Source organism: Peromyscus leucopus, chromosome 6, assembly GCF_004664715.2.
Source record: "Peromyscus leucopus breed LL Stock chromosome 6, UCI_PerLeu_2.1, whole genome shotgun sequence".
In the NCBI taxonomy this organism is placed as follows: domain Eukaryota; kingdom Metazoa; phylum Chordata; class Mammalia; order Rodentia; family Cricetidae; genus Peromyscus; species Peromyscus leucopus.
In genome coordinates, this window is record NC_051068.1 from 2,116,792 (window position 1) to 2,376,820 (window position 260,029).

At 41.6% G+C, this 260,029-nt stretch overlaps 1 protein-coding gene across 4 annotated transcripts; it reads left to right on the top strand.

The window, feature by feature from the left end:
- Positions 1–97,174: 97,174 nt before the first annotated feature.
- Tbl1xr1 (TBL1X receptor 1) lies at positions 97,175–243,431 on the top strand. Of its 4 annotated transcripts, none has more exons than XM_028856460.2 (16): positions 97,175–97,262; positions 168,871–168,937; positions 210,756–210,858; positions 218,810–218,955; positions 220,448–220,670; positions 221,223–221,355; positions 221,916–222,057; positions 222,449–222,512; positions 222,596–222,693; positions 223,727–223,787; positions 227,951–228,072; positions 228,205–228,279; positions 230,862–230,989; positions 231,599–231,764; positions 237,710–237,811; positions 238,594–243,431. In XM_028856460.2, exons 3-16 carry the CDS (start codon positions 210,801–210,803, stop codon positions 238,618–238,620), a joined length of 1,545 nt encoding a protein of 514 aa, XP_028712293.1. In that variant the 5' UTR covers positions 97,175–97,262; positions 168,871–168,937; positions 210,756–210,800; the 3' UTR covers positions 238,621–243,431. The 4 variants fall into 4 exon arrangements, with proteins under 4 accessions (XP_028712293.1, XP_028712294.1, XP_028712295.1 ...); XM_028856461.2 differs by lacking the exon at positions 97,175–97,262 and adding an exon at positions 97,654–97,743; XM_028856462.2 differs by lacking the exon at positions 97,175–97,262 and adding an exon at positions 142,577–142,650.
- The last annotated feature ends 16,598 nt before the right edge of the window (positions 243,432–260,029 follow it).

The window sequence follows — 260,029 nt, forward strand, 5'->3', positions numbered from 1 at the left end:
TGTTGTTTTGTTTTGTTTTGTTTTTTGTTTTTTCAAGACAGGGTTTCTCTGTGCAGCTTTGCGCCTTTCCTGGAACACCAAGCGAAAGTGATTGAAGCAGATGGGGATGTAGTTCAGGTCGTAGAATACTTGCCTAACTACACAAGGCCCTGCGTTCAATGCCAGCACTGCAAAACAAGTAACTAAGACAATTCTCAAGCCTGGGTGCCTTGCAGCTAAACCATCATCATCAGTGTCTGTCTGGTTCTGGGTGTTTCAGACCCAGGTGGTACCGGACGGAATACCTTGGCTCTTCAGGGTCCGCACCTCACTCCGTGCAGATGTTGGAAACTCCCAACTCTAGAGTCACACAAGCCAACTAATTTAGCTTTTTAAAAGCAAAACAGGGCCAACAGGGTGGCTCAGAGGGTAAAAACATTGATGCCGAGTCTGACAACCCGAGATCAATTGTAGTGCAAGGTGAGAAACTCGAGACTTGAGTACTGTGTAGCATGCATGTGCCTATGCATGTTTAAAACCTTAAAAAACCTTTCATTTATTTATGTTGCATCTATTTGGAGATCAGAAGACAACTTGTAGGAGTCAGCTCTTGCCACCATACACACATATTATTCCTTATGACAAATCACACACACACACACAAGAATATCACATGCACGCGTGCACACACACACTATTGGCTTCATTTCTCTGGAGAATCCTAATTCACACATCTAAAACTCTTTTAAAAAAAAAAAAAAAAGTAAAGAGAAACAATCAAACTGACCTCATAGGTCTCCATAGCAACTAACATACAATGGTTGAAGAAGCATCCACAAAATTTTAATGAAAAGAAACTGTGACTTGGGAGCATTTAGGTAGGACATCATTCTAGTGTGATGAGAAGCACAGATCTTTTCAAAATAAAGGAACCAGAGAATAGTAGCAATGTGATCTTCTGGGAAAAGCAGGACAGTGAAACCTAAGCAAATGAGAAAATGGAGTCAGAATGAAAGAAGCTGTGCACAAAGGCCATCAGGAAGCATGTGAACTCGAGGAGATGGCATTAACATGGTAAAATTACAATTACAGGAGGTAAGCACTATACATATGGGTAATTTGAACAGAATAGTTCTGTAGCTCAGCTGATGGAATGCTTGCTTAGTTCGTGGAATGCAAGAAGTCCTAAGTTAGATCTATCTCCAGCATTTCTTGAACCAAAAATGGTAGTTTTCACCTGAGATCCCAGCCTTCAGAGGCGAAGGCAGGAAAACACGTTGAAGGTCATCCTCAACTACATAGAGAGTTTAAAACAAGCCTGGGATGCCTGAAACCTGAGTCAAATGAAAAGAAAGAATTGGGGGAGTGAGTGCTAGAGTTTGTATCTTAAATGGTCCCCAGAATTCTATTTGCTAATACTGGGTCCTCTTCTTGGTTCTACTGGGAAGAAATAGAACCTTAAAAGGTGGGGCCTCAAGGGAGGTCTTCTGGTCATGTAGGCATCCCTGGCAAAGGACTGTGGGACTCCAGCCCCTTCCTCCCTCAAAAGCCTAAGGCAGTGGGGCAGCCTGATTACAGGATGCACACTCCAAAGTATGACCCAAAATAAACCCGATCCCAGACCTTAGTCACAGCAAGTTGAAGCTAACACAAGAGCATAACTCAGAGTAAATGGGGGGGGGGGACATTCTAGTGTCCTCATTCTACACCATCTAAAATTAAGGGAAATACCTCTAAAATGTTTGTCACAGCCTCTTATACAACATTGGAGGACTACTGTTGAAAGTACTTCTGATGGGGAGATTATTTTAGAACTCTTTATGTGTCTTTGTATATATTTAAGGGGGTAGTGAGATATTTTGACATATACAGAGAGTTGCTAAAGATCAAGTCAGTGTAATTAGCATATCCCTGAGTCAAGAGACAAAAAGAGCTTTTGAAGTTCATTTCCTTTAGTTTTATTTAATTTTATTTTTCTTCTTTAATTCAGTGGTTTTATTATTGTTGTTGTTATGTTATTATTTTTCCCCTTTTGAGGTAGGGTCTCATGAAGCCTATGTAGCTAAAGATGACCTTGAACTTTTGATCTTCCTGCCTCCACCTTCAGAGTGTTATGCTGGGAGATAATGCTTTTGTACACTGGTTTAATAAAATGCTGATTGGCCAGTAGCCAGGCAGGAAGTATAGGCAGACAAGGAGAATTCTGGGAAGAGGAAGGGCTGAGTCAGGAGATGCCAGCCCACAGTCCAGGGAGCAGCATGTAATGGCACACAGGTAAAGCCACGGAACATGTGGCAACATATAGATTAACAGAAATGGGCTGAGTTTAAATATAAGAGCTAGTCAGTGGTAGGCTTGAGCTAATGGCTGAGCAGTTTTAATTAATATAAGCTTCTGAGTGATTATTTCATAAGCAACTGTGGGGTCCGTGGGGCTGGGCAGGATGGAGAAAACTTCAGCTACAGTGTTAGAATTACAGGCATGTACCACCATGTGCAGTATATGTATGTGGTGTTGAAGATCAGACCTAGGGCTTTGTGCATGCTAGACAAGTAATCTATCAATGTGTCATGACATTCGTATCATGTTACCATTTTTTATACACTTGATCTACTTAAATGTCTACCTAGAAAGATGCAAGTCTGTTCTGTATTAACTTCCGCAGTTTCTGGTGATGCCATTCTAAATAAATAATAAACCAAACTTATTTTCTCATTTGTACTTGTCTAAAGAGTTTGAGTTACTTTTAAAATCATCAGAGCAGGGCTGCAAGGTGGTCCACTGGGTACCAGTGCTCCCTGATGCCTAGACCCATCTATACAACCAGGTATAAATGGTGGGAGGGGACAACTATGTCTCAAAGATGTCCTCTGACCTCTAATCAGGTGCTGCAGCCAGCAGGAGCCCATATACATGCACTAAAAAAAAAGTGAAGTAAAATAAACAACTACACAGTTTTGTTTTGTTTTGTTTTTAATGGAAGTAACAGTTTTCTTTTTTTTTTTTATTAACTTTTTTAGTTATCCTACAAAATAATGAGTTTCATCAAGCAGTTTCCATCTTAGAGCACATTAGAAGTTCAAAGATCCCAGCAGCAGGGGAAATGTGACACATGTTCTTTTCTTGTTTGGTTAAAATACATTTCCATTTCTAAAAATAGCAAGCTCTTCCCCAGCTATCTTCATGTCATTTAAAATGTGACACAGTACTTACCAAAGATGACTCAAAATTTGGTCATTCTCATCCCTCGAATTCTCAACTTCCACACAGAGCTACAGAATCTTCACCAGGAAGAAAGGCTGACCCTCCACCCACTCCCACTTTCCTTACATGGAACTGCAGTGACTGCATTTCACATCCACAGTAAACCAGGGGAAAGGACCCAGACACTGCCTTCCAGGAGACAGAATTCCCAAAAGTAGACAGTGGCAGCAGGTACTCCTGAGTTTAAATAATGACTCTCGGGGCTGGGGAGGTAGCTCAATGGGTAAGAGCTCTTGTTATGCAAACATGAAAACCTGAGTTCAAATCCCCAGAATCCAAGTAAAAAGCTAGGCATGGCTGCTCCTGTCTATAACCTAAGCTTTTGGGGTAAGGGGGGACAGAGGCAGGCAGATTCTGAGAGTTCATTGGCAGGCCTATATCATCTAAATGGTAAACTTCTGGTTCAGTGATAAATACTTTCTCAAAGCAATTGAAACCAATAGCAGAAGACACTGTACACCTGCTCTGGCCTCTACAAGTGTACCAATGCATACACCCACACACTCACATGAATGTAACACACACACACACACACACACACACACACACACACACACACACACGAGAGAGAGAGAGAGAGAGAGAGAGAGAGAGAGAGAGAGAGAGAGAGAAAGAGCTCAGTGTTTTTTGCCGAATAAGATCACTGAATGTGAGACATGTTAAGATTTAAACAGGCAGTATACATAAATAACTTGTCACAGATAAAGTCTTCAGGAATTCATAGCTAATAGTATTTTCAAAACAATTACAGATGCTACTCAATAACAATGTGGTCCTATCCTGATAAGTCTACCACAAGATGAAAATGTCACTTAATACCCATCACCTACTGAACAAACCAGCTAAGCAATCATGCTGGAGAATGTTGGTTGATGGCCTTCGTGATCAGCTGACCATTGTGAGTCACTACCCCAGGAAGAAGATCAAATCTCAGCTATCTTAAAGTTAAAAAAAATCACTAAACCTTAAGCTGCCATATAAAATAGTTTCATCAGTTTGAAAGGAATGAAATCAAATTGGAGAACATTCTAGAAATCTCCCCAAAGTCTGCTTTTCCCACTTTTATGGCATTTAATTGGTTGTTATTGTTATTGTTGTTCAGTTTGGTTTTTAGTTTATTAAGATAAGGTCTCACCTAGCCCAAGTTGACCTCCAAGTACGTCGCTGAGGAGAACCATGAACACTTGATGTGCCTGCCTCTACCTAGGATCACAAGAATATACCAGCATGCCTTGTTTAGATGGCAGAGACTGGTCCTGGAGCCTCATGAATGCTAAGCAAGCACTCTACCAACTGAGCTATAACACCGAATATCTAAGTTGGTGAGTCTGAGACAGACATATCCAGGCCTCTCCAGCAATTCCAAGCATGTACAGAAATCTCTGCCTCCTTTTGTCCTACCCACATCTACCTTCTAAGCTCAAACAGAAAGGAGATCTCTGCTCATCACTCCAAGGTTTCATCTTTGATACCTAAGTCTGGATTAACTTTTATGAGCCCTTGTATTGATCCCACCAGGCAAGAATAAGACTACTACCACAATTTTTTAGACAAATTTGAAGCAAGCCTTATCAAATACTCAGCAGGAAGATGAACACTGGCCAGGTTCATACTCAGGATTCCCAGAGAATGGCAGCAAATCATGTTAGTCCAGTGTTTATAAGGGCAAAACCCACAAGGCTATATACTTGCTGCCTCCATCTAATTCAGGGCAAGCATACATCCTGATGTACTTCCTGCCTATGTACCTCCCACTTACATATGATCAAGCACATCCTGTGCAGTTGAGGCAACCAGGCTTATTTATCAAAATGAAAACATGTGCTTGCTGCCTTACATGAACAAGAGCCCCCAGCATTTCAGGGAGTTACCTGCCTTGGGCAAGTGGGACTTACATGTCAGAGGCATTTTTGTTTTGTTTTTTTTTTTTTTCCGATCTCTTAAGCACAATAATTAAAACTTAAAGTGTAACTGTATTATTTACCAAGCTGTAAAGTGCAGTGAGGCTGTTTGATTTCCCAGAACCAAGTTAGTGAGATAGTGTCCAATTTCCCCTGGCAAGTGAATGAGCAGAATGAAAGCCCTCTCTGTAGCTAGAGTTTTCCTGCCTTGCCCACAGCCAGGACAAATTTCTGTCACCTGCCAGTCCCACAGCCGCTCAGACCCAACCAAGTAAACACAGAGACTTATATTGCTTACAAACTGTATGGCCATGGCAGGCTTCTTGATAACTGTTCTTATATCTTAAATTAATCCATTTCCATAAATCTACACCTTGACATGTGGCTCGTGGCTTACCAGCATTTTCACATGCTGCTTGTCATGGTGGCGGCTGGCAGTGACTCCCTTTCCTTTCCTGTTCCCTTAATTCTCCTCTCTTAGTCCCGCCTATGCTGTGGATATTGTTCTATATAAATAAAACACTGATGGCCAATGACCAGGCAGGAGGTAGGTGGGACAAGGAGAGAGGAGAATTCTGGAAGCGGAAGGCTGAGGAAGAGAGACTGCAGCCACCGCCAGAGAAGCAGCATGTAGAGACTCTGGTAAGCCACCAGCCACGTGGCAAGGTATAGATTTATAGAAATGGGTTAATTTAAGATAAAAGAGCAGTTAGCAAGAAGCCTGCCACAGCCATACAGTTTATAAGTGATATAAGCGTCTGAGTGATTATTTTATAAGTGGATTGTGGGACTGCGGGGCTTGGGGAACCTGGAGAGAAGCCCTTCAGCTACAAATGGCGCCCAACGGCTTGAGTTTCCACCTTAAACCTGAGAATATTTAATAACCAATTCTAAACAGAGCCAAAACAGGTTCCTGCTTCTTGTCTCATATGAACAGCTAGACGCCGCAAAACGCAGGTTTGAACACTGGCGGGTTCCTGGCGAGTGTGTTTGACCGCAGTATGGCGGGAATGAGGGTCTGCCAGAGACACATTATGCTGTGTAGTAGATTTAGTCTTTACTAGTATTTTTTTTAAAAAAAGGTTTCTGGGCTACATGCTGCTTTGATAAAAGCTTAGACCCACTATTTCTGAGACTTGATGACTCCCAGAGCTGGCGGAAAACGTACCACTGCCATGTTGGGAAGCTGAAGTGGCGGAGCAGCAGCCACAGCGCTGTTTCAGGCTTAGAAGGATGCAGTTTAAAGCAATAGGCTCACAAAAAGACTGATTCAGATAACATCGTTTACAATGTGTGTAAAATATACGTAGGCTTGAAAGAGACAAAAAATTAATGTAAAAAGACACGTAAAGATGAATATTACACAGACAATCTGGATTGTGTTGTCTTTGGTATTTTTAACTGCAAAAAGACATTTGATCAAAAAAGATGTTGAATTAAACCAATATGTATATTTTAAAGGTAACTTGACTTCAAAATTTGGATTTAAGGATATGTTGCTTTGGAAAAGAGGTTCTGCTTTTGTTTCCACAGAAAGCCAGAGGCTATGGATTTGTTCCAGATTAAGATACATCAGGTTTCACCAGCCAAGACCCCTAAAAGGTCTCCGATGACACCATGGCCCGATGATCCAACATCCAGAGCAGTTTCAAGCAACTGGTTCAAACAATACAGCCTCACGGACTACCCATAGGTCTAAAATTTTCTTTGCATCCCCATAAGATACAGCGCCCCCTCCAGCAGGAAGTAGTAAGACATGCTACGCCCAAATTCCCAAATATACCAAGCTGGCTTTAGAGGTGGAATTGGCTCACTCCCCCTCTAAACCCAGACATATTGCTTTAAAAAAAAAAATGGTTAAGAGATTCTTGTGTCCCAAATCAGAAGAGCCCTCTGGTGTGGGACAGAGAGAAACCAATATTTTTATTTAAAACAGGTTGATTATAAATGTGATCTCTTTCTAAAAAAGAAAAGGGGATATAATATAGATATATAGGAGGATATGGAGATGATAAGATAAAGGGTAGATTAATGAACCTACTTTTAAAGAACAACTTGTTTAAAATGTTTTACATTGGTATAGATTTTAGTTTATGTTTAAAATGTTTTACATTGGTAAAAATTTTAGTTTATTAATACAAACTTAAAGTTAATTTTGTTATACTGTATATATATATTTCTATTCTTGTTTGAGGTATTATGTTTAACTCATTTAAAATTGTAATGGATGATTAAAAATAGATTAATAATCAGTCATCTATGATAATCATATTTGTAGCCATGTTAGTTAAGTCTTCTAGGTATACATAGATATATTTCAGATAGATAGGTAATCTTCAAACACTTCATAGACCTAGAGAATATGGCATTTAAATAACTTAAAATTCTGTTGATGTGAGACACAATTGCTCCTGGCTGCACCAATTGATCCCGAGAGAATGTTGGGCTTCTAAGACATTTCCATTTGGAAGTTTGTCTTTTTGGCACAAAATGGCCTACTGGGCAAAGAACTGCCCTTGCCTTGACGGCTGACAGTACAAATGCAATGCTGTCCTTTCTGGACAAGCGGGACACAAGGAAAGCGACCACTGTACTCTGCCAAGACAGGGTAAGATGGTCTCTCAGAATTCCTGCTTCTGAAAATGGTCTGTCAGATACTCTAGGCCTGTAGCCAATTTGAATGCACCAACAATGCTGAGAAACATCAGGTGACTGTCCAGGCTGCCAGCTGTCTTGGTCTACTCTTGCAAGATTCCCGAAGTTGCTTGCATCCGTCTACCATTTCTCAGGTACCATTATGTTCCTTCTCAGGTCTTTGATGTGGTTGAAGGCTAGATAGTCGTAATTTCCTCAGTTATGATAAAAGATAAGTTAGCTATAAAACCTTAAACTCACAAATATAAGATAGATAGGACATCTTCTTTAATATTGTAACTATAATTCTTGCTCGGTAATTGTTTTGTTATATGTAATTTTACCATGTTAAAGTTAAAACCTTCCTTTTAAAAAAAAAAGAAAAAAGGGAAGTGCTGTGGATATTGTTCTATATAAATAAAACACTGATGGCCAATGACCAGGCAGGAGTAGGTGGGACAAGGAGAGAGGAGAATTCTGGGAAGCGGAAGGCTGAGGAAGAGAGACTGCAGCCACCGCCAGGAGAAGCAGCATGTAGAGACTCTGGTAAGCCACCAGCCACGTGGCAAGGTATAGATTTATAGAAATGGGTTAATTTAAGATAAAAGAGCAGTTAGCAAGAAGCCTGCCACGGCCATACAGTTTATAAGTGATATAAGCGTCTGAGTGATTATTTTATAAGTGGATTGTGGGACTGCGGGGCTTGGGGAACCTGGAGAGAAGCCCTTCAGCTACACGCCTATATTTCCTGCCTGGCCACTGGCCAATCAGTGTTTTATTTATTAACCAATCAGAGCAATTTGACATACAGACCATCCCACAGCACCACTCCATCTCTGCTGAACTTGGGTCCTGGAAGGTGGAGTTGATTGGCCTCACCAGACTGCACAATATTGTCTTTCCAGATCTCAGAGCTGGGCACATTCCTCATCCTACTCCCAGAGAGGGGTTTATAAAACACACAGAGTTATTCAAAAAGGAATATTTCTTTAAACAGGATGCCTTAGGCTTATCTGATGTAGGAGAAGAGTGAACACCAGCTTTGTGAAGATCAGCAACTGAGAAAACACTGGATTCTACAATAAGGCCAAGTTCAGTCTATTATGCTGGCAGAGCCTATCCTCAGAGTCATCAGAGGCACAAGGTGTTCTCTAGGAATTGTGCCTTGTCCTAAGTTAGCACAGAGGCAAATAGTTTCTGCCTAGGAGCTGATATTCCAGGCAAAAAGTAGATCTGTGGGTGCCAGGATGACTGTCTCCACCTCAGCTGGTTTTTGCCTTCTGGCATTTTGAGAAGATGCTGGTGCAGGGTACTGACACACTCTGTACCTAGCTATAAGGTGCCCTGCCAAAAGTTCTGTGTCAAAGCTGATGGGGAGGGCAGAGAGAAGTATCTCTGTTGGTAAAGTGCTTGTGTGATGTGCACAAAGACCCTAGATAAATCCCCATCACTGCACAAAGGTGGCATGATGGCACACATCTGCCATTCCAGCACTTGGGAGGTAGAAGCAAGAAGATAGGTAGTTCAAGGTCATCCTAAGCTACATCGAAACTTCAAAGGCAGCATAGATGACTTGAGACTCTGTTTTAAAAGGGGTGGGGGATGAATAATAAATAGTCACTGATATTTGGGCATTTGATATTTATTGTTGTTGTATTTTTGTGCATACAACTCTGCAAGTGATTTCAGAACTCTTGATGGAGCAATCTCTACATTATGGTTGAGTGTAGAAAGAGCTTCCATATCAGCCGATAGAGCCTCCTATGGAAGGGAGCTGATGAAGTGTATGCTAAGGAACTGTGGCATGCAATAACAGAGGCTTGGCAAGTCTAAACCTGTTGGGTCAGCATCCGTCTTCAGTAATACCTTCAACTGACTAGATAGGACCCATCAAGCTGTGGAAAGTAACTTTGTTGTCTTCCGAATCCACTAGTTTCTATGTTAATCTTAGTCAAAGATGTTGTTACAAAAACCTAAAATAATGTTTGATTGAATATCTAGCACCATAGTCCAGAAAGCTGAGATACAGAATGACTCATGATGATTTCTAAACACCTGCCACAGTCTTCTACAGTCTCTAACACCATTAACCACAAAGGGGGAGGGGTGATTTTCTCTTTCCCTTACCCATCTTGTTGTTAGTCTAGACTCATTACCAAAACCAGACACAAATGCTGGGCTCTTACTGTGAAAGCAGAGGGTTTGAGGAGATGGGTGCGGAGAAAGTTCCCTTAACACAGTTGAAATATGCCCTTGAATAATGGTAAGTAACAAGAAATGAGAAAATTCAAACAGCACAAGTCACCATGCCCCTAATGAACATAGTATGATATCCTGGAAGTCTGCTCTGCCCTACATACTTGCCTGGAAGACAATGACTCATTTTAATTCCTAGAACTGTGGCTTTTCTTCCCCACATTTTCTCCACTCCCCTTTCCTCCAGGGAGAGTGGTTGTGACATCTGCAGACAGAGATACCTAGGGAGGTAACAGCTTAGGCAGTTAGAGTTGAAAGTCTAACCCAAACTCTAAGCCTTTATCTCATTATCCATTATTATACAAGGAAAGTCTTGGCTGATACCTTTTTCTGGTCATGAGTTATCTCCTCATTTAACATGGGAGGAGAAGAGAATATATCTGTTATGTGTCTGTACTTCAGGTCTGAAACATATTAGGGCTTGCATTTTGTTAGGTTGAAGGCAAAATTTTTTAGGCAAGATTTGGACACCTTGAAGACAAAGACTCACAGGGTTTCCACTAATAGTAACCCTTGTCTTGATATGAATGGGTACACAGTTATCCGTGTGGGCTTGGGGGCTCTTCTGACAGACAGATACAATAGGCACAGACCATATAGATTCTGAGGCAGTATGTGAAGTCCACATTAACAGAACTATCTGCCAATTTATTTAAATAAAGCACATTTCCAATTTATTCCCTCTCTCCCTACTCCCCCAGCCCCCACCTTTACTACTGGAGCAGGCTGCCCATCCACATGTGAGGGCCCTGCCCCATAGCTCCTGTGGAGAAAGCCACAGACTATCTCTGGATTGAAGTAAACTAGACCACACCTCTTCTTGACAGTATACAGCCTTGTCAGGAAGACTGAGCTGAAATATGCTTACAAATGGCTCTACACTTCTAAGTACACTCAAGTATTTCTGCTAAGCATGTCTTCCACTACTTAGCCCAAGCCATGAGGGACTCAGCCAGCACAGGAGGAGGAGGAGGAGGAAGAGGAGGAGGAGGAGGAGGAGGAGGAGGAGGAGGAGGAAGAGAATGCTGGCGACTCTCCCTCCCAATCTCTGCTATCAGCATTCAAGACCCGGTGACATCTCTGTTCTTCTTGGATCTCACTAGTCAGTGCTTCCTAGAAGTCTATAAAATAAAACAAAGTACTTGTGTTTGGAGTGTCTGACAATAAATGCCATTTGTAGATAAGTTGGTTAATAATAGATTTCTAACACCTGAGAAAAGAAGGGAGGAGGAGGGAGAGAAATCCTGGAAATTATATAATGTGACACTCTTCAATGCTCAGATTGTGTGCAGAGAATTAAATGATATCATTAGCATAGAATTTCTTTGTCATTTGTAAAGTGGAATTTATAGATATGATTCTCCTGACATCTTAAATGGGAATAAAAATGTCCCCTTAAAGACTAACAGATTTGTCATGCTTTATCATTTTCTTATTTAAAAAAAAAATATTCCAAGGCTGAGTCTCATGTAGCACAGTCTGGCCTCAAACTTTGCAGCCAAGGATAACCTTGACCTTATGATCTTCCTGCCTCTGTCTTACAAGTACTGGAATTGCAGGCATACAACAACACTTTCTACAAGGCTGGGACTGAAGCCAGGGTCCCATCATACTAGACAAGCGCTCCACCAACTAAGCTACATTTCCAGCCTGATTGTTTCCAAACTTTTCACAATACATTATCTCTATCTGTGATCCCAAGGGTTTTATATAGTATAAAATTAATAGTTAGATTCATGGGCCCTTGGGTACAAAACAATGTGTGTGGTATATACATTTATTAAAATGTCACAATCAAACTCACTACTATATGCCAATAAAGAAAAACAGCACATGCTACAGAAACAGAAAAATATCTTTTAATGAACTGTTTATATGTCCCATCTATAAATAATGCCCGTACTCACAGGAGTTTAGAGTCAGAAAGACATCCTAAACTTCTAGAGGCAATTGGACATACCTCTATGTGTCCATTAATACAAATTAATTGTAACATCATATTTTTTTCTTTGAGACTTGAATCAGATCAGCTCAGTCTAGCAACTGACTAAGTCACATTACTGAGAAGTTCTGATTGGCTGCTGGTATTGCTGCAGGCATTTCTCTAAGGAAATTCACTTGGTGGATGGATATGCATATGGAAACAACCAAAATTAAAGAATCTTTAGCAGTAAATATCTCCTATACTTTGATATGTTTATGTAACTGTGCTTGGTTTCACTGTACAGAAACTGTGGGTTTATTTACTTGGGGGGGTGCGGAATTGAGAGTGTGGAATAAACTCCAAATGGGGCTCTCTGGGTGATGACAGACTGGTAACTTCAGGTCAATAACATAATCTGGTAAAAGGATGCCATGGTATATCCCACCCCACCACCCAAACACTAACTCTGAGGCAGAAGTGCTAAAGAAAAGTTGCATGTAAAAAGAGCCCACTGAAGAAGAGAGAGAGAATTCAGTGTGTAAAGATGTTTATCACAAAAATCTGACAGCCTGAGTTCAGTTCTGGAGCCCATGTAAAAGTGGGGGAAGAAATGATTCCAAAAAGTTACCTTTTGACTTCCATGTATACACAAAATGAAAAAACACAAGCAATTTTTTTGTAAGGGCCAGGTTTACTTGGTTAACACTGAGACAGATGTCCATGTTTCATGGGAGGGAATTCTCAGAGCCTTGAACATCTTCATACTTTGTGATACTTCACATGTTGTTAGCATGTAACTCAGTTTTTTTCTGACACAGAACTGTCCTGTTAAAGGAATTTGATGAGCTCAGTAGCTCATGAAATATATTTTGAGAAATGTTGGCCCTGATTAAGTCCCTACTGGGAGCTTTCTATTTATTTTGGTTTGTTGGTTTGTTTGGGTTTTGGTTTTTTGAAACAGAGTCTTGCTATGTATCACTAGCTTAGATATCACAACAATCCTTCGGCTTCAGTCTTCTGATGCTGGAATTACAGGGAGGTATGAGCCATCATCCTCAATTTAAGAGAGTTTCTTAATTTGATTAACTGGCCCACACGTAGATTTCAAACTGGAGTTGGTCATGTCTGCTGGTAGGATATGTGAAATTAAAGTCACTTCATATGCACACTCAGAAGACATTGGTATGTGTCTTTGTTAGGGTTTTATTGCTGTAAAGAGACCATGACCATAGCAACTCTTACAAAGGAAAATGTTTAATTGGGGCTGGTCTACAGTTCAGAGGTTTACTCCATTATCATCGTGAATGGAAGCATTGCAGTGTGCAGGCAGACACGGTGCTGGAGAAGGAGCTGACAAAGGCACACCTCCTGACAGTGTGTTATTTAAATCTCCTTTACTTCTATCATCAAAGTGTCATCTCTAGGGTTGGGTATGTAAACCAAGTATTAGAGTACTCACATAGCAATCATGAAACCTTGGGTTCCATCCCTAGCCCCTTACAAAACAGATAAGGCAGCATAGCCCTGTAACCTAAGTACTCAGGCAGTAGAGGCAGGAGGATCAGAAACAGAAACTACCCTCAGACTGCATAACAAGTTTGAAATCAACCTGGACTACATGGTCCCTTGTTTTGTTTTGTTTTGTTTTGTTTTGTTTTGTTTTGTTTTGTTTTGTTTTGTTTTGTTTTGTTTTGCAAAAACATAAGCTCTAGGCCAGCCAAGGCTACATACATATTGAGACCCTGTCTCAGAATGCACACATGAAACAAAAAGACTGTTTTAGGGATAGAGAGGTAGCTTGATAGGTAAAGCTTACTGCACGAGTGTGGGAACCTGAGTTTGAATCCCAGCACCTGCAGTACTCAGTGGTGCAGCTGCAACTCCAGTGCTGGTGCTGTGGGTTAGGGACAGGAGGGTCCCTCGGGCTTGCTGGCCAGCTAGTATAGGCTCAGTGGTGAATCCAGATTTGTGAAAGACACTGTCTCAAAAATAAGATGAAAAATGAGAAAGATGCCCACCATCAATTTTTGGCTTACAAACACACGCACATATACTAGAGAGAGAAAGAGAGGGGGTAACGCCTTGGTAGAAAATGAATCACACCCCACCCAAGTCACACTTGAACTACAGGTGAGCCTGGTGCCGTGCTGGGCAGTAAGTCACAGAGCTGGGGACTTGGTCCTCCTGTCTTTAAGAGTTGCTGATGCAGAAGCCATCCCTCTGAAGTCTTCCCCACTGATCACGAAGGCTGCTCTGTGCCCACAGTAACCTTTCTCCCACTTCCTCTTTCATTTTCTGTTCCTTAACCTCTCTTTTGGCACATCCTCCACCGACTTTCTTTATTTCCTCTTCTCTGCTCATAGTCTAAATAAGAGCTTTATCAGATGGGGGTGGCTGGGTCAAAGTTTGCCATAGCTTTGTGAAAGAGGGAAGAGTTTTGTTTCTTCAAATTTCATGACTTAAGATCTAAGTGACTACAGGCACAGCAGTGAGGAGGGGAAAGAATATTCATTGTCTTGTTCTGTTGTTTTCCTATTCCAATGACTGGCACTGGTCCTGGTAGCTGGAGAGACACTGACAGCACAGTGCTAATTTTGTGCTCTGTGCTTTTGCAGTTAAGGAACACTTCTTCAGATCAACTCATTTGGGACACAGAAAAGTTATGTATAGACATAGCACCTATGAAACACACCCTAAAACCTCTTCCTTCATTCCATGCCTGCTCTTTGAGACTGACGTTCCCCCTTTGGATTTAGAGACATCCTTGTCTGGTCCCTGCTAGCTGTGTCCCTCCAGGCAGGTCTGCCACGGTGTTAATCTGATAAATCTTGGGTTAAGAAAACTCAGAACTCCTTCCAAAGTGTGTGACAGGAGGGCTTCCTTAGTGACCCCAAAGAGAAAGGCCTTTGGTCTGATAGCATCTTGCTAGATAGTCCTGGCTGATCTGGTACCCACCATGTATCCCAGGATAGCCTCCTGCTTTGGTTTCTGGAATGCTGGGATTACAATCTACATCTAGTTTCTAGAGTAGCCACTGCCTCTCATGTTCATCTGTGTGTGTAGATGCACTGAGGACAGAGGCAAAGGCCACAGGTAGACATCAAAATATCTTCCTCCATTGATTATCCACCTTGATGGACTTTTTGTTTGTTTGTTTTTGTTTTTTGTTTTGTTTTGTTTTGGGGTCTTTGTTTTTGTTTTGTTTTGTTTTGTTTTAGGGTCTTTTTTGGTTTTTGTTGTTTTTGTTTGTTTGTTTGTTTGTGTTTGGTTGGTTGGTTTGGTTTGATTTGGGTTTTTTGTTTGTTTATTTGTTTTGTTTTTTGACAATCACTAAACCTGGAGCCTGACATTTTGGCTAGATTGACTGGCAAGTGAACACCAAGGATCCACTCATCTCTGCCCCCACCCAACCATTTATCTTGGGATTATAGGCATGGACAACTTGGGTCCTTGTGGGTACCTCACCTGCTGGGCCTTCTCTCCCGGCTAATCTAGCTCTTTATTTCCCACTTCAGCCTCTGTGCCCTGCTCAAATAGTAAAGATACTTCCAGAAAGAAGGAGACAAGCCACAGGAAATTTCTTACTGACAGGTGTCAACGGCACTGTTTTGACTAATTCATTTATGTGAGATCTGTCATGGGTTCCTGCGAGACCCCTCACTTCGGTGGACTTCCATCTGCCATTCTGGAGAAGTTTGTAAATTAATATGTTCAAACAGGCAATGAAGACCTTCAGGAATGTTAACCTCCAGCCTTTTTCTCCAGAAGCCTTTCTATTGTCCTAGCTGGTCAGAGGCAGAATCCGACAGAACTAGCTCTTTCTCCTCCTAGGATATACTGGGCTGGAATCATGCCGCTCTGCCCCCTAGATAACCCAGGCAGCCATTTCCTAGAGCACAGCCATGCGCTGCACAAGGGCAGCTCATGTCTGAGTGCTCAGGGTTGAGTTCTGTACTTCTCCATTAGCTGTTCTCCAACTGCAGGAACCTATGTCAGGTCCAAGAGCCTGTCCTGAAGTGCTTCTCCCTTTCCTCTCCACCATAAGGAGCCTTACCAGCACAGTGACAACTCTCTGAGATCTTGGACTCCACTTTCCATCTAGCCTTAGCCTCTCCAGCTTTAATCCTTTTCTGTCCCAAACGATGAAGGGTAAAAGGTTGCGGAACTAGCTTTCAACATCTTCTCGTTGACTCTGCTCAGTGGCTTTTTTCCTTAAAAATACTTTTTAGTTCATTTTTGCAACATCTGAACTAAGGTGCTATTTATAGACCAACTTTGAATTTCACAAACAACAGTTCAGAGTGGTTGTGAAAGGGAAAGTCAGTAGCCATCTTGAGAGACACTCCCCACCCCTCCTCTAAAGGAATTTGCTTTAGAACTGACCAGAAGTCAAACTCATGGGAAGATAAGGCTGGAACAATAAATCCATTTATCCCGGACTTGGTGAAACAGGATATGGGGAGTAATGGAACCAACTGACCAGAAGTTGTTGAACTTATGGAAAAAAAGGACTGGAACAATAAATCTGAATGTATATATCCTGGGTTCAGCAAAAGCAGGACATAGGGAGTACAAAATTTATGTCTCTGTAGATTCCCTGAATCCTGCTAGCCATCAGTAATTTCACACTTATAGTTCAGCCAGTAACTTCAAAGAACTACCTCACCCCTACCCACCTCGTCCAATCCTAAGATATGTAACTCTCTGGATGTAAACCTTTCCTATATAAACCCTTCAAGTGAGTACTGGGGCGTCTTCCTCCACCCGCTGTGTCGAGTGTTTGGAATACCAACCAAGCCCCGGCTTGCTTTGTTATTAAAAAAACTTCTGTGTGCTTTTGTCATGGGATACTGGCTCTGTGGGGTCTTGCTTGGGGTTCTTGCCAGGCGGACACAGCTTGGGCTGGGCACCCAGACCTGATTGAGGTGCTGCTCACTTACAACTCCAACACCCTGGGAGGTGGAAGCAAAAGGATCAGAAGTTCAAGGTCATTCTTGGTGAAGTAGCTAGCTCCAGGTCAATCTGGACTACAAGAGATCCGGTCTCAAAAAAAAGAACAAAAGAGGGAAAAGAACTATCCATGAGAAAAAGAGTTAACAGCTATGTAAACGAATGAGTGTAGATTGCAAAACAGCCAGCAACAAGGACTCAGGCCTCAGGCCTTGGCCAAACCATGTCAGGACGGAAACACAGTTGCCTCCTGCAAAACCGTGGAGAGGGACAGAACTGTCACCAGAGAGTATCAGACTGTGAGGTACACACCTGAATGCCACTTCAGTCTGAAAGTTCTAACATAACAAAGAAAATACACACTAGGTAGCTTGTCCAGCAAGAGTTCTTGAAACAAATCAGTGTCACAGACACAGAGAAACCCAGAGCAGGTCAAGCAGCGACTTACTGCAGCTTAGAGGGAAGGCCTCTGGCACAAGCTTCTACAAGCAGGAACCCTGAACTTTATCCTTGCTCCATCTCTCTGGATTGCCAAATCCATGCAATCCTCTCTCCTCTGATGTAAGAGCCTCCCAGAAGAGGAAAAGACTGGGGTAGGGACACTCAATAAGAGGAAATTTTGAAAAAAAAAAAAAAAAAAAGTGCTACGCGGGGTGGGGAGGTGCACACCTTTGATCCCAGCACTGGGGAGGCAGAGGCAGGCGGATCTCTGTGAGTTCGAGGACAGTCTGATCTACAGAGTGAGTTCCAGGGCTGCCCTTACTACACAGAAAAACCCTGTCTGTTCATTGTTACTGTTTTCTAAGACAGCTTAGAGAGATCGAAGGACAAGACTTGACGACTTAGGTTTAAAAAACTCTGATCTCTACCCAGTCAGTATGAGCAAGTTTACACTAGATTTTACTTTGTGTTTATTACAGGCAAATTTGGAATAAACCGAGAACATTTATCTAAATGGGAGGCCACTGCCCATCACACATGATATGAAATGAGTGACTCAGAAGGTGTGGTGGCCCAGGTAAGACTGCCACAGGCAAACAGTCCCATGCACTCACCTGCCTAAAAAGCATTTTATGTATCATCTCAACAGAATCACATATAGCACACTAAGTCATTTTTCATTTCTACTATGATTTTAAAATAAAATGTTCAAGGATGACACAACAATTCTAGTTTATTTTATTTTGTCATCTAGGGAGGGGGCTGAGTTAGTAGAATGCCTTCCTAGCTTACATGATGTTCTGGGTTCAAACCCCAGAAGTATGCAAACTGGACATGGTAGCACATACTGTAATCTAGGGAGATGGAGGCAGAAGGATCAGAAGCTGAATGCTAGCCACATGAGGCTCTGTCAAGAAAGATGCAAAGGAAGGAAGGAAGGAAAGGGAATGGAGGGAAGGAGGGAGGGAGGAGGGAGGGAGGAGGGAGGGAGGGAGGGAGGGAGGGAGGGAGGAAAGAAGGAAAAAAGGAAGGTCCTTCTCCCTTTAGTGCTATGCTGGGCAGACTCTCGTGACCACCCCTGTACTAGCCTGTGGGTCTACAATCTACAGAAGTCTACTCATCCAATTATGAACAACTAAATGAACTCAGTCCAAGGTGCTACGGAATTTATTCAGAGCACTTAGGATCCTGGATCCTTAGTAAAAGATGCTTTAGCGCTGTCAAACCGGAAAGGAACCCACGAACAATCTAGGGGGTGAACCTGGGAGAACAAATGTGCATCTAATCAGCTTCCATTCCCAGCTGAAGAAGGGGTTGGCTTCCTATTCTGCATTTGCCCACAAAGAAACCAAGTCCTAGGATCAGAGTACTTACTCAGCTCAAATATGATCCACAAGCCATGGAATGTGTGTAGGTCTGAGGATTTGTGGAATTCTGTTCTCTCCTACCATGAGGGTCCCAGGAATCAAACTCAGGACACCAGGCTTGGCAGCAAGCACTTTTACATCCTGCCAGTCCCCTTGTTCTATTTTAATTTAGCCAGTTTCTCTTCATATACCTCTTCCATCCCTCAGGGACTACAGGCAGGAAGTATGCAGTCAGTGAGGGAATAAATGGATGTGCTAATAAACATGTATTGTCTGATTATATACAAATGCATTTGTATAGCTTGGGAATGCAATAATACATTCTTTCTAATGCTGTTTGCTTGAACACGATGTCATTATTCATTATGACAAATGCACGTTTACATTATGAGGACTTTGTGCTAGATACAGAATGCTTTCACCACAGTTATCTGATCTAATCCTCCCACAGTGCTACAAATGAGATATCAATATCCCCACATAAGATAAGATAGCTGCTGTGTCCAAAGTGCACACAGCACAGAGCTGGACTGGAACCCAAAGTTTGCCACATATACAACCTGAGCAACGAAGAAGAAGGAAAAGGTTTCTGTTTATTTGTTTCTGAAAATGTTGCTATGTGCAACGTCATCAAGTGACATCACTCAACTCCTGGCACACTCTCTCCAGATCGTTACCCCGATTTTGTATAGACAGCTAGTCTATGTCAGGTCACTGGGCAGGGCTTACACTTGCCTATGGCCCCCTGATATCAAACAGCTGATGACTAATCTTCAGGGTTGCTTTTTACTTCTTTTCATCTTTGCTGTATTCACAGAGATTCCACAATCATTTCTTCTCTGCCTGAATGTCAGCCCATGACAAGGAAACTGGAGGGCTGTCCCAGCAGTGGTCAGTTTGTGTTAAGAACTCAAGGATCTGAATGTGGCCTGTGTGTTCCATTCTGGACTAAGGCTACTGTGGGCACACCTAGAATCCTAGAGCTGTAGACTTCGAGATCATTTGGTGCCATGCTTTTCAAATTATGAGAAAAGGAGATGAATAGTTTATCTCACATGGAAGAAGCCCAATAGGCGAAGCCAGTTCAAGCAGATGCACTGTGCTCAAAGAAGAGAGGCCAGGATGAGAGTGAGAAGACCCTGCCAAGCACAACAATCTCAGAGGTAACCCAACAGAGACAAACTTTTATGAGTCGTCCAGAAGTAAAATGACTAGGAAAAGAATTGACTTGCTTTTGCTATCCTTTGGGTTTCCGTGTTCTTCTCAAGAATTTATTTATTTAAGTACTTAAGTATTTGCTTACTTATTTTTGAGACAGAATTTCATCAATCCAGACTGGCCTCAAACTGACTATGTAGCCAAGGATGAATTTCTATCTTCCTGCTTCCACCTCCTGGAGTGCCAGGATTATAGACATGTGCCACTTTGCTCATTTTATACTGTCCCGGGATCAAGCCCAGGGCTTCGTGCATGCTAGACAAGTACTCTATCCACTTTACCAAGCCACATCACAACTCCCCTTATGACTTTTAAATAATATACACATGCAAACATATACACAATGCTAAGAAAGATGCTTTTTCCTCAAGCAATCAGTTGAGAACATTCCCAATCCTAAGAGACGAGCATACGTGTCCACAGGGATGTGAAATAGTGATAATCCCTTTAGCCTGCCCTATTTGCTATGTGGCCTCTCACCCACAGCAACCAACTGTGGTTTGCCGCTTAGCATGTTGGCAACACCATAAAACCAAGATCACAAAGGGCCTGGTGCTTTTTCTACTGAGTTATGAGTTTTTGTTCTTCTCCAACTACCATAAGGGGAGCAGGTAAGGCATCTTGCAAGTTACCTTTCAACATTCCTTCTTTTGCATAGGAATAGAATTCCAACTGGCCATATAGCTATCAAGCTGAAGATCCCTACTGTGGCCACTGTGACAGCAGGAAGAGACTGCATAGTCAGCTAAGTCCTAGAGCATGGAATGTGAGAAAGAGACATTTTTCTCAGCTTTTGTTCAAAAACATGGAGCATGTGTACCGCACACTTCCTTTCTGCTGGCCGTGAAATGTATGGAACAAAAGCTGGCACACCTGCAAAGAAAGAAAGGGGTATCGATTTTGTTAAGACAATGTGCTTTGGCTACTGTTTGTCACAGAAGCTTTTGTGAATCACTGTCAAATACAGTAATGTTGCCATCCTTATCGACACCCAGCTCCAGGCAGGAAACACAATCACTGAGAAGCAGAGTTGAGGCTCAAATGTCTTTGTTCCTGTGTTATTCTTCAACAAAGTGATCCCACTTGGAGATCTTGCATTTCATTCCAATCCTGAGGTAGACTCCCTGTTCTGAACAGCTAGTCATTATTCCTCTATTAAGGAGAGGGTAGTTCCCAGACCTGCCAAATTCATGGCCGCATCAGCTTGGTCCAGGAACACTTTGGGAAGTAAAGGTAACTTTCTTGTTAATAACTTTGTCAGGTCATTTTCAGTCTTGAAATTTAAAGCAGAAAACCATGGACCAAGAAGGGCAAAGAGACTTTAGAAGTAAGAAGAGGAAACAGAGGGTCCCACACCAAGCGCTAACTGCTAACGCTTAAATGGAGCTTTTCCCTTCATCCTGCTCAGGCCCACAGGAGAGAGCAGGGGAAATAATGTGTTCATTGCCAACTGAGCAAAGACAGAACTCTGTTTCAAACCCTGGTTTTCTCATCCTCGCCAGGTGGGGAAGTCACCATTGGACAACCTCATACTGGTTCCATCCAAAGAACCTTATTTTTTCAACTGCTTAGATACCAGCAGGAAGCTACATTTCTACATATGGATTTTTCATTTGTTAACTCTTGCTATAATTACAACTCCATGAGGTAGATATAATTATTTTTTCCAGCTTACAGATAAGAAAAAATACAGCACAAACACATTCTACATGTTTGTTAGTAAATAAGTTTATTTTCATAGGATGAAAAATGACACCTGGTTTTTTGTTAGTATAATGAGCGACAGCTGTTGAGAAAGTTCAAGAACTCACATTTTCACCTGAAACTATTTTAACTCACTTCTGCAGTAGGAACGTTATCTGTCTAAGCCGAGTTTGTACTGAAGTTAGACTGTGCCCAGCTACCTGAAGCCGGTTTACTAGCCAGAAAAAGAGTTGATGGTCTTCCTCATGTTGTTCACCTGTTCATTTTCACTTCCCAGGACCCCTCACCATTGGCAGGGCTGGGGGGGAGGGGGGGGACCTGGGATGGTATACTATTAAGGCTGGACCTTTAATATTATACAAAAGGTTGTTTATTATTGCATAATTGTTGATGAGAACTATAGTTCTATACTGCTCTTCATTTTAGGAAAAACCAGAATTTAAATTCTTACCTTTCAAACTCCATGCTTTTGTGAACCAATAGTTAATGATTCCACAAAAGGTTCACCATACTTTGAAGCACTGGGAGGAGAGAGAGAGCTCTCCTAGTGGAATTTAGATATAGAATCCCTTTTTTATTTTTATTTATGAAATCCCTATTTTATTTTTATTTATATAACTCCAAAGATTTATCTAACTATTCAGTGTTGAAGCATTCTATTGCATTCTGTTGTCACAGTGCTTCATAGTACTGGTGTTCTGAGACCCTCCTCCTCTGCAGCGCACACCTGAAGAGTTCACATAGCTCTTCTTTAAATAATAGTTTTTTTCCTATGCTATGTGAGGTAAAGATTTATAATTTCTTCTATTCTCATTTTCTTTCATTTGTTAAATTGGTTAACAGGGTCAGTGAGATGGCTCCACAGGTGAGGGCACTTGCCACACAAGCCTAACAAGGGTTCTGTCATGGAAGCCCACCTAGAAGTGGGAGCAGAGAGTCAACTCCACAGGGCTGTCCTCTGACGTCCACATGTACACTGGGTCATGTGCCCCCATCCGCACACATGAATAATAAATAAAATCAATAACAAAAAGCAAAGACATTGCTGGATTTCTGAGGAAGCTCCCTGGCAGATATTGTCATATATTCTGACCTATCAGATGTAGATGATGTCACTGAGTGAGCCTTCTGGGAAACCAGCGTAAAGAGAGGAACAACTCAGGTAACAGGTATTTTTCACTTTCTCTCCTCCTTCCCTTCATAAAAGTGACATTAGAAGTGTCCAGTTAGGGCTCCTCAACAATGAGCAGTCAACCAGGCTCCACTGAGTGAACCGAGAATGGGGCTAGCGAGCCAGCTCCATGTAAAGAGAGTAACAGGGATTTTTTTCTCCTTTAAATGTCTCTTTTTCTGATTTCTCTTACAGCAAAATAAAATTTCTAATTTCTACATGATTAGATAAACAGCAGCAGAGGATAGAAAGGTTTTCAACATATTGAAGCTTCAAAATTGGGATAGGTCTACAAGGCATGGTTAAACATTCTGTCATCTAGCCACTAGGTGTTTTCAAACAGCATCTACATCAAATGATCTGTTGGTGAATCAGATCAATCATTCAAAAATGATTCAGTTATCTTAAAAAAGCAAAACAACCATTCTCCGCTTACTTCAGTAAAATTAATTTGCACATAAAAAAGAATATGCATCTATGATTTTTCCCTTTACATATTGTCAAGTCCATAAAGTATTCTGTTTTGTTTTTACATAAAAACTATGTGCTTGGGCCAGGCATGGTAGCACATACCTTTAATCCCAGCACTTGGGAGGCAGAGGCAGGCACATTTCTGTGAGTTCAAGGCCAGCCTGGTCTAGGGACAGGACAGGCTCCAAAACTACCCAGAGAAACTCTATCTTAAAAAAAAAAAAAAAAAAAAAAAAAAAAAAAAAAATTATGTGGTCAGGATCATGTGCACTCACAAATATGAGTTATAGTTTTACAATGGAAACAGAAACTAGAGGAGCCTCTGAATAAAAGATTTTGAAAAAGTATAAAGCCAGCTGTCATAGTATTTTTGTGCAATCCTAGCACACTGAGTGGCTGAGGCAGGGGGATCACCTACCTGCTCACTTGAGAGATCAAGCTCTAGTGGCATGCCTGTTGGGGGATCTAGCTACTTTCTAATTAGAACAGAGGCCACTGCCCAGAAGAGAATTCATGTCTGGTACTGTAAAGCTGGCCAAAGTGATGGCTGGGCAGGGGGGTGGGAGGCTAGGGGTGGGGGTTGCTGTCCCTTGTAGAGAAAATAGACAAAAATGTGTGCATCAAGCTACCTTCTAAATAATTGCATTTATGCCTGTATATTACTGTTGCTGTCAGCCTTGGTCTGAGAAGCTTCTTTTTGCAATGGGCTGTAGTTAATGAAGAGATTCATAATTCGTTAAAGTGCAGAAGAAAGGTCAGAAAGAATGCAAGAGCCCGAGGAAGGAATGAAGTGTCCTCTGGCAATAACTTGGTCATGGCCCCAAGTGTGCTAGGATTGCACAGCTCACAGCGGCTGGGATTACCTTGCAAGATCTTCATAAGATTTTGTTTTTATTTTTTATCTTCTTGAGGAAAGATCTTTCTGTGTAGCCCAGACTGGCTTCAGGCAGGTCTTCATGCCTGTCATGGAGGTGGGAGGCACTCATGAAAGTCTGTTCCTTCCTGAGGATCTTAAGGCAGTTAAGGGCTGCTAGGGAGAGAGAAAGACATTTTCTTTAATGGTGAGGCCACCACTGGTATGATGCCCGTGCCCCTGTAAGCAACCCTAATTGAACGTATCGAAAAACACACAAAGGAAAGAGGATATGAGCGTAGACGGGGTCTAGCTGAGAAGTGTAAGGACTTTGGTTCATCATGAGTGGGAAGGAGCAGCAGGAGGTGATGGGGTGGATACAATAAAATAGCACATTGAAATACACAATTGTACATAATTAACATAAGCTTTTAAAAGCACCAAAAAGAAGAGCCAAAGCAAGACAAAAGAAGTATGGTGGTCACCACCATCTTCAAACTATGTATTCTACATGTCAACATGTTAGTTACTTTCATTTTTGCTGAAGCAGAATGCCTGAGATAAACAGCTTACGGGGGAAGATTTCTTTGGGGTCACAGTTTTGGAACGTTCAGTCAGTCTATCCTGGCAGGGAGGAGGGAGTGCTGTGCAGGACAGCTCCTGTGCGGCAGGCTGGGAAGCAGAGGTGTCAGCTCAGCTCACTTCCTCCTCTTTCATTACATCTGGGTCTCCAGCCCATGAGATGGTGCTGCCCATATTTAGGTTGATCTTCCTCTCTGGAAATTCCCTCACAGACATACCCAGAGGTGTTCCTAAACAATCTCTAGGACCTACATGATTCTGAGTCCAACTGAGTGACTGAAAATGAAGGCATGACTGTCCTAGGTCAGGCTGGAGGAGTCCAGACTGAACTGGGCCGTGAAGAGTAAACAGAATGGGGGTTGAGCGATGGGGGGTGGAGGAAGAAAAGAGAGAGGGGCAAGAGAGAGGACCAAGAGCCAAGAGCAGCACAAAGGTTTACATTGAAATGTGCTAGGATTTGGACCATTTCATTTTAATATCTGTAAGGAGAAGCTTATAAGCACAAGGCCAAGGCTCTGGACACTTAGCAGGATTGGGAGAGCTGTCAATACCAAATTTATCTATGTCTGCTCCAAGGCCAAAATAGCAGGTTTTATATAGGAAAGAGAAACTGTGGGGAGGAAATGGAAGCCCAGCCCCTGGGCTGGAGAGCTTTGGTAGTGGGCAGAGTGGGAAGTGCTGGGAGGAGCCACAGGTACTGGGTGAGCCTTGTCCTGGTTTCCTTTGGGACCTGATATTGATTTGAGAGTCAAGATTACCCATCACATTTTCCTCAAGTTAGAGTGAAAAAAGATGAACAATTCTGCCCATCCTTTCCCAGAAATAATAACCTCTTAGACCTCCACACATAGGTCTGGGGTTTAGGTGCTTCCTCCTTAGCTCTGAACATGGTCTACAGCTGGCAGCCATGGGTCAGCTTCCTCATGAGGCTCACTCTTCAGTGTGACTCAATGGCAACAGTACTTCTCCCAGTTCCTTTTATTGTCCCATGAGCCACAGGATAGCCATTATTAAGCTCATTTCAACTAAAACTAGCCCAGATTAACTCTGTTATTTGCAGATAAGAACCGTGACCAGGATGATAATTATAGCAGACTTGAGGCTAAGCAACATTGTGTAGTGTAGTGGTAAGTTTCTCCTTTCCCGTCTGGCCCTGAGGTCCTGCAACTGCTTATAAAATGATCCCTCAGATGCTTAATATTATTTACAAATTGTATGGCCTATGGCAGGCTTCTTGCTAGCTAGCTCTTTCATCTTAAATTAACCCATTTTTATTCATCTGTGTTTTACCATGTGTAGATGTAACCAACCGTTTTATTAAATAAGAAACAGGACCAATGCAAAGAAGAAAGCCAAGAGATCAGAGCTAAGAGCCTTACTTGTCTGCTGCAGCTAACCTCTTCAGCAAAAGAGAGACCTACTTCCTGTGTGTTTGTCTTTATATAGACTTTCTGTTCTGCTTCCTCATTGGTTGTAAACCCAACCACATGAATGCCTCATCACTGCCTGTCTGTACAGACCTCCAAGTCTTCTATGGCTGGTATTGAGATTAAAGGCTTGTGTCTCCAATGTTGGCTGTATCCTTGAACACACAGAGATCTACCTAGCTCTGCCTACCAAGTGCTGAGATTAAAGGCATGCACCACCACCACCACACCACCATCACCACCACCACCACCACCACCACCACCCAGCTTTCCTATGGCTTACTAATAGCTCTGACCCCAGGACAACTTTATTTATTAACATACAAATAAAATCACATTTCAGTACAAATAAAATTTCACCATAACCATGTGGCTGTGGCATTACCGGTCTACTGGCATCTTGCTGTTCCTTGGGCAGTGGCTGGCATCTCTCCCTACTCTCCTTTCTTCTCTCCATATGTCTGCTTGTATTTCCTGCCTGCCTCTAAGCTGCCTTGCCATAGGCCAAAACAGACTTATTTATTAGCTAATGGGAGCAACACATATTCACAGCATATAAAAAGACATCTCACAGCAACATTGCCCTCAAGCAAAGCTTATCTGATGGGGTCAGATTAAAAGCTACAGTGGGAGTCAGAACTCTGCAACAGTAGGAAGAGTTGCTTTAGAGAACTGTGGTCACGTGGAAGGAAGAGCTTGGCAAGCCTGGAAGACCAAGTTCCTAATTACTAAGAGGAGATCATGTGGAGGAAAAATTCAGGTTAGCCTGGATGCTGCTATTATAGAAGCAAAGACAGTGTGATAGCTACTTTCATATGTAAACTTACATAGACCAATCATACCCACATATTGGTCCAATGGAGGTCAGGGTGTAGCTAAGAAGTTATTTATTTTTCACTTGTTTACTTATTTATTTGCATATTTGTATGTATGTATGCATGTAGTGTATGGGGGTGGAGCACATATATATGCATGGAAACCAGAAGACAGCTTTAGGCATCCTTTCTTGGGCTCTGTAAACCTTTTCTTATTTTTTTCCTTTTTTTGTTTATTTGTTCATTTTACGGGTTGCTGAGAGAGAATCTCTCACTGCCCTAATATTTGTCTATCAGGATAGGGGAGCTTCCGTGAGCCCTAGGGATCTACTATCTCCACCTTTCCACTACTAAGATTATAAATGTGTACCAGCACAATCAGATTTTTTTCAATTTTGCTTTATTTATTTATTTAATGTGTATGAGTGTTTTGCCTATATATGTATATAAATATGTACATTACATGCTTGTCTAGAGGTTATGTATGGTTGTGAGCAACCTTATGGGTGTAGGAGTTGAACTCAAATGCTCTTAACCACTGAACCATTTCTCCAGTCCCCACAACCAGATTTTGTTGCCTGGATTCTGGGGATCAAATTTAGGTCCTCAAACTTTCAGGGCAAGCTATTTACCAACTGAGGTATCTCTGTGGCCCAGGGTATATTGTTTGTTCTTTGAGACAGTCTTGTGTATCCCAGGCTGGCTTCAAACTCCCTATGTAGAATTAAATGACTTTTGAACTCCTGATCACCTTGCTTCTACCTCCAGAGTGCTGTGATTTAAAGGTGTGCATCACTAGGCTGCATTTATAGATTTATCGAAGGAATCCAGGGCTTTATGCACACTAGGCAAGCACTCTACCAATTAAACTTTGCCCTTGGCCCTCCTGAAGGCATTGTTTTAAGTGATATTGCACTGATCGGCTTGGAGTCCCTAATGAAGGTGGACTGCACACAATCAGTTGAAAATGCAAGAAAAGAGGGAGGTCTGTCTTCAGAGCTTAAACAGGACTCTCTCTTGAGTCTCCACCATATTGTCTTCCCTACAGATAGATTCAGATTGGCAGCCCCCAAGAAGGAAAGAGCCAATTCCTTTAAAATCTTTTCCCATATCCTCAGGAAAACAGAAGTCTGACTAATTCAGACAGAGTTGGCTTAGAGAACCACATGACCTCTAAAAAGAATGCCTTGTGTTCTGTGGCTCTAGGACTACAGAGACTGAAATTATGATACCTTCTTATCTTATGGATTGTTGAGTGACAACATCTCTGAGTTTCAGCATCTCCTAATTTCTCCAGTCAGTGATTCGATGGGACACTAAGAAGTCTGGTGACTCATATGCTCAAACTCCCAAATCCCTCTGGCTTTCCCAGACCCAAGTGGTCTTTCTTGATCTCTCTGATGAGGCCATTCAGTCTGTCTTGAATTCCAGGTAACAGCCCAGACTGGCAATTCGCAGCGTCCATTAGGTATAAAATAAAATCTTGGGGGCAGAAGTACTGATTTGTGAGTTACAATGTCATTTGTTAAGGTCAGAGATGGGACAAAGAGAAACTTGCTAGACCAAGTAGACAAAAACAATGTTAAAATGTGTAGTTTCAGAGGGAACAGACTCCAGCTCTCCCTAGGTGCAAGAGCCTGGTGTCATTAACCTGCTACCAGAAGACTGGTTAGTCCTTTAGGAATATGATGCCACATGACAGGGCTAATGCTTGTCTCTGGCTGCCCTCAGATAGAGGTCTCAGTGTAGGGAGGGGAGGGTCTGGCTGATAGGCTCATGCATAAACCCTTTCAGAAATGGTGATCAAACCTTTCTCTTGAGGACATTTAGCAGTTCCTTGGGTGACTGTGATAAAAAGGTTAACAACTTCAGCTCCAATGTAGGTCGCAGGAATCAAGCTCAGGTCTTCAGGCCTGGTGGCAAGTTCCTTTACCCACTGAGCCATTTTGTAGCCTCACCCTTTCTAAGACGGGGTTTCTCACTGGGACCTGAAGCTCGCTGTTCCAATTAGGCGCCTGCTGTCTCTCTTCTCCAGCACTAAGAGGCCAAGTTCATGCTAACTCTTCTGCTTTTTTATATTGGTTCTTGGGAAGGGACTGATCTAGCCATCTTTCTAGCATGTGTTCCTATTTCCTATTAAGTTTAGGAAATGCATGCATGTCCAGGCTAACAATGTCTATTGTGATTTTTCAAAATATTTTAAAGACTCTTCTTGCTTTTGATTGTTTCTTACTTTGTCTTGTTTTCTTAAGATAGAATCTTAAAATAGTAACTTTATAACTCTTAAAAATATTGCAAGCAGGGCTGAGGATGTATTGAGCTCAATTGGTAGTGTTTGCCTAGCATGCCCAAAGCCTTAGGTTCAATTTCCAGCACCACATGAACTAAGCATGGTAGTTAGTGCACACCTATAATCCTCGTATTTGAGGTAGAGACAAGAGGATCAGGAGTTCAAGGTCATCTTTGGCTATATACCAAGATAGAGGCCAGCTGGTACTACATGAGACCCTGGAGAGGGCGGAGTGGGGCATGTGAGCAGTTAGCTACCTGAGTTTTGCTCTAGGGAACAATGGAATAGATACAGAGAATTTAATTTTGTATTGTATGAATGATTTGGAGACTTCTTCCTCAATCCAGCACTGAGAAACTATTGTTCTAGAGTGAGCAGCATTCTCTGCCAGCTTCTTTCCCTGGTCTGACCTGTGAGGGTGGTTCTGGAGCCAGTTATAGTGACAGGTGACAGCTTTATCATTAGTCTAGTTCAGGGGTTTGCCTCAAATTATTATGCCTGGTAGCCTAATATGTTTCTCCAATTCTAATCCTGTGTAAGGTCAGCTATGTTTATCATTTGAACTAACATACCTGTAGTTGGATTCTTCTCTGGGTCTCTAACCAGCTCCCAAATAAAGACATAGAGACTTATTATTAACTATGACTTCTTGGCCTTAGCTTAGGCATGTCCCACTAGCTCTTTTAACTTAACCTGTTTCTATTCATCTACATTTTGCCTCAGGGCTTGTTAACTTTCATTCTGTATGCCCTACTTTCCTGCTTCTTCTATGTCTGCCTGGTTGGCCCCTGGCATCTCTTTTCTTTCTTCCTCCAGCCTAAATTCCTTCTCCTACTTACTCTACTTGTCTGGAAGACCTATACATCCTCCCTGGTTATTGGCCATTGAGCTTTTTATTGGACCAATCAGGTGCCTTAGGCAGGCAAGATAAAATAGCAACACATCTTTATATAATTAAACAAATGTAACACATCTTTGCATAGTTAAACAAATATTCCACAACAAATATCTTTGCAAGTGGAAAGGTTGTTGTTGAAAACTTCAAGGGTAAACTAGGGCTCTACTCAGCTGGAGGCATGATGATCCAGTGCTGCGAGTACTTAACACCTTTGCTGCTTAAGTCAGAGTGGACTTTGTTGTTTTTAGTTAAGAACTCTAGCCCAATACTATGGGATTTTAGGACTATAAAATTATGTAACAATCTAAGCCTGGTTTGTACTCACAACACTTGGAAGGTGGAGGCATGGGAATCAGGAGCTCAAAGTCAGCCTCAGACATATAAGACCTTGTCTCAAAAAAGTTATATATAATCTTTCTGGTGGAGGAGTCTGGAAATGATGTTCAGAAACAGCCCCTTGAAAAAGGAAGGAAAAGAAGTCCTTGGACCTCAAGTGACTGAAGGAGAGAATGTATTTGGTATCTGCCACATCTTTGCTTCTTTCAATGGTACCTTTGTCCATGTTACCAATCTTTCTGGCAAGGAAACCATCTGCCAAGTAACTGGTGGAATGAAGGAAAAGGCTGAATGAGTCCTCTCCATATGCAGCCATGTTGGCTGCCCAGGTTGTGGCCCAGAGGTGCAAGGAGCTGGGCCTCACTGCCCTGCATATCTACTCTGGGCAACAGGAGGAAACAGGACCAAGACCTGGAGCCCAGTCACTGTCAGAGCTCTTGCTTTCTCAGGGATAAAGTTGGACAGGTTTGGCATACCTTCTCACAGTGCTTGAAGGAAGGGGAATTGCTGTGGTTGCCATCTGTGAACAGGACTTCTCAAATTATTTTCTGTTAATAAATTGCCTTGTGTAAATGTCTTAAAAAAAGCTATATAAAGAGATGTGTACATATGCATGTATGTATGTATGTGTGTGTCTGTTTATGCATAACTACGTAAATAGATCCTGTACACTATAATTGTATCTATAACATAGGGTAACATTCTATTCTGCATATGTATAAGAAAATATACATTAACTTAGATTCATAGAATCTGTTATATCAATATTGGTCCTCTTAATGTAGCCATATGTTTGTTGCCAAAAGAATATTACTCACCCTGATGTTCTAAGTTGTTAATGAGGCTGAGAAATGGAAACACAGTATCTCATTATAACATTTTTTGTAAACAGTGATTTATTGAAATACAGGTAAGTTGAAGTGTGTTAAATAAAATATTACCAGGAAAAAATAGACATGTAGAGAAACTAATAATTTGATATCTATTAAAAGTAATGTCACTCACTTGTATAAATATTCTAAGAGAGAGATATATACCTGTGTGTGTACAAACACCCATATTCTAGGCCATAAATGTAAGCATTTGTTGTGTAGTACAAGAAGAATTCAATTCAAATCTCTTTTTGTCATTCTAATATCTATATGTTCGAGCAACATTAACTTTCATCAGGTACTCTGCTTAGCTAAGAAACAATGAGCAGAACACACTTGATCTTGGGGTGCAGAGATGAACTTAGTACTCTCAGAAATGAAATAAATTAATTGATTATAATAACAGGAAATACAGCCACAAATGGTGTCAAGGACCATGAAGAAAGTGCTATGTGCTCTGTGGCCTGGGGAGTCTGAAGAGATGGTTTTGCAGAAGTGATACTGCAGCTGAGACCTGAACATGGCTCCATAGTAGCTCAGTGTGGAGGGTCTTCTCCAGGGGTAGGCAAGCATGCAGAAGACCAGGAAGCACCGCCGTGAATGAAGATGGTGCCACCAGAGAGGAGAACACGGTGCTCTTATCCATCTCTTATCTCTCCACGGAGCGCTGGAATTCTAGATGCAGGTTACCATTCCCAGAGTCTTGCTTTTGCTGTTTAACTTGGGCTCTGGGAACTGAATTCCACTGTCGGACTTCTAATGCTTTTGCTTGCTAGTCCATTTTCTCACCTATATTTAAAGGAAATTATGATGAATTGTGATATATATTTATATTTATTTAAATACATATTTAAAAAAAATAAAACAAAACCTCCACACTATCACCTAAGAAACAGAGTGATAGAAAACTGCAGGGCCAATGTTAGCATTCAGACCCGCCCCTTGGGGACCTGGCAGGGCGCACCATCCCTGCATGCACAGGGTCCTGACAGCGTCATGTGCTCCCTGCTATGGAGTCTCTCTGGGGATGTGCTGCATCCCCTCATAACAGGTGGGACCCCACCCTCTTTCTCTTCCTCTTCTCTTCCCACAAGATCAAGGTTGCATCAGCACCTCCCCTTCCCCCTTTCCTGTCTCTCTCTTCTCCCTCTCTTTCTCTGTCCACAAGGCCATTCTGCACCCCTCTTCCTCTCCCTCTCCCTCTCCCTCTCCCTCTCCCTCCTCTCCTCTCCCTCTCCTCTCCCAGTAAACAGTCTAATAAAGGGTATCTTCTTATCCAAGTTCTAGTCAGGCTAACACAGACCAATTTAAGAATATATGCCTAACCTTCTCGCTTTTCCAAATATTGGTAAGCTGTAACTAATTAGGAAAACTGTACGCATCTCAAAGTTAAGCCTCAATAACATTTGATTTTGTTCCCCTGACCTTATTGTGATGCAGACTGCCATGTGGCTGGCAGCCATCTTTTACTAAAGTTTACTAAGGTTAAAGACCTCTCTCCCCATTGTATCTCCTTCTAGATTTGATTCAACTCTAGCTTATAATATATTCTATATGATAATAAAAATTTGAAGTTATAATGATCTATTCAGATTGACAAAAGCTGACTTTTGTTAATAACTAACACCTATGTCATTACCAAGAGTTCAACACTAAGCTTCTAGAGAATTTAAATAAATGGTGGTATATATTTGATAAATAAGGTATTTTATAAACAAAATATATATTCTATAATGGAATTTCTGGTTCCCTAAGAGGGTCCTTTTCTCAGACTTGGACCACACCCCAGCTCACAAGGCCCCCCTTTATCCTGTTCCCATTTGGCCCTGGGATAGTTCACCTGTTACTTTTCCTTGCCTTCTCAGGAGACAGCTTTACCAGTTTGGTACAAACTTGTTCTGTTTTTACCCACAGAATGTCTACTTTGGTTTCTTTATTCAAAATCATATTTTTAAGGCTAAACCTAACAGAAACAGAATGTAAGTCCTAGCCTTATGAAAACTGCTAGCATATTGAAGACTGTTAGGAAACACAAGTTGATAGTTGATAGATAGTACCTAATAGACAGACAGTCCTCAAATGCTCAGAGATCTCCAGAATATGGCATTTAAAATGTTTAACTGAAAAGCTTTTTATGTTTGAGAGACATGCCAGCTCCTGGCAGCACCCGTATTTCCTCCAAAGAAGATGGATGGGCACAGAAGAACCTCCTCCTGGAACTTGCTCCAAAAGTGGCAACACCAGCCACTGAGGAAAAACTGTCTTTCACCTCGACTACTGCCAAGACCTTCTTCAGACCATGGAAAACAGAACTATGGGGAACAACTTCCCCATCCCCACTTCATCCCAAGTCAGCATGAAGCAAGCTGGAGAATTCAGCACCTTCACTTCCCACCCCACTTGCTATCCATAATTCACCTTTTTATAATAATCAAAAGGAAAGAATGTTAGCATTCTTGGGGATCTGATAGGGTGTGTCATCCCTGTACGCATACCCTTGCCAGTGTACAGGTGGTACCTTGGCCTGCTCAGGTCCTGACAGTCATGCACTCATTGCTGCAAGGTCTCTCTGTGCATGTGTTACATACCTCATAAAAGGCGGGGCCCTGCCTGCTTTCACTCTCTTCCTCTTTTCTTCCCACAATGTCAAGGTCATATCTGCACTTCCCCTCTTCCCCCCTTTCCTGTCTCTTCTTCTCTCCTCAGCCCTGTCCTCTCTCTCTCTCTCTCTCTCTCCCTATTTTTCTCTCTCTCCCCTGAGGCCACTATGCACACCCTATTCCTCTTCCTCTCCCCACACCACCACTAATAAAACTCTCCTTATGAGTGAGGTCTGCAGAGTGTATCTCTCTCTGAGGCTGCCACCCACCATGACCACCATTTTAAAAATACAACATTCAACACAAAAACAAAACCCACTTAGCCTAGAACACAGATGAACATTTCAGTTTGGACATATTATATAAGCAGAATCAGTTTAAAGTAGGAAATTCCCACTGGAGGGGAAGTTATTGTCACTACATGCTTTTTGTATCTAAAGTGTAGAGTTGTGCACTAATGCTCTGGGTTGAGCTCCAGGAAGCATAGGGCTGGTTCAGGGCCAGCTCACCTGGAAAAACAGCCCTGGGCAATTGCTCTCCCATTCACCTCTTACACAGTAAGCATCCAGGAATGCAAGCATTCAGAAATGCTCCGGGGGAGGGCGAGAGGTCATGTGTGAGCATACATCTGGAGAAAGTTAAAAACATCATCAAAGTCTCTGGAACAGTTGGAAGTAATTAAGGAGTCTAAGGGCGCACCGAGCTCTTGAAAGACCCTCAGCAGAAGACACCTCTGTGTGTGTATAGGCTGCCAAGTTTCCTGCCTTTTGGTCCCATCAGCTCCCTCTGTACAGCAGCTATTCTGCTTCTCAAGGTGTTTTTGTTATCCCCTTGAAACTTTGTCTCCCAACCAATATAACCATCTTTATGAAGCCTCAAGCCACCTGTTCAAAATAATAATACTAGATGAAGAAATAAGAACTATTCTTGAAATGTTGTCAGGGAAAGGCCGCATTGCATTTGACAGGAATGTCTTTTAGGTATTCAATACAGTTGATTTCCCTCAGTGTTGGAACTGAATGGTGACAATGGTTAAACACCTGCTGCACTGCCTGCCTTACATCTGGAAGCCAAGGGGTTTGGATGAATCTGTCTCCCTTCATTACAGTGGCATTCAATGTGGCAAATGCTTTTACTAGCAGAGACACCTGGGAGCTGAACCGGACATGGACAGCTTCCACCTCTGGTCATGGGGGAAATTTAACACCAAAAACAACCACATAGGGGCCAGATAATGAAAGACCTGCTTCAGAAACCTGCAGGAAGATTGCAATCTGCCAGAAAAGACAAGCAAGTAAGGCTATGCCCATGTCACCTGACCTTCTGCCTGCAGGAACTTTCAGAGACCCTTTTGGGAAGGTGAACCTCAGAAGAGCATGGTCAATGGCAGACAGTGAACTACGGGAAGGCCTAGATGACTGAGAGGAAGGGAGCAAACACCACAGAGAAAGGGTCTCAGAAGTCTGCCTTAGCCCCCTGGGAACAGCAGCTTTTAGGAAGTACTGCAGAGTAGGAATTCCTTTGGAGCAAAAGCAGACTGCAAGGGATGGGAACCACAAAGCCAGCAAGGAACAATGGAAGCAAGAACAGAGAAGAAAGGACAGTGACTGCTGAGACATTTAGGGGTGCAGAATGACCTTTTACTGTCACAAATGGTTACAAAGGGCTGCATCGAGTGGACAAGGGTTAGCTGTGCTAGCCTCACAGTGGAGACTGGGGAGACAGATCAGCTGAGTTCAAATCACCACAACCCACATAAAAGTCAGCACCTGCATGTAATCCTGGCATTTGATAGTACAGACAGGAAATCCCTAGACAAGCTGGCTAGAAAGGCCAGCTGAACAGGTAAGCGCTGATCCAACAGGAGACCCTGCCTTAATAAGTAAAGTGATAAGCCATCAAGGAAGACACCCAATGGCAGCCTCTGACCTCTGCACACGCCTGCACATAAGCACATAAGCACACACATACATGAATACACATAGACCAAATGCAAAAAACTTCTTTCCATGGGGCTAGAGAGATGGCTTAGCTGTTAGCAAGTGCTTGCCGCTCTGGCAGAGGACCTATGTTCAATTCCCAGCACCCACATCACGTGTCACACCCATCTGTAACTCCAGCTCTAGGGAATCCAATGCCTCTGTTCTCCATGGGCACTTGCACTCGCATGCTCTCTCTCTCTCTCTCTCTCTCTCTCTCACACACACACACACACACACACACACATACACATGTTACTAAAAAATAAATTTAAAGAATTAGATTCCAACTCCTAGTCCTGAAGATAAGAAACTTGATAAAAATTAAAATATAGTAAATTAACAAAATAAAAATGTCATTAAAATAAGCCTATTTATTTTTACTTTGTTTGAGACAAAGCTTTATTTTGTAGCCCAGGCTGTTCTAGAATTCAACTTGTTATACAGACTAGGTTAGCCTTTTACTGAAAGCAGTCTAAACATGCAAGAAGCAAGAAATGGTATTTTATAAAAAGAGAGGTCGTTATAAAACATAAATGAGAAAGTGCCTGCTACCTGACAGACAGCCATTGTAAGTACTGCCAAGGATCGGAAGGAAATGTGAGTGTAACAAAGACAGAAGCAGGAACTATAAAGAACCACACACTCCCAGAGCCAAAGTGGGAAATATTCAAGGAAAAAATTCACTAGAAAATTTCACATGATTAGGAACTGCACAGCAAGAACTGTGAAACACTTCTGCAAGTCAAGAGACCCTGAACAGATGAAGATGCAGTGAAACACAACGTGTGTGTTTATCTCCTTTTACCAGTACCCAATACTGTGATCATTAAACCCCTCCACATTGATCTATGGATTCAATGAAAGTCTCATTAAATACCAGCAGGCTTTTGGGCCCCAAAATTGACAAATGATTCTGAAATGTATATAATTAATTATAAAAAATTAAGAAGAGGGCTGACAAAATATCTCAGTAGGAAAAACGTACTTGCAGTCAAGCCCAGTGATGTCAGTTCCATACACAGGACCCACCTGGTGGAAGGAGAGAACTCACCTGATAATTGACTTTTATTTATTTTGAATTTTATGTGTATGAGTGTTTTGCCTGTGAGTATACTACATGTGGGTGCTCCCCGGGGAAGTTGTCCTCTTTATATTATGAAGATATTCAGCAACTATGCAGAGTGAACCCTGTGGGGAAGAGTTCAGCCTCTCCCAGTGACAGATTCCATCCTACCAGCTCTGTGAGTGAGGCACCTTCATAGCCTTTCCTTTAGTGACCACAGATAACATCTAGATAGCAACCTCACAGTAAGCCCAAGGCAAATGCTCAGTGAAACCACTGGTTATGTTCTGGCCCATAGAAGACAAGAGGGATTATTTTTTTCCTTATCCATTCTTCTATCTTTCTTTTTGTTGTTATTGGTGGTGGCAGTAGTGATGGTGCCATGCAGACACCATGGTCTACAGGCTAGCCTCAATGTTGCTATGTAGGGCAGGCTGACCTTGAATGCCTTGTCTTCTGACCTCTACCTCCTAAGAGCCAGGATCACTCCTTGTTTTAGTATCTGTAATTGTCTGTGGGCACTATATTTTGGCATAATTTGTTATCCAGCAAATTAAATAACTGACAGATTTCTAACTCTAGGATTTATTATAGGGAATTAATTTGTTAATATGGGCAGCTAGCTAATAAGCCTGGTAAGGCTTTTGTTTTGAGGTCTTGCAGTGAAATATATGATTTATCTAGAGGCAACTGGAGAAAACTATACCAGAAGGGACCACGTTGTAATAGCAACTGGGCAGTTTAATCTGGATGAACTAGACATTGCTTCATCTCCTCATGCCTCCAAAATCAAAGAAGTATACCCCATGAGGAAAGCTGGCACCCTTATTAGAGAGTTAAACACACAGGGAAGCAGGAGTCAGAGCAGCTGCAGCCAGATGGGGAGTGGGAGTGGGTCTGGGCATGTTTGACTCTGCCCAGATCAGAAAGGCGTCCAAAGGATGAGGACAGCACACATGAGCTACCACTTCTCCTGCTGTCTGCATACAACTCTGTGAAGTAAAATGAAAGAAATGTGTCTGCTGCTTAACTTCATCGCTTTTGGGATATGGGGCAAATAGGGTTTCAAGCAGCCTTGTTGTCCTGGAACTTGGCATGTATACAAGGACGACCTTGAACTCTGGATCTTCCTGCCTCTGCCTCCTGAGCTCCAGGAAAACAGACTTGTGCCACTACCAATGGTTAACTTCTGCCTTCAAAATCTTACTCCAAGCATTTCTTATGGTGTAGAGACCCACAGAGGTTTCCTAGTGTGAACTAACTCAGAGTCCAAGAATCTGAGTTGGCTGTACCTAGCAGGGCTGCATAAGGGGATGATTTGACCATGGGCATGGTTACCAGGTGTTGGAAGAATGTACACTTGGCTGTGCGGTGTGATTTGATCTAGCAGGGGGGAGGTCTGTTGCCCTTCCTTTTGGCATTGCTATAAAAAGCCCTTTTGAATAAATGGAAAAGGCCATTGGGTATTGACCCAAGTCCTCTGGAAGCTATCCTATGTTTCTGTCTTTCTCCTCTTCACTATCTTTCTATCTAATATTTTCTTATCTCTCTTTCCTACTCATAGGAACCCTTGAAAAGGTGGGAGCCTGGCATTATGGTCCCACATTATGGTCCACCACAGTCAGAAACAAAGAAAAGAAGATTCTGTAAACAATTCAGCCATGTTCACAAATTGTGAAATCATTACAGCTCAAGGAAGATGGTAATGTTGTTTAGAGCTAGACATTAAAGATGTGTGTGGGAACTCTAAAGTAAATCTTATAAAAATAAAACAAAGAAAGACAAAAGCCAAAACTGGGTAAGTAGAAAACTCAAAACAATCTCCTCAATTAATAAGAAGACAGGAAAAAAAGGAACTAAAAGTTAATGATACAGAGGTTGAGAATGTCAGTTGGTAGAGTTCTTGCCTAGCATGCACTGAGCCCCAGGCTTGATCCTTAGCATTGAATAATGCAGGCATGCTAACCCGTGGCTATAATCCCCATACTCAGGATGTGGGAGTATGAGAACTATGGTCACCCTCCTTTAGCTTCATACTAAGTTCTAGGCCAGCCTGAGGCACAAGAGAATCTGTCTGGAAAGAATGATATATTGTTGCGGTCACGCCCACACTACATACTGCCACCCTTTCACCATGTCCAAGCCAGGGGCTGTGGATTAAAAAAATAGAGACAAGAAACAGCGAGTCATTCGCCACAGCAGAATGCCGAATGCCCTTTATTGAAAGAGGGAGGAAACCTTAAATACAGGCTTACAGCACAATGGAGGATCCCCCGAGGGCAGAAGTTTGCTACCCAATGTTCTACATTCTTGCATCTAAACTGTTTACACCAGATGCAGGATACAGGAACAAAGACCCTCCAGTGAGTGTTCAGGAAGAAGGAAACCTGCAGGGAATCAGCACAGGGAGGACATCTGGTCAAGGTCAGCAAGCAAGGCAGCAGCCACTCACAGTGGGGGACCAGGGCCCTCTAATATATAATAAAATACAAATTAATGGTATTAAATAAAAAACAAGAAGTTTACATTCTTTCCATAAAAACTATTTTATCAATAATCACATTATGAAAAGATTTCAATACATCAAGCAGATGGATTAAAAGTAGGTTGGGGGACCAGGTTTGGTGATATATACTTGACGTATTAGCCCTTGGGAGATAAAGGCAGAAGGATCCAAACGCAACTATATCTTGAATGAAAAGCTAGCCTGTGCTAGATGAGACCATGTCTCAAAAAAGAAGAGAACAAAGCAAAATACTCAAAGCAGGATACCTGTCCCGGCCAGCAGGGTCTTCAGTGGGGACCTGAAGGGAGGGTGGGTGAATGAGAGGGACAAGAGACACAAAGAATGAGAGCAAGACAGGACGTCTGATCAAGCTCCAAAATTTTATTTTCCTCTTAAGGCATATATAGGTGGGGGCAAAGGAGGGTGCAAGCAGGGAGGGGACTTTAATCATGGGTTGTTCCTCCAGCAGGGAATGTTGCTATGGGGATTATCTATTCTTGCCTAACTGCCTAACTGCAGCATAGTCACCTGATTTCTGAGAAGAGGTTCTGGTATTTATGAGAAGAGGTTCTGGTGCTATGGAGACTTAAGCAAGGCCTAGATCTAAGAAAAGAAGAGAGAAGCCCAAATATGGCGGCATGTGTGTCAAGGGTCGCTTAGGCTTATGGCTCCTGTCAGATACCTTCCTTTAAAAATGAGGTTTATGTATTTAACTCACAGTTTTGATACTTAAAGTCCAAATAGCACTGTGCAAGCTCTAGGGATGTGCCTTGTAGATTGCTTGCTTAGCATACCCAAAGTACTGGTCAGATTTCCAGCACCACATAAACCAGTCAAGGCAGCACTTTGAAGTGGAGGCAGGAGCAGCAGGAGTTCAAGGTCAGCCTTGACTAGATAGTGAGGTTTAGGCCACCTACACCACACACATAAGTTAGCAAAACAAAAGCAAAAGAGAATCTCATGCAGAAGGAGAAGCCAGGGATTGTGCAGGGTCAGTCTTACTCTTAAAGTAACTGACACTTGAAATAACATTATGGACTGGAAGAATTGGTTACGAGGTTAAGAACACTTGCTACTCTTTCAGAGGACCTATGTTTGTTTCCTAGCACTCATGCTGGGCAGTTCACAAACACCTGTAACTCCAACACAGGGTTTCTCTGTGTAGCTTTGTGCCTTTCCTAGAACTCACTCTGTAGTCCAGGCTGACCTTGAACTCACAGAGCTCCGCCTGCCTCTGCCTTCCGAGTGCTTGCTGGGATTAAAGGTGTGCGCCATCACTGCCCGGCTTCAAGCTTGATTCTTTTAATCAATTAATTTAAAAAAAAAATAAACTCACAAATGAATATTTGTGCTTCTGAGATTCATCAGGTGGAATAAGGACCAAAATCAAAATCCAAATTCATGAGCTAAAGGATTACAAGTAACATTTCTTAGCTTAAAAAAAAAAGACAGAAGGGGCTGTAGAGACAGCTCAGTCAGCAGTGCCTTCTTTGAAAGCAGGAGAAACAGAGTTCAGACCTCAGAACATGTGTGGCAAGGCCAGAGCTGGTGGCATGAGCTTGCAATCTCAACACGAGGAAAGCAAAGGCAGGTAGATCCCTGTGGCTTGCTGACCAGCCAGCCTAGCCTGTTTACCTGCTTAGTGAACTCCAGGTCAGTGAGAAACACCTTATGCCCAGAAAAGACAGACTGTGCTTGAAAATGGATAGCCAGGCTTGCTTCTGGCCTCTGCATGAATATGCACTCACATGTTTGAGCACACACATGCATCCACATGAACACATAGCTCATATACACACATAAAAAGACAAACCAGTGTCAAACATTATAAAATAGATATTTCAGACAATTAAAAATTCCAACAGAGGAGCTAAGGAGTCCAGTGGGTAAAGTTCTTGTCACAAAACTATGATGACTAGTATTTGAATCCCTAGCACGCACATAAATGCCAGGTAAACGAGGTGGTTCATCTATAATCCCAGTGGGAGGGAGACAGGGAATGCTTGAGGCAAGATGGACCAGCTAGACAATCTCAATATTTATGGTGGAGAGTGATCATGGAAGACCGCAGGTACTGATGTTACCTTCTGGCTTACACACTTGAATACAAATGCACTCACCCACACATACACCAATACACATGCAAACATGTATACATGCATATATACCATACCTCTACACACACACACACACACACACACACACACACACACAGAAACAAAACAAAACAAAACAAAACAAAAAACATTCCCAACAATCATTCATATGAATTCTAAAAAGAAGAAATAAAAAGAATGGGATGCAAGGGTCACAGCTCTGAGGTGAAAGGCTTCCCCAGTGGAAGTGTTACAGTTCTGAGGGGGGAATTTCTCTAATGGAGGTGGAACAGCTCTGAAAGGAAAGGTATCCCAGAAGTTGGGAGCCAAGGAATACCACAAAGTCACATGTACAACAAACCTCACACAAGAGATTGATTGGGAGAGAAACAGGAGGGTGGCTGCCTCAGCTGGAGGAGCAACAGAGAACTGAGCAAGAGGCGGGCTTGTGTAGGGTTTCTTGAGGGTAGAGCTTTCCATGTTTCCAGGGTGAGGATTGATGGGATTTCCAGCCAAGCCCAGGGATTGGTGGTTTTGGGGGCTCAGGGATTGGTGGATTTGGGTATGTTCTCAAACCCAGAAATGGGCTTGGTCTTTTACCCTACAGGGGGAACTTTTTGTTGTTGTTGTTGTTGTTGTTGTTGTTGTTGTTGTTTGAGACAGGGTTTCCTGTGTAGCTTTGCACCTTTCCTGGAACTCACTTTGGAGACCAGGTTGGCCTCGAACTCAGAGAGATTCGCCTGTCTCTGCCTCCTGAGTGCTGGGATTAAAGGCGTGCACCACCGCCGCCTGGCCATGGGGAATTATTTTTAAGAACAAAAATACAAAGTTAAAGGTCTGAAGAAAGTCAGAAAGCTTCATAGTACAAGTGTGGCTGGATATAGGCAAAGCAGGACAGATGAAAATGAAATTTTTAAACAAAAAAGCTGGTGAGGTTCAATAGTCTCAGGAAAAGAAGAAAGAAAATGTCAAAAATTTGCAGGCATGAAACAGTCTTCAAAAGAATAACTGACTAGATTATGGGTCCACACTGATGGCATTGATTTTTAGAAAATAACTAACAAACTTTGTTGGTATCGCTCAGTGAGTAAGTCACCTGTCGTCATGCCAGACAATCTGGATTCAACTCTTGGGCCCACATGGTAGAAGGAGAAAGTTATTTCCACAAGTTGTCCTCTAACCTCTACATGGATGTTGTGGCACAGGTGTAAACATTCATTCACACATGCATGCATGCATGTATGTATGTGCGCGCGCGCGCACGCACACACATAAAGTAAATAAGTGTGACTAAAATAATAGACATTGTTTTTTTAAGTGAAACAGTTTTTATTGCATATTACAATATAAAGCATGGTCTAGGTATGTCACACAATCCTTCATGATAAGCAGTTATAAAAAGATTTAATCACACTTTAAGAGATATGCTCAATAAACAGAAAGAGGTAATAATGACCCCCCCCCAGAGATAGGTTACACAGTGCTTTATTAACTTTAAAATTTTAAATGCTAATGAGAAAGGAACACCAGCTGCAGAAAAACATTGGATAGCAGAAAAAACTGCTGAATTAAATAAACCTGTATACTTAAAAGATGTGTTGACCTTGGAATTGAAACCAGGATATGTGTTAATTTAGGAAAGAGGTTTTGCTTTTGTTTCCACAGAAGAAGAAAAGCTATGGAGACCCTCAAGGTGCATAAAGATTAGATTCTAACAGTAGAGACCTCTTGATTAGAAGAGGTGATAGTTGTTGTTCATACAATCCAAACTAACTTATAAGACTAACAAATACCTTTATTTTGATCAAGTATGAAAATAATATTTTTATCAAAATATAATACCTTTTCTGTTGCCAAAGAACATTTTGTGTTAATGAAGATATAATCTGCCAAAAAAGGAACTCCTGAAACTTAGAGTTAGGGCAAAGTTTTGTTTTTGTCTTTCCAGGAGAATAAAAGAATAAGGAATCTAGAGAGCATTGGACAAATGAGACAATCAAAGAAGAAGGATGAATCATTCAGAAAAAATGTCCCAAGAAAAGAGAAAATTGGGCTAATGGTATAGCCCACTTCCAACTGGGTAGAATTTCATAAATCTTCCCAAATGCTTGTTTTTGTTGCTCTGTACTAACATAAAGAGCAATCTTTTTTTTTTTGTCTCAATTCAATCAAAAATTAAAGCTGGGTTTGGAGTTAGAGTGTGGCTCTCTCCTTCTCTAAAGCCAAGCATGCTTGTTAAAGAAAAATCCAAAATTTCTGTCTCATGGCAGAAGAGCCACCTGATATGGGACAGAAGAAAACCAAAATTAAGGGACTTTCTGTTGCCACAAATTTCATAATTCTTTGGCTTCCATTTGATCCTTTAAAACCTTTCTTAAGGTGTAAATATTATCTCAAAAATATAAGGTAATTATACGTCTATATATAAACTTTCTGTCATGACATTAATGGTCATATAGAGTACTCACTAATTCCAGAAAAAAAACTTCATTGAACTTTCTGTATGTGATTTCAGGGTTGAGTCTGAAGCAGGTAACTAACTACTACCAAGTTTGTGTACCCTGGATGTATTTGACAGATTGTGGTCCTTTAGCCTTCTAGTGATCTGCTGCATATGACATTTAAAATGTTTCAGTTTTCTGCAGTGAACTGTGATGTTTGCTGATAGTGACATTTGAAGTCACCCAGAAGATGATGGGGCCCTGCAATGAGAAATCCACCTGGACAAACACAACCCAAAATTCAGTTTCAGAATTCAAGCTGCTCAGAACAAGTTCAAAGCTGTTAACTAAGGTCGTCAGTGTCATAAGCTACTCCAACCAGGATTTCAGATAAACCCTGAATTTTCCCATCACACAGAGACTGGATAACAAATGATACAACTAGTTGTCCCAGGACTTGACCATTATCCCAAATTTCTCAGGGTCCCATAAGATGCTGTAGCCCCCAGATATGGGAAGTAATGTTAAGAAAATGACACCCACATTCTTGAGAAGTGGAGTGGGTTGTTTTTGGTCATTTGATGGGTTATGGATGTTTGTCACTGTTTAGGAGTGTTAGTTGCAAATTGTTATTAGTCATGTTCAGAGAGGAAACTAAACAAAAAAGGTTAGATTAAGGAATTTCTTTCTTTTTCTTTTCTCTATCCTTTGTTCTCTTTTATCTTGAAAGGTTGAATAGAAAGGTAGATTATTGAATCTACTTATTTTATAATTTTTTTATTCATTTTATGTACCAACCACAGATCCCCCTCTCATCCCTCCTTCTGCTCCCCCAAACCTGCTTCCCCCCAAACCTCTCCACTCCTTCCCTCCTCCAAGAGGGTAAGTTCTCCCATGGGGGCAGCTAAGCCTGGTACATTCAGTCGAGGCAGGACCAAGCCCCTCCCCACTGCATCAGGGATGAGCAAAGTGTCCCACCATAGATAATGGAATCCAGAAAGCCAGCTCATGCACCAGGGGTAAATCTTGATCTCACTGCCAGGAGCCCCTCAAGCAAAACAAGCTACACAACTGTCTTTTGTATGCAGGGGGTCTAGTCCGGTCCCATGCAGTTTCCACAGCTGATGGTCTGAAGTTCATGAGTTCCTTTGAGCTTAGCTGTCTCTGTACATTTCTCCATCATGATCTTGATCCCTCTTGCTCATACAATCCCTCTTCCCTCTATTAGACGGAACTCCCCGAGCTCAGCCTGGTGCTTGGTTGTGGACCTCAGCATCTGCTTCCATCAGTTACAGCATCAAGGCTCTATGATGACAGTTAGGGTATTCACCAATCTGATTACTGGGGTAGGCCAGTTCAGGCCCTCTCCACTAATAGTCTTATCTAGGGTCAACCTTGTGGGTTCCTGGTAATTTCCCTAGCACCAGATTTCTCCCTTACCTCATAATATCTCGCACTATCAAGATATCTCTTTCATTGCTCTCCCACTCCATCCCTCCCCCAGCTCGATCATCTTGTTCCTTCACCTTCTCATCCCCATCTCCTCCCCTCTATCGTTGCTCTCACCCCCTCCCCTCTATTGCTCCCTCTCATCCCCAGTTTACTCATGGAGACTCCTCTGTTTCCCCTTCCCAAGGTGATCCATGTGTCCCTCTTAAGGTCCTTCTTGTTTCTTAGCTTCTCTGGAATTGTGGGTTGTAGTCTGATTATCCTTTGATTTACATCTAGTATCCACATATGATTGAGTACATACTATGTTTGCCTTTCTGAGTCTGGGTTATCTCACTCAGGATATTTTCTAGTTCCATCCATTTGCCTGCAAACCTCATGATGTCATTGTTTTTTACAGCTGAGTAGTACTCCATTGTGTGTATGTACCACATTTTCTTTATTCATTCTTTGGTTGAGAGCCAGCTAGGTTGCTTCCAGTTGCTGGCTATTATGAATAATGCTGTTGTGAACATAGTTGAGCATGTGTCCTTGTGGTATGATTCCTTGGTTATATGCCCAAGAGTTGTATCATTGGGTCTTGAGGTAGATTGATTCCCAATTTTCTGAGAAACCACCATACTGATTTCCAAAGTGGCTGTACAAGTATGAACTCCCACCAACAGTGGAGGAGTGTTCCCTTTGATCCACGTCCTCTCCAACATAAGCTGTCATCAGTGTTTTTGATCTTAGACATTCTGACAGGTGTAAGATGGTATCTTAGAGTCATTTTGATTTGCATTTCCCTGATGACTAAGGATGTTGAGCAATTCCTTAAATGTCTTTCAGCCATTTGAGATTCTTCTGTTGAGAATTATCTATTCAGCTCTGTAGCCCATTTTTTAATTGGATTGTTTGGTATTTTGTTGTCTAGTTTCTTGAGTGCTTTATATATTTTGGAGACCAGCCCTCTGTCAGATGTGGGGTTGGGGAAGATCTTTTCCCATTCTGTAGGCCGTCACTTTGTCTTGTTGACTGTGTCCTTTGCTCTACAAAAGCTTCTCAGTTTCAGGAGGTCCCATTTATTAATTGTTGCTCTCAGTGTCTGTGTTACTGGTGTTATATTTAGGAAGTGATCTCCTGTGCCAGTGCTTTCTAGGTTACTTCCTCCTTTCTCTTCTATCAGGTTCAGAGTAGCTGGATTTATGTTGAGGTCTTTGATCCACTTAGACTTAAGTTTTGTGCATGGTCTCCCATTATTTTGTGTGGGGTTTGATGTGTGATTTAAGTTTTAGTAATGTTTCTTTTACATATATTGGGTACCCTTGTATTGGGAGCATAAATGTTCAGAATTGAGACTTATATCTTGATGGATTTTTCTTGTGATGAATATGTAATGTCCTTCCTGATCACTTTTGATTAATTTGAGTTTGAAGTCTATTTTGTTAGATATTAGTTTGAAGTCTATTTTGTTAGATATTAGGATAGCTACACCAGCTTGCTTCTTAAGTCCATTTGACTGGAAAGACTTTTCCCAGCCCTTTACTTTAAGAAAGTGTCTGTCTTTGAAGTTGAGGTGCATTTCTTGTATCCAGCAGAAGGATGTAACCTGTTTTCATAGCCATTCTGTCAGCCTGTGTCTTTTTATAGGCGAACTGAGTCCATTGACATTAAGGGATATTAATGACTAGTGATTGCTAATTCCTGTTATTTTTTTGGTGGTAGTTTTGTGTGTTTCACTTCTTTGGGATATGTTGATGTGGAATTATCTATTGCCTGTGTTTTCATGTGTGCATCTAGCTTCCTTGGGTTGGATTTTTCCTTCTAGTGCTTTCTGCAGGGCTGGATTTGTGGATAGGTATTGTTTAAATCTGTTTTTTTCATGGAATATTTTGTTTACTCTATCTATGACAATTGAGAGTTTTGCTGGGTATAATAGTCTGGGCTGACATCCATGGTCTCTTAGTGTCTGCATAACATCTGTCCAGGACCTTCTGGCTTTCAGAGTCTCCACTGAGAAGTCAGTTGTTATTCTGATGGGTCTGTCTTTATATGTTACTTGGCCTTTTTCCTTTGCAGCTCTTAATATTTTTTCTTTATTCTGTATGTTTAGTGGTTTGCTTATTATTTGGCAAGGGAAATTCTCTTTTGGGTCCAGTCTATATGGTGTTCTGTAACCTTCTTTTATCTTCATTTCCTTCTTTATGTTGGGAAAGTTTTCTTCTATGATATTGTTGAATATCTGTGCCTTTGAGTTGGTATTCTCCTCCTTCTTCTATCCCTATTATTCTTAAGTTTGGTCTTTTCATAGTATCCCAGATTTCCTGGATGTTTTGTGTTATGACTTTTTGGATTTAGTGTTTGCTTTGACTGATGGATCTATTTCCTCTATTATATCCTCCATGCTAACGATTCTGTCTTCCATCTCTTGTATTCTGTTGGTTACGCTTGCATCTGTAGTTCCCACTCATTTACTCATATTTTCTATTTCCAGCATTCCCTCATTCTTGTTTTTGTCATCTTCACTGTTTCTATTTCAATTTTCAGGTCTTGAACTGTTTCCTTCACCTGTTTACTTGCTTTTTCTTGGTTTCTTAGCTTTCTTTAAGGGATTATTGATTTCTTCCAATTTTTCGTGTGTCTTTTCCTTAAGGGAATTTTTCATTTCCTCTTTAAAGGCCTTATCATCTTCTTAAAGTCATTTTTAAGGTTGTTTTCTTCTGCTTCTTTTGCGTTGGGATGTTCAGGTCTTACTGATATAGAACCACTAGGTTCTGGTGGTGCCATATTGCTCTTTATGTTGTTGAATGTATTCTTGCACTGGCACCTACCCATCTCTTCCTCCAATCAGTGAAAATGGTGTCTGTGTTTCAGGGAGCCTGCCCCTCTTGGTCCAATCAGAGCTCTTGTTTCAATCAGAGCTGTCAGAGTCTAGGTCTCAGGGCGCAGCTGTGGTCTTAGAGGATGGGTGGGTTTAGGGGTGGAGTGGAGCTTGTAGGTTACAAGGTCCAGTGGGGGGGGGTGTCAGGCCTGCCTGCAGGAGTCCTGCCTGCTGGCCTGAACCTGGGGCTGCAATGGGTGGGGGTGTGGGGTACTGTTTGAGCCCCTGGGTCTAAAGCCCAGAGGCTGGGGTGATCGGCTAGGAGAACAAAGACTCACCTCTTGGTCCAATCAGAGCTGGCTGGCTGTGTCTCAGGGAGGAGCTTCATTTTCAGAGGATCTAGACGTTATTTTTAAAAAAGAATTAACAAATGTCTTTAGTATACTTGGGGGAGAAGTCATCTGCAATATATAATTTTTTAACCAAATTAAAATTTGTTTTTGAGGGTAGGAAAAAAAACACTTTCAGATAACGAGGACACTAAGAAAATACATCCTTCTAATCCACTCAGACCTTCCCATCCATGGTTCACTGCTTTTTGTCTACTCCTGGTCTCTTCCCAGAACATACCTCTTTTGCGTGATCTGGCTGAACACTTGGAGAACTCCTGCACACTCTCCCCAATTGCTCTCTTTTCTCCGAATGCACTTGAACACCCACAGTGGACCATTCTTCTCCCACTTCTCTTTGGTTCTCTGGACCATTGTCTCTGATTATCTAGAATGTCCCATGTCCTTCTTTGGCTAAAAATGTTCTCTCCCTGCTACTGTTTATCTTTTCTTATCTTTGTCCTGATGCTCTCTCCTCAGAAAACTGGTGTACTGGATCCCCAACACCTGCTTTGACTCCTTTGTCATTGACCCTAACAGCATTCCCTCCTCCACTTATGTTTATACTCACTGTGTTACAAACTTTAACTAAACATGTTGTGTAATAACTTGTTTAATATCTTTTCCTCAATAGATAGTAAGCTATATATAAGTGGTCTCATTTTACCCACAGTTCAGTGGTTGTCTTTGTTAGGGTTTTTATTGCTGTGAAAAGACACCATGGTGACAGCAACTCTTATAAGGGAAACATTCAATCGAGGGGATTCTCTTACAGTTTCAGAGGTTCACCCACCCTGCAGTGACACTCTTCCTCCAGTAAGGCCAGACCTTCTGATAGTGCCACTCCCTTTGGGGCATTTACTTTAAACTCCACAGTGGTTGAGAATGCTATCTGTCTCTGGTTTGTTTCCATGCCTCTGGTACATTACAACTGAATACATATGTTAAGCAGAACCATTTTCAACTTGGCTTTGCTCTAAAGGGGAACATGTTTGTCTTTCACTTCCACGTTTCCCCTTCTACTAGCTGGTAACCTCCATAACCCTGGCTAAGGCCAGCACTTCAGATATGTACAGCAACAGTTCAGGGGCTCTAAGGACACTCCACAACTGTCTGACACTGCATCATCCTTAGGCTGGCTATTTATTTTGTGGTGCTGGGATTTGAACCTTGGGTCTTGCATATGCTAGACAAGTGCTCTAATGTTGAGCTACATTTCCAATTCTTGAACTATTACTTAAATATCAGAAATACAGAGACAGAGAAACAGGTTGAGAGAGTCTGTTGCTGCCAGGTGGTGATGTATGCCTTTAATCCCAGCACTTGGGAGGCACAGACAGGCAGATCTCTGAGTTCAAAACCCAGCATGGTCTACAGAATTCTAGGCCAGCCAAGAGAAAACAAAGCAAAATAAAGAAAAGAAAAAGAGAGATTTGATTGCTAAAGTCCACACTCCTTCCTGAAAATTACTTCCCCTCCCCAACAGGAAGTGCTTCAGAGAAGTCTCTGTTTTTACTCACGGTTCTTCATATTCTTTTCTTTTCTCTCATGGGTCCCATAAATATTTATTATATTTAATGATCTTTTTATACAACCTTTCAATTTTTCAATTTTATCTGGATACCCTCTATAAGACCCACTCCCTCATGTCCTTGATCTCACATTATAACAGGCAAAGGAGATTTAAGTGCAAATGCTTCTTAGGGGTTATATTTGGAATCTAAACAAGTTCCTGCCTGTAGGATAGATGGGATATCCATGCTGAAATGGCAAACTTCAAGTCAGTGTCGAAAGGTCAAAGTACATCTTGAGTTCCCAGGGATATTAACAAAACAAACTTCTCTCACATATGGTACAGCTTGTCATGTGAATGGCCATGTATGATGATGCACACCTGTAATCCCTTCATGTGCACATTCAGGAGGTAGAGGCAGAAGATCAGGAGTTCAAGGTCATCCTTGGATACATAGTAAGTTCAAGCAAGGCCAATCTGAAATACAAGGGACCCTGTCCCAAAAAAATAACTGAGCAAATAAATGCACAAGCCTTTGCAACAGTGTCTTGACTTTTGTGATTCCACTCTATATCCCCTGAATTGATCTGTCTCAAGGATCTTACTGAAACAAATATGTGGCTGTATCTGATCCTCTGCTTTGAATTCTTTATTGCATTTCATTGCTCTTGTGATAAACACAAAAATTCTCTCTGTGGCTTGTGAGCCCTTTGGGGAGCCTCTGCCTGCCCTACTGGGCTGTTCACATCTCCCTGGCTCTCTGCATGCCAGCTCCATCTGTCTTCCTTCTATCTCCTTCCAAACCGCCATTTTTTCCCCAGGAAAAAGCTGAACAAATATGTTTTTTCCTTTGCTTGGTGTCATCTTCCCTCTCCATGCCTCCCTTAACCTGCTTAATGGCTCCTGAAATACCAGATTTCTAGGGAAACATGCTTTGCCTGAATCATTAGATTTTCCCCCATTCTCCAGTTCCAGGTGCGATGGTCACTACTGAGTGTCAACTTGACATGACCTAGAGTCACCTAGAAGTCACACCTCTAGGTGTGTCTGTAAGAGCATTTCTAGATCAGGTTGAGATGGGAAGGCTGGGTGTCAGGATCGCAGGTAAACAACTAACAGTAGCTTCAGGAAGTCCCTGAAACTGACCAGATTCAGTACCCCTCCCTGTCAGAGTCAGCAGAGCTAAGTTGCAAAGAAGATTCTCAGAAGAGCAGAGCTGTGAAGAAGACTCAAATCAGCTGAGCTGCAAAGGCTGAGACTAGACCAGCTGCCTGCCTGAAGAAGCAGAAATCAGCCTAGCTACCTGGAAGAGGTTTAGACTACCTGAAGCACCTGGAAAGGACACTCTCCAACCCAAGCATGTGGCACCCTATCTGGCTCTTACACGTCTTGATAAATTGATAAGGAAACCTTCTTTCTGCTGAAGACAGCAATTCTCAACCTATGGGTCATGACTCCTTAGGGAATTGAAGAACCCTTTCACAGGGGTAACTTGAGACCATGAGAAAACATAGATATTTACATTCTGATTCATAATAGTAGCAAAATTACAGTTATTAAGTGGCAACAAAATAATTTTATGGCTGGTGTCACCACAACATGAAGAACTGTATTAAAGGGTTGCAACATTAGGAAGGTTGAGAACCACTGGAATAAGATAATGATTTTAGGTTTCGACGTTTAACGTTCTCTTTTGTACTTTAAGCATCCATGTATCCAAGGTCCCTTACTTTTTACTTTTAAAATAAAACAGACTCTAAATCTTGACTCTGAATCACTATGCATTTCAAGAGAAAGAAAATGTAAGTATTGAGAACCAAAGCGAGTTAGAAATATTTTCTCCTCTTAAAAAAAAAATGAAAACACTACATCTGCTTCCTGAGCCTCCTCTAGTGCCCCATTGGTCAGATACTCTGGAAACAGAAGGTATGTGCTAGCTCTGTGTGCTAAATTATTTTTCTTTGGCTGGCTATATACCTGTGGATCAGTCTCTTCTGTTTTATTCTCACAGGAAGAGCCTCATTTACATAAATATTTTATATTATCGTATTTCCCATAGAGATAGGGAATTGGACCTGTCAACGGTGTGTGTATTTTTCTAGCACCTAGGAGAATATCTGACAAAAAAAAAAAAAAAAAAAACATAGACTTCAGAAAATGCAAGAGACTGGATGCTGATTGTAATCTGGACTGCCTGCTTGCCATTCCTCACATGGTACTTGATTGAACAACAGGAAAATTCTCAACCAGACTTGAGAAAGAATAAAATGTAATTTTAAAAAACCCAATGTATTTGCTGAGCATGGCGGTACATGCCTGTAATCCTAGCATTAGGAGCTGAGGCATGAAGCTCTCAGGTTCCTTACACAGAGTGGGTTCCAGTTCAGCTAGGGTTTCACAGTAAGACCTTCTCTTAAAATTAAAACACAAAAAGAAAATCAAATCAACAGTTTAATAAACTGAGCAATAGGCAATTTAAATAAGAAGTAAAAATTATAATTTTGAATTTTTGAATGTTTTACATGTGTATTTTGTACAAAAAGCACATCTGCGTCCCCTTCCATATCTTTAATCGCCTCACCATGCCCCTCACACTCCCACGATTCCTTTATATATGCCTCTCTCTCTGTCTCTCTCTGTCTGTCTGTCTATCTATCTATCTATCTGTCTCTATCTATCTATCTATCTATCTATCTATCTATCTATCTATCTATCTATCTCTCCCAGTTTCTCTGGACAGTGTTTCTCTTTGTAACAGACCTGATTGTCCTGGAACTCACAGAGATCTGCCTACCTCTGACTCCCAAGTATTGTGATGAAAGGCATATGCCACCATGTCTGACTGTTTTATAGATCTTTTAAGCACATTAGTTTAAACTTAAAACATTTTTTAGCCATCACATTTCCTCCTTGAGTTGTATCCTGAATCAAATCCTTGACTTTGTGGTGGATACCTGTTTATATTGGTTGGGATCTAATAATCATCAGCTTAATGGCACCAGATGGGAGTTAATGTATATAGTTAAAGCATTAATGATGCAGGGGCCAATAGTAAACAGCAGAAACAGAAAGGCCAAAGGCCCTTTGGTGGCTTATATCAGAGTTACTATGAGAATGGAAACTAATCATTTAATTTCATCTAGCATCCCTTTTGTTCTGCAATGTTTTTTTAATAGAGCCAAACTATCTCTAATGACTCTTGAGTGGTTTTTATATGGAAACAATTTTCTCTTAAAGCCATACAATAACCTCCTTGTTCTACACAGAGCAGATCAAGGGTCTTATCATATTGTAGAACTACTTCAGCTAATGAATCTACTTGTTGATAGATCTTTGTCTATTTGGTTTTAATAGGTACCTTCCCTTGTGTACCAATAGGCAATATAGGTAGCCATTTTGTCCCCTATGCCAGGCTTAACATTCCAGCCTTTTATAGAGGGTGTAGTCTCTTCTATAACTACCTCCTGCTGAAATTAAGACTTTGTAGTCAGGGCGCAAGAAGGCTGGAAGGCTAATCAAAGACCTGGAGGGGATCCAGGCAATGCGACACTCATCAGAAGCATCTGGTTAGCTGACCTAGCTGAAAAGACAGGGAACAATCACATCAGCTAGAATGGATCACATCAGCTCTCAGCAAGTCCAAGGCTCATGGCCATTTGGAGCAGTTTGTAGTCCTCAACTAATTCCCAGATGGTATCTGTCACCTGAGTGAAAATCTGATGAAATAGATATAACTAGGTGCAGAAGTTAAAGTTTAGGAACTTGAAGAAAAATCTTACATTTGGGATTTTCAGGCCCATAGTCCTGTTAGTGGAGGGAGGTGAGGTATCCCAAGACCAGGAAAGAGATCACACCTTCAGGAATAGGCAGGTAGGGAAACTTAGGCTGTACTTATTTGGAGTTCATTTGACCTGGATTGATGTGAATCCAAGTCTTATGACTCCCTCAACTCCTTGAAGATTATATGAAGTTTTTAGTTTACAAAAAAATAAATAAATAAAAGTTTTAGCTATATCAACATTACCACTGTTAGTAATTTGTACTGAAATCCACATAGTAGAAGAAGCAGCTGGGTAGACTCACACCTTTGAGTCATAGCTTTGCTATGTCTCTGGGTTAAAAAGCATGAACATTCTTTTCTTTGTCCAGATGGCTGGATATATAAAGATTGGACAGGGATGTTTTCAACCTGATGAGAAGCACCTTTAAGTATATGCTTAGAAGACAACCAAAGGAAATTTGAAATCTTGAGCTTGTGACTGATAATAATAGTCAGTGCTTTACCAGCTTATCAGAACTCCATTGATCAATGCTAAAACTTTGAATGTTTGAAATCTTAATATTATAGCATAGAGAGGAAAGAAATCTAAAACATTTTCATTACCTTAAATCACTTCCTTTATGTCTTTACAACTTTCATTTATATAACTTAAAACACTTTCTTAGACCCTTAGAAATTACTTAAACTAAGAGACACAAAAGCTTAAAATGTTTATCTGAGAAAATGTTTTGAGGTCTAAAAAGATAGTTTTAGGATATTAATTCAAGTTAGAAGAGAAGGTAAATTAGGTACAAAACGTTTGACTCACCAAGATAGGATAATGAAATATTATCTCTGTATTTGCCAAATACAGGTAGACTGGACATTGTAAATATAATTCTTACCTAATAGTTGTTCTTATTATATATAGTTTTACTACATTAGAGATAAAAAAAAAAACCTTTCCTTTTTATTTAGACAAAAAGGGAGAAATATTGTGGTATATTTGTATACTGTGTGAAGATACATTAATTACTGTGATTGGTTAAATAAAGAGGTGAACAGCCAATAGCTAGGCAGGAGGTCTGGGGGGACTTCCAGATGAAGAGAAAGGAAGTAGGAGATGAATCTAGGCACGAGTCAGATGACAACAAGAAGTGGAGGAAGTCAGGCACACAGAATGAAAGAAAGGTAAAAAGCCATGAGGCAAAATATAGAGTAATATCAATGGGTTAATTTAAGTTATAAGAGCCAGTGGGACAAGCCTAAGTCTGAGCTTTCATGGTTAATAAGAAATCTCCCTGTCATTATTTGTGAGCTGGTGGCTGACAACAACAAAAAAAATCACCTACTGGATCAAACAATAGTAACCAATCAAAAATAGACATAAATCAATAAAGGCAAAGGAATTTAGGCTTGAAGTGTTAGCATGGTACATCCTGAGCCCCCTGCTTAGTTGGTGCTCAGACCATACATCGTCTGCAATGGATATGTATACCTGTAAATGATAAACAAAGAGGGGTAAGAGAGAGGGAAAGGGGGAAGGATAATAAGAGACTGTGACTAATCTAACTTCAAACTCTGTTTTCTAGATGACAAATGAAAGGAACAGAGAAACAAGGAATTAAAAACGGATGCTGAATGTGAAAAAAAAAGAAATTACTTAAACTTTCACATCTCAGACCTTTACACAGCTTAGAACACTTTCAGACCCTCAAAAGTTATATAAATGTAAAATCTTTTGTATTCAATCATTTATCATGAGACACAAGTGGTTGATTCCTGAAAGCATTCATTGCAAAACAAGTTTGTAAAAACTTACATCTGAAACCTGTTTATCTTTTAATATGAAATCTGTTAGCAAGGCAAACCAGCATGCCTTTCTCAGCAGAAAAACCTAGTAGCTCTAGGAAAAGTTCAGTTCTGGTTTTTCATATGAAATGAACTGACAAATTACCTGCAGCCTTGGGGAAGAAGCTGGTTGCCTGGTGCTGCCAAAGCTACAGTTAGCCAAGCTGGCAATGCCATCAGAGATCTGAGGATGAATTATAGCAGGAAGTATAATACAAGTGGCCTACATATCACTTAAAGTGACAGAGACTTATCCACTACCTAGGTGGTTGCCCTAGACTCCCTTGGACTCTATGGCTTTGTTGGGGGCAGAGGTCCCAGGACAGCATCAGCCTATGGCTGTCAGGTCCAGAAAATTGGAGATACTTTTCTGTTGTGGAGGAACTTGGGGGACTGGCCTACCTTGTCTAACAAAAGTGGGGCAATTATCTCTCTAATTTCCTTCTTGTCCACCGTTTGAGCTGGGTCCTGGTGACAGGCAAAGCATGGGGCATTTTTCCCAGTGGCTAGCCTTACTACAAACCAGGTCTGTGCCCTATCTGTCTTACTTGGAAACCTAAGAATCACCTCTAGGAGCTGGCATTTCTGTCTCCCATAGGAAGCTTTTTCCATCAGACATTTTAAAAAGCCATATTCAGCAGATCTCTGAACAGTTTGAGGACCATAATCTATTAAGTATACTTGATTTTAAACAAACTTCATTTTTTTATTACTAGCTTAAGTTACTAGTTTGAAAACAACTACAGGAGGCTAAATAAAGTTTGTCACTGTAAATGAATTGCATGTGAACTTAGCATGACTATAATCATAGTTCTAAGAACGTTAAAGAATTTGATCCTTTATGAGTTGACTGGCCATTAACTTACATGTCTTAATTACCTTGAACAGTTTAACAATAAGTTAGTTTTTTCTGGTGATGGTGGCGCACGCCTTTAATCTCAGCACTCGGGAGGCAGAGGCAGGCAGATATCTGTGAGTTTGAGGCCAGCCTGGTCTGCAAAGTGAGTTCCAGGAAAGGTGCAAAACTACACAGAGAAACCCTGTCTCGAAAAACAAAAAAATAAATAAATAAACCATGAAGTTAGTAGTTTTTTGTAAGATTAGGATTTGCAGCTTTATCTCTATTAAGTTTGAGCATTTAAAAAAAAAAACAATAATTTCTGAACTGAAGCACTTTTAGTATCAAAATAAAACTTAAATCATAAATATAGTCCATGAGGAGACTGGCAAATTTACTTTCCTGGTCCTTTTATATAGCACACCATCACAGAATATCACAGTTTCTTGTATGACTTAGTTTATCAAAATAGCTAAAGCTTAACAAAGTTAGCAAAGACAAAGTGTTTGGTGCTCATAAAATAAAACAATTTATAAACTTAACATAATATAAAACATCAACATTTTATAAACTTAACATGTCTTCCAGGCTCCAGCTTGCTTCATTTCATTGAAGCTTTTTTTTTTTTTTTTTCCTGATGGTCATTGCATAGTACCAGAATCTCCAAAACTGCTGGTGTCCCTCTGCTGTGCTCTATTTAGGAGCCCCAGCGCCGCCACACAGTACCAGGTCTCAGCTGCATGCCTTTAAAACCAATTCTACTCTTACATTACAATGTTTTGTTGCCAATATGAGGTATGTTCTTATATATGAACATGTTGAGGTGCACCTTCAATACCATATTAAACAAACATTGTTTTTAAATCCCATCTTTCATAGACTTTGTTTTCATGACTTTGTTGTCAGGATAAGAATTATCAGCAAAAATCCATCTTGATCTTAACTATCTTATAGATCTGTTGTTGCCTCCTTGGTTGTTTATACTACATGGTACCTTTAATCAAGATGGCAGTGATGGATTGGAGAGATGGCTCAGCTGTTCTTCCAGAGGTCCTGAGTTTAATCACCAGTACCACATGGTGGCTCACAACCATCTGTAATGAGATCTGGTGCCCTCTTCTAGCAAGCAGGTGTACATGCAGGCAGAACACTGTGTCCATAATAAATAAATAAATGGGGTCACCTGATATACTCCCATTCCAACCCTAGCAAAGAGGCTGCCAGCCATGTGACTGCCTCCATCCTGATGAGGGACAGAAGCTAAGATGATGGCAAGCCACATATTGCTTATGTCCCAAGATGGTGTCATATCACATGGTTCCTTTAAGATTATCTATGTATTGATTATTAACCATCAACCCCTGTGTTATGAGTTTTAAGTTAACTTTTGTTACAGATTTTACAGGTTTTTTAAATTTTTTTACTTATTTTTTTTGTGTCTTTCACATCATGCATCTCCATCCCATTCATTTCTCTATTCTTTTATATCCACTCTGTGCCCTTATGACCTCTCCCCAAAAATAAAATAAAATTTAAGAGAAAAAATAAAGAAAAAAGAGAAGGAAAAATCATTCTTGTCATAGAAGCTATAGTGTGACACACAGTAAATCCTTTTATCCATATATCTTTGCTTGCATGTGTTCATTGCAAAGAGCCATTGATCTGGTTCGAGGCCTCTGATTTCTGCTATGCTATCAATGCTGGGCCCTCAATGGAACTCCCCTTGGTTCTCTTGCTGTTGCTCTGTGTTGTGGAGATCCTACAGCTTTGGGTCTTCAGGACAGTTCCCTTCACGTGCTCCAGCAGACCACAGCTAGGGTAGATATTGCGGTGGGCCAACACATAACCCTGGTTCTGGGCCTGGGTAGTTGCAGGGTTGGCTAGCCCACCAGCTCTCCCCTGTCCTCACCACCAGGGTGAGCTTTCCTGCATTGTCCTGGTGAGTTTACCCCTTGCAGCAATGAGCAAGGAGCAGGGCCAGTTCTCCTGTTTTCATGTCCTCAGAGTTGGATCCTCAACACCTACACCTTCAGGGTCAGCTCTACTGCATTGCTCAGACATGACATAGAGTCCACTCTCCTGAGTGCTGCTGCTGCGGAGGAGCAGGGCCAGCTCTCCCACCTGACTTGGGTGTTGATGGATGGGGGAGGGAGGGAGGGAGGGAGGGAATCTCTCCCCTGCCCATGCTGCCATGTGACAGATGAGTAGTGGGGAGCTCTCTCATGCTAACAACTTTGGGGCTGGCTCACCCACACCTCTGCCAACAGGATTGGCTCTATTGTGCTGCCCAGGCCAGGTACAAGGCCTACTTTTACAGACTTTACAAACAAAACAAACAACCAGAACTGGTGGGTGGGCAGTATCTCACTTTTAGCCCTGGAGAGGAGAGTATTTGGATCCTACTGAGCCCCTCCATGTCCCCAGATCAGGATCCCACAGAACAGAACCAGATGTGACATGGCAGGGGAGGTCTCTGCAGGTGGTTGCTGCTTTTCTCGGCTTGGTAGTTCATTCTGATAGTCCATGAAACTGAAAGCACACCCTGGAGCCTAGGAACATCTCAAAGTGGACAACTCCTGAGGTAGGCCTTCAGCCCCAGAATCCCTGAGTGAAAGTCCAGCTTTAGAATTTGAGTGGGTGGTCTGGTCTTGCTGGAACCTCCAGAAAATGTTATTCCTACCAAGTAAGAATAAGACCACTACCACAACTTTTGAGCCAAATTTGAAGCAAGCTTTATTAAACACTGTCAAGGACAATGGACCCTGGCCAGGTCCATACCCAGGATTTCAAGAGAATGGCCTGAAATTATGTTAGTCTGATGCTTAGAAAGGCAAAACCCAAAAGGCTATCCATCTGGATCTCTGTGAGTTCAAGGTCACACTGAGAACAGAGCCAGGCATGGTGGCACATGCCTTAAATTCCAATGTTAGTTAACCATAAAGGTCTGGAGGTCTGTACAGACAGACAGGAAGTGACAGAGCTCAGCAGAAAGAGGAAGTGATGTAGCTGGGTGGAGAGAGGAAGTGACATTGCAGAGCAGAAAGGCATATAGGCGTGGGTATACAGGAAGTAGGTCTCTCTGGAGGCGGAGGCTTCAGTAAGGTGAGGTAGGCTGTGAATTGTATAGTCCTCTGATCTCTCAGTTTTAACCCCAAATCTGGTTCCAGGTTTTTATTAATAAGACCATTTAGCAACTCATGTTACATTGTCTGTCCTTGAATGAGAGAGTGGGCTTACAGATTAGAGGCATTTCTGTTTTATAGATCTCTTAAGGACAGTAATTTAAACTTAAAACATAACTTTACCACTAGTATTTGGCTCTTTATTTTTTTCTCTTTGTTTTGTCCTATTTTGTTTTTTATTTTGATTTTATTTTATCTTATTTTTTAGGTGCTTGTTTGTTTTCTAATGAGAGAGAGAAAAGAAGAGTATGGGATTTAGGTGGATGGGGAGGTATGGAAGATCTGGGAGGAGTTAGGAGAGGGTAAACCATAATCAGAATATACTGTATTGAAAAGAAAAAAAAACTATTTTCAGTGAAAAAAAAAAAAAAGTGGTTGGTCTGTGAAATGGCTTGGCAAGCAGAAGTGCATGTGACTCAGTTCACATGACCTGAGTTCAATCCCTAGATCTTACTGGGAGATGAGAGATTCATCTCTCAAAGATTCTGATTTTTACACATGAGCCACAGCGAGTGTGCACCAGAATTATACACTCACAGTATGTTTCTCTTGAAGATGAGATTATAGGATGTTGTGGAATATTATTTTAACATGTGTTACATTCATTTATGCTGTGGAACATTTGTTTAATGATGTAAAAATGTGTTGTATTCTTTTATGTTTCATTTGTTTAACTCTGTGAAGCTGTGTTACTTTGCCTGTCTAAAACTCCTGATTGGCCTAATAAAGGCAGGAAAAGGTAGGAGAAAGGATAGGCAGGGCTTGCAAGCAGAGAGAATCAATAGAAGAAGAAAAAGAGAGAAAAGAAGAAGGAGGGCATCAGAGCCAGCCATGGAGCAAGCAGTAATAAAAAGTGTTCAGAAATAGAGAAAGGGAAAAGCCCAAAGGCAAAAGATAGATAGGACAATTTAAGTCGAGAAAAACTGTCTAGAAATAAGCTAAGCTAAGGCCAGGCGTTCATAAGTAATAATAAGCCTCTATGTGTGACTTTATTTGGGAGCTTGGTGGCAGGCCCCCCACAAAGGGTAAACAGTAAAAAAAGCAACCAACAACAACAGGATATTTTCAAGTTTGCATTATGATTTCCAGAGTTGGACACTTACTTTGTTTGTAACTAACACAGTAATACAACACATTGACAGATCCAGACATTCACAACTCTGAGGAGCAACCTTTTCCAGTTGACCTAAAGTTTAGTCCAAACAAAGTTAAAGATGGTGAGAAAATTGTTAACTATGTTGTCTTAGTTAGGGTTTCTATTGCTGTGAAGAAACACAATGACCACGGAAACTCTTATAAGGAAAATATTTAATTGAGAGGGCTCACTTACAGTTTCAGAGGTTCAGTCCGTTATCATCATGGCAAGGAGCATGGCAGCTTGCAGGCAGATATGGTGCTGGAGAGTCCTACATCTTACAGTCAACAGGAAGTTGAGTGAGACACTGGGTGGTATCCTGAGCATATGAAACTTCAAAACCCATCCCCATAGTAGCACACTTCCTCCAACAAGGCCATACACATTTCAACAAAGCCATACCTCCTAATAGTGCTACTCCCTACGAGATTATGTGGGCTAATTACACTGAAACTACCACACATGTTCTCCGTGCACTTTTTGGTGGACTCTTTTATGTATGTGATCTGTAAATCCAAAATTATGGATTATAGATGGAAATTTCTCCATTCCTGCCTTCCCCAGCAGTCTGGATAAATCTTTCCTACCCACAGTCCCATCGCTACTTGTAAAATAATTACTCACAGGCTTAATATTAATTACAAACTGTTTGGCCTATGGCACCAGCTTATATTAGCTAGCTCTTTCAACTTCATTCAACCCATTCCTATTAATCTATGTATTGTCAGGTGTTCTGTGGCTTTGCCTGTGTTGCATTACATCTGGCTTTCCTGGCCAGCTCTCAGTATCTTCCCTGACTCCACCCTTCTTCTCTCTGTATCACTGCTTGGATATCCCACCTGCCAAAGCAGCTTTATTTATTAGCCAATTGGAGCAACATATATTCATTCACAGCATACAGAAAGACATCCCACAGCAATGGATAGTGTGTATATTTTTATTAATTGTGTATTTATTGGCGGTCTATGCTTATGTGAAGACCCTTCCTAAAAATAACTGAGAGTTTCGTAAAAAATATCAGTTTCTCTTTCCTTTAGGGCACCAGTTCTCAGTCTGTGAGTTCTGACCCCTTTGGCAAACCTCTATTATTTACAATATTATTTACATTACAATTCATAACAATAGAAAAATTACAGTTATGAAATAGCAATAAAGATAATGTGGGGAGTGTCACTGCAACATGAGTAACTATATTAAAGAGTCACAGCACTAGGAAGGTTGAGAATCACAGATTTCGAGCTTTAACTGGTCATTTAGGGGAGTGTGGTGAAAGAAGTTATAATAATAAAAGTGTGCAGCAGTGTTTTTCTAGGAGAAAGGAGTGAGTCTTTCTAGCTGACTCAATATTAGATCTATAGTTCCATCAAAGACCTCTTTTCCATGCTGTGTTTATCAATAATTTAGTTATTGTGGTACACAGAGGAAGTAGTTTATATTTACAGAAAAAATACTGAAACCTCTGCAGAAGATAAGGTCTCTGGTATAGTAGGAAAGCTGTTGTGTATACATCATAGATTACTACCTTTCCCATGATGCCTAGAGTTCTAATAAGTCAAAGGTGCTTATTTTGCCAGGTGTTGGTGGCGCATGCCTTTAATCCCAGCACTCGGGAGGGAGAGGCAAGTGGATCTCTGTGAGTTCGAGGCCAGCCTGGGCTACCAAGTGAGCTCCAGGAAAGGCGCAAAGCTACACAGAGAAACCCTGTCTGGAAAAACAAAACAAACAAACAAAAAAAAAAAGGGTGCTTATATCTTCTGTGAGCAAGGGCTGGGATGGAATGAACACGTTATGAGTTCTGTTACTGACTTGTTCTGAGATCTTGCATAAGAGGTAAATATGAAGTTCAGGGTTTACAACAACTCTAGCACATTCTTTAAACACTGCTCCACTTAAACGTGTGCATATTCACATGATTTGAGGTCTAAGTATATGGACACATGAACTATTTGTGCAGAAGGTCAATATACAATGTTCAAGTATTTTATGACTAAGAATGCCATTCCATGCACTAGACATTGTTTTTGGAGGCCATATAAAAATGTTTTAAGTCATATACTTTGTATCATTAAAAATTAAATTTTAAAATGGTTATGCTTGTAATCTGAGCACATAAAAGATGGAGGCTAGTTCAAAGTCATCTTTAGCTATCTAGGGGTTTTGAGGTCAGCCTGGGATACAGAAGACCTCTCAAAAGTGTGTGTGTGTGTGTGTGTGTGTGTGTGTGTGTGTGTGTGTGTGTAATTATAATATTTTAAAATGTAGCTCTATTTTGAACAACGTGGAGAGACTAGAATAGAGAGAATTTATTGGTTAAAAAATATTTTCTGTATAGTGACATTGATAATATAGAGAAGCAGATATGTCTTGCTATTTGTCTCTGCAGCCAGACTATTCTCAAGTGAAGTCAAGCACATGTGGTGTTTTACTCTTCCTCTTTCAGAACCAACTGCCATGAACTTGCAGAGACCCTCTGCCTCTGCCTCCTAAACGTGAGGATGACAATCATGCTCTATCAAGTCAGACTGTTACTCTTTGCTATTTTTAAATACCTTGGTTTCCTCTAAATTCTTAATGATATGTTCTTTCCAATTTCCATTAAGTAGTGTATGGAGAGGCCTGGGGATGTAGCTCAGTGATAGCACGCTTACTTGGCATGCATGAGGTCCTTGGTCCCATTCCCTGCATGGTGGTGGTGGTGGTGGTGGTGGTGGTGGTGATGATGACAAAGAAAGTTAAGGCAGATATATATATATATATATATATATATATATATATATCTAACAGATCATTTCTTATGCGATCTGTTTGTCCTGTCTCTTCAGGTTGAATGAGAAGGTACCTGGCACATTCCTTCAAAAAGCCTCACAGATTCCAGAAGCCAACTGGAGATCCAGTCTACTTCAAGGGCTTCCCATAACCACTGACAGGAAAAGGCCCAGATGGTGACTTACTTACTTTTGTTACTTAGTTACTTAGTAACTTCTTAGTTACTTTTCTAGTGCTTAAAGAGACACTATTACCAAGGCAACTTATAGAAGAAACAGTTTATTGGGGCTTATAATTCCCAAGGGTGATTTCATGACCATTGTGGTAGGGAGTATGGCAGCCGGGGTATGCATGGTGCTGGTGCAGTAGCTCAGAGCTCACAACTGATCCACAAGCAGGAGGCAGGGAAAAAAGAGCTTCTGAGATTGGCAGTGCCAGCTCCTGAAACCTCAAAGCCCACCCCCAGTGACACACCTCTAACAAGGCCATGCCTCCTAATCCTTCCAGCACAGTTCCACCAACTGAGGACCAAGCGTTCAAATGTATTGGCCTATGGGGTCATTCTCATTCAGACCACTACACCTTCCATATGTCACCAATCCATTTTCTTGGAAGAGCTGAGGTGAATCTAAAACCATGCTGGCAAAAGAGGGTGAGAAAACATGCTCTAAGGTTTCTGGCTGTGAGACAGGGGAAACAGGGTGAAGAAGAATACAGAGACCTACAGACAATATTTCTCTCCTTTGTGTACTACCCAATAGATGCAAGTAGCCCTGTTGGACTAGAATAGAAACATTAAATATGCATAGAGAAGGCAGATTACTGGCTGGAGACAGTTGAAGATTGGGGAAAGCAGAGGGAGAGAAAGCAGAGCCTAAAGACAGACTAGATTAAATAGGTATTTACTAGAAGTCCATTATGGCTCTTAAACAGGAAGGCTACATCATTTAAAGCAGTCCTTTAGGACATGGAAAGAATGGACTTCCTGGCCATGTGGTGTTGCTGTGAAGACAGAAGAGCAAAGCAGAAATTGCAAGTCAGGAAGCCTGTTAGAAGACAACTCTAAGAATACCCCTGTGACATTATGAACCCATACTATGATCATAGCACCAGCAAGGAGAAAGCCCGACTAAAGACCTTTGTGGGAGATGTGGCCGCTGGACCAGAAGAAGTATTCTGCTTTTACTGACATTATAGTATCTCAGGAGGGCTTAATCCCAGCCCTCAGGAGACAGAAGCAGGAGGATCTCTGAGTTTGAAGCCAGTCTGGTATACAAAGCAAGTTCCAGGACAGCCGGGGATACACAGAGAAACCTCGTCTTAAAAAACAACAACAAGCTGGGCGGTGGTGGTGCACGCCTTTAATCCCAGCACTCGGGAGGGCAGAGCCAGGCGGATCTCTGTGAGTTCGAGGCCAGCCTGGGCTACAAAGTGAGTTCCAGGAAAGGCACAAAGCTACATAGAGAAATCCTGTCTCGAAACCAAAAAAAAAAAAAAAAAAAAAAAAAAACAGCAAACAAACAAACAAAAAAAATCAGCTGGGTTGTGGTGGTGCATGCTTTTTTTGTTGTTGTTGTTTTGTTTTTTTTGTTGTTTTTTTGTTTTTGTTTTTGTTTTTGTTTTTTCAAGACAGGGTTTCTCTGTGTAGCTTTGTGCCTTTCCTGGAACTCACTTGGTAGCCCAGGCTGGCCTCAAACTCTCAGAGATCCACCTTGCTCTGCGCTCCCCCCCAGGGCTGGGATTAAAGATGTGCGCCACCACCGCCCAGCAGTGCATGCCTTTAATCCAAGCACTTGGGAAGCAGAGGCTGGTGGATCTCTGTGAATTCAAGGCCAGCCTGGTCTACATAGTGAGAGTTTCAGGACAGCCAAGGCTACACAAAGAAACCCTGTCTTGAAAAAACAAACAAACAAACAAAATTCTAGTATCTTGTAGAGACACAGCTCAATTGGTACAGTGTTCTCTGCATGTAAAAAGCCCTGTTTTTTATTTTCTAATAAAAAGCCCTGTTTTAATTTCCAGAACTGTATAAATCAGGTGTAGTGGTGCACACCTGTGATGCCAACAAAACAAAGCAAAACCAATAAAAACCACTTTCATAATGAAGTCTTTCTTCTGCTCCACCACCAAGGGAGCCCTGCTTCTGTCCCGTCCGTCTTTCAGTCTCCTGCATTCTGCATGCATATGTCATCCACTGGCTCTTCAGGACATACATACTCATCACGTGGCTCTCTGTAGGGCCTTTCTGGAGACTTACAAGTCAATATCAGCAGTAAGAACGCTCAGTGGTCAGAGACAAACAAGAATGAAATGACAGTATAGATTAGAGGATCAGAGGGGAGGGGGTGGTACAGGGCCCTGCCTTCCTCTCTTTCTTTCTTGCTTCTTTCCTTCCTTCGTGTTTTTTATTTCCTTTTTAAACAAGGACTCATACAGACCTGGTGATCTCTGATCCTCTTGCTTCCTTTCCGCTCCAGGGACTGAGGGTTATCGGTGCTGCTACCCAGTTTATGCAGTGGTGAGTCTGGAACCCATGGCCTTGTTTTTGCTAGGCAGGCACTCTACCCTCTGAGCCACATCCCAGTGCCCTTCATAACTTTCCTCATCTCATCCTGCTTTCTAACTTTCACGGCAAATTTTCTTTATACTACTTGGTCTCACCTCACAAGTATCTACTTCAGTGTCTGACTGCCTCGTGTTTTCATGTTTTATCTATAAATATAACATTAACACTCCCACTTCTAAAAAGTATGTCAAAGATGTGGCCACACAAAAATACAGAAGCTTCAGAATCTGTCTGTCAAATGTTCAGTGAGATCACATGCCTTCGTAGCAGAACAGTTAGCATTTATAGAAGCCCCGTTGACGAAGTCATAAAGTAAGACTTAAAAAAAGACTGACTTTGGAAATTGGAGGTTAGAAGGGAGAAAAGAAGTCAAGGCTGAGGTCAAGGCTGGGATAAAGGTTGAGTTCCGGACTGAGGTCAAGGTTGGAATTGACAGAATTTTAAGAAATAAGGCTTTTTAATGAAACTAGGGGGCCTAGAGACACAAGTGGACAGAGGGATTGATGTAGACTAAAACCCTTTAAGTGGAATTTTGTGAGAGGAGTAGGTAGCAGGAGGAATTCAGAAACATAGAAGTTCAATCTCCTGGCCTCTTCTCTTGGCTCTGAGGCCTCAGCCTGATCCCAGGAGCTTACCACTGTTACACTTGTTGCTCTGTGCTCCTCCCTTGTGTATTTAATAGCACTCCAAATTCATCTGTATGTGCACCTGAAACAGACCCACAATACCAGCTGACTACAAAGAAACAGAATTAGCTCATCTCTGGGTTTGGGATGATCTCCTGATAGGAGAGTCAATGAAAAGTCTTGCTGTTATCCTTTCTCCTATATTTAAAATCCCTTTAACCTGACAGAAACCTTCATAAAAAAAGATGTTGAGTGACTGGATATGTGAAAAAGATATACTTTATCTTTCTAAGAGAGATTATATATTTAAAGAAAGGGTGAATAGATAAGAGAAATATATGTATGTGTATATGTATCTATTATATAATATCATCTATTGTATAATGTATATTATATGTGTATATACTATATAATATTATATATTGTATGTGTAGTATATGTATATATTACACAATGGAACTGCCTTCAGCCACAAAGAACAAAGTTATGTTTTGAAAAAAGAATGGTTGAAACTGGATATGAACAAATAAAACAAATTAAGCCCATCACAGATAGATAAACATCATGTTTCCTATCATTTGTAGTTCTCAGATTTTTGTATAGATTCATAAAATCCTGTGTGTGTATATGACATCAAAGCAGAAGTAAAGCTGTGTAGGGAACAGAGGGATCTAAGAGAGTGGAGAGAGATGAGATAAAGGAGTATGCTCAATATGTAATATATATGTGTACGAGAGCTTTAAAAGGAACAATTTTAAACTCACATCAATTCTCATGTATTGAAAAAACCGAGTGTGCAATGTTTTGAAAGTTTAGAGTGCTAAACAGATTAAATAATAGCTTAAGAGTTTTATTTTGGGGCTGGAAAAATGACTCAAACATTGTAAGCATTTGCTGCTTTTGCAGAGGACTTGAGTTAAACTCCCAGCCCCTACACTGGGCAGTTCACAACTGCCTGTAACTATAGCTTCAGGAATTCCAGGGGCACTGCATCCATAGGCACACAGCTATATATAGACACTTGCTTACACAATTAAAAATAAATAAATAAAATTTTTAAAAAGAGCTTAAATTGAAAAATTTAAGAAATTACATAATAGATTTAAATGACTGGCTAAGATGGAAGATTTGATCAGTTGCATTACTGATCCCTTGGACATGTGTATGTATGCATACACAGAATCCTGTAGAGACATTCAGATGTGGGTCAGGAGATGGCTCAGCAAGCTTGACTACCTGAATCATTTAGTTTGTATCTGTCAAGTTTAATTTATTGAAACCTTATTTGTCCAGTGAAAAGCCAGCCTCAGATAGACTCCCCAGAACCCACAGTAAAAGGGGAGAACCAACTCTCCAAAATTGTCCTCTGATTTCTACATGTTCACATGTACATGCATGCACATACATCATATACGGCACACACAAAATAATAAGGAAAATAAAAATTAAAAGGGTCTAAGTGTATGTATATACAATTTGAGTAAAGAAGTTAAATGTCTATCTTCTTCTTTATAGTAGTTAATTTCTGATTAAATTATTGGAAAATTAAATTTGTATTCTACATTTGTCTGCCTATACAAATCAAAGTGACATAATTCAGTTAAAAGTTAAAAGTAATCAAGCTAGCTGGGTGTGGTAGCATATGTCTTTAATATCAACAACTCAGGAGGCAGAGACAAATAGATCTCTGAGTTTGAGGCCAGCCTGGTCTACAGAGTCAGTTCCAGGACATCAGGGCTATACAGAGAAATATTGTCTCAAATGCCCCACTCAAAAAAAAAAAAAAAATCAAGCCAATGAACTTACTAGATGGGGATAGCCTAGGAATTACCCTCCAGAAGTTCACTGACTTTGGAGTTAATGGAAGCAAACAACCAACTATAGTAATTAGTATCAGACAAAAAGCATACACACACACACACACACACACACACACACACACACACACACATACACTCACACACACGCCTCACCTAACTAACCATAACCTGTTTCCTGGAAAGGGAAAAATCCAATAAATTTAACCCAAAGAATTCATTATAATGACTGTGGCGGTTTGAATGAGAATGGCCCCCATAGGCTAACATAATTAAAAGTTTAGTCATCAGTGGAACTGTTTGGGAAGGATTAGTGGCTATGACCTTGTTGAAGTAGATATGGTCTTGTTGGAGGAGGTGTGTTACTGGAGGTGGGCCTTAAGGTTTTAAAAACCCATACCACATCCAGGGTCTCTCTCTTTCTCTCTCTCTGCCTGCTGCCTGAGGATCAGAATGTACAGCTCTCAGCTACTGCTCCAGAGACATGCCTTCCTGCTTTCCACCATGATTATCATGGACTCACCCTCCAAAACTGTAAGCAAGCCCCTAAATTAAATGCTTTGGTTTGCCTTAGTCATGTTGTCCTTTCACAGCAATAGAAAAGTAATTTAAAAAATGATGTTTGATTTGCATATCATTAACTCTTCTAAAGTTGAGTCAAACATTGTCATTGGTCATGCTTTCCTTTCTTTTAAAAATATTTTTACTTTATTGTTTATGTCTGTTATGCACTTGTGTGAATGCATGTGTGCATGTGTATATGTGTGCATACATACACATCTGTGAAGGTCAGAGGACAGTTTTCCAGAATCAGCTCTTGAATTTCAGCCTAGAGATCAAACTGAAGTCACTAGGCTTGGTGGCAGGTGCCCCCACTCACCAAGCCATTCTGCCAGCAGCTGCCATCACTTTTTTTTCTTCTTTTTTAGAACACGGTCTCAGGTCACCCAGGCTGGCCTTGAACTGCTATGTAGCTTAAAATGACCCTGAACTCCTCCTGCCTCTGCTCTCCAAGTGCTGAGATAATTGGACTTTTTGGGTTTTGTTTTGTTCTGGTTTCGAAATGTGGTCTTTCTATGTCATTTGTTCTGACTGGCCTCAAACTCCCAGCATGTCTTCTTCCTCAGTCTTATGAATGTGTATCATCATGCTGCTCACTCTGGACAGTGTAGATGAGTGACAAAACATTAGCCATGAAGGGTGTATGGGATAGAATATGCCCAGCATCTAGCTATGCCTGCGAACATAGACATTTCTCAGCCAGCAGGCCTGCAGGGAGTAAACAGATCTTTATTTGTCCAGTGAAAAGACCACCTTGGACAGAATCCTGGTAGATATTATGTTATACCTGATGGAGAAAATGTCGAATCATTTACTATCTTCCCACTTCCTTACAGTTTTTTGCCTCCTGGCCCTAATTACACCCTAACCAAGTATTTCCAGGTATCATAAAGTGAAGAATCATTTGGGACCGAACCCAGTAGCTTTTTGTTGTCTGTGTGGTAGAACTGAGGCCACTGTATACTTCCTGTCCCACTTAATTCTTCTGCTGTCCATGCACCTTATAAATCATTCACAAACTCCTGTGAAATAGGAGCTAAAAAATGTGATCATTGACAGGGGAGGCAGTTCAGTTGGTAGAAAGCTTGCCTGGCTTGGTCTGAAGCCCTGGAACCTACGCTCAGCACTGCATAAAATAGTTTTAGTGCCACAAACCTGTAATCTCCCAACACTTGGGAGATAGAATTAGGAGGCTTCAAAGTTCAAAGTCATCCTTTTCTACATAGCAAAGTCAAGGCCATTCTGCGATATAGGAGACTTTTTCTCAAAGCAAGGGGCAGAAATATTGCATCGCATAGCTTCCAAGCAAAAAAGTTTATAATAGAACATTATTCATGTGTCTTGCAAGAGTAGGGGATCATTTTTTTATCATCCTTTGAATGTAATGTAATTATATCATTTCACTCTCCTTTTTCTTTCTTCAACCTCTCCCATATACCCTTCCTCATATTCCAGGGAGGGGTGTGGGAGGGGGTGGGGGTGGCGCTATGTTTTTTTTTTTTAAAAAGATTTCTTTATATCTATGGGATCCAGCACAGAATTATGAATTCCCAGGAGGTTCATAAATTTTAGTCATGGTGATGAGCCAGTTTGTCCCCTTGGCTATCAGGAGTATCCCACATAATCACCGGACAAGTGAGAGTCCGTCCTGCTTTTACAGACCTCTAGGGAATGTGAATCCAAACCTCCTTCCATAACTCATTTCATTGTCTAATCGGCCCTAGCACTTGCTAGAATCTTCTTCCTAAGAAGGTAGTATTTATAAACAACAAAATCTATGGGTTAGACCCAGCCACCTGAATAAAGTCCAACCTCATGAGAAGGGGTTAACTGGGACTCTAGAGTGGATCCTGATGGGAGGGGTGGGAAAGAGATAGCAGTAGGTTTTTTCCTACTGGGAGGAAGTGGTTTTGTGTTATGTTGATAGAATTGGCCAACGCTAGTGTGGCTGGGGACAAGCAAGGGTCAGGAAGCTGCAGATGTGCAGTGCTCAACAATGGTACACAGAAAGTCTGCAATTGGTTATCCTGCATTTTAGACCCCTGGGAGTTCTAAAAAGCAGGGAGGGTCCTAAAAACTGCAGTGACCATTTTCATTATTACTCAATGACTTTAGCATTACTTCCCATCAAAAGGAATATGTACACGTAAGACAGACATTACATGATGTGCACTGCTTCCTCTAATGTGGTATGTTTGAGTATGTAAGAATGCTTGGTATGGGGGTGGGGAGCTAGAGTGATCAGAGGTGAATGAAGAAAAGGTTAGGCCCTTGGATCTTTCCATTGTTGTTTTTGAGACATCATTTCACTGTGTAGCTCTGGCTGTTCCAGAACTCAACTATGTAGACCAGGCTAGCCTAGAACTCACAGAGATCCATCTGTTTCTCTCTACCAAGCACTGGGAGTAAAGGTGTATGCTTAGCTCCATAGATCTTAATAAACATAGGTAAAAGACCTGGATTAAAGCTGAGAATCAGAACTGGCAAGTGAACAGAGGAACTGAAAATTCAGTGAAAGCCGAGGACGGGAAGGGAGAAGGTGAAGCTGAAAGGAGAACAGGGCTGATTGAGGAAGAGCTATGAGAATGTAGGGCAGCTGAGATGCTGACAGCATTAGGACAGAAACAAACCTTGGCCTCCAGAAAACAGGTTTGCAGAAGAAGCCCATTCTGAAGGCAATTTCAGTTCTCTGGTTAGGACTTCCAAGCACCCTGGGAGCATGGCCTGGCTGCAAGGAAGGCAACCAGATGCTGTAATGAGAAGACACCGCTGCCTGGCCTCTCGGCAGGAGCCTAGGGCCAAGCGCTGCTAGATAGGCTGAGTGCTGGGAGAGAGGTGAGGATGTGTTCAGGGAACACACAAGAAGTGCTTCAAATTATGTTGAGCTCCAGTTGTTTGCAGGAGAAAACACAGCCTACATTAGCTGTAAGCTTGCTTTCAGAATGTCCAGAGCAGGAGAGAGTGGGTTGTGCAAGACTAGCAGAGAGGATCCACACTGCAGTGGTAACACGCAATGAGTCACTTAGAATCCAGGTCAGCTTAGGGCGAAAACTTTCTGGCCTACCGTGCCTAGTCCTTCTTGCCCAGGGTCCTCTCGACCAAAGAAGGCATTTGACTGAAGAGCAGAGGGAAGCCATGGCTTGAACAACCCTTGCTGACACAAGAAGCCCTCATAGAACTAAAAGCTTTCAGATGGAGAGTGGGTAGAAACGCATGAATCATGACTAGTGATTGGCAAGCCTTCTAAACACTGGTCCGCCTTTCAGACTAGAGCAAGGCTCTGCCTACTTCTTCCATCTCCATTTCCCATCAGGAAGCTAGAGTTATTTTCCTCAACTTGTCTGTAAATGGTTTATTTTATAAATACTGAATCAAGCAAAGAAGATCTCCACATAAGAGACAAACCCCAGGGGCTGTAGAGATGGTTCAGTGTTTACGAACACTTGCTGAACATGAGCCACAGCCAAACATTAGGTGGAGCTCAGGGAATCCTGCAGAAGAGGGGGAGAAAGGATTGTAGGAGCCAGAGGAGTCAAGGGCACCACAAGAAAAGCCACAGAACCAACTAACCTGGCCTCATAGGGACTTACAGAGACTGAACAGACAACCAGGCAACCTGCAGGCCTGACCTAGGCACTCTGCATATATGTTACAGTTGTGTAGCTTGGTCCTTTTGTGGGACTCCTAACAGTGAGAACAGGAGCTGTCTCTGACTCTTACTGGCTTTTTGGGACCCTACTCCTTATACTGGATTGATTTGTCCAGCCTTAATACAAGTGGAGGTTCTTAGACTTACTGCAACTTGATATGTGCTGTGAAATAATCCTTTTCTTCACTATGAATATGTATTACTCTCATTTGTTAGTAAAAATCTGATTGGCCAATAGCTGGGCAGGATGAGATTGAGGATTTCAGTCAGAAGTTTTGTGGAGTTGGTGAGGTAATAGGTGGCTGGGGCTTGCTCTGCTTCTCTGATCTTTCAGCTTTCACCCCAATATCTGTCTGTGGGCTTTCTATTAATAAGACCATCTAAGCTTTGAACAAACACATAGTCTGAGGCATTAGAGTCCATGACATTGCCATGACCATGTCAGACAATACGCATTAACTGTGACTTCATCCACTCTCCACATCCACATGACTGGATGTGCTCTAAACATCATTCCTGTTTTTCCCCTGATTATCTTCAAATTTTCTGGCATATCTCTGTGGGCGGGGGATGGGTACTATGTATTAATATTCTTGGTTATGGTGGTTGTGATAAGCTTTGCTTATGTATTATTATGTTCCTGTTTTAGACTGAATCAAGTTGAGATAGCTCATTTAAGATACTGACCAATGGCAAGATTTTACCACAAAGCATTGGCTGAAGTCCCGTGAGTTAGAACCACAAGCAGGAATATTAATAGTTGGGTATAGTCACACAGTCCTTACCCTAAGTCTTCACATTCTCTGGAATGTGGAATACTTAAGTAAATCAAACAGAATAAACATCCATTTAAGACCATGAGCTCTGAACTCTGCCTAGATTTAAATAGAAGCTTCTCCATTTACAAGCTCTGTAACTTGCTGAGATGTTTAACTGCCTTCTGTTCTTTAACTAGTTCAACTTTCAATGGAGACACAATAGGGAGCATTTGGAAACGTGACATGTAAAACTTGTTATAGCCAGTATATTACTTATTTGTTTTGTACCACATAACAGTGCAGTCACTATTAGTATTACTGACTTTTTTAACCAACGTCTGTGAAATAGAGATTATTAGGCCCATTTTAGATACAGCAAAACCAACATTCAGAGTCTTAAAAAGATATTTGATTTAAAAAACAGTTCTTGATTCTCTCAGATGAAAAGTTGCAAGTAGCCGTTATCTTGCAGCTGACTGGTCAAAACCAGTCAGATGGTCTCACTATGATTGCAGTACAAAGGAATCCGATAAATACAAGTGAGTACTAGACTAGAACATGAGTACTTTTCTGTCCTCAGGATATAAAGAATTGAATAAAATAAGATACATATATTTTTGTGTTAGTGAAGTTGATATCAAATCATGTTAATTTGTCCAATAAAATTTATAATCTCAGACACTATCAATAAAATGATTCTAAAGAAAAAAAGGTATTTACCAATGTTGCCCTAATCTACCTGTAGTTCTATCTATCTGTCTGTCTGTCTGTCCCCGTGTGTGTGCATAATTCTCCACATAAAACAATATTTGAACCTGTGCTGACAGATATGAGATGGATATTTTCTATTACTAATATTCTAACGTCTTATTTTTTAAAAGATTAGAGAAAAGGTGCCTCGTCAGAAAACATCCCAGCAGGGGCATAACGGTTGCAAAGCTTCATCGGGAAAGGATGGAGTGTTATAGAGTGCTGCCTCCAGGCATGGCATGGGCCATCGCACTCAGGAGCTCACACATCTAGGATTACCTTCATGAGACCTGTATAAGACAGTGCAGGTCCGGGATCCATCACCTAGGGGACAGGATCTCAGGAAGATCCACTCTTCCTGAGGGTGTAAGGGCAGTCAGTGGTTGTATCAGCAGGGCAGGGAAAGAGCAATGTCCCTTAGTGCTGTGGTTGGTAGTAAGGCTCCCATTCCCAGGTAAATGACCCCTCACCTAATTCTTGTAAGCAACTCTAATTTATTTTCTTTTTCTTTTTCTTTTATTCTTTTTATTTTATTGTACTTTTTAAATTTAAATTTAAATTCAAAATTTTTTCGTACAATATATATTGAACATGTTCCCTCCCAACTCCTTCCAGTTCCTTTGTACCTCCCTACTCACCCAACTCTATGTTCTTTTTCTCAGTTTCAAAAAGAATAAGAAGAGAAACAACTCACAAAAACACAACAATGAAAATCAAATAAACAGAAAACGAATAAAGCAAAAAATGTCACATGCACATACCCCCATGTGCACATAAATGAGTTATTTTGGATCTATTTTGTGTTGGCCAACTACTCCAGGGTACAGGGCCTGCCCTGCAGTGTGGTTGATATACTTAGTAAGACTCCATTGGAGAAAGCTGATCTTCTCTTTGCTAGCAGGTATCAACTGCAAATACCACCTTCGTTAGGGGTGGAACTTTGTGTTCATTTCCCCACACCATGCTGAGACTTTGGATTGAACGTGTGCAGGTCTTGTGCAAGCTGTCGTAGACTCTTTGAATTCACTTGTGCTTCAGTCCTGTTCAGGAGTAAGACACTGTTACCTTGGAGTTGGGGAAGGAGAAAATATGATCAAAATATATTGTATGAAAAGAATTTAGGGACTGGAGAGATGGCTCAGTGGTTAAGAGCACTGACTGCTCTTTCAGAGGTCCCAGATTCAGCTCTAGCACCCATATGGCAGCTCACAACTGCCTGTAACTCCAAGAACTGACAGCCTCACACATACATACATGCAAGCAAAGCAACAATGCTGTAAAATAAAAATAAATAAATGTTTTTTAAAAAAGAAAAAAATTTAAATAAAAAAGTTAATGAATTGAAAACAAAACAAAATCTCTTCTTTCCTTAGCCATGTGCCAGCCACCTGATAAGACCTCTGCCATGTTCTATCAGGTTAAATACATTGGAAACCTCTTATAATTATTTGGAAAGTATGGCTTCCTGAAAATTCTGGTGTGGTTTTTTGTTGTTGTTGTTGTTTAAAGTAAACTCTCTTTTGAGATTCAAGGGCAACAAATCAGTATTTCCTGGTATTTTCAGTTTTCAAAATTATGATATTTAAACACATTTTTAAGTCTCCATTCTCTACAATTTGAATATCAAGGATTCTTTTTTAAAGAATAAAGCACATTAAGTTCAGCAATACTTACAATGCACTATAATCTACAGGGATATTCAATGAAAGAGAATGTAAAATTCAGGTCTCAGTACAGCAACATGTTGCCCCTCATGGAATCACATTGTGGACACTGCCTTACTTCACATTGAGAATATATTATACCTTGAGAGCACAAAGACTATACACAAGGTACTCCATACATGTGAACTCCTCAGTGTGCATATTATTTCTTTTATTGCTCATTCTTGTTCTTTCTAAATGCTACACTGTACCCATATATATTTGTTTACTGATATACATGTACACATTATAGGCAAGGATCTGCATGTGAGGGAAAACATGCAATTATTTCTCTCTGAGATTGGATGACCTTCTATTTTAAGGTTTCTTTTGCTGTTATAAAATGCCATGGCCAAAAGCAACTTGAGGAAGAAAGGGTTTATTTCAGTTTACTCATTAGTCAGGGAAGTCAGGGCAGGAACCTGGAGGCAAGACTGGTGCAGAGGCCATGGAGCAGTGATGCTCTCTGGCTTGTTCCCCTTCGCTTACGCAGTTTGCTTTCTTATATAACTCAGGCCCACCTACCCAGGAATGACATCACCCTGTTAATCTCAAAGATTTGAGGAGAAAGATGACTGACCCAAATCAAGGCCAAATTAGCTAAAGCAAGCAATTAATTAAAGAACGCTCTTTTTTTTTTTTTTTTTTTAGTGCACACAGTCTGCCTCCACCTAAGGCGGGGGTTCAAGAGGTCAGAATTGGATGTGAAGAAGACAAGGTTTTTATAGTTCAGGGGTAGGGGATTTCCAAATGGGGGATTTGGTGGGCAAAATAGTTGGAGTAATAGGAATAGAATGTAAGCATAACAAGTTAGTCTTAATAACCTCCTGAAACAAAGACATGATTGCAAGGTGGTCATAACAAGGTAGTAATAACGACCTTTGGAAACAAAGGTAGGGTTGGTTGCAAGATAGTTTTGAAACAAAGACATGGTTGCCATTTCCTGGAACAGGCAGTACAGAATTTGTTATTAAGGTTACAGGTATAGCACAGCCCAATTCTTGAGAAACAGAGATTTAGTCATAAACAGGAATTAACCTAGTTTGTCTTTACTGTAAGATGAGTTTTAAGCCTAAGATGGAGGCTGGTTCATCAACCCACTGTAGGCTGGGCTCTCCCACACCAATCACTATTCAAGAAAATGCCCCATAGACTTCCCTACATTATATTCTCTATAGACCAATCTAATGGAGGCATTTTCTTAACTGAAATTCCGTCTTCCCAGACCCTGACTTGTGTCAAGTTGACAAACACTAACCAGAATACCTTTATTAATATTATACATTCTAAACCCATCCATTTTTCTGTAAATTTATGATTTCATATTGTAGAGCCGAATGATACTCCATTTTTATCTGTCTTAGTTACTGTACTATTGCTGTGAAAAGACACCACAACAAAGGCTACTTATAAAACAAAACACTTAAAGGGGGTATGCTTACAGTTTCAGATAATCATTATGACAGGGAGTTTGTCAGCAGGCAGGCAGACAGGCAGGGTGCTTGAGCAGTAGAACTTACATCCTGATCGTCAGGTAGAGAGAACAAGACTTTTAAAATCCCAAACCCCACACCAGTGACATACTTCCTCCAACAAGGCCACACCTCCTAATCCTTCCTAACAGTCCACCAACCAGGACCAAGCAATGTATGAGCCTATGGGGGCCATTCTCATCAAACCACCACAATATCCATCATCTGTGCTAGACAAGTAGGTTGGGTCCATTTCCTTGCTATAGTGAATAGAGCACAATAAAATGGAGAAACAGTATCTCTGTGGTAGGGTATGGAGTTCTCTGGGGTTTTGCCAGGAATTTGAAAACACTGAGAAATGTGTTTGTTTTTTCCCATTGTATGTTATAATTCTAAATTGTATCATTGTTGATAAGTAAATATACTTTGGGGATTTTTTTAATTAAAAATAAAAATAAATGATCTCCCCTCTCCCTGCTACCCAGAACTCAAAATTATGCCTTTGTGTTGTTTGATAATACATTTCACTGGGGTTATGGGTGTAGCTCAGAGGACTTGCTTAACAGGATCAAGGTCTTGGGTTCAATCACCAGCATTTCACAAAACTGGGTATGGTGATACATGCTTGTAACCCAACACACACTGTCTCAAAAAAATAGAAACAGAAATATATATAATAATCAAGAATAGATTTTGTTGCTAGCAGTTCATATTCAAGGCTTTGGGAGAGAGAGAACCTTGGATAGACAATTGGACAAACAGTTGTCCAAAACCACAGTTTGGTCTTTATTATTATTTATTATTGTGGCTCCTTTCTGTAAAGCTGAACTCTTCAAATGAGATGCAACAGAGTTAAGGTGACTACTTCCTTCTTGCTAGGGCAAATTTCTCAAAGATGTGGACATATTCCATTTGAGGGTCTTGAGAATGGAAGAGTTCAAATCCACTTCTCCTAGAACTCAACCTTGCTGAGGTTCATGGCTCTGCAGGATTGTTGTGGGCACCAGTTCCCAAACAAAATGTGGCATGAAACAGAATTCTTGCCCAGTTGCTCATGTGTGCAGCTGTGCATGGCATAAAAATGCCAAACTGCTTCCCAAACAGGAAAATGAATGGGATTTCATGATGTGAAAGACATAAAGAATAAATAAAAAAGAAAGTTAAAAAAAAGTTAGCTCTGCACGTCAGTAGAACGAAGCTCAGTAGATCAGAGCACAGGCTGCAAGAGGCATCATCAGTCAGATTTCCATTCCCTTTCCTTATCTGAGTCTCTTTCTCTGTCATAGGAAGGTTCTCTATCAGGAGAAGCAGTTAAGACTGCTGAGGAGGCCAAGATCAGACTGTAAAGTGTGTGTGTGTGTGTGTGTGTGTGTGTGTGTGTGTGTGTGTGTGCGCGCTTACAGTAGAAAACAGCAAAATGTAACATAGAGACTAAGTCTTTCTGCTATTAGCAGTTTCTATTCTGTTAAATGGTTAAGAGGAAGGAAAAGGACAATAAAGAAAAGCACAGCCTAAAAATTTACTATCTGGCAGGAAACATTTGCTGAGCCCAGCTCAGAGCTCCTGTTCCCTTTTGCCTGCACTCAGTTTTCCTGACCCCTGTTAATCCCCTCTAGAAAGGAACTGACCTAGTCCTCAGCTACTGGTCATTTACTCAGCAAATACAGCTTGGCTTTCTGCTCAAAGGCAAAGCTACCAAAAGCTGCATTTCCCAATCAACAGGATGCTTCCTGTCCTCCACTACTGCCCTTCTCTGGGTTTCCTCCATGGAACCAGGAATAGGGACGCCCCACCTCCAAGCATCGAGAATCCTGGTTTTCATTGCCCAGGGTAGTGGAAAGGCATACTCTAGACACAATCTCCTTTGGGTCTAAGAACAGATTCACGAGGCCCCTGGACTCAGTATAGTAACTCAAAGTGCTTTTGGGTTCCGAGCACTTCACTAGTTGTCTCCATTGCCAGGCTTAGATCTGCCCACTGTATGTGGTGGTAGTTAAGTCTTGAACTCAGACTTGGGATGTAGCTCTGTTGGTGGAGTGCTTGTCTAGCATGCACAAAAGCCCTGGGTTCAACTTCAGTACATCATAACCCCAGTATGATGATGCACACTGCTAATCTCTGCACTCAGGAGATGGAGGCAGGGGCATTCTCACCTACACAGTGCGTTGGAGGCCAGGCTGAACTGCTTGAGATGCTGGCTCAAGACACCAAAGTCTTGAACTTAGTCCCCTGGATAAAAATCTAGTTCTGGAGACCTTGGTCTCTAATGGGCCAGTGGCTTTGTTTTTTATCGTGGAGGAGAATAACAGTATTTCCTATTTCATTGAACTATGTAAGGATTAAATTATTTCATCTGCATGACATTGTTTTGAGCTTTTGGTACCAGCTATCTTTGTTGCTTAGTATTTGAGGCTTAAGCAGAGTCATGACTAGTTTTAGACATAGTCTGTACTTTTCACAACAGTATAGCTTAAAGAAAAGTCCACTTCAAACTTAAGTCAGGCCAGCTCCACAGGCCTGGTGAGACTAAGAAACAGGTGAAATATGTTGACAAGGCTTCCAGCTTTTTTTTTTTTTTTTTTTTTTCTGGTTGAGGGGGTTAGAGTGCAGTCACAGGGCTTGAGATAGGATATCATGTAGCCCAACCTGGCCTTGAACTATGTAGCTAAGGTGACCTTGAACTTCTGAACTTCTTGCCTCTAACTCCCATGTGCTGGGATTGCAGGTATGGGTCACCATCCCCAGCTCTCCTGTTGTTCTTTGTGCCTGTGTTTACATGCGCAAGCATGCTTGTGGATGCCAGAGATCAGCTTCTGGTGTTGTTCCCACCCTGTTCTCATTGGCCTGGAACACACAAAGTATACAAGGTTCCAGGAGAGACCTTGTCAAAAACAAAAACAAAAGCACTCACACACCATAGAAAGATCTCCACCATGCCCCCAATCAATGCCTGGGGCAGGGGGGGAGTTGGCCCTGTGGTCATAAGGCAATAGAGCTATCCCTGACCCTCCCCAGCTGCAACACTCCGGAGAATAGGCCCCGAACCTTGTCAGGGCAGCACAATAGAGCCAACCTTGCTAGCAGAGGTGTGTGTGAGCCACCTCCAAAACTGTGAGAATGGGACAGCTATCCCACTTCCCATCTGGCAGACCAACCCTACAGCTGCTCAGGCCCAGACCCAAAGTTATGACTGGCCTGTCCCAACATCCACCCCATCTATGACCTGCTGGAGCACATGAAGGGACTTGACCCAAAGCTGCAGGATCTCTACAACACAGGGTGCCAGTGGGATGTCCAGGAAGAGTCCTGGTGGGGGCCTAGCATTGAACATGTAATAGAGACCAGGGGCCTCGAACTAGACCAATGACTCTTTGCAATGAACACTTGCAAGTAGAGATGTATGGACAAAGGGGTATATACAGTGTGATTTGTTCGATGATGAGATTTTTAATTCCTTCTCTTTTTAATTTTTTTTCTCAATTTATTTTCTTCATTGTTTTCTCTTGAATTTTGTTTTATTGGGGGGGGGTACACGGGCAGAGGGCAGATTCGAAGGGTTGGGGAATGTGTGGGATCGATATATATGATGTGAAAAACACATAGAATAAATACATTTTATTCATTAAAAAACCTACACACAAATATAGAGAAAGAGGCTCAAAAGTATGTATTTTTTATTTATTATTATTTTTTTTGTGTGTGGATATGTGGGTGTGTGGGTGCACATTTGTGAAGATCAGGACCCTCTTTCCACATTTATGTCAGCGTAGGGCATCTAACTCAGGCTGTATGCAAGTGCCTTTATCACTTCACTGACTCATTTTATAAATTTTTATCTCTTGAGTTTATATAAGGCTTTCTCAGTTTTTATCATGCTAATGGACACCATACATTTCTAGAAGGCAAGTTTAATGTGGTATTTCCTAACTTTTTTATTTTTTAGAGATGGGTATCATGTAGCCCAGGTTAGCTTCAAATTCATTATGTAGTAAGCATGAGAACTTCTGACTCTCCTCTCTTCACCCAAGTTGGTAGAGAGCTGGGATCACACAGGCACCACCACAGCTGGTTTTTACACACAGATGGTGCTTTGTGCTTCCTGGGCAAGCACTCTGCCAGCTGATCTCCAACCTCTTATTTGTTTGTTTGTTTTAAATAATCTAATCCTTTACTTTCAGAAGCGTGAACTAAGTACCATCTTGAGTGCAGCACAGTTTGAGAAATGCTGACATAAGGAATGACTATGCTTATAATAACTGTTAAATCACCAAAACACTGAACATTCTTCTCAGAAAGTACAGCGGGCTTGTATTCTAGTGCCTGTAAGCATGGTGTGTCTGGGACTGTGTGACAGTGGCAGGGCTAGCCACTGTCATGAACCCATGGCATGTCCAGGGTTGTATCAAGAGCCTCATAGGTAGGGTCTGAAGCCAAACCATTGGGAAGAAGCAGTGCAAATGGAACTGTCAACAGGAATTGCTTCCAGAGCATCCTCTGAAAGGGCAAGAGTTCCCACTGGCTGGGGTCAAGGAAGGTCCAGCATCTTTTGACCATATTGAGAAATTTGCCCTGTGTCTGTCTCCAGCCAGCATCTGTCAGCACAGTCAGCCACTTCATAAACTGGAAAGGAATCTCCTGTTATTTGAATATTTGTGCCCCACATCCCAAATTCATATATTGGCATCCAATGTCAAAGGTCACATAAGATGTGGAGCTTCTCTGCCAGCTCTCACTGGGGTTCAGCAGCCTTCCTAACGAGTCACGAGCTAGTTTGTCCTCTGTGCCTGTGAAGAAGACAGCAAGAAAGTGTTAACTGAGCTCAGACGTGGGCTTTCCCCCGACACCAACTCATCAACTCTGCCGGAACCAGCATCTTGAGATTTCAAGCTTCCAGAATTGAGAAGAAATTTCTGTTGGCTAGAAGCTACCCAACTTATGTAATTTGAAGTAACAATCTAAACCAAGATAGCATCTCAGCTTACTTGAGACAGAAGAACTCTTTATTATTTTTATTTGTAAAAATATCCGTGTGTTATTTACCTGTGTGAGCATGCAGCATATGTGTGAGGTACCTAGGGAGGCCACAGAGGGCATCCAATCCCCTGTAGCCCAAGTCATAGACTGTTGTGAACTGCTTGATAGAGGTGCTGGGAACTAAACCACAGTCCTTTGGAAGACAGGCAAGTGCTCTCAACCACTGAGCTATCTCTTGTACTAGAAGAATTGTTTATTTAAGGATAACTTTCTTTTAGACACAAGACAACAAAGCTGAAGAAAGCCATACACAAATTAAAGTCATAGTACTTGTCTTAGTTTGGGTTTCTATTAGCTGGGAAGAGACACCATGACCATGGCAACTCTTATAAGGGAAAACATTTAACTGGGGCTGGCTTACAGTTCAGAGGTTTAGTCTGTTATGGTCATGATGGAAAATATGGCGGCATGCAGGCAGACATGCTGCTGAAGATGTAGCTGAGAGTTCTAATTCTCAATCTGCAGGCAGCAGAAAGAGACCTGTGCCACACTGCGCATAGTTTGAGCATAGGAGACCTCAAAGCCCACCCCCACAGTGACACACTTCTTTTAACGAGGCCACGCCTTGTAATAGTGCTACTCCCTAAGGGGTAAGCATTCAAACACAAGTCTACGGGGGTCATTCCTATCCAGACCACCATAGTAATATTATTTTTTTATTTATTTGAAAGTATTTGTTCATATTTGTATTTGGTATTTTAACTTTGTGGAATTTTTTTTCTTTGTTTCTTTTTCTGATTGTTTTCATTTTGGAACAGTGTCTCGAGTAGTGTAGGCTGGCCTGCAGTTCACTAGATAGCCAAGGATGTCTTGAACTCCTGATCCTCCTATGGGTTAGGATTATAAGACTATGTTTGGCTAACCCTTTTAAATTTCAAGATAATTTAACATTTTAATATAACTAACAGGGACATTGAGATGGCTTCTAAGTTAAGGGTGCTTGCTGCCAACCCTGATGACTTGAGCTGGATCCCTGGGACCCACATGATAAAAGCTATTACCAAATGTGCACTATGGCATACGATAAATGAATGCAATATTTTTTTCTTAAATAAAAGAACAGCAAATTATCTTGTAAAGTCAATGTAAAACAAGTAAACTAGAGCTATATTTGATTTAGATTTGTGATTTTAGGTGAAGAAGATATGAGTTTTATTAAGTCTATAAATATTTTTGTAATGTTCGAGAGAACTTAAGAGACACATTTTAAAACCAATCAGTCGTATTTGTGAGCAGTAGATAACTGCTTTTGATTCTACTTGCTCAGCAACGTAAGCTTTTTGTTTGTTTCAAGACAAGATTTCTTTATGTAGCCCTGTCTGTCCTGGCCTCACTCTGTAGACCAGGCTGGCCTCAAACTTGGAGATTCACCTGTCTTTGCTTCCCAAGTGCTGGGGTTAAAGGTGTGTGCTATCACCACCTGGCTGCAATTTCAATATTTTTAAAAAGGAAATTGGGCTCATTAAACACATACATGCAGTTTAATATATGGGAATTTAATTCACCAAACTATAAACATGCTTTTAAAAGGAACAGCTAGTTTTTTTAAACTTACACTTTTACCATTCATGCCATTTTGACACAAGTTCTTACTATTAGCTTAAGTAGGCCTTCAATTTATGGCAATCCTCCTGCCTCAGGGTCCAGAGTAATGGGATTACAGGTGAGTGTCACTGTGCTAAGCTCTATAACTCGAATTTCAAAGGTTAAAAGTATAATCAGGTTTTCAAAGGCATAACTAATAAGATTACTACAGAATGACAGGTAACCAAGTAACCGCGTCCTCCTGTGGCGGCGGGAGAGGCAGGGGAGGCAGGGAGATGGTGGGCCGCTGACTTCCCTTCCATAACCAGGACCCACTCTAACAGAGGACGCACACCGACTGACTTATGCCCCGTCTGTATCCAGTGAGTACTCTTTAGAGGCTCATGTAGGACCCGTGACACAAATTCTGTTACGATGGGTCCTTCCATTAAGCAGCTCTGCCCACTTTGCCTTTCTTTCCTCTCTTCACCAAACTATTAAAAAAAATTTTTTTGAGGCCCACATTTGCCTCAAACTTCACTTGTATATAGCCAGGGACAACCTTGAACTTTTGATTCTCTTTACCTGCTTTACCTCCACCTCTTTATTCTGGGATTTTAGATGTGTGCCTCTGCACTGTGGAACCCAGGGCTTACTGAATGCTAGGTCACCACCTATCAAGTGAGCCACGCCCACAGCCTAAACATCAAAGTAAGTTTTTTAGCAGTCCTTGCCCTTTCTAGTCTGTTTTTTTTTTTTTTTGAGACAGGGTTTCTCTGTGTAGCATTGCGCCTTTCCTGGAACTCACTTTGGAGACCAGGCTGGCCTCGAACTCACAGAGATCCACCTGGCTCTGCCTCCCAAGTGCTGGGACTAAAGGCGTGCGTCACCACTGCCCTGCCTGCCCTTTCTAGTCTGAACCTGCCTAGTCTCCCTCCATGGAAATGAAGACTGCCTTCAGAAACCTTAAGTTCATGTTCTTAGGAACAGGAAGAACCTGGCCATACTGATAGCTTGATCTAAGGCCTCCTAGCTCCCCAAACTGTGAGGAACATGTTTGACTTTTATGCCTTCCTGTCTAAGGAAGACACTGCCTTTTCTGAGTGCTGAGAAAATTAGAAACAGTACACAAAATGTCTTGAGAAATGCTTGTACTATGCTTTATGAATGAGAGCAACTGACGCTAAGAGCCAGTCTATTCACATGTACAAAGTCACTGCATGCTGACCTGTGATTACATATGATCAGTAGGACATTCCTTTTTTTTTTTTTTTTTTTTTTGGTTTTTCGAGACAGGGTTTCTCTGTGCAGTTTTGTACCTTTCCTGGAACTCACTTGGTAGCCCAGGCTGGCCTCGAACTCACAGAGATCCGCCTGCCTCCGCCTCCCGAGTGCTGGGACTAAAGGTGTGCACCACCACCGCCGCTGGCCATTCCTTTTTTTTAAATAACATAATTTTTTTTTTTTTTAATCTTTGGGTATTTCACATCATGTGCACCAATCCCACTAATTCCTAGTCTTTCCGTATTGTTCTTATCCCACAAAAAGTTAATAAAAAATAAAAATTAGAAAAGAAAGAAAAACAACAAAAATCTCTCTGGGCAATGACCCGCTCCTCTATCAGCCGCAGTGTTTCTGTGCATGTACCATTCCACTCCGTCTTACTTCCATCTCCATCACATACTCATTCATCCCGGTGGCATTGGAAGTTGAGGTGTGTCATGTCTAATCAGCCCAGCCCAAACAGCTTTACTTGTGAATGTTCACTGGCTTCTGCTACACTGTCAACACTGGATCCTCAGAGAGACTCTCAGGTGTCCTGCTGCCGCCCTGAGTCACGGGGGATCCTGCAGCTATGGATGTATAGGGCTGGCCCCTTCATGTGCTCCAGCAGTTCCTAGATGGGAAGATGTTGGGGTGGGCCAACCCTAGCAGGATATTCCTAATAAAAGGAAACTTTTATCTGGGCATAATGGCATACACTTTTAATCCCAGCACTTGTGGAACAGAGGCAGGTTTATCTGTCTCTGGGAGTTCAAGGCTTGTCTGACTCTGTCTCAAAAATATAAATAATTAAATAAATAAAACATTTAAGCCAGGCCTGATGGTATATGCCCATAATCCCAGGAGGAGTCAGGAAGGTCAAGGTCATCCTCAGCTATATATTGAGTTTGAGGTCAACCTGGGCTACATGAAATACAGTCTGAAAAATACACAGAACAAAACAAAACTCAAAAGCACCGGAAGTAGAAGACAACTGGAGCTTTTGGATAACTCAGCGCTTCTTGGTTTACACTGGCTGTTTAGTTCACTATGTTTACATCATTTTTTTAAAAATTACATTTAGTGCGTGTGTGTGTGTGTGTGTGTGTGTGTGTGTGTGTGTGCGCGCGCGCGCACTGGAGGAGAGGTCAGAGGACAGCTTCTGCAAGTCAGTTCTCTTGCTCCACTCTGTGGTTCCTGAGACTGAACCCAGATTCGTAGTGAGTCACGAAGCCCTGTCTCCACTTCCTGCCTCCTTTGAACACTAGATGTGCAAGTCTGTCTGCCTGTCAACATTTTCCTGAGGACATCTCAGACTCATCAAACTATTAAAAACAAGCACTTTTTAAAAAATTGCCTGCCTGCCACCTCTGCAAATGGCAACTTCATTCTTCTGCATTCTTGGTCCAAACTCAGTAATCATCTTTGGACTCTCCTTTTCAACAACATATCAAAAACTATTCCTTTTCTTTCTCTCTCTCTCTTTTTTATCTTGACAAGTGTGCAGTTTGCTGGGGGCGGCAGGAATATATCATAAGAACTCAGCTGGATTCCTCCAGAGGAAGCCAAATTCCAAGGAGTTTTTGGTGTTACTTGGCTTGTTATGTATCAGTTGTATTCTGTTATGAAAATCATGTGTGCCTTCATAGTTTTCCCAATTGACTTTTCCCTAAGAGGGGCTAACAGCGTGGACTGATCACTCTCTGAACACACATTCCAGGTATTTGGAGAACAGCCTCAGGAAAGGCTTTCTCTGGAATCAGATATCTCCCTTGGCAACTTTCAAGGACTAACAGTAATAACAGTTCACATGCAAGTCTCCTGATTTAAGGTAAATTCCACAAGGAGACACCACCTAGGTCAGGTGGACGTTAAGTAATAGCTTTACACAATTTAGCTCGGACACTCCTTTCTTACAGCCTTACTAACTTTATAGACCTCTAACTCCTTACCTAACCACTTCTAGGAATATTTAGATAATCTTCTGCACTGACAGCTATATTCAGCCAGAACCCCAGTTCAAGCCTCCCTGTAATTATCATTAGCAGCAGCCGGCCAGGTCCATCCCCAGATGGAGGAAAGTACCTTATCAGAGATACCTCCGTACTTTCTAAGAACAGACATAAGCATCAAGGCTACCCATTTGAGAAGGCCAATTAAGCTTTACTTCCTGCTTTCCCAAACCTTACCTCTAGTTCCAGATCTCCCTTTAACTATCACCAAAGGCATCTGGCTGTACACAGGTTGCCTAGTGACTGAGCACACCTTCCCCCTCCCTGCAGAAAAACAGCAGATAGCTTGGACAGATAGGAGCAACAGGAAAAAAGAAGACAGTTTTATTTTCTCCCATTGACCTAGCGACTTATGGATTCTTAACATTTTCTACTAATCACGTTTAAGAGTTTAATAGTTAAGCACATAAGATCCCTCTTCTTAGATATTACCCGAATTTAGTCTTTAGTTAATTCATTTCCCCATTGGTCACTTCCCTTTAGGGTTGCAAATGATAATTAATGGTTATTGCCTCTCAATGTGACTCTTATCACCCCTCCATTTGACCCTGGAAGCCTGGCTTTATATACCAGGACTTCCAGGGCACAGGGATGGAGAAGAGAAAAAAGTATGAAAGAACTTGACGGGTAAGAACTTGAGAGGAACAACCTGAGATGGGGAAGAACTAGATTGAAGGGCTAGAAGAGAGTACTAGAGGAACGAGATGGAAGATGAGGAAGAGACAGATGGGGAAGTACTAGCTGGGTGAGAACAAGCCAAAAAGGGACTAGATGAGGCAGAATAAGACGAGAGACTTAAGATAGAACTTAGAGGGAGCAATAGATAAGTATAGAGAGAAATCAGGCAAGAAAGGAGCTAGACATGAGAACAGAAGTGAAGCTGTGTATAAAGGATGTTATGCCAGAGGAATTAAAGCAAGTGGACGATAGAGCTCGGTGTGCTGAGATTCTATTTCCTGAAAATGTCCTCGCCATTAGTAGTCCTCTCTCCTGAGCCCGTGGGGTGTATAATATTAAGGCTGGTCCCACTAATATTATACAAGAGCAGCTGAGCCAGGCATAGGGATTTACGCCTGTATCCCTAGTACTTGGGGGCTGAGACAGGAAGAGCAAAGAAGTTCAAGGCCAGCCTGCAAGCACTGTGAACTGTGGGCCCTCCTGGCAACAGAGTAAGATCCTGTCTGTACACTGTCTAATTTCTCTAGCCAGTTCCTGACACCATCTTCTCTGTGAGAGTCCTCAGCCAGCCTCAGCCCTCAGGCTCTCCCACTTGGTCCTCTGTGTAGGAACCAGACCCCACCCCATTTCTAAAGGAGGTGGGCCAAGTCCCTTCCACCCTTCTTTGCTTCATACCAACCAGATGACATTTGCTCTCATTCCCAGCATACAACAGCTGTGCTTTTACCTGCTTCTATGTGCTTAACGTTCCCTCTACCTGTAATGTCCCTTTCCTGATGCTGAACACTCTTCTCTGTGTCATTGGTGTTCTGCTCATGTGTCAATATAACTCAGCAACCTTCTCTATCTAAGACAATGCACCATGTTAACTCCCCACTTTTGCTTAAGCTTTGTTAGGACTTCACTTTTTCTTTTCTTTCCTTTCTTTGGAGACAGGGTTTCTCTGTGTAGTTTTGGTGCCTGTCCTGGATCTCACTCTGTAGACCAGGCTGGCCTCGAACTCACAGAGATCTGCCTGGCTCTGCCTCCCTAGTGCTGGGATTAAAGGCTCGTGCCACCACTGCCCCACTTTATGACTTCACTTTTGAGTGTGGTTATCTAACCAGTTCCTGGCCTGTGGAGTGGCAGTGAGGAGGGCAACCACCAGTAGCTGGGCTTGACTAGGACAGAAAGAGCTGGAGAAGCCATCTGATAGCTTTGCTGGGGTGCTCTGTGTACTACAGAGTAGAACAACCTGGCTCTTTTGGGTGTAAGTTTGTGTGTTTGTGTGGGTGAAGAGTGTATGGGTGTGCAAATGTGTGTTTTAAGTGTGGGAGTACATGTACACATGAATGTGGTAGTCAGAGGACATCTTCATGTGGTTGGTTATCTGCCTTTAAATGGGTTCTGGAGACTGAACTCATCAGACTTGTAGAGAAAGCACCTTCCCGAGGAGTCATCTTCCTGGCCCATGCCCAGCATTTGTGTGGGTGATGAGCAAACTCAGGGCTTCATGCTTGCAAGCTAGACCTCTGACAGCTTATTCAAATGCTCTGCTTGAATATCAGCAGTAAAAGAAGACAAACCTCCCTAAACCATTTTATATTATCTTTGTGACAAAAGTTAAACCATAATGCAACTTAGTTTATTCTTATCTATTTATTTTTAGACAGTTTCACCTAGCACAGGATGACCATAGATTTTATGTGCAGTTATTGGCTTTGGACATCTATCCTCTTTTACCTTCTCTGTGTAGTGCCGAGGATCAAACCCTGGCTTCATGCATGCCAGGTAAGTGTTCTTCCAGCTGTGTGGATGGATTTCTAACCGGTCTTATTAAATAAAAAACACAGCCAAATACAGAGGTGAAAGCCTTAGATTAGGGAAATAGGGAAAACCACCAGCCAACCTTACCTCACCAACTCTGCAGCTTCCAAATGCTTGTTACTTCCTGTTTACCCATGTCTTTATTGCCTTGCTATTCTGCCCTCTCATTGGCTCTTAGCTCAGCTACCTTACTTCCTCTTCCTACAGAGTTCTGTCACTTTCTGTCTATCTGTACAGACCTCCAGACATCTACGGTTGGTACTGGGATTAAAGGCCTGTGTCACCACGCTTGGCTCTGTTTCCTAGTGTGGCCTTGAACACAGAGACCCGGCCTGCTGATAGGAATAAAGGTGTGTGCTGCCTGACTTCTTGTTTACTTAAAATGGCTGGCCTTTCCCCTCTGGTCTCCAGGCAAGCTTTATTAACATACAAATAAAATATCACCACACAGCTGAGCCTACAAAGCAACTTGGATACATTTTTTAGAAAGTTTCTTTATATTCTTAACCTCCCCGTAGTACAAGACTGAAATGTAAACACAAAACAGTATATGTGCTGCTCCGTTCACTGTCAACAGCTTCTGAGCTCCTTCTTACACTAAGCACAAATACATGTTTGCTGAATGATAGCAAAACTGTCAACACAATAGAAGCTTTTCATGCTGCCAGAGCAGTACAAGGCGGTCAATAAAAGTAGGTGGTTGGTGAGACAATGTGCCGTGTGTGTGTGTGTGTGTGTGTGTGTGTGTGTGTGTGTGTGTGTTGTGTGACTGAATCACAAACAGGATACAAACTGCTATTTCTATATTCTGAGAGATATGAATAGTTTATAAGGTAGGTGTGATTTTTTTCTTTCAAATTTTTATTTTAAAAATGTATGTGTATGTGTGTGTCTGCATGTGGATATGTATGTTCAGTTGCCTGTGGAGGCCAGACGGCACTGAGTCCCTGGAACTGAAGTTACAGGTGGTTGTCAGCCACTTGACATGTATGTTCTTAACTGGTAAGTCATTTCTCCTGACCCCTTTTCTTTCTTTTTTTTTTTTTTTTTTTTTTTTGGTTTTTCAAGACAAGGTCTCTTTGTATAGTCCTGGTTGTCCTAGAATCCATCTGGAGACCAGGCTGGCCTCAGATTTGCCTGCCTCTGCCTCCCAAGTGCTAGGATTAAAGAAGGCCTTTCCTTCTTGATACAGGATCTTGGCTAAGTAGCCCTGGCTGGCCTGGTACTCCCTATATAACCCAAGCTGGCTTTAAAAAAAAAAAAACAAACAAAAAAAAAAACCCTCTTTCAATATTCAATATAATTTTATTATTTCTATTGAAACAAAAGCCCTCAAGTACAGGGCTTTTGTACATTGATTGTACAAATACAATCAAATACATTGATTGTATTGAAGGGGTGTTGGAGTCAGCACAGAACACCAGATTCTCAGCAGCAAGGAGATTTATTTACCCCAAAAGGATATGCGGGCCGCCTCTGGGTCAGGCAAAGACAGCAACAGCTGACTGACACATAGCCATTTTAAGGGCTCTAGCATGAGAAAAGAAGAAAGCGGGTGTCCCTCCCTTGGAAGGGTTGGGGTGGCTGTCTCCAATTAGCCAGGAGGAGAACAAGAGATGAGGTATCAGGCTTTTTGTCATGTAGTTTGGTGGGTTTGACAGATTGTATCAGGACAGGTCAAGGAGCACTGTGACAAGGTCATGCTGCTGATGAAAAGTTACAGGAGTACAGCCTGCACAGATGGATGGAGACAGAAGCTTGTGTGCTATCTAGACTCTGGCCAAGCTGCTCAAATCAGTCCTGACCACAGAACTGCACAAGTCAGAAGGAAACAGAAGCCCATCACAGTACCTCAGAAGGAAATGAAAGACATGAGTTATAGCACTGGCTAATACTTGTGGTACCAAACATCTTCTACATACTGTTAAATTTGGTTTGAATGCTTTAATTATGTGGGCTACATAATGTAAACATTTTAAAGCATCATAGTAGTTTAAAATCTTGCTGTATAATGCTCCTTGGGTGAAGAATTATTTGAATTAAGAAGTCAGGATTTGTTTAACCAGAGGGGTGAGTGTGTGTGTGTGTGTGTGTGTGTGTGTGTGTGTGTACAGTGATTTTTTTTTTTCCAGGCTTGGTAATAATTGCCTTTACTCGATGAACAGTCTGTGGAATTCACTATGAGACCAGGTTGGTCTCAAATTCAGAGAGAACCACCTGGGTCTGGCTCCCAAGCGCTGGGGTTAAAGACATGTGCCACCATGCCCATCTAAAACTTAATTCATTCATTCATTCATTGATTTTTGTGAGAATAGTCCATACTGTCTTAGAATTCCTTACACGATTACTTCTCATTCCCTTGTATCCACCTCCCTAGTTTTTTGATTAAAAGTGTGCAGGACCAGGTTTGGTTTAGGCAGTGCTCAAGATGGTTCCTGGGAGGAGGGTATCAATCATTTTACCAACTGGATTACTGTGGTGATATTTTGTGTACCCTAATAAAATTTGTCTGAAGCTAAGAAAGACAAAGGAACAAGCCACCTCTTACCTCTAGGACTCCTCAGCCTGAAAAGCTTTCCTCAGCCGAAAGACTTTATAGTTCCTGTCTCCTCACGTCTTATATACCTTTCTCTGCCCACCATATCACTTCCTTTCTCAACAGGTCTAGTGCTGGGATTAAAGGCATGTGGGGATTAATTATTACTTTAGACAAAAAAAGGGAAATGTGGTGATATATTGTGTACCCTAATAAAATTTGCCTGAAGATCAGAGGACAGAACAAGTCACTAGATTAAACAGAGAGGCCAGGCAGTGGTGGCACACACCTTTAATCCTAGTACTAGGGAGATGGAGATCTGTCTGGATCTCTGTGAGTTCAAAGCCACCCTGGACTACATGAGATTGACTCAATCTAGGAGAGAAACGGAGCCAGACAGTGGTAGCACAATCCTTTAACCCCAGTACTTGGGAGTCAAATGCCTTTAATTCCAGCTCCATGGGACACACACACACACACACTCTCTCTGCTGTTTAACAGTCTGTGATGATATATTGCTTGTAATCTAAGAAATAAAAGCTTGCCTGAAGATCAGAGGACAGAGCCAGCCACAGTTAGCCACAGAGGTCAGGCAGTGGTAGCACATGTCTTTAACTCCAGCACTTGGGATCACGTATCTTAAATCCTAGCACTAGAAAGGTTGAGACAGGAAGTGATATGGCTGGGCAGAGAAAAGAATATAAGGTGGGAGGAGACAGGAACTCAGGTCTTTTCAGGCTCTTGCAGGCTGAGGAGTTGGTGAGTTAAGAGGTGACTTGCTCTGCTTCTCTGATCTTTCAACTTTCACCCTGTTATCTGGCTCCAGGTTTTTATTAAGACCAATTAGGATTTGTGCAACAACAGTCTCCTTGAGATTAAAATGTTCCATCCAGGCCAATGCAAGCTCCTTAAGCAGGGAGGTCAACAACAACAAAAGTTTCAAGAATTCCCTGAAACTGACCAGATTCCCTGGTAAACAATCGAAGCTGAGAGTCCCTCTCAGAGAAACGAAGCTTTGCTACTCAGACTTTGGGAGGAGAAAAGCTGCAAAGCAGACTTGGAGACCAGCAAAGCTACCAGGAAGAGGTTTAGGCCAATAGAGGTGCCTGGGAAGAACACTCTCCACCTGGTTAAGCTGCCACCCATGCTGGGGTGGGCTTTAGTGATGCAGCTGTCTTTAAGTCATTTCTGCTTCCGTAAGCAACCCCAATAAAACTCACTGGATCACCAAGTAGTGCTATCTGCACTTTGGTCTGTTATGGGTTCCTTACCTGGGGTGAGATTAATGTTTCATCTCATAAGGAAAAGTTTTGTCACATACCAAACAGAAAGATTTAAAAAAATTTAAAAAATGCTGAAGCCACACTAAGCTTTCAGATGGATTCCTTCATCTAGAAACCAGAGCGGCCAAGGTCCAGGCTCAGCTAACTCCCTTTAGTGGGTAGGTCAAGCATTTTGCACATTTAGACTTTTTGTTTGTGGGAAGTAGAGCATCTACAATAATGCCAGGGACTCTGTTGACGGTGTGAGCGCAGGTGCAAACGGGCCAGCGAGAGGTGAGTTCAGAGGACAACCTCTGGACTCAGTTACCTTCCTCCTTATTTTGGGTCAGAGTCTCACATAGCCTTAGCTGGCTGGCGATTACCATGTAGACCAAGCTGGCCTCAAGCCCAGACATCTGCCTGCCTCTGCCTCCCAAGTGCTGGGATTAAGGTGTGAACTCCCGAGAGTCTCATTCCTGTGAGGTGTCAACTCCTGGTTAGCCAGCAGAGAAGCTTCCTGCCTCCTGTCTTGCCATCGGAGCATAGGAACTGAACTGAATTTAGGTGGTCAGGTGCCATATCAACCTGCTGAGCAATCTCAAAGGCCCAGGTAATGATTAATAATGGTAAGATAGTCTCTTGGGAGGGTGGGCAGGAGGATTGCCAAGCTTGTGAGATCAGGCTGTGATACACAGGAAAATCCTTCTCAGAAACAACAACAAAAACCAAACAAACCATGAAAACAAAACCCCTAACCCTGCAACCAACAAACAAAATAGGAAAACAAAACAAAACAAGCTTAAAGGGCACTTTACTGGACAAGTTAAAGGCACAGGCCCCCAACTTTGATTTTGGTCACGGCATTTAAATAAAGCAGTCTCCGTTCTAAGACACTGTGCCTAACAGATTCGGATTTCTCAGCACTCTCAATGTTCAGCACTGAACTGCAGGGTCCAGGAACGCTGGAAGAGATGTCTCAAAGGAGGGTTTGGAATCACCTGCTTGGCCCTGGCTGTAAAGACTGGTATACATCTTTATCCACTCGCAATGTGGTCTCATTTTCTTGTAGCTGTTGTTTAGGTCAAGGGCGGGAACCTCAGCTGGACTACCCCCTCCACCACCCTAAAATAGTTTAGAGGCTCACTGGTGGTCAGACAAAGAACCTTGGTGCAGCGAGATATACTTTACTTACTGAAGAGAGGTTTATGTTGAGCGGACAGTTCATTTGCCAAATGGGAAGATACTAAATCCTTTGGGCAGCTGAAGGACGGGAGCTAGGTCTCAGCTCTGGCAGGCCACTAAAAGGCAAAATCAGCTCCCTCTGAACACCCAGCTGTTTTGGAAACTGTTATCTAAATTCCCATCAGGTGACATTGTTTAATCTAACTTTCCCTCTTTCACATGGGACTATAGCTCCAAGGACACCCAGGCTCAGGCTTTGAACTTTCTGGTAGACAGGGCATTTCCAACTCCACAGACTTTATTTTGGTGACTCTTCCTCTCTCTTCCAGTGATCTCAGTCATAACAGACTGCTGCTGGCAAGGAGGGGGCCTATAGGGGAAAGACACTGACCTTGACTGGAAAAAAAATCTAGTCACTGATTTTATTAGGCAGGACTGAGTCTATAGCCGTGAAAGTGACTTCAAACGACACTTTGAAAATTTATGCTTGAGGCACTAAAGACAGACCCGTGTATGTACACACACACACACATATATTCAAATATTTTGACAACTTGAAAGCAGAACCTTTCACCTAAGAAGGTTGCAAAATATTATTTTTAAAGACATAGTAGCTGAAAAGCAGAGTTTTAAGTCATATGTTAGAATTAAAAAGGTTGTTTCTTACGCTCCAGGTTTCTGAGCTCAGGAAGGTCAACGCAGTGTTTAAAAATGTTTTCCTTAAAAAGCAAAATACAAGCCCTCTGTACTTCCCCAATCACACTGTGACTTTATTGAGCAGCCGAACCGCTTCAGAATCCGCTTTCACGTGTCACACGCATGCAGAAAGTAGGAGATAAACTCCCGTAGATGCCACACCGCGGTGCATACTTTAGTGAACATTCATTCACTCTATGGCTTTATTTTCGCGCAATGTGAACCGATCGACCAAACCCTCCCAACAGACCCAGAAGACGACAAATCGCACATGTGGGCACACATACTTCAATTACAGCTTTGCGTTCGCACCAAACCCCTCTCGCCATGTGCGCGCCTCCCCCACACGCAGTGCTCGGATCCCATCCGGCAACTCGCTCCCTGCAGACGAAGCACCTTTCCAGGTACGCTTCCGAGCAGGAGTGTTTACTCGCAACGGAGTGTGCGGCGCTTGCACGCGATGTCCATCCCGCGCCCGCGCCGCGCTCCAGCACCTGCCCGCTGCCTCCAGGGATTGGGCGGCCGCGGGACAGGCCCGGCTGCGGGCTCTGGAACCAAGGCGCCGCGCGCCCAGCCCCCAGCGCCGCCAGCCAGCGAGGGAGGGTGGGTGCAGGGAGAGCGAACGAGCGAGGAAGCGGAGAGGAGCCGCCAGCCAGCCGCCGCCCCCACCGCAGCGCTGCCTCCGTTGGGGCCCCGCCCCTCCGGCGCGCCCCTCCCCTTTCTCCCCCTCCCCCTCCCCGGCTCAGGCTCCCTGCCCCCTCGCCTCTCCTCCTCCGGGCTCCCTTCCCCCTCCACGTTCTCTTTCTCCACCCCTCCTCCAGGCTCCCCTCCTCCCCTCCCTTCCTCCTCCAGGCTCCCCTCCCCCTCCCTTCCTCCTCCAGGCTCCCCTCCCCCTCCCTTCCTCCTCCCAGGTTCCCCTCCCCCTCCCTCCCTCCTCCAGGCTCCCCTCCCCCTCCCTCCCTCCTCCAGGCTCCCCTCCCCCTCCCTCCCCCCTCCAGGCTCCCCTCCCCTCCCTCCCTCCTCCAGGCTCCCCTCCCCCTCCCTTCCTCCACTAGGCTCCCCTCCTCCCAGGTTCCCCTCCCCCTCCCTTCCTCCTCCCAGGTTCCCCTCCCCCTTCCCTTCCTCCTCCAGGCTCCCCTCCCCCCCTCCTCCCAGGTTCCCCTCCCCCTCCCTTCCCCCTTCCTCCTCCAGGCTCCCCGCCCCCTCCCTTCCTCCTCCAGGCTCCCCTCCTCCTCCAGCCTCCCCTCCCCCTCCGGGGGTCCTCCTTACTTCCTCCCCTCCCCCTCCGCGGATCCTCCTCCCCTCCCCCTCCGCTCCCTCCTCCCTCCCCGCGCGCCCGGCGCAGGCCGCTCGGGTTTGTTTTGCTGCGCGGCCGCCGCCGCCGCGGGCCCGGAGCTCATTTGTGCCTGGCTGGTCCCCGCGCTCCCCGGTGCCGAGCCGGAGCCGTTGGCCGCTCGCGCGCTTGGCTCTCTCCCTTAGTAACAGCTCCCCTCCTGCCTCGGTGCTGCGCCCTGCCCCGCGCCCCTCCCCCGCCGGACCCGCCGCCCGGCTGTCAGCGCCCGCACCCCAGGGCGCCCAGGGGTGCCGACGGCGGCCAGGAGGGGAGCGCCGCGCGTCCGGGAGGGGACAGCGTCGCCAAGCAGGTGAGCGCGGGCCCGGGGCGGCGGGCGCTGCGAACTTGGCCTGGGCGCGGGGGAGGGGCGGCCGCGCTCACGTGCTGCCCCCCCTCCGGGTCGGGTGGCCGGGCTGCGGGAGACGCTCGGCTCTGGCGAGCGGGCGTGGGGGCGCAGGCTGGATGCGGGGCCGCAGCCGCCCCAGGCTGGCGGAGCGGGGGAGCGGGCTGGGCTCGGGATGGACGCCGGTCCGCGCTCGGGCGCGCAGGGTGCAGCCACCCGGTCGCGCTCCCCTCCGGGCCGCGCCGCGCGGAGACCCCGGGCGGCGGCGGGGACTGCGGGCGGCTGTTGGGGCGCGGGCGGGGGAGGGGCGCGGCCCGGCCTGGCTCGCTCGGGACGCGCGTGTGGGCACCTTGTGGCTGTGGCCTCTCCAGAAGGAGGCCCTGGCCACAGCCTCGGTAAAGTTGGGTCAGAAGTGTATACAGTTGGCAAACTTATTACCAGCTTCCTGGTAAGTTTCAGGGTGGCACACAAGTCACATTATCTTCTGACAGTGTACAGGCCAGGTTGTGAGTGTTTGCTGGGTGACTTCCTCTTTGCAACCGATGTCTTTTTTTTTTTTTTGAACAGGGGCAGACTTTCATTTAAGTGTAATATTCCATTTTGAAAGGCAGCTCGAGGCGAGTCATGCATGTATTAGAGTGTTCGGTAATTTTGGAAGTTCCCAATTTGGATTAAATTTAGGTTGTGAAAATGGTCTGTTTCGTGTAACATTTGGGTTGGGTGGCTTTTAAGAAACTCTCTTTGTTGGGTTACTAAACACTGAAAATAATTTGGTGATCACACAGAAGTGTTGGAACGTAGCAAACACGACATTTCCTTAGTCTGGAGTTTTCTTAAAACCTTAGACTTCACAGGACCCAGGGGGAAGGATTTTCCTACTTATGTCATTTGCAGTTAATTAGGGAAGTTTACTGTTGGCTTTCTTGTTTCCCATATAGAAACCTTAGACTGGTCTAAACATGTTAATAAAACATGATGGGTGAAATGATGTGTTAGTTTTAGTTTGAATCTTGAGACTGAATGCTCCTCCATCGGTGTAAAGTAACGTCTTTTTCCTCCTCTTCCCAAATCACTTGGGGGTAGTACAAGGCCCTATCATACTGATTTAACTGAGCTAAAATGACTTTCCGTGAGTATCTGGATGGCCGGTTGAAGGTAGTGAGTGAGTTTTGGGATTCCCTGTGTGATTCATGTCCATTTTTGTTAAATAAGAGCCATGCTTACTGGAGTATTTCAGTAATCCCGACTTCCTGGGACTGTATGTTCTCATCACTTTAATAAGTTTATAGTCTGGGGAAGTAGGGCATCTTTGCACAAAAACATTGTGTATCAGTTGGATTGAATCGTGGGAGTCAATGGCAAGCTTCCCAAATTATCATTGAGAGTTCTAGAAACAGTTGGCATTTACCTATGGGGGAGGGGTGGTAGGATGAAAACGTGCCTGAAAGGAGTTAGGCAGGCTCTGTGTGCAGTTAGAGTCTAAGTCTAGCTTTTTTGCTGCTTTGGAATATTTCTGTCTTAGTTTTGCTGTCCTGCAAGGCATGAAGTCTGTAATCACAAACATTAAACCCTCAAATCACTTTCCCTTTTTCCTGTAGTTTGAATAGAGTCCGATCTCTAGGATTGAGGACAAACATTAACCCGTGGGGGAAGGAAACAATTTGTGTAAAAAGTTAAGCCACTCATCCTTGCACCTGAATCCACTGTTTAAAGCTCACTTCTAACCTGTACATGTTGTTAACATAAGAGACATTGGTGGTAAATGGAGTTTCTTAATTTGGATGTGTTTTTTTGGGCATTATTGGAAAATGCTCTGCCTCTGAGCTACAGCCCAGCCTTGAGATTATATTTTGTGTTGACCTTTGTTGAATGGTTAAACACTTTAACTTCTTTTACATATGCCAAAGAACCTTTTGATATTTGGAGTCTATCTAATTAAGGTTTTTGCAGGGTTGATTATCATAATACTTGTCAGCCAAGAAAACAAGAAATAAATGCTTCCTGTGAACTGGGAAGTTTTCAAGCCAGTGAGCAGAAAGGGTAGCTATTGCTTTATAAACATGGGGTTTCTGATAAAAAGGGGTGTGCCAGATGGACCTTTGGAGCTTCAGCCTGTCGAGTAAATGGCTGGTTCACTTGTGGTCAGAGTCTGTGTACAAATTGAGTCCGCCACACAGTCTCTCTTAGGATGGAACATTACTGTGGAGATTCACTTAAGTTCATTTAGATGGAGTTAGTTGAAGTAATTTGTTACTTATATAAAGACGAACAGAGAGAAATGCATTGGAATTCAGGGGAGAGATGGCAGAAACCTTGGCACTGGTGACGACTGTGTTGTTCTGGTACATGTAAATTGGACTCATTTTCAGAATACCGTTTACAGTGCACATCCTTGAAGTGGGAAGAGGAAGGCAGGGAGCAGCAGACATTACGTTTTGTCCTCAGACCTTCCTTCCCCTGTGGCTGTGTAGCTGTGAACCCTTCACTTTCCCCGCCAAACTGCCACCAACAGGAACTGTAGAGAGCTGATGCTCAGGAGGGTTCACTGCTTACTGCCTTTGGCATCCTAAGAGTACAACTGATTGCCCTTTTACCAGAGAGCTAGGGGACAAGGACTCTGAGCCACCTCTAGGAGGTGTGAAGTGCAGCTGTCATTTAGACTGATCCCTTGTGGTGAGTGTTGTGTTGGCTTTCTCTGTGGGTGATGAGGTGGAGAATGCTCAGAAGGTAATTCCGATGAGGCCTTGACAAGGGGCTCCACCCTGGTCTTTCTGTCCCCTTTTCCATGTTCTTTCCAGATGACCATTTAGGACCCATTTCCCTGATGCTTTGCCAGGCTTGGATTTCTGAATTCCTGACAAACCTTCTAACTGGGACCTCTGATGGTGGATGGATAGTCCAGGAGTTGTGCCATCGTGCTTAAGTCCTGCAGCTTCTGTTGAATATTAAAGGTAGCCTCTCCAAATACTGGTGGCAGGAAGAAAATTAAGAATGGAGAGCAAAGAAGAGTGTGGCCAACTGTCTTCAGAAGTGTGCGCTTCTGAACACTTGTGAAAGAAAGGCCCTGCGTGTTGTGTTGTGTGGTTTGAGCAAAGACCCTCTTGGTTCTCCGTCCCTCGAGGGTAGACTGGAGCTGCCGCTTAAGTCTTCCCTCTGTGTCACACAGTTGAGACAATGGAGTTGATGTATGTGTAGTGTTTAGAACAGTGTTTGACTTGCCAAGCACTGCCTGAACGTCAAGCCGTGCCTTCGGTTGTGAGGTGGTTTCTTTGTGTTATGTTTTCCTTTGGTTACTGCTGTGGGGGCATAAATATCACATGAAGCTCTCAGCAGGTCTGTTTCCTGAGTTTGTGGGCAACATTCTTGAAATAAACGTAGCATACTTTATTTTTTCTCAAAGTTGTGCTTGAGGCTTGCTCATGGAGTTAGACTGCGTCGTTGTCAACGCTTCCTTGATTGGTGTGGTTGTATGGGGTGTATTGGTGTGGTTTTTCCACACCTCGGGTGCTGTCTCTTGGGACACTTGGTCTTAGGCTTCAAGTCTGTGTTCCACTGGAAACATTTTCAAGTTTTTAGATATAAAGGAATTGTTGAAGCCGAGTCTGGCGGAACTTGTGGTCTGTCTTAGAGGTGGCTGTATTTTCTGCCCTCAAGCTTTGACCATTGGTGAGTCTGCACTCCCTGTTTTCGGCTGCCAGGACAGCTTTCCTTAGGAACCTTGCTCATGTCTCAGCCCCACAATTTTTCTCCCATTTTACCACTCAGCAGCAGCAGTGCCGTGTGTCACATGTCTGTCAGTCAGGACTAGACTGGTGCTTTGACAAGTCCTGGTGACAATTTGAGCAGCTGGTACCCTAAATTTAACTGAGGACAGAGGCTCAGGTAGTGAGGGGCAGGAGCAGTGGCTTGGCACAGTGTGGCTCTGATTGTCTTCTGGCAGCGAGGCCACATGAAGAAGTCGGTGAATGTGGTGGGAGTTTTAGGTTTGATCTTTGTATTAATATTCCTGTTTTTTTCTGAACAGGTTTCTTCTCTTATCTAGTGTAACTATTGACAGTATCATTTCTACTGGTTTTAATCACTTAGGTCCCCCCGGAAAACCTCAAATAGTTACTTGCGTCTTGCCAACTGGACTGAGTTCATGGCCTTCAGCCTGGCTTTTAGGGCTCTTTTCTACTTTCCATGCCCTCCCTTCAGCTGGACCCTTGCCGGCCTCTCAGATCCTGTAGCTGCCGTGTCTGTTGCTGCCTGGGTTTTACTCCACCCCCCCCCCTTTTCTTTTTGTCTAGTTTCAGCCCCACACTTTGAGAAGCCTCTTTTGCAGTCCTGACATGTTCTTCTCTGATTCCCTCTCTCGCTTTGCTTGTGGGGGTAGGCCCTGTTGTGCCATTGTGAGGGGTTCTTCCCCCTGCCCCTGAGGGGAAGACCTGTCTTCTTTGGAGAATCATGTAAGAATGGGTTGTTTGTATAAGTCCTCTTTTAAATTGAACAGTGCTGTCCTTTCTGACTTTAATGCTGGAGTGGACAAGGGAGAAAAACTTGGTCCATTCTTAGTGTTCAGTGAACAGTGGGTAGGTTTGTGCTCTTAGCTGGGAATACTAGCTGCAGTATTAAGGGAGAAGTGACTTTATTTATCAGTCGTTAGGAGTTGTGTTACCTTCTTCTTTTCATCCAGTTGTACACAATGACTGTTTCTTATCTGAAATGCCTGGGACCCAGAGGTGTATTCCTTCAGATTTTAGCATGTAATCATGGGATCTCGGGGATGGGATCCAAGTGTGAACCTGAAGGTCATTTTTGTTTCATGTGCACCTTGTACCATAGCCTAAAGTGATTTCATATTTAGTGTTGTCCGCTTTTTCTGGTGTCTTGTTATCTGATGTCTGGGTGGAGTTTGTGTTTGGTGTTTAAGAATTTTTGGATTTTTGGAGCATTTTGGACTTTTGGTTTTCTAATTAGGGATGTTCAACCTGTGTGTTTGCCAGGTATGATGCTTATGATTTTGGAACTGGTGTGTGTTGAGACAGGATCTCATGTAGCCCAGGCTTCCTTTGCATTGACTGTAGCTGAGGCTGGTCTGAATCTCACCCTCTGCCTCCTTCTTCAAGGGCTGCTGTTCAAGGTGTGCTACTCCTGTTGTTGGCTCCTTAAACGTGGAAGGACTTTGCTTTCTGGACAGATGTTCCTTGTGTTTATTTCTTTTCTAATTTCTCCCTCTTTCCCCCAACCCCTCACCCTCCAACCCCCAGATAGGGTTTTTCTGTGTATCCTTGGCTGCTCTGTAGACCAGGCTGGCCTGAAAGACATAGAGATCCAATTGCCTCTGTGTCCAGAGTGCTAGGGTTAAAGGGGTGTGCCACCACCTCCTGGCTTTTTTGGAAAGGGTCTCACTGTTCATGTGTCCTAGTATGGCCAGGAACTTGCAGCAATCCTGCCTCTGTTTCCTGAGTGTCACTACGACTGTCCATTGGACCTAATATTTTTCTCTTGGTCTTTTATAAATAAAATTGTGTTTTTGGCCTTTCTTTGGTTATAACATTCTGATGAACACTGGAGCTTGATTTGAGCCATCACTTTTAACATATTAACATTTAGCATAGGTCTGTGTATTCAGTGTAAGTAAGTGGGTTTAATGTACCAGAAGAACGTTGTCTTAGCCATCCATCTCTTTCCGAAGGTTTTTTATGGCAAGATAATGCTGTATTCATTCTAACCCACCAGGTTAATTGACTCTTAAGGCAACTAATTTGATGTTATGTCCTTCCAAAATGTTTAATTTAGAGTTTAAAAATGTGTGCTTTCCAGTATAATATTGAGTTGAACAAAATGAGTTGAATGCTACTTTGAAATTGTAGCTCAGAATGAACACAAGGCATCCCCTAGAGTCCGGAGTGCTCAGGTGCGGAAGGAACTGCAAAGATCCAGTTTAAGGAGCACAGGAGGAAGAATGGGAGCTGGATGGGCATCAGCCAGTGGAGCTGTGGAGTCTGCCTCTAGTGTGTAACCTCTTCCTCCCTGGGTTCCCCAGAGGAGGTAGAATTTAAAAACCAGAAGAGAACTTGGTGATGAACTCAGAAATGATCATTCCAGCATTTAGTAGAGAGTTTCTTTGATTTTTCTTCCTGTGGTTTAGAAACATGACAGTGCTCTGTAGTGCTGTTTGACCTTGAACTCCTGACCCTGCAGCCTCAGCCTCCCAACCACTTGGGTTGCAGATGTGTCCACCAGGTCTGGCTTCAGTAATTATGTGGAATTATACTCTGGGTTTTCAAATTTGCCCACCCTCCTCCCACATATGCCCAGGGTCTCACGTAACCCTGGCTGACTTTGAACTCCGATCCTCCTGTCTGTCTCCCAAATAATGGGATTGTAGGATGTGACTCCATGCCTGGCTCTTTCTCTGTATTTTAAGTAAGGATGTTCGAAATTTTTAATTAGTAAAGTAATTTTACTTTTTAGGAATTAGATGTTAATCTTTGTGATTATTTTTCCTCCCCTTCCCCTCGCCTCCTGTCCCCTCCCCTCCTTCCCCTCCCCTCCTGTCCCCTCCCCTCTTTCCCCTCCCCTCCTTCCCCTCTTTCCTCTCCCCTCCTCCCCCTCTTTCCCCTCCTCCTCCTGTCCCCTCCCCTCTTTCCCCTCCTCCTCCTTCCCTCCCCTCGTTTCCTTTTTTTGAGTTAGAGTTCACTGTAGTCTCAGGACAGCCTCCATCTGGATGTCTAGCTGAGGATAATCTTGGACGTCTGAGTTGGCCTTGGCCGTCACTTCCTGAGTGTGAGGAGGATTGGGTGAAAGGGCACCAGTGCTCCGTCTGCAGTGCTGCGGTGGACCCCAGGGCCTCGTGCTTGCTAGACTAGCATTGGGCTCTCTCTTTTTTTTTTTTTTTTTTTTTGCTCTGGGGGTCAAAGGTATTAGTGGTTTCCTCTTTTTCCTCAGTGTTCTAGAAGGTGGAGTGTTGTGAAGAGGTAATCAGTGAGGTGGAAGGTTTGAAAGGCCGACAGAAGGTTTGTGCTTTTGTTATTACTGAGTGTTTGCTTGGACAGTGGCAGCAGCATTTTAACATGGATCCGGTGCAAAGCCAACAGATTTATTTCGAGTTTCACTTAGAACGGTTACTGTTTTTACAACTGTGGTGTGTGTGCTCCCGCAGCTGCTGCGTGCCTGTGGAGGTCGACTTCTGAGAGAGTGTTCTCTTCTACCTGATGCTTCTGGGTGTTGTGTTCAGATCTTTAGGCTGGGTGGCAAGTGCCTGTTGGCCCATGCGGTATCTTGCCAGCTCTTTAATTTTTTATTTTATTTTTTGCAGTGCTGGGGATTGAATTCAACAGATGATTAATACCCCCTCCCCCCAAAAACCAAAAAGAACCAAACAAACTCCAAAACAAAAACCAAAGACCTGTGCTTACAGAGGAGAAAACATTTAGTTTCTGTAAATTTATATCAAGGTAATGAAGTGATATACTACTTAAGGTTTTCTCACTCATTCAACTCATAATTGAGTTAGTATGCTCAGTGTGTTACTTCTGTGTTGAAATGTGAAGTCTGTCAATTAAAAATAATTAAACATTGGTTACGTGTGTGAACGGTGTGTGAGGTGAGTGGGTGTGGTATCCTGTGGAGGCCAGGGAACAGCTTGCCTAGTTTTGTCCTCTGCCATGTGGTTCTAGTGATCAGTCTGAGCCGTTTGCCAGCTCCAAGTCTGTTACTTATTTTACTTTTCATTTTTTGAGACAGTCTCATGTTAGCCCCGGTGGTCTTGTTATATAGCTAAGGATGGTCTTGAAGTGTTAGATCTTCTGCCTTGTAAATGCTGGGATTATAGGCATGTATCGCCATGCCCAGCTCAGGCTTTTGTAAAATTACACTTTATCTAAATGGATATTTAGTTATTGGAGGTGGAGCACATGCACATTGTATGGCGATCCTGGGCATCGAATTCAGATCTTGAGGCTTGGTAGTGTACCTGCTGAGCCATCATACTGTTGCCGGATCCTAACTGCTCCCTCAGGGGAGGAAATGAGGAGGCGTGGCGTTAACAACACAGACACTGGGAGTCAATAAAGGGGAAGGCCTTATATACCCGCCTCCCAGCACCCAAGCTGTGTCCTGATCCCAGTGACATTGCGTGGTTGCCCCTCATTGGCTAGGCACAATCAGAAACTCTGACAGCACCTGTTGCTCGACCCTCAGGCAGATTCCAGGTTGGCTCATAAGTAAGTACATTATGTGCATACTTTGGCAACTGGTTTGAGCCAATTTCCTTGACCCTGTGGGCCTGTCCTATTTACATCTTACTAGCCCTCAGTTAAACATTTTTTAATGTTTTAGTCTGGGTGTGGTGGCTTACCTTTAATTCCAGCAAGGGAGGCAGAGTATGTGGATCTGTTAAGTTCAAAGCCAGCCTGGTATACAAAGCTCAAAAGTAAAAATAAAAAGAAGAAAAAAAGAAGTTTTAATCATTTAATTTGGATAATTAGAAGAGCAAAGAGCCAGGCATGACACCTCATGCCTACAATTCCCAAATTTAGGAGACTTAGGCAGGAGAATTGCCAGTTGAGGGCATTCCTGGGGTGTATGGTGAGTTCTTATCTCAAAACAAGCAACCTTTTAAGGAGACAGATCTGCTATTTTCTCCCTCCTTTCCTCCTGTTCTGGAAAAGCCAGATCCATTTATTTCTGATAGGACTTTATATCTATTCCTCAGAGTCATTGACAAAATTAGAGTTGTTATATGATGAAATGTGTTGGAATTTTGTTGTTGTTGGGTTTTGTTTTGTTTTCTTGTTTTTGAGACAATCTTACTATCTACAGCTCTGGCTAGCCTGGAATTTGTTTTGTTGACCAGACTGGCCTTGAACTCTGTTTCATAGATGCTGAGATTCAAGGCCTGTGCCACCACACCACATGTTGGTATTTATTGTAGCTGGGTCATCAGGCCATTGATGAATCTCTGAATTGTGAGTCCTGTTTAAAGCTGATAATTAGAAATAAAAAGTTGTAGTTGTTCAGAAAGACCTCAGTAATCTCACTTCAAAGGCATTCCTTTGTCAGGGGCTTGGGAATCAGGTGAAAGTAGGTTCTCCGAGGCTTTTTTAGTTGACTTTAGTGATTATGGTAATCTGGTCTGCAGGATTACGTTGCTGCGTGGATTCTGCATGGATCTTACTTTGACATGAGAATTGTGTTGACTCCATGGAAACATTAGGTTTCCATTCTGATTTTGGTTACAATGGCTGTCACAGTGGTGTCACTTGCACTTATCCATGGCAATTTAGATTACTGATGCAGGGGCTTGCCTTCTAGTTATTGTGTATCATTTTCAGCTTCAGCTGGAGCAAGTTGAATTCTCTGTTTTCATGCCAAAGTACTGAACTGATGAGATGTCAGTCTTCTGAGGTGGTGCCTCCTGCAGTAGCTGGAGACCGGACGGGGGTCTGTGCACTGGCAGCAGGACTTTCTGTAGCTGCCACTGTGTGAAGAGATGGCTCCAGGCGGTATGGACTTGAGTCCTGTCACTCCTGTCTATCGTGTGGATGGTTTGTGAGGTCACGTGACTATTACAGTTGGTTTCCACATCTGGAAGTGGAAATAAAGGGTAGTTCTCTGCTGATGGATTGCTTGTGAGGACTGAAATGAGAATGCATGGGAAGTAGGTAGTATGGGGCCTGGCAAAGAGGAGTTCCTCAGTTCATGCTGGTGGCTGCCTGCTGGCCTTTATAAAGTTAAAAAATTTTTTTTGAAAAATTATGTGTTTGTATGCTGAGTGTAGTGTTGTCCATGTGAATACAGTGTCCTCTGAGGCCAGGGAATGGTGTTGGGTGCCTTGGAGCTATAGTCACATGGATGTGAGCCATCTGATGTGAGTGCTGAAAGTTGAACTGCAGTCCTCATCAAACCATCTCTCCAGCCTGCTGGCCTTGGGAATCAGCAGGAGCTATAGTTGCATTGCTGAGAAGGCATTTGATGATTGTTAATTCTTGTTTATGGCTCACTTTAGATTGGCCAGGGCAGAGTTTTGCTGTGTTTGAAATACGTAGATTTTTTTGCTGATTTATCTATCTATCTATCTATCTATCTATCTATTTATTTTGAAACAGAGTCTCATGTGGCTCATATTGACCTGTATATTATTGTGTGGTGGAGGTTGACCTTGAACACTTGATATTCCTTCCCAAATTTTGAGATTATAGAATGTGATGCCCCAAGTCTGTTGCCTTATATTGAGTTTGGTAACACTGTTTTAGGAAGAAGGTTGCTACCTTAGGAGGTAAGCTGCACTGCTTTCTCCAGTCATTTCCACACGTTAATTTCATGAAAACTGTGGTATGATTGATAATCATTGAAAGAAACCTGGACTAAACAACACGGTCTGTGTGTGCAGAAGGAACTGAAATGAGGAAGCATGCAGGGGCTGGACAGGGGTTGCAGTCATTTTCTGTACTTTCTTGTTTCTTTAGAAGACATTCTCCTCTCCATTTTGTGTGTGTGTGTGTGTGTGTGTGTGTGTGTGTGTGTGTACACACCAGAGAGAGCGAGAGCACTCTGCTGAGTGCATTTTAAGGTCATTTAACCTCGTGGAGTTGGTGCCCTCGTTTCACATGATTTCAGGGGTGGAGTTAGGCGCCTGGCGAGCATCTTTACCTATCGAGCTATCTTGCCGCCCTCGTTTCTCTTCTGCCCGGCTTTTATTTTAATTTTATCCTTTTAAATAAAATGTTTTGCCATGGGTCTTGCTCTGTAGCCATGGATGGGCTAGAACTGGGCAGCCCAGGCTGTGGCCTCACACTCTTGATCCTCCTGCTTTGGTCTCCTCAGGTGCTGGGATTACAGGTGTGTGCTATCATGCCTTGCTTAAAAACATTGTTTAAACTGACTGGGGAGATGATGCAGTCAAGAGAATGTTTGCCGTGCAAGCGTGAGTGGTCTGAGTTTGGGTCTGTTACACTCATATAAAAAGCTGGGTATGGTGGCCCGTGCCTGAATCCCAATATTGAGTCTACTGGGCAATCCAGCCTGGTCTTCTCCCTGAGGTGGATAGCGAGTAGTCAGGGAAGATGCCCAGTACTGACCTCTGTCCCCACATGCATGTGCTCGCCTGTGTACACACAGGCATTTCTCCCCCTCCCCCAGGAAAAAAACCTTTCCCCCCCTTTGAAATTTATTTTATTTCATCATAGTATTTTACATTATATTTTGACTGCATCTCCCTCCCCATTTCTCCACCTAACACCTTCTGGATCTAGTCCGTTTAGCTCCCCTCCCAACTTCATGTTCTGGTTTTTTTTTTTTAGTTAATCAATCTTTCTTTCTTTCTTTCTTTCTTTCTTTCTTTCTTTCTTTCTTTCTTTCTTTCTTTCTTTCTTTCTTTCTTCTTCTTCTTCTTCTTTTCTCTCTCTCTCTTTCTCTCTCTCTCTCTCTCTCTCTCTCTCTCTCTCTCTCTCTCTCTCTCTCTCATCTACCAGTTCAATTTCTGCTGCCCATGTGCACATTTTTATGATGTCATCCACTGGAACATGATTGACTTACCCTTAAATAAAACTCTGTCTCCCTCCCTCCCTCTCTCTCCCCCTCCCTCTCCCTCAGAAGCCAGCTACTGTCATTATCAACTTGGGTAGGGGTGGGGCCTAGTGAGCCCCTCCCCCTTCTATACTGGGATGTTGACTGGCATTGATAATCATACAGGCAACCACAGCTGCTGAGAATTTATGAGGGCATCGGTCCTGTCATGTTTAGAAGTTACTGTTTAGCTTAGTCCTCCTGAATCTCTGATTCTTAAAGTCTTTCCCCACCCACTCTTCCTTGATGTTCCCCGAACCTTGGGAACTCGTGTGGGGCTGAGCACTCCACAGACCCTCTGTATTTTGACTGCTTGTGCATTAACTGTCACCCACGGCCCAGAGAAGCTCGTCTGAGGAGAACTGAGAGCTGCACTAACGTGGGTACAGATAGGTGTGCCTAGAGGTGGTTTGATGTTATGTCCAGTTAGCAACATATTAGTAGTAATATCACCCCTGGGGTTTAGAACTCTGAAGTCATGGGTTCTTGGCAAAACTTAAGAGTGCCCGGCAAGTTTCTCCCCATGGAACTGGCCTTGATTCCAATGAAAAGTGGGGGAAGAAATAAAAAAGGGGAAAAGAAAAGAAAGAAAGTCGTTGGCTACCCCTGTAATGTAGCATGTCACTATTATTAGACCCGTGGGCTTGACTTCACCAGGCTAGTTATTACTGTAGCTCACAGAGGTCACTACTGGGTGAGATGTTGATGACTTTTCTTCTCTGGCAGCCTTTATAGCAACCGCAGTACTGTGAAAGTGAGCAAGCAGGGAGGATTTCTCCATGTCCTGTGACCATTCTTTATAAAACTATAAATTGTTTGTAATATTTAATAATTATTTTATTATGAATTCAATGAACTTGGGAACTGTGCATTTAAACTAATATATAAGTACAATTTTCTATTTATAAGTTTAGAATCAGTATTCACATTGAGAAGTTGATATTCTGTATGATAGAACGTAGACAAATCATGATCACATTTATTTTGCCATGTCCTTGACTTTGTTTTGTCTCCCAGGCTAGCCCTGAGCTCCTAATCTTCCTACCTCAATCTCCTGAGTGTTGGCATCATAGGTGAGCCACCATGCCTGGCTTTCTCTGAAAATCCTATCTTGGAATCTGTGGGTAGTCACTTATTTCTAGAACAGATGTCTGCAGACATGTCCTTGATGCAGTTGTTTACTTTTAGCTCTATGTCGTGCCTTCCTGAGGACACTTATTTTACCCATTTTTCACCTGGAGCCTCTGATGAAGTACAGGCAAACTGCAGACTCTGCTCATATTGAATTGGGGAGGCTTTCCAAGTGATTTGAGGGTTTCCTGGTCCCTGCAGAACCTTGTCTCTTTAAAGGTCATATAGGCCCAGAAAAGAGGTTGGTCTAGCTGAATAAGTTCCTTGCTCCTTGGAAGCATGGTGTTCAAAGTCTAAGATCATCAGGCTCTGCTTGGGTGGCCTGATTTGCAGGTTGGGCTACCTGTAGAATCTTTTCTTTTGGCCTGGGAGCAACTGAAGCTACGCTGTCAGAGGGTAGAAGAAACAAAGTTCTGGACATAAGATTACCAGTTAGTTGCACTTACTCACTGGTTCCCGACGCCCCTGTTCCTTTAGTCCCTCGTGTGTGAATCCTTACCTGATGCTGCTATTGCATTGCTTCTGCATCTGGTCTTTACGTGAGCTCTCAGGCCCCATACACACTCTGTGGCCCACCCTTGCTCTGTGACGTGCTTGTAGGGCTTGAGACCGTGCATTGCACAGGTAGTCCTGTCTCTTCAGTCACTTACTATGTCAAGGAAGGAGCTGGTATTTCTTTCTTCCTGTGTCTGCTGTTGGACATTGGCTGATGGCAGTGTCCATCTTCATTTCATGATTATGAGCAGCAACCAGACAGTTGGAGGGGAAAAGACAGGGTCAGAGTTGGGAGAAGCAGAAGTAGCTCCCATGGTGATGAGCTGGTCACATCCTTAGCTACTGACCCACACTTCCTACATAATCCAAAACCTTGGATACTGGAGATGTATAGAGTAGGGGGTGGGGTAAGAAGTTGTAGTTAATTGAGCTTTTGGGATCTGGAGTCTTCAAATTGTTGTCGGAAGGTAGCTTGTTGATCATTTCAACATACCTGGATCTGTATTTGAGAAGACCGGGCTTCCAGTTTACAGATGAACTAAAGTGATTGCCATAAATAGTACTTCATTGATACTTGCAAAGAGTTAAAAAGTTCACCAGTAAATTTTAAATCAGCAAGGGTATTGCAGTGAGAAGTCTGTGCTGGCACTTGCTGTGCTGTGGCTCAGTGTGGCAGTCAGGAGGGGGTGGTCCTGAAGGCCCTTCTTTCTGTAGTTTCCTGTCCCTTCAGCTGGGTAACCTGACCCCTCGTAGCTGGGCTCTGCTTGTTTGTGGATGTGTTTCTGAGCTCATTGCTTCTCAATCTGTCTTTTTTCTCTCCTTTTGGGTCAGTTCCTAGCTGTCCTGTTTCATGCCTCCTTTGACTTTCTTGTATGTTCTTGCCAGATGACTCCAACAGTCTTGTGGATGGATACAATGGTAGGTTGTTACTGTTGCTCTGACGTAGAGGCATAGCAGTGATTTCTGTAAGTTGAAAAGTGCCCCCTCCCAATTCTGAGACAACAGTTTACTATTATCTTTTGGACAAACATGATATGGGCCAGTGAGGTGGCTCAGTGGGTAAAGATGCTTACCACCAAGACCCATAGCCTGAGCTCAGTGAGGGAAATAACTCCACAATGTTGTCCTCTAACCTGCACTGTGCACTGTGGCACTCTGTACCCACATGCATATGTGACATCACATATATACGCAAATAAATAATATGACAAAAATGTATGTGTACACGGTGTAACTTAATGGCTGTGGTTTAAAGCTGTGTGAGGATTTATTTAGTTGTCAGTGTGGATAGTGTGAAGAAAGCTGCTGAGTGAGTTTGGAACAAAGAAAAGTTTAGAAAAATTTAATTTACCAAATTCTTTTCCTTTATTTGCAAAATAGCTCCCATTTCTCATAGGTTTAAGTAGAGTGGACAATTGAGAACAAGCTCAAAAGAGTGGTCCACGGTGTGGGAAATAGGGAAGTCGTGTGACTGTAACAAGACAGTTGCTCTGGCTTTTGCATCCTCCCCTTCTCTCTTGTTTTGCCTGAGTAGCAACAGCAGAGCTTATGAACCGTAGCAACTTGGAGGTCACTGAGTTTTTCCTTTTGGAGGAGTTAGGCTGGCATCTTTTCAGGGTCTCCCTCTCCCCCCTTTCATTTTTGAGAGCAAGCCCCACACTGTAGTTCTGGCTGGCCTGGGAATTGATATGTAGAATAGCCCGGCCTCATACTTGCAGTTGTGTCCCTGCCCAGCCTCTGCCTCCTGATGCTGGGATTACCCCAGACTCTGCCTCCTGATGCTGGGATTACCCCAGCCTCTGCCTCCTGATGCTGGGATTACCCCAGCAGCAAATAATTCTTTAATTCTTTTAGATTTTTATTTTTCTACTTGAACTTGAATATTTTTCTCATGAGAAATTAGCCACTAAAATTTTTATTAGTGTTTTAATTTGAATTGTTAATTTTGGTAATGTTTTATTTTAAAGTTGTATGGGTTTTGAATGTCCTGGTTTCCTCTTGTAAATCCCTGTTGTCTTCAGCATTGGACTTTGCATAAGTTTTCCACCAGTCTGTGTTGTTTTCATAATGCATAGTAGAAAACACCTTTATATGCTCTTGAGGTCAGTCACCTTCCCTTTCTATTTCCTCAAAGGGCCACATCTGTAATCTCAGCAAGGCAGAGTGAGGAGGAGGATTGCAACTAGTAGCTAGCCTGGTCTACATAGTGAGTCCTGGATAGCCAGGGCTGCATAGTGAAATTTGGTCTCCAAAAGCTAACCCATCCAACAAAAAGGTGGTTCGCACCTGCAATCATGACACTTTGGAGGTGGAAGCAGGGGGCCAAGAAGTTCAAGGCCAGTCTTGGCTGCAGAGCAAGTTCAGGTCAGCCTGGGCCACACGAAACTGTGGCTCAAAACAAAAACAATGTTAACACATTGTTGTTTAGTATGTGAGTACCGCCTTCCCCTCGGGCACTGCCTGGTCAGCCTGGCAGCTCCATACCCTGGTGTACTTGTTCCCACCTCGTCTTAGCTGCTTTGTTCTTGGTCTCAGGCTCTGCCTTGAGATTGCCATGTACATGGAAGTGACCCCTATAGGTCCCAATTTCTGTTACCACTTTACCTTGAAAAATCCTTCCTCTATTGATTCCCTCACCCGCTTTCTGCATAAGTTAAACTTGATGAGAATAGGGATGTGTAAAGGGGGGCTTTTCTGTCCTGCCCTGTCCCACAGTCATTTGTAAATAATCACTCAGAGGCTTAATATTAACTACAAACTTTTTGGCCAGTTGCTCAGGCTTTTTACTAACTAGCTCTTACAACTTAAATTAACCTATTTGTAGCTAGAGTTTTTCTCTCTGGGTCCTGCCAAGCCCCAGCAGTCCCGTAGCCCACTTATAAAATAAACATACAGACTCTTATATTATTTAAACTGTTCAGCCATTAGCTCAGGCCTACCATTGTCTAGCTCTTACTCTTATACTCAGCCCATTTCTGTTAATCTATATGTTGCCACGTGTTCCGTGGCTTTACCTGCTGCCTTTACATGATGCTCCTCCTATGTGCCTTCCTGTTCTCTCAATTCTCCTCTCTACTAGTCTTGCCTATACTTCCTGCCTGGCTACTGGCCAATCAGTGTTTTATTTATCAATCGATCATCCACAGTACCTATTTCTATTAATCTATATTTTGTCGTGTGACCATGGTGTTACCAGTCTGCTTGCATCTTGCTCCTTGGGTGACTGGATGGCGTCTGTGCCTGACTCTGCCCTTCTTCTCCCTGCATCTCTGCTTGGATTTTCCCTCCTGGCTCTTATCCTACTTTGCCATAGGTAAAAGCATCTTTATTTATTAATCAATGGGAACAATACATATTCACAGTGTACAGAAAGAAATCCCGCATCAGGGATTAGTTCTGTCTTCCCTGTGACTCTTCCCCAGTACTGGAACAGGGTCTGCAGGTGTTTAGTTAATAGGGATAATTGATAAACTGGTAGTAAAATATTTGTGCTAAGATAGTAGATTTTAATAAGATAACATTTCGTTTTTCTCAGTAATAAGAGGTGGGTTAAATACCACCGGTTATATTGAAGTGAGTTGAGGAGACTTTGTTGTTGACTTGTAGCTGCCCTTGCCTGTGATGTGGTGGTGTTTCACTCTGATGGACTTTCTAAAGTTGACAGTGAGTCAGAATCAGATGAGTTGTGCTGTAGAAGCTCAAAGCAGGCTTTGGTTTGATTAAAAAGGAGCCTCATTGGCATGTGGAACATAGAACTCTGACTGCCTGACTCCCTGGGGGAAGAGCACCAGGCCTGCTGGGCTGTCTGAGCCACCAAACGTGGCCCGTCTGAGCACCGGGAACGTGTTGACCACAGTAGCCTTCCTAGTAGTCCTGCCCTCCGCCCACTGGACGTGCGACAGTGTCTGATTTGACCTTTTCCCTTTACCTGGGACACTCGGGCAGACTCTGAGCAGTACAGTTGAGGAGGCCCGTGGTTGTATCAGAATTGATTGCTTCCAGGTGCTGGACCAGGAGATGGGTGTGGGGACTGAAGTAGTAGGTAGCCATTTATAGAAGGAAGGCTGGGCCTTTAGTCTACTCTGGATGTCACTTAAAATTGTCGTTTATGGTATGTAACATGAATAAAAAAATCTCTTAACAAAAACAAGTGAGGCTGCAGAGAAACTCAACCCTCTAAAAAAAAAAGATTGTCATTTATTCAGAAGTGACATGTGTCTTTTTACCTCTGCCACCCAGCTTTTCCAGATGAACCTGTTTTTAAAATGGGAACCAAGGGTCCTCTTGATAGTAGCTGTGATTTTCTTCAGTCCGTGTAGGCAGTGTGGTGCTGACAGCGCCTGTCCTCAGGAGCTCCACAGTGGCCCGTAGTGCTATTGAAGGCACTTAGGGGAGGCCAGCGAGTTCTTTATACAGATAGTGGGGACACTGTAATTTCTGCGGAAGTAAATCTAATGAAGGTCTATTCTATCTGTTTTACACTATGGATTTCTGTGTGTGGACACATGAGTGCAGGTGTTCATGGAGACCAGAGGCCTTTGGAGCCTCTTCTGGAGCAGGAGTTAAGTCACCTGACATGGGTGTTGGGAACCTACTTGGATTTTCTTTTTCTTTTTATTGTTTTTGGTTTTTTTTGAGACAGGGTTTATCCATGCAGCTCTGGCTGTCTGGAACTTACTCTGTAGACAAGGCTGGCCTCAAGCTTTGAGATCCGCCAGTCTTTGCTTCCCGAGTGGTGGGATTAAAGGCGTGTGCCACCACCTCCTTGCTGTTCTTTTGTGTTTTTCTTGAGTTGAGGTTTCACTCTGTATCCCATGGTGGCCTGCACCTCACTCCAGCTCAGGATAATCTCAAACTTGGGGTTATCCTCTTGCCACCCTCACTTGACTGCTGGGGATTCTCAAGGTGAGCCGCCCGCCTCCTCTGGCCGCCTCTTTTGAATTCCATTTGCTTCATCTTTAACACCCTGGACTGGGAGTTGTTCTCTCCATCTCGTTACTTCAGGCCTTTAACTAAATATATGACTAAACATGTTGGTGAGATTACTTGGAAGATGTGCTGTACTGATGTGTTTCTCGGATACTTGGGTTAGAATTAACCTCAAAGAAAAACTCATAGCCAGCTGAAGAGAAACTTGTATTAGTTAATTTCACGAGCAGTTTAGAGACATTAGTCATATCCTCTTAAACTGTAGAGACTACTAAAGGAAATACCAACCAAACAAACTCATGTTTGATAATGATTTTTTCCTCTAATGCATGTTGGCAGGACGGTTTTGAAAATCAAACCACTGTTTAAGTATTAAGGTTTCACCTTGCTCTGTGTACACATTTTAGAAGCATTGTATTAAAATATATTAAATAATTTGAGAAAATCCTCTGCATTTGTAATTTTTAAAGTAAAATCACTTTATTGTAAGTGTTTGTAATCTTTTAAAAACTGAAAGTTTCAGGAGATGTCCCTTCTAACTGATTGATAGTCTGCATGTGTTAGAAGTATTTTGTAGTAGACAAATGTAAGTGATGTGTGCGTGGTAAAGGGAAGGGAGAGAGGGTGTTGGCATAAATGTACCAGCTTGGTCTTTTCTGGCAAGTAGTTTAGTTTATGTCTAACAAGTTGTTGTAAGGAGCAGAGGAAGGAGCAGGAGGCAGGTGAGCTTCTACTCTGCTGGAGAGCATTTTCTTTGAGAGGGATCTGGGGAGGATTGTTCTGAGCAAAACAGCCTGGTTTCAGCTTTGCAACTATTGTGAGTTTGAGCAGGGAGGCTAATTCTGCAGAGTAAGAAAGTTGAGCTGGTACACAGTGTGTGTCGGTGTGGATGAGGAGGGCACGCATTCTGGCTGCATTGTAACCTGTGTTGTTATGTCTGCACAAAGCATTGGGAACCTACCAGCCTCCATTGGATACTTCTGTACCCATGACCTTCATTAAATTCAGTGGGCCACAAAACAAAACAAGAAGACAGAAATGTGAGAAAGATACTTATAGGGAAGAAGCTAAGTGGGGGTGGGGAATTGACAGGCAGGCAGGGTGTTGAGAAGATGTAGCTTAGAGTAGCCAGAATCCATTATATACATTTATGAAATTGTGAACAAATGTAAGCAGTGGGGAGCTAAGGAAGCAGTAGAGAAAGAGCTGGTTGCTGGCTGTGCTTTCTGGCTTGCACTGCGCCTCCATTTCTGGGGAGCAGGGAAAGAAAGACTGGTCCCATTGAGTAATGGATAGAACCTAAGTAGGAAGGTCAGGAATGGGAGAGAGTGCTGGGCAGTGAGGACCCCTTGCATTCAGATGCCTTAACCAAGGGTCCTTGAACCCAGCACTAATTTGAGATCAGCCTTAGAGAGCTAGACTGAGCTAGGAACTGATTCTAGCCTACTTATTGCTACTGAATTCCAGCTTAGTCACTTTAAAAGAATTTGTTTTCTTTGAGATCGTGTTTCATGATGGCCTTGAACTTGATTGATATGTAGCTGAGGATGACTTTGAGTGATGAGATTGCAGGCTTGCTATCATACCTTGTTTAAAACTCTGTTGTTTTTCTCTTTTGGAGTGTGTCCATAAGGCAAATGCCCTGCCTCAGATCTACAGCTGTAGCCCTTTCCTAAAGATTTTTATTTTTTTTTTCCTTAAGTTATCTTCTGTACTTGATTATAATTATGCACACTTGTTCTGTAAGTTTGGTATTGTGAATTTATTTTATTTTGTGGGAGTTTTAGATTTGAAGTAGGAAAAATTGTAGAGGTAGGGTGACTTTTCCTTGTACATTTAATCCCCCTTCCTTAGCTGTTACGTGCATTTCCGGTTTTATCCACTGGTGTCTGCCTGATGCTCCAGGATTCCAGGCTGTATTTTCTGTCTCCTTAGGCTCCCCCTGTCGTGGACTTTCTCTTCTTTGTTTTCACTATCTTGACAGTTTTGAAGAGAATTTGTTTGTCTTTGATTGTTCTTTGATTGGATCGAGGCTGTGGGTACTTGGGGAGGTCTCAGTGTGCTTGTCTCGTTTTGTCTAGTGGAAGATGTGAGGTCAGTGTGGGGAGATGATGCTGAAGTTGATGACTTGAGACTGGTCCCATGCCCAGGTGTTGCCACTGGAAAGTGATTTGTGTGTGTTCCACTGTGGGGCTCAGCTCCTGAGAGAGGCATTGTTCTTCTAATGTAAAGCCTCCAGTCAGCTCCCAACCTGAAAAAAGAACATCAATGTTTCGGGGAGATACAGGTGGCCTCTTCTCTCGCAGCTTCAGCACCTGTCATCAGGTCTTTCCGCGCAGTGCTTGTGCTGGTTGCGCCCCCACCCTCCATGCAATAGCTGGATGTTTTTTCCTGTAAGAGATTGTTTATTTGTTCATGTATGTTTTAGTGTGTCACTCACTCAGCCTCAGTGGTCCTGTGTAGATTTCTTTGTCCTTTGGGTTATAATTTAATACTATTGCTGTATTTATTTCCTAGAGTTGTCCCAGGGTTAGCCCCTTTAAGCCTGTTCTTAGGGCTCCTTTTTTGGGGGGTGGGGGTAGGGTCTCATCACTATGTAGGTCCTTGCTGTCCTGGAGCTTATGATGTAGCCCAGGCTGGCCTTGAACTCACAGACAGTAGACCCTCCCACCTCTCCTGAGTGCTGGATTAAAGGCGTGGGCCACCTTGCTGCCACTGTAGCCTCTGTGTTTTTAAGGACACCCCTGGTTTTCTTATAACACTTTCTTTCTTTCTGAGATACAACAGTATTCCAGGCTCACTGTGCGTTTCCTATTCCACAGGTACTAGTTTAGCCCTTTTTCCAAAAACTTCTCAGTCTCCTTTATTGGAATGATAAAGACATTTATTCTAACCCAGGAAGCAAAATTCAGTGAAGCTAATATAGAATAATTTTAAGTCAATGCTGACAGCTTGTGAAACTTATGGCTGTATTTTTCTTGACGTTAACTTCCTTTTAAAGAATTTTTAATTTTTTGTTCCTTGTGAATGGACTGCACACACACACACACACACACACACACACAACCTTGTGTACACACATAACACAAACTTGTGTATGTGTGTAATTGTGTGATGGTCCAAGGTAGACGTTGAGTGTCTTCAATCATGTTCTGTCTTATTCATTGAGGCAGGATCTCTCACTGATGACCTATTCTGGTTAGCTAGCTGCTCTGGGAATCCCCTCTCACTGCCTCCTGAACACTGACTTTTTAATGAAGGCTCTGGGGATCTGTATCCCTTCCTCATTTTGTAGAGCTTTGCCCTCTGAGCCTTCTTTTTAGCCCCTAGTTTTACTCCTAACCCTTTCTTCTCCAATGCCTGTTACAGTAAATGAAACATAACTTGATGGTTTCTCATTGTGATTCTGAACATCATTAAAACCATATTTGTGAAATGCACAAGTAATTATAAGATTTGGATTTTTTTTTTTTGGTGTGTGTGTAATAACAGTCAAATTATGAAAAAATATTTCTTCTAAAAGTTATACAGGGTATAAATTCTAGATTTAAAGTCTTTACAGAGGTTAATATTCACAGTGTTGGTCTTTGCTGATGTGAGCATATAAAGTGGTGAAATCTCTATTTAGTGTTAACAGTTTCATCCAAGAAGCTAACAAAATGTAGTAAGTCCTGACCAACTGAAATGGAGTTTTCATTTTGATAGGATACGTGTAATGCATATATAAACATGTAGTTAAAGTTTAGGAATTGAGGAATCCTCAAATAATAAAAATGGTAATTTCTGTAGCTTGGAAATGGAATAGAAAAGCTTATTGCTTGCTTTTGAGTGGCTTGCTTGTTAGGGAGGGCCAAGCCAGCCCCATTGCTGGACACCTCATTGCTGGATCTTGCTCACCTCTCCTTGTCTACTGGAGTCGTCAAAGTAGCTAAAGATTGCCATTGCATGAATACCTAAAATCCAGATCCAATAATTGAAGTGTTAAGATTTATAGGCAAATTCAGAAGTAGTTGGAATTTTATTTTATACATTTAGATTACCTTAAAAAGTGTGTTGATACCATGTTAAACATACAGTTTTGTAGACAGAAGGTCATGGTGGATGCCTGTGTGCAGGGATGCCAGGAGGAAGGGAAACTCATCAAATGAGCTGTATTTTGGAGCGTTTAGAAAATTAATTAATTTTAATTTTTTTGGTTTTTGAGACAGAGTTTCTCTGTGTAGTTTTGGTGCCTGTCCTGGACCTCACTCTGTAGCCCAGGCTGGCTTCGAACTCAGAGGGATTGGCCTGGCTCTGCCTCCCGAGTGCTGGGATTAAAGGTGTGCGCCACCGCCGCCCGGCTCATTGTAATTTTTATATGAAGCATATTTCTTAGAATTTTGTGAGCCATGTGAGCAGTTAAATACAATTTTATAGAAAGGGATTCTTGGGTCCTGTGTCTCATTGAGGAAAAACAAAGGAGATCCTCATCAGCAGCAAAAGGGCAGCATATGTGTTCTTTTTAATTTAATTAAAATACATTTACATTGTTTCTTCTCCTCTCCATTCTACTTCTCCCATGCCCCCCTCTACCATGTGTTCTTTGTGCAAACCATGGCACACAAGCAGTGGCACTAGAGGTGGAAGACTGTCCCTGCCCAGGGGAGAATTGGAAGCTGTGGCAGATGTGGACAAGGATTGTTAGGAAAGAGAACCGAAAACCTTCATCTTGCTTCTTGAGGGGAAAGGAGAAGGACCCCAAGGCCCAGATGTCTCTTGGTTATTTTTTGAGTGTTGTCCAAAAGGCACCTGAGCTGGAGGAGCTCTGCAGAACTAAGCCACTTACTTCATGGCTAGAAATCGTGAGGAAGACAAAGATGAAATAGGCTCTGACAGTTGTTTTTCTTGGCTATAAAGTATTTAACACCCCTTTGTACAAATTATGCCTCTAGAAGAAAATATTGAAATGTAAGGTGGCAAAGTTTCTTTTTAAACCAATATGGTGTGTGTCTTATTTTGGTGTAGTTAGCACACTAGTAAGTGTGTCTTTAGATAACCTTGTCCTGTTGGCTTTGTCCATAGCCAGTAACCTGGCATGACACAGAATTGGGCTGTGATTGTCATGGAAATTAAAGCTGTTTTTTGCTGATGCATAGAGCATACTTGTTATATATAGGTTAGGTTTTAGGTATTCAGTTGTCTGCTGATGCACCTACTGGTTAAGAATTGCTCTATTCACTAAATACCACTCTAACTGCCAAAAAACATAATAAGAATGCTGCAGCTGTTTGGTTGATGTTTTGAATGTGTCTAATTTAAAAATTTTAAATTAAAAAAAAAAAAAAAAGATTTGTGAATGGTATGGGATAGCTCAGGCAGAGCAACTGCCCACTATGTGTGAGACCTGAAAAAAAGACAAAGACAGACAGACTGGCAAGTTGTTGTTAACTTATTTATCTGTGAGAGGCATTTGGTTTATAACATGTCTGGCTGCCATCATATTTATATATTTTTATTTCATCTCAGATTGGAAAAACACTGGAAGTTGTTAGGTTGTTCATGAAACTCGAGAGTAATAATTTTGAGATTTTGCTCTGTGACAATTTTTTAAAAAGAGTTGGTTTGTTGAGGTCTGTTTTAGGTTCACATTGAAGTTGAAAGGTAGGAGCAGAGGTGTCTCTGTTTGGGCTTCATCTCCAGTGACTGAATTCTTTACCAGAGTTGGATCTTTGTAGTTTAGACAGGCTAACATCACCCAGACTCCCATGTCAAGCTGCTGCTCATCTTTACATACAATATTATGCAAAGTATCCCCTACCCTGCACCCATCGACCAGACCCTGGCTATCCATGATCTTTGTTAAGTCTTCATTGTTTGGCCTTTCTCAGGCTATGATTACAGCTTTGATGATTCATACAGTATGTGGCCTTTTCACAGTCGTTTCTTAGAGTAATATGCATTCAAATTTCCCTCCTGTCTTCTCTTATCCCTTTATAGCTCCTTTATAGTACACTATTGTCTGCCTGAACCTGGCTTCACTTGTTGACCTACTAGATATCTTGGTTAGCTCTAAGTTTGGGTAGTTATGAATAAAGCTGCCAGAAACATCCACATGTGGGTCTTTGTGTAGACATACAGGTTTGTGTGTATGTGTGAGAGAGGGGGGGGGAGGGAATTTGTATAGACACCCAACTAGCAAAACTGTTACAATATGTATTAAGGCTGTATCTTTTTTGTTTGTTTGTTTTTTTTTTTTTTTTTTTTTTTTTTTTTTTTGGTTTTTTTTCGAGACAGGGTTTCTCTATGTAGCTTTGCGCCTTTCCTGGAACTCGCTTTGGAGACCAGGCTGGCCTCGAACTCAGAGATCCGCCTGCCTCTGCCTCCCGAGTGCTGGGATTAAAGGCGGGCGCCACCACCGCCTGGCAGCTGTATTGTTTTTATAAGCAACAAGCAAGCAGTCTTCCAGAGTTTCTCTGTTGTATTCCTAGCAGCAACAAGAGCATCCCTGCCCCAGAGAATCCTCTCAGTAGTTTGTGTGTCTGGGTCTTGATTTTGGCTGTTCCAGTAGGTGTGTGGTAGTGTCACATTTTAATTTTTATTTTCCTGGTTAGTTAGTATAGATGATTAATACGCTGAACCTTCATTTATGTATCTTTTTCTTTCTTTTTCATTTATTTATTTTGTGTATGCACATGTGCATGCATGCTAGTGTAGTGGCCAGAAGTCAAGTGCATTCCTTACTTTTTGAGGCAGGGCATCTCACTGAACCTAGAGCTCATTGATGAAGCTAGTAGGGCTGGCTAGCAGGCTGTCTCCAGCCATGGGGTTTTAGATATGTGCCACTCTACCCAGCTTTTACACTGGGTATTGGGAGTTCAAAATTAGGCCTCACGCTTGGTGCCACGAGCACCCTGATGGCTGAGCCATTTCCCAGACCCAGCTATTTTCTTATATCTTTTCTTTTCTTTTTTTATCTTTATTTTCTTTTATTTTCTCGAGCTGAGGATTGAACTCAGGGCCTTGCGCTTGGTAGGCAAGTGCTCTACCACTGAGCTAAATTCCCAACCCTCCCAGCTATTTTCTTACTCGTAAGTTTTAGTAGTCCTTGCTATTATGTAAGGCCCTGTGTTTGGAACCACAGCTACTAGAAAAACTATGCTTTTTGTATAGTTGTTTAACAATCTTTTATCAGATATCCTTTGCAAACATTTTTCTGTGTTTTCTAGCCTCTTCTCTTTCTGCAGACATTGTCTTTTTTACAGAACAGAAAATGCAAATTTAGATGATGTCCAGCTTATCAGTTGTCTCTTTTATGTGTCCTGTCACTCCTGTGATCCTGAGCTGTCTTGGGTTCTTTATCTTTGAGAAGTTTTAAATAGTTCTGTGTTTCACATTTAGGTATTGATCTGCTTCATTGCTGTGATGAGTGTGGGGGTCTGTGTCTGGATTCTAATATTAATTTATTTAATTTGTATGGATGTTTTTGTCTGCATTTGTGTTAGTGCAGCAAGTGTTTGCCTGGTACCCTCACAGGCCAGGAGAGGGAAGTTACATCCCCGGAGACTGGAGTTACAGATGGTTGTGAGCTGCCATGTGGGTGCTGGCAATCGAACCCAGGTCCCCTGGAAGAGCGGCCCGTGCTCTTAACCACTGAGCCACATCTCCAGTGCCCATAGTTCGTTATTATTGCAGTCACTCCTGCAGCGTTTGTTGGAAAAGCCTCTGCAGCATGGTGGTCTTTACTCTTCTGGGAGCCCTGTCCTCCATCCTTCACTAGTCTCAGTCTCAATACAGCTTAACAGTCATGAGGTCCAGCGCCATCTTTCCCTCCCTCAGTATTAAGCTGGCTATTCTGGATCTTCTGTGTATAAACTCACATAAAAAATTTTGGACACAGTTTTCTAATATCTACAAACAAACTTGTCAGGATTTTGACTGGGATTGAATTAAATCTTTGTTCAATTTGGGAAGTGGTATCTTGACAGTATTGATTGTTCCTGTATGTAGACATAGAAACATCCTATTTACTCGATTCTTTGACTTTAGTGTGCTTTGCTTACCTACATCTTGAGAGTAGTGTGGATTTATATATAAATATTTCATTTTTTTGGGTGCTGTCTTAGGTCTATTTTCCGGTATAACAAAATATTTATGACTGGGCAATTTGTTAATATTAAAACTTTTATTTTGGCTATTGGCTCACAGGCTGGGAAGCCCAAGAGCATGGTGCTGCCCTGTGCTTGGTGTCTCTGAGGGTCTTTTTACTGCCCTGTACAATGGGAAGTGCTGGCCACACATTGTGTGCAGCTCAGTAAATGTAGTTGAAGATAATTTTACTTTAGTAAAATGAACAGACGGTAATTGTATAGCTTGATAGGTCCTGACAGCATTGTCTGACTAGAATTTATCTGTGACCCTCTCCAGTCTGTTTCTTTACCCTGGTTCCCTCAGACCACATGCCTGTTCTGTTTTCCCTCAGTGCACCCAAAGCAGTTCCTTCCCAGTTTCTGTTACATCAGTGAGTGTGACCAACCAGGCATAGGGGCTCAGCCTTCTCAGAGTCTGTGGCATGAGAATTGCATGGAGTTCTAGGGTAGCATGTACTGTGTGGTGGGTCCGGTCTCAGCATCAGTCAACCAGCCAGCCTCCCTGACACCCTCCTAAAAATCATGTGTCCATGAATGATTTTTAAAATGCCCTTTTTACATGTATGGTGGCCAACCAGAGGAAGAGTGTGCATTGCTGCTCTAGCTGGCTCCTTTCCTCCCCCCACACTGACAGCGCCAGGCTGTGCTCCCTACAGGTGACGTGTGCAACTGTTTTGACTCACATTATATGTTGCCCAGAATGTTCAAAAGCAGCCCTCCTCCAGTTTGCTAGGTAGCTGGGGCTTTGCTGTATGACTGTGCTGTGTCATGCAGTGTCCTCTTCCCCCACCTCTTTCTTTCCAGATTGTTTTTTTTCCTTTTCTCCTTTTATTTTCCTACAAGCTTTGACTTCGCTACTGTGGACCACAGTAGTCAAATTAGTAAGGGTGTTATGAGCTTCAGGGAGGTAGTCACCTCATACAAGAAATGTCATCCTGCCCAAGCTATGTTTTGCTCTGTCTTGTATAATAAAAGCCCTAATTGTAGCTTGGGTTCTCTGCCCAGAAACGATTTGTTGTTGATTATTAATTTTTTTAAAGACAGCATTCATTTCATGTTGCCCAGGCTGACTTGAATTTAAAGGCTGACTTCTGCTTCTACCTCCTGTATGCTGGGATTACAAGAATGCACTACCACATCTAGCTCCTGTGGGTTTTATAAGATGATTGATGGATTCTGAGGGAGACTTGGTGAGCAGCAGCAGCAACTCTTTTCCAGGTAGATTTTGGAGATAGCATCAGACTGGCCTGGGTGACATTGCCAGAGCTGGTAGTGCAGCCTGTAGTGCCAATTACCTGTCAGTGCTGGTTATCGTCAGGAGCTTCTTGGGCATAGGGCGTTAAGATGACCTTCTGGAGTGGAAAGGTGGCTCACAGCACAGAGCCGTAGCAGCCTGCTCACTTGCATGGACTGAGCTGGCTGGTATTTGTCTTTTTGTTCCCATGAAGTCTCTTCACATGGGTACAGTGGATACTTTTCCAGGATAGTGGCATTTTGGGTGGGATGACTACTCCCTTGGAGCACTTAACAACTAGACCTATGTGATTGCTTTGGTCCCTTTTAATGACAAATGCCTTGAACAATTGCTGGGCCATTGGCACAGACTAGCACAGACTTGCTTCTGTATCAGTTGATCAAAGATCAGCTTGACTAATCTTAAAGAAAGTACAGGAAAATATTAGTTATATGACTTCATAGGGTTGAGAGAGATAAAGCCCTTCTCCAGGGACTTGAGTTGCCCTTTGGTATTGCTTTCAGGAGCTGGGTGACCTTCACACTGCTGTGACCATGGTCCTGCAAAGGTTGTACTGGACTCATTGTACCTGCTTCTTTGCATGGCATCATCCACTCTTTGGTGTTGTCCTTGGGATAGAAATGATATTTTGGATTTCTGCTTTGGGCTGTTCTGAGTCAAATTGCTGCATGTTATAGATTAGACATGGAACTGATGGACTGTAGACACAGTCTGTTAAACTTGAGTGGATAGCTGCCGAGGGGCCTTCAAGATGGTTATGCCAACCTGCACAGCAGCTGTCAGTATTTGAGGTCTCTGGCTACTTCATGCTGTGGTTCACACTTAGTATTTTCAGCTGTTTTGTGTGTGTGTGTGTGTGTGTGTGTGTGTGTGTGTGTGTGTACTGACTGTGAATTGCTTTCATGACGATTGATGTGAAATGTCTTCATTTGCTTATTGTTGCTGATTCTTTAATTTTTTTCAAAGGCTGTGTTTACAAATTCTTTAAAAAGTTTTAAGGGGCTGGGCGGTGGTGGCGCACGCCTTTAATCCCAGCACTCGGGAGGCAGAGCCAGGCGGATCTCTGTGAGTTCAAGGCCAGCCTGGGCTACCAAGTGAGTTCCAGGAAAGGCGCAAAGCTACACAGAGAAACCCTGTTTCGAAAAACCAAAAAAAAAAAAAAAAAAAAAAAAAAGTTTTAAGGGATTATGTATTTATTTAGTGTGTGTACTTATCCACTCATTGAGAGATTTTCATGCCACCACTGTATTTGTGGAGATCTGACATCTTTTCATCAGTGATGGAACTTGGGTCACCAGGCTTGGCAGGCAGTGCCCTTACCTGTTGGGCCATTTCATTGGCTGTGATTCTTAATTGAGGATGGGGCTTGCAATACTTTACAGTTTTTTTTTTTTTTTAAATTATTATTACTTTTTTATGGGTAACAGCAATTAAGTTAGCTCATTGTGATATGAGATAGCCTTTTGTAAGCCTGTTTGTCAGAAATCACAGCAACTTAAACAAAAACTTTGGTTGCAGGTAGGAATCTGTCTTGCTTCTTTTTTATTTTATTTTTTTAATTATAATTTAATATGTATACAGTATTCTGCCTACATACCAGAAGAGGGCACCAGATCTCATCATAGATGGTTATGAGCCACCATGTGGTTTCTGGGAATTGAACTCAGTGCTCTTAACTGCTGAGCCATCTCTCCAGCCCCTGTCTTGCTTCTTCTGAGTTGTGTAGCATCCATTTGAAAATCCCCCAGTTTGAAATGATCACAGTGAATCTAGTGCTGTGTCAGACAGAATGCTTATGTTACGGAACTTCATAAAACAAGAAGAAAGTTGCTTATAGGGCTAACACCATTTTCATATCATTTATGTAGGGTCTTTATACTTTTAAATTTAGCAATTTCTGTTTTTCTTTGGTTTCTTTTTTGCTGTTTTATTATTTTTGATACGGGGTATCTCCAAGTAGTTCAAACTAGCCTTAACTAGCTGCCAGCTGCTGGGGTCACAAGTATGTGCTGCCATACCAGGCTTAATTTAGCAATTTCTATTGCATGCTACTCTTGTACATATGTGAGAGAGAAAGCATGATGATTGAAGCCTCCACTTTGGAACTGCCAGTGTGTCTGCTTTGCTTTGTGCATTACAGTAAGCTAGTTGGGATGCTTCTTGAATGAATCTGGAGAGAGAAATTCTGCTGGTGCGAGGCCCTTAAGGTGACTTTGCAGTTCAAGAACGAGTCTGTTTTTGTGTTTTTTTCTCCATTCTAGGCTTAGGAATCTTGGCAAATGTTTCAGATTCTGTTGTCACTGAGTCCCTCCCTTAAATCTACCCTGTCTGTGACTCTGAAAGGCCCACTGTTGGTTCAGGTCAAGTTCTGACTGTTGTCTGCACATTCTGACACTGGTCTGACCCAACAGTAATTATAAAATGAATATCTTCAGATGGTATCCTACATTTAATGAATGTGCTATGAAATCAAAATAAGAATTCTCCCCTAGATTAATCCCCTTACAGTGTTAAGGAGTTCTAAGCTTAAAGAAATCAGAATATCTTGTCAATAACTTTGCATGTCATATAGAGAAGGTGAAAATACAAATAAACTCCATTCATACATGTAGCTAAACAGTTTACTGCTTTCTCAATATTCACAGCCCTGTTCTGTGCTATGGTGAGGGATCATTCTGGTGTTATTCTTTCTTTTACCAGATTTTCCTTTGTGGCATTTTGCTTGGCTACTGTTGGGTTAAGAATCTTTTACTTGCATTTTATTAATTGAGAAATGGAATTATCCAGCTGGCATGGTGCATAATATGCCTGTAATCTTAGCATGCAGTAGGTGAAGGCAGGAAGTCAAGCTTGGCTACAGAGTGATGGGAGCCACTGGGAAATAGAAGACCCTGTTCTAAGAATCCAGAAAAGAAAAATGGGGTTAATCTTAATTGACCCATGGTGTACATAGAAATGTGAGGAAGCTGTGGGAAAATAAATGCCAGTGTTGCTGGTGTTTATGTATCTACAATCTTGTGTTTACTTGGTTAGTGTTCAGTATATACTTTCTTTGTATCCTAGAGAATGTCTTCGGTCTTTAAACGTGTTTTATGAGGGTTTGATGAAAAAGGAGAATTTATGGGAATGCATCCCTGAAACCTTGAGTGCTGGGACTTGTCCTGAAGTTGGAAGTAGAAGTGGAAAGAGGGAGGGACCCAGTGGAGGTGGTTCTGCACTGGAGTCCTCTCTGAAGTCTGGGGGGAGGGGGCGGTGAAGCAGCAAAGCCAGTTTCCAGTTGCCTTCTGGCCTAGAGGTCCCCAAGAGGAAGCACTCTCGTTTCTCCTGCCCTTCCTTTTCTTTCCCCTTTTCTCAGATTAAGTATTGCACTCAGTGTCACATGTAAATCTTCCTCTTTAGTCGTATTTTAAATTACATTTAATCTGAGGGTGAAACATTAACATATTTATGAACTCGATCTATTGGTAAAGCTTTCACAACCTTTAAACAGGTAAATAAACTGACGTTTCTGAAACTAGCAAGCGCACGATTAGTGTCCTGGGACATGGAGGCCGAACTAGTTTGTTTGTGTAGACACTGCCTTGCTGTGTCTGTGCCTGGCAGCAGCATGTGTGTGGCTGGTAGAGCAGTGTGTCCCACCTTTCTGGTGCTAGCGGCTCTCACTTAGCGGTGGTGATGAGTGTTTGTTGGGGTCATCCTTCATTTTTTTTTAATTGTTCTTGACAAGGGATGCTGTATATGCTTTATGAGGAAGTAGAGAATGGTGCTGCTGTAAATGTGATGGGAATTTTTGCTCTGGTGTTATCAAGTAGCTGCTGCGACCAGAATTGCCATCGTATATTAAACTACTAATGTTCTCTTAACATTTTTTTTTTTTAAATTATGCAGTCATTGTAATGGAGTTTGAGATGTACTCTTATTCTAAATTGAGGGCTCTTTATAAAATGTGTACTGCAATTTCACTAAAGTATTATTTACTGTTTCTGTGATTTCAAGGAGCTTGTTTGTTTACTAGGTTGGGAAGTAAGCTGTTTTCTTTGCTGAGGCAGGAAGATTGCTTCAAGGACAGCCTGGGCTACATAATGAAAAATCTGTCTGAAAAACCAAAAACCAATGTAATTTTGATTCGAATTTGAAAGCAGAATATCTAAAACATCAAGTAGATTGTCTTTCCTTTGGTGCTTTGCCTCATTCTGTGGCTCAGTGCGATCTAGAATTCCTTGTTCCCCAGGATGCAGAGTGATCTTTACATGGACTTAGGATATAAGTATGAGTCAGTGTCTTACTGAGGATGTTCTTGTTTTTTGTTTTGTTTTGTTTTGAAAGACAGTGTCTCATAGCCCATGCTTGCCTCTAACTTGCTGTGTAGCCAAAGATACCTTGATGTTTTGATTCTCCTGCCTCCACCTGCCAGGCCTTGACTTTCAGTGACTTCAGAGAACATTGTCTTTTCTGTAGTTTCAGTTTGGAGGTGAAAAGATGTCCTTTAGAGGTAGTTTAGATGGATGTGGTCATAGAATGGATGTAACCATTTTTGACTTGTGTTTACTTGTGTATAGAAGAATTCTTGCTTGCACAGTACTACTTTCAGGAGTGTCCTAGTTAGCCTTAATGATACAGCAGCCTACCTAGCCCTAGGCATGTTGTCTTGGGCTGTGTAAGAAAGCTAAGCTTGAGTGAATGAGTGAATGAACAAGCAGCATCCTTCATGGTTTCTGTTAATTTCCTTCCCTCACCTCCCTGAGTGATGTACTATGACCTGGAAGTGTAATCCCAGTATACCCTTTCCTTGCCTAAGCTGCTTTGGTTAAGAGTGTTATCAATAGCAGGAAACTAGACCAGGAAGTTTAGGTTGGTTTTCAGGATTGTCAATGGCTGCCTACTGTTCTGTAGATTGTAGTGCTCAGCCAGAGTTGTCTTTAGCTCCAGAAAATATCCACCCACCTCCCTATTAATGCACTGAGCATCCTGGGTGCTTCACTCTCTTAAGCAGAGAGCATGGACCACCTGATCCCATCTTCCTGTTCATGTCTTTTCTCCATTCCTTTGCTGCCCCAGTCAGGTTCAGCTGTGACACCAGAGCCATGTTGATGAGGTGACTGTTGCCTGCATATGTAGGGAGGTCGTTGTTGTGTAAAGCTGAACAAGGAGTGGGGTAACCACAGGTGAATGAGGGAGGATTTATAGCTGGATCAAAGAGACAGGATTAGCTAATCTAGGTAGGGGCAGTCTCTGTGAGGGAGTGGTCCTCAGGCTGGGGGAAGAGAATGATATGGTGGATATTTTCTGTACACACTATCAACATCCACACATGGACCAAAAGGAAGTATTTGTTTGCCATGCCTCTATGGGTCTGAGGCTAGGTCCTTGACATGGCCCGTGTATTTTGGCAACACATGCACTCAGAACTTCACTCAGGGCTTTCTCTGATCCCCACAAACACTGAACAGACTCAGCAGGTTGTAGTTATGTGTTTATTTATTTATATGTGTGTTGGCTAGTTTTTTTGTTAATTTGACACAAGCTAGGATCATCTGGGAAGAGGGAACCTCAATATTGAGAAAATACCTCTCTTTACGTTGGCACGTAGGCAAGTCTGTGGGGCATTTTGTTGATTAGTGATTGACGCGGCAGTGTCACCCTGGGCTAGTGGTTCTGGCTTGTAGAAGAAAGCAAGTTGAATAAACCATGGGGAGCAAGTTAGTTGTCCACGGTTTCTGTGTCAGCTCCTGCATCCAGGTTTCTGCCCTGACTTCCCTTCATGATGGACTACGACTCTAAGAACCCTTTCCTCTCTAAGATGCTTTCGGTTATGATATTTATCAACAGCAGGAGAAAGCAAAGTAACACTGTGTGAATATGAACAGCAATGGTTAAAGAAGAGGAGGCCGCGAATGGCATGGGGCAGAAGGGAAGGAAGGAGAGAGGGAGAATGATGTAAGTATATTTTAATTAAATGAAAAAACCAAACCAAACCAAAAAACAAAACAAAACAAAAAAAAAATCCTAGTGACTTATTATGTGGCAGCTTTATCTACCTTTGCTGTTCTAAGCAGATGAGAGAAAAAGCAGTTGTGGTTTAACTTTAGTCCTGAATTGTGTAGCCTAGTTTACATGCCATGTTCTGTAAGTAGATACCCTGGGTTGCTATGATTTCATATATGTCTGCTTCAGAATTTATATTCCTAGGTGTTCCCTGTTACACTAGAGTAATTATAGAGCAGAGGCAGCTCACTGGGTTAAGTAAGAGCCAGTCACGTAGCAGATACTTGTGATAGCTCCTTAAGTCACTGGTATATTGGGAAACATCCATAAAGAGTATTTAAATGAATAGATGTGGCTCTGCTCCAGAAATCTTATTCATGATAGACACTAAGATTGAAGTTCATACCATTTTCATATTCATTTGTTCCTTTGTCACTTAAAAATGTAAAACCGTTCTCAGCTTGGAGGACCTAGAAAAACAGTTTGGATGTGGCCAGTGGTGAGACTTCAAGTAGCTTTCCTTGTATTAAGCAATTGTAGAAAATTGCAAAGTTATTGCACCTGGTGTCATGAACCAACGAGCCATTTTGAAGCCTCTGTAAGGGAACGTCTCACTATGATGCTTAGGCTAGTCCCCAAATCACTGCCTTCCTGCCTTTGCCTCTTGATTGCTGAGATCCCAGACATGTACCACTGCTGCCAGCTCTAAACCTCCATTTTCTTGTATGGGAAAGGAGACCAGTTACATTCATTCCAGTTCCTCACTGAGAACAGTCATTTGCTCTGGCTAGTGGTGAGTAGAAGGTTTTAAACAGCTGGTCATGCCAGGAGCCGTGGCTGTCCATGGCGGTGACCTACTATTCTCTTTCTAACTTAAAACAGAGCAAGTTCTCATATGCATGGTGTATGAGACACTTGTGCCTGTGTATGGGTTGGCCATTTAGAAGCTAAATTGTACTCTCCCTTTAAAATAGATGATAAATAGTGGGCGCCTTGACAGGTAGCTGAGGTTTATGTCACAGAATTTAAGGTGGGAAGGTTTGAGAATTCCCATCCTGTTTACCAGGTGGCTGTTGGCATTTGTGATAGGTTTTGCTTGGAGATGAGAAGGAGTTAATTGCTTCTGATGGATTGCATTATTTACAAATATTTTTTTTTTCCCTTTCCTGGCATGCATCACTCTAACCAGCTGGGAATTCTTTTTTTTTTTTTTTTTTTTTTTTAATGTTTATTTGTTTCTGTTCATGCATGTGATTGTGGGTACATGCATGCCAGAGTGCCTGTTTGGAGGTCGGAAGGCCACTCTCAGGATCCTCTGAGGCAGTCACTCATTGTTTCTGCACTGCGTACTCTGGGGCACCTGGCCTGTGAGCTCTTGGCTGGTTTCTCCTGTCTCTGCCACTCATGTCATCATAGGAATGCTGGGCTTACCACTGCGTTGACGCTCACCACTGCATCTGGCCCTTTACTGGGTTCTGGAAATTGAAAGCAGTCTTCAGGCCAGTGTGGCAGTTACTTTTACCCACTGTGCCCTGATCTGCTGGACATTCTTAATTTAAATTAGTTCCATAAATTTTGAAATGTATTCTTTCATATCTTAGGCGTTCACTATCAGTCTGATTTGCTTTATTGGTATCATCTTTTTTTTTTTTTTTTTCTCTTTTGGACACATGGCTTTGTATAGCCTAGGCTGGACTTGAAGTTAATGTGTAACAGATGTTCTGATCTTTTCTTCTACTTCTCCAGTATTGAGATTACAGGTATGTGCCACCCCAAGTTTATGCAATATTAGGGATGGAACTCAGGGTTTTGTGCATGCCAGGCAAGCACTCTGCCAACTGATATCCCCAGGGTCTTACCGTATACTCCAGTTTGGCTTTGAACTTGAACTTTTCCTGCCCTTGTGTCCTTGGGATTACAAACCTGTGCGGCCCAGCCCAATATTTTCTTGGAACAATTGACTTTTAGGGGTGCATTATTCAATTTCTGATTAGTTTCCTGAGATTTCTCAACTGCTGTTTGCTGACTTAATTTCATTGTTCTCATGTTTGTTAGGCCGATTTGTTTGATAATATTCAAGTCTATCATTTAGCCTTTCCTGATTTTTCTATCCCTCATTAGTAACTACTGAGAATCATATACTCAAATCAGTCTATCATTTAGCTTTTCCTGATTTTTCTATCCCTCTTTAGTAACTACTGAGAATCCTATATTCAAATCACTCAGCCGTTGGGAACACAGGTTCTCTTTCTTTGTGAAACTTGGTTTTTACGTCATTTATTTTGAAGTAATGTGACTAGGTTTATGAATGTTGAGTGTTTATTTCTGTGTTGTATCGACCCTTTGTTGTTACTTTTTTTTTACCTTGCTAGTAATCTGTGCTTTAACAGTCTTCCTTATCTAGTATTTCTGCTGTCAGTTCAGCTTTCTCATGAGTAGAGGTGGCATGATCTGTGTGTTTTTCTCTTGATTCTGTTTCAGTATTTTGATTATTTATGAGGTCTGGTTTGTGTAGGATGTACGTGGATAGTCTTGCGTATTCAGCTAGTTTCAATCACTGGTTTGGATTAATAGAAGAATTCTTCCTCCTTACTGCTTTGGATGATTAAATTTAGACTCTGTGGCACAGGCCTTGACTACACTGCTCACCCTGAAGTGATGCTTGTGGGGGTCACCCAGCCACAGTGTATTACTTGCAGCTACCATTTCCTCCATGCCCTTTCCACTGTATGGGCAAGTGGATTCATTTGGTATCATATTCTGTCTTCTAGGACATTTCTGCAGGCCTACTGGCTATTAATTATTTTACCTTTATTGATCTGAAAGAAAGGCATTTTTGCCCTCTCTGTTGGCTAGTTTTATGTCATCCCTGACACAAGTGTCAAAGAGGTGGGAACCTCAACTTAGAAATGTGTCTTTTATTGGGCTGCAGAGAGGCCTATACAACATTTTCTTAGTGATTGATGGGAGGCCAGTCCATGGTGGGTAGGGCCACCTCTGGGCAGGTGGTCCTGGGTTCTGTGAGGAAGCAGGCTGAACAAGCCATAAGGAGCTCATTAGTAAGCAGCAACCCTCCATGACCTCTGCCTCCGCTCCTGCCTCTAGGTTCCTGCCCTGTTTGAGTTCTTGTCCTGACTTCCTTCAGTGATGAACAGTGATGTGGACGTGTAATCCAAAAAACCCTTTCTTCCCTGAGTTGCTTTTGATCGTGGTGTTTCATCACATCAATGATTACCCTGTTAAGTCACCTTCATTTTTTATTTAGTTTAAATTTTTATTACACTATTTTTTTTTTTAATTTTATATGTGTGCATGCGTTGTGGCCCATGTGTAGGGGTCAGGCAACAACTTTGTGGAGTTGGTTCTCCCAGGGATTCAGCCTTGTTTAGCCTGTGCCTCAAGGGCCTTCCCTTGCTGAGCCATGTTCCTGGCTTGTCACTTGGGTTCTAGAGTTAGCATACAGAGCAGTAGGTTTCATTATGTCTCTTGTACGTACTTTGTTCTTCCTGGTCTCTTCCCACCCTTTCAGTTGTCTTCTTTCTGCTTTTGGAGCTTGCATTCCTTTACCTGTCTCCTCCTCGGGAATTCGGTCTTTGATTGACCCCTTTCTAGCAAACCTTCCCCTCTCCCAGTATGTGTAAAAAGACTAAAATCTAGGATCTGCATATGGGAGAAAATGTGGTAGTTGACTTTCTGAGTCTGGGTTATCTTGCTTAACTCTATTGCATGTGCTTTCCTGTAAATGTTAGAATTTCTGTTTTTTATGAGGCTGAATAAAATTCCATTGTGTATGTAAACCACATTTTCTGTATGTGTTTATCAGCTTACAAGACATCTAGGCTGGTTCACTTCCTTGGGTATTACAAATATAGCACATCACTAAACAGCTCTGTGATATGTAAATCTACTGTATAAGTCTCTTTCTCTCCATGTCTACCTTTCCACCATATGCCTAGAAAGATTATCTCTGAGTCAGGTGACAGTTCAGTTTTTTAGTATTTTGAGAAACCTGAACACTAATTTCCATAGTGGCTACACTTGCTTATTTCTTTGCTGGCACTAGAGGGGTTACTCTCCCCACATGTCAGTATGTTTTTGTTCCTGTCCTCTTCTGGTTGACCATTCTGCCCACGGAGCATTGGAGTTTCAGAGCACAGTTGTACTATTTTGCAAATGGCTGAGGTTGTTGGATATTTTATTTCAAATATTTAGTCAATGTATTTCTTTAAAATAATGTTTATTATTATTTTTATTATTATTATTATTATTACTATTATTATTGTTACTTTATGTGTATGGGTTTTGCCTGCGTGTATGTCTGCACTGTGTATATGCAGTGCCCCTGGAGACCAGAATAGCACGATGGATCCCCTGGGCATATAGTCATACACAGTTGTGAGCTGCCATTGTGGGTGTTGGGTACTGAACCTGGGTCCTCAGGAAGAACAGCTCTTAACTGCTGAGCCATGACTTGAGCCCTGTTGTTTTGAGAATGTCTATTCAGTATTAATTGGGAGATTTGTTTTCTTTATATATTGTAGACATTTATTAGGCTCTGTCTAATGTCTGAGGGAGACCAGCTCCCTCTTATTCCCCCAAAATACTCTTGAGCAGGGAGAAATGAGGAATTTCTTTCATTTCTAGGTAATGTGCTTTTCTCTTAGAGTTTCTATTCTTGCTTTTTTTTGGGGTTTTTGACTATGATGTGTTTGTTATAAAGATCCTGCTTGTTTTCTGATCCTGCTTTGAGTTTAAATGCTCCCAATGTTTTCTGTCATTGTTTCTCCAAATCTGAAACTATTTTCTGGTATGCTTTCATTGAGTAGGTTTACCATGCTTTTAGTTGAATTTCAACTCCTGTATGGTGGCTGTTTGGTCTCTTGATTGTGTCTTGTCACATTCACTTGTTTCCTTTTTGACTTTTGGGTATAGTGTTTTCTCTATCTTGTACTCCATCCTTGATTCTTATCCTGGTGAGTCTGTTAATAATGTTTTCCACGTTTCTACTTTTTTTCCCTTCAAAAACCTCAATTTTCTTGTAGAATTTTCCATGTTCCTGACTTTCCCATTCATAGTGCTCATTTTCTCCCCCATTCTGCTGACCTCTGCATGTTTGTGGGTGACTGTCCTCTCCAGGTCATGGAGTGAATCTATGTTCCTTTTTATTCTCTTGAGGTTAATTTATCCTTTTTACTAGTAAGCTATTGGAGGCTTTGTTTGCATATGTGAGTGAGTTGATTTTGATTTTTTGGAGGAGTCAGGTTGCCTTGCTCTTCCTGTTTCTGCATTGAGATTTGTGCATCTATTTTCAATGTGTCCTTTGCAGTTTAACTTGGGTTCTTCTCCCTCAGTAGCCTCTGCTTGAGGGTCAGCCCTCCTCACTGAGACTTCGTCCTTCCTTCCTGTACCAGGAGCCCCCGTGGGAGCTGTGTTTGGCTCTTCAGCTGTTCTGTCACGGCTTTGGTGAATTTTCAAAGCTTATTTTCTGTCTCTTAACTGACTTACCTCCTTCCCCAGGTCATGAAGAGAGTCATCTTACTCAGGAGTGTCCTGGTTTTTGTCTGGTGTTCCCTTGGTTCTCTGTTTTGTTTCTATGTTTGTAATTTTTTTTTTTTTTTTTTTTTTTTTTTTTAATGACTAGTGGTTACGTTTTTGAAAGTCTGAAAATATCTGAATGGCAAATTTCACTTAGGAAAGCACCACTCTCAGCTAGTTTCAGGTTCTTGTCTTTTTGTGGTGGCTTCTGGCAGCACACTTGGTGGCTGACTTGGAATGCACAAGGGCAGACTCTAGGCTTAGGGTCCCATTTCAGATGTTTTCTCTGCTATCACTGTGGGACCAGAGACTTGTTTTCTGCTTTAGATTTCCCTAGGATCAGTCTGGTAATGGAACACTAGATCCCTGCTCCCCTACCGTAGTATTGGGATCATACTTAGGGCTTTAAACCATGCCAGCTCAGAAACTATTATATTCCCAGCCTCTTTTGATACTTTGTATTTTGTCACACAGTGACTGCTAAGCCTAGCTAACCTTAAACTTGTGGTCTTCCTGCCTTAACCTCCAGGTACATTGGATTACAGGCCTGTGCCACCATGGCTGGCTTCATCTTTGGTTTTTGGGACAGGTCTTGGTGTATCTCCCAAGTGCTGAGATTGGAGGCAGAGCCTCTGCTGGGCTTGTGACTGGACTGTAATTGTTCCTGATAGCTCACTTTAAATCTCAGTTCTGCCCTTCTGTTGTTGCTGTGTGTTAAATATGTGGCCTAGTTTGTGTACTGTGACCTGAACAATTTAGGGATTAGGCTTAGGGATTGTGTTGGTTTAAAAAATGATAAGTAGCCGGGCGGTGGTGGCGCACGCCTTTAATCCCAGCACTCGGGAGGCAGAGCCAGGCGGATCTCTGTGAGTTTGTTCGAGGCCAGCCTGGGCTACCAAGTGAGTTCCAGGAAAGGTGCAAACAAAGCTACACAGAGAAACCCTGTCTCGAAAAACCAAAATAAATAAATAAATAAATAAATAAATAAATAAATAAATAAATAAATAAATAAAATGATAAGTGGTGCTCGTTACTGTGCAGAAAGGTCATGAGGCATGAGCCATGACAAAACTCAATATCAGAGCTTTATTGGGGGATGGGCAGGACAAAAGAACCATGCCTGGGGAAGAAGCACATGCAGAGAACAGAGGGGGGAGGAGGGAGGGAAGGAGAGAGAGAGAGAGAGAGAGAGAGAGAGAGAGAGAGAGAGAGAGAGAGAGAGAGAGCGCAGGAGGAGAGAACAGAGAGGAAGGAGTCTGTCCAGCTTTTTAAGGATTCCTGTGAACATGCATAGGTGGGCTTACAGAGCTACGCGCCACACATGTGCCCATGCCACACGCATGTAATCACCAATGCACACTAATGACGTAAGACGAAAGACCCCTTGCTTAGCTGCTGAACTGTGCATGTGTGGGCATGCAGCTGGAATGGAGGCAGAATCCTAATAAATTAACTTCCCCGGAGTGATGGGCAACAAAGAACCATCTATAGGTTCAGAAAAGCTTAAGAGTTGGTGGGCAGAGGGCATTGAAGACGATGCCTTTCACCTAACACCTTAGAAAGTGCTTGCCACCTCCCTTGTTTATTGTCTTCAGTTTAGCTTAGAACTGTACTACCCAATGTTTCAAACATGCGATTTTGGGTGGGAATTGGAAAGACTGCAGTGCTTTGGAGCACTAGTAAAGAGGGCTAAGTCTGACTCCAAGGCACACACGAGGCATACACAATCCTCAGGACAGGGTTGAAGGGTAATAAGATAGTGACAGTGCTCTGTCCATGTGTGTATAAAGTAGAAATTAGAGTTTCATGAAAAAGTATTTGCCTTTATGTGATTGACACACTCATATTTTCTATTTTGTTTAAAAAGGGATCTGACTTGGATGGGTATAGTGCTTCATGCCTATAATCCTAGGATTTGAGAAACTGAGGCAGGAGGACTGTGAGGTCTAGACCAGCCTGAGCCGCACAGTTAGATTTCCCCTACCCCGATGCATATGGCCCATTAAGTTTGTTTCATGATGTATACCAATTGGTTGAGTTACACAGTTTAAAAAACAGAATGAGTCTTGGAGTAATGGGAAGGTAGAACACGTTGGAAGCTAGAGAATGTTAGGTTCCAGGTTAACCGTCTTAAGGCATTCCCTTGTCTCTTTTTGCATCCATAAATTGGAAATAACATATTTACATACACATACAACATAGCTAAATTTTGAGGGGTACATAAATACATATAAAGTGCTGAGACACATTAGGAACGATGTATTTAATAATTAGAACTTGTCTGTTATTGTTCATTTTGTTATAGTCCAGCTAGTAGACACTTCCATTTAAACATGAGTCTTTTCTTTTGGGGTGTAACTGTTTCCCCTACAGAAATAGACAGGTAAACCTGTTGTGCTCTGTGAGAAGGATGTTCCTGTATTAGAAATATGAGGAAGTTAGTGTGGGAATTAAAGGTGTGGTGTCTCTCCAGTTGTCTCCAGCTCACAGGTCCATAGGCAGCTAAGGGAAAATGGGGTGCCGTCACACCTGGGAGGTGTGTGCAGCAATAGCTGGTGCATCCCCTGGTGGCTTTATCACGAGCTCTATAACAGGGTCTGCTTAGGGTCTGACTTCTCTGTGTTCTAAGCATGTTCTCTGAAGCCTTTGCTTCTGATGGTTTCTAGACACCCTTCTGATGAGTTGAGGTTCTGACCATCCTTTTATGCGTCTCTGCTCTTGCTTCTCTTGTAGGTCACTAGTATTAAGCTTAGTTGTTTAGAACATTTGAGTATTTTTCTGTGGTTCAAATTAAAAATGTAAAAAAGTCTATGCAGTAAAGGGGCTTCCACACCAGTTCCCAGGGCCTTGGGTTTACTCCCTGCAGCAAGCTGTGCTGTTAGTTCTTGAGAGCCCTTCCAGAGGTGATGGCGTCATATGCAAGAGTGTAAGATGCTCTTTCAACTCTTTCTTTTTTTTTTTTGTTTCTTCCAGTTAAAGCTTTATTGTAAGGAACTTGAGAAACAAAACAAAAACATGCCGCAAGAGATTAGCCTTACAGTCTGTATATCTAAGTGAGTTTCTATACAGTTAGAACATCTGTTTTGGAGCTCTGGAACTTCACATTGGCTTTTACATTTTCACTAGCAGAGATATTTTTATGCACTTGTCCATAACAAAAACAAAAAAAGTGTGACAGGGTTAAAGTTAGAAAGACAGTTAGTTTGATATCCTCCTTCATGACTTGTAGCCTTAAAAAAAAAACTTTATTATACACAGTTTTGCCTATCAACCTTTCCCCCTTTAGCTTAATAATATGTTAGGATCAGGCCCGTAAGTGCAACTGAAAGCTGTGTTTTTATTTTTTTGACTAGATGTGTAGTATTGCCAGGCCTATATTATTGTACATGTTTGTTGCATGAATCTTCAAAGTTCTTATTAATAAAATCAAACCCGAGGCCAGTTATTGGGGTCAATGCTGGTAGATCAGAGAGACAGAACAAGCCACAGCTATTTCACCTTGCCAATTCCTCAGCTGGTCCTGTTTCCTCAGACTGGAAGCTTCTGTGTCCTCATCCCAATGGCTCTCGGCTGAACTGCTGCTTAAAAGCCCGAATGCTTAACCAGCCAAATGCTGAACCAGCCAAATGCTTCTAGTTTCTGGTCCTCACGCCTTATATAACTTTCTGTTTTCTACCATCACTCCCTAGGATTAAAGGCATGAGTCACCATGCCTGGCTGTTTCCAATGTGGCCTTGAACTCACAGAGATCCCAGATGGATTTCTGCCTCTGGAATGCTAGGATTAAAGGCGTGTGCTATCACTGCCTAACTAGTGGCTTTTCTGTTCTCTGACCCCAGATAAGTTTATTAAGGTACACAATATTTTGGGGAACACAATACCACCACACATGTTATCTTGTTCATTTTGATAATGTTGCCATGAATAAAATTGGGAACAAGTTATTTTAGTGAGTGTGAGCACATTTTGGAGGATAAATTCACTGAAATTTTAATCAAAATCAAAACAAATATATGTGCTTTTGCATTTGACTGTCAGGTGCTTTCTCCCTGGAGGTTCTGTGATGGGCACTCTACATGCAAGTATCGTGTACATGCGACCCCGATGTCTAACAAACTGCAAGATAAAGCTTGGATCATATACAAAAGAAGACAGGTTTCACACAGTTGAAAGACCTGTGTAACTGCTGATCTAGTCAAGTCTCCAGCCTCTGGCTTACATCCTTGCCCTGTTTCTTACTTGAAATGATCCTGAAGCCTGAATGCTTACCTGTGATTCATTTTGCTCAGCTATACACCTGAGAATCATGTAAATTACATCAAAAGTTCTTCATGAGATCTGTCTCTCCCCCCCTCCCCGCTCCTTTTAAGATGAGGTGTCTCGCTTGGGCTTGTCTGGAATTCCTTATACAGCCCAAGAAGACAGTGGGTTTGTGGTGCTCCTGTCCCGCATCCTGAGTGTTGGGGTTATAGGCATGCTCTGTCTGTGTGGTCCGTCAGATCACACTCAGTGCACACTAGGCAAGCACTGCCAGCTGAGTTACAGACCTTAGTGAAATCTGCATTTGCTTTCTCTTACCAGGAAGATTAAATGCCATTTATGTTTTAACTTTCATCATTTTTATGTTCCAAAAATGCTTTATTTCCTGCACCCATGTGAAACAGGATTGTTTCCTCTATGACTCTCTCTTTATATAAATAAGGTATGAGTTGTAATGATTTTCTTCATTGAATCACCCCCCTCCCCTTTCTTTTTTAAAGGAAAAACAAGGAGATAGGGTCGCACCATATACCTATGGCTGTCCTGGACCTTGTTATGTTAGACCACCAGGCTGGCGCCAAACACACACACACACACACACACACACACACACACACACACACACACACACACACACTATGATGACTTAAAGGTGCAGAAAGCACAAGAAGTGAAAAGGATGAAATACCTGGAGCTGGTTTCAGAGGGTGGTGGCCGCTGCCTAAGATTGAAAAAAGGTGGTGAATCTGCATCATGGACAGAAGATTTTCAAAGTACTTGATTGAATTTACAAAAAACAATTGAATTACATACTAATTTATAATTGTCCGCTTCAAGTAATACTAAATGAATATTAATTTCACAATTTTTATTTTCATAATTGTAACAACATTTTCAGTGTTTTGATAGCTTTATAGATGTCATGAACAATTGCCACCAATTAAGGATGATTTTGCAGCCCTACACTAGCATCTGAAATATCACTAAACCATACTTTCCGAGCTCCTTAAATTGATTTTAAGGAGTCCATTTGAGCTGAGTTTTCCACAGCTATTTCTTAAGTGTTAGAAATGGGAGCATGAAACATAATTAGGGCTGGTGAGATGGCTGAGTAGGTAAAGGTGCTTGCTGCCAAGCCTAATGACCTGAGTTGGATTCCTGGAAGCAAGGAGAGAACTGACTCCCATAAGTTTCCCTCTGACTTCTATGCGCTCTCGCTCGCGCGCGCTCTCTCTCTCTCTCTCTCACACACACACACACACACACACACACACCTTAAAAACTGTAAGTAGTAGACACATATACAATAATAAAAATGTAAAAGTATTTGAAAAACTGTAAATAATAGGTAGGCCCTTATGTTCTTTCACAGTCTACAATGGGCAGACAGGCAGATAAGATATTAAACAGTTACCTACAGATGTCACAGAGTGATTGTAATGCATGATACTGCAAATGAGATAAATTTTAAACATTCAGGGCTCCTGAATCTTTTGTGCTTTCTGTGATATTAGCTATACCATGGAAGAATGATTCTCCTTCTGAAGGGAATTTGTGGGCACTGGGCACACAAATTGAACCTTTGTAGTACTCATGTTGAGACAGGCTACAGCAAAGGGGTGTTTGCCTATGTTTTGAGACAGGGCTGTAGCTTGGCTGGCCTAAAAAAAAAGACCACAATGTCTGGCCTCAAACTCTAGACCCTTCTGTGCCCTCTTTCCCAGTGCTGGGATAAAAGACATGTGCTGTCAGGCTTATTTATTTTAATTAGGCGTGTATGTATGTGCGTGCGTGCGTGCGTGCATGCGTGTATGTCCGTGTGTCCATGTCCATCCCTGGCTGGTGGAGAACACACTTTGTATTCAGGCTGGGTTAATTTTACAGAGCTCCTGAGTGATCAAATTAAAGTTACCAAGCCCCACGCAGAGATATTTATTGCATCATGTCTTGTCAGTGACACATTAATCTTGAAAACAAATGACCTTTTATTTTACACACATTCATTTTTTAAGGTAACTAGGTTAACTGGCCCACTGACAGTGCTGGTTACGTGGAGGTCCTGCGCTGCCCTCCTCTTACAGTCCAGGTAAGTGCAGTCCTGTGGGAAGGGTTTTGTTCCGTTTCTCTCTTCTAAGTCTCATCATGATTTTTTGTTGTTGTTGTCCTTGTGGGATGCAGTCAAGGACACATTACTGTAATTGGTATGCTGAGCACACTTTTCAATGTTGGGAGGTTTTCTTGGAATCCTAAGGTACCACGCTACATAGAATTCCGTTCGGTAGGTGAGATGGACTGCCTAAGCACATGAATCAGATTGTCTCTTTTTTTTAAATCAAATTTATAGATGTACAACAAAAGATTGATATCTTTCTTACAAGAGATGTTTAGAAAAAGAAAGAGCCTGCTGCTAACACTAAGATACCTGTACGCCGCTGTACCTTCCTGGGGTTCAGGACATACTGTGAATAGAGCAGCAGTGTCTCATGTGTTAGGTTTCATCTTTCATTTGGTTCTTTTTGTATATTGAGGCAGTTACTTGTTTGTCCAGTAAATACAATGGAAATCTTACTATGATGAAGCAGGTAGTAGGCACTCGCAGATTTTCCCCATTCCTTCTCCAGTTGATCCGTGTTTGGTCTTGAGGACTCAAGAATGAGATAAATAGATAATTCTAAAATGTAGCTGAGCCTGATGTGAATGCTTGGTTCACAGTTGACAGACCCGTGATTTGTGCTTAAGGAACAAATTCAGTAACAACTTTGTTGTCCTGATAAGTGTAGATCTCTTTGTGCTCAGATCTGTCAGAAGAAGGCCGAGTGGTCCCTGGTTGCTGTCACCAGAGGTTCTGAAACTCGGCTGGTTGGGCAGCCTTTTTCAGCCTCCATACACGTCTGAGGTAGGTGGAGACAAAGATACTGGTCAATAGGATGAGTTGTGTGTGAATATAGTCACCATATGGTGAGTTGGAGATCCATACAGTGGTCCCTGGAGGCACACACTGAATTCTGACTTCTGTAGCCCTGTGAGAACCCCAGAAGGCCTTCAGTGATTTGTAACATCCTCAGTTGCCTGGTGTGGTGGGTGCTATGGCATTGGCTGTGTTTCTGGTTCTATAGTATGTAGCTGTGGTCTCCCAAAGTTCCACTAACCATTCAGTGTGGTCTCTTTCTTGGTAAATGCCGCCTGGAAGGGCTCTAAGTTGGTCCTTGAGGCCTACACCCTTTGATCAGGTTATAAATAATTTCAGTCTATACCTTGAACACACTACACAGGGCAGTTAGTCCAGGGTCAGGATTTGGCCTTACACTGGACTAGGGATCTTTATGGCTGCTTAATATTTATTGCTGGGCAGGGGGTCACTGAGCCTGAGCTCCCCACCCCAGCCATCGGAAGTCCTTCTGCTTTAGGTTTGTTGGTTTTTCTCCCTTCTGGCTGGTTGAGCTGCAGCCAGTACCTGGACTTGAGGGAGATGGCTGTGTCTCCAGTGTCACCAGCAGTCTCTGAGGGCGTGTCTTGTGGATGGCCAGCTGGGGCTTCACTGTGCCTGAAAAAATGGAAGTAAAACCAGTGCTCCCCACTGCTGGTCGTGGAGTACTTTTAAGACTCCCACCACAGCAGAAGTTACTTCTCAGGTTGAGTCCTCATTAGTAGCATTTAATTTTCAGGGACTTCTACAAAATGTAGACCTCGCTGGCCAAGCCCTTCTCCCCTCACACACACACTTTATCTCTTTATTTTGAGACTCCTGGCACACCTACTTAGGTTATAGGTATGATCACTGCCTATATCCATACTAACCAACAAAAGCTCCCACCCCCCAAATATAGTAAATACCCTTATTGATTCTTTGGGAATTTCACATCGTGCACCCTGATCACTTCTCAGTTCTTCCGTGTCCACCTCCCCTTGTGACCCCCAAACAAAGAAACAAAGTCCAGTTTGTGTTCTTTGTGTACTCATTGGAGCATGGTCAAACTTTCAGTGGCCTGCCCCTTCAGTAGAACAGAGTGCTTCCCTCCCAGAACCCTGCTAGATCCATCCGTTGTGGAGAGCTACACTTCAGTGTCCTTAGAACACTTTCAGGGTTCTCTTCCATGGCTTCCTGTTGAGGCTGCTACGTTTTTATGGGGGAGTGGTTGGGGTGGGACTAGGGGTTGTCAGAGGAGCCTTCCATGTTCCTCTTTCTCAACTGCGTTTGCAGTCATCGATACCACAGGCAGCTTCCTTGTGCTTTACAGTCGTGGGCTTCCACATGGTTCTGGCAACAACACAGACCACGAATATGGCTCCCGGCTACAGTGAGACCACAGACCCAGGCGAGGCCCTTGGAGGCTGCCTGGACCATGGGCATCAGCATGTTCTCAGGTGGCAGTGCAGGCCACTTATATCAGTATGGCCCCAGGTGGCAGCATGGCTGGCAGACATCAATATGGCTTCAGGCTGTGGCCAAGCCATTCTTAAATTCTGTGTTGCAGCATGTGGCTTTTGGAGACAGGGTCTTAGCTATGTAGCTAGTGGTACCTCACTAGAGTTTTTATCAAATTCTTCTAAAGCCAGGCCAGACACTGACAGATCTGCAGCATGTTGAGTTAAGGTGTTCCTGCCACAGTTGTTGCTCTCTTTTCCAAGAGGGTTTTCTTTTCTTTCTTTTTTCTTTTTTCTCTTTTGTGGTTTTTTGAGACAGGGTTTCTCTGTGTAGCTTTGTGCCTTTCCTGGATCTCACTCTGTAGCCCAGGCTGGCCTCGAACTCACAGAGATCCACCTGGCTCTGCCTCCCGAGTGCCTGGATTAAAGGTGTGCACCACCACTGCCCGGCCCCAAGAGGGTGTTCTTGTGAGCCTTTTCCTTCTGAATTAGAACTTGAGAGCTTCACTTGATCGTTGCTCCACCACCTTGCTTCCTCTACTGCGTAGAGACTCAAAGCCAAGGCCATTGGCTTCTCTGTGCTCTCAGCCACAGTTCAAGCTTGCTTCAGTTTTGCTGATCTTGTTCAGACAACACTTTTGGGGTGTCTTGCTCATCAGTGTGCCTGCACACTGGGTGAGTGTGGACTCCAGCTGAGCGTTGGGTTTCACTCTCCATCCTGCACTTCAGAGCTGGTGGGTCAGCTAGACTGGCTATATTGTTTCCAATGCAATGTGGCACTAGCAATGCCTGGTCCTTGCCTTCCTAAACCCATTACGCTGTGTGCGCCCCTCGCCCCTTACAGTGAGCTCTTGTATCCAGAAGTCTGTTCTGAGGTGACAGTTTGACCTGCATCAAGAACAGTGACCCAGCATCAGGTTCTAGTAGGAGTGGTACAGCCTGCTCATGCTGTACCACAGTACATACTTGTGTGTACGCCCAGTGTGCACCTATGATTCATTAGGAATATCCTCAGATTGATCCACATCCATCCTCAGAATGGGTGCTCTTTAGCCCTGGGTCATGCACAAGCACTGGCTTCCTTCTTTGTGTCTGGGTCAAAGGGTATCTTGGTTCTGAAGCTGCAGTGGTCTCCACCTTTCAGCTCTGCATGCTGCTTTTGGGTTGTTACCTACATAGCCCCTGGGCTGCTTCCCTTGTATCTTAATTCTGTTACTGAATGAACACCCATTTGATAAGTGATTGCTGGGTCCTTAGTATTACATGTTTTTTTCTCCAAAGGATAATCTGAGATGATCTTGAAGTGTAATAGCTCTGAGGGTCTGGGTAGTAGAATTTAGAGCTCCTGGTAACTTGTTGAGAAATGCTGTTGGTATGACTCAGCTGTGCTTTAGCAGGTCTTCTGCCTCTGTAGAGGAGCAGGAGTTTCCAGCCCAAATAGTCTTAAAATGTGCTTTTTGTTTTTTGTTTTATCAGGACAGTATAACTGTTAACTGCTCCATACTCTTGTTAAAGTCATTCTTTTCAAGCTGGTTATGTATGCATAAAATCTTGTCACTTTGAAGAGTAATTTTGAAACAAAATTATTTAAAATTTAAAACTACCTTTGTGTGTATACTGTGTGTGTGTATATACTGTGTGTGTATGTGTATACTGTGTGTGTACTGTATGTGTGTGTGTACTGTGTATGTATACTGTGTGTGTATACTGTGTATACTGTATGTATATACTGTGTGTGTGTACTGTGTGTGATGTGTGTGTATACTGTGTGTGTACTGTATGTGTATACTGTGTGTGTACTGTATGTGTATACTGTGTGTGTACTGTATGTGTATACTGTGTGTGTATACTGTGTGTGTACTGTATGTATGTACTGTGTATACTGTATGTATATACTGTGTGTGTATGCTGTGTGTGTATACTGTGTGTGTACTGTATGTGTATACTGTGTGTGTATACTGTGTGTGTACTATATGTGTATACTGTGTGTGTATACTGTTGTGTGTACTGTATGTATATACTGTGTGTGTATGCTGTGTGTGTGTACTGTATGTGTATACTGTGTGTGTACTGTGTGTGTATACTGTGTGTGTACTGTATGTATACTGTGTGTACTATATATGTATACTGTGTGTATACTGTGTGTGTATACTGTGTGTGTATACTGTGTGTATACTGTGTGTGTGTATACTGTGTGTGTACTGTATGTGTATACTGTGTGTGTACTGTATGTATATACTGTGTGTGTATGCTGTGTGTGTATACTGTGTGTGTACTGTATGTGTATACTGTGTGTGTACTGTGTGTGTATACTGTGTGTACTGTATGTGTATACTGTGTGTGTACTGTATGTGTATACTGTGTGTGTATACTGTGTGTATGTTGTTATACTGTGTGTGTACTGTATGTGTATACTGTGTGTGTATACTGTGTGTGTACTGTGTGTGTATACTGTGTGTACTGTATGTGTATACTGTGTGTGTACTGTATGTGTATACTGTGTGTGTATACTGTGTGTGTACTGTGTGTGTATACTGTGTGTGTACTGTATGTGTATACTGTGTGTGTACTGTGTGTGTACTGTGTGTGTACTGTGTGTGTGTATACTGAGTACATATAGTGTATGTACTGTACGTGTATGTACACACGAATGTTACAGCATCACACCAGTAAGGGTCAACTCAAGGCAGTCAGTTCTCCCCTTCCATCATATGGGTCAGAGGCAGGTCGTGAGACTTGATGGTAAGCCCCTGCTGAGCTGTCTCACCGGCCTGAAGGATAAATTCTTTATTTTTAAATTTAGAAGTCTAAGAATTGGATTACTTCAAGGAGCTATTAGAGTTACCACGAAGACAAAATTACCAGCACTTCTCCTTCCCACATTATGTATACTTTTTCATTCATACCTAGAATTTATTTTTTATTTTATTTTTTTCATTCATAACTAGAATTTATTTTTTATTTTATCTTATTTATTTTGAGATAGAGTCTTATTATGTAGCCTGGGTCTTACAGGCTGGCCTGGGATTCTAGGTGTAGACCAGACTGGCCTAAAACTCAGAGATACCCTCCTGAATGCTTGGAGTAAAGATGTGTGCTATCATGCATGGCCCCACGTAGAATTTAAAATGAGCTATTGTAGTAATTGGTAATGTGTATGAACAGGTCACATACCTTGGTGTCAGTTACATAGTCAGTATTGTAAGTATTGAACTGCCAGCATAGGGTCTGCCCCAGGTATATTGTTACCCATATCCAACAGCTGGAGCTGGGTGTTAGTCTCTCTTCACAGTTTCTCCTGGTGGGCACTTTGGGCCATAGAGTCTCTGGTATGTGACACTGAGCGTTCCTTCCTGTGCATGCTGATCGATCCTCTGCGTGCTCCATGGAATGCCTGTTTGCATTGTACAGTTGCTTCTTTCTTACAAAATTGTAGGACTTGTTCATATATTATAGATACAAAGTCTGTAGCTGAAAGTTTTCCTGTGTCCAGCCCGGTCCTGTAGCTGCTCAGACCCAAATAAACACACAGAGCCTTATATTACTTTTAATCTGTATGGCCCAATGGCTCAGGCTTCTCACTAGCTAGCTCTTACATCTTAAATTAACTCATTTCTATAAATCTGTACTTTGGCATGTGGCTTGTGTCTTACCGGTACTTTACATCTGGCTTCTCTTGGTGGTGGCTAGCAGTGTCTTCTCTGCTCTGTCTTTCTCCTTCCCAGAATTCTCCTTGTCTACTTATCCTGCCTATAATTCCTGCCTGGCTATTGGCCAATCAGCATTTTGTTAAACCAGTGTACAGAAGCATTATTCCACAGCAAAGTCCCTATAGAGCAATTCACTGGTTTCTTCTTCCTAGGTTGCCTTCTCATGCCCTTTGAACTAGAAAGTTGAAAACTTAGGATGCCAGTTTTTTCCTTTGGCTGTTGTTGGATTTAACCCTATTTAAGAAAACAGTGCCTTACTCCAGGTCATAAAGACGGCTTTCTTTCTTTTTTTCTTTTTCTTTTGCCTCCAGCTCAGGCTGCAATGATTCTTTATACGTAGGAAATTGTCTTGTGCCAGTGTCATCTTTCAGCCCCCTTTACCACAGGCTCTCATGAACGTGGTTGTCCTTTGAGACCACATCTTGCCTTTTAGCTCAGACTGGCCTGAAGTGCGTATTCACACCTCAGATTCCTGAGGACCAGGAGTCCAGGCACCAGCCAACACTTCCTCACAAGTTTTCTAGTAACTTAAATAACTTAACACTTAAATGGATCATGAGTTATCCTACTATCTCATTGTCCAAATTAAGAGGGTAAACAGTAAATATTGAAGGAAGCTTGCTGTAAATAAGGACCTGTTGTGTGGTAGCAGTCACTTGAGAAGGAAACAGACTGGAACACATTGGGTTTCTGATTTTTTCTTCTTCCAGAAAGTAGGTTTTTGTAGTTGTTACATTCAAATTTCAAAACTGAAACTAAAGTATTTACATTCAGAGATGAGAGACTGAGAGAAAGACAGGCTTTCTAGGAGTTTGAGGAGAGGTAAGCTTGTTGGAGTAGCTCCTAAGCCTCCAATTAGAAGTTACAGGTGAATCCCAGAGAAGAGATGGCTGATTGTAATTGTCTGGTAGGGCAGACTCAAGTAACTTGCAGTCAGCAGAAAGGATTGTGCACTAGCCCAGGGGCCATGCCCTGGCTCACTGGGTTACTCTCTAGGCTGTTTGTTAGGGTTTCCATTTCCTTTCTAGGTGACACCCCCATTTCATGAGCTTTTCCCCTCAAGGCTCATCCTCTCCTAAACTGTGACACGTAGTGAAATGAGGGCAAGAAAAGTGAGAGGTTTTGTCTCAAGTGACTGAATTGTGGGAGGACACGGTGTTTGATTAGCATTGTTATGTGTCATCCTGGAGGTCGGTGTCAGAGCCTGTTCCTTTTTCCTGATCAAAGTAATCTTGTTTCCCAGGTACTGCAAAGGGATCTGCCTTCTACCTTGACATTGCTGGGATTGTAGGCATGTGCCACCATATCCCGCTTTTTACAGGTTCCCCATGAACCCAGGTCCTGATGATGTGTGCATGGCAAGCACTCTCCAGCTTGGATCATCCCTGCAGCCCTGTTGTTCTCTTGATGATACAGGTTGAGTGGACTGAGTGTGTAATTGCCCAGTTTTCAGGCATAGCAATTTGAGAATCTGAATTTTAGCTGTAAGGTTTGAGCTCCAGAGTACTATATTTTTCAAAATAAGTTTGGGATCAAATGTGTGTATGTGCACACACATGCATACATATTAATTCGAAGTGATAGTGTTTGAATGGTCTCTGTCCTCTTCCTTTTTTCTTGTTTGCTGTTATTTTTTGGCTTTGCTGGAGATAGAACCCAAGGCTTTCCGCAGTTTAACCAGCAGTGTACTGCTGAGCCACACCCCCAGCCCTTTGAAGTAAGGAAATCTTTGTGGAGTAGTCCTTATGTGTTGGCTAAAATCTATTTTTTTCTTGTTGAATTTTAGGTGTTTTCTCTTGTCATAGATTTTCTAGATTCTCATTTTGAGCAAAGCTTGGAATTTCTTGGATAGGAACAATTTGCATAAAAACTTTTTTTTGAAGTGTTGTAGGCATGTGCAGTGGAGAACCTGTGCATTTTTAAAGACTTCAGTTAAAACAATTGTGTAATGTATACTTAGGATTAAGAAGGTAAAAAATTTGTTGTGCAGCCTGTAATCCATGCTACTTCAGATGCTGATATAGGAGAATCACAAGTTCAGGTGCAGCCTGGGCTATACAGAGATCCCCAAGGCCACCCTGGGTAACTTTGTGAGATCCTATCTCAGAAGGGAAAGTGAAAGGTGGACAGAATTGTATCTCAGTGGTAGTACTCTGGCCTAGAATGTTGGAGGTCCTAGCTTCTGTCCAGGGGGATAAAAAAGTAAAATACTGTTTTTAGTGATAAGTGGTTACATTTATTTTAAGTTAATAAAATGTACTAGTTAAGATTTTCCTTTTTTTTTGGAAAGACTGTTTTAGGATTAATATTGTTGTGAAGAAATATTCTTCAACTGTGACCATTGCAACTTTTCTATAAAGGAAAATATTTAATTGGGTCTGGCTTACAGTTGAGAGGTTTAGTCCATTGTCATGGTTAGAAGCATGGTGGCATGCAGGTAGACATGGTGCTGGAGAAGGAGCCGAGAGTTCTACATCTGGATTGGAAGGCAGCAAGGAGAGAGAATGAGACACTGTGCCTGGCTTGAGCATCTGAAACCTCAAAGCCTATTCCCAGTGACATGCTTCCTCCAACAAGATCACACCTACTCTGACAAGGCCACACTTCTAATTGAGCCGCTCCCTATGAGCCTTTGGGGCTGATTTTATTCAAAGCACCACAAAGGCCCATTTCTAGGTTGTGTTCTGTAGTTTTTTTCCTCTGGACCCTAGCTGGAGTTAGTCAGAACTTGCGCCCGCCCCCCCCCCCCCCCCCCCCCCCGCCATTTACAGAATAAGCCACACAGTGTAGGGTGTCACATTGTGGCTTCACTCTTGCTTATGATGCTTAGCAATCTTATTAATTGAATGTGTTAAAGAGTACCCCACTTTCAAGGGTAATAAGCTCTGTTTTTATTTTGAAATGTCATTGGCTTTGGGTGTTAATTGCTTGACCTCAATGGATGAGATTGGGAAGACTAACAGTTGACCAAGCTTTTCTGCACACTTGTGGTGGGTTGATCTGTTCTTGGGTTCCAGCTGTGACCACTGTTTGAAAGAACAGCTTGCCTCGGGGACTGGAGAGATGGCTCAGAGGTTAAGAGCACTGGCTGTTCTTCCAGAGGTCCTGAGTTCAATTCCCAGCAACCACATGGTAGCTCACAACCACCCATAATAAGATCTGGTGCCCTCTTCTGGCCTGTAGGTGTACATGCAGGCAGAGTACTGTATACATAATAAATAAATAAATCTTTAAAAAAAAAAAAAAAAGAACAGCTTGCCTCTTGCAGCTTCCTTATTAAGCCCTTTTGCCAGAAGTCATTGATCAGATAGCTGTTTTTCCACACCTGAAAACCTACTCCAGAGAAGTTGAATTTCTACCCATGGCTTTAGTGTAGGCTCACTGGTAGTATAATCAGTATTTGAGATCAGAGATCATGTTCAAGTGCACCAGAGTTAAGATGAGTACATGACCAAAGTTGACACTAGTTGGAGGCCACTCTGATGGTATGTTGGGGGTTTGAATGCTACTTTGCTGACTTTGAATCTTCTTATCTCAGTAGTATCACTGCCTCTGTTACTTGAGTCAGTGGTGAAAATTTTATCTGAATTCCTAGATGTCTTGACAAAGTATTATCCCGTCAAAAGGGAGTACTTTAATTTTTGTACACCTGTTGGCTGTACCTGGTAGAATGTATTCCATGGTCATAGCAGTGAGCAACTCTGGTCGTGCTGTTGAGGCTGCGTTTTGTATGCTGATCTCAGTGCAGACACACCTTTAAGTACGCTTTCCATCAGCAGAATGTGTTTTCTTATTAGCGTGCTAATTTCCAAACACTTAATGATTTTAACACCCTTCAGTTGAAACATTGGGATTATCCTCCATTTCCATATCTTGTAGGATGGTGTGTGTGTGTGTTTTCCTTCAATCTCTTTCCTTCAAACTCCATATCTCTGGGGCTTGTAATTTTAGGTTCCTGGTGATTGATGCCTCTTTGTTAGTTGTAGTTTCCATGGATTTTCCAATTTCAATACAAACACTGTAAAACACTCTTAAAATCAAAAGGTATGTCAGATATAAAGGTCGTTTGATGTGATAGTTTGAAGGAAAATGGCTCCCTTATGCTCATAGGGAGTTGCATTATTAGGAGATGTAGCCTTTTTGGAGGAAGTGTGTCACTGGTAAGGTTTCAGATGCTCAAGCCAGGCATAGTGTCATTCTTCCTGCTGCCTGTGGATTCAGATTTGGAACTCTCAGCTACCTTTCCAGCACTGTCTGCTTGCATGCCACCATGCTTCCCATCATGATGATAATGGAGTACACTTCTGAACTGTAAGCCAGCTCCAATTAAGTGTTTTCCTTATAAGAGTTGCTGTGGTCATAGTGGGGGTCTCTGCACAGCACTAGAAATTAAGACATTTGACTACAGCAGACTTGCTTTCCTCTGCGGTTCTCACATAGCAGTGTGAGAGTTTGGTTCTTCAGGTGTCCGATTCAGAGCCAGGGGTGGAAGGTGCTACTTGATATTTTGGACCATGAAGTTTATGTTAATCACCAGATAAGACAGACTCTTCCCCTCATTAATATGTGTATCTGGCTGAAAAAAGTAGTAAGGACACTTTCAAATGTAGCCAATACTTGAAGGATACATAATTCAAATTGGGCTGATTTCTGGAGGATGACTACAGAAGGAAAAAAAAAAGATTGACTTCTAGCAATTTTTCTTCAAGGAATGTTTTTATTATAAAATGTTTATTATACAGAATTTGAAAGTATATGAGATAATATGAATTTTCATGTTTCTATTGCTTAGCACCAGCAATTACCAAAATATATTAAATCCCCCTCTCTTATTGCTCTACTCCTTCTCCCTGTTCCCCCTTCTTTCTCTCTGTCTGATGCTAGGGAATCACCACGACACACCAGTATCCCCACATTCAGTCTGTGATTGGTCAGCTTCTCAGCTGTTCTTGATTATTATAGCTTTGGTGATTGTGAAGAATATTTGACGGATTGTTACTGAGAGTTGGGTTCAACTTAGTGGATTTAATTAACGTAAATATGGGAACCCATGGCCAAGGCCAGGAGTTAGAATGCAAAGAATTCTGGACCAGAAGTCTTGAAATCTTGTTCTCAGAAAACAGTTTAGTGTTTGTTAAATATAGGACTGAGTATCTTAGCTCTTGGGGGTAGGTCATTGTTATGAATAATTTTATAGATGTAGACTAGATGATGTAACCTCTTAGAGCTGTTTGTAAAATATAGCTAAATTTCTGCCTCTTGAGATAACACAATTGTAACACGAAATTTAATTGATTTTAATAATAAAAACCCAGAGCCAATTATCAGGGTAAATGCTGTGAGATCAGAGAGAAAAATGAGCAAGCCATGGCCAACTTTTACCTCGATTACTTCTCAGTCGGTCAAAAAGGGGCAGAGCTCCTGTCTCCTCCTGCCTTATATTCCTTTCTCTGCCCAGCCATATAACTTTCTGTTTCCTCCTACCAAGTACAGGATTAAAGGCATGAGATCCCAAGTGTTGGGATTAAAGGTGTGTGTCACCACTGACTGGTGTCTATGGTTAACTAGTGACTAGTGCCACACTCTGATCTCTAGGCAAGCTTTATTTGTTAGAGCACAAACAAAATATTACCATATACATTATACAAAGGTGCTATGCTATATACAATGTTGGTTAAAATAAATAGAAAACCTAGTGTCACTTAGAAATGTAGAAAAGAGTATGAGTAGGGAAGCCTGTGATTTGAAGTGTGTGTTCAATTTGGATAAACTTGATAATGGAAAGGTAGGGTCAGATTAATATGGGAGATAATCCTAGAGGAGGTTAGAATAGCAGTTAGACTGTGAAACATGAAGATCTTTTGTGTGCGTCTGGATCTTGCTGCCCAGCACTGGTCATAGCATGGTGGACTGCAGCATTTGTTTAAGGGGAGGAGTGCCACCAACAGGACACAGTCTGTAGCAGTTAGCTGAGTTAGCTGAGTTCGAAAAATGATGTTGAAGGTGTACAGGGTCCAGATAGTAGAGAGAAAGGGAAATGTCATCAGAAAAGGAATATTGAAACAAAGAAGGCATCATTGGACACAGGAGCCGCGTTAAAGGTAGTGTAAGTTGTAAACCTGGACAAATCATGACACATAGACTTGTTTCTAGCTAGCCCCCCCCCCTTATTTTTAACTTAAATTAACTCATTTCTTTTCATCTATGTGCTGACCGGAGGCTCATTTACCTCATCTATGTACTGTCCATCCTTCTTTCCTGCTTCCTTTGCTGGCTGGGCTGGTTGGCTCCCCTTTTCTCTTTTCCCACCAGCCCTGCCTATCCCTTCTCTGCCTAGTTACTGACTATTCAGCTTTTTATTAGACCAATCATGACAGGCAATGTAAAACAGCAACTCATCTTTACATAGTTAAAGAAATACAGCTTAAACAAATGCAGCACATCTTTACATTGTTAAATATTGTTTCACAACATTTCTCCCCTTTTGTCTGAAAAGGAAAATCTTTTAACATAGTAAAACTATATAAAATAAGAATAATTATTAAGTAAGAATTACATTTGCAATATCCAGTCCATTTGTATTTGGTAAATTCAGAGAAAATACTCCATTATTTATCCTATCTTGGTGATTCCAAAGTTTTGTACCTAATTTACCTTCTATCATAACTAAGGAAAACTGTAACTATAACTATCTAGTCTCCAACTCCATCAAAGACCCTAGAAGGATATAATATTACCTGAGTAAAAAGGAAGTGCTGTGCAAGCCACCTCCAAAACTATAGAAATGACAGACATTTGGCTTCCTGAACAGTCACCCAAGGTTCTTCTGCAATGTTGGGACATCCATTTTCGGCCTGCAGGTCTAGAATACCTGGCAACCTTCTTTTATGAAGCAGGAATTTTGAAGGACTGTCCCGCCTTGTCTTGGCAAAGTTTGGTAGTCTTTTTCCTTTATATCCTGCATGTCCAGTTTGGATGGTATACTATTAGCACTTGAGGCAAGGATAATTTCTTGCCCAAATGGCTAGGTTTGCCACAATGAAAGCGAACTCCATATGGAGGTTCTTTGTTACTCATCTTCCTTTTGTGAAATAGATTGTTGCTGTCAGGAGCAGATGTGTCTCACTGTCATGAGAAGCCTTAGGTTATTAAGCATCTTAAATGCCATCTTCTGTAGGTCTCTGAAATGTTCAAAGAGAATCTAACCTTGAAGACATGCTTGACTACAAGCTTGATTTATTATAGATGACTATTAACCCTCATTTCTTAATTAGACATATTTTTAAATGAGCTGCATAAGCAGAATACCCCAAACAAGAGAAACACACATACAGTATAACAAAGATAATGTTAAATTTGCATCAGTATACCAAAATCCATACCAATGCAAAAAAAGTTAATAGTTGTCTTTTTATTCTATATTCCTGTATATCCCTAAATGATGACAAACATTGATAACCCACTTTTTGGGACTGTAGACATTGTGTTCTCTAGACTGCTTCCTATTGTCTGAAGATGATCGTATCTCCAGAGGACCTTGACAAAATTGAGACAATGGTCAAGTCCTGGGAAAACTAGTTGTAACATTTGATTGTCTAGTCTCCCATGCAGAGAGATCAGTATGTATGTTACCTGTCTTGTAGTTTTCCTTGTTTTTTTTCTTTATGTCTGTAGCCAAGATTTTCATTGGTTCTCCCTTGATGAAACCTGATGTCTGTTAACCTGGAAGGAATCCACAGCCTTTTGTTTCCTGTGGAAGCAAAAGCATAACCTCTCCTCCAACACAATACAGTTTTCTGAATTCCATTTTAAAGTTAAGGGATCCCTAAAGTATCTAGGCTGGTTTAATTCAGCAGTCCCTTTTACAGTCCAGTGGTTCTTAGCAGCTATTGTTTGTTCATCAGCATTCAAAAAAATTCAAAGTCAACACAGCACCTTACAGGATCCAGACTCTATGTATTTCCCATCTTTACGTGGCCTTTTCTCCTTTATATTACTTTACTCTCTCTTTAAAGACTAGATTATTTTTAAACTGTTTATTTTTTTTCTGTCTGTACCCATTTTCTTTTCTTTCTTAAGCACCTACACACATTTTAAAACACTGTACTCTGTTTAGAGGTTGGTTCCTAATGTGGAATAATGCTCTTGTACACTGTAAAGATTTGTCACTCCAGTTGCTTTAATAGAATGCTGATTGGAAGTAGCCAGGTAGGAAGTCTAGGTGGGACGACCAGACTAGGAGAATTCTGGGAAGAGAAGGGCAGAGTCAGGAGTCACCAGCTAGACACAGAGCAAGTAAGATGAGAATGCCAGACTGAGAAAAGGTGCCGAGCCACATGGCTAAACATAGATAAGAATTATGGGTTAATTTAAGTGTAAGAGCTCATTAGTAATAAGCCTAAGCTACCAGCTGAGCATTTATAAGTAAATATTAAGCTCCAGAGTCAATTATTTAAGAAGCAGCTCCTGGTATTTGGGAACAGGGTATTTGGAACAGGCAGGTGGGAGAGAAACTTGTGCCTGCAGATTCTCCTACCCCTCCTGGGATGGACCTGCTTTACTGTGTACCTGTAGTGTTCTCTGACTGCAGGAGCCAAACCTTAAACTCACCGCATGGCTTTGCACTGGCAGTTGGCTCTGCCCCCCTTGGGTCTGTGAGAGCTGAGCTTTATGTCCTGTGGGCCTGGCCAAGAGCTGCATTTATTATGGGGCTGCATTTAACTGTCCAAGCTCTAGGAAGCTGGTGACTGCACTATGGCAGGTGTTTTACTTAGCTTGTTTCTATTTAACATGGTGGCGGCTCAAGTGATCACTGTGTCACAGAGCTTTGCCTCTGAATGCTATGAGCACCAAGCTATTAGGACGCCGTGTTGGTTTTTTCTTTTTTTTTCCTCCCCCTCCCAACCCCCAAACTTTCTCAGGCCCTATGTAGAAATACATGCCCAATGTTGGACAGTACATGTAGCAGGCTTCTTGGACTTGGAGACTTAATATTAATTATGAATGTTCAGGCTTAGCTTAGGCTTTGTTTCTCTCTCTCTCTCTCTCTCTCTCTCTCTCTCTCTCTCTCACCCATTTCTATTAATCTGTGTGCTACTCTGAGGCTTGTTTACCTCACTTACATCCTGTCCATCCTGCTTTCCTGCTTGCTTTGTGTCTGGCTGGCTGGCCCCTGGCTGTCTGGCTTCCATTTTCTTTCTGCCCACCAGGCCTACCTATATGCCTCCTCTACCTAGCTATTGGCTGTTCAGCTTTTTATTAGACCAATTATGTACCTCAGGCAGGCAAGGTAAAACAGCAACACATCTTTACATAATTAAACAGGTAACAAGACATTAAGGCTATCTATTCTGTGCTTTGCACCAGGATCTTATTATTAGGCATGATACTTAGGGTTGATGAAATAGGAACCTGCTCTTCAGGTATTTTATAAACATTGATGAAATGTTTCTTGCTCTATATTGGTCATGTATATAGTGTTGTGAGGAGATGGCTTGTAGACTGTTGGCTTAGGAAGCCCCAAGGGGCTTTCTGTTTGAGAAGCTGCATCCCTGTTCTCTTATTTGTGATATTTGATATAACAAATTTTAAAGCTTGTGGAAGTAAAGGTAATGTGTTTGGCAGCACTAGTAAATGACCTTGAAGAAACTGGTTCAGGCTGAAATACAGATGCAGTCCAGAGGCCAGAGTTCTTTGGACGTGTTGTTTCTGTGCTCTGTGCTTGGTCTGGAGTGTTAGGACATTCAAGCCACCTAATTATTGGTTCTGGAGCAGTGGGAAGCACAGCACAGCAAGTACCCTTGCCGTTCAGAACAGTCTAAACAATCTATCCTGTAGTGATTAAGAGAGTGCCAGTATCTCTTCCTCTGTAGGACTGACTTCCTGCTGCAGGACCTCTGCGCTTCCCTTTTGCTAACCATTTGTCCTACACATCTATTTACAAATGTGTTAGTCAAGGTTCTCTAGAGCAGTGGTTCTCAACCTTCCTAATGCTGTGACCCTTTAATACAGTTCCTCATGTTGTGGTGATCCCCAACTAAAGAATTATTTCATTGCCATTTCATAACTGTAGTTTTGCTACTGTTATGAATTGTAATGTAAATATCTGATATGTAGGATATTTGATATGCTACCCCTGTGAAAGGGTTGTCTGACCCTCAAAGGGATGGTAATTTACAGATTGAGAACCACTGCTCTAGAGAAACAGACCTTACAGAATGAATATGTGTGTATTTATGTATGTATCTATCATCCATCTGTCCGTCCATCCATCCATCCATCCATCCATCCATCCGTCCGTCCGTCCGTCCGTCCGTCCGTCCATCCATCCAGGGGATTTATCTGTAATGCCTTACAGACTATGGTCCAACTAGTCTGATAATGGCTGTCTACCAATGAAAGGTTCAAGAATCTAGTAGAGTTGTTCAGTCCACAAGGCTAGATGTCTCAGCTGGTCTTCAGTGTATGCTGAAATCCCAAAGAAGTACGCTCTAATGCTAGTGAAGGAAGGAATGGACTTGTCAGTGAGAGCAAGCAGGCAAAGAGAGAGCAAGCTTCCTTCTCCCAAGTCTTTTTATATAGGCTATCAGCAGAAGGCTTGTCTCGGATTAAAAGTGGATCATCCCACCTCAAAGATCTGGATTAGAAGTGTTTTTTCTCCACTTCAAATGATTTAATTAAGAAAAAAAAAAATCTTCACAGGTATGTCCAGCCATTTGGGTTTTAGTTAATTCCAGCCATCACAACAAATAAGGCCATAGTTAAACAGAAATCAAGCCACTGATTGGAAAGGAGAGATCAGCCACCACAGCTGACCATGGGAGGTTGAGTTTCTGGGGATAGAATTATTTGGTATATTACTTACTTTTCTGTTTCTATGATAAAACATCACAACCAAAAACAACCTAAGGAAGAGAGCATTTATTTAGGCTTGCAGTTGTAAAAGGTTAAGAGCCCATCATGGTGGGGATGCGGGGCAGGAAGTGGCACTCAAGGTAGCAGGAGCAGGAAGCTGAGAGGTCATGTCTCAACCACATACCAGAAACTCAGTGAACTGGAAATGGTGAGGCATTAGACTCCCAAAGCCTGCCCTGCATTGACAGCCTCTTGTGGTAAGGCTGCACCTCCCCATAGCTTCTTCAAATAGTACCAACAATTGGGGAGACGGTGTTGGAATAATGCCTGAGTCTATAGAGAACACTTTTATTCAGAGGACCATGTTTGGATTTGTTGTTGAGTATTGACATGTGGGACTACTTCAGTCTGTCTGTCTGGTCTCTCAACTTGATTATCAACAGCCTGGTGTGATGGCTCATAACCTCTAATCCCGGCACTTGGGTGGTTGAGGCAGGAACATTGCCATGAATTCAGGGTCACACTGGGCTACATAGTGAGTTCAAGGTCAGTCTGGTTTACAAAGTAAAAAAAAATCTGTCTGGAGAAACCAGCCAGCCAACCAACTAAACAAGCAAAACTCCAGCTTCCTTATTGGAATTGTGCTGAGTTGTTCCTGTTTCTCAAGCTGGCGTTTAGGGCTGTTCTCGCTGCCGGCAGTGCACCCAGAGGAACACGTATGACGTGTACATTTAGTTCATCTTCACGAAAATAGAGACCTTCAGTTGTTCTCACTTCTGCTGTTAGCAGCTAAAATCTTGTGTGGCTTCTTGTCCTCATTCAGTGAACTGCTAGCTATTTGGTGAGTGAACAAGTAAGTGTGGTATTTCACAGCATGATGTGATAACCTGACAAGATACTCTGCAGACAGCTCCTTTGGAAGCCCCAGAGGCTGTCTTCTACTCGATCTCTCACCGTGTCTTTAAGGGCGTGTTTTAAAACAATGAAATTATTTTGAGTGTTACAATTTTGTCTAGGAATATAGTTTTGATAAAAGTAGAGAAAATACCTCATTAGGTCATTTTGAGTTATTAGCTTCTGTACTCAGGGAAGAGCATTTGTTGGTGCAGGATGAATTTTAGTACCTAGGCTGTAGAAGTAATGAACCCATGGAATGAAGCAGCGAGGAGCCTTCCCTTTCCCCCTTTTTCTTTCCCGTTTTTGAGGCTGGGTCTTTCTTTGCTCAAGGCTGTTCCTAAATTCCTGATCCTCCTGTATCAACCTCCTAAGTGCTGGGATTATAGGCATGTACCACTGCTCCAGCATCTCAGTGAACTTTTGCCAAATGAAGAGTGACTGTTGAATGCTCTACGGACTCTGAAGAAATGAAGTAATTTTGAAGTCTCAGAAGCTGGATGCGCTCTTATGTCTTGGCTGGAATGCAGACACTTTCTTACTGCCTTAGTTAGGGCAGGCATTACTTTACACTTCTACAAATAAACCCTGAGTTTCTGGCTGGTAATAATGTATAAGCTAGTAAGGGAGTGAGGGCAAGACACAATTTATACTCTATTAAGAAATATATAGATGGCCATTGGCCCTAGACTCCTGGTTTCAATTCACTTACTATCTTGCATAGCAAAAACTTGCAGCAAGTTAATGGACCAGAATACTATTGGCTTTGGTGGGCATGCCCCTAGGCTTTGAACCCATTCTCCCTTTCCACTCTGGTCCTCTGTCCTGTGAAAGAAAGAGCCAGTTTTGCCTTCGCTTCTTCCCCAGTGATGTGTAAAGTGGAATTTATTAGCTTTCCAGGTGGGACTTTGAGGTTTCTTTCAAATTTGAGTAGTCTCTATACTGGAGGAATTTGAAGTTGGACTGGATCAGTTTGTTAACACCTTGGTTACTGGTAAAGATACACACTCTCAGAGCTTGGATGTACTTTTAGTTTGCCCCGGTGGCCAGCATCTTGACTAGTGAGTGCTTACAGACAGAAGGCGCTGCCTTAAGTGAGAATCCGCAAGTTGGTTCCTGTTAATGTTTTAAAATTATTTTGATGTTATGTGTAGATGAAATAGGCAGTATTCAGAGTGCTCTGGGTGACTGTCAAGACTAAAATAAAAGGACCCTTGAAAAGTTCTGTGTGACTATGGAGAAGGCACTGTAGAAGCCTTTTAAGTTTGCCCTTTATTTGCTAACATGAAAGTAGTCTCTCCAGAATTCAATCTTGCTATTTAGGCAGTAATTTAAAAACAGTTTTTGAAAAAAGACTTGCTTGTTTCTCTCTCTATGTAGGAGTGTTTTCCTGCGTGTTTGTATGTATACCACATGTACACTTGGTGCCTCGGAGGCCAGAAGAAGGCCCTGGATCTGGAGTTTTGAGTGGTTGTAAACTGGTGCTGGGATCAAACCCGGCTCTTCTGCAAGTGCAGCAAACGCTCTGAACCTCTGAGTTTCTCCGCCCCATTCAGAAGTTTTATTTGCTTATTAGTGTTTAGAAGTCAGGAAACAGGAATACTGTTGAGTAAAGTTAGACTGAAGGTTTTGTTTTGTGTTGTTTTAGAGGTTGTTTGGTTAATTTAGTACCAATGAGCATTTTTAAATGGCTTATTTTTTATTTTATTTTTTAAAAGAAGTCTTAGTGTGTTGCCAAGCTAGCTTTGAACTCCAGGGTCAGTGAGTCTCCTTAATTTTGGGGCCATGGTAGTGACCCATCTTGCTTTTTATATTGAGATTTTCAGAATGCTTATAACTGTGTTTGAGAACAAAGTCCCGCTTTTGTTTTTAGTAACCTGTACACTCACATTAGTGTGTGTAGTTGGCTTTTTTTTTTTTTTTTTTTTTTTTTAACCACATCACATTAGTGGTTCTAGAAAGGGTGGATCAGCCAGTGTTTCACCACATAGAAGATCTAGGATGAAGATCTAGGACATGGCTGCCATGTATTAAGCACATCTCAGTTCCTAGGTCTGACTACATACTTGCTCAGATACTTGGTTATCATTGGAAATCTCAGAAAGTAGGTAATGTTGTATTTTAAAAACGTCGGGAAGGAGTCACACCACACAACAGGACCCACAATGGGAGGTTTACTGAGGGGAGGGGAGAGAAGGGGCCAGAGACCTTTCCCTGGGGATGAGAGCAAAGGAAGAGAAAGACAGGAGGTGGGCAAGGCCTTCCTTTTATAAGGAAATGGCAGTGAATGTGCACAGGGGGTCCTCTTAGTGGCTGCAGCTAAGGATATATCCTGTCAGGACCCCAAGGGCAGGCCAGTACAGATGCCTAAATGCTGACAGGCAATACTCCAGTCTTTATATTTGCACAGACCAGGTAGAGCTGACTGCCAACCTTTTTTTATCCTCCACCAGAGGTAGAGCTTTGAAGTTCTGTTCTACCTTGTGAGAGAAAAAACAGGTTTTTCTGTTGATTTCCTAGTAGTTTTTGAAGAATGGCTGGCTTGGGCTCAAGCGAGGACTTGAGCTTCCTATGCAAGCCTGATCCCTTGAGTTCCATTCCAGAGCTCAGGGTAGAAGGAGTGAACCGACTCCTGAAAGTTGTTCCCTAAACTGCCGCATCCCCCAATGTATGTGCATGTGCACGCAAGCAAATTGAAACTAAAATGAAAAAAAAAAAAAAGACAACTAGATGAATCTGAAAAGGAAAGCAAGTGTGTTATTGTTGTGAAAGGGCACTTGTGTTTAACATTGTGTTTTGGAAGCTTTACAGGTGAAATAGCCTGGCCTTGGCACAGCAGAGATGCCAAAAGAGGAGTAGGAAGTGGGCCAGGGGTGCAATTGTCTTCAGGTGGACTCTGTCATGATGGCCACCAGGGAATATAGCAGACAGTGAAATGGAGATCAGCTTTGCAGTAAGCTCCTGAGGTGCATCATGTTGTCCAGCAAGAATATTTTCTTCTCCAGTCTGTCTTTCTGGGACTTTGGGACCAGAAGTTCACCTACCTGTCCTGAGCTGCCCGATTTCCTGCAGTGGCCTTTCCAGCCATTCACTTTACCTATGGGGAACAGAGGGGCTGGAGAGATGGCTCAGGTGTTAAGAATAGTTGATGCTCTTGGGTTTGCTTCTTAGCACCCAAATTGAGTAGCTTGTAATGACTCACAGTGCCGAGGAATTCAGCACTCTGACCTGCTTGGGTCAGATTGTGGTGCACTCGCCCTCAAGGCGCACTGGCATAGACCGATCCCACATAGTAGGACAAAACTGCTGAAAGTTGTCCTATGACCTCCATACATAATGCCCTCTTCCAACGTTAAAAAAAACAAAAAAAAAACAAAAAAAAAAACCAAAAAAACAAAATCCAACAGCAGTGACACTGTTGATTAGAGAGCCTGGCTCCTCTACAGAGCTCCAGGGGAGCAGCAGGACCATGCCTTACAGTGCCCTGAGGCTGCTGCTGTTACTTGTTTGAGCTCTCCACTGACTTCTGCTCTGACCTCAAGTAAAATGCCTGAGATTTATTTTAAATGATACAAACTACAGGGTAGAGTATTTATTTTGTTACCCTTGGAAGAACAGTCCCCAATCTCTTTACCTTAGGCCTTAAATGTGTAAAACAAAGAGTATTGAGCTAAACGATGTCTAATTTTCTTCAATCTTCTCATTCAAATAATTTTTCGGCACTATGTATAGAATTTTGTTTCTGTTGGCTTAGATTTTTTTTAGGTATGTGGGGGGGAGGGGCGACTTGCAGGAGTCAGTTCTTCCATCTACTGTGGTCTGGGGTCAAACTGAGATGGTCATATCGGCAGCAGGTTCCTTCACCAGATGAGTCACCTTCTTCCCCACCTTAATGTTTTGTTAATGAAAAAACATTCCAGGCTATGTAGCAGAAGGCAGGAGGTCTTCTGTGAGCCCACTCTTCCTGCAGGGGGAGCTATTCCACCTATCCTGGGTGTCAGGCATGACTGACTGTCAACGCAGGCACAGCATACAGTGTTTCAAAGGCTTCTTCTGTAAGGTTGTCAGGGGTTGCCATGCTGAGGATAATTTTTTTTTTTTTTGTAAAATGTAAAAATGAGGAAAGACCAATTAGAACTGTGATTTACATATATAGCTGCCTTTAAAAGTCACCCCTTGGAGTTAGTGCATTTATTATGCTGCAGATCGTACACGAGGGGATTCACTTGGAATTCTCTGACATTTCCCCCCAGGAATTAATTTAATAAAATCTTCTACTTCTTATTTATGGTTTGGGATTGAACCCCAGCTGGGTATGCTAGCTACATCCGTGTAATAAAAATCTTAATTAACACAATCAGCTCTGGTAAGATTTTAATTTTTCCTCAATTCCAGATGTTACTTCCAAATTCTCCACACAAAGTGGACATTCATTGTTCTCTTGTTTCTTTAAATGCACAGATGGATTTCCTTGCACTTGTCACAGGAGACTGGACTTTAGAATACTTTGCTCCCTTTAAAGCATTTGTTGTGTTTGCACTTTTCCTGGGGGAGAAGCCAGAGTTTCCACTGCTTTTTCAAAGGTATCAATCAGTGAGGCTAATGAGTTTACTGTTAGAAACCAGTCAAGATACATTTTGTCATTTTGCAGATTTTTTTTAACATGTTAAAAAAAAGCTTAATTACGTGTTGGTGGAATCACTTGAACGATGTTCGCTTAGTCCAATATCTATAAAGGCCTTTTCTAAGATTAATGCTTTATTCACTTTAGGTAAAATGTTGATAGTAGCTTTAAAAACAAAATATTTTGTTTGCAGACTGAATGAAATTGAATTTAGCACTCCACAAAGTTAGCTTTGTAATAGTATTCATGAGGTGCACTTCAGTTTTCTGTTAGTGGGATGTCAGCCGGCCACTTCCTCCTTCCTCACCCCTGTGGTCAGTCTGTGCTGCAGCTCTCTTCCTCAGGAACACCCATCCGCTCTGTGCTGTTGTGACATTTGATCCTAAGAGCGACACGTTTTCCAGGTGCTATTCTTAGTTTTCTAGAGGAACAGCAAAGTGAGCAAATGGGCCCTGGTTTTCAGAAACTGCTGGGGACACATGCTAGACAGTATGGAAAGAGAGGCTTGCTGAGAGAGCTCCGCCTCTTCCAAGAGTCTGATGTGGGTTGAACCCTGGAGAAAAGATTGGGACTGGGTATGAGGGCAGAACCTTTGCAGAGGGCATTCCAGTACTAGAATGTCAGTGCCATAGCAGTTACAGACTGCAGAGGACTGAAGGCCGGGGAGAGGAGAGACTGCCATCAGAACAGCAGTGGTAAAGCAGGTCACAGTGCACAGATATGGAGGATCACACATTAGAAGCCAACTGGACTGCAGAGTAAGGCCATCCCTGGAGAACAAAAGGAAATTAGAAGACAGGTGTACATGTACTTGGATTACTTGTCTTAGTTTAATTTCATTGTCCTTTGATTAAAGCACACTGGTAATGTTCGTAATTTTCCTGCCAGTTTGTATCTGTGTCTTACAAGGTTAAATTTTCCTTTCCTGTGATTTGCTGTCAAAGTGTGCGGCATAGCAGCTGGCTGGCCACAGGGAAATGTGTTGCCTTGACTCAGAAAACACCTGAACTGGAAAGTAGTGTGGCCCTAATGTTTCTGAAATCCCAGTGCTCAGGTTGAATTGTCTGCACATAGCTGTGTTGCTCACCCTGCTTGTCCTTGATGTTGTAGAACCACATACTTACTTCTCCATTTAAGTGGTATTTACCTTAAAGAACTGTAGTATAAGGAAAAGTTAAAGGATATTGAGGAGAGATAATTAGTAGAACTTATACTAAATACATATATTGGGGGTGGTGAGGAAAATTCACACTGACCCCAAGAAAGGAAAAGAGCCCTGGAGAGAAGGAAACTAACTGGAATGAGCTGGTTCAGTGTTTTCCCAAGTAATGCGTGGTAGTTTATATGCATGGTGGTTCATATGTATGGCTAGGTGCACAAAGTGCAAGGTGTCTGTGGGTGGAAATCATTGTTAGTTTACTGATGCTCATTTTAGACAAGACAGCGTTTGTTTCTGAGACTTGATAAGGACTCTGGTCTGCACCGCAGCTGTCCCTGATGGAAGAGTCATTTGTAATAGAGACTGCAGCGCTGTCTGTGGGTGGTGGTGGGTGGTGGAGAATACACTGCTCTCCATTTTTGTCATTCCATTTTCCAGAATCTCCATGGATTTCAGTGATCACTGTGACTTCATTTGTTCACTGAAGTGGATTTTTAGTATAGTATCTACTTTTTAGCTGACTTTTACAAGAACATTCTGACAAAGAAACTGCAGATTGAAACAAGAACAGGACAGACAGGGTGCTGGAACTGACACTTAGAAACTAAAATGAACACCCACCTGCTAGATCTAATCATCTTAGATGTCTGGAACTAAAGATTCTCAAGGAAAGTCTGACACAGACATACTCCTTTTGATAATGACTCTTAGTCTAAGAGAAAGCTGTGCCCTAAGGTATTTTTTAATTATTTGTTTTTCTTTTTCTTTCTTTTTTTAAATTGAGATAGGGTCTCTTTACATAACTCTGGCTTTCCTGGAACTCAGTCTGTACACCAGGCTGGCCTCAAACTCACAGAGATCCCCTTACTTCTGTCTCTCGAATGCTGGGATTCAGGCATGCACCACCAATGCCTGACTTAAAATATTTCTTTTTTTAAAAAAAGATTTATTTGTTTACTTTGTATACATCGTTAAGATTTGTTTATCCGTTTGTCTGTCTGTTTGTTTGTTTATTTATTTATTTATTTATTTATTTTATTTATTTATTTATTTATTTATTTATTTATTATACATTGTTCTGTCTGCATATATTCCTGCATGCCAGAAGAGAGCACCAGATCCCATTATAGATGGTTGTGAGTCACCACATGGTTGCCGGGAATTGAACTCAGGACCTCTGGAAGAGCTGCCTGCTGGTGCTCTTAACCTCTGAGCCATCTTTCCAGCCTTTAAAATATTTCTTAATGATGACAAAAAAACCATTGATTGAGAACACATATAAAAAAAGGTCATAATGTTGAAGCAACAGTTAGAAAGTTTGTAAACAATTTATCTTACCTGTTCTGTGTATTTTGAAATCACATAATTTAGCAATATGTTAATTTTATATAAATAAGTAGAAAGCATGTATGCCAAAGCAAAACCTTTTTTTTTTTTTTTTTTTCCTGATAAGAAGAATACTCTGCTATTAGATAGCTCAGAATTAATAAAAACTGGGTAAGGGAGATAGCCGAGCAGTTAAGAGCCTTTCTGTTCCCACCACCGGCATGGGCAGCTCATGGACAGTGCCTGTAACTTCAACTCCAGAGAATCCAGTGCCCTCTTTTGGTCCCTGCCTCCATACCAGGCACACATGGACACTCACATATATACATAAATAAATTTTAAAAAATCATTTTAAAAAGCTCATACTTTACCATATAGTAAAGTAAACGATGTTCATTGTGAGTCACCCTAAGGTAAGCAGTTTGGTGGCATCTAGGTTTTGTTGGGATTCAGTAGTTCTGTGTATAGAGTGTTTCCCAGTGTGTCCTAGTTCCTCATATTTAAAACCCATGTTTCACAATGAAACACCTTCTAGGCATATTTTCATAACAGCTTAAAGAACTGGAGGCCAGTGGAGTGATGTATGTTGATGTGATCTTCTGTAACTTAATATTTGATGTCTGATGCTAACTTGAATTGCTGGATCTCTAGTAAGCGTGGTCACGCACCAGAATACCTGGGTGCTCAGTGAGAAGTGAAACCAGAACAAACCTGAAGTGATTTGAGAGTTTTATGGATATTGCTTAGTGGTCTTTGTTATTGATTGACATTCTGAGTCTTAATTTCTGCTGTAGGACACATGCTAAGCATACCACTGTGGCTCTACTCTTGGTGGCATCAGCCTGTACTTTGCACTGACGATCAGTGACTTTTCTGAGTGTCCCCTCTTAGATGTGGCATATGAAACATAGCTTTTATGTTGCAGAAGTTTTGTGGGTATGATGTGCTGTGCTTCACTCATTGAGCAACGTAGAGATAGAGCCTTTTTTTTTTTTTTTGTAAAGTCTGAGATTGATTCCTGCTTTGTTATGATTGAAATAATTTCAAAACCAGTTAAATATGTTTCTCATGAATCAATATATAAAATGCAAGTTCACATGACTTTCATGGCTCATGGTCATGTCTGATGAACAGCCTATTGCACCCTAATTCACTTGTACTCTCTGGGATTGAGCTGAATTGGGGGTAATGTATGACCTTCCTTGGATGCTAGCTGCATTAGCCTCTCAGGAATGTAGGTACTTAGCATTTGCTGCTATTTGTGACATACCTAGAAGCCAAAGCCTACAAATGAATATTTTGAACATGCCAGGTTTGGTATGGGAAGTCTTAAATTGAATTTGGAAACACTGAAACTCTTTTCTTTTTTCTTAGCCTCAGCAGCTTGTGTTTGGTGGTCAGATAACCAGTTGTACATCCTCACATCAATGCACTGCCAATGGTAAGATGCCTTTCCTTCTCCTTCAGTCCCATGTCAGTGATTTATAGCTGTGCTTACTCTTCTTTTAAAGAGACTTTTGAGAAATAAGAATTTCTCAACAATCTGAGAAGAGTTTAGAATTTTTAGCAAAATGAACCCCTACTTTGAAGATTCTTATTTGTCTGTAATTTTTATGGTTATCAGTATCGTACTTTTTTATTGCTGTGATGAGATACCATGACCAAGACAAATTGCCAAGAAGAAAGCATTAATGGGAGCTTGTGGTTTTACAGGGTTAGAGTGCTTGACCATCATGGCAGGGAACATGGCACCAGGCAGCAGGCAGGCAGGCAGACATGAATGCATGCATGCATGCAGCTAGAGCAGTGGCCAAGAGCTTACATGTTGAAACAACAACCATAAGGCAGAGAGAGCTACTGGGAATGATGTGGGCTTTTAAATCTCAAAAGTCCACCACCAGTGTTACATCTCTTCCAGCAAGGCCACACCTCCTAGTCCTTCCCAAACTGTTACAGCAACTGGGACCAAAGCATTCAAATGTTAAGCCCAAGCGGGCCATTCTCATTCATACCTCCACATCAAGATTTTAAAAAAAGTGATGCAAATATGATCTTTTGTGAAATGAACTACATTTTGTGAATAGATTTTTATTGTTATTGTTGAAATTTTAATATTGTTAGTAATAGTTCATTTATTTTTGTCCATCATTTTGGTGAGTTTTAGGGGAATTTTGCTAATCCTGATGTTCCTAGTTAATATGCAGTTAAATATATAAGATAGTACATTTTTATTTAGTTGATAACTTTAGGGAGAGACATCTTTACCACTTTAGAAAGGTTAGAAGTGTTTCATTTTGGATTATAAATCTCAGTTGTCATGTAATAATGACTACACTTCTGAATGTACCAGGGCTCTCTGACTTTTGGCAATATTTGGTGACTTTAATAGTAGAGTTATATTAAATTCTTAAGACTTATTCTAATTATAGGCTAAACGATTTCACAAATGAGAATTCAGAATGACTTTTCTCCTGTTTTAATATTGTTTTGTGTTTGGGGATAAGTTACTAGTCGAATGAATGCCTTTCTTGGTCTTTGAACATGCTATTGACTCAGTTTACACCGGACCCTCACTGGACGCAGCTGAACATCTGTCTCTTCTGTGTGTGTCTTCCCCATGGAAACTTTTTCATAGTACATTACCAAACATTGTCATTAAAATGCTTTATCAGACTTCAGACATTAAGTCATGGAACTGTAGAAACTGAGGCTTACAGAGTTGGATGGGAATTGGCAGAGGAAAAAGGGATCAGGAGTTATCAAGAACCAGAATAACTGAGTAGGTGACTAAAAATAGTGCTAACAGGGGGTTCCTTAAGATGCTTGCATGCTGGCTAACAGCAAGAGTTCCCTTACCTTAGGTGTCTTAGCTTAGAATTTTTTTTAATTAAAAAAATTATTCTTTGACAATTTAGTTTGTCTGTATAATGTATTTTGACATACTTTCCATTTCTCTTTTAACCCCCTCCCACTCCCTCTGAAATTTTCCTTCTTTGTTACCCCCCCCCCTTTTTTTTTTTTTAAAGTCTTTTCTTCTTTTTCTCTTTTTGAGACAAGGTATTCCTGTTTAGCTTTGTCTGGCCTAGAACTCAGAGAGATTGGCTTGCCTCTGCCTCTACCTCCTGAGTCCTGGGGTTGAAGGCATGGGCTTAATCATGGTTAATCTTGGTTAGTGAGTGTGGGGCTGTTTGCTGGAGCAGGCACAGCTTACCAGTGGCTGTATTTCTGGAGAGAACCCCCCCCCCCCCCAGCAGCCATTTACCATCCTTCTACCATTTACCAGCCATTCTTGACACCTTCTAAACATTTTCCTCCACATGGTGACCAGAGAACCAGTTTTCTTTCTATATGGCTTCCTGTAGCAAGTGCCCTTACCTTCTGGGCCATATCATCATCCTTCTAGATTCGAAAGAATCAAATTCTCTCCCTTCCTGTCCTCCCCTGCCTTCTGCTCCCTGGGTCGTGAGCTTTTGCTTTGAGAAAACCTGCTTGTTTTATTTGAAGCTTTCATTTAAGACTAGTTAGTTTTCTGGTTGTTGGAGTCCTAATTTGTGCCAGTAAACTGCTATCTTCTAAGGCCTTCTCCCCCTGGAGTTTGCCATTATGTAGACTAGACTGTATTACTGCTTTTGTGTTTGAAACAACTCATAGACTGTGTTTTAAATTGGATCATTTCAAACATTTGCTAATTTTGCTGAAAATCTCCAAAAGGGTTTTTATGTCATCACAAACTATAAACTTATGATTAGTTGTATATGTAGTGCTAGAGAGCCAGAGGCCAAGGCTACAGAGGGCATCCAGTCTTTCAGAACCCTGAAGCCATTGTACATACATCAGCGTGTCATGTGTTTAGAGATGGTTCAGAATGTGGTTTTCTCAGGAACTTCAAATGCTGTAGCTGTTATGCTGACCATGTGCATAGAACACAGTAGTCTCCTACTCACATTCTGACTTGCTCATTTTATTACCTATGTCAGCCATGATCTGAAAATAGTAAATAAAAAATTTGAGAAATAAACTGTCTTAGGTTTTTCTCCCTGCTCCCAAAAACTTATAGCCATATCATAATGTTAAAAAAATGCATTCAATCCAAAAACGTCCCCACAGTCTATTGCTGAAGCCTGATCCTAATTAGTTTAACAATAAAAAACCCGGAGTCAGATATCGAGGGTGAAAGCTGAAAGATCAGAGAAGCAGAGCAGAGACCACTTAGAGACTTCTTACCTCTATGAAATCTTAGACTGAATGAGGGCTATCCTGTCTCTATGAATCCTCAGACTGACTAGGGGAGATCCTGTCTCCACCCGCCTTCTATTCCTGTCTCCATCTCCCCTGTGCTGGGATCAAAGGCGTACACCACCACGCCTGGCCATGTTTCTTTCACTTTTAGACTGGATCAATCTCACATAGCCCAGGGTAGCCTTGAACTCCTGATCTTCCTGCTTCCTCCTCCCAAGTGCTGGTATTAAAAGTGTGTACCACCATGGCCTGGTCTCTAATGGTTAACTAGTGGCTAGCTCTACCCTCTGATCTCCAGGTAAGCTTTATTTGTCAGAACACAAAATATCATACAACATATTACAGTCTTAAGCTTGTTTTAAAGTCCAAAGTCTCTTCTAAGACTCATGGCAGTCTCTTAACTATAATCTTCCTGTAAAAATCACAATGTAAAAGCAGATCACATACTTTCAACATGTAATGGCACAGGATATACATTACCATTTCAAAGCATAGGCAAGGAGCATTTTTGAGGAACTACTGGACCAAAGCAAGACCAAAAACCAGCTGGGCAGACTCCAAACTGTATCTCCATGTCTGATGTCCAAACGGACTTCAGATCTCCAACTCTGTTCCCCTTTGTCTGTACCATACTTCTTTCTCTTGGGCTGGCACTACTCCTTGTTGGCAACTTTCCTCAGCAGGCATCCTATAACTCTGGCATTTCTAACATCTTGAGGTCTCCAAGGCAATCCAGGCTTCAACTTCACAGCTTCACAGGATGGCCTATCTACTACGCCTCCATTCAGGGATAACCCACACATGCCTGGCCTCAGGGGCTTTATTCTATAACTTGTTTCTTTTATTCTTAACTCTAAAGCCAGAACCATGTGTCCAAAGCTGCCAAGTTCTGCTGCGTACTGGGTCTGGAACATGGCCCCCTTGGTCAGGTATATCTTCACCAGCTTTCTGTTTTTTGCCACCTAAGTTTGGCTGTCCTGAAGACCAAGCTGGCCTCAGACTCAGATCCTCCAGCCTCTTTAAGGCATGCACTACCATACCCAGCTTTAAGCTTTTCTTTAGTTCCTTTTCACAGATTGGGAATTTAGCTGGGTGGGATATTGCCCCAGGTTACCAATCTCTTTATTCCATCTCTTAATCTGTTTATCTTATTGAACACAGGATTTAGCTGCATTCCACTTCCTGGTGCTCTTTTTTTCCTTAAAGTTTACATTTTGTAATTTACCCTGCTCAGCTTGCTCTTTTTTATTATAAATCTTCATTAGAGTTACCACTAAAAAGCACACAACAGAGTCTATACTAGGCTGTTTTGAGATTTCTTCTGCCAACAGAATTAATCCAAAAATTTTCACTTTAGTCTTAGGCAGACTCTTCAGACAAGGACAAAAGGCAGTCACTTTCTTCATCACAAGAATAATCTCTAGGCAACAGAAACCTCTTGAGTGAGTCCCCCACAGTTCATCAAATCACAGCACGATTGCTTTCCTAACCCATAGTACCAAAGTCCATATGGTCAGGCCTATCACAGCAACACCCTGGTTCCTGGTAACAACTTTTGTCTGAGTTAGGTTTTTGTTACTGTGAAGAAACACTATGACCACAGCAACTTTTATAAGGAAAACATTTAATTGAGGTGGGTCTCATTTACAGTTTCAGAGGTTCAGTCCATTATCATCATGTTGGGAGCATGGTGACATGCAGGCAGATGTGTTGCTGGACAAATAGCTGAGAGTCCTATATCTTACAGGCAGCAGGAAGTGGACTGTCACATTAAAGGAAGCTTGAGCAAAAGACCTCAAAGCCCATAGCCATAGTGACACACTTCCTCCATCCAGACCTCACCTTCTAATAGTGCCACTCTCTTTGGAGGCCATTTGCAAGCCACCACTTAAACTTTTACTGAATTTTCAGCTGCACACTGCTCTGAATATTGGTTAAGCTTGATTGTCCTGCCCTAGACTTGGAGCCTCCCTCCCTCCCTCCCTCCCTCCCTCCCTCCCTCCCTCCCTCCCTCCCTGTATAATATTAATGGGACCAGCCTTAATATTATACATCCCAGGGGCTCAGGAGAGAGAACTACTAACGGCGAGGACTATTATCAGGAAATATAATCTCAGCACACCGAGTTCTATAGTCCACTTGCTTTAATTCCTCTGGCATAACATCCTTTATACACAGCTTCAGTTCTGTTCTCATGTCTAGCGCCTTTCTTGCCTGATTTCTCTCTATATTTATCTACTGTCCCCTCTAGGTTCTATCTTAATTCCTTCATCTAGTTCTGTCCCTTCTAGGTTCTCATCTATCTAGTTCTTTCCCTTATCAGCTTCTGTCCTGTTTCCTTCTCTCTCATCTGGCTCTTCCTCATCTTGTTCTTCCCCATCTGGCTCTTCTTCATCTTCCATCTCGTTCCTCTAGTCCTCTCTTTTAGCTCTTCAATCTAGTTCTTCCCCATCTCAGTTCGTTCCTCTCAAGTTCTTACCCATCTAGTACTTCCATTCTCTTCTCTTCTTCTCTGTCCTCTCCTGCCCTGGGAGTTCTGGTATATATACACTTACAAGCAGTATTTCCTTAGCAGTGCAAAGCCAGGCTTCCAGGGTCAAATGGAGGGGTGATAAGAATAGGCTTAATTGCCACATCCGCCAGGCCTTCTCAAACAGGTAACCTGGATGCTTAAGTCTGTTCTTAGAGAGTACAGAGGTATCTCTGATAAGGTACTTTCCTCCATCCGGTGATGGACCTGGCCGGATGCTACCAATAATGATAATTACAGGGAGGCTTGAACTGGGAGTTCTGGCTGAGCATAGCTGTTAGCACAGAAGGTTATCTAAATATTCCTAGAAGTGGTTAGGTAAGTAGTTAGAGGTCTATAAAGTTAGTAAGGCTGTAAGAAAGGAGGGGTCTGAGCTAAATTGTGTAAAGCTATTACTTAATGTCTATCTGACCTAGGCGGTGTCCCCTTGTGGAATTTACCTTAAGTCAGGAGACTCGCCTGTGGGTTGTTATCACTGTTAATCCTCGGAAATTGGGTGACCACCTGGGTGATGTCTCCTTTAGTCCTTGAAAGTGGCTAGGGGAGATATCTGATTCCAGAGAAAGCCTTTCCTGAGGCTGTTCTCCAAATGCCTGGAATGTGTATGTCTAGAGAGTGATCAGTCCACACTGTTAGCCTTTCTTAGGGAAAAGTCAACTGGGAAATCTATGAAGGCACACATGATTTTCATAATAGAATACAGCTGATATATAACATGCCAAGTAACACCAAAAACTCCTTGGGATTTGGCTTCCTCTGGAGGAATTCCCTGATTCCTCCAGGTAGTGACTTTGCCATAACCAGCTGAGTTCTTATGATATTCCTGCGGCCCGCAGCACTCCCTCCCTCCCTCCCTCCCTCCCTCCCTCCTCCCAAGATCCACAGTTTTTCCTGCCCACTTGTCACTTAGACATCAGGATGCATGTGTGCAAGTAATAGTTTCTTTGTTTATCAGGATGCATGTGTGCAAGTAATAGTTTCTTTGTTTTTACTTAATAATACCCACAAAGAAGGGCTAAGGCCTTCCACTGGCTAAAGGGGCTCACTTAAACTTTGTGGCCACATAGCAGGAGCTGTAAGGAAGGCTCAGTGTATAGAGGACATGTGCAAACAGTATAAGGAAGAGATTGCTATTTCCATCTTCCACCACATGCACACTGTCGACTGCTGGAAGCTTGTGGGGATTGTGTTAGAATTCTGCCCTCGCTCCAGCTGCATGACTGCGCAGTGTAGTTCAGGAGTTAAGCAGAGGGCCTTGCTTCTTACCTGGTGACTATGTGTGCTCTGCATGGTGACGCAATCAGCGCATGCGTCCTGTAGCTCTGTAAGCCTCCCTGCCCATGTTCATGTGAACCCTTAAAGAGCTGTGATTCAGACACCACCCTCTCTCTCTCTCCCCCCATCATCTTTCTCTCTCTTGTACCCCCACCTTACCCACTTCCCCCTTAAAAAGCTCTGATACTGATGCTGGGTTCTGTTGTGACCGAGACCTTTCTGTGTGGTAACCAGCGCTGCCTATCATTCTTACAGATTGGTGATCCCTTGGCTACCCTCCCTGTGCCTCAGCTCTTAAAATGTACTTCACATGACCAGGACTGACAGTACTTTTCTGTGCAAGTTTGTTTTATATTCTTTCTGGAATTCTCATCAAGTTATTAGGACTCATTGGCCAATAGGTTATATGATTATTTTACTTTTTTAAAAGGAGTTTCAAACATGAATTAGAGAAAAAGGTCATAGTTCCCTTTCCTACCCATGGCCTTTGGTACAGATCTTCCCTCTGACTACTTGTTCTCTGCTGTGCCCTGCCCCCTGATTGTTGTGGTCATTAACACATCAGGCATAGTCCTGAATATTTCAATATTAGAAGTTAAGGACTACTGTAGAATCAGTAACATTCTTCTGCCTTAAACTGGCATTGATTTCTTTTGGTGTGAGAAGGAATGTAAGTATACTGTATATTTATTCTTGAAACCACATCAACAGGTACTGTCTTCATCATTGTTAATGCAAGTGTCAGCAGTGGCTGATTGTTCATAACAGTCCACGTAAGCCTGTAGCTCCTTCACTCCTTTTTCTCTGGACTTCGGTACTTCAGGCCTCTGGAAGCAGCGTCCTAACAACACTTGTCCCTTTCTGGTTGTCCTCTTCAGTTTCCGTATGTGGTGTCTTGAAGTCCGTCTGTGCTGTAGCCGAGAGCACTGTTTTCCTCTTCTTTTTCTTTTCTTTTTGGAGATGATCTCATTTAGCTCTGGCAGGGCTGGTGTTTGCTATGCAGACCAGGCAAGCCTCGAACTCACTGAGATCCATCTGCCTGCCTCTGTGTCCTGAGTTCTGGTATTAAAGGCATGCATCACCATGCCTGGGTTATTTCCTCCTTTTCAAAGGTCGAATAACACCGTTTTATGCACAGAATGTATTTCCTTTCTCTGCTTTATTGCTGTGCTTTGTGGACATTTGGATTGCTTCTGTTTTGTTTTTTTCCTTGGTAGAGTTATCTGAGATCCTGATTTCAGATTTTAAGTTATTTTTGGAATTTGGGAGCAGGCCTTTGGATCATGTAGGTATTTTTGTTTGACTTTTTTGAGAATTTCTTATTGTGCTCCAGGTGCTAGTTGTCTAATAGGTGTGAGATGTTGACGATTTCTAATAGCCATTTGTTGCTGGAGAGCTTCTCTTCAGGTTCCACCAAGCACTGCAGTCCCACATTCCACGTATAAAATAATCACTCAGACGCTTATATTATTATAAACTGTATGGCCATGGCAGGCTTCTTGCTAACTGTTTTTATATCTTAAATTAACCCATTTTTATAAATCTATACCTTGCTACGTGGCTGGTGGCTTACCGGCGTCTTTACATGTTCCTTGTCCTGGCAGTGGCTGCAGTGTCTCTCCCTCCTTCTTCCTGTTTCCCCAATTCTTCTCTCTCCTTGTCCTACCTATACTTCCTGTCTGGTCACTGGCCATCAGTGTTTTATTTATATAGAGCGATATCCACAGCAGCCATTGAAGTTTCTTGGACTTGTCTTAAGTTTGTTTTCATAGGACAGCAACAAGAGGCCTAGGTGCTGTGTAGGTCTGCTTAGTCCCTGTCTGTCCATCAGTAAAGTCTCCCTGACTCTGTGTTTTGCTAATTGTATCTCTTTAGGGAAATGTTAATTTTTTTCTCTTGTATTTTCTGCAAATCAGCAGCTAGTTTTAAGGGTTTAATCTAATTTTGCTGTCACCTCTCATTATCTGGAAGGCTAGGGAAGCAGAATTACCTGTAAACTTTACTAGTACATTCTGGAAGAAGCATCTAATAGTTGAGGATAATCATTGGTGATCATGGTCTAGACTCCAAATTTATTATTCTGTGAGTGTGCACAAACAATGTTCTAGTCCACAGTGTTTCTATAAAGAAAACCTCTCCCAGGCACTCAGTGTCCTAGGCTTGTACAGGAAAGACATACACAAGGTTGGGTTCTTTCCTCTCTTCACTGGTTTTCAAATACTGGGTTGTTTTCCATATTGCTAGAAGGTAGGGTTTATCGAAGTGCTATTGTGAGCTCGTAGATTTGAACATTTGACATATTTATTGCTTTGTGGTTTTATTCTTGTTGATGTGAGATATTCTTGACAAAGGAGCCTTTTCAAGTTGACTTTCCCGTCTTTGAAGTGGCTGTAGTAGGCATTGATGGAGCGTCTCAACAAGATATTCATAACATTGCCTTTCGTCCCATTTCCCAAGTCATCACTGTTTCTAAGAAGTCCTGTTGTTTTAAGGACAAAACTGTACTGAGACCACAGTATTCGGCTCTTTGGCTTATGATTTGTGTTGATTCTGGATAAGGAGAAGCAATCCATATGTGTGGATGGTATTTCTGATACAAATTTAGCTTTTTTTAAAATACAAATCCTCTGCCAGTGTTTTCAGGATAAAAACTGTTAATGCTTTTTACATAAACTTGATTATTTTTTGTACGATGCATGTAATACATGTAGTAAATTATAAAGTATTTAAAAATAAACCATTAGGGAAAAATTCGCCGATATGTTACATATTAGTAATCATATTAATTATAGCTAATGTTAACTATATAGTTGCTATGTTGATTACTTATGAATAATATAACATAATTATTGCTAACAACCATATTAATTTTTATCCAGTATTTTAATTATATTTAATAGTGGATAATAAAATAACTAATAAAATGACATGTAATTAAATATATTAAACATAGAATTTGGTTCTTTGAGATAGTGTGTGTGTGTGTGTGTGTGTGTGTGTGTGTGTGTGTGTGTGTAGTCCAGGCTGCCCTTCGTTTCAGTTTTCTTACACTGAGGTCACAGTGTGCCACTGTGGCCCTCCTGGCCCTGTCAGCTGGGCCAGCACTCCTCTGTGTTTATTTTTCTCTTCCCCCAATACCCTACTGGTTTGCCATTATGTTTAGTGTGTGTTTTGAAATTGTTTGTGTGTGAGGGTAGGTGTCTCATTCTGAGGCTCATGTTGGTAGCCTTGATCTCACTTTGTCACCAACCTGACTTGACAGTCACTGATGAATAGCTTCCTGGATTTCTGAGTGCTGGGATGACAGATGTGATGCCCATATTTTGTTAAAGTTATTTAGGCAAACCTTGTGTGAGCCCCATGCCCTGACTTGGCATTTGGTTGACTATGTTTGCTTTACTTCTAGTATATAGAAATTATTTTTTTTATTTTTTTAAATTAAGCATGGATACCAATTCATGGTGTGTTATATTGTCTTTTCCTTTCCCTGTTAGTGTTTAAAAAAAGAAAACAAACAACATAAAGTATACACTTTGTCTAGTTTTAAAAATGTAGGTATATGGGCTAACGAGGTAGATAGTTAAGCGAGTAACAACCCTTGCTGCTCTTCTAGAGGACTTGGGTTCAGTTCCCAGTATCCACAAGGTGACTCACAACAGTCCCAGGGGAATCTCACAACCTCTTCTCGCCTCCTTGGATACTGGGCATACACTTGGCACACAGACTACCCATACACATAAGTAAATAAACTTTTAAGTGTGTGTGTGTGTGTGTGTGTGTGTGTGTGTGTGTGTGTGTACACGTACAATGGGTATTTTGGAGTGCATCTTTTAATCAGATGAGACTGTCACTGTGCTTCTGATTGGCATCTCTGCCAGATGTCAAGAAGACTGCACATCTTTTTCTCTAAGTGTTCCAAGAGCAATCCTTTGTTCACAGATAAGTTTGTGAACCATTCTGCAGTCATCCCACAACATAAAAATCTAATTTCATTTAACAAAACTCCTACAAGCAGAACCATGAGAGTGGCTCTGTTAGGTTTGATTCCTGTAGAACCGGACTTAATCAAAGCCATTTATTTTCAAATACACCCAGAAAGTTGTGGTGGGCAGGTATAGATGAGCTAGAAAGGAAAGTATGTTAATACTGGGTGTCTTTTGAAGAGTAGTGTTGGGAAGGTATATCAGCCCATCCTTTGTTGATGTGAAGGCAGGCTGTGAGGAAGGCAGGCCAGTTCTGCTCAGCATTTCCTGACTGAAGTGTGGCAGAGAAAACCCCTGCTGCTGCCAATGCTCCCTCATGCTTTTTGCTGAGTGCCCAGCTACTCAGCAAAGTTGGATGATGTGTCCAGGTTCTGCACACCAGCAATTGATCATCCTAAAGAGCAACCTAGGTAAGACCTCAAGGAGTTTGTTTGTGTCTGTGTCTTTTTCTTTGTTTCTTCCTTCTGCCTTGTTCTCTAGTAAGACTCCAGCACCATGGTGAATAAGAATAGAGAGAATAGGGTCCCTGTCTCGGTCCAAATTTTAGAGGAAACAGTTTTTTCTCTCATAGTATAATTGGCTATTGGTTTGTTGCATATAATCTTTGTTATGTTGAGGTGTGTTCCTTCTGCTTCTGGACTTTTTATTATGGAGGGCGCTGCCCTTAAATCCCCTTGCTGAGTTCTGTGTATGTTGAAACAACCTTGCATCTCTAGTATAAAATCAACTTGGTCATCGTGTGTGATCTTAATGTATCTTGAATTTGATTTGTAAGAATTTTATGAGAGTTTGTACGTATGTGTTCTTTGGGGAAATTGTTGCTAGTTTGCTCTCTTTGTGTCCTTATCCAGTGTGGGTATTGATGTAATGCTGTAGGAAAATGAGTTTGAGGAATCTACATGGTAGAGAGAAGAGAACTACTCCAAGTGTCTGAACTTCATATTTGAGATGTGACAACCTCTTCTTTCCTCAAAAAAAAATAAGTGTAAAAAAATTAAAAGCTTGGTAGAATTTGCCAGTGAATCCATTGGAATGTGGACTTTTCTTTGTTGAGAAGCTTTTAAAATATTGCTTAAGTAGCACTGATGTCAAGCTGCTTTTATCTTTTTAATTCTGGTAGGTCATTCCATGGCCTAGGAATATATCATTCTATGTAGATTTTTTTTAAAGAGTAAATTTTTTACAGAATTCCTAAGTGACTGACTTACTAAATTGAAGTCTGTAGTAACCTCTTTTCACTGCTAACTTTATTAATTTGAGTCTTCTCTTTTTTCTTCTGGCCAGTTAGGGTAGGGTTTGTTATTCTGACTTATTTTTTCAAAGAACTAACTGACATGACTCTGTGCACTGTTATTTTTAGTCTCAGGTTCACTAATTTCTGCCTTGATCTTGTATCATCTTTTACCATCTGTTGCTTTTGCATTTGGATTCTCTTGTTTTCCCAGGGTATTGGGGTGCATTATTCGATTATTTGTGATCTTTCTTTTGTTTGCTTATTTTGTTTTTTAATGTAAGCACTCAGAGCTATTGCCTTAGCTGTACCCCAAATGTCCTGGCTTATGGGTGTCTAGGAACTTTTCTCTTTGCTGAGGTTTTCATTGGTCATCTAAAGATGTATATTGTTCAGTCTCCATGTATTTCTGTCATTGCTTCAGCATTTTAGCAGTTGATTTCTAATTTTATTGCATGTTGATCTGGTGGATAAGAGAGGTTATTTTGATTCTTTGGCATTTGGTAGTACTTGGTTTGTGGCCTGAAATGTGGTCAATTTTAGGAGTTTTCCTTGGCTGTTCAGGAGAATGTGTTTTGTTTCTGTTGGATGCACTCTGCAGTAGGTGGTAATTGTGCCCACTTTGTGCTATAGTTTAGCTACTGGTTTTCTTTGCTGGTTTTCAGTTGGTTTTCCCCATTTACAATAAATTAAGGGTATATAATCCCCCCACTGTTATATAAGGACCTATCTGACCTTTTCTGTTCATTGCTGTTTTTATTATGAGATTGGGAGCTTAACGTTTGGTGGATGTGCATTTACAGTTGTTACATCTTGATGAACTGTTCCCTTTATTAAGCACGAATGACCTTCATTCTCTCTGGCTACTTTTGGATGAACCAGCTTTATCAGTTGTCAGAGTAGCTATGTAGCCTGTTTTCAGTTTCTTCTCTTCATAGATTGTTCCCATCCCTTGGCTCGTAGTCTCTGAGTGTCGTTAGCTATATGTCATGTTTCTTGAAGAAAAGAAGGTTAACTCTAGTTAATTCAGCCAGTCTGTCTCACTTTTGGTTAGTTGAAGTCATGCTTTTGTTTTAAGTTTTTGGAGACAGGGTTTCATGTTATCCAGGTTTAGCCTCAAGCTCACTATGCAGCAGATATTGGCCTTGAATTCCTGATCCTCCTGCCTCTCTGCCTTTCCACCATATCGGGAGTCTAAAAGGAAGGACTTGAGTTTTGTTTCTGTTTTTGTCTTGGTAGTGGTGGTGTTAGAGACAGTCTTCACTGTCATCCTGCCTGGCCTCTTCCTCCTGGGCACTGAGGTTAAAGTCGTGCACCTGTACTTGTTAGTACATCTGTTTTAAAGCATCATGTCTGCTATTTATCAGCTATTTAAAAGACTGTGAGTTCTAGTCACATATTAGAGGTGGATATTTATTTCAAAACTAGATTTTTCTTTATCTTCATGTCATGTGACAGCACATACACCACTGTTACTGCCACCTTCCTAAGTTAGGCAGATGGCTACCCCATTGAAGCTTGTTGATACCCTCCTACTCTATAGACTTGCTCTGTTGCTGGCCGTGGGGTCAGCAGCAGTTGTACACTTGATAATGAGTAGTCACTATATGTGATGGAGAGACAAAATGCACACTGTGTTGACAACCTAATTTATTTTAGTTTTAATTGCTTCTTTTAGTTTTTGAGATTATAATTATATTATTTCTTTCCTTCCTTTTCTTCCCTCCTCCAAACCCTAAAATGTACTCCTCTTACTGTGTTTCACATTCATGGCTCCTTTTTTCATTAATTGTTGCAAGTGTGTGTGTGTGTGTGTGTGTGTGTGTGTGTGTGTGTGTGTATTCCTAAACACATAAATGCAACCTGCTTATTAGTCTGTTACTTGTGTGGATGTTTTCAGGGCTGGCCATTGGTATTAGATAACCAGTTGGTGTGCTTTCCCCATGGGAAAGACTCTTTTCTCCCACTGAGCATTCCTTAGTTGCTTGTAGGTTTTTGTGTATAATTGAGGCCTCCTGGACTTTGTCCTGGCGACTTTAGCATGTCCATTGCTGTAGTCCTTGTTCAGCTCATGTTTAGGTAGTCGTGTTGGTAAGACTTTATGGGTGTAGCTTTTGACATTCCTAAGAAAACACCATGTCAGCAAACTCCGTTCTGTTCCTCTTGCTCCCCTCCTCCCTCCAAAGATATTCGAGTCTTAGGTCCAGTTGTATTGCAGATATATCAGTTGGAACTGGGCTTTCACAACTCTGCATTTTGATTGGTTGTGATTTTCTGTAATGATCTCCATGCGTTACAAAGAAAAGTTTCCTTCATGAGGGGTGGAGACTGTACTTATCAGCCTGTATAAGAATAAATTTGTTGTTAGGGATTATGCTGGTTTTATAAAATGGCAGACAACCTTGTTTTTATTTTTGTTTTTGTTTTTTTTTTTTAAGAAAATACTTACTTTCAAAATTCTAAGTAACTTAAAGACCTGGAAATGTGGTGTGTTCCTTCATGGACTCCTGAGCATGGTTTGCACCATGCTCTATGTATACTAAGTTTTCCTGCATGAACACACCCATAATAAAGTTTAATTTATGAATTATGTCCAAAAGGATCTTGATTAATGACAATAATGATGAAACTAGAACAACCATAGCTACAATATAATAAAAATAATTTAAAACTTCCACTAAATGTTTTTTGGTCAAACTTCCACTAAATGTTTTTTGGTCATTGTTGGCTCTGAGTAAAAGAAGTACAGACAGGGAAATACGGGTGGGGGTGGTCTTCTGTGTAAGATGATGACATCAAGGACATATGTTTGAAACAAATTCTACTTTTAAAATTTTTCATGTGGCTTCAAGAGCACATTGAACTTACATAAGTGGTTTCATTATGGCTTACCTTTTTTTTTTTTTTTTTTTGAGTGGTAGTTTTCCAAGTCTTGTCAGGCAGAGAGAGCTACATGAGCATGATCTAGCAACCCCTTTCCAACTGTGAAACCATAAACAGCACCAACCAACATGCCCCAGTACTGGTGTGAGGAGAGGGGACAATCCTCCTGGTTTGGATTGTATTACAGAGCAGAGGTGGTTCTTCGTTTTCAATTTGATTTTATTATTTATACCTACTGGGTTTCAGGAAGGCATTTTCATGTATATAAGGTATTTTGATATCTTCCATTACCTTCTTTCAGACCCCTCCTGTTTCCTCTGCCACCTTTCTTCTACCTGACTGCCCTCCCTTGTACTTTCATGTCTCCCCTCCCCTCCCCTCCCCTCCCTTCCCCTCCCCTCCCCTCCCCTCCCCTCTCCTCTCTAAATGAGGTAATGACCAAATATATTTAATTAGGGTTTTTATAGAAGCGTGGGTCAGGGGTTATCTGCAGAAGCATGGATGGCTTGACTGGTGGCTGCAAATAAATGGCTCTCCCTCTCGTAGCAACTGTGAACTGCCTGTGCATCCCCAGGGAGGGTGGGGCCTCATCCCAGAATAATGTTTGGAGGTGAGTCACAAAGTTTGCACAAGATTCTTGGTGATCACTGAGTGGGGCTACAGGGTCGGGGATGGGAGTACCAGAGGGGACAGTATGTGTGGGAGAGGTCTCCAAATCTGCACTACTGTAGTTACTACTAACTATAAGAGTTAAAAGAATATTATTTCAGAAAAGTTTCTTTTAAAACTGTTTTCTTGCTTTTTAAATGTAACTTAACTTATTTTTAATGTTAAAAATTTTTAAACATTAAAATCTTTAAAACATTTTTTTCCCCTTACTCTGTTGTAATTTCTTACTTAGGAAGATCTGTTATTCTCTTTGCTTGTCTTCTGCACATTATTGTGATGTTTTTCCTTTAGCCTGGAAATTTCCATTTGGCTCTTTACTGTTCATGCCTTTGGGCTGACTACTTCCTGCCTAGGGCTTCTCTGATAAATTCTGTGACATCTTCTCAGGCTTAGCATCTGTCACCAATGTCTCTTGCTCCCTTTTGTTTGTATGTTGAGTAGTGTGGAGTCCCATTATCTCTGGACAGTGTTAATTTAAATTTTGTTTTTAATTTCAAAAATTACAATAGGTAATAAAGATGCTTAGGCTTAGACTCTGGACCCAGTCCTAGCTGCTAGCAGTGAGTCATGTCTCACCAGTCTTTGGAGCCTCCTGGCTTTGTTGGTCCTCTGAGGTATTATTAAGTGTTCCTGTGTACATCTTTGGGTGAACTTGTGTTGGTTTATGCAAAGTTACAGGAGCCACATCAGCAAGTCTCTGGTCTGGGTATTTTCTCATACTTTCCAGTTTCTAGTGACAGTACTTCCTGATTTAGTTTGGCCTCTTTTTTCCCCCCTTAGTAAGGAATAGGTTTGAGGCAGGGGTTTTGCTATGTAGTCCAGGCTAGACTGAGGTGGAACTCCTCTGCAGCCCAGGCTGGGCTCAGATTTGCAGTAATCCTCTTGCCTCAGCCTCCTAGATATTGGAGTTGCAGGTATGTGCCAGCAGGCCCTGTGTCTTGGCTTTTAAAATCGAATGTAACTTAATCAAAATATTTAGAGTAGAAAATGTAGAGGTATGTCGTTTGTGGTACCACTATGTGTGTTTTACAGATAGCAGAAGGTTTTAACGGAAAGTGAGTAGTGGCTCCTACATAGAAGACCTCCCCACAAGGGCAACTGCAGTTTCTGGACAACCATCAGAAAATGAACACTGAGTACCTGTGGGGCAAACCCAAACTAGCAGGAGCTAGAGCAAGTAGACCTTTGGCCAGGAACAGGCTCTTGTTGGCAGAGGAGGTGGGAAGGTGTTGAGAATTTATAAACTGTATGGAGTCATACATGAGGAAGGAGGAGGGGCTGGTTACCAGACTGCTCTGAGCTCTGGTGATGTAGCTCTTCCAGAACACAGTGCTGTATCCTTACAATGGAGCACTGAGCGACAGAAGGACCAGAATGTCAGTTTGACCACTAGGATTCATCTTAAAGCTTCATTTTGAGAGTGGGCTTGCACATGGCTATCTTGTTTTTGGTAATAAATACAAGGAAATGTTAGTCTATTAAGTAGCTTTATGAGCATTTTTTATTTATATGTCTTATGATTTTCATAAAATGTTAAAGTCTAATTAGGGGAAGGTGTCTAATTCAGGTTCCTCTTAGTGATTGTTCTATTCAGTCATCATAGTTGGGATCAATTTACTAATAGTTCAGATGATTCATTGGTAACACTCTTCTTCCTGTGCTCTTAGCTCTGAACTACTTGGGAGATAGAAAAATACAGAATTAAATAACAATAGAAGTGAGAAGACAGAACACACTTGCTTAAGTGTGTGCTTAGTTATTCCTTTTTATCTGACTTTAATTTTTTCAAGAATCAAGGGGAGCTGGTCACTTGCAGTCTGAGAATATTACGTGGCAAATTGCAGAAATATACATTTTGCAGGTTTTACGTTGTTTGAAATCTTGGACTGTCTTATCTACCAAGAGAGTGAAATATCTCTGTCCTTGTATCCAAACTGTATATGACGCCCACCAACTTGGCTATTGCTGGACCATAGTGTCATGTTGACATTTTTAATCTTTTACTGTACTTTTCTTATAAATTAAATTATTGTATAAGACAGAAGTAAAGTGTATGTATGGTGTGCAACCATCTACTCTTTCAGGTCAACTAGGAATTGTAGACTCCTTAGTAGGTAAGGGTGCTGCTTGTTGTACTTCAGAGTGACAATAAAAAGATGGAAACTTTGTATGAAGCACACACTGGGATTGGATGGGTACCCACATGCATGCAGTAGTTAGGATCATATGTGAACAGGTTTTTTAAATGCTTTTCATTTTCTGTTTACTGTCTCACTTGATCAAATTATCACTTATAAATAGTTTAAGACAGTTTTTTTTTTTTCAAGAAGGATGTGCTGTATGAATTTTTATGCTGAAATTATCAAAGTTGAGTTAACAAGATTTTATTTAAACATAGTCTACATTTTAGGGAGTCAGCAGAGAGAGTCAGTGTGTAAAGTGTTTACTGTACCAGTATGAGGGTGTAGGTTTGGATTCCAGAAGCCACACAAAGCTGGTCACAGGTACACACCTGTAACTCAGTATGAGGTGATGGAGACTGGCAAGATCTTGGGTCTCATTGGCCAACCATTCCAGTCAGATGGTTGTGCTTTCAGGCTTAGTGATAAGCTCTGCCTTTAAAAGTAACCTGGAGAACAATTAAGGAAGACTTCAACCTTTGACCCCTGTCTGTCACTTGCATGCCCATATATGTGTACACACACATGAATGCATACATGTTACACAAAAGTCGGCATTTTAGATATAAGTTTAAATGTGCTAATGCAAATAGTCACAGTTTGTTTGGATTTGTGTGGTTATTCTTTCTCTTAGGAAAGCTATCATGATAGAATGGTATAATATATATGTATACATATAAATATATATAGTGTGTGAATGATAATGAAAGGTCAAATATTACTATCTTCTATAAAGACGAAAAACTTTTGATAAAGTTCAAAAACTACTATTATTATCAAATATTACTATTAAAATAGTTTGTAATTGATGAGATTTGCTTCCCATTAGTTCCATCACCTCTTGTTTCTATTAAGTTTTTCCTTTCCTAGTTCTGAAACACATGTTCCCAGTGAAACAGAGACTAAGGAATTTTCTTAAGGTAAATGATGTTGCTGGATATTTAATCACACTGTGTGAAAATGTGTTGCTGTTTTACATCACCCATCTAAGGTATCTTCTAATTGGTTTAATAAAGAGCCGAGCAGCCAATAGCTAAGCAGGAGAGGATAGGCAGGACTCTGGGAGTAATCTGGGGTGTGGGAGATTTGCCAGCCAGACTCTGAGGAAGTTGTTGGACATATTTTACTGAAGAGAGGAAATAAGCCATGTGGCAGAAAGTAGAGTTAATATAAATGGGTTATTTAAGTTTTAAGAGCTAGTTGGGAACAAGTCTAAGTTAAGGCCAAGCTGTCAAAATTAATAAGTGTTTTGTCATTATTCAGGAGCTGGTAATCCAAAGAAAGTCCTGTTACATTTGGTGCTCCACGTCGGGCGTCAGATGTTTTTCATCAGCTTAGTGGCTGCACCTGAATCTACTGATGTTTTGTCTGTGGCCCCAAGGCCTCAAAGTCAGTGTCCATTGCTCAGGTGGTGGCCTGGTGGGATTTCTGGTCCTGCCAGCACTGGCTCTGTGGCTGCTGCCAAATGTAGCTTTTAACTAAATCCCTACTGTTCTATTTACCAATAAAGACTCAGGAATCAGATGTTGGGGTGAAAACCATGCTAGCTCAGAGAAGCTGAGAGGCAACCAGCTGACCTTCCTTTTTGCCTTCCAGACGTCCCAAACCAAAAAGGTTGCCAAAACTCCAAGTCCCTCTCTATTCTTTTCTTGCATCTCTTTATCCAACTCCCTGGCTCCTCTGTACTCTTATAGCTAATTCCTGTCAACTAGTTGCTGGCTCCGCTTCCTGACCCAAAGTTGATTTTATTAACACAGTCTCAGCTTTCATAGTGTGATCAAATACAGCGCAACAAAACGACATGAAATTATCTAAGAACCTTAAAAAAACCAAAGGTGTTCCCATGTGGCCCAGAGTATCCTCAGAATTGCTATATAACCAAGGCTGGTCCTGAACGTTTGCTCTTACACTCATCTCCAAAGCGTGAGCACCATGTCCAACTAACTACTTTTTGTCCTTTTGTCTTTCTCCCCAAATATATGGCAATAAATTACAGCGCATCCTTTCTATCTGTTGTAGCTGCTAGAGCAGAGGCTGCATTGTGCTCGGCTCCAACTGTTTGTTTTGTTCTGACAAACTGTATCTATGCCAAGTGTTTGGTCTTTAGACATTAGAAGTAGATTAACAATGTGTGTTTCACTCCTGCAGAGAGGTAAGGGGTTGGGATTGTAGTTGAGTGGCAGAGCACCTGCCTAGCATGGATGGGACCTTGGATTCCCCGTCATCTCCCTCAAGTAGGAAGTTTATCCAGGAGCAATCAAATGGGAGTACCAGTTTACACATCACCTAGCTACTTCTGTACCAAAATGTGTTTGTCTGCTGGTCTCTGTATGGGTGACTTCTTCCAGGGTATTCGTCATCTTTAGTGTGTACAGGAGCTGCCTTACACTTTACAGGGTCAGCATTGCTCATAATATCCAGTCTGTTCATTTTTATCATTAAATGTCTTGGGCTGGGAAGATGACTCAATGGAGAGCCTGAGTTTGGATCCCTAGAACAGCATGCACATCCCATTGCTCCTTAGTGAATGGAGGTGGAGATGATCCCCTGGGCGCTCATGAGCCACTTAGTCTGGCATGTGCAGCAGTGAACAAGAAAGAGCTCGTGTCTTAGGAAGGTGTAAGGAGGGACTGCTACCTGAGGTCGCCTGCACTCTTAGGTATATCATGCATTGCCAAGGTAAAGTATTCTGATGACTAAGAAATTAATTGTATGTATGCCAAGTTATTTTAGAAACATTTAAAGTAATTTGCATTAAAATGAGCAAAAATCCCCATTCTTTAAACAAAATTTGATTAGCATCTCTTAATTGTGGGGTTTTTTGTTTTTGTTTTTTTGTTTGTTTGTTTGTTTGTTTGTTTGTTTGGTTTTTTTGGTTTTGAGACAGGGTTTCTCTATGTAGCTTTGCACCTTTCCTGGAACTCACTCTGTAGCCCAGGCTGGCCTCGAACTCACAGAGATCCGCCTGCCTCTGCCTCCCGAGTGCTGGGATTAAACGCATGCGCCACCAACGCCCGGCTGTTAATTGTTTTAAAATAACTGGTTTGGTCATACTGTGCCATAGCCCCAGCCTGGCCTCTTTGTAAGCAGTCCCTTGCTAACAAGTTTTCTGTGCACTAAATGCTTGATTCTGTCTATGTCTCTAGAAGATGTCCTAAGTAAAGTGTGATAGATTCCTTCTACAAGGTCACGTCTGTTAGTCCTCACACCTCTGGAGTTTCACGTTCATCAGTGTGAGCAACAAGAAAGGCAGCTGGCTCATCTTCACTTTAGACCATCGTTGAGTTTGTCAGATCCTGGACTCTGAGCTGGATGTAAGCAGTCAGTTACATTTAGGAAACAGGAGGTGGAAAACCACTAGTGCTGGAGCAGCCTCAGATCCTTGAGGTCTTTTGTCCTCAGAAGTATAATTTCTTTGACTGAAAAAAAAATGAGCACAGAGGTTATGTACATCACATGCGCCATCCCTCCTGCTACAGCTTGATGTATGAGTCGACTGGGTAACGTTACACACAGGGTGAGCTGTGAGTTTTTAAACAGATTAACTTTTAAAAATTAAATGAGCACACAATGTGTTTTCTTCTTCACTTATCAGCTGCCTTTCACCATTTTCAACTTGTTTTTCAGTATTAACCAACTAACTATATCGGCTAACCTCCTTACAGACTTGGTTACTGGCTAAGGATGTAATGTTCAATGGTACAGCACCAGCCTAGAATAGATGGGGTCCAAAGCTGGCCCCCTGCACCACCCCACTGCACACTACCCACAAAGCTTTAGTTTTGTTTACTTTGAAAGTTGAATTTTGTCACTATGGCTTCTTAGATTTGATTATTGTTTTTAAGGGAAAGCTTTCAGTAAGGCAGTTGCTTATCTTTAGCTCCCGTGGTCTGATCAGGCACTGTAGCTATGACAGGAAATATTGACACAGTCATGAACTTAACTTCATAAATTGAATTAAAAACAGATACAAGAGTTTGGCCAAGATCTGAGAAGAGATAAGAAAGCAGTTTGTATGAGCGAAATACTAAAAGCCAAGAATTATCAGCCAAAAACATAGTATACTTGGCAACAGAATAGCCTGTGGTCACGGGGAAGAGGGTGTGTTTATGTTGCAAGATGCTTTTTTCCCCCTCCTATGTTGATGCTCACTTGGTCTCAGGTTGGCTCATATTACCAGTTTGGGGTAACTTGATTGCTTTCTGATTTGATAGATACTACAGTGTCACGTGGTTTTTCAGGTCACTGAAAAGCTATTTCAAGTTGAATGAAAACTATACTACTTGTGTATGAAAGGGAGTGTTTCTAGGGAGTTTATCAGTGAATATACTTAGTAGCATCTGTGTGTGTGTGGTGGGGTTTGCAGGGACAGGTTTATTGGGTTATGAAGATCAAGAAGTCTGACTTGCCATCTGCAAGAGGCAGAACATGAATGAGCACTCCAGAGCCTCAGAGTCCGGCAGATAATGTGTGTGTAGGTGGAGGCCTAAGTAAGGCAAGAGAGCCTAGAGAGCTGGTGCAAACCTGCAGTTGGCCAGAGGGCAGGGGAGCAGTTTCAGAGCTCTAAAGGCCTAGGTTGAAGGAGGAGTGTCAAGAAGGAGAAAGCCAGAGCCTTCTATGTGTTTGCTCTGGATTGAGTGGCAGATGAAGGTGGATCATACTTAGTCCGTAATTCCTAGGGTAACTGTGCCTCAATTGATGCTTAGATCCTCTGATAATGGCCTGTTCTGTAAACTGCCATATTTGAATTTCCATCCATGTTTCTTTTGAAGCTTCCTAAGTATCATCATCAGACCAGTATTTTATGGAATCTCTTGCATAATGTGAAGATTTTAAATCCTTATTTTATTATTCTTTAATTATTTTCTTAGATGCCTCAGCCTGGGATTACAGCCATCTACTATTAGCGCCCAGCTCTGTACCCATTGTTTGTTTACTGCTGCTGTTTTAAAGCAGGGTCTCATGTCATTCACTCTTAAGCTCACTGTGTAACTAATGATACTGAAATCTACTTATCAAGTTCTGGTATCAGTTGTGTCCCCCCCCCATCTGTTTTTGTGTCACTGAAATAGCCATTGTGTCAACCTTTACATTTTGTTGTATATTGAGGCATTGATGCTTAACAGTGAATACATTAATTTTTTGAATGGGATCCCACATCACAGGGGCCCACAGAGCTTTACATGACATATTTATAAATACATTAAAGTTTTGACATTTATTACTTATCTTCATACACTAGTGTTTTGTAAAACTTAATCTGTGTACAGCTTAACAGTTGAGATTGAGATAAAGTGAGTAAAACCAAACATCTAGAAATATGTCGCTGCAGTTTTCTTGGCAAGAGGCCTAAGGAAAGAATAGGTGCAGACATTGTTTTATTTTGATGAAGGCAAATTAAATCATGCAAATACATTTGTGTATTATCCTGCTCTAGAGTACAACCCCTTTGACAAACCTCCGTCTCCAAAAATATTTACATTATGATCATAACAGTGGTAAAATTACAGTTATGCAGTAGTAAAGGAGGTAATTTAATGGTTGGGGTCACCACAGCATGAAGAACTGTATTAAAGGTTTGTCGTGTTAAGAAGGTTGAGAACCACTGCTCTACAGCATGAGGGTTGTAAAGCAGGGGCTGCTGGATATTGGTCCATTTACTGCCGTTAGGTTTCTTTATGAAGGACCAGGTGTATCCCCCTTTCCAGCTGAACTCAGACCAGAAAAGCTAGGTGTGCCATGTTAGATAAGCACAGACTGCGTTTTAAAATGCTTCCAATTCAACATGTCTGTCTGAAAAGGATATGTGTTAGAAGGTGAGTTAAAAACAATGTTGAAGCCAGGTGGTAGCGCATGCCTTTAATCCCAGCACTTGGGAGGCAGAGGCAGGCGGATCTCTGTGAGTTCGAGGTAAGCCTGGGCTACCAAGTGAGTCCCAGGAAAGGCGCAAAGCTACACAGAGAAACCCTGTCTCAAAAACGAAACAAAACAAAACAAAACAAAAAACAAAAACAAAAAACCATGTTGATTCATAAAGTGTGAGTGTAAGGTGTGTAGGCTGCACTCTATCTACTTTACAAGTGAAACGGGCAGTAAGGTTAAAGTGACTGCTTAATGTTAAAAGCTCTGGAAAAGAAACATCAATTTCCTAGTTAGTTTTCAGAACTACTTTTTTGAAGACTGATACAGTGATGCATTGGGACACAGAGGAAAGTATTGTTTGTCATTAGGTATGATATTTGAACAATTATCAAAGAGGGGAAGCGTTTGGAGAATAGCATTTTTAATAGTTGTAGTTGGATCAGGAAGGGTTCTGACTAGGATGTCTGTTTTAACCAGAATTCAAATAAGGGCTACTACTTGCTTTTCATGGCTGAATTTTTATTGGTTTTTACTTTTAAATTTTCATTAGATGTTGAAGATCAAAGCCAGACCTTGCACATGCTAGGGTGGCCATCTGCAAGGTTGCTAAAACTTTTCAAATCCCTCCCACTTACCAATAAAAAAATTGATTCATTTGTACCGTGATATTTCCAAATATCTTTACCTGATCTTATCCAAAAGGCTAAGATGCAGTAAAGTGATTGTGTCTGCAGTATTGTTTAATATGTTGAACTACTGACATTTCTGGAAAGTGGTGATTAGAGAATTGATTTCCTCCACTTTGTATTCTTTGAGCATAGGTGGTGTCTTTACAGTAGACCCATATGGTACAACCCTTCTGGTTACATTCCTTTCAGTGGTACTGATAATAACCAGCCAGTAAGATGTTGTTACCCTGGGTGTCCTGAACACTGTCTTCTCATAATTCACGTTGAAATCTAGTTTCAATGTCTTGTGTGAGTTCTTGAGGAAGTGATGCACGTGGCTTCCATACGGCCTTCTCTAATATCCTTGGTGTTTTCTTTCCCTCTATTCCTTCTCTACACCACCCTCCCATTACTCTGGCCACTTAAGCCTTCCTCCCCATTACTTTCCTTTCCCTGTCATATCACTAGTATTTGTAGAATCGAGGAAACTAGAAAGGGACCATTGCTGGGGAGGGAGCAGAAAGGTCCTACGGGAGGAGGCTCGTAGAACATGGGTGATGTGCAGGATAATCTGGCAGGCTCTACTTTACTGCTGTGTGCTCTGCAAACAGAAGTAGCGTACAGAGTACAGTGCTGTCTATGAAGAGATGAATTCTTCAGTATTTTTTGTCTTATTGAGATATTTCCATTATTACAAATTTAACCTGATTTTTTGTTCATCTGTTTTTTAACTTAAATTAGTAGTAGGCTTGAGGGTAATTTATGTTGTTGAGTGGCAGTGGAGGGTTTTAGTTGCTGAACAAGAGCCACTAGGATGAAGGCTCAGTCTGCTCAGGTGGGGAATCATGCCTTATAACCATTGGGCGTAGTTCTTTCGAACTTGGAAATCTGATCTAATGGGGCCCCATCATCTTTTTGGAGACGTCAGAGATTGCTGTTAGGAAAATTTATTGTTCACTGTGGAAAACTTAAACATTATTAATATCAAAACGGAAAGTTTAAATTTTAAGATAGTATCATACCTAAAGAAAGTTCTAATGAGTCATAATTAATTTGAGGGGAAAGAGATTTGTGGCAATAGTAGTCCCTAGATTTTGGTTTTCTTCTGTCCCATACCAGGTGGTGACTCTTCTGATATGAGACAGAGACTTGGAATTTTCTTTTAACAACATGCCAAGGTTTCAATAAAGAGAGAGCCACACTCCAACTCTGAAGCCAATTTTAGTGTTTAATTAAGTTGAGACTACAAATATTTCTAGGGGTAAAGAGATTATACCCTGTAGAAAGTAATTATACCATTAAGCTAGATTATTCTTTTTCTTGGTAATTTTTTCCAGACGGTTCTTTCTTCTTATTTAGATGTCTATCTGTTCAAAGGTCCTTGATTTCTTCAAGATGGATACTTTTAATTTCTTGCAAAGACCAAAAACAGAGCCCTGCCCCCATTCTAATTTGATTTTTTTTTTCTTCTTGACATATTGAATCATCACATCAGTTGATGAACAATCACTTCTCCTAGTCAAGAGATCTCTCCTGTTTGAATCGAAACTTTATTAATATTGTTGGTATCCATAGCTTTTCTTCTCCCGTGGAAACAAAAGCAAAACTTGTTCCCCAACATAACACATATCCTGGTTCCCATTCTGAAGCCAACACATCTTTAAAGTGCACAGGCTAATTTAATTCAGTAGTCTTTTCTACTGTCCAGTATCTCTATGCAGCTGTTGTTTCCTTCACATTAGCATTTAGAAAATTTAAATAAAGCATTATGTAATCTATCTCTTAGACTTTTATTACTCTTTCTGTTTATTTAGCATCTCCTTTAAAGTGCAATTAGATCTTTCCTCTTGTCCTGTTGTATTGTTTGGTACACCTGTAATATGCTTTATTTGTAATGTGCAGACAAATTCCATTTTACTAGAGACATATATGCTGGAGTGTTGTCTGTCTTAATTTGTACAGGTATTCCCATGTTGGCCATGCATGGATTCTAATAGATGAGTAATTACAGAATCAGCCTTTTCAGAACTCAAAGTAGTTGCCCATTGAAATCCTGAATATATATCTGTGGTGTGGTGTACATATTTTAATTTTCCAAATTCTGCAAAATGAAACACATCCATTTGCCAAATTTCATTTCTTTGATTACCCTTTGGGTTAATTCCTGCAGGTAGTGGAGTAGTGGAGTTTGATTATGCAAGCAACAAGTAGGACATGTTCTTATAATTTCCTTGGCTTGTTTCCAAGTGATGGAAAAATCCCTTTTCAAACCATTGCTATTGATGTGGTTTTTTATGAAACTCCGAGGCCTCCAGCACTTTTCCTACTTCTAACTGATCATTTTCATCATTACATTACCTTATGCTGGAGGGTCTGGCAGACCCATATGGGATCTGATATATGTTATGTATATGGGATGATTCCCATTCCTGACTATTTCCTCTAATCGTTCAAATAATGAAGTTAATTCAGATTTATCAGTAATAAATTCAGTGGTTTCAATGTATAAAACAACTCTTTCTGCATATTGATAATTTATTTTTATATGCATTGGTATGAGGGTGTGAGATCACCTGGTACTGGAGCTCCAGACAGTTGTGAGCTGCCATGTGGGTGCTGGGAATTGAACCCGGGTCCTCTGGAAGACCAGCCAGTGCTCTTAACCACTGAGCCTTCTCTCCAACTCCTTTTCTGCATATTGAGAGTCAACAACTATATTAAAAGGTTCTGTAAAGTCCATTAATACCATGAGAATAGCATATAATTCTGACTTTAGGACAGAATCATAAGGGCTTTGAGCCACTTTAATTAAATTTCCTGATTTACAACCTGCCTTTCCTGATTTATTTGTATCATATAGAATGTAGGGGCTCCAGATATTGGTGTTCTCCATACAATGTGAGGAAGGACCAATTGGTTCTTTTTATGAATTGAAATCTCTTGCTTTTGGGATATCTGTTGTTAATTTCTCTCAAAAAATTACTGCAGCTCTTTGCCAGTGTTCATTTTCTGCTCATATAAAGAGGGAATTTCAGCATTAGTAAAAGATACTACAGTTTCTGCTGGGTCCATTCCTGTCAATTGACAAAGTCTTAATTTTCCTTTTAGAATCAACTCAGAAACCTTGTCCACATATGTCTTTAATTTTGAACTCTGTTTATGTGGTTAAAATATCCCCTAAAGATAAATTTTTCCTTCTGAATTAAAAATCCCTGTAGAGGGTAAAATAACCAGAATGCAGTCAAGCTCTGGATCTAAATGATCCACATGTGCATCCTGTAATTTCTTTTCCACCAAAGCCAATTCTCTCTCAGCATCAGCTGATAATTCTCTTTGACTATTTAGGTCCTTGTCACCTTTTAAGGTTTGAAACAAATTACTCAGTTCACGAGTTGTTACTCTAATAGTGGACTGTAGGTAGGTAATGTCTCCCAGCAATTTTTGAAAGTCATTAAGAGTCTGCGGTTGATTTTTCCTGACTTGTACCTTTTGGGGTTTAACTTTTGTGTAAAACTATTTTATATCCTAAGTAATTAATAGAATCTCCTCTTTGTATTTTTTCAGGAGCAATTTGTAATCCCAAGCAAGGCAAAATTTTCTTTACTTCTTCAAACATTTTTCTAAAGTATCTACATTTGAATCAGCTAATAAGATATTGTCCATATAATGGTAAATTATAGATTGAGGAAACTACACAAATTATTCCCAACAGCTGTTGTACAAAATATTTGCATAGGGTAGGACTATTTAACATCCCTTATGGGAGAATCTTCCATTGATATCTTTTAACAGGCTGAGAATTATTATAAATAGGCACCTTGAAGGCAAATTTTTTCCTGTCCTTTTCTTGTAGAGGTATATTGAAGAAACAGTCTTTTAAATCAATAACTATAATAGACCGTCCTTTTAGGTAACAGAGAAGGCAGGGGAATTCCAGGCTGTGGAGAGCCCATTGGCCGAATTACTTTATTTATGGCTCTGAAATCTGTCAGTTTTCCAGTTTTCTTTTTAATAACAAATACAGGATAAGTCCAAGGACTGATTGATTCTTCAATTTTTTGCTGCTCCTGGACCAGCTGTTCTCAGGCCTGTAATTTTTCTGATGTCAAAGACCATTGGTCCACCCAGACAGGTCTGTCAGTTAACCATTTTAAAGATAGATTGTTGGTACCTATGAAAGATCAACAGCTGTTGTGCCCTTTTCTTGTACAGCCTGAATGGTTGGTGACTGTTCTTTACAATACCTTTCGATATTTTTCCCAGAAACATATGTTGTTTTATGGCCTGTTTCTGATATTGGAGAAATGTTAATCTGGGTATTCCATTGCTGTAACAAACACAGCTTCATAAATTCATTGCTGTGTTAGCCATATATGGCTTCAATTTTCCTCTCTGTCCTTCTGGTCCTATACATTGAACCCATTTTGTATTTTGTTTTATTTGAGATAAGGTTCCAGTCCCTAAAAGCTGAGCATCTGTCTCCTGAAGGAGCTAGTTTGGATGCCATGATTCTGGTGCAATTATAGGTATATCTATTCCTGTGTCTAAAAGACCTTCAATTATAATGTCATTTATTTATACTCTTACCTTTGGTCTTTGATCATTTATTAAAATTTGCCAAAATATTTGTTTCATGGTTTCTCCTGAATGTTTTGTTTTTAATCTTCTAAAATATTGTATCATCCTGATAAGTATGGCTTTTTACCGTAGGCACTAGGTCCTTTAATTGCTCTGGGGAGGAGTTTCCCCCATGGTGACAGGGAATGACCAAACCAAGTTCATGGGGGCCTGTGAGAGACCCCTCAAGGCTTTTTCTGATGGTAGAGGATTGTGTTGCCAGTCCCTTGTTGATCTGCATTCTTTGGTCCAATGTTAGCCTTTGCTGCATCTTCTCCATAATCCAGAAGGTTAGGGACTTCTGTTTGGGTTATTTCAAGAAGAAACACTTCTAGGAACACCCTGCCTACAATTTCTTTTTATGATGACATTGTTTACCACAGTTAAAACATTTAACATTTTGATTTTTCCTTAAGTCTTTGTAAATCACCTCTCCTACCCAAGCATCATCAGAGTTAAGAGACTCAATATTGACTGTGTGTTGGATCCATTCTTCTGTGGGTGCTGATCTGATAGTTAAAGGCCCAATTATCCTTCTGCATTGTATATTAGCATTTTCAAAAGCTGAAGGTTGAATTAGTACTCATCTAACTTCTGGATCTGATATCATTCTTTTTACAGCTGAGGTCAGTCTTTGTAAAAATTCAGGGAAGGGTTCTTTGGGCCTTATATAACTTTAGTATATGGTTTGGACCTCTTTCCTGATTCTTGAATCTTGCCCCAAGCATTTAAGGCTGCTGCAAGGCATAGGGACAAAGTGTGTACATCATCTATGTCAGCATAAAAGCCCTCACCAATGATTTAATCTTGGGAAATCTCAAAACCTGTAACCCTACCTTACTGTTCAAGGGCCTTAAGTCCTTCTCTCAACCAGCTGTTCCATTCTAACTGATGACCATATTCCAATACTGCTGCAACTAATTGTGTCCATTTGGAGTAATTTTTATTCTGAGAGCACTTTGTATTCAACATCTGCCTCACATATGCTGAATGCATACTATAGGAAACTATTGCTTCCTTAATATTCCTTAAGTCTAACATTTACGTAGGATCCCATTTATATCTTTTGGGATACTTGTCATCTGGTGGTCTTTCATAAATAGTAATGGGATAACTCATAGTTGGTGCTTTAAAAACCTTAGGCTGCTCTTCTCTAATTCTATAAGGTAATGGTGATTTTGCTTCTTCTCTAAATTCTTCTGTGTCTGAATGCTTTTCTTATCAATTTTAATAAATTTTTCTAAGGCTTGTAACTTACCCGTAGTAGTTTCTTTTAAGGCTTGTGTATCTTGATTAGTAAGCTGTTCTACAGCTCACATATTATCAGTCACTTATTTGTCCTCTTCATTTATAAATAACTCTAATGACTTCATCTTATCAACAAGAGCTGTCTTATCCTTCTTAGTAACTGTTTGTAAGGCTTGTATTTTATCAGCCATTTCCTTGTTTTGTTCATTGGTAAATACCTCTCAGGCCTTTATCTTATTAGTCAAAGCTGTCCTCTTTACCTTAGTAATTATTTGTAAGGCTTGCATATCATGTTCCATGGCCTGTATCCTTTAAGTCAATTTCTCATGTTTGTTTTTTTTTAAGGATCAGATATGAATTGGCAGACTAAAAACCATTATGACCAAAATTGTATTGATCCTAGCTAGGTTGCTTATCTCATTAGGAATTTTCTAGCATTCCATCCATCGTAGCAGTGAGCTGGGTCCTAATTTCCTGCATTGTGATATTTGCAGTCATTGACCCGGGAAAGGTTTCACGATTGTCCTTTCCCTTTTATTCTTTTTAACCTCCCTCCCTGCCTGCCTCCCTGCCTCCCTGCCTCCCTCCCTGCCTCCCTGCATCCCTGCCTCCCTCCCTGCCTGCCTGCCTGCCTGCCTCCCTCCCTCCCTCCCTCCCTGCCTGCCTCCCTGCATCCCTCCCTCCCTCCTCCTCCCTGCCTCCCTGCCTCCCTGCATCCCTCCCTGCCTCCCTCCCTTCCACCTTCCCAGATAATTGTTGTAGATGTAGTATTCATATTTGACCAGCCTGTGGAGCAGGTGCTCCGCAAAGCAGGTCAGGCTCTGCATGCTGAGCAGATGCTCAGGATTCCCACAGTGCTTGAGTCTTGCAACAGAGCCAGTTCAGGAAAACACTCTGTGTCTGTAGGCGCCCAGACTGGGGAGGAGATGGGCCTCCAGGTGGTGGCGAGGCAGAAATGCAAAGTGTGAGATTTGGTCGACTACAGAGTGATAGACCCCAAAATCTAGGGTACTACCTTCTCGGGTAGGTGCCCCAAGAACCCAGACTCCATCCAGTTGATGCAACAGCCCAAGGTTTATTGAAGCGACTGTACAGACGGGCTACTCTTGTCCTGAGAGCAAGAGTCGCGCCTATTGCAATCACATGGGTACTTTTAAAAGAAAAACCCACAAAAGCCATAAGATTACAATTCCCATACAATTTCATTTCAATTGATTTATGTCTAGAGGCTAATTTCATAAGATCATGGCCTGATCATAGGGTGGGAACAGTCATGTCCGCATGCACATTTTCCCCGAAACCTCAAGGGGGGGGGTAATCAGGGTGGGAGTGGAGTTTACACAAAGGTCACAGTGGTCCTTCCTGGAACACTTGCAATTATCCCAGTCACAGTTGAGCACATCTCTTAACAGAGATCTTTTTACATTGTTACATTGTGGCAGGGGTGGTTGAATAATGGCTGAGTCAGGTTGCCCTTGGAACTAGTTTTCTTTTTAGTTCCTTATTCTCCTGGGGCTTGTGGGATGTAAGCCTGGAGGGTTAGGGTCTTTCAAGAGCAGATTAGGAACGTTCCTGGGTGTATTGGCAAAAATCGCCCGGATGGATTCTGCTACATGTGTCCAGGCAGCTCTGCATCCCAGAACAGGGATTTTAAAAGCCAGGGGTTGGAGCCAGTAGGTGGTGCTGCACGCCCTTAATTCCTGCACTCGGGAGGCAGAGTCAGGTTGATCTCTGTGAGTTCGAGGCCAGTCTGGGCTGCAGAGTGAGTTCTAGGACAGGCTCCAAAGCTACACAGAGAAACCAACAACAACAACAATAAAAGCCAGGGGTTGGGCATACAGCATGAGTGCCCTGAGATGGCATGGTCAGACTGCCACGTTGGTGCCAGGTAAAGAGGGAAGGCAGTCTGGGATCAAGTCAGAGTTTATTAACAGGTAAAATCAATACAATGCACTTACAATACAGAACGAAGCTGCCACGACTCTGCTGATCCAGCTGCTGCTGCCTCTTTGTTCCCGAGGGAGAAGGTGACCAAACTGCCAGCCACGCTTCTCAGTTGCTTGCTGACACCATCCAAGAGAGAGCAAGCCCCCAACCCCCCTTCTCTTCCGGTCACGTCTCTCCAGAGAAGACCGTGCCCAGTGGGCCAAGCTACTCCTTACAATTGGCTAGCAAGCTGCTGTCAATAATTCCGGTAACACTTACGCCTCTCTTTTCTTGACCCCTTTGCTGACATTTTTAGCGTATAAAATGGCACATATGATTGTACCACCTGTAACTTGTTAAATTGCCTGAAAAGGATTTTAAAATTGTTGCTCAGCTGGTACCTTTCCCTTTATTTCTGTGCCGCTGTCAGGTGTGGTGTGTGGTAAATGTGGTTTTGCAGTGCCCGTGTGTGTGTGTAATGTTTGTGTGTAGGTACACACACACCTCACACACACACATCCTAAAGAAAGCTACAGTCCTTTGTAGCCTTGAACATGATCTCTTTGGGAACAAAAGCCCATGGGAGAGAGCACCATGCTGCTGTTTCTTTTTTCTAATGTGTGTCCTTCCTTTGATTTTATTTCTTTTCAGTTAGCACATAGAATGCTTGTTTTCAGTGACATTATCCTGAACTTGTTCATATTTTCTCCTCAGTCGTTTTCCCTGTTACTAAAAAAAAAAAAAAATCAAAATTAATTAATTAATTAATTAATTTGGAGGCAGGGTCTCTACATAGCCCTGGCTGTCCTGGAACTCACTATGTAGACCAAGCTGGCTTTGAACTCAGAGATCAGCCTGCCTCTGCCACCTGATTGCTGGCATTAAAGGCGTGTGCCACCATGACTGACCTCAATTAATTTTTTATTTTACATGTATGTGTGTCTTGCTTGAACGTTTGTTTGTGCACCGTGAAAATGCCTGCTACCTGAGGAGTCCAGAGGAGGAACTGGCTTTATGGATGTTTGTAAGCTGCCATGTGGACACTTGGAATTTAATCCTAGTCCCTGTAACAGCAAAAGTGTTTTAAACGACTGCGCCATCTCTCTCACCTCCCTCTTTATTTTAATGTTAATGAGTCTCTGTGTTAGCACAGAGCAGTGCCAGATATATAATGTAGAGCTCAGTAAAATAGTTGTGGAATGCATGACTTAAAACACTCATTTTCAGTATTTTCAATTTTGTAAATGTCTGTAGAGAACTCCATATACAGAGGTGTGGTCTCAGAAATATTTATTATTTTTCTCTGATGATTCAGTTAAATGCCATATATTTAATAAAAACTAGATCTTCTGCATACTGATACTTATGATTTTAAGTTAGTATCCATTCTATTTTTAAGTACATTGGAGGGGTACCTGTAGTGGGTAGCCATTCCAGCTTGGATCTGGAAGTTCCAACCCCCAATGAGACTCTGGCAACTGTCACGCCTATGAGGTGGGACCAAGGGAGGCGTCTGGAGACCCGAGACCTGGATGGGCAAGTGCTCTCTCTGTTCCTGGACCCTGGACGGTGGAGGTTGACTGAGCAGAGCTCCAGAGAACACCGCTGGACTGCAATACACCTTCCCCAGAACCCCCCCACCCCCACACACAACCTACCTATTCCTTCATTTGTAAGTCACCCACTAAATAAATCTTCCTTTTAACTACGTGGAGTGGCCTTAATAATTTCACCAATATCTGGCGCAATTTCCTCAGTTATGATAAAAGATAAGTTAGATATAAAACCTTAAACTCACAAATATAAGATAGATAGGACATCTTCTTTAATATTGTAACTGTAATTCTTGCTCGATAATTGTTGTTATATGTAATTTTACCATGTTAAAGTTAAAACCTTCCTTTTTAAAAAAAAGAAGAAAAGGGGAAGTGCTGTGGATATCATTCTATATAAATAAAACACTGATGGCCAGTGACCAGGCAAAAAGTATAGGCAGGACAAGGAGAGAGGAGAATTTGGGAAACAGGAAGAAGGAGGGAGAGACACTGCAGCCAATGCCAGGACAAGCAGCATGTAAAGACTCTGGTAAGCCACTAGCCCCGTGGCAAGGTATAGATTTATAAAAATGGGTTAATTTAAGTTAAAAGAACAGTTAGCAAGAAGCCTGCCACGGCCATACAGTTTGTAAGCAATATAATTCTCTGTGTTTACTTGGTTGGGTCTGAGCGGCTGTGGGACTGGCAGGTGACAGAGATTTGTCCTAACTGTGGGCAAGGCAGGAAAACTCAAGCTACAGGTACCTAATGCAGATTCTTACATGAGCATTAATGAAAGATTTAGGCCAGGTTAAAATCTAAACAATTCTTGTGCCCTAATGAGGTAGTTTCCCTTCTCCCCAGAAAACTGACTGTGGCAGAGATGATAACTGGAATGGAGGAAGGAATGGAGTTTTATACCAGCAATCCTCAAGTGTCCACAGTTTATTAACTGCAAAAAGCTTTTTTAAAAATGTGGGTTGTATATAGTATTGGTATTTACTGTATCAGATTCTAAAAGTGTAAAAATATATAATTCATATTTTAACAAAGCTTCATGCAAACATAGTAACACAAATCACGTGTTTTATGAAATAAAAGTGTTTTCCAAGAAAAGTGTTTAGATTGACATTGTTTTATGTTTTTGCAAATCCTCTAATCTCTGGCTTGATGCACAGCTGGGTATTCACATCTGTTCTAGATTCGGGTGTGAAGATGTGTTGCTGCAGTTGAAACATATGGGGAGCCTGGCTGTGCAAAGAGAGCTGGAAAGTTTCCAAATTAAAATCAGAATTTATTTTTGGAATAAATGTGATAGTCTTCTTCATAACTAGCCTGAATCTCAGCAAATGAACAGTTCTTTTTAAGGGTTCACTATGACACCAGCTCTGAAATTATATCAGTGAAATTTGTATATGTTTTGATTTTTTTATTGTTATTTTTAATTATTTGTCTGTAGGAGGTATGTTCCTGAAGAGGCCAGAGCCCCTGATCGTCTGGAGTTCCTCCCCTATCCAGGGCTGGGTCCTTTGGAACAGTGCTTTGGACTGCTGAGCTTTCTGCCACCTTTTGTAATTCTTTCATGTTTAAATATACCAGCCTTTCTCAAAACTTTTTTTTTTTTTCTTCCCAAGACAGGGTCTCTATGTAGCCCTGGCTTGTGTAGACCAGGATGGCCTCAAATTCACCTGCCTCTGCTTTTCAAGTGCTTGATTAATAATGCATACCACCACACCTGGCCCTTTCTCAAACTTTTTAATATACCCCCTATTCATGCATAATTTTGTACATTTTGTACTGGCCATTTGAAAAGTTAGGAAAACCTTTCACAAGCCTGTGATACAATATCAAAATATCAGAGCCATTAATTCACCACTTTACTCACTAAGATTAGGAACTGGGCCATTAGCAAACTTATGACAGTGTTTCCAAAATCATAAACTTTTCATTTAAAAGCTTCAGTTGAATCTTTGCCAACAAATCGTTAATATTTTCTTGGGAGTAAGAGTTCACCTCATTCATTTTGTAAGAACTATCTGTGGGATGCCACTTGAGAAGCCATTCTGTTTTTTGAAGTGTGTACTAACGAGGGTGCAGCCAAATCAGCCCCAGAAGCAAAGGTCTAAGTGAGCTTGGTGTTTTGTCAACTAGGATATTAAAAGTCATACTGGTGTTAAGATATTAATAAAATAAATTCTTCAGAGAGACCTTTTCATTTGGTTTTGTTGTCATGCATAGTGATGGAAAATTCATAACACATGTTCCTACCTGTGAGGTGGGAAGCTCATCTTTGCTAGGTAATGTCCATGCAAATGTCACCTCCTTGGTGAAAAAAAGTAATATTGTATGAAAGGAAGTTTGCCCCCAGGGTGCCATAAAATTCTGTAGATCTCATCTTGAGACCCAGTGTAGATGTAACCAATCTTCTTATTAAAATAAGAAACACAGAGCCAATGTAAAAGAGAAAGCCGAGAGGTCAGAGCTCAGAGATAAAATCTTACCTCCTGCAGTGCTCCTAACTTCCCCGCGAGAGAGCTACTTCTTGTTTGTCTGTGTTTAAATAGTCTTTCTGTTCTACCTTCTCATTGGTTGTAAACCCAACCACATGACTGCCTCATCACTGCCTGTAAGTACCGCCCTCCAGGTCTTAAAGGCGTATGTCTCCAATGCTGGCTGTATCCCTGAACACACAGAAATCTACCTAGCTCTTCTAACCACCACGCTCTTGCTATGGCTCTAATAGCTCTGACCCCAGGGCAACTTTATTAACATAAAATTAAAATTACATTTCAGTACAAATAAAATATCACCATAACCCAGTACCACACTGATTGCATTTTGCCATGCACACATGTGTTTACTATCCTTGACTTAAAACTGTGAGTGCCTCCACAGCCATACAGTGAGACATTGCTGTGTGTGGCGGGGGAGAGGGGGGATACGTCTCCAACAGCTAGAGATAGTATAACTTCCTTGGCAGGATACTACAAGGGCTGAACCCTGTCTGGCCTCGGGTAGTTATGCAGTGGATTTTTGTTTTGTGTGTTTGCTTTGGTTCTTTTGTGGTCTTGTCTGTCTGTGTGCTGGTTTTTAGAGCAGACAACCCTGGAGGAAGTGCTGTCACCTTTGTTGCTCTTTCCCACTTTCTGGGGTCTCTGTATTGTCCCTTAACACAAATGCAGCTTCATCCTCTTCGTTTGACTTGAACCGGCTCCCTTTGTCTGTTAGAGTCAGTGCTGATTCCTTCTTTACGGTTTTCTTCTTTTTGAAGCACTACACTAGACACTTAGTCTCTGTCTGTCACCTGTTAGCTACCAGGACCATCTGGTACAAATTTTCACTCATGGTTTTTGCAATAAGTTTAAGTACAACAATGTGTGAGCACTTTTCTCAACTTACTTAAGTTTGGTAGTCTTAGTTTTGCTTATTACTTGCCTCCTTATTCTGGAAATGCTTTCAAAAACATCATTATAATTTTGGTTTGGCCAGCATGGTTTTCTCTACTCTTCCTGCACTGCTGAGTTAAGAGCACAGTGCTTACCTGTTCTGTTGGTTGACCAGTCTTTGGAGAATGTGGGCTGTCTCATAAGCCTGATTCTGCCACACTAGACTGGATTGGTTTAATTTGAGGTGGTTGTGCCAACTTCCTATGCCCATGAGCTTTTCATGCTACTCCTGGTTTGACTCCCCACACTGGACTTTTTCACATTCTTTCTCAGCAAGAAAATGATTTGCTTACCTTGAATCCTGTGGTTGGTTTCCACCAGATCATTGAGAAAATGTATCATGTGACCTGCTTTGTCTACTAGATTTCATGTCTCACCCTTCAGTGCTCCCATCTATGTATTTGAACTAGAGTTTACTAAGTAATTCAGCACTCAATAAGTTCCTGTATACTCTCCATTTTAAATGGATTTTAGATGCTTCTGTAAACACTTTTTTTGTATGGTTTGGAAGTTATAGACAACATCCGAACTATGAAGTAGTTCATCACAGGTCTTTTTAATAGGAGAATAGTTATTGTTAATTGATGAAGTTGACTCTTGTAAATTCTGTTGTAAATTCTGTTAGATACAAAAGGTCTGTTAGACCTTTTGAAATGGCTTATTTGGGATTCCAATCTAGTATTTGCTAGTATAAAACAATGGTGACTATCTTGTGTAAAAAACAAAACAAAACACAAAATTAACTATAAATACAAAAAGAAAGTACTCTTTTGTGTAAGTGAGCATCTTGCCATCGTACTCTTTGAAGACTAACCTGAAGATGATTGTATGTCGGACGAAGATGGGGACTGTTTTCTTTTCTGCTTTTTCTCTTTTACTCTTTGATCTGCATTTGTTGCTGTTACATGTGAAGATATTGTAGGCTATCTGCACTAGAGCATTATATTTAAAGTATTAATTATGCCTTGTAAAAATATAAGATGTAGATAGATCCAGTGACTTTATATTTTAAAGTATTTTTTCCATTTAGTATGAATTTCATGGAATGAATCTTACGATAGAAAATATAGTTTAAATAGCATTTATCTTTAGTTTAGGAGTTGGGTTTCTTTTTTTAACCCCCTCCCCCAGATGGTACATATGTACTTGTGGGCATTAGTCACAGTGTGCCGTAGTGTGAACGTATAAGATGAATCCTCACCTCCAGGCTTGCTTTTTGCTGCCAGCTTCCAAGGTACTCCTGTCTCTGCTCTCCATCTCAAACTGGAAATGCTGGGGTTAGGAACTTATGCCACGATGTCCATCTTTCCTGTGGGCATGGGGGATCTGGGCTCCACCCTTCCTGCTTCTGTGTCAAGTGCTTTTGACTACTGAGCTGTCTCCCCAACTTGGGAGTTCTTGTTTAGAGAGTGTCAGCAGCCATCCTTAAACCATGTGTACACAAGCCATAGTGTTGATAAACACAAAAAAGTAAGTGTAAGCCGGGCGGTGGTGGCCCACTCCTTTAATCCCAGCACTTGGGAGGCAGAGGCAGGCGGATCTCTGTGAGTTCGAGGACAGCCAGAGTGACCTTCAGGCCATTCAGGGCTGCATAGACTCAAAAAAAAAAAAAAAAACCCAGACTGGAGGAAAAAGAATTGATTTGATTTTTGTTAAACTGGGGTTTAAATTTATTTTTGATTAGTTATCAAAGAACCTGGAACATGCATTTCATTCAGGAGGTTTCTTCCTGAGATTGTCTAATCACATTAAGATCTTCATGTTTTCTTGGCTTTGCAGGTTACAAATGGGCTTTTAAAGAAGGATATTATTTAGTCTTAAAATATTAGAAATTACTTGTCTTTTAAGATATGTTTTAGAAGATGCTAAGAATGTCTCAAAACTTTCCTTCCTTGGATGTACTTTAAGTACACAAATTGGCATTACCTCAAACATTGGTGAGGTTTTTATGATTTTTAATTAGGTAGGAAATTGAGAGTAGAGTACTTTCAGTGCTGTCCAGTGTTGAGTGCTGGTTTATTGCGGGGAGAGTAGGGCATTGGCTGGCAGGAGATACTAGGTGCTAATATACTGAGTTCCTTTTGAGTGATTCTGAAGGGCATGGTGTGTTCAAAGATGAAATCTGTTTCTGAAGAACAGATCCAGGCTCTGTGAATTCAGATGTCAAGTTTACAGGTATCAAAGAATGATTACATAGAGTTTCAGACTTTGTAGTGATAAAGCCACATTTGGTGGTGCATTCCTATAGTACCAGTGACTTGGGATGTAGAAATCCCAACAGGATCACTTGAGCTCAGGAGGTTGATAATAGGGTACCACAGCTAAGCCTTCCCCATAAACAACAAAACCAAACAATAGTAATTTTATATTAGCTAGAGCTACTGTAACAAATCCCACTGATTGAGTGGCGAAAAGAATTCTGTTCTCAGGATCCTTGGTGGTCTAAGGTCAAGGGACCATTATGGTCAGTGTCTTCTGGGGCTCTTCTGTGCCCATGTATCCTTGATGTGTCTCAACTTGGGAACCAACCAAGTAAGACCCACATTGCTTTATTTGAACTTAGAGACCTTGAAAGACCCTGTCTCCATTACAGTCACATCGAAGGTGGGTCACTTCCTATGCACTTGTACACAGACTGTGTTCCTAGTTATGCTATTTTGGGTTTGGAGTTGAAAGGTATTATAAGCCCACCATGTTAAAGAGGTGCTGTTGCCACAGTATATCTTGTGTTCACAAAGTCAGCTTGGCATAGTGCGTCCTGTGACCCTAATGAGCAACATGGCCACAGATGAAATGATGACTGCTCATGGGTTTGAGAGCTCACCCCCCAGTCGGGATTGTGCTAGTAGAAGATGCTGTGTATTTCTTAGGTTTCAGTAGAGATTTTATAGTCTGTATGACATGTGCTGGTTGCCTTTGAGGATGTGATGCTATTTGTTAAGATAGCATTGTGTGTAAACTATTGCGATAGCGTCCACTGTTAATATAGATTGGTAACATGGGGCAGACCTCCTACTGCTGAGTTTCTTCATCTATTCACTGTGTCCTGCACTTCTAGTAGTCATCAGAAATTGGTATTTGATGCCAGGAGGTGGTGGTGCACGCCTTTAATCCCATCACTTGGGGAGGCAGAGGCACGTGGATCTCTCTGAGTTTGAGGCCAGCCTGGTCTACAGAGCAAGTTTCAGGACTGGCTCCAAAGCTACACAGAGAAACCAAAAGAAATTAGTATTTGAGTATTTGGAGTACATAGCCTTTTCCCAATATGCAAGTCTTGCCATATTGAGGTGAGGAAGATAACACTGAAAAGGAAATCAACGTATATTTAACCAGGTCCTTTACCTGTTGTTTAGCAAGGGCTCTGTATACCCACCCCACCTCCTTCATTTCCTTACTATTCCAAACTAATAGGAAGAAGTATGTATGCCATAGTAACAGATGTAATTAGCTACACTCAGAAGATTGAAATTAAAGGACTAGATCCTCTTCACTGTGCTATGGATGGTACCTGTGAGTCACCCATATTTTACATCCTTTGCCTGCTTAGGCACACTGCCCTGACTTGTATGCACTCAGCATTGTCCAAGTTGCAATGAACTAAGTGCCTTTTTCCCACAAATCAGGAAGGATCCGGGTGAATAGCCACAACCTTGTTGTGTTTGTCAGGTCTCTGAGGCTTGCTACCGTTCAGCAGGTTCACCTCTAAGTGAATGCTGCAGCGGCCTTTTCAGTACTGTTTCTGTTAGCACATTTAATCCACACACAGTACCACAAGTAGGTGGAAATCTAATTCTTTTCAACCCAGGAGCAGACCATTGGCACTTCTCTCTATGAATCAGGCTGGTTGTGTTGCAGTTACTCTGGAACATGTATGCCAGGATGTCCTTTCACCTCCATTTCTAGATCTACCCACTATGATAGGCAAGGGCCATCCATGTACAAGAGCCATGGTGTACTAGGACAGTTAGCACAAGCCCACATGTTTGATGCACCTTTATTCTGAATAAATACCAGCATAGATTTTTTTTTTTTAAAACAGGTCGATACACAATGGGTCAAATCCAACCCACCACCTTCCTCAAAAGGACCAAAATTAAAAGGATTTTGTTTTTTCCTTTCACTTAAAAAAAAATGTGCTGCGGAGGGGGGGGGACTAATATTTAACACAATAATTACTGTGAAATATAACCTTCATTATCCACAAATAAAGTCTTATCGGAACACAGCCATGTCCGTTTGTTTGCATTTACTGTTTTTGCACCATATGGTAACACTGAGTAGTTGTGACAGGCTGTATGGCTGGCAGAACCTCAAATATTTATTGTTTGGCTCTTACAAGAAGTTTTCTGACCTTTTTGTAAATTGTGAGAATAGATTTATGATTATATATACTTAAGTCATGTTGTAGTATGCTTCTTGCCCTACGCCACCCTATCCAGTAAGAGAGTGTGGCATTCTAAGAACTGTGTCCAGCCTCCTAGTTTTGCACATACCCAAATCATAAGACTCGAACACTGTGTTATGAGATTCTGAGATACAAGAAGCAAGTCTGCCAGGTGTGTAGACACCACAGCACCAGAGAAGGTGGCTGAGGCCTCCCTGCTCGGCGCTTTAAAGCTGTACCCTTTTTCAGGGACTGATGTTCTTGAGTCTTAAATCTTGCTTTTTGTTTTTCCTATTTAGGGATACTAAAGGGAGTAAGTTTTATATTACATGCAGTGTTGAAGGCCTTTGTGAATCTTTTCCTTTTCGATGGGAAGTTATCCTATAGAAAAATAGCACTGGCTATGTTTTGATTGTGTAAATCATTTTACCAGCTTTGGAAATCACTATGTTAATATGGCAAGGCAATGAAGAACCTTTGTTTAACATCATTTAATAAAATCAAATGTTTTTTTACAACATTGTTTACATTTTGTTTTAATATAATTTTACTGAGAAAATAATTAACTTTGTTTTATTTTTAGGGTTATATCCTGTGTTGTGACCTCATGGTTTAAGTGGGAATAAAGATGAGTATAAGCAGTGATGAGGTCAACTTCTTGGTATATAGGTACTTGCAAGAGTCAGGTGAGTACTTCTATAAAGTAATAGGCCTCAAATTCTTTTGCTATTCTCAAAATAATTTTTTTATGCACTTGAAATTTGTACCAGTCCAAACTGTTGAGCTCGTCTGTTTCTTCATGTCTGGACTGCCACTTTAAAGCTGTGTTTGCTGCATGGTTTAACTCTCTGACTCTTTCAAATATGACGGGATCATCTTGGGCAAATATTTATATAGATAACTAGCAGTTTGTCTTTTGATGCTCAGAGGTAGTTTTTAATAAGTAAGGTGTTATGAAGTGACATTATATATATTTAGTAAGAACTCAGATACCATCAACTTGGTAATGTATATCGCATGTACACAGTTAATTTTCCCACTTATTGTTAGAATCTTAAAAGCTAAATTAATATTTTTCAGAATATTTTCTTAAGTATTAACCCCAATTTATTAAATATATTTGATCTGAATTCTGATTGATGTATTTTGGCATAGTTATTAATATAGATCATTGAATGTGGTTTGCAATTAATATTGCGATATTATTGATCATCTGAGTTTTCTAGATAAAGAGATCAGATATAAGTAACACTGAGAGTGAAAATGTTGCTGGGTTAAGCAAAAAAATTACCGCTGTTCCTCTCTGAGTAGCTGAGAAGATGATGTGTGATAGAAAGAGTAGGGAGGGAAAGAGCTCAGAGGCAAGAGTAACCACCCAACAGAGTAACTGTTTGGAAGCTTTGGGGTTTGTTTAAACTGAGAAGGAAGACAGATTCGGCCCTCATGACTGTTCCAAACGTACCCCGTGAAAGTGTTTGCAACTTGTTATATAACACTTTGCTCATCGTGGAAAGGATTTGTTGAGGGGACGCCATGGCTTTCTCCTCTTGAATCTGACTGCCTGTCAAGCCACAATTTTGAAGCTTTGGGACAAGCAGGCAGAAAGCAGTATGGTGACAGCAGACCGGTGGACAGGGATTTGTTAATCACAGTCTCATTTGGTATATTGGAAAGGTGACTGTTTATGTCAAACCACCGGAACCTAGCATGCCAGCCACAGCAAAACCCATTGGCTGTAGAACTGGGTACTTATCTGCGTTCAGAGAGCTCAGCTTTGGTTCTGCCATTTAATGATGTTACATGATGTGATCATCTCTGGAACCGTGGGATTCAGTTCTGTCTATATGCACCGTTGATTTCAGGGTTCCTCAAGCCAGTCAGTTAAATATTTTAAGAAATATGCTATGTTGCTTGAGTTTTAACTTTTTCTCTTGAAGTGTCTAACATACACGCACACATGCACCTAGCCTTTTTACTCTTTACCATGTCACCTGGGTAATCAGTGAGTCCAGGAGATAGAGAGAGGAAGCCATGGCAGATATGCTTAGAGAACTAGTCTGGGAAATGACTGACTAAAGTGCCTGGTTTTGGCTCTCAGGAGAGAAATGCTTTAGGAAGCTTTGATTCTGTTTTGATAAATAATTGGCTTAGAAATAACATTTTTTTTTAGTAAGAACTTGTAACATCTGTTCCCTGAATACCGTGTTTAATGTTGACTAGACTGTGGTATCCATATCTAGAGGAAATGGAGCTATTTTTAGTCTTAAAATATTTTATACTATTATTAACACTAGAAAACATGATTTGTCCCAGAATACTAACTTCAGAGATGGGTTGCTTGGTGAAAGGGATGGCATCGTGATAGCTTTAAATATTCAATTGGGCTTGCCTTTCCAAATTGGCTGTCCCTTAAATGTCAAGATGAAAACAAAAGTATTATTTATCATTGGGCATTTATTAAGCTGTTGTAACTTTGTACGTATTAATTGTGTGCCAGTTAAGTTTGTGATTAGAAAGTTGCTGGGGTCCTCACCATTGAGCATTTTTAGGAAGCCAGCCAACCCAGTGCAGCAAATACCTCTTAGGAAATAATTTCTTCTTCCATTTGAGATAACTTAAAAGTTCAAAGCATTTGTTACATGGAAGTAAGGATTGACTTAAGTCAGTGTTCCTCTCATTAGTGTTTGCCCCAGGGTGTGAATTTGCTTGCCTTTTGACTTACCTGGCAAGCCTGTGCAGTAGCCATGCAGTGGTCCATGGTGAGTCATGTAATTAAGCCACACACAGAGTTCACTAGAGCTCACCTGGTTTGGATCTTTCCTACCACCCTACCCACATTCCGTTTTGTTTGTTGGGTGGGGGTGTTAAATCTTCCCTGGTAATTTCTTGGGAACTTTCTGGTATTTGTTCTTCTAACTGCTTTATTTAAGAAGATAAAATTTCAGCCACGCGGTGGTGGCACACGCCTTTAGACCCAGCACAAAGGAGGCAGAGGCAGGTGTATCTCAGAAGTTTGAGGCCATCCTGGAGCAAGTTCCAGTACAGCCAGGGCTACACAGAGAAACCCTGTCTCAGGGGTGTGGGTGGGGGTTGAGGGAAAGGCAAGATAAAAGTTTCATTTGGCTCCCTTTGTATGTTTGATTCTAGAAGTCTTCACAGATTTGACTGCACATGTTCAAGAGCTCTGCAACATTTCTGTTGATAATGAAATTAGTTCTTAATAGCCATGAAACAGATGCATCTTACGATTGACTAAGTAGAAATTGCAAAAATCAAAATGCACTTACTACTACTAAGACATTAAATCACTAGATTATGATGTTGGAAAGTCTTAGGAAGAAACCCCTCATGGTTTTAGAGCTTAGATTCATGGTGCAGTCCATCTCCATGTCATCCCTCCTGTACCCCACCCCTTACTTTTGTGACCTCTTCGAAAAGCATCAGGTCTCCTACATAGAGGCCACACCACTTTGTGATACAGTGCTTATCCAAATGATAAGTGGGCACCTCTAATCCAAAAATCTGAAATCCAGAATGCTTTGAAATCTACTATCATGTGATAACTAATTTAATGCAAGTAGAAAATTCCTCATCTGACCTTATGTTGACAGGACTCAGTTAATATACAGGCCGCACTAACTATAATGTTACAAAGAATACCTCTAGGTTTTCTGTAACAGGTGCTATATACCATAAATGAATTTGTTTAAATATGGGTCTCATCCCCAAGAGACAGTCTCATTACAGGCATGCAGATGTTCCAGGATCTAAAGTCAATAGCACATGTGGCCATTTCAGACACACAATACTGGGCCTGTGTTTTAGTTACAAGATCACCTATCAGAGCCCCCGTGTTACTCTTTTTAACTTAGAAAAAGTGATCATAATAGGTATAGAACAACTGGAAGGTGTTTAACATTAAGCTTCTGTACCAGTTCACCAGTCACAGTTCATTCATTTCTCTCATTTGACGGTTTTCTGTTACCCTCGACAGTGTTAATGTCAGGAACCAAACAACAGTGCAGTTTCAAGGACTTTTATACTTTGAAGTCAGTTTTTCTTATTTTGTAAGTGGAATGACCATATGACCATTTTGTATGGAATAGGAAGTTTCTGTTTCTCATTTCTAGTTTTTTGTTTGTTTGTTTTTGTTTTTGTTTTTTGAGATAGAGTTTCTCTGTGTAGCTTTTGAAGCCTGTCCTGGAACTTGCTCTGTAGACCAGGCTGCCTTGAACTCACAGACATCTGCCATCTGGCTTTTTTCTTTTTTGGGGGTCTAGTAATATTTTTAAAGACAAAAGTCCTTTAGAATAGTTGCCAGAGTATTTGCTCATTCTTAATCTTGCCCTTTTTTTTGTGTTTTATTGTTACTGTTGACACTGTGTGGCAGAAGTATAAAGAAGCATATATTGTTAGTGACTTTTTATATTTGCATAGTTCTTTGGAAAGCAGTATGGTGGTCATAAGGACATCCTTTAAAACTCTGTTCTCTCTCTCTCTCTCTCTCTCTCTCTCTCTCTCTCACACACACACACACACACACACACACACACACACACACACACACTTTGAGGGAAATTTTCCAAGGAGGAAGAAAAAAAAAACCACACATGGCAAAAGTCATATATACAGACATCCAATGTATGTAAGAGTTTTTACAAAAGAACATTGTAAAAGCCCAGGTGTTGGGATGAGGCATGAATGACTCCCTGGCTCAATGTTGTGATCCTGGTTAAATAGTTCAGAGGCTCTAATAATAGTCAGATAAACTCTAAACTAGTTTGAGCGAGCTTGTTTTTTTGTCTGTTTGAGGGTGTGGAGTATGCTAGAGATCAAACAAACCAGGCCTTTGTGTATAAGTATTCTAGCACCAAGTTTACTCCTCAGTCCTGAATTTAAGTTTTAAAATTTAGAGCACAGACCTGTGTATTTAGTGTGTGAGGGCTGTCTGTAGCTGTGCAGAATTGAACATTCTGTTAACACCTCAACACTGTCTTTTCTAAAAGGTGGGTCTAGAAGACACAGCTAAAGGAGTGTGAGTAGTGTGAACAGAATGCAATTTCTGAACATTACTAGCGTGAAGCTTAAACAGGACCTTGAATAAATCAACTTCATCTCCTTCCTAGGACACTGCCGTGTTCATTTAAGCTTAGCCTTAAGGGAAACAAGAGGTAGTTTGCTTGTCCAAGCACCCTACACCATAAACATGATATTCAAGAACCATTTTTCTTTTTCTAAAACTCTTGTCTTCTGTGCTTGCAGAGTTGAGTTGCCAGGCTTTGGAGAGCTCTTTCTCCTCTTAGTGCCCAACTTGTCCATGGAATGCACTTGCTTAACCAAGCAGTGTAGAAAAACAGTAGCTGTATGACTGACATACACACACACATTCACGCACACTCTGCCAGACTGACTTTTGACTTCCTGGTTTCTACCTCAGCCCCCTTGAAGAGCTCTTCTGCCTCCCATCCTTAGTTATCCTAGCATGCATTTATGAGGTACTGCTTATATCAGATGTACTTTTACCTGTGAAAAAAAAGGCTGCTGCTTTTAATAAGCCAGATTTCAACAGTTTGCAAATTTAAGCAATTCCCCTTGCTCCTGTGTAAATCGGAGGCTGTCCCTGAAAGAGTGTTTTCATCAAATGAATGGGAATTTAAGGGGAGCATAAACTTGGTTCAAGTTTTAGTTTTTTTTTTTTTTTTTTTTTTTTTTTTTTTTAACAAAGTCTATGGTGTTTCTGGAGTGACAGACTTTTTTTTACATATGCCAAAATATGTTATGGCACTCTGACTTAACAGATGATTAAACAGATAACTTACTAGTGTTTCCCAGAGTTAAAGGATTAATGTATTTAAACCCTTTCCTTGGCTTCCACATGGAGTAGTCAGTGTAACTGGTTTGGTTTGATTATCATGTAGATGTGTGAATTGTAAGATCACAGAAGCAACTGATAGGGGAGGGAAAAGAAGACTGTCAGGCTCAGAGGCATTGGGTAGTGGAGCATGGTGGAGGCTCTGGATGCCACTGGATGGGATTTCACAGCGATCAGTCACCATGCCTGTAGACTTAGTGTGTGCACTGGGAGTAGGGCTGCCCAGTGGAGTTGGGGAGGTGGAGCTGTGGAGAAAGGTAGGACTAAGTTCCAGAAATGGCTGTGTCTGTGCTGTATAGGTCTTTATTGTGATGGCCAAGGGGATTACCAGTAGGGGTGTGAAGTGATGCTGACAGTATTAAGTTGATTAGTCAGCTAGCTGAAGGACGGAGGGAGGGAAGGATTTAGGGCAGGAACAGTCCAAGCAGAAGATAAGGACAGGTGCAGAGAGAGAGTCTCAAGAGTGTACAGGTAGGACGGTCTGACTTGATAGTTGAACATAGAAGCCGAAGGAAGTGTCAGTTAGTGTACTGACCTCATGGTCAGGAAATGAGGCCTGACACTGAGTGACCCTGTATGAACAGAGCTAGAGAAGCCACTCCAGTTGAATGTCCAACCAGATGTGCTCACATGGGCCTTCCCTGGGTAGCAGGATGGAGAGGAGAGCCAGCCAGCAGCTGCTCTTGGTTGTCCCCTTACCTCTCTCTAGGACTAGGGAAACAGAATCTAGCCATGCCTCAGCTTTCCTGCTTAAAGCGCAGTTCTGCCCGTCACTGCAAAGCATTGCGTTCTTGGGCAGATCACCAAGCTTGAACCAGAAGAAAGTTGGATAGGGCCTGCAATCTGGTAGTTCTGCTGTATTCAAGGAGAATGTAGAGAAAACAGGTTTTACTCAGTTTATGTTCACAAATGAATATAACCACCTTCCCAATCCTGATGGTAAGACTAGTGAGGTGCCCTAGTATTTCATAATATGCCTGTTCCTCTTTCTCAGCCCCTAAGGAACAACTGAGCAGTGATGACTGCTGCTCTCAAGTGTAATCTTGCTGCCATATTTTGACTTTTCAAGAGAAGCAAGATGCAGGATGGATTTGAGTCCTTCCTGTGTCCTGTGACTGTTCCCCAGCTTTAATTCATAATACAGTGTAATAAAGATCTAATGTGCTTTCCAGAATGACATCTTCTATTTCAAAGTCTTCCCAAGTGGTACGTACCCCTACTCCATTTTTGGTGTGTTGAAGAACTTATTTGGGGACTGAAATCTCCAAATCTCTAACTTCACTGCTTCATGTCCAGTCATCTCTCCTAATGCCTCCTGGACTTAGTCTTGTCCTTCTGTGCTGGTGATCTGGAACCTACCAACCCAGATTCAGGAACTCAGAATGGTATCTTCCTCTCCGGTCTCATAGCCACATTTGCTTCAGCCATCATTGTGACTTCTGATTAAACACAAAATTCTTAAATGTGCTTAGTCACAAGAGAATCTGGGTGAAATCATGAGTTTACAACCAAAGTCTTAGAGAAATGCCTGTCTCATCTCTCCCACTGTGGATCATTAAGATAGGAGTGGTTAGCAGAAGTAAAAGCCTTGAGGAGAATCCAACCAGGTGTACCGTGAGCCTTTCCCAGCCACATGCTGTTTGGAAGTGGACAGCATTCGAAAACTTAGTAAACTGTGTTGGGATTTCACAGCGAGCAGCCACCCTGTCTGTTACTGGAGCTTCACTTTGCTATCTGGACTAGACTTGATCAAAATACGACGCTAATGTAAAGAGACTGATTATGTGAGTTTCATGCTTTTAAGAATTTTTTTTTTTAATTATTTAAGTTTTTGAGATGGCCTTTCTGTGGAGCCAGCCCTTGACTATCCTGGAATAGTGTTGTGTAATGTGCCTCTGCTTCCTGAGTGCTGGGACCAATTGTTAAAGGAGAGAGACTTAGAAACTGGATTTTCATTTTGTAGTTCTTTTCTTAAGCACTTGTTTAGATGAGTTATTACTGAGTGGTAAAATTAGTATTTTTAAGCAGTCCGTGGATATATAAAAATAATAATTTTATATAAAAAATTTAAGTGTTATAATTTGGCTTTTTATTTCTTTTGGTAACAATCTCATATAGCCCAGGTTTGTCTCTAGCTCACTGTGTAGCCAAACATAACTTTGAACTCTGATCTCCCTTCCTTCACCTTGCTGGCAGTACAGGTGTGCACCACTGCACACAGTTGATCAGTGCTGGGTTGGAGTCCAGGACTTCTTACATGCCAGGCAAGCACTGCTAACTGAGCCCCAGCTCCAGTCCAAGTCTGTTATCATTTTGCTTTGTTTTTATTTTTATTTTTACAGCTTGCATTTTGTTAACTAAGTCTTTTAAAGCCACAAAACATTGAAGGTGTTTGATAGTTTGTCCCTAAAATTTTAAATATACTACAGAAATATGACCTGCTACAGAAATCTTCATTTCAGTTTGTCTCATGAGGCAGTTGAGGGGTGTTGTTCTCAAGGCTTTTCAGTGTTTGCATTTGATGCATTTTCTTGATTGTTACTGTTGTTTAGGAAAACTGAAGCTGTGTAACTCAGTAGATGCCAGAAAATTACTACAAGTACATTGAGTTATTTGTTTAAAATCATATTTCACTTTGGCTGTCCATTTACAATTTCAAGTGATGGTATGTGATTATGAAAGATTACCAAGTTTTTTTTTCTCTTTTGTAATTTAATGTGAAGTTACTAGGAAGTAAATTCTCACATCTTTTCTTTTGCTTTTAGGATTTTCTCATTCCGCGTTTACCTTTGGTATAGAGAGCCATATAAGTCAGTCCAATATAAATGGTGCCCTTGTCCCACCTGCTGCATTGATCTCTATCATCCAGAAAGGCCTACAGTATGTAGAGGCAGAAGTTAGCATAAATGAGGTAAGACAGATGAGTTTCATTTCACATGTTGATTCTGATTCTTAATGTGTTTGTTTGTTCAGTATGTGACCTTGATTTCACTGGGTCCAGACAGATTAAGGTTATTGTTCCTAATGTACATCAGGTTGCACCAGCTGTGCATGTGGGCTTCTACACAGTGACTGGTGTCCCTAGGTTATTCCTTTGGGGAGGGAGGGAGAGGCGGGGGTGGTTATGCTTTAAGTAAACGCAAGGAAATAATTTTTAACACATAAGAAATTTTGCTGGCCGGGCGTGGTGGCGCACGCCTTTAATCCCAGCACTCGGGAGGCAGAGCCAGGCGGACCTCTGTGAGTTCGAGGCCAGCCTGGGCTACCAAGTGAGCTCCAGGAAAGGCGCAAAGCTACACAGAGAAACCCTGTCTCGAAAAAAACCAAAAAAAATAAAAAAGAAAAAAGAAAAGAAATTTTGCTGTGTAGTACCGGGAACAAATTGATGGCAAGGGGTTGGAAAGCCATTGTTACTTTCATGTATCCTTATGGAAGCCAATTATATATAATTGTTGCCAATTCTTGCTGCTCAGAACTGCATGTCTGAGGTTCATGTGTAAGTAGTATGTTTGTTTCAGGTATTGGCATGCTGCTGGTGCCTGAGGCAATCTTACTTGCTCCCTAATTCTATAAATCAGGTTTGTAACAAAGCCAAACTCATTTACTTTTGGACTGTACAGGTGGATACTGGGAACATGAGGTGCTGAGACAAGGATCTTACGGTCTTCAAAACACACGCCGCCTGCTCTTTCCTAGAAGTCTGTAGAACTTTGCTCTAGCTAGAAAGTTTAATATATATCCAGGATTCAGGACATGTTGAGGAATTCCCTTTATTTTTTACTTGAGAAGTGAACACGCTCCACCCCCAAACCCCAAAGTAAATGGAAGGATTTTAGCTGTTTAAAGCAGTCCAGTCACTTGTTGGTATCCTCAAGGATGGGTCCCACATTGCCACAGTTAGCACCATCTGCAGGTGCTCTAGACTTACACCAAATGGCAGTTTGTATATCACACACATCTAGATCACATACATGGTGTGATTGTTACCCTGTAATGTTTAAAGAAAACCAACGAGGAAAAGATCTGCCCTGGTTCTGTACAGGTACACTTATTTATTCCAGTCCTGGATTCACAGTAGTGATGGAGATGCTGCCTCCGTGTTTATAACCTAGTCTTCCTGTTGATGTTTTTTACTGGCAGCCTTCTTTACCTGAATTCTTTGTACTTGCATTTTATTACCTGTTTAAGCTTTTATGAGTGGCCTCTTAGTTAAGCAGGATCTAGTGAAACGTAGATGCTGTCTACATCTGCCTCTTGCAGTGCTCTTCTTCCCTTCCCTCCTTCCTGTTAAGGCTCAGAAATTACCAGTTTTTCCCCAGAACAAAGCCCTTCATTCTGTTAGTGGAATGCATGTCACCCTCAAAGCTGCATCTCATTTTTCTTTCCTCATTTTCCAACCTCAGGATGGCACCTTATTTGATGGCCGACCCATTGAGTCTCTGTCCCTGATAGATGCTGTTATGCCCGATGTAGTCCAGACAAGACAGCAAGCCTACAGAGACAAGCTTGCACAGCAGCATGCAGCCGCTGCTGCCGCTGCCGCTGCAGCCACTAACCAGCAAGGATCTGCAAAAAATGGAGAGAATACAGCAAATGGGGAGGAGAATGGAGCACATACCATCACAAGTAAGCTAAGAATGTTTAGAGACTCTCAGAAAACACTTTGCCTTACCAGAATGTCCCATTCTTAGAGCTGAAATGATACCCAGTGTTTACCTCTATCCCCAACTTACATCACACAATTCAGATTTTATACCTAAGGTTCCAAAAAGCTAAATTCACTGTATATTCCTTTTTAGATGTTTCTGAACCCCTTTTCTATTCTTAAATGAATTTAGAATCTGCATTTGATTTCTAGGTAATATTTGCAATATTCTCTGTTAAACATATAGTAAGGCTCTGACATTGAGGAATCGAGATGTATCTCATGTTATATGAATGATATCAGCAACCCCTACTGGCAGAAACTCAGAATCCTGTTGTTGTAGACTGCTTAAATCAGCCACTTTATCGTCTCAGCCGTGCTGAGGTTCACTCCTTTTTGTCCATCCCTTTTCTCGCTGCCACTTCCGTATCCACTTCTGTGTACATGAACACTCACACGGTTAAAACTAATACTATCACACTTGCTAGAAACGTGATTACCTCTGACAAAGACTGTTGTTTCTCATGATGCAGATAATCACACCGACATGATGGAAGTAGATGGGGATGTTGAAATCCCTCCCAATAAAGCAGTTGTGCTTCGGGGCCATGAATCTGAAGTTTTCATCTGTGCCTGGAACCCTGTTAGTGATCTCCTGGCATCAGGGTAGGTTTTTCAAAACAGCTTCTAGATGTTGGGTATTATTTTGTTTGGTTTTAGACAGGGTTTACTGTTTAGCTGAGGCTTGCCTTGAACCATTGACCCTCCAGAGTCCTGGGATTAATAGATGTGCTTCACTGTACAATGCCATTTAAGGTGACCTTACTGAGTGGAAAGCTGTGTATTTTTTTTATATTTATATATATATATATTTCACTTTCCAGAAACTTGTTGCTTCCTTGTGGTCATGTTGCCTTAGTAAATTAGTATTTTGTGTGTGTGTGTGTGTGTGTGTGTGTGTGTGTGTGTGTGTGTGTGAGAGAGAGAGAGAGAGAGAGAGAGAGAGAGAGAGAGAGAGAGAGAGAGAGAGAAAGAGAGAGAGAGAGAGAGAGAAGTAACTTTAGAATTACTTGGTAGGAGCTCTAAAATGTAGAACAGGAAAAATATTAGAAACATTTATGCCTGGTAGTCTAGTCTGCTTCTTATTCAGATGCTAAATGTATGGGTTGAATTCTGGAATGCTTGAGAGTGTCATGAGAATTTAAACCTGCGGTTGGACTTTGAAGGTCTGGAGACTCCACAGCGAGAATATGGAATCTGAGTGAGAACAGCACAAGTGGTCCCACGCAGCTGGTGCTCAGACACTGCATACGGGAAGGAGGACAGGATGTTCCCAGCAACAAGGATGTCACCTCTCTAGATTGGAATGTGAGTGCTCTCTTCTTGTTTAAGTGGTCTGTGAGTGAAGGCTCCATGTTCCTAAAGTCCTAATCAGAATTAAAAATACTTAGGAAGAGTTTACTTTTCACTTCGTATAAAAGTATTTTGATGTCCTTCTAGTCTAATACCTGCCCCTGCCCTCACTCATGGGCATATGAAAATGTTCTGCAGAGGGATACTCTCAGTACTACTCCACAGTGGTTACACCAGTGCTCAGGTTTGGGGTGGGCCTTTCGAAGAACGCTGGCTTCATCAGGGAAGGGTGATGCTCACCTTTGTTGGCACTCACACGTAGATAAGGGTCTCTTGTGCCTGGGACATATTTGTAGTAATTAAATGGCCTTAATTGTATAATGAACAAAATGTATTTCCCTGGCAGAGTGAAGGTACACTTCTAGCAACTGGGTCATATGATGGATTTGCCAGAATATGGACTAAAGACGGTATGTATTTTTCTAACTTTATTGATTTTCTAAGTTATAAAATTTGAAGTAATTTTAAAGGTTTTTTGTTTTTTTAACTTTAGGTAATCTTGCCAGCACCTTGGGGCAGCATAAAGGCCCTATATTTGCATTAAAATGGAATAAGAAAGGAAATTTCATCCTAAGTGCTGGCGTAGATAAGGTAAATGAACATTTAGCTAAGCTCTATAAGGACTGTATTTGAAAGTAATTGTTTTCTTTGCTGATAGTCACTTAAACAGACTTTAGTTCATTCAAGTATGAATTAGTAGCAGTAATAGAAATAATTTCTTGTTGTCTGCTTGTTCTCCTGAATCAACTCATCATAGCTTTTGTTGATATGACCACTCTTCATTTTTGCTGGGATTGGAACCTAATGAGATGTCATCATGAAGTACTCTGTGCTTTCCCAGTTTATCTCAGTGGTGACCGTGGCTTTAGAGAGACTCCCGTGGCCATCCATGTTCTCCTGTGCTTATTGAAACAGTTCCTTCCTTGCTCTGGGAAGTGAATAGAGACTGGTTGGAACTGGCTCCTCTCTCCTTCAGTCCCCCTCTGCCACACCTCCCTGAAAGGAGGTTGGCTTAAGACTTTTGATTCAGCAAAGAACAGGCTGGATGGATGTTGGGGGAGGGGACATGAACTGGCTTAGACTTACAGTGTTAGTGAGTGGTTTTCACAAAGGATGAAGGAGTCTGGGGATGGAGAAGAGCCAGTACTTGTGTCTGTCACAGGCAGCTTCAGGACCTGCCTGTAGTGGTGTCAGAAATGTAAACAGCCTTTTTTTATTTTTTTTGTTGACCACATAAGCTTCATAAAAGAAACGTTTCAGTATTTCGAACTAGGTGATTTCACTATAACCTTATAAGTCCAGAGCTGTAAAAACTCATATTAAATGCACATTGCAGTGAAATCTTTTAAGCAGTTTAATACAATGTCAGACACTTTGTTGACAAACAATAATTGTTACTGAAAGTAAGTTGGTGAAAAATCACAGGAAAGTTAAACTGCATCATGATCGTCTCCCGTGACCTGAGTGTGAGTGTAGATGGCCTTGTGCTGGGAGGAGTAAAGACCGTGAAGAGGAAGTTCATTCTAAAGTTTCATTCTGCCTCAGGACAGTCAGGCATCCATTCTTGAACTCACACACTCTTTAACATCAGAGAAATTAATTTTTCTTTTCCTTTTAATCTCAGACTACCATTATTTGGGATGCACACACTGGTGAAGCTAAGCAGCAGTTTCCTTTCCATTCAGGTAAATCTTGACAATGCACACGGAAGGTGAAGCGCTCTTCTTTTTCTCTAATTAGAGTTTTGGCCTCGTGGAAGTCATTCAGGACCTTGAGTGTCAGGCAGCATTCTTAGTGCCAGTTCTCTTAGGAGGTGTGCCACAGCTTTCAGATGGTTCCTTTTCAGAGGATCAGCAGGTTTTCTGTGAAGTGTACCGTAAAGAAAGCACCCGAGTGGTGTGGTTAGGGGTGGTGTTGTAGAATTGGAAGGTCTGGCCATGAATGTACATTCTCCACTTGAGAAGCTCCCAAGTCACTTAACCTTTGGAGCCTCATTTTCACTATATGTAAGTGAGGGTTCTTGATAGCTATTTATTTATTGCAAGGATAAGAAAAATGTCTTATGTGGGGATAAATTCAACTATTAACAGGTTTACACATTGCCATCTTATGCATTTTTGATTGATGTGTCTGTGCAATCAAAGATAGGCTTTCTCTGTCTTCTGTGGGTTTCTTCCTGTGTGGTGCACACCCATGTTCTGGGCAGGTAGTTCAGTGCCATCAGTTCCTTCAGCCTGGAACCACTGCACCTGTTCTGATTGACTAATTCTGTTATCTGAGAAGTAAGGGAGGATCAAAATCTTGCTACATATCCCAGGCTGGCTTCAAACTCATAACACTCTTCCTTCTTCAGCCTCTAGAGTACTGGAGTTATAGGTGTGTACCATTATGTCTGGCTTCTTAGTGAATGTCTTGATTTCAGTAACTACATAATGTTGACTGCAACAAGATTCATGAGGACAGTCAGAGCAGTCGTTTTAGCATTACCTGATAATAGTTGCTACTTCGAGACTTGTGCTCTGAGGTTCTACACTGGAAACTGAGCAGGTGGCGGTGGTTATCATCCTCATGTCTTTAGTAATGAACGGCCACTTACAAAGAGCTAGAAGTACAGCTGTGGCCAAACAACTAGGAGCAGAATGGTTTTCAGTGTGATCTGGGTAGAGTGGTTTGCAGACGTTGTGTTAGACACCGAATATTTTAACTCTTACCAGAGCTTACCACACTGATTGACATTTATACAGCACCCTTATTACTTCTTCTGCTTCTGTTCACCCTGGCTTCTAGTCCTTTCCCAGGTAGACTATTCTTTGGTCTCTGGGTAGTCTCACATTTCCTCCTACTTCCTGGGAGTGATATAAAGTTGGGGGGGGGGCGGGGGGAACGTGTGCATGCTTAGCCACAGTGCAATGAACGCCACCCATTTAAGGTGTTCCTCAATATATTTTCTCAGACTTCTGACCCGAGCTTGCTGAGGGATAGAATTAAACCTCTGACCATTTATTCCTACCTCGTGTATGCATGTGCACATGTGTGTTATGCAATACTAGGCTAAGGGATATGATACTCTTTTATATAGGAACCAGAACACAAAGAAATAAGAACCTGAGAGGGAGGGGTTGGGATAAAGAGAGAGAATGGGAGGGAACTGAAGTTTTTCAAAATAAGAAGTTTGTATTTTAACAAAGTTCTGCTGAGAAATAATTGACATATAATGGACTGGATGTATTTGCCTTGTAATTGTTACATATGTATATACCATTGAAATCACCATCACACTGAAGGTACAGATACACCTGTTATCAGGCTCCCTCCTGCTTCTCTGTGACGTCATTCTCCAGGCAATCACATTTGGTCACAAATTTTAAAAATAATGAAAAACTCTGAGCACCATTGGCAGAGATATTTAAAATGGCCAATAAGGCCATTAAACATGCCAGTGAGTTGTCAAAGAACAAATTTTTAAAAAAGAAAAATACTAGTAAGAAGTAAATGTGCCTTCTTCTTTATAGGTTTATTCTTTGCAAAAAATCATGGAATGCATGTGGATTAATGAAAATAAATCAGAATAGAGGAGAGAATTTTTCATTTTAGCTCTAAGACTTTTAAAACTGTATGATAAAAGTATTGTACTGGGAAAACTACTTAACCTTTCTCAGCTTCCTCTAACTGTGTAAAGTGTGACCATAATAATAAACAGACCTTTCACGTATCGGGTTTGTTTTAGATTAGATTTGTGGTCCCAAAGAACTTACACTTCTTGGCCTCTCAGGAATGCCTGTTCCCTAACGTTTCCCTGGGTTCCAGAGCGAGGCACATTGATCGTAACACTCAGTTCAGTGTTCCTAGCTGAATTTCTTAGTTTCACAGTTTGTTTGTGTCCCTGAACTCAAGGTATGTCCTTCTAAGTGTAGCTCGCTGTTTGCCAGCCACCTCTCATGTTTGCGGCCACTCGGGCTCTCATAGGCAGTGTCAGATAGTTGGCCTTCTTCATACTTTTTCGTGTGTAATTATCTATTTTCTAAAATAATTAAAAAATTCCAGCTACCTCCTCCTACCTTATTTCCCACTTCTTAGTGTTAGAATTTTTTTTTTTTTTAAATTAAAGAAATAAATTTAAATACCATTTAAAAGAATGGTAGTTCATGTTAATATTGCAGTGTTTACTGAATCGAGATTTTGGCAGGAAGACGGTTTATACTTGGGGATCCAAGAAAAGGACTTCAGCAGAAGGAAGTCATTGTAGCAGTGTTGGGAAGAGGGACCATTAGGGGCAGTGAGTTCACCCAGAGAGGAGCAACTGCAAGAAAGAGACTGCTGAGTGATGGAAGGTGCTGCTAATCCAGTGGGAATCTGAACCACCGAGAAAAGGCTGCCCAGTAACAGCAGGGTCCATTGAGAAACCAAGGCTGAGCAAGTGGCAACAGCATGTGTCTAGAGCTTTGGGCTCCTGACGCTCTCTCTTCTCTGAAGCACAAGCAGGACTAGGAACCACAGGAACTGGAGGGCAGCTTGTTAGCCTTGTGGTCAGGGTGAACCTGAGGGCAGCCTGAAGAGAACTGGCATGCCAGCAATCACATGCTGCTGACCAGGGTGGCCACAGCCTCTGGCTGATGGCAGGTTGCACTCCCTGGAAGTCATACCTAGCCAAATGTGAGAGTGAAGTAAGAGATGGGTTTAGGAAATTTCTGTGAAATGCAAATGGGGAAATATCTTTCACCTTCCTCTTTCTTCTTGTCTCTAAGTGGGGTTGACAGACTATCAAGGTTCAGAAAATAGCTTTTTCTAGTTTGGCAGACCATAGAATGGTGTCTTACTGGGGCTAAGTCTAAATGTGCTATTATTTCCCCTGTGAAAACCCCTTAACCACAGCTGCCTGGAGGATGGAGCCAGTGTTCTCCACGGGTTCCCACATAACCCAGTTACAGAGCCATCGCTGCTTGCTGCAGCGAAGATGACATCTGTAGTCCTCTCTGAGCTGAAATCGGCTGTGTACTGAATTCTAGCCAACGTGTGGACTTCAGAGATCTTAAATTGAACCATTTTAAGAGTCATTTGATTTTTCTTAAAAAGGAATTTTACAAGACTTATTTAGAAGGAAATATGTTTGTGAATTATGGGCAGTGTCCTTGTTTCGGTGGAGTAGTTAGTTAACAGTGACAGTGACTCTGAGCACCTGTTACCAGAATTGCAGTCTGTAGCATTCTTCCTACAAGCAGCTCCTTGCTTGGTCCTGGCAGCAAGTGGTGTTGCCCCAGGGTCACCAGTGACTTCCTTGGCTTAAAACAATAGCAGTGATAAAGCCAAAGCTTCTGCCGATCATACATGCACAGGTAAATAAAATAGAAATAAAAAGAGTTAATCACCAGTCTAGACTTTTATTGTTATACAAAAAAAGCCAAGACTCAGTGTTCCGGTGCACAGTGTGACTGATTGAGCACAGTGACCACACAGCGGAAAGTTATTGGCATTTTTGATACTTAGATAGCTTTATCTTTTTAAATTTTTTCTTTGTACCTTAAAAAACATAAAGTAGGCACTGAGAGATGGCTCAGTGGTTAAGAGCATTGGCTGATTTCCAGAGGACCTGGGTTCAATTCCCAGCACCCACATGACAGCTCACAATTGTTTATAACTCCAATTCTAGGGGATCTGACATCCTCACACAGATACACATGCAGGCAAAACACTAAAAACAAATATTATACACACGCACATATAAATTGTATATAAAAGTACAAAAAGATATTTACTGCTTAGAACTCTTAATATGTAGCCATGCTTCAGAGCTAAACTCGTGTGTGACCCTCCTGTGCACAATGCAAGCCTAACCTGTGTTGCTTTCCAGCCCCAGCACTGGATGTTGACTGGCAGAGCAACAACACCTTTGCATCTTGTAGTACAGATATGTGCATTCATGTCTGCAAATTAGGACAAGACAGACCTATCAAAACATTCCAGGGACACACGGTAAGAAGTCATTTCTCTCCTGTAAAATAATTATTTTGAGCAAGTAATATTTCAGAATAGTTTTTGAGTATGCATATTAAATAACAGCCTGTTCTATAAAATGAAAATATAAATATTTACTGCTGTTTTTAGAATGAAGTAAATGCTATCAAATGGGACCCAACTGGCAATCTCCTGGCCTCGTGTTCTGATGACATGACCTTGAAGGTAATTCTGGTAGTGTGTGCTTTAGGATGGGGTGTGTTCCATATGTGGCTAGGTATTTTCAGGTGCATTTTTTTTTTTTTTTTTTTTTTTTTTTTTTTTTTTTTTTTTTTGAGTCAAGATCTCATAGTGTAGCTCAGATTGCTCTGGAACTCAACTATGTAGACCAGGCTGGCCTTGAACTCAGAGTCTGCCTCCTGAATGCTGGGATAAAAAGCATGTACTACCTACCACATCTGGTTTAGGCTTTTTAAAATGTCCTTTTGATACTTAAAACCTAAATGGAAGACTTTTTAGCTTTTTTATGGTTAATATTTTCCCCTTGGAATACTCAGATATGTGACTATCGTAAATTCTATTAATAGAATGGCTGTGCAGGTGTATTGTGCTGCTGTACTTGTCACAGTTCTCACTGGTAAGGAGGCAATAAGAGCATACATTAATCTATAAGAGACTTGGGAAGAAAATCTATACACACAGTCACGGAGGCTGGGACTTCCTATTCTTTGCTGTCTTCAAACTGGATACCCAGGAAAGCCAATGTCTTAGTTACTTTTTTCTATTGCTGTGCTAAGATACCATGACGAAGGCAACTTTTAGAAGAGTTTATTGGGATGAGTCCTTGACCACTGTGGCAAGGAGCATGGCGGCAGGCAGACATGGCACTGGCCTGTATCAGCAGCTATGACCGCAGAGAGAACTTAAATGGGAATAATGGGGTTTTTAAATCAGAAAGCCCACCCCCAGTGATACACATAGTCCAACAAGGCCACACTTCCTAATTCTTCCCAAATAGTCCCACCAACCGGGGACCAAGCATTTAAATATATGAGCCTACCGGAGCTGTCCTCACTCACACCTCCACAGCCAGCCTCGCAGTTCCAGACTTGAAGCTCAAGGCCTGAGAAGCTGGAATGCCAGGGCTATAGGGTAACAGCTCAGTCATGAAGCTAGAGAAGATAGTGGTTGCTCTCTACATAAATACTGCCCGCCTATATGGAGAATGCAGTCTGTTGTGTCCTTTCTTACTGAGAAACATGGGCAAATAATACTTGGCCAAGTATCTGGATTCTCCATGACTCAGTCAAGTTGAGACAGGGCACTAACCATCCAGGAACACAAATGTGATGTGACTAAAAGCAAAACTTAATACCTTTCATACCACAGGAAGTGAAAACGTAATTGTGAAGTAAAGACTAGCCTAGTGCCAGTCTCTAGAATGACTGAATGTTTGTGCCTCCTTATGCCACACATGGTCTCCTGAAAACATTTTATCCTCAACCTTGCAGGATCAGTGACTGTAGTCACAACCCTTAAAAGTAGGATAGCCATGCAGGGAAAAATCACTTTTACTGTGTACAAACTAGGTGTTCCTTTCCCTACCTTCACCCTGAGAATCAAATGGAGGACTTGGGTGTGCTAAGAAAGCATGCCAATGCTGAGCTGCATCTTTCTCCTTTGTATTTTTGAGTCAGAATCTCACTATGTAGCCTATGCTGGTCTTGAATTTGAGGTCCTTCACATCCTACCAAGCACTGGGTATAGGCCTATACCACTACACTAGCTTAATTGTCTTGTCTTTGGGTTTTCTTCTTATGCACATGCATTAAAGCTTATTATTTTGTCGTCTCCACCGCCCCCCTCCCCCCCAAGCTGAGGACTGAGCCCAGGGCCTTGTACTTGCTAGGCAAGTGCTCTACCACTGAGCTAAATCCCCAACCCCACATTAAAGCTTGTACTGTGGAAGGAGGCCAGTATCCAGAGAAGCTTGTGTCATGGATTGAGTGAGCTTCAAGCTGAACAGCCTGGAATTAGACACCTCAGGCTCTAAATTGGAGCTTTTCTTAACCTTACAAAGAATTTGAAGTCACAGAAGATTCCAAAGCAGAAGTAGAATGGGTGGTATATTATGAACAGCAGGATGATAAACCTCAGGAACAGAGTTCTAGATCAAGAAAATGACCAAAGTAGATAGAGAATGTAAAGAAGATTGGAAGGGGTATGTCAGGCTTGCCTGTGTTGTTGAAAAGATCAAAGAAAAAGTTGTAGAAATGTGTGGTCAGATTCATTTCCTATGACTGTGTACAACTAAGTTACAAAGCACTGTGGTATTGTTCTCGTAGCTGTTTACAGCAGAGAGAGAGAGAGAGAGAGAGAGAGAGAGAGAGAGAGAGAGAGAGAGAGAGAGAGAGAGAGAGAGAGAATGTACACTGAACCCAGAGCCTCACACAATGCTCAGCTGCTCACACAAGTGCTCTACCACTGAATTAGCCCTGTAGCCCTAGTCCAAGGACTTTCTAAATGTTAAGGTTTGTGCAATTTACAGCTATTCAAAACAATCTTAGAACAATTAGAGTTAATTAATTCAGCCTTCAAGTTTTGCAATAAGGAGTATTTGAAGAATTTAATACATTTTTTATGGAATAATGTTAAATACATTCAACTACCTTTAAATTTTTTTTTTTTTTTTTTTTTGTGGTCCTTCCTCTGATGTTTTAGTTGCATGACTCATTTTGTACAGAAAAGATAGCACTTTTAAATGTATCTGTTGTATAGAAAAATCACCAAGTTTTTTCTTTTGGTAGATTTGGAGTATGAAGCAAGATAACTGTGTCCATGATTTGCAAGCACATAATAAAGAAATTTATACTATTAAATGGAGTCCAACAGGACCAGGGACAAATAATCCAAATGCCAACCTTATGCTAGCAAGGTGATGTGTCTGTTTCACTTTCCTTATTGAGTCTCTCACGAATAAAAACTGGGAAAATATGGCAGAAAACAGGGAGCATGTCTTGCGGGGAATATATCTCAATGGGAACCTTTAGCCATGGTATTTTTAACATTAGTATTTCAGGGCTTAATGACTTTTTTTAAAAAAAAATTTTTTTTAATCTGTTGAATAAAACCCAATAATTAGGCTCGGCTTGTATTTATAATCCGGCGCTTAGGCCAGTGTGCCTAACATAGTAATTAACTTGGGCTCTATAGCGACCCTATTTCAGCAGAACATACAGATCATTGGGGCATAAAATAATAAAATTGTTGCGTCTGCAGCTTTTTTTAAAAGAGAGATAAATCCCCAAATAACAGTCAGTTTAATACTCAGAACCATGGACCAAAAACCAGGACCATTGGGAGGATAGTGAGTGGGCAGGAGCCAGGGCTTCAGCTTTTTCCTGTTTCCCTTCCAGTTTTTACAGTACTGGGATTTTAACAGTGTAATCTGCTAGCCCTTAAGGATTGGCAGAATGTGGGAGGCTGCGGACAAGGCCAAGAGAATATTTGATTACTTATAAAATTTTTCCCCTTCCATTTTCAGTGCATCCTTTGATTCTACAGTTAGGTTATGGGATGTAGACCGAGGGATTTGCATCCATACTTTGACAAAACACCAAGAGCCCGTGTACAGTGTGGCTTTCAGTCCTGATGGCAGATATCTGGCAAGCGGTTCTTTTGACAAGTGTGTGCACATCTGGAACACACAGGTATGTCCCAGTAATTTAAAGAGTCAACTACACTTACTGAGTTAAAAGTACCTGTTTACTTATAGTTTGGTTATTCCTCATGTAACATCAGTTTAATTCCTAGTTTTAAAAACCTGAGAGCGCCAGGCGGTGGTGGCGCATGCCTTTAATCCCAGCACTCAGGAGGCAGAGGCAGGCGGATCTCTGTGAGTTCGAGGCTAGCCTGGTCTCCAAAGGGAGTTCTAGGAAAAGGCGCAAAGCTACACAGAGAAACCCTGTCTTGAAAAACCAAAAAAAAAAAAACCTGAGCGTACGTTGGGGGCACTTTATAGCTAAATCAACACTGACTGAGAGTTGCATTTTTGTGCACAAATCAGAATTTAGAATTAGATCTCTTGTTGTTTTATTCTTGAACAGCATAGTAGATATGAAATGAAGAAGCTTATGATGCACTTGACGTTTGTTGAGGTTAAAAGACAAATTGCATGACTGAACCAGATTTAATACCCTGCTGCCTTTTCAGGGATGGTACTGTAAAGAGATGCCCCCAGAATAGAAGCCAGCATGTTGCTGTTGCTTTCACATTTACAGCTTTTCAGTGTGTGAGCTTGTGTGCTCCGTACACTGCCCTCTGTGTTCTCAAGGTCTTTGTTGGTGTCTGGCATACTAAATACATTACCACAGAAAGGGTTGCTGGTAGATTTCTACCACAGTTAATTTCATGAGTTACTTGGGTATTTCCCTTAAGAGCTATATCCTATGGCTTAGGAAGGTCTGCACTGAGGAGCTTTGGCCATCTCTGCTTTCATGCCCCACAGTAACTATTCCTAATAGCTTCTTTTCCACTCCTACTGCGTGGCTTATACCACAAAGCATCGTGACTTCTGGGTCATACTCAGCAGAGGTCCAGCTTCTAGGTAGAGGGATGACATGTCAGTGGGGAATGAAGCTGAGTGTCTCCTTACTCACTTCAGGGTGTGGGCTGACTTCTCTGAACATTTTTAAAAATTCATTTTAATTTTACTTTAAAAACTAGCATTGAAACTAAAGGGCTTCGTTATGGCACTTTCTGCACACTTTGTTTTTATGGAGCCTGTTTCCCATTCCCGTCTGGTCCTTCCACCTTCACCTCCCTCCAGCATCCATTTCATCTTCATATCACATGGGTTTATTACCTTCTTTCCCTATTAAGATTTCTTTAATCCCGTCTCATAACCCCTTGTCTATGATGTCACTAGTTCATGAAGTATACTCGGGACCCACATAAACAAAACACTAAAATCTAGGATCCTCTTGAAAGGAAACATTGTTATTTGTCTTTCTGAGTCTGACATATTTTGCTTAACAGTAATTGCCATTTCTACCCATTTTCCTGTAAAATGTCATGGTTTTAATTTTTTTTTTAAGTTTACGTAAAATTTCATTCGTAAATGTGCTTTCCTTTCTCTCTGCATTCATCTGTTGATAAACATCCAGGCTGGTTTGATTTCTTGGTCATCTTGAATAGTATAGGAGTAAATGGCCGTGCGTGTGTGTCTCAGGTGTGTACTTGTGCCAGCCTGTGTGTAGTCCTGCCCTTTGACTCCTGTAGTTGTTGGACAAGTTTGCACTCCTGCCAGCGTGTGGGCACTTGTTTTCCTTGTGGCAGCCATTCTGACTTCGGAAACTGGAAGCTCGAAGTAGTTTCAGTCCACCTTCCTCTGATGGCCAAGGATGTTGAAAACTTAGGAAGACATTTATTGACCGTGTATGTCTCCTCTTTTGTCAGTTACTTATTCAGTTAACCATTTATTGACTGGATGAGTTATTTGTTGCTTTTTTTTTTTTAATGTGTTCTCTATTTTTCTGTCTGAAATATGGTTGGCACAGATTTCCTCCTGTTTCCATTTCTGTCTACTCTGCCGAGTGTTGGCTTTGCTACAGAAGCATTGATTTCATGTGATCTCCTTTATCAGTGCTTGGAGTTAATTCCTGTGTAGTTGAGGGTCCTTTTAGAGCATGTCCTTTCCTTTTTCAGCTGGATTGTTGGTAGTTTTGGTTATTTGAGATGTCTCACTTTGTAGTCAGGCTGGCTTTGGACTTGTCGTGCCTCCCCTTCCAAGTACTAATATTAGAAGCATGTTCCTGGTTTAAAATAAAAATATTCTATCTTAATATCTTACTAGATAATGTCTTACCTCTCTTCTTTCATTTTTTTCTTTATGAACATATGCCAAACAATCTCTGTTGTTATGAAATACATACTTAAAACCATCATTTCCAAATTTTAACTTTGTGTTCCTAAAAGAGCACTGGTGTATCCAGCTCAACTTCTGAAAACTGCACAATGATGTGTGCGTGGTAGTGAACATAAATATAAATAATATGGTTAACATAAATATCCAGATTTACTTTATAAAGGTATTTTGCCATGTGTGTTGTAGATATCTTTCTTCTGGTTTTCAAAATGATCTCAACTAAATTGTTTTTATTGACACAGCTAAAGTATTTAACTCCTTTCTGCATCAGTCATGAAGAGCTATCAGCCATTCCCAAAGTAAATGTATATACTGTGTGGTAAAATTGTACATAAATGGTACGATATGCCTACATACCTTTTTTTTTTTTTTTTTTTTTTTTAAATTGAGACAGGGTTTCCTGTGTAGCTTTGGAGCCTTTCCTTGAACTCACTCTGTAGCCCAGGCTGGCCTCGAACTCACTGAGATCCACCTACCACAGCCTCCTGAGTGCTGGGTTTAAAGGCGTGCGCCACCACTGCCTGGCCCTCTTATATATCTTTTAAAGCTTGTGATTTGCACTAGTAGTTTCTGGTTTATAATCATACAAGTTCATGAGGTCGAAAACAATGGTTCGGTTCATTTTGTTACTGATATGCAAATGAATTGCTTTTCTAATGCTTATATGGAAAATATGTTCAAGTGTGCGTATCTCTGTGTGTGCATGTTTGTTTTTGTGTACTCACAAAAGAAACTCTGAGTTCCTGAGGTATCTATTCATTCTCAACTGTTACCAGGCCAACCCATATTTGGTACTTCCATATTTCTTGTATCCCAAATTCTCAGTCAGCTAAACATTTTTGTGATTTGGTACATGTAATCATATTTTGTACATTCAGTTGCACATTCTGTTTAGAGTAGACACAGTGCAGCTCTCCTGTTCATTTTTCATTATTGATTAGTTGGTGGTCTTTCTATGTTCTGGACATCCTGGGTGTCATTGCAGCGGTCTTCCTTTCTCTCTTGTTCACTTATCACTCTTAAGTAAGTGTTCAGATTGGTACTTTTTATAGCTTTGTATATAAACAGATATGTATGTGCATGTATATGTCACTGGGGTCTCTGATTTTTTTTTTTTTTTTGACTGTGGTCCCTTTGGTATTGATCTGTGTGGTGTAAGATCCATAAAGAAAGTCATCTTTCGATTAGGCGGTTGCCTTGGAGTCACTCGTTGTTACTGTTATCACCTGTACCAAGTCCATAAGCCATGCACGTGGTAGGCTTGCTGCTTTCTGCTCCTTGCCTAATAGTTCAGAAGATTGCACTGGGGCCTTAGTGGTGCCAGGCGAGCACCCTGCACTGGACTGCGTCTTCAGCCCCCAGCTGTCTTTTGTGCCTTAGGTACATTTGTGCACGGCTGAACCCTCAGTGCACACCTGTGCACGACTGAACCCGAAGTGCAGGCTAACCCCTCTCCATGGTGTGTGTCTCGGCCCTTGTCATTCTTCAGGTTTTCCGTTCTTGGCACGTCAGTCTTCAGCATTTCTAAAAATAAGGATGTATTTATGGATTTGTTTTTAAGTCTATAGGTTACGTTGAGTTCATTACCCAAGAATATGCTGCATCCCTTTATCTGTCTGTTATTTCTTCAGTAAATTTTTGAGTGCCTTGTGGATTTTACATGTGTGTGAATGCTGTCTTTTGAAATATGTGCTCTTTTTAGTAGTTGCTAAATGTTCGGAAGATTTTTCCAATTGGAATACATTATGCCAAAATAATTTCAGTGAAATGTAGCTCATTTAAGGTATGTGGTCAGCTTTGTGCTTTTGTGCTGTCCACTGTTTTGAGCCCCTTTAATTTTTTTAAACTTGAGTGTGAAATGGCAGATGGCATCTGGTGGTAGGTACATGCTCTGTTGTTTCTCACAGTGTGTCTCCTGAGTGTATGGAGGGAGGGGGGGGCTTTGTCTTTTTTCACATAAGATGATGTGACCCTTACATCACAGTTCTGCCCATGGCCATGTTTGGATTCATTATTGTCCTGCTTCAACTTAGAGATAGATTGGTAGATGTTCTTGATGTGGGTGGGTGGGTGGGTGGGTGGGTAGGTGGGTAGGTAGGTAGGTAGGTAGGTAGGTAAGTAAGTAGTTTGGGCAGGTGGGCGGCCATTTGTTCTAACCCCACATTCTTCCATCTGCTGTAGGTCTACAGGGTTTGCCTTCTACAACTTAAGTCACTTTCCATCTTGCTGACTGCCCCTTTGTTTTCTCAGTAACCACAGATACTTACGGCTACTTACTGGTACTCGGCCTTTTTTCATCAATCTCAAAATATGAAAACTTGTAGGAAAGAGGAAAATTTCTCAAATTGCAGTCAGATTTTTCTGATCACACCACATCTGTGGTTTGTACATGGTATCAGGCTAAATTTGAAGAGGAAGTCAAAGCAAAGGTGTTCGAGCCTGTGTGCTAGGATAGTGGTGTGTGAAGGTGTGGCTTTTTGCATTTTGTTCTAAAGGAAATCATCAGATCACCACTGAGCTGCAGGGGCCACTTATGTGCTTAGTGGGAGCAAAGCACCTTCGTAGCTTCTGGCTGCTACTGCACAGCCACTGCCCTCTGCCCTGTGGCTTCACAGGAAAGTACACTTCTGGTCTGACTTTGGTTCTTCAGTGGCAGCTGAACTTTTGTTTTTGTTGGAAGAGTAAAATAGCTATACTTGGAATTCACTCCTGGACACATTTTTCAGGAGCTTCTGTAACCCCCTTCAGGAAGAATGTGTGCGTCTTTCTTACTTGGACTGCCCCTTGCCCACACACTGTTCAAGGAAACGTGCCGTAAACAGCGTGAACGCTGTGTCTTCCTTATTTTTTACTTTGTGATGCTTTCTTCTTTACTGGCAAAATGCATTCATCTCTCAGTAATGAGTGTATTTAATATCCTGCCTTGAATGTTCCCCCTGTAGTTGTTTCAGAGACACTCAAAATCCTAGTGGGGAATGGTCATGAACACTGGAAAACCAGTTTGTACTGGAACCATCCCTTCAGAAGAGTCTGATCACATCTATGAAGGGGTTACCATAGCACATTTCTGGAGTTTCAGAACCTACCTATATTTTTATTTGAAACCAAGTCCCACCTCTGATTGCTAGAAATAATGCAATAATATATTTTTATATTTTTGACTCATCCTCAGACCCAATCTAGTCATAAGTTCTGATGTTTTTGACTGTTTGTCTTGAGCCCATATACTACTTTCTGAATTACTTTATTAAAGTTTATATGAATCACTGTAATAGTTCTACTATGCTAGCCTCCTAAGTGGGTTTCTCTTCCCCTGCCCTCACTCTTTTTCTCTCTTTCCTTTTTAAAATTACCATATGGTAACTATACTTCATAATAGGCTTGTTATTATGTACTTATGCATGATGTAGTGCATTTTGATCAAAGTTCCCCCTGCCCCCACCTTTTTGTCACACTCCCACTGACTCCTTCCCCTTTCCTGGTTAGTCTTCCTCCTTTAATGGCATTTGGGGATTGGAGAAGACAGCGAATCTCAATAGAGGTGCTTGTAGGAACATGGTTACTACACCACTAAAGAAAAGGCCCTTCCTCCCTCAGCAGCCATTAACTGCTCATAGATCCTTGTGGGGGTGGGGAGGGCTCATGCATCCTCTCCCACATTATCATCTTCTTATCTCATCATTTTGATTTCTGTAATGATGCTTAGAGCTCTGTTTTTCATATTTTCAGACCGGTGCTCTGGTTCACAGTTACAGGGGAACAGGTGGGATTTTTGAAGTTTGCTGGAATGCAGCAGGAGACAAGGTTGGAGCCAGTGCGTCCGATGGTTCGGTGAGTACACCCATGGACTTCTGAAGAAAAGGAGCATGCCGAGATACAGTCGTGCTCTTTGCAAAATAAAAATTTTTAGTGATGGTATTGACATCATCCCTGGGCTACATGTGCTGGATATGTCCATTACCTTTGAATAAAATAAAACTTAGGGTGATTTTCAGAGAATCTTCATAACCAAGTAATGAGCAATTTTCAGTGTAAATCTCCATTTGTGAAATTAAATGTAGTGAAGTATCTCTTAGTGATTGGTATTTTTAAAGCCCTTTCTTCCCCAAATCTCCTCTCTGTGGAGAAAGTGTTAAGGTTGTGGAATTGAGATTGCTTTCTTCATGGAGATATTTGACATTGAGACCTTTAGGATGCTATTAGTAGATTTTTTTAAAAATGGTAGTGTGTCCTCCACTGTTCTTAAGCGGGAGAAGCTGCAGAGTCCCGGGGCTGTTCAGTGTGATGGCCTCCATAATTGTGATGTCTTTTATTAAGATCTGAGAGTTAGGAACAGTGCTTTGTATGTTCTCCACCCCCTTTTACTGGCTGTAAAGATGGATTCCCAAGAATTACAGCAGCATTTCTTGAGTAACTGTTACTCCTGGGGCTTACCACACAGCTGAGTGATCTGACACCCTTCAGTGAAGTCTCTTTCTATGATTTGTTGCTTTCATTTCATGAATATTCAGCTTAGAAACAGTTTGTAAATTACACTGTGATCTGTATACAAGTTAAGCTTGAAACGTAAGGTGGATTTCTGGACACTGGCTGACTGTTGTATTCTCTTACAGGTTTGTGTCTTAGACCTTCGGAAATAGCGTTACTAGTTGGAAGCCATGGACCGACTATGAATGTGTACATAGCCACAAGACTGTCCCTGCCCCCACGTACTGCTATAGTCCCACTTGAACCATGGCCAGTCCACTACAGCCAAATCTAAGAGAAATATATACATGCAGTGTATATGAACACAGCTGTACCCTGAAGATGACAGTCATCCCAGCTTGTGAATTCTGCTCACCAAGTGCTGGGATCTAACCTGCTGTGCCCCTAAGTAGCATTTAGAAGTTTGGATATGAAAAGCAGAAGAGATGGAATATGCATTATAAGAGCAAACCACACATGTACCTGTTTTGGATATTAAATGACAGCCTTGTTTCTCCCCTTTAAATCAGCAGACACCATGGATTATATTCTTTTTCCCCTTCAGTAGTGCGCAGTTTGTATGTACAGAGAACATGGACTTAATGAAAACTCAAGGCAGTAGTTTGTTCTTGCTTTCAAGTTTGTTTTGGTTTAGATTATGGATGCATGAAGTAAGGGAGTGAATCATTTTCTTGCTTTTATTTTTCCTCACTTTTTAAAGAAACAAAAAAATATTTTACTGCATTCTTTGGAAAAGGTAGATGTTTGGTACATTTTATGGCTCCCAGAGCATATATTCAGTTGGTGCATATTGTGGAGGAGTTGGAATTAAAGGAAACCACATGACTCTCGTCATGTTATTCTTTAAGACACATCAGCAAAGGGTATTATGTTATCTTTGTTTTGGGTTTTTTGTTTTTGTTCTTTGTGTGTGTGTGTGAGATGTGGCTTAGATAAAATAGTTTCTTCTTGGGGACGCATTTCTGCCAACTAAAGACTAGAAGGGCACAATTTTTTTTTTTTTTTTTTAAAATACCATAAAGAAGAGACATTTTTAAAAAAATTCTTCTGGTGTTTTGTAGCCATAACAAAATTATGGTCAAAATGTGCACTATTGTGAGAAGGAGCAACATAGTTTGGGGCTTTTATTTTTATTTTTTATTTTACCATTTGTCTGTTTTACTTGTTTCTTAAGAGATTAAAATGTTTCTGGATAAGGATTAGCTTCTCAAAGTGTCCATCATTCTGTATAGAAGCTTAAATACGTAATGTAACCAGATTCCAGTATTAAAAATCTCACGTTATTTTTCTTTTTACAAAGCAAGATTATGGCATATAACACTGCCATCACATGGCAAAATGTTTGCTACCTTAGTTTTAAAAACAACTTTTAAAGGCTTGCTTTGAGGTGTTTTTGAGTAGCAGTGACTGAGAATTTAGGGAGAGGTGTGGCCGCTGTGCCACTGCCTGCGTCTGGCGCCGAGGCTGCACTTTGTCAAGCAACATAGATCTAAGCTGCTGTTTTCCAGTAATCACTACTATATCATGTCTTTTACTCTGTTTATATCAAGTATTTTTTTAAAGATAGAAGTATCCAATCAAATCTCTTCTTGTGCTCAGCTAAAAGTAAAATATACCTACAAATATTCACCAGAGGCCATGTTTGTGAAGGTAGTTAAGAAGACAGTCAAGATTAACAGAAGAATCCAGGCATGTCAGTTCTGAAGAGAACAGTTGTCAATTTTATATCTTTAAATTTTTTATTAAGAAATTGCTTAGCAAATTTATAACACTATTTGTGCAACTAGTTATTTTGAGGCCTTTGACTCCTGAGTCCCACCCTGTGTTCTGTCTAAGCGGCTCTAACCCAGCCCCGCAGCTTTGAAGCTCAGTATCTGCTGCTTTGCTCTTTACAAAACAGCATTGATTGACGAAAGTCTTGGCTTCACTGAGGTAGGGTGGCATTGGTTTTGGTGAAGAGGATGAATACACTTAAATTTCACTATACATTGTTATATCTCCCCCATTGTTGTTAGTGGGGACTATGATACTGTAATAATATTTTTAAAATTTGCATCTAGAGAGGCAGTCATTTATGGTTTGTGCCAGGTATTTTTAGGGTTGGGTCACACTGAGATGTTTAGAGCTCATTGCTCTGGGGCTCTGTAGGAAGTCTACAATGCCGAGTGTCTGGCACTTGAGATTCTGCTTTTACTTTGAGAGGGTCACATCTGTTGGCCTCTGTTGTTTAAAAAAATAAATAAATAAGTAAAAAAATCTGTGCAATAATTTTAAATGTGCTCCCAGGAATAAACACGAGCATTTTGAGTATGCCTCAGCTGCATCTCCTTCAGCGATGCATTTGTCAGTTGCACTGAATCTAAACCTGAAGGTCAGAGGTGATTATCGATAGTGCTTTTGTATTTTGATATGGACATTTTGTTCATTTGCATACAGTCATTGACATTCTTCCCAGCTGATTCAAAGACAGTCACAAATTTTTGCAATTCAGCCGCCAAAATGACAGCTGAATTTTACGATATTGTCTTGCTTCCTGTTGGGTGTGTTTGTTGGTTTGGTTTCTTTTCCTAATTCTTTGGCTGTTTTACTTCAGCACCTAGCTGTGATAGGATGTGTAACAGAGCATGAGTGCAGAACTTTGCTGTCCTGAAGCCGTGGGTCCTCCCGTGCAGACATGTCTGAAGGTGTCCATCTTTAGGCTGGTTCTTTGTGAGCATAGGACTGGGTGCTTTGCTGCTCTTCTTTCTGACACCGCACCATGTCTCCCCCCAGCAGTCGGATGATCTCGGGAGACCACGTTTCACAGCATGTGAAGTTCTGTCTTGGGGTTTTTACTTTCCCTCTTGTCTTTTTCTGAGAGCATACTCTGAAGATCCACTGAGTCCAGGAGTCTTTCTTTGGTGTTCATTTAGATCATTGTTTTATACTTTACTGTAAGGAACTTAATCATAAGGAAAGAGAATAAGGAGACTTAAATGAAAACTCTTTGATTAAAGTAGACTAGAGGGAGCAGTTGCCACCCTTCAAAGGCATGAAGGAATCTGCTCTCCATGTGGAGACCCCTGGAAACGTAGATTTGCCCTGTTCCTGTTTCCCATGATCAGGTAATATCATTGACTTTCAAATGACTTAGAAGTGGTAACTGGAATAGGTCTTAGAGTATAGCAAATTCTGTTTTCATGAGTAATTCCCTAGGTGAGTATGTTTTAGGATTAAACACCTTTTACAGATACTGAAAGTGCCTCCTTTTGTGGTATAAAAAAAAAAAACAAATTATGGTGCAAAAAGTAATCAATAGATTGAATCACATGAAGGTTTTTTGCTTTTTGACATTAAAATGTCAAGAGACAGGCCAAAGATTTGTACTTTTCACTTATAAAGCACTCCTTTTTTTCCTTAAGATTCTTTCTGTCAAATCAGATTTAATGAGAGAGTACTATTTTTAAGGAGCTGTTTATGTAGAATGATTTTGTTAAAAAAGAGTAATGTAAAATATGAATGAGGAGCAGAGACCAAACCCACAGAGGACTGGGCATTTTGTTGTTTAAAGGAATCACAGGTGACCAGGCTTCTGCAAGCAGACCTGACAAGTGTTACCAGATGCGTAGGAAAACCGTCTCAGACAGTGATGTCTTGTTCTTTTAAACACCATTTATGTTTTTGTGAGCACGTGGCACATTTCCACAGAGCCGGATTCCCACGAGCTAAGAGCAGTACTTGCAGAGTTGCTGCAGAAACCCTGCCTCCGTGCACCAGCACTGTGGCACACCAGCAGAAGCCAGCGTGGGGGCTGGCGGCCAGCCTGCAGAGACCCTGGGGGTGATTTTTCATTTGGTTTTTGGTTCCCTCCTTTTCTCTGAAATCAGCAAGGAGGGAAGGTGTAAACTACTTCCAGTAATAGTTTTGAAGTGTCTGTCACGTTTATTATCAGTTTTTTGTTTGTTTGTTTGTTTTGATTTGGTTTGTTTTTGCTTTTTCAAGACAGGGTTTCTCTGTGTAGTTTGGTGCCTGTCCTGGATCTTGCTCTGTAGACCAGGCTGGCCTTGAATTCACAGATATCAGCCCGGCTCTGCCTCCTGAGTGCTGGGACTAAAGGTATGCACCACCACCGCCTGGTTTAATATCAGTTTTTTAATATGTGATTCTAATTGAATGTAGAAGAGAGGAAAAAAAGGAAGTGCTCACATTTTTAATCCACTCATTTAGAATCTGGTGTCGTCTTTAGCAGTTCTGAGGTGTCCATAGCATTCTTTGTTTCTGCTCTTCTGTGACAGTGTTGAAGCAGGGTGAATAACTAGGCTTTTTTTTTTTTCCTTTTTCTTTTTTAAACCTAGCAAGCTGTTTCATGTTTTCTTTGGAATTTCTGGATAAGTTGGAGGAAACATTCTGCATGTTGTGTCCTGTGTACTTCTTCATCTCATACAAACAGGCAGACTTCATTGTGTATCTCTGCCGTCGTTAAACACAGAAGTGATTTTCTCTCCTGATTTTGACATTGTCACTGTATATAATGTTTTCATTTGGGTTTGGCAAATCCTTTGGGTCCGATTCTGTGAGCATATCCTAGCACTGGGTGATGATGTCTGCATCCTTTCTTTAGTTCCCCAGTTAACATTAAAACTGTTGTAAAAGTGTAAACCAGCCCACGACAGTTTTTGTTTTGTTTTGTACATGTTAAGGAACTTTATTGTTAGTTTTCATGATGACTGTGTAAGGAAGACTGATACGGATGTCTCTCTCTCCTGGACCATGTCAATGACACTTACCATGTATTTTGGTTCCACATCGTGATGATTTGTCCCCAATGACCCTTTGACCCTACCAGGCACATTTTTTTTTTGTGTGTGTGTGTGTGTGTGTGTGTGTTGTTGTTGCAGTTTTCCCCTTTGCATTGTATTGCTTTGACAACTGTAATTTGAATCAGATCTGAAAGAGGTCCAGAATAAAATATATTTTGATATTATGTTGGCTGTGTACATATATAAAACCTTTGATACCCATGTGGTTTGTATAGACTATTTAGTCAAGTAAAGAGAGGGATGGTGTTTGTTTACAATTTCCTGTTTACATTTCAATTGCTTTTATCTCCCACTGTTCAGTGTAGAATAAATGATTTTGCTCCAAGAGTCTTCCCTACTACAACCTATCTATCCTAGCTCTATCTCCAGTGAATATAACTGCCATGGGAATCACTGTTTTCATAAACATTGTTTCCAAGATGTATACTTTAAAGAAGCCCATAGATGAAATTAAAGTTTTTGCTATTTTATTACTTCTTGCAGGGGATAAGATTTTTTAAAATGAAGGGATTATTTTCTATATTTGTTAAATAATAGCATGTAATCAGCTAAAGGATAATGATGACTCCTGAGTGATTTTGAAAAACAGATTGTTTATTTAGAGGATGCCTCACATGAACTAAGACTTGAGATTCACTGTTAGCTTAGCACGCAGTGACACAAGACACACCATGTGTGTGGCTGAAGGCTTTCAGGGCAGGAACTTCTCCCTCCACATAAGCCAACCATACTGCAATGGTTAGCTAATCGCTTATAATACGGAAAACCTAATGGTCTATGAGGAAAGTCTCAAAGCACCCTTCCCAACTTCTGTTACTCTCAACACTTCTGTAGTTACAGAGACTTCGTCAAAATAAAACCATTGGAGATGTTCTTCATTTTCTTGGTCAAGTTGCCTTCTCCATGTCCTCTACCTTTCTTCAGTTTTCTTGATAGGAACAGGCAGATACAGCCTTGTTATGCTGTCACTGCAGTTGCTAAAGCTAACAACCTTTAGTTTTCAAGGGGTTAACTTCTATAGCATGGCATAGGTTGTTAATGACATTGTTTTTATACTTTTCCAGAAATCACTGGGCTGCCAAGGATTAGAGTCCATATGAGCCTGAAGTTAAGCAGAAATTCATTGAGCCACCATTGCAGGGGGTTACTTTTAATTTCCTAGTTCTCATACTTTACCATGAATTAGATTTCTTACCTACTATAATATGTAGCTGATTAGGTTAAAGTTTACTGGATTTTTTTCCCCCTATATATTCATTTGAAAACTACAGTAGAGGAAAAGCCATAATGGACAGACTTGGTTTTGTGGTGCTTTTCTCTGCTGTACTGAGGCTCTGTCAACAGTGAAAATGTTAACCCTATGCTATCTTTCCCTGCATGCTTCTTTAAATGTCATCTACCAATGCTTAATTGTCCTAACTTGTAATATTTTTGTATTAAATTTTTTAGGAGTTCCTTGTAATTTCTTTATAATTTAAAATATATTAAACACAAAGTGTTTAGTAAAGTCCAGCTGACAATTACTAATGTTTCTTGGTTGTTGGGTTTGTATGATCAGGTGGGAAGGGAAATTCTCATTTTAAGAACTAGGACTAGCCGGGCGGTGGTGGTGCACGCCTTTAGTCTCAGCACTCAGGAGGCAGAGCCAGGCAGATCTCTATGAGTTCAAGGCCAGCCTGGGCTACAGAGTGAGTTCCAGGAAAGCCTGGATTGCCTGTGAGCAATGTGTTAAAGCTACACAGAGAAACCCTGTCTCGGGGAAAAAAAAAAGAGCTAGGACCAGTGGGATGGAATTAGCACTAGAACACAATCACAGTTATTTAGTTTCAAGTAACACAATGATACAGTGTCAGAACGGGCTGCTTACAGCTTGCCACTCTGCTGGCCAGGACAAGCATGGGCTGGGTGGGTAGTACTGCCGTGGGGAACCCAACTCCTGCAAACCCGAGACCTGGAGACACCGGCTTCAGAGTCTACATAATTCAGGAAAGTGAAACACCTGTGCACTGCCAGAAAGTCAGCTTCTGCATCCCCTGTTTTACAGACAACCTCGGTCACATGAGGAGACTTACATGAGGGGAGAAACAAATAAGCGTCTGCATGATTAGTGGGGATGACAGAGAGACCACAAAATTATCAGAGCAAATGTCGCTTGCAGGAACATGCCTGTGAGTAATGCAGCTGCATACATGTAATCCTGGCCCGTGGGAGGTGGAGTCAGTAAGGCCAGGAGTGCAAGGCCACATATCTAGTCTGAGATCAGCTTGGGCTACAGGAGACTCTCCTCCATCCCTCCGTCCCCATGAAAAAAAAGTTACTTGTGTAGTGTTAGTCTTAATATTGAGATATTTGAATCTACAGTAATAAACATGGAAATGGACATTGCTAAAGTGAAGTAAGTCCTCAGCTGTGAATAGAAATGGAAGTGAGTTGATTTTAACGTAAATGGTATACCTGGAATGTGCATCAGAACTCTTGTAAAAGTTCCTGACTCGCCTCTGACCTGATAGGATACGGCATGTCAGTAAGTGTGCTTTGTGAGCTTGTTTCTTCAGGATAACTGGGGAGTGAGGCTAGCATCGGCCTGAGGTTGACTGCAACTCATGCCTATGAGGAAAGTCGAATATAAAGTATAACAACAGATGTGCACCTAAGCCGTAACCAGTTTCTCGCTCATATCCATTGTTAGCAGTTTGATGTTCTTCAAAACAGCTTCAGGGTATGCTTCCTCAACTGGCCTCCATGTGAGATCCTTGGGGACTTTGGTGTCCTTTCTCCAGCTTGTAGATGTAGCATGTCTGACTATCTTCTCAGCTCAACTTTTATGACTGTATGACATATTTCCTCATCTATAAAATGGTGCTAGAGGTAGTTACTTCATAGATTGGCCATAAAGATTAACATTGTAGTCAGTCTGTCTAAAACCCTTAGAGAACAGCACTTGGTTGTGTAAAGCACACCATGCTGCCATTTTCAAATGAGTTTTTTCTATTTTGTGTATGAGTACAAGCGCCTCGTGTGTGGAAGTCACCTTGGTTTTTTGTTTCTGTTTTGAGGTGGGGTGTCTCCATTGTTGCTGTCACTGTGCCACATAATCCAGGCTAGTTGGACTTTGAGCTTCAGCCAGTTCTATCTCTGCCTCCTATCTCCTTGTAGGAGAGCTGGAAGTACAGGCACAGCCACTGTATATGGGTGCTGGCACATGGAACCCATGGTTTTACATGCTGAGCTGTCTCCCTGGTCCACATCCTGCCCCTTTGACTTTCTCTAGCCACATTGTTACACACTGAAGTTCACCTCCTCCATGGACACTTTATTGACTTTCATTACAAACTGGTACACACACAGAAAGAGAGAAAACCTGTGGATAGAAGAGATTTATTGGTTGGTTCTGGTGCACAGCTTAGCTTCAAGTCACTTCAGAGAGTCCATGAAGGTCAAATATTGTACTTCATTTTTAAAGGGAACCATTTAGGAACTTGTAGAAGAGGAACCCCTGGGAAGGATTTTACCATCTACTCCATGCAGGTCAAGAGAGGGAGAGGCAGGATAACAGTCCAAAGACCCAGCCTTTTATTAAAACATCATTTAATCATTGAATGCTAAAAATACAATTAACGTGTTGTTAAAAGTTTGTGTGTGTGTGTGTGTGTGTGTGTGTGTGTGTGTGTGTGTGTGTGTGAGAGAGAGAGAGGAGAGAGAGAGGGGGGAGGGAGGGAGAGAAGAATGTATAGAGTCAGTTCTATGGGGTTTCCTTTTGGGGATGGAATCTTGAAACATAGTTCAAGTTCAGCTTAGTCTATCCTAAATTACTGGCTTATGCCACCACTTTGGAAACCTTTGCCAGGTCTTTTGGAAGCCAGTTCATGTGCTGTCCTAGCAGACATTTGGGGTTATTTTCTATGATCATTTTAAAGGCGTTTTTGAAGTCATATCCCCCTCCCCATTAAGTGGTCTGTCTTCATCATTTCCTCCTGGCACTGGAAATGCAGTAATGGTCCAGTCAAAAACAGACTTTTCTTGTGAAGTGACACTTCAGAGGATGGTAGTTTGCAGTGTCCTATAAAAGAATTAGGACTGCCTACCTAACATTCCTGTTAATTGAAACTGAGCCAGCTGATGATAGATTCAAATAATGCAGCCTGATTTGAAGTTCTGTGTAAAGGGAAATGATCCATAAGCGGCAGAGAGTCTGAGTCCTTGGACAGTAGAGTGATGTGAGTCTGTCCTTGGGACACTGTCTTGGATACTTTTCTGTTGCTATGAAAAAAATGATGAAGGCAACTTATAAAAGAAAGCATTTAATGGAAGTTGTCCATTAAAGCATTTAAAGCATTGTCAGAAGTATCCATGATCATGGTGGGGGACCTGGCTTCAGACAGGCATGGCACTGGAACTGTAGCTGAGAGTTTATGTCTGATCCATGTGCATGGGGCAGGAGAGCCAACTGGAATGGTGTGGACCTTTGACATTGCAAAGCCCACCTCCATTGACACACTTCCAGTGAGGCTACACCTCCTAATCCTTTCCAAACAGTTGCACCAACTGGGCACCAAATGTTCAAACACTTGAGCCTGTGGGCATTCTCACTCAAACCACAGACACTGAATGTCCCTTGGCTCACAGTACACTTACACTTGGCAGCATCTCTATTAAATAATTCTCCCTGCTTTCTTAACTATAAAAGGCAAAGGTATCAAGTGTTCATCCTATTTCTCACAAGGAAATGTGAGCTGAGTGAGCAGTTAACTGCTGAGAGCAAGAACTTGGAGGTTTTGGAATCCTGTGCCTTTCAATCTCATGTTCTTCATTCTTCCAGTTTTCTAAAGAATAAACTGTTTCAAAGCATTTCAATTGTCTTTGTGCCTTTTACCACTCACTTCAGCTCTCGGGATGCTACTTTGGAACTAGTGACTTGGCTATGATATCCTAATGTCTGACAACCAAGAACCTAATAAATCTGCTATGATGATAGATAACTCAAGTAAACTGTGCACATTTTAGTGAAAATTTTAATGACACAAATCAAAATAGAGATGTCCCTATCCATGTCTATCCTAAATTCCTAAAGAATAGGGGCAAATCTTGAGCCCACTGTGACATGGTTGCTGATAGGGGTACATGGAAAAAAGAAGAGGTACCCCCAAAAGAATCTTGTCTCAGCTTACTGATGAGAACATTCAGTGGATAGATACTAGCTAAACTGCTCTAAAGGACTGTCATGAAAGGCAAGCTCAAATTAACTTGATAATCTGGTCAGCCTACTGTTTCTGCTCATCGTCTTCTGTTATCTGGGAATGACAACTGCATCTGGTTGAAAGGATTATGTATATTGTAAGGCACAGTGCTTAGTACATAGGAAGTGTAACCATTTTCTTCTCTTGACCATGTTGGTGGAAGATGTGGCTAATAGCTGGACAGGAAGTTAGGCAAGGAAAGCCAAATTGAGAATGATAGGAAGAAGGAGGGTAGAGTTAGCAGAAGCTGCGAGCCACCCAAGAAGCAAAATTTGAAAGAACTGGTAAGCCACAGGCCATGTGGCAATACATAGATTAATAGAAATGGGTTAATTTAAATGTAGAGCTAGCTAGTAATAAGCCTGAGACATCAGCCAAGTATTTATAATTAATACAAGCATCTGAGTGATTATTTGGAAATGGCTGAAGGAGGGGCGGGGCAGAGAAAAGCTTCCAGTTACGAGTTTTACCCCCTTTTGCTGAGAGTCAAGTTGTGCTTTGTATTCACAGTGGCAGCTGATATGCAGTTCAGCTGCATGTGCTAAGTTCAGTGCCCACTTGGATACTGATTTTATTCCTAAACTCTGCTTTTGAAACCATCCTGTGGATTTCATGTTTATTGCAGGATGGTGAATTCTGTTCCTTGTCCAGTGGTCTGTCTGAGTCTTGTGTTATATGTAATTATCATATTCAGGTCACATTTTCTTCTCAGAATTTACTTATTACTGTAAGTCCAGGAGTCCCAATGAGAGACATGGTATCCCTTCTTAGGCTCACTTCAGTGGGATGGATACAGAGTGAGCAACAGTCTCATCTCACATCTTCTCTCCAGGTGTGCTGAGCTTGTTAAATTTACAGAATCCCTATGGGGCGCACTCTAGCCTTGTGCCCTCTTCCATGTTGATGTGTGAGGCCCTTTCTCTCCACAGATTGGTTTTTAGTATCTAGACTCCAGAAGATTCCGTGGCATTAAAATTTGGTAAATTTTTTTGTGGTGAATTATTACCTATGAATCTTTACCAGACCATAGTAAATCCTGGCCAGTCTCCATTCCCATTCCTTTTAGCTAAAAATAATGATAAAAATAAAGCTTTTAAGGGAGTCCCTTTTTGTGATTCTTTAGGCCTAGCTACAATGAGTCACCCCGAGTCTGTACTAGCACCACTTTATGCCACTTAAGGTTTTTATTTTTCTCCCGTAGTGCTCTCCATACTTGGGGAAGTAGTTGACTTAGTAGTGATGAAGACCAATAGAGCCCCTAGATGTGGAGTCACATTTTACAAGGCAGAATTCCACATACAGAGAGTGGGGGCTTCTAGTCAGGATATACCTGGCACAGGTGTGGCTTACATTTGTGAGTTGTTGCTGGTGTCTGTGAAGACTCTTCTGTCTCTGGAGGGAGCCATCTGTGGCCTGCCTGCTGGGGCAAGGGCACCAGTCACTAGGCATCACTTAACTATATGTCATAGGAGGTTCTTGAGCAAATCAGAAGCCATACTACCAGAAAGAGGGACCTTTTAGAGGGCAATGGGTTAAAGGTGTTCAGGCAAGATTTGTGTGCTGGCTTGGTGTGGAGACCAAGTGACAGGAACTGAGGGGTGGCCTATTGGCAAATGAGTTTAGCTGTTCTTTGTAAACCACATACTTCCTGGATAGTTTATTCTTAAAGTTGTTTCTGCCTTTCCCCCTCATTTGTATGCAAATCCTTGCCTCCTCTTTCCAACCTCCTGTCTGTATCAGACACATGCTAAACAAGTATTCTATCAATGAATCCCATCCCCAGGGCCTGGGGAGATCTGATGCCCTCTTCTGGACTTCATTTATTAATTCATACACATAATCTTAAACAAAAAACCCTACATCTCCTGCTCTGCCTAGTCCCCACCCCCTTTATTTTGACAATTTCATACTTGGGAGTATAGGATGTATTGTGATCATATTTGCCCCATCGTCCTCTCTTCCCCCATCACTCCTGATGACCCCATCATCCTAGCAAAACCCTGTCTTACTTTGATGTCTTTTTGTGCTGTGTGTGTATGCATGTAGCTGAATGTATTCTTGTCAGATAAAGCCAAACTAAGCTTAGGACTAGTCACCTACCTGCTCATTGCTCACTTCTCTGTCTTCATTCTAAATTAGGTGCCTCTGTTTTCCTGCCTTGATTGTTTGTAGAATTGTTCCTCACTCTGAAGAGTGAGATGTAGCTGGAGTTTTTCTACCTTGCCCACAGTCAGGACAAATCTTTGTCACCCGCCAGTCCCACAGCCGCTCAGACCCAAACAAGTAAACGCAGAGACTTATATTGCTTATAAACTGTATGGCCGTGGCAGGCTTCTTGTTAACTATTCTTATATCTTAAAGTAATGCATTTCTACAAATAACTATTCTTAAATCTTAAAGTAATCCATTTCTACAAATCTATACCTCGCCACGTGGCTGGTGGCTTATCAGCGTCTTCACATGCTGCGGGTCATGGCGGCGGCTGCAGCATCTCTGGTCATGGCAGCGGCTGCAGCCTCTCTGGTCATGGTGGCGGCTGCTGCATCTCTGGTCATTGCGGCGGCTGCAGCAGCCAGTCCTTCTGCCTTTCTGTCCTTTTATTTCTCCTCTCTGTTAGTCCCGCCTATCCTTCCTGCCTAGCCACGACCAATCAGGTTTTATTTATTAACCAATCAGAACAACTTGACATACAGACCATCCCCCAGCACAGCCAAGTGCAGACTATCTCAAACACCTGCACTCAGGCCCATGGTCCTAATCATCCTCTATACGGACCTGCTGGGTAACGCCACAAAGAACCCAAGAAGGGCTCCCACAGGACATACAAATCATCCCACAGCAGTGAGAAATACTTGAGACCAAGTCACTAGAGTGCAAAGACCATCTACTGTCCGTATCCATGGTGCCTAACTCTAGGCCAGGAAAACAGATGACTGGGTGAATAATGATAGGCATTGACAAGAGGAAAAGGTCACTAAAAGGGTAACTTATGATTAAAACTTTTAGAAACAGTGTATGATTATTTCCTGAGATATCATTGGTAAAATTGCATAGTTGGCATAGTATTAACAGCACTATAGTCTGTGAATGTGAGCTGGAGTCTACCATCAGTCTGCATCCTTCCAGGCATCAGTATAGAATCATTTTGAAACATGTATGTCATAAATTTCACTCCATAGTTTCTCACCTCTATGACTTTTCACAAACAGAGCCAGTTGTGTATCAACAACCAAAACACCATAGAGAAGTACAAATCACTATGAAAATTTCTATCTGCAGACACTGGAGTCAATTTTGCTCTCTACTTTCAGTCCACAATTGATATTGTATTTTCAACATAGTTTTCAGTTCCCAGGTATCACATAGCTGAAATACACACACACACACACACACACACACACACACACACACACACACACACACACGAGACAGAGCACAAGAGAGAGAGAACAGCTTTACATTCACATTTGTTCCTTCGCTCAGTCTTAAAAAACTAACCCAGCCATGCTGGGTTAGTGGGTGCTTTATTTCATCCACAGCTTGACTAACCATTTGTCTGTTCTCGGACATTTTACCTTTTCCCTGTATTTGGAAATTTTGAATCAATTTTGTATCAGCATTCATGCACTGTGGTGATATATTGTGTACCCCAATAAAGCTTACCTGGGCATCAGAGAACAGAGCCAATCACTAAATTAGACACAGAGATCAGGAAGTGGTGGCACACACATTTAATACTATACTCGGGAGGCATGTGGATCTCTGTGAGTTCAAGGCCACGCTGGACTACATGAGAAAAACAGGACCAGTGGTGACACATGCCTTTAACCCCAGGACGTAATATAGCAGGACACACAAAGGTACTTAAGGCCTGAGGAAGCAGGAACTCACTCTCTTGAGGCTGGGGATTTTATAGAAGTAAGCCAGTGGCCGGATGTCAGCTTTCACCCCAATATCTGGCTCTGGGTTTTTATTAAGACCTTTTAAGATTTGTGTTACATCTGGTGCCCAATGTGGGACATGAACCCATGACCCTGAGATTAAAAGTCCCATGCTCTACTGACTGAGCTACTTATGGATTTAAAAGACTGTTTCTTCTCAATACCCTTACAAGAAAAAGGCAGAGGAAAGTTTACCTTCGTGGTACCTACTTGTAATGATTGCCAGCCAGTCAAGAAATATCAATGGAAGATTCTTCCACAGGAAATGTTAAATAGCCCAACTCTGTACCAATATTTTGTATAACAGCTGTTGGAAGTAATATGTAAACAATTTCCTAAATATAAAATTTATCATTACATGGATGACATTTTACTAGCTGATTCAAATGTGAATACTTTAGAAAGAATGTTTGAAGATGTAAAGAAAATTATGCCTTGTTGGGGATTACAAATTGCTCCTGAAAAGATACAAAGAGGAGATTCTATTAACTATTTAGGATATAAAATAGGTATACAAAAAAATTAAACCCCAAAAGGTGCAAATTAGGAGAGATCAATTACGGACTCTTAATGATTTTCAAAGATTATTCGGAGACTTTTCCAATCTATAGACCACTAAAAGGGTAAAAAATGATAAACTGACTAATTTGTTCAAAACCTTAGTGGGTTAAAAGGATATAAATAGTACAAGAGAATTATCACCTGAAGCTGAGAAAGAATTGGCTTTGGTGAAAAAGAAAATACAGGATGCATATGTGGATCCAAAGCTTTTTTGCATTTTGGTTATTTTACGTTCTAAGCATTCTCCCACATGAATTTTAATGCATAGGGAAGATATTATATATTTTTTTGTTTGTTGTTTATTTTATTTTACAATACTATTCAGTTCTACATAACAGCCACAGATTCCCTTGTTCTCCCCCTTCCTGCCCCCTTCCTCTTCCCCCCAGCCACCCCCATTCGCACCTCCTCCAGGGCAAAGCCTCCCCCGAGGACTGAGATCGACCTGGTAGACTCAGTCCAGACAGGCCCAGTCCCCTCCTCCCAGATTGAGCCAAGCGTCCCTGCATAAGTCCCAGGTTTGAAACAGCTAACTTATGCAATGAGCCCAGGACTTGGTACCACTGCCTACATGCCTCCCAAACAGATCAAGTCAATCAACTGTCTCACCTATTCAGAGGGCCTGATCCAGTTGGGGGCCCCTCAGCCTTTGGTTCATAGTTCATGTGTTTCCATTCATTTGGTTATTTGTCCCTGTGCTTTATCCAACCTTGGTTTCAACAATTCTCGCTCATATAAACCCTCATCTTTCTCGCTAATTAGACTCCCGGCGCTCCACCCGGGGCCTAGACATGGATGTCTGCATCCAGATTCCTCAGTCCTTGGATGGGGTTTATGGCACAACTATTAGGGTGTTTGGCCATCCCATCACCAGAGTAGGTCAGTCCCAGCTGTCTCTTGACCATTGCCAGCAGTCTTTTGTGGAGGTATCTTTCAGAATTTCTGTGGGCCTCTTTAGCACTTAGTTTCTTCCTTTTCTCATGTGGTCTTCATTTATCATGGTCTCCTATTCCTTGTTCTGCCTCTCTGTTCTTGATCCAGCTGGGATCTCCCGCTCTCTTTCCCTCGACACTTGCCCTTCATTGCTCCCACTCATGTCCAGATTGTTCCTGTAGATCTCAGCCATTTCTCCATCATTGGGCGATCCTCGTGTCTTTCTTGGGGTCCTGTTTTCCAGGTAGCCTCACTGGTGATGTGAGTAGCAGTCCAGTCATCCTTGTTCCACATCTAGTATCCTCCTATGAGTGAGTACATACCATATTTGTCTTTCTGAGTCTGGGTTACCTCACTCAGGATGATTTTTTCTAGATCCATCCATTTGCCTGCAAACATCATGATGTCATTGTTTTTCTCTGCTGAGTAGAATTCCATTGTGTACATGTGCCACAATTTATTTATCCATTCTTCAGTTGAAGGGCATCTAGGTTGTTTCCAGGTTTTGGCTATTACAAACAATGCTGATATGAACATAGCTGAGCAAGTACTCTTGTGGTATGATTGAGCACTTCTTGGGTATATGCCCAAAAGTGGTATAGCTGAATCTTGGGGGAGATTGATTCCCAATTTTCTAAGAAAGCTCCATATTGATTTCCAAAGTGGTTGTACAAGCTTGCATTCCCACCAGCAGTGGAGGAGTGTAGCATGAATCTTAAAAGTTCTTATTAATAAAATCAAACCTGAGGCGAGTTATTGGGGTCCATGCTGGTAGATCAGAGAGACAGAACAAGCCACAGCTATCTCACCTCGCCGGATCCTCAGCTGGTCTTGTCTCCTCAGACTGGAGGCCTCTGAGTCTTCATCCAGAATGGGTCTCAGCTGAATTACTGCTCAAAAGCCTGAATGCTTAACTAGCCCAAATCTTCTAGTTTCTGGTCCTCACGCCTTATATATCTTTTTGCTTTCTACCACCACTCCCTGGGATTAAAGGCTGGCTTTCTGGGATTAAAGGCGTGTGTCACCATGCTTGGCTATTTCCAATGTGGCCTTGAACTCACAGAGATCCAGAGGGATTTCTATTTCTGGAATGCTAGGATTAAAGGTGTGAGTGCCACCATTTTCTAGCCTTTGTATCTAGTGGCTGTCTGTTCTCTGACGCCAGATAAATTTATTAGAGTACACAATATTTTGGGGAACACAATACCACCACAGAGGAGAGTTCCCCTAGTTCCACATCTTCTCCAGCATAAAATGTCTTCAGTGTTTTTGATCTTAGCCATTCTGACAGGCATAAGGTGGTATCTCAGAGTTGTTTTGATTTGCATTTCCCTGATGATTAGGGATGTTGAGCAATTCCTTAAATGTCTTTCAGCCATTTGAGTTTCCTCTGTTGAGAATTCTCTGTTTAGTTCTATAGCCCATTTCTCAATTGGACTGTTGGTCGTTTTGATGTCTAATTTCTTGAGTTCCTTATATATTTTGGATATCAGTCCTCTGTCAGATGTGGGGTTGGTGAAGACCTTTTCCCATTCTGTAGGCTGTCGCTTTGCCTTGTTGACCGTATCCTTTGCACTACAAAAGCTTCTCAGTTTCAAGAGGTCCCATTGATTGATTGTTTCTCTCAGTGTCTGTGCTACTGGTGTTATATTTAGGAAGTAATCTCCTATGCCAATGCGTTCAAGACTACTTCCTACTTTCTCTTCTAGCAGGTTCAGAGTAGCTGGATTTATGTTGAGGTCCTTGATCCACTTGGACTTAAGTTTTGTGCACGGTGACAGATATGGATCTATTTGCAGCCTTCTACACGTTGATATCCAGTTATGCCAGCACCATTTGTTCAAGATGCTTTCTTTTTTCCATTGTACCCTTTTGGCTTCTTTGTCAAAAATTATATGTTCATAGGTGTACGGGTTAATGTCAGGGTCTTCAATTCGATTCCATTGGTCCACATGTCAGTTTTTATGCCAATACCAAGCTGTTTTTTATTATTGTAGCTCTATAGTAGAGCTTGAAGTCAGGGATTGTGATGCCTCCAGAGGTTGTTTTATTGTACAGGATTCTTTTGGCTATCCTGGGTTTTTTGTTTTTCCATATGAAGTTGAGTATTATTCTTTCCAGGTCTGTGAAGAATTGTGTTGGTATTTTGATGGGGATTGCATTGAATCTGTAGATTGCTTTTGGTAAAATTGCCATTTTTACTATGTTGGTCCTGCTTATCCATGAGCATGGGAGATCTTTCCATTTTCTGACATCTTCTTCAATTTCTTTTTTCAGGGACTTAAAGTTCTTATCATATAGGTCCTTCACTTGCTTGGTTAGTGTTACCCCAAGGTATTTTGTGTCATTTGTGACTATTGTAAAGGGTGATGTATCTCTGATTTCCTTCTCAGCCTGTTTGTCAATTGTATATAGGAGGGCTACTGATTTTTTTGAGTTGATCTTGTATCCTGCTATGTTGCTGAAGGTGTTTATAAGCTTTATCAGTTCCTGGGTGGAATCTTTGGTGTCACTCAAGTATACTATCATATCATCTGCAAATACGGAAAGCTTGACTTCTTCCTTTCTAATTTGTATCCCCTTAATCTCCTTATGTTGTCTTATTGCTCTGGCTAGAACTTCAAGTACTATATTGAATAAGTATGGGGAGAGCGGACAGCCTTGCCTCGTTCCTGATTTTAGTGGAATTGCTTTGAGTTTCTCTCCATTTAATTTGATGTTGGCTGTTGGCTTGCTGTAAATTGCCTTTATTATGTTTAGGTATGTTCCCTGTATTCCTGATCGCTCCAAGACTTTTATCATGAAGGGGTTTTGGATTTTGTCAAATGCCTTTTTTGCATCTAGTGAGATGATCATGTGTTTTTTTTTTCTTTGAGTTTGTTTATATGGTGTATTACATTGTCGGACTTTAGTATGTTGAACCACCCTTGCATCCCTGCGATGAAGCCTACTTTATCATTGTGGATAATTGTTCTGATGTGTTCTGGGAGTCTGTTTGCCTGTATTTTATTGAGTATTTTTGCATCAATGTTCATGAGGGAGATCGGTGTGTAGTTCTCTTTCTTTGTTGTATCCTTGTTTGGTTTAGGAATCAGGGTAATTGTAGCCTCATAGTTTGGTAAAGTTCCTTCTGTTTCTATTATGTGGAACAATTTAGAGAGTATGGGTATTAACTCTTCTTTGAAGATCTGGTCGAATTCTGTGCTGAAACCATCTGGTCCTGGGCTTTTTTTGGTTGGGAGACTTTTAATGACTGTTTCTATTTCCTTAGGGGTTATTGGACTATTTAAATAGTTTATCTGGTCTTGATTTAACTTAGGTATGTTGTACCTATCCAGAAAATTGTCCATTTCTTTTTGGCTTTCCAGTTTAGTGGAGTAGAGGTTTTTGAAATATGACCTTATAATTCTCTGGATTTCCTCAATGTCTGTTGTTATGTCCCCCTTTTCCTTTCTGATTTTGTTGATTTGGATTCTCTCTCTCTGCCTTTTGGTTAGTTTGGATAAGGGCTTGTCTATCTTGTTGATTTTCTCAAAGAACCAACTCTTTGTTTCATTAAGTTTTTGTATTATTCTCTTAGTTTCTATTTTATTAATTTCACCTCTCACTTTAATAATTTCCTGGCATCTATTCTTCCTGGGAGACTTTGCTTCTTCTTATTCTAGAGCTTTCAGGTGTGCTGTTAAGTCACTAGTGTGAGATTTCTCCACCTTCTTTATGTGGGCATTTAGTGCTATGAATTTCCCTCTTAGCACTGCTTTCATAGTGTCCCATAACTTTGGTATGTGGTGTCTTCATTTTCATTGATCTCTAGGAAGTCTTTAATTGCTTTCTTTATTTCTTCCTTAACCCATTGGTGAGTCAGTTGAGCATTATTCAGTTTCCATGAGATTGTAGGTTTTCTGTAGTTTTTGTTGTTGAAATCTAACTTTAAACCATGGTGGTCTGATAGAACACAGGATGTTATTCCAATTGTTTTGTATCTGTTGAGATTTGCTTTGTGGCCAAGTATGTGGTCGATTTTAGAGAAAGTTCCATGGGGTGCTGAGAAGAAGGTATATTCTTTTTTGTTAGGATGGAATGTTCTGTAGATATCTATTAGGTCCAATTGGGTCATGACATCAGTTAGGTCCTTTATTTCTCTGTTAAGTTTCGATTTGGGAGATCTGTCCAGGGGTGAAAGTGGGGTGTTGAGATCTTCCACTATTAATGTGTGGGGTTTTATATGTAGTTTAAGCTTTAGTAATGTTTCTTTTACATATGTGGGTGCCCTCATGTTTGGGGCATAAATGTTCAGAATTGAAACTTCATCTTGGTGGATCTTTCCTGTGATGAGGATGTAATGCCCTTCTTGATCTCTTTTGATTGATTTTAGTTTGAAGTCTATTTTGTTGGATATCAGGATGGCTACACCCACTTGCTTCTTAAGACCATTTGATTGGAAAGTCTTTTCCCAGCCTTTTATTCTTAGGTAGTGTCTGTCTTTGAATTTGAGATGTGTTTCTTGTATGCAGAAGAAAGATGGGTCCTGCTTTCGTATCCATTCTGTAAGCCTATTTCTTTTTATAGGTGAATTAAGTCCATTGATATTAAGGGATATTAATGACCAGTGATTGTTCATCCCTGTTATTTTTGGTGGTAGTGTGTGTGTACTTCTCTTCTTTGGGGTTTACTGCTGTGGCTTTATCTATTGCCTGTGTTTTCAAGGGTATATCTGACTTCCTTCTGTTGGAATTTTCCTTTTAGTGCTTTCTGCAGGGCTGGTTTTGTGGATCAGTATTGTTTAAATCTGGCTTTGTTTGGAATGTCTTGTTCCTTCCGTCTATGATGATTGAAAGTTTTGCTGGGTATATTAGTCTGGGCTGACATCCATGGTCTCTTAGTGTCTGCATTACATCTGTCCAGGTTCTTCTGGCTTTCAAAGTCTCCATTGAGAAATCAGGTGTTATTGTGATGTTTTTGCCTTTATAGGTTACTTGGCCTTTTTCCTTTGCTGCTCTTAATATTCTTTCTTTATTCTGTACATTTAATTGTTTAATTATTATGTGTCGAGGGGACTTTTTTGGGGGGGCTAGTCTGTTTGGTGTTCTATGGGCTTCTTTTATCTTCATAGGCATTTCCTTCTTTAAGTTGGGAAAGTTTTCTTCTATGATTTTGTTGAATATATTTTTTTGTGCCTTTGAGTTGGTATTCTTCACCTTCTTCTATCCCTATAATTCGTAGGTTTGGTCTTTTCATGGTGTCCCAAATTTCTTGGACATTTTGGTTCATGACTTTGTTGGCTTTAGTGTTTCCTTCGACTGATGAAACTATTTCTTCTACTGTATCTTCAATGCCAGAGATCCTTTCTTCCATCTCTTGCATTCTGTTGGTTATACTTGCATCTGAAGTTCTCGATAGTTTACTCAGATTTTCTATTTCCAGCATTCCCACTGTTTGTTTCTTCTTCATTTTTCTATTTCCCTTTTCACGTTTTAGACTGTTTCCTTTATTTGTTTCATTGTTTTTTTCATGATTTTCTTTCAGTACTTTATTGTTTTCTTCCAGGACTTTATTGTTTTCTTCTAATTTGTTTGCCCTTTCTTCTAGTTGTTTATAGCATTCTTCCCATATTTTTGTCTTTTCCTCTACACAAGCCTCTAACTTCTTCATGATGTTATTCATAAGGCTGTTTTCTTCTGCTTTTTCCAAATTTTGATGTTCAGATGTAGATGTTGGAGGCGGGCTAGGTTCTGGTGATGCTGTATTGCTCTTCATTTTGTTGTATGTACTTCTGCCTTGACATCTGTCCATCTCCTCATGGTTTGTTCTTGGTCTTATCAGCGCACTTGGTTCAGATAGAGCTGACAGATTCAGGAAGTCTCTCTGTCTTGTCCAGATGGGAGCTCTCTTGTCCAAATGGGAACTCCGGGGCAGGATGGAAGCTCTTATCTAGACAGGAAGTTCGGGGCAGGATGGGAGCTTTTGTCCAGAAGGGAAGTCCAGGTCAGGAGGTGCGCTCTTGTCCAGAAGGGAAGTCCAGGGGTGAGTCTGCAGGGAGTCAGGAGGTGGGAGCCCTCTCTGGTCCAGAAGGGAAGTCCAGGCAGGAAT

Coding starts and splice junctions, on each gene's coding strand:
- Tbl1xr1 (XM_028856460.2), top strand. CDS start 210,801: ATGAGTATAAGCAGTGATGAGGTCAACTTCTTGGTATATAGGTACTTG. Junction 228,073..228,204: donor AAACATTCCAGGGACACACG/GTAAGAAGTCAT, acceptor TGCTGTTTTTAG/AATGAAGTAAATGCTATCAA. Junction 230,990..231,598: donor GCCAACCTTATGCTAGCAAG/GTGATGTGTCTG, acceptor TTCCATTTTCAG/TGCATCCTTTGATTCTACAG.